The sequence below is a fragment of the Phocoena sinus genome, chromosome 4 (genome assembly GCF_008692025.1).
Source record: "Phocoena sinus isolate mPhoSin1 chromosome 4, mPhoSin1.pri, whole genome shotgun sequence".
In the NCBI taxonomy this organism is placed as follows: Eukaryota; Metazoa; Chordata; class Mammalia; order Artiodactyla; family Phocoenidae; genus Phocoena; species Phocoena sinus.
The window spans coordinates 79,244,687-79,529,345 of record NC_045766.1 but is presented as its reverse complement, the minus strand read 5'-3'; the positions used below and the strand labels follow the sequence as shown (position 1 = coordinate 79,529,345).

Genomic DNA, 284,659 nt, shown 5'->3' with positions numbered 1-284,659 from the left:
CGGCCATGGCTCACGGGCCCAGCCGCTCCACAGCATGTGAGATCTTCCCGGACCGGGGCACGAACCCGCATCCCCTGCATCGGCAGGCGGACTCTCAACCACTGTGCCACCAGGGAAACCCTGAAATTACTTTTTAAATAAACTAACTCTACATAAGCCTTTGACTTGACACAAGTTTTCAGGGGAACCCAGGTTAAGAGACCTACTCTTAAGTAAATTTTATGTATCTGTTATACAGTTCTTACTAAGATTCTACTATAGTTTCTTTTTAATAGCCAGATCTCTTCATATTGCACATTAGATTTCTGGGAATAGTACATTTCTTCTTGTCCTATAGGTCTTGGCAGGTTTCTATCATGTGTCTTTCTTGATATCTAGAATCAGATAAGGCAAACACAAAATATAGCTTTTGCATTTGAAGTTCTAAATGATGAAAGGTTTGCTCAGTTTCAACTCTGCTTTATTTTTTAATAACCTTTGGAAAGTCACTTAACCCTCTATGCCTCAACTATCTCCTTTATAAAAATTATTTTATTTCCTACTTCATGGTTGTTACAAGGATTCAATGAGGTAATATATGTGAAAATGCCTGTTACAGGTCCTGGCAGATAATCAGCCTGGAAAGTAATGTTAGCTGTCTTTATTATTATCATTAGTGTAGATTATTGACTGTATTTGGAACTCTGCCATCATGGGGATAAAATATCCATTTTGTGGATTTGGTATTTTCACCAAAAACCTTTTATTAATTGTATTTTGCAGCCATAAGCAAATATTTGAATTCATTTAGTGTTTGGAATCAAGATATATCCATAGAATAAACTGAGCAAACCTGTGTCTGGATCTTTGAAACGAGAGACTTCAAGGCATTATTGCTTTAACAAATACCTTTGTCTCACAACCAATCCTACCCTGTCCTTCCCCCATTACTGAAAGTTCACAGCTTCCATGCAGTCCCTCATCAATTTAACAGGTATAGAAAAACCCAGCTATGATTGTTGAGTGGAAAATAAACAGTTAGATCATGTAAAATGCACAGCCACAGTATTGTGAGGTTAAAAAAATAACTGGGTTAATAAATTGGTTAGCTGTCCAGGAATTCCAGAGGTCCTGTTGCTGGATCCCTGTCTATTCCTGTCCTAGCTGTGGTTTAGCGCCACCTGGTGGCACCTCAAACTAAAGCTCAGCTATTGGGAATGTTTCTGGGTCCTGTATTGATTGGTACTTCCCACGGCAGCCTTGGTGATTCCAGGAACAGTGAGTTAGCACTTGTTTCATCAGTTTGATGCAAGAATGCTGGGCCATAAAATATGGGGACACACCCTCTGCTTCCTAAGACGGAAGTACTTGCCATTTAACCTTCTAAACTCACTCACCCCACCAAATCCTCGCTTAGAAAGTAAACACTTTAGCCTCCACTCCCTTCATCCCCCCCCATGTGAAAAAAGGGCTGAACACAGAACAGGAATTGTAAATTGCATTATATACTAATTCTCATTATTGATGGGGCATATTATAATAGGGTTGGTTCTACAGTATTTGTTAAGAGTATACCGTCTCCCAGGCTCCGTCTCCATTTTAAGTGGAAAGGGCAGAAATTCATCACATAATCCTACAAATAAATGTGACAGTGATATGAAGGAGAGAAATTGGATGTTAAGTGGGATTGAAACAGAATTTAATGTAATTAAAGAGATCTGGGAAATTTCCCTAAAAATATGATTCCTTTACAAAGATTGAAAGGTTGACCAGGCAAAGGGGAAATTGGTAATTTGTGGCACAGGCAATAGAATGTGTAATGGGGTATTTTGAAACAATTAGAACTATGCATTTTAATTCCCCTTTGTAAATCACATTTTCCTGCAATCCCCCCTCTCCCAGGTCAAGCCATAAGTTTTGTTGTGCACAGAGAAGGACATAAAAGGCCCCTAGGGACAGAAAATGTCATTCTTCTGCTTTGAGAATGACAGTTACTTCTTTGAGTTTATGGCAGAGCTACTTTCTTGTAGCCAAGCTTCAAGAGAGGGGAAATTTCTACCTACTTTTATTGTTGTTCTTGTCATTATTGTTTGTAGTTTTGTTTGTTTTTAATTCTAATAGCTCCTTTTTTAAGTATCAAGAGATAAGTCAGATGGATTCAAACAAACGATTTCACTGTTAAGTCACCCTTAAGACAGGTCAGAGGATATTATATAAGTGAGGTTCCAACCCTAGGAAAAAGGTAAGGGAAACTTTTCAAAGATGAACCAAGGGAGGGAGAGAGAGAGAAGGCCAGGAAGCCAAGTTGGAGTGTCCTCACTTTCCCTGTAGTGTTTAGCAGTTCAGGGAGGTACTACTGCAGCTAGGTAAGTGGATGGTGGAAGAACAATGGCTGTGGCAAAGTCTTGACACTTAGGCCAGAAGATGACCTCACAGAGCTTCACGCACTCCATTATGGTGGCGCCTAAGGACAGGTTAGGGTTCTCATGCTCTTGGTTCAGGGAAGGGAAGGGAGGGCACTCTGAGATGCCAAGAAAACTGGTGTGCCAGAGGGCCCTGCAGTTGGAATGAAATGACCACAGATGAAAGACTACACCAATGTCAGAAAGATGTTCTCCTACATTTTCTTCTAAAAGATTCATTGTTTTACCTTTCACATTTATATCTGCAATCCATATGGGTTTGATATTTGTGTATGGTGTGAAGTAGGGATAGCCAGTTAATCCAGTACCATTTACTCAAAGTAAGAAAAATCCTTTCCTTACTGAACTACAGTGTAGCCCACATAAATGAGATAATTGAGTATGTGTGGGGTTTCTGCCTCTATTCTGTTCTTGTTGATCAATTTCTCTATCCTAGCTAAAATAATACACTGTCTTAATTACTATAGGTATATAACAGTCTTGATATCTGATATCAGCTTTGTTCTCTTTCTTAAGAGCACCTTGGCTACTCTTGGTGCTTTACATTTCCCTGTGAATTTTCGAATCACACCTCAATTTCCACAGTGAAGTCTCCTGGAATTTTGATTGGGATTGTGTTGAAACTATAAATTAATTTAGGAAAAATTATATCTTTACTATTTTAGGTTTCCCAATCCAAGAACAGGTCACACAATCAATGTATTTATGGTTCTTTCATTTCTCACAATAATATTTAGTAGCTTCTCGTCCATTTTTAGTTAAGTTTATTCCTAGGTATGTGATATTCTTTGATGCTGTTATAAATGGTTTCATTTTTCAAATTTCATTTTTTATTTGGTTATCGCTAGTGTATAGAAAAAATTAACTCTTGTACATCTAACTTGTTTCTCACAATCTCATTAAATTCATTTACTGACTCCAATAGTTTATCTATAGATTCTTTTGAATTGTCTACATACACAATCATATCATCTGAAGATAATAAGTTTATTTCTTCCTTTTCAATTCTTATTTACTTATTTTTCTTACCTATTATACTTACTAAGACCTCCAAAATATGATGAATGGAAGTGCTGGTAGCAGGCCTCCTTGTCTAGTCAATAGCAGAGGAAAAAAATTTCAATATTTCATTGTTTATTGTGATGTCTCCTATAGATTTTTATCTACTGTTTTATCAAATTAAGAAAAATCCATTTTATTCCAAGCTTACCAAGATTTTTAAAAATCATTAATGTGTCTTAAATTTTCTCAAATGCTTTCTTTTTGTTTGTTGCAATGATCATGGATTTTCTCTTTTTTTTTCTTGGCCATGTGTAAATTACCTTAATTGATTTTTGAATACTTAACTACCATTTTGTCTGTGAAATAAATCCCAATAGTCATGATGTATTATCCTTTTTACATATAAATGGATTTTTTATGCTTTATTAAGAATATTTGAATCTACTTTCATGAGAGAAATTGATCTGTAATTTTATTTTCTTACAATTTCCTTGCCACGTTTTAAAGTCAAGGTTATGCTGATCTCATAAAAAGTAAGGAAGTATTCCTTTTTTTCTATTTTACAAAAGAATTTGTGAAAGATTTGTTTTATCTCACCTTAAATGTTTGTAAGAATTCACTTTCTTTTTTTTTTTTTTTGCAGTACGCGGGCCTCTCACTGTTGTGGCCTCTCCCATTGCAGAGCACAGGCTTCGGATGTGCAGGCTCAGTGGCCATGGCTCACGGGCCCAGCCGCTCCGCGGCATGTGGGATCTTCCCGGACCGGGGCATGAACCCGTGTCCCCTGCATTGGCAGGTGGACTCTCAACCACTGCGCCACCAGGGAAGCCCAGAATTCACTTATGTATCCATCAAACCTGGGATTTTCATTATGGAAAATTATTTTTAATAGACAACCTTTTAAATAAATATAACACTATTCAGGTTTTCTATTTCTTCTTCTGTCAGCTTTGGTTACTTGTAGTTTTCAAAAATTTATCCATTTCATCCAAATTTACTGGTATAAAATTGTTCATAATAGTCTCTTTGTGTATTTTTGATGTTTGTAAAATCCATGGTAATGTCACCTTTTTTATAACTTATGTAGGTAATTTGTATTTTTTTTTACAATGGTGGGACAGGAATAGGATAACAGAGTCCACCTGAATTAATCATCATTTCAAAATCCTAATTTAATTACATCTGCAAAGACCTTTTTTCCAAACAAAGTAACATTCACAGGTTCCATGGATTAGGGCGTGGACATATCTTTTGGGGCATTACCATCCAGCCCATTACACTTGGTTTGCAACAGTCTTACAAGGATGTGCCCAGATGTAGTATTCTTTGTATTTATGATGCTTACAGTTGGCTGAGTTCTTTAATCTATGGCTTGATTTACTTTAAAAGTTTTGGAATATTCTCAGTTATACCCTTTTCAAATGTTGCTTCTGCCCCATTCTCATCTCTCTCTTTCTCGGGTCTCTAACTAACATAATTAAGACCGTCTACATATGATTCCTATGAAGGGTGTGCTGGAGTCAGCTTGTACCAGTTGCCAGAGTGAATTGTTAAATATTCAGGAATTTTGTGAGATATCTGTTAAATCATCAGTAGCTTGAAATCGCTATGGTAATAGTGTTTACACAATGGCAATCAGTTGTATCACTAAAAATCAAGACTTTCTTTTTCAGAGAACTAGATTTAGCTGGAAACTGTTACAAGATTGAGGTCTGGGTTGAGGCACCTGTGATTCTTACGGTTTTCCCTCATCTCTACAAGATAAATCACCCCTAACCATTATGTCTTTCATGTTTCATGGAGGAAAAAGAAACAAGTCCATACAACAGAAAAGGCATACCAGCCATGGATCACTCACTTTTAAGTAGTCCCAGAAGTTCTAACTTAACCTTCCATTTGTACATCATTGACCCAAACTGTATCACTTGTCCACAAGGGATGTAATATTTGTTAACCTGAATACAATGTTGCCTCTAAGAAAACTGGACTTCCCTTAGTAAGGAGAAAGGAAAGAATGGATGTTGGGTGGGCACCTAGCAATCTCTGCTACAGTTCCATTCTTAGCCCTTCTTTTATCTTCTTTCTTATCTAACTAATAAACTCTATAATTGGACAAGAGAAAACTTTTCTGTTCCAAAAACCTTATCAAAAGCCCAAAGAGAGTCCTATAATTTCATCTTTGCATGGAAGAAGCATGACTTCCCTATCTGTAGTGATCTTTTACCAATGAGAAGGAAATAATTTTACTGGCAACATGTTTCTACCTCACTCAGTTCTTCCCTCAAATAAGAAATTTTCAGTAAATGACTTCTTTACTGATCTCTGAAGCCTGACCTCGGTCACAGATTTCTGTCAAACTGCTTTCAAGGAATCAGGCTTTCAGAGCAACTTTTTAAAAATATGTTTTAAGTGGAATATATTATTTTAAACTAGCTTTGTACTATGTAATGTAATAAAAGGACAACAGTTTATCTTAAAGAAGAGATTGTAATTGCAGTATTTCTTAATAACGCATATAAAGATATGTTAGTGACGATGATCTATATCTACATCATTGGTAAGAGAGAGAAGAGGCTTAAGTTTTAGTAGGTTGGGTTCCTAATTAAGACTATAAAAGCTATGAGGGAGTGAAATATATTACCATGGAAATTAACTGGGTCAACTTTAGGTACGACAAATCAAAAAGGAGAGAAATTCCTCTTGGAAATGATCCTGTAGAGGGTGAAAGAAAGACTAGACGACCACTGTAACTTTTTGAGATTACAGAGTATAATTTAAATACATCTGAAAAATGCAGATATTGATTTTGAAAAGGTCTAATTTCAGATAATAATAAAACCCCAGGTACCTTCCATGATATTCTGCAGGCAGCAGTTAGGAGGTAGGTGGTATAAATGTATTAGATGTCGTTGTTAACATTTACCTAGTAATCAGAAAATCCATCTCCAACCTCTCCTTTTGGTCCTTTCAGAGTAAACAAATAGGATTAGGGACACTAGTTAAATAAAGCAGAGGGAAAAGGGAAAGAAATCACATACTTGCCACCAATTAAAAAGGTGCTATACTTTGTTAACAGTTCCTCACTGCTTTGAGAGGAAATTTTTCACTTCTCTGATTCTGTTGTCATGGCAATGGAAATGGAGACCTCTATATTTCCAGCTCTGAAATTCCATTTAGCAATGATTCACTAAAGTATGAGACAACTCTGGAAGAAAAGGCATTGGGTAGGAGGAGTAATGATTGTTGAGCCCCTGCTAGGTGCAGGGCACTTTGCATTATCTCATTTAACCATGACAGCAATACTGGGAAGTATCTTCAATTTACAAAGGAGGAAACTGAGGTCCATTAAAGCTCCTTAACCAAGAATACATACATAAGCAGTGAAGTTGGAATTCAGATGTTCTGACTTTAGAGCACATGCTATATCCCCTATATCACAGTTCTTCCAGACCAAAGAAGAAAATAGTATAGCTTTTCACCCCAGGTCCTCAGCAAGAGGATGTGCAGGATGGTTCTACACAATTTACTCCTCACCCCAACTTAGGAAGAAGAATTATGTTCATTGTGCAAAGGTGAAGTAACATATACAAGGAAGGCAATTCCTACTTGTAGAAATAATGGGGAATTGATACAAGCTTATCTGACTATAAATTCAGTCCTCTTTCCACTCTCCCATTCTACCTATTATAACATGAAGTGGTTACAACATGTAGTCTGAAAGCAGCCTATTAAAAATAAACCATGCATACAACAGATGCAGAAGTACTGGCAGTACTGCCCTATATTTATCTACTGCATAAGTGTTTAGTATCATCCGGAACCTGGCTCTCAGAGCTGCTAAGCAATTTTGTATATTCTGAGAGATTATGTGGGCTACAGAGATACTTCTGGCCCTGTCAAAGCAACTGGTGCCAATGCATTCTGTTCTCTGTCACCAATAGAGCCAAGCAAAAGTACATAACTATAATAAGATCTGATCTACTTTAATCTAGTTAACATGGTCCAGGGATATAAGGAAACTGATATCAAAATAAATGTCCAGGGCTTCCCTGGTGGCGCAGTGATTGAGAGTCCGCCTGCCGATGCAGGGGACATGGGTTCGTGCCCCAGTCCAGGAAGATCCCACGTGCCGCGGAGCGGCTAGGCCCGTGAGCCATGGCCGTTGAGCCTGTGCGTCCGGAGCCTGTGCTCCGCAACGGGAGAGGCCACAACAGTGAGAGGTCCGCATACTGCAAAAATAAAAAATAAAAAATAAAATGTCCATACTTCTGAGAAAGACTTAGTTTACATAATCAGAAGTCCCTGAGGTGACCACGCAGGAGCTGCTACCTGCTCAGGGCTACTCTCTCGAAGGAAACACACAAGAAAACATGACTGATGTTCATGACCAGAACAATGCCCTAGTCAGACGAGAGATCTGGTGAAGACTTGAGACCACAGACCAACGCTTATCTGAAAAATCACACTCATGCAGTAGAAGTTTTATTAGAAATGAGTATCAAATTTAACTACGTAAACTCAATCGTTCACCCCCTATCAAAAGTTCAAAACTAAAAATACAGAATTTGTAAACCACTTGCCATAGGCTAACTTGCCATAGATTTGGCTTGTCTGACCTTACTGGGCAACCATGCCACAAAGTATTATATCTAATAATGGTGGTTTCAATCTGTCAAGAAGTGAAAGCTAGATTTAGGCACTTTTCTTGGTGCTTCTCATGTCTCATTGAATCCTCCCAATTTTGAGGTATATAGAATATTTTTGTATTGGCAAATAACCATCAGTTGCTCTCACATTCCATTTTTGAGAAGCTATGACCCAGTTTGGGAGACTTAGGTATTACATTAAATCCCTCCCTCATGTCCCCCAGTAAGCAAGCTAGAGTCACTACAAGTCAGAAGATATGAATTTTTTTTAAAAAAACAGCTTTATTGAGACATAATCCACCTATCACATAATTCACCCATTTAAAGTACACAACTCAATGGTATTTAGTATAGTCACAGAGTTGTACAACCATTGCCACAATAAATTTTCATCACCCCAAAAGAAAATCCATACTCATTAGCAGTCACTCCCCATTTCCCATCCCCCAACGCCTTCCCATCCCTAGGCAACCACTTATCTACTTTCTGTCTCTATCTATTTTCCTACTCTGGACATTTCATATATATGGAATCATACAATCTGTGGTTTTCTGTGACAGTTTTCTTCCACTTAATATAGTTTTTTTCAAGGTTCATCCATATTGTAATATGTGTCAGAACTTCATTCCTTTTATGAACTCATCGTATGGATATACCATATTTTGTTTATCCATTCCTCAATTGATGGGTATGTAAACTATTTCCTCTTCTGGCTATTGCTAATAATGCTAGTATGGTCATTCATGTACAAGTCTTTGTGTGAACATATATTGTCATTTCTTTTTGGTATATACCAAAGTACAGTTTGGTAGTAGAATTGCCAGGTCATATAGCAACTCTATGTTTAACTTTCTGAGGAACTGCCAGACTGTTTCTAAAGTGGCTATACCATTTTACATTCCCCCAACAGTGTCTCAAGGTTCCAATTTCTCTACATCTTAACCAACATTTATGGTTTTCTCTTTTGAAGTGGTATTTCGTTGTGGTTTTGACATGCGTTTTCCTAATTCCTGATGATGCTGAGCATCTTTTCATGTGCTTATTTGTATATCTTCTTTGGAGAAATGTTTATTCAAGTCCTTTGCCTACTTTTAAATTGTGCTGTTTGTCTTTTTGAGACTTTTTCTCTTGCTGAGTTGCTGGGGTCCTTTGTATATTCCGGATATTAGACCCTTATCAGATAAATTATTTGCAAATATATTCTCCCATTCTGTGGATTGTGTTTTCACTCTTTTGATAGTATCCTTCGATGTACAAATATTTTTTGTTTTGATGTAGTCCAGTTTATCTGCTTTTTCTTTTGTTGCCTGTGCTTTTGGAGTCATACTTAAGAAACCATTCCCTAATCCAAGTTTATGAAGATATAGACCTATTTTTCTTTCTGAGAGTTTTATAGTTTTAGCTTTAGGTCTTTGATCCATTTTGAGTTAATTTTTGTAAGGGTTGTAAGGTAAGGGTCCAACTTCATTCTTTGGCACATGAATATCCAGTTGCTCCAGTGTCCCTTATTGAGAAGACTATTCTTTTACCATTGAATGTTCTGGCATCCTTGTCAAAAATAAACTGACCTTATATGTATGGATTTATTTCTGAACTCTCAGTTATATTGCACTTAATATATAGGTCTATTTTCACACCAGAACCACACTGTCTTGATTCCTGTAGCTTTGTATTAAGTTTTGAAATCAGGAAGTTTAAGTCTTCCAACTTTATTTTCAAAATCATTCAAGCTATCCTGGGTCTCTGGGATTTCTATGTGAATTTTAGAATCAGCTTGACAATTTATGCAAGAAAAGAAAAGAGCTGGAATTTTGATAGGAATTGTGTGAATCTCTAGATCAATTTAAGGAGTTCTCCTATGAGTCCTTGGATTTAACAATTTGCCAATGTACCTTTAAGAGTTAGGCCAAGGGCTTCCCTGGTGGCGCAGTGGTTGAGAGTCTGCCTGCCAATGCAGGCGATGCGGGTTCGTGCCCTGGTCTGGGAGTATCCCCCATGCCGCAGAGCGGCTGGGCCCGTGAGCCATGGCCGCTGAGCCTGTGTGTCCGGAGCCTGTGCTCCGCAACGGGAGAGGCCACAACAGTGAGAGGCCCACGTACCACAAAAAATAAATAAATAGGCCAAATTGTAGACCTGCTAAGTAACTTGTCAAATTGTACATCTGCCTTCTTGAGTAATTTTTCTTAAGTGGCATTTCTAATTTTACATTTGGCTGTTTAACTATACTTATTCTTGTCCTTAGCTGTAACCCCTAGAAGTTTCCCTTTTTATGATTTTTCTATATGCTTAGTGGTCGAAGCTTTGATTCTTCACACTCTGAGGATTATAGGAGAAATTGGTGCTTTATTCTTAAATACTATGCTTCTATTAATATATACCAACATCATGTTGGCTTTTAATAATAACATGATTCTATGGTACCTCTTATCTTGCTCCAAAAAAATTATGGACATTTGCAAACCACAGCTTTATACCAATCAGTATGACAGTGTGGAAAAAAGTAAACACTATCCACACAATTTCAGCAGACAGATTTTCTTCTCTTCTTTCTTAATAACAGCGGGAAGTCTTCTCCAGTAACAACACTGAAGAAACAAAGCCCAGAGAGGAGGGGCAGAAGCTGGAGATGGTGTGTTTTTAGTCATTTTGATTCAATTATGGAGATGTGAAGTTGATAATTTATTGAAGGGGAACAGGCAAGTCTATAATGTTTGCAGATGAATAATTAATGTGAATTTCCACATCACTAGGCCTTTAATTAAAGCCACAGTAAGATAAAGCAAGGACCAAAGAGCAGATAATTGTAACTTTCCTATCCTAAGTAACATTTGAGAGTCCATGCTTAATCTGCATCTTTAAAGGAAGATAGACCCTACCTAGGGTGATAGTTGGTTTTAATAGCCCAGTGTAACTACTTCCCTGCAGAGTAAAAATCTATTAATATATTAATGAATTTCCTCCTTCTAAAATTTTACCCAGAAAGTTTTGGGTTTTATTTGTCGGTTTTGCTTTTTTAAATGTTGAATTGGTTTTCATTTTTGGGCAATATATTGGTGCCTCTCAACAACTTAGAAAGTCAAATGAATACCCAGTTTCTTTTCATATTAAGCATTTAATGTGCTGTTCCATCTGCTATTTACAACATCTGGTTGAACATCTGACTGCCCATGCGGGGCATTCCTCATCTCATTTATGTCTTATTCTTTACTATGTATTTCTTACTCACTTTTCATTCTCATAGTCCCAGTTTTTGGTCTATTTTCATTTTGCTCATTTTTATTCTCCTTTTTCTGTCTCTTTCACTTCTATTTTTGTCTCTGTCTTTCCCACCTGCCTCTGCTTCTCCTCATAGTCTTTTTCTTTACTCCTTTTCCCTCTGCTGTTTATTGCTACTTGTTCTCACGTATTCTTTTTCCCAGTCTCTTTCATGCTCTACTGGATCTCTATTCTCATTTTCATGACCGTAATACCTAGACGAATACTGAATCCACAAGTGCTGGGTGGTTCCCCTCCAGGTTCAAAGGTGACGCTTCTTCAGTAGAGTATTTTTGTATGCTAAGTATATATTAACTATATATAAAGCACTATACCATGCCATATGGTTCTTTAAAAAATCTATTTTCTGACACATACACTGGGTTTTGAGTTAGGAATTCCAGTCCTGGTTTTTAACATTTATAAACTGTATGCCCTTGGGCAAGTCGCTTTACATCAGGGAGCCTCAATTTCCTCATTTATAAAAGAAGAGTTGGGACTTCCCTGATGGCTCAGTGGTTACGAATCGGCCTGCCAATGCAGGGGACACGGGTTTGAACTGTGGTCCGGGAAGATCCCATATACCACAGAGCAACTAAGCCCATGGGCCACAACTACTGAGCCTGCGCTCTAAAGCCCTCGAGCCACAACTACGGAGCCTGCATGCCACAACTACTGAAGCCCGCATGCCTAGAGCCCATGCTCCACAACAAGAGAAGACACCACAATGAGAAGCCCGTGCACCGCAACGAAGAGTAGCCCCCACCCGCCACAACTAGAGAAGGCCCGCACACAGCAACAAAGACCCAACTCAGCCAAATATTAATTAATTAGTTAGTTAATTTCAAAAAGAAGAGTTGTTTGGGCTCCCTAAAATTCCTTTCACTTTCATAACGCTGTTACTTACCCACACCTATTTGTGGAAGGAAGTAGGAAGATCCAATTCCTAGTCCTTCCATAAGCATTTGCTGTTGTCCAAATAAATCTATGTCCGGTGGAATTTTAGGCAACAAGGAAGATATTTGGGGGCAAGAAATCTCCCCTTATAATACACTTCTTGTATCTATACTGCTAAGGCAAGCACTGAACACGGAGACGAGGGGGAAGAAAAGGAGAGAGTTTGAAGTCACAGTTCTTAGAACACCCGAGATGTGGGACGCTCCAACGAGAGAAATTGTTAAACCTGATTTCCTGTTTCCTCCTACATTATGCGTCCTGAGTTCGTCATATAGAACTCAGAGCAACTTCCGGCTTCATCCAGTTTGCCCATGTTCAGTACCAACCCAGCACAATTGAGTTTGACTATGTAAATACCTATCACCTGTAATTACTTATATGAGCTGCTCACTTTGTTTATTCAAACCTCTTAATTAAAATTTAGAGGCTTATCCAAAAATTAAAACAATGTAATAGGGACTTCCCTGGTGGCACAGTGGTTAAGAATCCGCCTGCCGATGCAGGGGACATGGGTTCGATCCCTGGTCCAGGAAGATCCCACATGCTGCAGAGCAACTAAGCCTGTGCACCACAGCTACTGAAACCCGTGTACCTAGAGCCCGTGCTCCACAAGAGAAGCCACCGCTATGAGAAGCCTGCACACTTCAGTGAGGACTAGCCCCCTCTCACCACAACTAAAGAAAGCCCACACAGCAACAAAGATCCAACGCAGCCAAATAAATAAAACAATATAATATGTTGTCACAAAAATTAATAGGTAAGAAATAATGGCAGGGGGAGATCAGCTCGGTGCTTTGTGACCGCCTGGAGGGGTGGGATAGGGAGGGTGGGAGGGAAGGAGACGCAAGAGGGAAGAGATATGCGAACATATGTATATGTATAACTGATTCACTTTGTTATAAAGCAGAAACTAACACACCATTGTAAAGCAATTATACTCTAATAAAGACGTAAAAAAAAAAAAAAAAGAAAGAATGGCAGGGTGAAAATAAGATTAAGTGTGAGGTTAGGACAGATAATGTATGCCGTAATAGCCCCCAAACTTACTACGGGTCAGCCATAAATTTGACTCTGAGCTTCCTGGCAGGCAGTGCAAAGAGGAACACGATCAGTTATAAGGTACAGTGTCCTTAAAAGGTAAACAAAACAGTAGTTTAGGAGCAGCATAACTATTCCAGGTACCAAGAACAGAGAGAAATTTCTTCCAGGAGTACTAATACAGAAAACAGTGTATAATGTATTAAATCATAACCTCAACATCATCCTGACAGTTAAGGCAATAATGTTTTATGGATTATGTCTGTACTGTCCTTAAACAGATAAATACTTTAATGCCAAATTTCAGTGCTTACCACGTGTCCTTAAATTTCATGAAGCACAGTCGTAATCATGCTAATCATTAAATATTTCAGATTAATTGATGTCACTTTAAGTTTCATTGATTACAACATAAAATTCTGTTCATCTATGTTTAGTCTTCAGAGTTTGTATGTTCAAATATGTATAATGATAAAAAACTAATTTTACTGAAATCTTAAGAGAAGGATCTGGAAGACATGATAAACTTTCTCTGAAGATGTCAACTTAGCATGCTTCTGTGACCAAAACTACAAAGAAAAGAGGGTTCTCAAAGACAAACAACCAAAACTATCCTTTCTCAAGGGGGTATAAAAAAAATAGTACCGGGTAAGATAATACAGCTTCAACATCAATTGTTAGGATTATGTTTTAAGATAAAACTATAGTTAAGAAGCCTAGAGACTTCCCTGGTGGCGCAGTGGTTAAGAATCCGCCTGCCAGTGCAGGGGACATGGGTTCAAGCCCTGGTCCGGGAAGATCCCACACGCCGTGGAGCAACTAAGCCCGTGCTCCACAACTACTGAAGCCCGCGTGCCTAGAGCTGTGTTCCGCAGCAAGAAAAGCCACCGCGATGAGAAGCCCATGCACTGCAGTGAAGAGTAGCCCCTGCTCACTGCAACTAGAGAAAGCCCAAGCAAAGCAACGAAGACACAATGCAGCCAAAAATTAACTAATTAATTAATTTTTAAAAAACTATTTTTTAAAAAAAGAAGCCTAAATTGACAATTGAAATATAAATGTAGCATTATAAATTGTGGATTCTTTTACCAGTTGCCCCCAGTTAGCTTCATGGACTATTTCTCTATCATATATTCCCAGTTCCTCTCCTAGCCTTCCTGGGAATAAGTGATCTAACTGATCTATAGGGCAAGCACTCTTACCACAAAGATTTTATATATATAGTCTTAGTCTGTTTGGGAGGCTGGGTGGCTTATACAAACACCATAGGCTGCGTGGCTTATACACAACAGAAATTTATTTCTCCCAGGTCTGGAGGCTGGGAAGTCTGAGATCAAAGTGTCAGCAGATTCAGTGTCTGGTGAGAGCTCCCTTCCTCACAGACTGCCATCTCCTCACTGTGTGGCCTCACATGGTGGATGAGGCAAGGGGTCTTTTCCAGTGTCTCTCTTATAAGGGCACTAATCCCATTCATGAGGGCTTCACCTTCATTACTTTACTATCTCCCAAAGGTCACACCTCCTAATACCATCACCTTGGGGGTTAGGGTTTTAACATATGAATTTTGGAGGGACAAAAATATTTAATCCATTATATATATATATATATATATATAATATCACAAAGATATAATGAGGGGTGAAAATGCTGGATCATACAATCCACACACTAATTGTCTTAATGTTATGTAGGAAACTGAAGATTGCTAAGCTACCTCTGCCTGCAAAGCTCATCTGTTTCACCTTCAGTCATTAGTACTGCACTTTTTGGAATGCTTCCCAGGGATTCCACGGCATCAGCTCCATGTCAATGGAGTGAGCTCAGACAGACGCAAACACTGTACTGTACTGTGGATCGCTCCCTGCAGAAACTATTGGCCATTCATATATCTAGGCTTCTGCAGCCTTTTCCCACCAGACTGTTAAAAATTACTCTGGTTAACCCTACCTCTTAGGAAAGCTTGGGTCATTAAATGACATTATTCAACTAACAAACACCAGGAATTTTTAATATCAATACTCAGAGTCTTGTCCTCCACATCAATCTGAGGTTCAGTAACAGTTTGTTTCCTTCTACCTCCCAGAAATTTTACTAGTTATTTTTATAAGGCTTTAATAGTCAGAGTGTCCAAATTCCTTCTCCATATCAGAGGTTGTTCTTAGGGGTCTGACATCATCTGAGGTAAGGACAGATCCCTAATGCAAACAAATGTACCTGTGAGCTCCTTCAGTGTAGGGTCTATGGTTTATTCAACTCTGTGTCTCTGGTGCCTAGCTCATAGTGCCTGGTACAAACAATGGGACCAAAATAAGGGTTAACCTGAATTGAATATGTAAATAATTTATCATGATAATAGAACAACCAAAGGTATTTATTCATCTCAGCTAAGCAACAATATTGCTTCCAAGGGAGAAATGAAATTAAGGTCAGAAAATAGACTAGATACAATACGGAAAATGATTCTAAGACACTTTAAAGGGTACCTTCATAAAGCTGAAGTACCCTCGTAAAATGCCTCAGGTATATGCGTCAGGGTCAGCATTTGGCAGGATTATAGTGGCTCAGCTAATACTATCAATAGTTATACTTGGTAATAATGTTAATATGGATCCCAGGAAGAGGGGGCAGTGGCAGCATAATTTTTTCATTTTTTCAAATCCTCACATAAAAACAGGGAGGGCAACTAGATAGCAAAGTCAAAAACCCATGAACAACATTTATTTAAAAGTTGAATGACAAGATATGCTTACAAACCATGAAACACAAATGGGTGTGCAGGGAAACCATTAATAGCCACAAAACTTGTATGGTATTGGTGTCTGTTTTGTAGGGAAAACAAAGCAGAAATTAGGCATCTTCTGATGGATTTGACAACAGAACCCCTTTATCAGTTCAGGTCCTTCAGGAAAGAGATGCTGATATAGAGTCAGGGGTGCTAGGAAAGGGCAGAACAATGAGGAGAAACAGATGTGAGTGTAGTCAAAATTGAGCAGAATAGGGGAAAAGGAATAAGAATATCTGGATCAAAATAGTATCGGTGAACAAAGCCAGAAAGCCACCATATTTTTAACACCACACAAAAGACAAAGCTCTGTGAAATTAAACAAACGAACAAACAAACAAAAACCTTTCCTGAAACCCACTTCATTCTAAAGGTTCAGGAAATTTTCACATTAAAATAAGCTAAGGAGGGCTTCCCTGGTGGCGCAGTGGTTGAGAGTCCGCCTGCCGATGCAGGGGACACGGGTTCGTGCCCCGCTCCGGGAAGATCCCACATGCCGCGGAGCGGCTGGGCCCGTGAGCCATGGCCGCCGGGCCTGCGCGTCCGGAGCCTGTGCTCCGCAGCGGGAGAGGCCACAGCAGTGAGAGGCCTGCGTACCGCAAAAAAAAAAAAAAAAAAAATAAGCTAAGGAAAAATATCAAAGTCAAAACCCAAACAAAATTATTATTTAAAAACAACAGTAGGAACTGAATCAATCCCTCTCTCTCTCTCTCTCTCTCTCTCTATCTATCTATCTATCTCTATCTCTATCACACACACAGACACACACACTCACACTCACACACTTCAGATTATGGTTCAAGTCTAGGTTGGAGAATGTGTAATCTTTCTTTTTGTTGAAAGAACAAAGAACCATGAACTATTAAAGATCTATTGCAAAGAGAATATGCACATAATGTTTCCAAAAATAAAACCAATGAACCAAGTAGATCTATGTAGGTCAGAATTAATAAGAGAGCTAAAGCCTTCAGAGGGCAGCTTTGCCTGACTCAGTGTTATCTGACCTTCTTGTCAGCCTAGAAAATCCATATTCCTTCTTCAAGTCTCAGGTTACTTACCCAAGGCAGAGTAGTCAGAAATTGTGAAGGACCTACTTATAAGCTAACAAGCTAGCTTATTACTGTTTCATGGTGCTGGCAGAAGACATGAGATTCCTAGATCAGAGACAAAGGACTTCATTATGACAAAAGTAGTAGCCAAAGCTTCATGCGTGTGCCAGTTCCTTGGGTCCTCCCAGTCTCACAGGGATGACACAGGTGGGTCTAGATAGTTGTCTACATGTGCAGTGGGTTGCATCACAGGAGAGAAACACCACACTTGGAGATTCACCACTTTTACAGCGAGTAATACGCAATTCTTTGTCCCGGGGAGACATCACCTTACCCTCAAGATTCCTTGCTGCAGCCCAGCTCTGAGGAGTGGTCCAGGTAAAGGGAGCTCAGGCCTGGCATTCTTGTAATTTCCAGCACACACAGGGGTGCTCAGGGCCCATGGAAGATTGCCTCATAAACATCTTCATTCTTTACTCATATTGTGTTCTAACTACTCATTTACATGTCTTTTTTTCCAAGTATACTTTGAGCTCCTTAAGGACAGGGACTCTCTGTTTATATTTTTTATCTCTAGCAACTACCTAGTGCAATGTTTAGCACTTTATAGGGGTCACCAAATAAGTAAGGGATGTATTGAATAAAATCTACCATGGTTATAGTGACATCTCCTAAGCACTCTTCTTGGTGGGAAAGCACCTCTTGGTGGGCATGCTTGTCCCCAACACTTTCTTAACTGGCCTACTCCTCACAGCCTAGACTCTTGGGCATACACGTGGAAGTAGGACAAATGGACATAGAGATGGCTTTCACTTCCTAAAGGGAAATGCAATCTTTATTGATTATAATAAAGTCCAGACACTCCAAGGACTCTTCAAATGGCGAAAGCAACTAGATTACAGTTCCTGACCCTGTATGAAATTCTTCCTTCCCCTTGTCTCCTTGCAGATGACTAATGCCATAATCATATTTGCCTCTAGGCTGGAAAGTTGCACTACTTTGCATTTAACCGTCTACCCCAAGCTGTGCAAATGTGTCTTTTCTTTATGTCAAGCAGCATAGATGGGAAAGACTAGACATTCGTGCCTTTATTAAATACTAAGGCATATCATAAGGGAAACAGAGAGAGTAACATCGACCTTGATTGGCTATAACTTTGTGTCATACAGGCCCCATTTCATCTCCTGGGGCCTTAGGTAGGCAGGCAGCCGTGGAGTTCCTGCTTTTAAATTCACTGAGCTTTACTCCTTCTGATCTATACTATACCCTCTTCGGGACCAGAAGTCCAACATTTATCAAATACTATTTTGTCACAAGGTCTGTTTTCTCACAATTTCGGGGCCTAGTCTTTATCACATTGCCATCTGTGTGACTCTTCCACCTTTAAGGGTGATTGTACCCACCTTGTCTTAGTCAGCTTGGGTTGCTATAACAAAATACCACAGGGAATTCCCTGGCGGTCCAGTGGTTAGTACTCTGCACTTCTACTTCAGGGAGCATGAACACACAGTTCAATCCCTGGTTGGGAAACTAAGATCCTGCAAGCTGCGCAGCGTGGCCTGTGTGTGTGTGTGTGTGTGTGTGTGTGTATCCCCCACAGACTGTGTGACTCAAACAAAAGAAATTTATTTGCTCACAGTTCTGGAGGCTGGAAGCCTAAAATCAGGTCCCTCGGGTGAGCTCCTGTAAGACTCTCTTCCTGGCTTACAGATGGCTGCCTTCGTTACGTTTTATGCTCACAGGGCCTTTCTTCCATGGGTGCTCAAAGAGAGAGAGAGAGATTCCTCTTCTTCTAAGGGCATTAATCCCATCACGAGAACCTCACTTTCATGGCCTAATTCAAAACCAATTACCTCCTAAAGGCCCCACTTCCAAATACCATCATGTTAGTGGTTAAAGCTTCAACATAGGAATTGTGGAGGAACATATTTAGTCTATTCCACACCTGGTTAATCCAGGATAATCTCTCATAGCAAACTTAATTCCATCTGCATCTTTATTCCCCTTTGACATGTAATCTAACATTCACAGGTTCGGGGATTGGGATGTAGACATGTTTGGGGGACCATTATTCTGTCTACCCCAACGGCTTTCTCAAAAATAGTAACTAGGGGGCTTCTCTGGTGGCGCAGTGGTTGGGAGTCTGTCTGCCGATGCAGGGGGCATGGGTTTGTGCCCCGGTCTGGGAGGATTCCGCATCCCGCATGCCGCGGGGCAGCTGGGCCCGTGGGCCATGGCCGCTGGGCCTGCGCGTCCGGAGCCTGTGCTCTGCGGCGGGAGAGGCCACAGCAGTGAGAGGCCCGCATACCGCGAAAAACAAAACAAAACAAAACAAAACAAATAGTAACTAGGAAGTAGCTGACAAGAGCTAGACAATGATAGGGAGGTATGCATCACCACTACTTCTGGTATTTACTTCCCAGAGAAACTCACTCACTGTAATTACTGGCTTCTCTCTGCTCCAAAAAGATGGAGAGATTTATCTGATAGGTAATTTGGGGAGAATAAATTAGGCATGCTTGGCTCAGAGCCTGCCTTCTTTTGGGGGGTATGAGGTATTTATAGGGAGCACTCATTTCACTGCTCATCCAGGGACTCTGCCCCTGCTGGGAGTAAAAGGCTTACCGGAGCCTGGCTTCCCTTCGTGAAGGGTGAAGGAGAAACCTGCTAATTCTGCAGCTCAGTATCAGCAAGCAAATTTGCATAATAGATCTAAAGCCAAATCCTCCAGTTTGGCTTTTATCTGTAATAAAGGTGATATTTTGGCCCCATCTCCCAACTCTTTTTCTTATTCCTTAAACTGTCCAGAATCCAGGTGAGAAAGAGGAGTACATTTACTGACAGTCTATCATAGACCTCAAGAGGAAGCACTTAATTCATATGATGCTATTTATTTCCCCAAGATGTCTCATTTCCGCAAAGTGGTTGTTTTCTGAGAACAGAGCTTATTGCGGGAAACACGATAGTAGCACAATGATAAAGAGTCCAGGTGTCCTATTAATACTGCCTAAGTTCAAATGCTGTCTCCACCATTTAAATATTCTGTGATACTTACCAAGGTGCTTAACCTCTTTGTGCCTCCATTTACACCTGTACAACAGGAATACTAATGCCTAATACTTCTTAGAGTTGTGAGCAGTGACATAATAGAAGTAAAGCACAGAGAACAGTGCCTCGCCCACTGTAAACATTCAATGCACTCTCTGTATTATTATGTCGTACACATATTTGTATCCCCTATTGTATTTAGTATAGGACTACTAAAACAATTTTTAATAAAACAAGCTTCTCTGAAGCTAGGATATGTCTTATGCAACTTTATATTCCCAGGAAAAGCACAGTGCCTGCCACAGAACAGAGCTTAATACATGAATATGTGAAATGAAATTGAAAACTAAGGTGAGAAAATTGGTTTAACACAAAACGCAATTTGTCTACTAAACTTAACAGCTAATACTAGGGCTTAATTTCCACCTAGACAGAAAGTCAATCATGTTTTTTAAATTAATAGCAAATGCATTTTGTCCAGTTTTGCATTGGAAACTATAATCCAAGGATAATCCCAAAGCATTTTACTATTGCCTGGTGCAATCATGAGTCACTGCTACCCTCTAGTGGAAGACACAGTGTAGTGCACATAAAGGTCATCCTTATCAGCTAAGCAACTCATCTTCTGAAGAGATAAAACAATTTTTCTACTCAAATATTTTTCCAAATACTCATATACATTTTTGAATGTTTCAAATTTTGTATTAGTATCTCCAGTAACAAATTTATTTGTATTCATAATTTATTCCCTTTGGGAAGTCAGTCATATTAAGTGCAATGTTTCACTTTTTAAAAATTTGCACCAATTGTAATAAATTGCAAAATAAATAGACATGCGAAAATTGCAACAAAAAAGTCACAAGTGAAGGATGCCATTTAGAAATATAACAAGTCACTCAAGAGTACTTCTATTCTGTTATTACTTAAATATTCATAACTGATCCCTCCATTTTCTAACCTCAGTTTTCAAACCAGGTCCAGATCACTGAAGTTCTGCAGAGGAGACACAAAGAGCCCTCAATTCAATCCCAACCTTTTTTTTCTGAGCATCTAGAATGTGCAAAATTTGGAAAAGAGAAAAAGTTGATGGAGTATACCGAAATGAAAAAGATACAGTCTCTGCATGAAAAGAGAAAAGTACATGGACACATATACCACTAAAATGGAAAGTAAACTGTCAGAATACTATTCTATTGGTGGTACAAAGCCAAAGACATGCAAGTAAGGTAAATGTTTGCCCTAGGAAATCTTCCTAAAGTAGGTAGTAAATTAACAGGCTCTTGAAGGATGGATAAATCTTCAACAAAAATAAACAAGGGAAAAGTTACCTCAGATGAAAGAAAAAAGTGAACTAATAATGTTAGTGGAAAGATACAGACTGAATTTTGGAAAAGATGACTAGTCAAGTATCGCTGCAATGGCAGGTATATTCAGAAATGAAATCAGAAATAAGAGTTAGCTACAAATCATGAAAGCCGTGAATGCCCTGCAAGAAATTTGTACTTTATTTATCTGCCAAGAACAGTTAGTGAAAAGAGGTCACAATAAGACCCACATTTTTAGAAAGAAACATTTTACAGTAATTCAGAAGATAAATTTAAAAAGAGAAAGCCTAACACTAAGGAGATCAGTTTAAAAGCCACTGCTATAGTCCAGGCAAAAGAATCTGAACTCCAGCTGGAATAATGGCAATAGAGACACTGACATAAGATGCTTCAGGAAAGAAGAGATCAAGATGGCAAGTACAAGGACATGGAGCTCACCTCCCCCAATGAACACATCAAAAATACATCTACATGTGGAACAATTCTCACTACAAACTAACTGGAAACTGTCAGAAGAACTCCTATACAACCAAGGCTGTAAGAAAGATACACATGTAATTGGGTCGGACAGGAATTAAAGCGATTGGGTCAGGACCTGTGCCCCTAGGAGGGGTCTCAGAGGAAAAGGGAGCTTGGATGGGCAGACACTCACCCCGGGGAGTGAGTGGGTCAAGCCACAGATTGGGCATCCCAAGCCAAGGAGACAAGCCCCCTTGGCTGGCCAGAGAACCACTGGGACAGAGAGAAAGGCTGGAGGAGCCTAGACTCTATTTATGAGTGTGCACAGGCTGGCTTGGTGAGAAAGGTCTAGCATTTGATGGGTCTCCCACCTCCGTCTCAAGCCCCAGCCTGAGCCGAATGAACATTCCTGCCCTGCTCACTTCTCGTCACAGTGCAGCACTGGATCTGAGGCAACAAGGGCCAGGGAGAAAACTCAACCTTGCAACTCAGAGGCAACTCAGTTCTGGGGCGGACCCTGGGTGGGGCAGCAGTGGCCCCTGTTGGCACTTACTCAAGCAGTGCCCCAGAAGCAGCCCAGACTTCTGACAGCAGCTGCTCTGTCACAGCTTACCCCCAATACATGCAAAGAAACCACACAGACCCCGCCTGCCCTGTAGAGCAGTTCCATGACAGGTCAGGAATGGCAGAGGCTGGGAACAATGATCAGCTGTGAGACACAAAGTGTTCTTGCCCCCCAGGCAGGGCAGAGAGAGACCTGCCCTGTGGCAGCTGAATTTCCTGCCCCAGCCCAAGCCCAGTGAACATTCCAGTCCTACGGCACTGGATCTGGAGCAGCCAGGACTAGGAAAGAGACTCCAAATAAGCTGTGTCTAAGTGGAACCCCAGGCAGTGCCATGGACCCCTGTATGCCCACCAGCCCCATTTGCTTTAGCACTCCCCTGCCTTCTCTGGGGCAAAGGCCCCAGTGCAGGGAGAAGGAAAAATACACACTTAAAGGGAATAGAGCTAGCTCAAGCCTGACCCTCAGGGCTTCTGCTCCAGCAAATTGAGATCAGACCCTGTCCGTGACAGGGTGGTGACAGCCACTGTGAAGAGAGGAAGTCCCGCCTCACATCCAGTGCCAGTTCTAGCCTCTCCATCTCCAACCCCACTTCCTACCAAGGTGATAGCTGCCAGCACACACTGAGGAAAGACACGACTGATGTCCACATCAAATCCAGCCCTCCCACTGAAGACATTGGGCACACAGTCTGTATAGCGCCACTCCCATATAAGAACACCTCTTTAAGACCACAATAGCTAACAGTTTCACCTAAATTCATAGAAGCAGAGAAAGTTAAGTAAAATGAAAAGGCAGAGAAACTACTCTCAATTGAAAGAGCAAAATAAAATCCCTGAAAAGACAGATAATGAAACAGAAATAAACAATTTGCCAGATAAAGAATTCAAAACATTGGTAATAAAAATGTTAACTGATATAGGGAAAAGAATTGATCTGATCACTTGAACAAGGATCTAGAAAATATAAAAATGACCCAATCAAAAATAAATGATTCAACATCAGAAATTTAAAAAAACACACTAGTAAGAATGAATAGCAGACTAAATAATACAGAAGAATGCATAAGTGATCTGGAAGACAGAATAATGGAAATCACCCAAACAGAAGAGCAAAAAAGAAAAACTAATTAAGAAAAATGAGAGCAATTTAAAAGATCTCTAGGATAACATCAAGTGTTCCAATATTCACTTTACAGGGGTTCCAGAAAGAGAAAACAGAGAAAAGGGAATTGAAAATTTGAAGAAATTATGGCCAAAAGCATCCCAAACCTGAAGAAAGAAACAGATATCCAGATACAGGAAGCACAGAGGATCCCAAGAAAGATGAACCCAAATAGACCCACATCAAGACATATAATTAAAATGGCAAAGTTAAAGAGAGAATTCTAAAGGCAGCAAGAGAAAAACAAAAGTCATGTACAAGGGAACCCCCATAAGGCTATCAGCTCATTTCTCTGCAGAAAATCTGCAGGCCAGAAGGGAGTAGCGTGATATATTCAAAGAGCTAAAAGGGAAAACTCTGCAACCTAGGATATTCTATCCAGCAAGATTATCATTTAGAATTGAAGGAGAGAGAAAGAACTTCTCAGGCAAGCAAAAACTAAAAGAGTTCATCAATATCAAACTGACTCTGAAAACTATAAGACATTGATGAAATAACCTGAAGACAACAGAAATGAATGGAAAGATATACAATGCTCATGGATTGGAAAAATTAATATTGCTAAAATGTCCATACTACCTAAAATAATCTACAGATTAAGTGCAAACGCTATCAAAAACCAATGGCATTTTTCCACATAACTGGAAAAAATAATTCTAAAATTTGTATGGAAACACAAAGACCCCAAATTGCCAAAGCAATCTTAAGAAAGAAGAAAGTTGAAGGTATCATGCTTCCTGATTTCAAACTATACTACAAAGCTATAGGAGTCAAAATTGTACAGTACTGGCACAAAAACAGACACATAGATCAATGGAACAAAAAGAGAGTCAAGAAGTAAACCCACACTTATATGGGAAATTAGTTTACAACAAAGGAGCCAAAAATAAACAGTGAGGAAAAGATAGTCTCTTTAATAAATTGGGTTGGGAAAACTACATCCAAAAGAATGAAACTGGGACACTTTCTTACACTATATACAAAAATAGACTCAAAATGGATTAAAGACTTAAATGTAAGACCTGAAACCATAAAACTCCTAGAAGAAAACACGCAGTATGCTCTTTAACATCAGTCTTAGCAATATTTTTTTTGGATCTGTCTCTTCAGGCAAGGGAAACAAAGCAAAAATAAGCAAACTGGACTATATCAAACTAAAAAGCTTTTGCACAGCAAAGAAAACCATTAACAATTAACATATACACGCTATTATATATAAAATAGATAACCAACAAGGATCTACTGTATAGCACAGGGAACTATACCCTGTATTTTGTGATAAGCTATAAGGGAAAAGAATCTGAAAAAGAATATATATATTTAAAATATATATATTATATATATATTATATATATATATATATGAACCACTGAATCACTGAATTACTGCACTATACATCTGAAACTAACACAACATTGTAAGTCAACTATACTTCAATTAAATAAATAAATATATATATATGGTGTGTGGGCCACAAAAAAAAAAAAAAGAAAACCATCAACAGTACAAAAAACAAATTAATAAGAGAAGATATTTTCAAATGATATATCCAATATGGAGTTAATAGCCAAAATATAAAAAGAACTCACACAACTCAACATCAAAAAACCAAACAGTCCAATTAAAAATTGGGCAGAGGACCTGAACAGGCATTTTTCCAGAGAAGACATACATATAGCTAGCAGACACATGAAAAGATACTCAGCATCACTAATTATCAGGGAAATGCAAATCAAAACCACACTGAGGGGCTTCCCTGGTAGCGCAGTGGTTGAGAGTCCGCCTGCTGATGCAGGGGACACGGGTTCGTGCCCTGGTCCGGGAAGATCCCACATGCCGCGGAGCGGCTGGGCCCGTGAGCCATGGCCGCTGAGCCTGCGCAGTCCGGGGCCTGTGCTCCGCAACGGGAGAGGCCACAGCAGTGAGAGGCCCGCATACCGCAGGAAAAAAAAAACACACACACACTGAGGTATCGCCTCACACTTGTCAGAATGACTATTATCAAGAAGACAACAAAAAACAAGTGTTGGTTAGGATGTGAAGAAAAGGGAAACCTTGTACACTGTTAGTGGGAATGTAAATTGGTGTAGCCACTATGGAAAGCAGTATGGAGGTTCCTCAAAAAACTAAAAACTAGAACTACCATACAATCCAGCAATTCTACTTCTGGGTATTTATACAAAGAAAATGAAAATGCTAATTGGAAAAGACACATACACCCCAATGTTCATAGCAGTATTATTTACAATGGCCAAGATATGGAAGCAACCTAAATGTTCATTAATATATGAATGGATAAAGAAGATGTGGTACATACACAATGGAATATAACCATTAAAAAAAGGATGAAATCTTGCCATTTGTGACATGGATGGACATAGAAGGTATTACTCTAAGAAAAATATGTTTAAGGAAGACAAATACTGTATGATTTCACTTATATATGGGATCTAAAAAACAAAACAAAACAAACAGATCCATAGAGAACAAACTTGTGGTTGCCAAAGGGGAAGGGGGTGAGGGGTTCGGCAAAATAGGTGATAGAGATTAAGAGGTAAAAACTTGCAATTATAAAATAAGTAAGTCACAGGGATATAATGTACAGCATAGGGAATACAGTCAATAATATTGCAATATATTTGTATGGTGACAGGTAGTTATAGACTTATGGTGATCAATTTGTAATGTATAAAAATGTTGAATCACTTTGTTGTACACCTGCACTAATATAATATTGTACGTCAACTGTACTACAGTAAAATAAAAAAAGAAAGATACAGGAAGAGAAGAGAGATCAAAAATATGTAAATTCATGCTCCAACTTATATAGATTTTTAACAAAAATCTAAGTCACATATTGCCTCTGTGCCTTAGGGTTTTCATTAGTAAAATAAAATGATGAGACCATGATAAATTTCAAAGGTCCATTTTAGATATAAATTTTACGATTCTTTAGTACAAAAATCAGTTAAGGGTATATGTTTAAATTAACGTCTAGTTGGCGCCTGATGATACAGGTAATGTAGAGTTTGTAAAAGATATAAAAAAATTTTCACACAGAGGTGAAAACTGAAGTGGTGGAAAGGTAGAAAGGTGTGAAATAACAGAATTCTACAGATAAAGGATGAAGCCTGTGCACAGATCTTTAGGGAATCTGAGTATCTCATCTTGTGGAATGATACACCTATCCAGTTACCCAAGCTAGTAGAAACCTAGGTGCTATCTTTGACCCCTTCTTCCTCCCTACCCATCATTCTAACTGATAATACCTCCAATCCATCTACCTCTCTCCAACCTCACTGCCATTTCGCTACCATCCTCTCTTACATACGTGACTTAAATACCCTCTTTTTAAGAAAAATAAGTTATTTTTTAAAGTAATGTTACAAAATTCAAAAATTTCCAAAAGGTATACAATAAACATTTCCCTCCCACCCCAGGCCCCCAGGGACACAATTCCCTTAATAAGAGGAAACCAAGCTAACCAAAGTTTTGTGTTCCTTTCAGAGATATTTGATACATATACAAGCATGTATGTATATATGTTGGTTTTCTTTCCTGATTCTGTTCACTCTGTTCTGTATCTTGTCTTCCCCCTTAATAATACATCTTGGAGATCATTGCATGTAAGTATACATAGAGCTCATTCTTTACAATAGCTGTACTCTACAGATATACATTACATTTATACTATTCCCAATCGTTTGCTTTTTACAAATGATGTTGCAATGAATATCTCTTCATAAACTGTATTTTTCACATTCACAAGTATATCTGTGGGATAACAATAAACTTATATTAATCATCTATTGTATTGGACAGTATCTATTACTCCATAATAAGAGCAACATTAAAATTATACATTTCTATTTCCTTTTCACTTTGCTCTTCACTCCAATAATGGCACATTCCCATTATCCCAAATAAGGAAATGTAGGGGGGTTTTCCCCTTAGGGTATAGTGTCTTTTCTGGAAGACTTTTCTCTGCCAATTTTGCCTGAAATATGTAGATGCAACATCTTTCTGTATCTATTCATATTCTTATTTAACCACAGCTGCTATCAGTAGCTTTTCCTCATATATTATGGTTCAGGGTTATAGATTTCATCTAATTTTTTTTCAAAGATTGCATTTGCATTTCTGTCTTTTGTTCTTCTTACCTTGCATTGATTTCTGAGAGAAGAGTTTAGTGCCATCTTTACATGGCCATTTAAAAAACAGAAGCCTCTGTAACAGAATTTTATTAGTCTCCCTACCTCCAATCTTATCCTTCAATCCATTTTTTTCAGTTACAAAAAGAATGACCTAAAATGCAAATCTGATCGTGTCAGTACCCTGCAAGTAACCCTTTCATGACTCTGTACGCTCTTGAGATAAAGTCCAATCATCTCTGTCATCTGGCCCCTGCCCACCTCTCCTGCCTCATCTATTTTTCTGCAACCCCCTCATACACAGTACTGGAGCCTAATGAATTTCTTTATTCAAACTCTCCGTGATCCATTCTTCTTCCAGGCATGCAATGTGCTCTTCTCTGTGCCTGCAATATTCTTCTCCTGACACCAACCACTCAGTTACTTCTTAATTCCTGATAACCCTTCAGCTCTCAGAATAATAATGAGTTACCATTTTTTTATTGTTTACTGAAGTACTGTTCTAATCAATTTATATGTATTGACTCATTTATTTTCATAGAAAACCAATGAGCTGACTACTATTATTATCCCCATTTCAAGTATGAAGAAACTGGAGGGGGTAAAGATTAAGAAATGTGTCCAAGATGACAAGCTAGTAGATGTTGGAGCTGCAGCTAGACTGCAGCTCTGCAAAGGTCCTACAACAACCAACTGGCTAGACATTATGCCACTCTTAGGTCACTGTTCCTCGCCCCTCAGCTTTGGCTTAATTGCCTCATCTCGATGCACCAACAGCTGCTTGTACTTCTCCCTTCATAGCTCTTAGCACAGTATTACAATTTGTTGTTTTCTTACCAGAGATGCCTTCTAGAATATGAGATTCTTGAGGTTAAAAACTGTATCTGCCTTGTTTCCTATTGTATCCACCTTCCCTGACACACAGCAAGTGCTCAATACATTTTTTTTGAAATGAAAATTTTTCCCAGGATTGAAAAATGGAAGACTCTTTTTTAATATGTAGGAGAATGTGACAAGAGGTCAGAATCATAAAAAGCCCTTCCCTCAGCTAGGTCATCAGAGATAATAACTGCTAAGACTATTAAAACCTTATCAATGCCAAGTCACTCACCAGTACTAGAAAAGTAGTCCCACCAGAGCAAAAGTCCCACCAGGGACATGTCCTCTTCTTACCTGAGAGAGGTGAGGAAAAGGAGAAAGGAAGATTAGAGTAAATAAATCTCATATCTTAAAATTTAAAAAGTAGTTACTTTTAGAGAGTCCTCTTTGGATACATGATTCCAGTACAAATGTTAGGATGGGACCCATTCTATTAGACCACACAAACCTTTAAAAAAGAATGGATTACTTAAAGCTAACTCAATGTAGATTTGTATGGGATCATCTGTAGTTGTCCCAACATAAATCAGGGTAGTAGGATGGATGCTACTTCTTTGTCAAAGCTGCCACCATCCAGGAGCTCTGACCTTCCTCTGTCCTGTATCACTCCTTGTAGTAAGTCATCTACATGAATTTCAACAAGCTATCATCAGAACAGTAATACACTCATCCAATCTTCCTTAGTAAATTCTGGCTCCTCTGCATAATCAGAAAAGAGTTAAAGGTTACAAGTACTTTACAAGCAGATTAGGCAATCACAGGTATATTTAGTCTCTTCACTTGGAAGACAGCATTTACTGCTTTTCTTCAACAGGTCTAAATCTTTGTGATCTCAGATTAGATAGTGGTTTCTTAAATGTGACACCAAAAGCACAGGCTGCAAAAGAAAAAATACACTGGACTTCATTAAAATTTTAAACTTTTGTATTTCTTTTTTTTTTTTTTTTTCCAGGCTGCATTGCTGCGCACGGGCTTTCTCTGGTTGCAGCGAGCAGGGGCTACTCTTCATTGCGGTGCGTGGGCTTCTCATTGCGGTGGCTTCTCTTGTTGTGGAGCACAGGCTCTAGGCACGTGGGCTTCAGGAGTTGTGGCACGTGGGCTCAGTAGTCGTGGCTCGTGGGCTCTAGAGCGCAGGCTCAGTAGTTGTGGCACACAGGCTTAGTTGCTCCATGGCATGTGAGATCTTCCCAGACCAGGGCTCAAACCTGTGTCCCCTGCATTGGCAGGCAGATTCTTAACCACTGCACCACCAGGGAAGTCCAAAACATTTGTATTTCAAAGGATACCATCAAGAAAGTGAAAAGGCAACACACAGCATGGGAGAAAATATTTGCAAATCACATATTTTATAAGGGATTTATATCTAGAATATATAAAGAATTCTCACAACTCAATAGTAAATGCAAGTAATTTTTAATTCTTTATTAAATTAAAAATGGGCAAAGTCTCTGAATAGACATTTCTCCAAAGAAGATATACAAATGGCCAATAAGTGCATAAAAAGATGCTCAACATCATCAGCCATCAGGGAAATGCAAATCAAAACCACAAAGATATACCACTTCACAGCTATTAATATGGCTAAAATAATAAAGACATAATAACAAGAGCTGACAAGGATGTGGATCAATTGGAACCCACATACACTACTAGTAGGAATGTGCAGCCATTTTGGAAAACAGTCTGGTGGTTCCTCAAAATATTACAGAGAGGGCTTCCCTGGTGGCGCAGTGGTTGGGGGTCCACCTGCCGATGCAGGGGACACGGGTTTCTGCTCCGGTCCGGGAGGATCCCACATGCCGCGGAGTGGCTGGGCCTGTGGGCCTGCGCATCCGGAGCCTGTGCTCCGCAGCAGGAGAGGCCGCAGCAGTGAGAGGCCTGCGTACCACAAAAAAAAAAAAAAAAATTACAGAGAGAGTTATCATATGATCCAGCAATTCCACTCCTAGGTATATACCAAAGAGAAATTAAAATATATATCCACACAAAAACTTATACACAGATGTTCATAATAGCATTATTCATAACAACCAAAAAGTAGAAATAACTTAAATTCTATCAACTGACAAATGGATTAACAAAATGTGTTATATCCAAATAATGGAAATTATTTGGCACTAAAAAGAAAATGATGTATTGATATAGGCTACATTGTTGCTAAACCTTGAAAACATTATGCTAAGTGAAAGAATCCAGATATAGATCATATGATTCCACTCCTGTGAAATGTCCAGAATAGGCAAATCCATAGACCCAGAAAATAGATTAGTGGTTGCCTGGGGTTGGGATGAAGTGAGGGAGGAGCAGGGTAAGGAACGGGGAATGACTACTAATGTGTATGGAATTTCTTTTTAGAGTGTTAAAGATATTCTAAAATTAGATTGTGGTGACAGTTGCAAAACTCTGTGAATATATAAAAAGCATTGAATTCCACACATTAAATGAGTGAATTTTATGGTATGTGAAATATATATTAATAAAACTATTTTTAGAAATACATAATTATGTTAAAAACTCAGCCTCATGCTTAAAGAACAATAAATTCCCAGACACCAACCAAAAAGAACAAAACAAGCAAAACCAAGAGAAAACTGTCTTCCCTAGTTCAAACCACAGATTCTTAACTGGTTTTAGGGATAGGCAAGAATGACAGCTTGAACTAGGTTTAGAGTTGCTTTCACTTTCGTTTTCTCACAAAGTAAAACATAAATAGGGTAAAGAATATAAATGAGAAAGGATGCAAGAGGGTCAACTTGGCTCCCTACTGACCCCTTTGTATGTCATGGAGGCACACCCAAAATTTAGTGGTCTTGGCAGTCCACACAGAGTTAGATATTACAAGTCAGAGGAGCACAAAACTGTACACTGTTTATTTTATTACAGCCTTAACACCCCGAAACAACTCACAATAGAATAAACAAAAGAGGTGTTTCTCTTAAAAGGCTTTTTAAAGAAATATTGAAAAAAAATATTAGTGTATAACTGAGTAACCAAGAAAGAAAGAGGACTCAGTATTAGAAATTAAAAAGGAAATATAAGTGTATATAGAGAAGATTGAAATAATATTGTAAGAAAATACTTTATGCTCAATAAATCTTAAATTTGAGAGGAAATGAAATATTTTTCTAGTAAAGTCAAATTATCAAAATTTTTTCAAGTAGAGGGAGAAAATCTAAGTAGACCAATAACCATAGAAAAAATTGGAAACTCTATAAAAGATGTCTACACACCACAACCATAACCCCTGCACCCTACAAGGACCAGACCATGAGATTTTATAGGTGAGTTTTAACAAAGCTTAAAGAACAGATAGTTCATATAAAAACGATTACAATGTACAGAAAAAGACAGTAAGCTTCTTAAATTATTTTATAAAGCTAGCCTAATCCTGACACCAAAACTTAACAAATATAAAACAAGAAAAGGTAACAATAGACCAATCTTACTGATTAATAAAGTACAAACACCTTAAATAAAACATTAGCAACTTACTCCAGAAGTGCATTTTAAAGGAAAATATAGGATGACCAAGTAAGGTTTATTCCAGGAATGGATAACCGATTTAACATTTAAAAATCTCTTGATATAAACACATGAATAAATTAATGGAGAAAATCATATGATTATTTCAACAGATGCTACAAATTATTTGATAAACTTCAAAAGCCAATTAAAATCTCTTGTAAAACAGAAATAGAAAGAAACATATATATATATATATTCTTATAAATATCAGAAACCAAAATTAAGCTTTGCATTTCATGGGACATTCTCATTATATTCAGGAATAAAATGAAGACATCTATAATCTTCATAATTATTAAACATTGTTTGACAGCCTTATTCAATATTAGAAAAGAAACAAATGAGGTAAAAATATTATAAAGGAAGAGGAAAAGTTATCATTACCACTGTCTATTATGAAAAATCAAACTAATCTGAAAATCTGTTCAATCTAATAAGAAAATAAAAAAGATAGCAGTGTAAAAGAAACAGAAACTACCTTTCCTCCATATTAGCCATTTGGAAAATATATTAGAAAAAAATCCAATTCACAGCAATAATAAAACTCATAAACTACATAAGAATAACTTTTTAAACAAATACAGTCAACATATAAGAAAAATAAAGTCCAAACATTACCAAAGAACATAAAAGATGGCCTTAAGAAATTTACATTAAAACACATAAACACTATTATTTATTTGCTGAATGTTAGGCACTGGCCTAAATTCTTTATCAATATTATGTCATTTACTCATCTCAACAATCCCATTGAGTAGTTGTGTTTATTTTCATTTTACAAGTGAAGATGCTACAGATCACAGAAGGCACACCACTTACCTAAGGACACACAATATTTAAATGGTGAAGACAACATTCAAATCCAGTTTTGTCTGGCTCAAGGCCTGAGCTCTTAGTCACTATGTAATACTAAAGAGATTGAAAATTAAAATGGATGGAGGAACAAATCAGGTAACTTAAATGATTAAGGGGCAGAACGGAAAGTGTGGGACAACTGAAGAATGTATGTCCTCCCTGAACTGGTAAACTACTACTCACTAGGCAATTGTTGATATGTGGAACTGCGAGCCCAGTATTGGCAGATTTTCCCATTCTTAAAAAGAAACTGGAAATCTGATGTGAATATACAATGTTCCATTTTCAAACCTTTAAGGGGGGAGGGGTGGGGAGTGATGAAAATGGCAGAGTAGGTAGCTCTGGGGGCCTGTCCTTCCACTGAAACAATGAAAAAATAAGCAAAAACTGTCAGTCAACTTTGTCAGGACCCTAGAAAGGTTTTCAGCAACCTAATGAATGCTGAGTCAAGAAAGAGTCACTTAACAAACAGTAGGAAAGTACTGCAGCATTTCTACTTGTCCTTGCTCCCAGCTTCTCAACTCAGCAACAGTTTTGAAGATAGCAGCCCATGTTCACAGTGTGGGACCATAGCCGCTGGTTCCAGAGCGAGCAGAACACACCTTGCTCTCAAAGAATTATGTTTGTCTTTTTTTTTACTTGTCTGAGGGCTTTTACCTGAAGGACTGACACAAGATGCCTAATAGATAGAATATCAAGACAAAAGATCAGTATGAAAATACAGGACTTGAACAACACTATAAACCAACTAGACCTAACAGAGATATAAAGAACATTCCACCCAAAAGAGCAGATACACATTCTTCTCATGGAACATTCTCCAAGATAGACCCTATGTTAGGCCACAGGTCTTAATAAATTTAAAAGATTGAAATCCCAAAAAGTATTTTCTTTGATACACCCCATGGAATGAAGCTAGATATCAGAAGGAAGACTGGAAAATTCACAAATATTTGGAAATTAAACCACAGTTTTAAATAACCAATGGATGAAAAAAAGTATTACAAGGGAAATGTATGCCTTGAGATTGATGAAAATACCTTGAAATGGATGGAAATAAAAGCACAACATACCAAAACTTATGGGATACAGGGAACGCAAAGCTCCAGAGGACATTTATAGCTGTAAATGCTTACCTTAAAAAAGGGGCTTCCTGGGACTTCCCTGGTGGCGCAGTGGTTGAGAGTCTGCCTGCCGATGCAGGGAACGCGGGTTCGCGCCCCGGTTCTGGGAGGATCCCGAATGCCGTGGAGCGGCTGGGCCCGTGGGCCATGGCCGCTGGACCTGTGCGTCCGGAGCCTGTGCTCCGCGACGGGAGAGGCCGCAGCGGTGAGAGGCCCGTGTACCGCAAAAAAAAAAAAAAAAAAAAAAAAAGGGGGCTTCCCTGGTGGTGCAGTGGTTGAGAGTCCACCTGCTGATGCAGGGGTCACGGGTTTGTGCCCCGGTCTGGGAGGATCCCACATGCCACAGAGCAGCTGGGCCCATGAGCCATGGCCACTGAGCCTGCATGTCTGGAGCCTGTGCTCCGCAACAGGAGAGGCCACAACAGTGAGAGGCCCGCAAACCGCAAAAAAAAAAGATCTCAACTGATAACCTAACGTTATACTGTAAAGAACTATAAGGAGAAGAGAAAACTAAACCCAAGCTAGAAGATGAAAAGAAATTCTATTCTAAAGAATTGATCAGAGATAAATGAAATAGAGTATAGAAAAACAGAATCAACAAAACAAAAAGTTGGTTTGTTGGTTAGTTCCTTGAAAAGATCAACAAAATTGACAAACCTTCAGCTAGACTTACAAAAAATAGAGAACTAGTAAATAACTTAAGTCATAAATGAAAGTGGGGACATTTCTACCAACTTTATGGAAGTAAAAAGGATTGTAAGAGAATACTATGAACAACTGTGTAGCAAAAAAATTAGATAGCCCAGATGAAATGGACAAATTCCTAGAAACACACATACTACCAAAACTGACTCAAAAAAAAAAAACATAGAAAAATCTCTATTTTTTTATGTGACTTATAACACATAAAGAGACTGAATCGACAAAAGTAAAACCAACAACTGAACAAACCCAGAAATAGATTACTTCACTGATGAATTCTACCAATCATTTACAGAAAAATTAACACCAATCCTTCTCACACTCTTCCAAAGAATGAGAGAAGAGAACACTTTCTAACTCAGTCTATACACCAGCATTACCCTGATACCAAAGCCAAAGACAACACAAGAAAAAAAAAAAAAAACTACAGACTAATATCTCTTATGAATATAGATGCAAAAATCCTCAAGAAAATATTAATAACTAAATCCAGAAGCATATTAAAAGCATCACACTATACACCCTACTATATACAAAATGGATAAACAGCAATGAACTATAACACATGGAACTATATTCAATATCTTGTAATAACCTATAATGGAAAAGAATCTGAAAAAGAATAGATAGATATATGTATACCTGAAACATTGTAAATCAGCTATACTTCAATTAAAAAATAAAAATAAAAGAAGCATCACAGTCCATGACCAAGTAGGATTTATCCCAGGATTGTTAGGGTGGTTCACCATATAAAACTTAATCAATGCTATGCACTACATTAATAGAATAAGAGAAAAAAACACATAATCATCTCAATTGCTGCATAAAAGGCAATTTTAAAAATCCAACATGCTTTCTTGATAAAAACAAGGATAATCTGATAAAGGTCTTTGATGAAAACCTCATATCATACTCAGTAATGAAAGCCTTCCCCTTATGATCAGGAATATGACAAGGATGTTCATTTTCACCACTTCTACTCACCATTGTCCTGGAAATTCTAGTAAGAGTATTAGGCAAGAAAAATAAAATGCATTCAAATTGGAAAAAAAGAATAAAACCATCCCTATTCACAGATGACATGATCTTATACATAGAAAATCCTTTAAAACTCACAAAATCTATTAGAAATAATAAGCAAATTCAGCAAAGTTGCAAGATACAAGATCAACCCACAAAAATCAGCTGTATTTCTATACACTACCAATGAACAACCCCAAAAATGAAATTAAGTAAAAAATTTCATTTACGGGGCTTCCCTGGTGGCGCAGTGGGTTGAGAGTCCGCCTGCCGATGCAGGGGACACGGGTTCGTGCCCCGGTCCAGGAAGATCCCACATGCCGCGGAGCGGCTGGGCCCGTGAGCCATGGCCGCTGAGCCTGCATGTCCGGAGCCTGTGCTCCGCAACGGAAGAGGCCACAACAGTGAGAGGCCCGCGTACCGCAAAAAAAAAAAAAAAAAAAAAAAAAAAAATTTCATTTACAATATCATATATATATAAAAAAATAAAATAGCTAGGAATAAATTAAACCAAGCAGAGGGTGAAAGACTTGTACACTGAAAACTACAAAAGATTGCTAAAAGAAATTAAAGAAGACATAAATAAATGGACAAACATCTCATGTTGATGTATTAGAAGACTTCGTATTCTTAAAACAGCAATACTAACCCAATGCAATCTACAAATTCAATGCATTCTCTATCAAAATTCCAATAAGCTCTTTGTAGAAAAGGAAAAGCCAATCTAAAAATTAATATACAACTTCAAGGGGCCCTAGCAATTCAAAACAATATTGAAAAAGAACAAAGTTGGATAACTCATACTTCCTGATTTCAGAATTTACTATAAAACAATAGGAATCAAAACAGTGTGTGACTGGCATAAGGACAGATAGATAGACTAATGGAATAGAATTGAGAATCTAGAAATGAGCCCTCACATCTATGACTGTAATGGACTAAATAATTATGTCCTCCTCAAATTCACATGTCAAGGCTCTAACAAATACACCCGAAGCCAACAGTAAGAGGCAAGATGTGGTGCAACTTGAATTCTTTTATATATAGCTGGTGAGAGTGCAAATTGGTACTACCATTTTGGAAATCTGTCTGGCAGTATTTACTAAAGCCAAACATGAGCCTATCCTATGATCCAGGAATCCCACACTGGTCTATCCCAAGAGAAATGAGCACTTAGGTCCACCAAAAGACATGTACAAGAAAGTTCTAAATAGTTCCAAGCTACAAACAGTCCAGTGTCAATCAACATCAGAGGTGATAGTTTGTGGTATAATCATACAATGGAATATACCAGAGCAATGAAAAATAACCTACATACTGCTATGTGTAAGAATATGGTTTAATCTCAGACATAATGTAGACTAAAAGAGGCCAGAATAAGAATCATATTGTGTGATGTTCCAAAACCAGAAAAACTACGCTATGGAAACAGAGATCAGGACAGCAGTACTTAACTTTGGGAGGGGTAGTCACTAGGGAGGGACATGAGGGAGCCTGCTGGAATGTTGGAAATATTCTATATTTTGATCTGGGCAATGTGTACATAGATGTATATGTGTGTAAAGATTCATCAAGCTGCACACTTAACTTTGTGCACTTAACTCTATGTAAGAAAAAGAGAAATACACACATACTGAAAAGTACTGAAAGAAAATATAAGTGGGGAATATTTGTATAATCTTAAGTGATAACAAAGGTCTTCTTAAACATGACCCCAAAGAAAAAACTAGAAAGGGGAAAATAAACTTAACTTCATAAGCCAAAAAATATAAAACTACATGGCAAACAAGCCAGAAAACTTTATTTACAAAGTTTTATATAGTCTTTATATAGCAAAGAATTATGTATTTTAATATGTAAGAAGCCCTTACAAATCAATAAGGAAAAGACAAAGGCAAGACTAGGAAATTTACAAAAAAGAAATCCAAAGTTATTAAACATATTTTAAAAAATACAAATTAAAACAAAATACTACTTTTCACTTATCAGATAGGCAAAAATGAAAAATATATACAGAATTGGACTTGGTATAGGGAAATAGCATTCTCATATATTACTGGTGGAGCTAGAGATTGGCCCAACTTTTCTGGAGGGCATTTTTAAATATAGTACTTTCACAACACCAAAATGAGCACACTTCCTTAACCAAGCAATTCCACAACAGAAAATTTATCTTAAGGAAAAAATATGACAAACTTATAAAATGTTTGTACAATGATGGTCAATGCAGCACTGTTAAAAGCAACAAAATAAATTCATATAATAAATTATATATATTTTTAAAATAGCTACTCTTTATGAAGCACATATGAGCTAATTATATTTGTTATCTCATTTAGTTTTCACAAGAATTCTGAGAACTATTATATTATTCCCATTTTCATCTGCAGATGAGAAAATTGAAGCTCAGAAAAATAATGAGATATGCTCAAACTCAACAATCTAATAAGTGGCAGATACAGAATTACAACAAATTGGTCTAACTCCAAAAGTCAATGCTCTTTAATTTAGATTACATTTCTTGACATGGAAGAACATTTAAACCATAGCACTAAATGAAAATGTAGTTTATAGAACAGTTACATGGTTTGATTCCATTTTGTAAAATATACACATACCTATAGATATTAGATGTATAGATTTGCATGGGAAAAATTTTAGAAGGGTATACATGAAAATGTTAATAAAGGTTATCCCTGGGGTGTTTGGGGGAATTTTTTCAAATTTATGCTTGTTTTTCTTACTTTTCTACAATAATTACATTTAATTTATAAATGGAAAAACAAATCTACACAACCAATGCCCCTTTGAAGTTGCAAACCATAGACCATCACCTATTTTACTTCAAACGTAGCATCCATTTGCTTCACACATTTTTAGATAAATAAATAAGGCAAATCTTTAATATATTTATATCCGACAAACTCATCTTGAGCACCAAATATGTTCTAGGTACTGTTAGGTAAATGATTTTATTTCAGTGCATCTGAAGTCTCCTTCTGCTCCTAAGTATGGCACCAAAGGTACGCACTCTCCCTCTCACTCCTTAATTACTACTATTTGCATTTGGATTTTAAGTCTTATCTCTAATTATTGAATGCAATTAAGCCCATATTAAAAGAATATCTGGCATCACACTACCAATCCCTGGCCTGCCTCACCACCTCTGTACTACCCTGCTCCTGAGAGTAGAGGGCGTGCTGGCCTGAAGTGGATTCTTAAGGTGTATTTCAAAAAGGGAGGGGCAAATCTCAAAACATGTACCCCACTGGCCACCACCATCAAGTGCAAATTCCCCACCTGTTAAGTATTCCTTCTCCCATCTCTCCCCCACCTTCCTTACTCCTTTTCTTTCTGGAACTCTGGCTCCTAACCCTAACCCTCCCTTCTGCTATAAGACCATTGGATGGGGTGATTTTAGAACCCATTCTCACTGGATCTCCTCTCCTCTCTCCAGCCCTCCAACCATATATGACTAATTCAGCAAGAAAACACGTGGAACTTGAGTTTCCACAGTCAGGACAGCTCTTCCCAGAGAAGATGGAAAACAGCTCCTCAACTGTCCCGTGAGACAGAGAAGAGGATGCTGCTGCAGCAATGAACTGCCAAGGGGTGTGTCGGGATGAGAGTCAGAAGGAAAGCAAAAGCCTCCTCTCTACACTCTTACTGTGAAGAAAGAAAGATACGTTTGACTTCGGTAATGTGAGTGTTAGAAGGACTAAAGCCTTCCTGGTACCACTGAAAACAGTACGGGCACTCTTTGGAAAGGCTGGCTTTTAAAAGTTTTTGTTTTGTTTTGTTAATTAAAAGAAAAACCACAGAATTTGGCCACATCACCCCAATACCGATAAGAGTCTAAAGAAAAATAACATTTAGCAGGACCATTTACTAGCACGTGCCCAGCAGTAATATCATGCTCTGCGATACAACTGTGGTTATACAAAAGTCAGTAGCCGATGAAACGTGGAATTTGGTTGATGGCAACAGTAACCTCTGTTCAGGTCTGCCGCCCTCATGTGGCTGGACGCGTGTTCATCGCTAACATTTTGTTGGTTCGACTGATAACCTGCTGGATCCTATTTCACACACACAGCTGCGGACCTCCGTAAGAAAACGGGGAGGGGACCGCTCTAAGGCACCGATTCACAGAGCCCTGAGGCCCGGTCACTGGGCGGTGGCGACGCCAGGCTGTGGGCATCACCACTTCTTGGGACAGGGTGTCCGCCCCTGCACTCGCATCCACGCTGGGCGCCCGGAGGCATCCCTCCCCAGGCAGCGGCGGGGCTCCCCCGCTCACCTCCCGGCATCTACCGGCATCCTCCCGCGCGCCCGGAAGAGCTGGAGCTCGGAGGTCCAAACAAAGCCCGCGGGTATTGTTGTCTAGTGCGCTCCGAAGGTCGCCTAGACTACCCGGCCCGGCCCCACCCACAGCGTCTGGCAATCTAGACCAGTCTGGTACCAGGCAGAAAATGGAAAAACCTCCAGAAGAGGCTCCGGCGGAATCATCGGAAAACCAAAGTACAGCCAAGTCCCCAAATGACAGCCACACAGACAGCCAGGAAGACAACAGACAGAACCAGGATGAAGTGGAAGCAGATGACCAGACTGATCACGGAGCAGCTGACCAGGCTGCCCAGATAGTGTCTGCCCTGGCTGAACCCAACGTAGTTAATCAAGCTGACCACAAAGCATATGAATCCATGGGAGAAAGAACATCTGATCAGGCTGACCTCAGGGCATCCAACCATGCTAATGTTGCCGATCGTAGAACATCTGATCAGGTTAACCGAAGCATATCAGAACAGATGGACAACAAGGCATCTAGCCAAGCTGGCGGTGTGGAGTCTGAACAGACTGACAGCCAGATGTCTGCTCTGCCTGAACAAGGTACTTCTGAACAGACTGAACAAAGGGCTTCTGAGCAGATTGATCACAGAATGTCCAGCCTAGCTGAGAGAAGAGCTTCTGAAGAGATTGACCATAAACCATCTGTCCCATCTTTACAAAGAGCCTCTGAGCAGAGTGATCACAGAATGTCCCGCCCGGCTGACCAAAGAGCTTCTCAACAGATTGAAAGTAGATTGACTGGCCTGGTTGAGCGAAAAACTTCTGAACAGATTGATCATAGATTGTCTGACCAAGTTGACCACAGAACATCTGTAAAGACGCACCGCAAAGTGTATGACCAAGCTACTAAACCATCTGAACACCAGGCTGCTGACCCTGACAAGGCTGGCAGTGAATCTGACCAGGCTGACGATTTAGTGGAAGAAGAGGATAATTACACAGAAGACAACCTGTTTGACTATGGAGAACATAGCCCGTCTGATGATAGATTATTCCACCAGCTTGGCTGCAGCAAGGAAGACAAAGAAGCTGACTTCAGAGTACAACCCTGCAAATTTGAGCCTGGCCAGACAGATGGCAGCATATCCAAGGCTTCCCTTGAAACTGAAACAGCAAGTGTAGCTGATCCGCAAGCATTCATCCCATTTGATCACAGATTGACCAGTACTTTCCAAACAAAAGACCGAGCCTACTCCCAAAGATTTCCCTCCATCTCATCCAAATTGGACTACATCGTCAGTCAAGAAAAAATTCAACCCGTGGAAACCAAGCCTGTAGGTTAAAGGGGCATTTGATACCCACCTGGGAGGTTGGAGGTTAAGCCAGGGGTCTGGCAGAATGTAGGAAGAGGCACATGTTGTGGTATGTGTGACCCATAGGATTCAGGAAGGGCAGGAGAAGGGTGGGAAATAAAAAGATGGATTGCCTTCTCTGCTACACTAAGTAAGCCCATTCAGGAAGGATCAACGTACCAGGATTCAGGAGACCTGGGTTTCAAGTCCTGGTTCTGCTGCTAACGCTGGGACACTAAGTCATTCCCCCTCTGGGCTTCTACCAAAGGAAAGGAATTTGGAGTCAGTTGGAAATCTCTGTGAAGGGAAAAGTATTTGAAGTAGATTGGAGATGTCTAAGGTACCTCCCAGGACTTAAGGTGCATTACATTGCCTGGAGAATCATCCAGGGCTCTCATAATAATGTCTTTGCTCTTAATTCCTGGCGTTCAGATCCCATCAATACCAGATTCCACTGATAGCAGCAATAGCAACAAAACTTCCTGGGGATTTTCAATTCATTAAAGACTCTCTTGGGGGATATTTCCATTTTAGGTTGATATTTCAGAATACCAGGAAAGGAGTTTTCAGGCATACAATCAACCTTATAAGAAGCAGTTCCCTCCTATAGTATATGAAGATCCTTATCAAGTTTCACTGCGATACATGGAGAAACACCACATTCTGCAAATATTCCAGGTAAACCGCTCAACCTCTTTTTTAATTGTGAGTTTTAAAGTAATTATAATGTAAACGACAAACTTTGACCTGGCTTATAAGAGGTACAAGAAAGGACGTTTGCTATAAAAGGGATATAACCTTAATGAGAAGTCAGTAAGTGCATTAAGACATATTAACCAAAAGTAGTAAATGATAAACACCAAATGAATGATTCTTATCATGATGTGAAGCCCTTCAGAGGAATTAGAGATCTGATAGGTTGGTTGCTAGGGAAAAAATCTGGCCCAGGGTTAAAGTTTGAGCCAGACTAGGAAGGAATGACAAAATAATGGCAATTGAAAAGGAGAGAAAAAGACTTTCCAGGCAGGAATATAATACTTTCAAAAGATGACCAGGGCTTCCCTGGTGGCGCAGTGGTTGAGAGTCCGCCTGCCGATGCAGGGGACACGGGTTCGTGCCCTGGTCCGGGAGGATCCCACGTGCCGCGGAGCGGCTGGGCCCGTGAGCCATGGCCGCTGAGCCTGCGCGTCCGGAGCCTGTGCTCCGCAGCGGGAGAGGCCACAGCAGTGAGATGCCCACATACCGCAAAAAAAAAAAAAAAAAAAAAAAAAAAGATGACCAACCTGTGACCATCTAAGAACCCACAGTCTTTAGGAGAAAAATGACATAGTTAAAAGTTGCTTCTAATTCTTGAAACTACAAATTTTATAGACCTCAGGATATGGGGCTGGAACCTTCTTTAAAGTATGACGTTCCTTGGCCAATACAGAATTATAGAATGTTATCACATTTATAAAGTTTTTGCTGTTTTGTGGGTTGTTTTTGTTTCTGTTCTCCTGACATATGTATTTTTATGTTAATATTATTATGCAGCAAGGTGTATATACATATATAATGACATATATACATGAAGTAATTTTGTGGTTAGAAAGTTGTAAGTAAGAGTGGCCCACCCCAAACGAAAGCATTTAAACTGGAAGAATTTAAGTTTAAAGAAGTAGGAAATAGAGGAAAGGGCACAAATTTTAAAATCTGTTAGCCCAGGGCTCCAAGCTAACTTTGTCCCTTCTCATCTTTGTGATTTGGAGGAAATTACCTAACTTCTGTGAATCTCAGTTTCCTCATATAAAATAGAGATAAGTGATATTTGCTTTATTAACACTGCTGTATGCCTTTTCTTTCTCTGAAATGTCATTTTGTGGGAGAATGCTAATGGCTGGATTTTCCGGCTTTAACCAAAGAAATACTAATTATTAAACTCAAGGATGAAAGCTGTAGAAAGTAGAATTCTAATCGTTCTGTAAGTAATTTTCTTTATCTGTCAAGAAAAAACAATGCTTATGCATTGAACATTGTTATCAGAAAAATTAGTTATAAATATGTGTTCAGTAGACACATATATGAAATAATTAATTAGCGTGGATGCATTAAACAGACCAGAATATTTTATACCAGAAATTTGCCCTTTTGTTATTCCCTGTAAGTGAGAATTTTGCTTGCTTTATTATAATTTTTTGAGTTATTCAACAACAGTAAAACATATGGAAGGGGGTCTCTGAAGTTTTTTATGTTCTTCCTCATTTATTATTACAAACGCTGAACATCATTTTCACCTTTTAGAATCAAATGCCTTAGGAGGAAGTTTCTATGTAAAAATCATACAGTGTTTTAAAATTTTTATTCCAAACTTTTTCTTTGACTATTCTTCAAAGCAAATAATTTATTGATTTCTCAGTCTAGCAAAATCACAATTCTCAAAATCTTTCTCCAAAACACTTTGATCTTAGAAACTAGAAAAATATACATTATTATTTATTCCTAAATTTTTAATCCCTCCACATTTTACCTTAATTTGCCCAAGTTTATCATCAGTAAGAAAGTAATTTGTCACTATGTAGAGATATACGAATTTCTTTAAAATGCTATGGTACATGTTAGGTTAATGTAAAAGATTGCTTCAGGTATAACCTGACCATATAGCTTTAGCTCAGAACCATAATGTGATGCTTTTCTCTCTCTCTCCCTCAGCAGATCACTGAACACCTAGTCTATGAAAAGCCAGAAGACCCCCTGAGTTTTATGCTGTGCCAGGTATGGAATAGGAAAAAAAGAACAAGCTTGTTATTCTGTTCATTATAAAATATAGCACCCATACAAGTGTACAAAACATATACAACTCAGTGAATTATCATGAAGTGAGCACACCTGTAACTACCATTCAAGTTCAAAAAAAATTAAAACATTACCAGCATCCGAGAAGCCCCCTTTTGTTTTCTTCATGGTTATCACTTCCCACAAAGGGACTATTATTCTGAATTTTACAATAATGACATTCTCACTTTTCTTTATAATTCTACCATGAAACATGAATCATGAAACACTTTGGTTTAGACTTATCAGCCTTTTTTTTAATTTATTTTTAAATTTCATTTTTTTTTTTTTTTTGGTGGTTAAGAACACGACTTCTAGAGCCAAAAGCTTTACCTTTGAGACTTTTAAAATGTTGTTTTAATTTTTCATGCAATTTTAAAAGGCTACTTTCCAACTACACTTATTACAAAATATTGGCTCTGCTCCCCATGTTGTATAATACATCCCTGAGCCTATCTTACACCCAGTAGTTTGCTCCCCACCACTGGTAACCACTAGCTTGTTCTCTATATCTGTGTAGGCTTGTAAACCTTTTAAACTTTATATAAAGGGAACCATGTAGTAGGGACTCATTGGTTCATTCTTCTTCTCAAAATATGTCTGTGAGATTAATCTGTGCTGTTGTGTGTGGCTGTAGTTCATTCGTTTTCATTGCTGTATGGTACTCATTGTATGAAATGCCACAATTTATCCTTTCTGTGATAGATGTGGACCTTCAGGTTATTTCCAGCTTGGAGCTATTACAAAAAATTTTCCTAGGAACTTTCATGTGCGTGTCTCTTGGTGCACATATACACACATTTCTCTTGGGTGTATACCCACAAGAGAGAATGCTGGATTGTCAGGTATGTGTTCGATCAGCTCTAGTAGAGTATTTCAAACAATTTTCCAAAGCAATTGTACCAATTTACACTCCCAATAGCAGTGTATTTTAGAGTTCCAGTTGTCTTACTTCCTTATCACTTATACCCAACACTTAGTATTATCAGTATTTTCAGCATTAGCACTTTTTTTTTTTTTTTGCGGTATGCGGGCCTCTCACTGTTGTGGCCCCTCCCGTTGCGGAGCACAGCCTCCATGGACGTGCAGGCTCAGCGGCCATGGCTCACGGGCCTAGCCGCTCCGCGGCATGTGGGATCTTCCCGGACCGGGGCACGAACCCGTGTCCCCTGCATCGGCAGGCGGACTCAACCACTGTGCCACCAGGGAAGCCCCAAATAATTTTTTTTAAATAAAAAATAAGAGGCTTCCAAATCAGAAAGGAAGAAGTTAAAGTTATCTTTTCCATTTAAAATGTGTAGCATTCTCTTGGTTTTCTATAAGTAGGATAATTTCAATTGTATCCTTAACATTGTGAATATTATGCTGTGTAGACTTGAGTTCTGTCATACTCCTGTGACAAGTGATGGTGTTGTTTTTGTTTTAGCTGGCAGTTAACATGGTTAGATTTGAATTGTAAGCTCTCTCTCTTGCCTTCTGTGGTCATAGCTCAGGTCAGTTCCTTAAGCCTACTACTACTTTGAATCTGTCCTATGAACGCATGATTCAGAAGTCAACCTGAGGCTTGTGCAGAGTTCATGCACAGAATTAAGGAATCTCCTCCCCTCTTCTAGGATTTCCCCTCACTCTTCAGCATCTAGCCATATTTGACCAGTCTACTTCCTGTAATTCTTCCATCCAGAAAGACAGGGGGCTTTCTGTCACAGTTTGAGGCATTCTTGTGCAGCCATAGCTATGTCTGTGAGTCACGACTGTCATTGGGTCAAAATTACAAAAAATAAGAAATTCGCTCCGTTTGGTCACTTGCTCTAAGTTTAGACTCCTCTCCAAAATCTGCCTGTCTTTGCTCAGTCACCAGAACCTTCAGGTAGCTGTGAGGTTTTTTGTTTTGTTTTGGTTTGTGGGTTTTTTCTTTTGTGGGGAGGGTTGTATTTTATCCATGAATACATAGCTGTTATTTGCAGAATTCATTTTTTTTTATTGCTTACTCTTGCATATAGGAAGCAGATCTTCCTTTTTAATATATAATATATACATATGGGTTTTATCACATAAATTTAAGTGTGTGGTGTTTTTAGTTTATTTAGTTCAAAATAGTCTCTAATTTTCATTATGATTTCTTCTTCAACTTATGGATTTTTTGACATTAGATTATTTATATAAATTATCAAATATTAGCTATCTAGTTGCCCTTTGGTTTATGATTTCTAAGTCAATTGCATTTTACTCGGAGGTCAAGATTTCAAATCTTTGAAATGTGTTGACTTGCTTTATGATGCAGCATATGGCTAATTGCCATGAATGAATTAATTGGGGTTGAAAAAATATTTATTCTGCAATTATTGGGAAGTGTCTAATATATCCACTAGATCAGGTTTGCTAAACATGTTGTTCAAGTCGTCCAATATTATTGTGAATTTGCCTATCTCCTATAGTTCTGTCAATTTACGCTGTGTATATGTAATTGAGGCTATGTTATTAGGTGCATATGAATTTAGAGTTCTTATATTTTTCTGGTAAATTGAATTTTTATCATTAAGAGGTATAACATGAACTCTACTCCTTTCAATATTGTTATAGCTATACCAGATTTATTTTAGTCAATATTTAAATGGTATATATTTATTATTTTTAACTTTACTCTGTCCTTGTCTTTTAGATATCTTTCTTATATATAGCATGTATTATAATTTTTATAATTATTCAAATCTGATAAGCTTTTAATTGGAGCATTTAGTCCCTTTATATTTGATGTTATTAAAGATATATTTGGGTTTAAATCTATTGTCCTACCATATGCTATTTGTCCTGCCTGTTTTGTTTCTTTTCCTCTACTTTTTATTTTCTTTTATTGTTCCATTTTTCTCTCTATTTAGAAGTTATACTCTCTTAATCTTTTTTTTTTTTTTGGTTTCACATTGGGGTGATTTTTAAAAATTAATATACTTTATTTTTTAGAATGGTTTTAGGCTTACAGAAAATTTGAGCAGAAAGTACAGTGAGTTCCCATTTACTCCCTCTCCTTCCCCCATTTCCCCTATTATTAACATCTTGCATTAGTGTGGTAGATTTGTTGCAGTTGATCAGCTGGTTTGATATGTTATTGTTAACTAAAGTCCATGGTTTACATAAAGTCTCTTTGTGTTTTACATTCTATAGGTTTTGACAAATGTATATGATATGTATCTATAATTACAGTATCATACAGAATAAGATCACTGCCCTAATAACCTTCTTAATATTTTAAATGGTGTCCCTAGATATTACAACACGTATTCGTGACTTATCAAAGTCTAAATTATTTGTATCAAGTCAGTACAAGGACTTCTGTATTTTATTTTATTTTATTTTTATTTATTTTTTATATGACAATCTGTTGAGCATCTTTAACAGTCAGGAAACGTGCAAATTAAATTTACAGTAAGATAATATGTAAAACCACAAGATAGCAAAAATTTTAAAGGACTTCAGTATTTTAAATGTCTATATATTTTAACCCTACAAGATAAGGTAACTCAAAGTAGACCAAAACTGCAAGTGGAAAAAATTCTTTTTCATTCTCCTCAGGTACAGGAAATGATACAAAACAGAAAGAAAAGTGAAACCTACGAAGAATGAATCTCTCCTCAACATTGTTTACAACCATCAGTGTCAACACTATGTTCTGTTTCCCACTCTGAAAAATCATTTTTGAATGGTCATTTGTAGTGACTCTGCCTAAATGTGTTCTTATTTTTTAAGTAAAAATCTACTGGGTAGCTTCGTGAAATTCACATAACAGTTACAGATACCTCTGGCTCATCATACAAAAACATAGGCACATATACTTATCCATGCATTGATATTTCAGTACTCATTCCTCCAAAGCACTGAACAGAAACACTTTCACAAATCCCAGAGAGGATCAAGAAAAGAATATTAGCAATTTATACACAGTTCCCAAAAGCATACAAACCCATCATGTCTCGAAACTGTTTATAAAATTTTCAATCGGAAAATGTGCAGAAAATAATGTTCGTAACAGCACTTTTTTCTCTCTTAATGGAACGTAACTGTTTTAAGCTCTCTTTTATTGTTTCTTAATACCTCCAACAAATTTTTACTATTTTCCTCTTTGACCCTGCCTGTTACATTCTGACATTAATGGAAGTGATTTAATCTATTCCGAGGGATAGTCCTCTTCTGATTTTTAACCTAAAGCAAAACTCAGACATGTTATACTACTCTGTATACACCTGTGGGAGAGGCAGAATGTCACTTCCTTATTACCTTTAACTTCTGAAGAGTGTCTGCATCGTGTGGAATGTGTAGCCAGTTGAACTGGTATTTAAAAGCAAAAAGCCTCAACGTGATCTACCTGGTATGAGAGTATCTGCCCAGCAATCATAACTGAGATGATCATCTGATACTACTTTTGTGAGCTGAACCTTTCATTTAATTTCTGTTTGAACATTATAGCAGACTTGATTCTTCATATTGTTTCCCTGGCGATTTGGTATAATTATGTGGTGTATTGCAATGAATTAAGCCTCTGTTTGAACAATCATGCATAAATCCCCTTTTTTATACCTGAATTTCATGTCTAATAATTATAGTTTTAAAATCTCTACTTACAACTTCAAAGCTTCTTTAGCTTTTTCTTCAATTGTCCACAAAATGTGCCAGTGCCCAGACTCAATAAATGTTCTCCAGGCAGATAAGCAGCCTTTCTGTTGATTGCGGGCTGGCAAAACTAGGTAAAAGCTGATAAACTTACAGTGAACCTGTGAGAAAACTTTGAGTGACATGACTAAGGTTATAATTAATCAGTTGATAGAACAAAATAACCCAAATATTGAAGGGTCAACAATATCATTAGTGATCAAAAACTTGGATGTTATCAATAACATCTGAAATTAAATACTGAATTTAGTTCACTGGTTTTCAGCCCTAACACTTTACTATGTTTCCTAAAGCAGAACACCTCAAACTGGTCCACCTCAACCACTTCAGCCCTTCTCATTTGGTATTCTGTGATGCATTTCAGAGCTGTCATTTTGACCTTTCACAGTGAGGCAGTGGACCAGAGGGGATGGGCTCGGTATGGTCCAGTGATCCTGTCTGAACATGTTTGACTGAAAGGAGAAGGGAGAAAATGGAGATCAGGCCTCACTCTCAGTGACTCAGGCTCTCTACTAAAAGATCTGTATAGTGCACAAGATCAGTCAGCGAAAAGTATATTCAGTTCTTAGTCCCTAAGTGGTAGGAAGTGGTCCCAGACCAGGAGTAAAGGTGAGACTCTAGGTGGAGCTGGCTGTCAACTAGAAGAGGAAGAGGAGTCCCAACCTTTTCAGAGTAAAACTGACAGAGGACATGGAATGACACATGGAATATAAAGGTAATGGGAATAAAAGTTTCAATGTCAGAACAAGCAGAGATCAGAAGGTATGATCTCCCTTGAAGGAATCCCCCAAGGATGCTTCTTAAAAAAGGAGTTATTTCCATAGATATGAGGTGTGAGTGTCTCAAGTATTGATATTAGATTTTACCTGAGCAATCCTGGTGACGCTCCCTCACTGCGTTCCCCAGCCACCCCAATCTCCTCACAGTAATAGAGAATGAAGCTACTAGAACAGTTTTCCTGGGCATATCCCTTCCTCTCTTCCATTTAAAGAATAAACATGACATCATTTTTCACTAGGGAAATGTAAACCAAAACCACAATGAGATGCTACCTCACATCCACTAGGATGGCTCTAATCAAAAAGACAGACACTAACAAGTGTTGACAAGGCTGTGGAGAAATTAGAATACTTATACAGGTAGTGGAAATGTAAAATAGTGCAGCTGTTTTGGAAAACAGTTTGGCAATTCTTCAAAAAGTTAAACATTACCATATCACTCAACAATTCCACACCTAGGTATATACCTAAGACAACTGAAAATATATGGCCATATATAAACTTGTACAAGAGTGTTCATAGCGGTGTTCGTAATAACCCCAAAGTGGAAACAACACAAATGCCCATCAAGTGATGAATGGATTTTTTAAATGTGATGTTTGACAGATGAATGGATAAACAAAATGTGGTTTATATATACAATTGAATATTACTCAGCCTTAGAAAGGAATGAAATTCTGACACATGCTACACCATGGATGAACCTTGAGGACATTATGCTAAGTGAAATAAGCTAGTCCAAAAGGACAAATACTGTGTGATTCTACTTATATGAGGTGTCTAAAGTAGTCAAATTCAGGGACTTCCCTGGCAGTCCAGTGGTTAAGACTTTGCCTTCCAGTGCAGGGGGTGTAGGTTCGATCCCTTGTCAGGGAGCAAAGATCCCACATGCTTCGCGGCTAGAGTAGTCAAATGCATAGAGACAAAGTAGAATGGTGGTTATCGGACTGGGAGAAGGGGAAAATGGGGAGTTGTTTAATAGGTATAGAATTTTATCTCTGCAGAACGGAAAAGATCTGTTGCACAGCAATGCAAATATACTTTACTGAACCATACACTTATAAATGGTTAAGATGGTAAGTGGCATGTGTTTTCTACCACAATTTTAAAAAGTTAAAAATGAAAAAAGTTACATATCCATACAATGGAATATTGTTTGGTTATTAATAAAAAGGAATGAAGTACAGATATATGACTATGACTTGGGTGACCTTAAAAGCATTCTGTGAAGTGAAAGAAGCCAGTCACCAAAGGCCACATAATATATGATCCCATTTATGTGAAATATCCAGAAAAGGCAAACCCATAGAGACAGAGAGTAGATTAGTGGTTGCCAGGGGTAGGGGAGGGGGAGGACTGGGGAGTGAATGCTATGAGAATGAGGTTTCTTTCGTGGGTGATGAAAATGTTCTAGAATTAGTGGTAATGGTTGCACAACTCTGACTGTCCTAAAAGGCACTGAATTGTACATTTCAAAAGGGTGAAGTTTATGGTATATGAACTATATATCAATAAAGCTGTTTCTAAAAGATTAATGTGGAAATAAATATTTTAAGTCCACTTTATGACAGAGGAGAGTGAAGGAGAATAGCTATGAAACTCAGAAACAATAGAAACAGGAATACCCCAGCCTTCCAGAATTATCCCTCTACTTCCCCCATTCTTTACAAATCCCCTTGTTTTACTCTTCAGTCTCTTGCATACACTTTATTTTCTTTCAAATTGGCCTCCTGTTATTTCATGTTTGTGTGTATATGTATGTGAGTGTGTTTCCAGCTCACTGAGATATAATTGACATATAACATTGTGTGAGGTTAATGTGTACAATGTAATGATTTGATATATGTATATATTGGGAGATGCTTTCCATGATAAAGCGTCCTATTATTTCTTGACCTACTTATTCTCAGTTTTACTCACCCTCTCTCCTCCACTTACCTTCTTTTGCTCTTATGTCATCAGCCTTTATGTCAACACTATGCAAACCACCTATTCTTTTTTTCTTTTCTCTTTTTTTTTTTTTTTGGCTGGACCGTGTGGCATGCAGGATCTTAGTTCCCCAACCAGGGATCGAACCCATGCCCCCTGCATTGGGATCACAGAATCTTAACCACTGGACCACCAGGGAAGTCCCATGCAAACCACCTATTCTTGTGAATAAGAAGTTGTGAGTATATAATTATAATTATGTCTGCTGGTGTTTTTGTACTCACATTTGTCCAGATATGTTTTTGTATAAGAGGGGTGTGGACAGGTGTGGTTCCAGATGGCTGTGTACCTATGCTTGAATCTTTATGCCAATAATTTGATTGGAAACATTGTAAGGCTAAAACTCAGATAAAGAGAATTGTGTTGTTATGAGCGGCAAACAATATTAGTGTGCCAATGCCTTATTAGGCTTTCAAAAGGCTATTTTTTTACCTGCAGTGTTGGCAGAGTTTGCAACAAGTTGACACCAGATAAACAGTGGTAGTGTGGCTTATTCTCATGAACAGATAGGATTCCAATGGGTAGAGTTAAGTTGTCTGCCTAATTCTGTGTTTTAATTCTTTTAAGAAAGCCAAAGCAGTCCTCCTCAAACTCCATTAAAATTACAGTAAATATTTACAAAAAGAAGTAAATCCATTTTAATACTCAAAGCAAAAGGGAGAGAAGCCAGAGATTTTTATGATTTCTGTAAACGGAAAGCAGATCAGGCAACAATAATGGATAAATTAGGGCAGACAACCCACCTAAGAACCCACAGAAGCAGCTAAGTGCAGGATGTTTTCCAGGCAGACCTCAGATAGCTCCACAGTGAGCGTGGGCAGGTACAGGGGAGAGGAGTGAGCTGTGAGTAACAAAGGACTCCTCCTTTCTTACGACCTTTACACTCTATTTTAGTCACCCACCACTGGAGCCACACCTTGTCATCACCAAAACTGTCCCACAATGAAATTACACATATAGTCAAATTACACTTCCAGAAATGACACTGAACCTGGAGAATTTTATAGAGAAGATTTGTATCACATTTTTATAATGAGAGAAAAGTGGGGATAATTGTCCAACCTCAAAGTTGACCAACCACAGATTGATCAAATAAATTGTGGCATATCCATGCAATGAAATTCTATTCATCCAATTAACGTTGCTGTAATTATTGTTTAATTATTTGGATGAGTATAGTTGGATCTACCCCGTATCATATAACAACATACACAACAATATACATATTTACATATAAAGAGTTAAACAGAGAAAGAGACAGACAGACTGAAAGAAAAGAATAGGAAAATATGAAATCTTGAGTTGGAAAGCTCTTTTTAAACGTAACGCCAAAGGCAGAAATTATTAAGGACAATATTTATATAACTGACATGAAATATTTTTAAATGTATGAGAAAAAGTTAGCAAAAAGGCAAACGATTAATTGAGAGTAATTGATGCAATGAATATGTCAGGTCAATATCTTAAATATGTAACAAATTCCCAGAAATCAGTTTTTAAAACTGTAAATACCCCCAGTCAAAGAAGAGGGCCAAGAATATGAGTGGGAAACTTACTGAAGATAACATATAAATAGCCAAAGAAATATAAATTAAAACAAAAATTAGATAGCAATTAAATATTTTTTATAAACAAACAAAACTTTCATACATGATACCTAACCTGGCTTAAAGTGCAGAGAAATGGGCACTTTGTTATACTCCTGTGGGGAGTATATATTTTACAACCTCTCTGGAATGCAGTTTGATCCTATGAACCCAAAAACTTTAAAATGAATATACCCTTTAGCCAGTAATTCTAGGAATTTGTATGAAGAAAATAATGAAATGTGTTTAAAATTTTCCATAGCATTATTTATAATATTGAAAAATTGAAAATCTGAATTTTCAACCTGAGAGATTCAGTAAGTACATAATAGCATATTCATATGGTGAGATACAATACATCCACTAAATTATGTTGTAGAATAAACTCATAGGGAAATGTCTGCACTGCATTGTAAGTAAAAATAACTGGTTTAGAAGACTATAAATAGGTATGATCCCAATTATTTTGCGAGAAAATGTAAAGAAGAAAGGTTGAACGTGCCATGAAGGTGTCATGTTTTATTCCAGCTAGTACTGTACCTGACACGTAATAGTACCTCAAATAGTTCCTAAATGGATGATTCCACACCAAAATGTTCATTGTGTTTATCACTGAGTAAGGAAGTATAGTGATTTTTATTTTCTACAATGAACATTCATTCATTTTGTTATCAGAATAGAATAATGAATATTGTTTTTAAAGCAGAGAATAATTTAGGGCAATACTTAAAGAAATGCAGATACCAAAAAAAAAATGTAGATACCTCCATATAATTGGCATTTTGGTCCTGTGCTTGTGGCTCTACTCAAACACTATTTAATAAAATGATTTTTTTTTCCCCAGGACTGAGTAGACCTAACTCACCCTAAACCTCCCAGATCAGACATTCATTCATTCATTTGAAACTTACTCTAGTTTTGGTGAAGCAACAAGGGCAGAGGAAAAAAGACAACAAATAAATTAACAAGATAATAATCGACTGTGATTATTTTTTGAAGGAAATAAAACATGATTATATGAGAAAAAGGTCACTGGCATGGAGAATGCAGGGTACTTTAGGTAGGGAGATAAGGAAAGTCTTCTCAGAGGAAGTGAGAGCTGAGCTGCACTTAAAGGTTGATGGGAACCACTGGGAGAGATGGATTTCCGGTGATGGGGATAGCAAGTGCAAAAACCCTGTGGCTGGAACATACATAGGGTGAAAGTAGTACCTAATGAAGCTGGAGAAGAGTACATGGGCAACTTGTAAGCCATGGTAAGGTGTTTGGATCTTATGCTGAGCGCAGAGAGAACTACTGGACTTTTTAAACAAAGGAATGACAAAATCTGAGTTATTGTCTTAAAAGTTCTCAGAACAGTTCTGATTAAGAGGGTAGCTTTAAATTGCATTACAGAATCTTCTGCCCCCAAAATCTAATAAAATGAACAAAAACTTTAAAAAAATCAAAAGTATATATACTGGGCTTCCCTGGTGGCGCAGTGGTTGAGAGTCCACCTGCCGATGCAGGGGACACGGGTTCATGCCCCGGTCCGGGAAGATCCCACATGCCGCGGAGCGGCTGGGCCCGTGAGCCATGGCTACTGAGCCTGCGCGTCCGGAGCCTGTGCTCTGCAACGGGAGAGGCCACAACAGTGAGAGGCCCGCGTACCGCAAAAAAAAAAAAAAAAAAAAAAGTGGATTTTAAGTGAGGGGTCTATTTAAGGAGTGCAGTGTTTGTGAATAGAAACATTCCAGTGGTTCTTTGTTCCAAAGATGAGAGAGAAGCCCCATGAGGGTTGGAAAATTTGAGGGTGTGTATAGGACCAACATCTGGTAGTCCAGTTAGAAATCACATTAGTCACCAGACTTGTTAAATTGCCTTGGAACTACCACAGAGAAGGAATAGCAATGCAGGGTGATGGGGCAGTGGTATGGCCAGGCAGAGACTGGGCACATATACCTCCCTTTAATTCCGGGTTCCTGAGGTGCACTGAAGATGGATCCAGTTTGAGAACTGGGGTACTGGAGTGTGGGTGAGATTGGCAACTGGCTGCAAACCAGTGAAGGGGGCAGAGCATCCTCTGGTGCTTAGGGGAGCTGTTTAGGGTTGGGCGAGCATCGTAATCAGCTAGACCTGTACAGCTCCCCCTGTCTACACTGAGGCTGCTGGCAGTGAGCCAGATGGTGGATGGTGGTAAGGACCAAGAGGAAGGGACCGCAGCCTCTCCCAGTCCAGTCACTTAAGACAACATCACTTCACTCTCAGAAGAGTGTATATGGGGAATCTGAAGGGGGATTACCTGGGAGATACCCCCCCATCTCCTCCCCATATCCTCCCAAACCACTGGAGTCTCAAGTCTAAATTGTAGTGATAGGAAGAAAATATCTAAGTCTTTCTAACTGAACTGAGATTTTTAGTAATGAGAATTCACTGATGAGCTTTGGAATGGGGTTAAAAATAGTTAAGGGAGCCACTGAGCCAGAGGGAAGGAGAGATTAGCAGAACACAGTTAGAAAGCACTTACAGTATTGGAAAAATAAACCAGTCATACTTACACATTCAGGACCTGAAATGCCTCATCTAATCACTTACAGATATTGTCTGAAAATTAATCTTCCTTTTCCTAGCTAGTCTCTGGTTTCTTGTTATGGGTTTTGTGTTCACATTATCTATTTTGAAAAGATTCATGTTTATTTTCTCCCCACATAATCCTAGTAATAGAACATAAAATGCCTAAGGTATGAATGGAAACATACGTCCTTGTCTGCATCCTTGCTACTTTACCATAAAGATTTCCAAAAGGACACGTTTTTAATAATTTACCTATTTCTCTGTAACATAGATCGTTTGTAAACATATGAACTACAAAAAAGAGTCATCCACATTGCATCATCCAGATATAACCCTGTTGATATTTAATTTCTTCCTTTTTAATTCATATATACACTTAAAAAAAAAATAAAAGCGTGACAAATTGTACACACTATTTTGTAACCTGCTTTTTTCACTTGTAGCACTTAGAAGAGTGTCTGGCACATCAAAAGTTCTAGATAAATAGTTATATAAATAAATACTGAAGGAGGGAGGGAGATGCAAGAGGGAAGGGATATGGGAACATATGTATATGTATAACTGATTCACTTTGTTATAAAGCAGAAACTAACACACCATTGTAAAGCAATTATACCCCAATAAAGATGTTAAAAATAAATAAATAAATACTGAATATAATAACTGAACATATTTCCATGTCATGAAGTATTTTTCTTTTTTCTAAACATTTTTATTGGAGTATAATTGCTTTACAGTGTTCTGTTAGTTTCTGTTGTACAACAAAGTGAATCAGCTATACATATACATATATCCCCATATCCCCTCCCTCTTGCGTCTCCCTCCCACCCTCCCTATCCCACCCCTCTAGGTGGTCACAAAGCACCGAGCTGATCTCCCCAGGGGATGCAACTGCTCATGAAGTATTTTTCTGTGGCTTCATTTTTTTCATCACAATTGCATAGGATTCCACTGTGTGAATTTTGCTATCTCTAACCATGCCCTGCAGAGCTGAGGAGGAATAAGGCATGTGATGGACTCAGAGATGCCCCGTGCAGGCCCCTTCAAGGGGGAACATGCTGCCCAGCTGCTGGGAGTACTGGCATCTCCAGCCTCCACTACCAGCCCCCTTCAGGGATTGCTTTAGCTACAAGCACCTTCCCAGGGCAACCCACATCTAAGGACTGATTATAGAGGGGCCCAAGGCAGAGCGACTGTGATAGGGCATCCTCCTCTAGAGTTTCCTGGGGCTGTCCACCCTGCATGGCAGCTCAACTTCTCTCTCTGCCCCGTCCTATTTCTTCCCTCTTCCTTCCATGGGTGTTTACTCGTTAATAAATATACTGCACACTGTACTCTGTCTCAGAGTCGGTTCCTGAAAAATCTAACCTGACCCATGAGAACTCCCAAAGTCTATTGATTAAGGCACTCAGTAAATCCTGACATTACTGCCAGGACCCATGGCTCATGCCAGGCTAAGTAAACTGTGATGCACGTATCCGTGATGTGTTATGCAGCCATTGAAAGAAATGTTTGTTTTGTTTAGACGTTGTTAGTGCTGTTATGACACGTGGCGGCTCCAGAGGGAAGAAGGAAAGAAAAAGGAAGGGAAGAGAGAAATTAATTGAATAACATCAGATGAGTACTTGAGCCCTCTCTCTATCTTGTAATCTTTGTTTCCAGATCTCTTGCCCCTTATTAGGCTTTGGACCAACTCAGTGGGAGCATTTACTTGGGCAAGTACTCTCCCCGTAAATGTAGAGTCTGCAAGATATAGAAACTGAAATTAGACATGACCCTGGACACATAAATGTGTACCAGCCTGACTGTGAAGAATTGGGACAGTGGATAGGACTTTTAATGCATAAGAGCAGAATTAAGCATTAAATCACGCTAGTAGAAACAAATCAAATCAAAATCAAAACAAAAGCCCTGAGTGTGTGTTCGAGGAAGCCCAGACCTCCGAGGAATCCAGAAGGTGCTTGCATCTGTCAGGGTCACACATTCCAAAGTAGCAGAAATCTACTGGCTGAAAGTTTCCTGTTACTTCCGGCCTCAGAAAGGCAGGCTCAGGCAACATCGGGCTCAGCCCATGTGAGGTGCCTTCTCCCAATCACAGACCACCCTCCCCTGGTCCCAGAGGTTCAAAGGATTGGTACAGGGTAGAAAAGCACCTCAGGCCAGAGCAGTGTGCACAGTGGGCCGGCACAGTACCAGGAGGTGGAAGAGGGGGAGAGGACAGGTGAGTAGATCCATTCCACTGGGCAGGGAAGATAACTGCACTCTTAGTGGTTGGGGAAGAAGTTCATTTCCTGATGAACAGAGTCTATCATTTTTTGTAATTTAGGATATTGTGACTCTTCTGTTCTCTTTAAACTGTACAAACTGCTTTCTTAACCCCTTTGATATTGTCCAGTTCTCAGAACTGAGATAAAGTTCTTCCAGGGGGTGTTATTCACCCATCCTGATTTCCACCTCACATTTCCACCTCTTCACAGAAAGACCAAGAAAAATCCAAGAACCCTGGGAAAACCTCTATCTCCTGATTAAATCTCAGATAGACAGACACCTTTAAGGACCTCCAGTTTCCATGTAGAGTTAAAAAAGCAAAAGGAAAATTAGCCTAGCAGAGAGAAAGTTTCTTAATCTTCTTGTCAGAAATCATTTGGTCCTGTCTACTCGTAATGGGATTTGTGAGGCAATTTACTCATGCTTCTTCTTGGCAAACAGTTCTGCTTAATAAATGTTGAAATAGGTCAACAAATTAGCTTTTATCTACACAATGTTAGTTTTACATAGGTTATTTTTACTCTTCACCAGTTGGTGTTTCCACCAGGATTTGCAGGTTGTATTTTTTGTTCTAACAACATTTCTACACATAATACAGATTAAGTTTCAAATAATAACAGTATCATTTTATGTTTATGAGCTTAAAACCCCACTTATAACTAGCTTTAAAGATATTTATGACATTTTGAATTTTTATGAATTTTAATGTCTTTTTTTAAATTAAAGATAATGTTTATTGATCACTTTTGCCTGAATAGAATTGCCAAGCATAAGGAGAACTCACTTAAATTTTATATATATATTTTTTAAGTTATATAATATAACTTGGGTCGTATAGTTTTCAAACCTTATAAAAAATGTTTGGCTTTTTTTTATTAATCTTTCTCAATAAGGAGAAATTTTCCTTATTTTTCTTTCTACTACAACAGACTATTTTTGCTTTCTGCAACAATGGGCTTATAAATCAATCACCTATATTATTTTTTAACTATCTGGAAAGAATCATAGACTTGTAAGTACACAGGGGATCTTAGGCATCATCTAGTCAAGAAAAACAAATGAACACTCGGAATTTCTTTTGACCTCTCCTGCTTACATTCTTAGGAAGAGCAAACACTGATCAGCCCTAGAATATGCTTCCCCTTGATGCTGAAATCTGAGCCTCATGGCCATGAAGGCTACCCACACCCCTGGTGCGTCACTGTTACCTAACCGGGGCAGAGATCAAATTCATGAGGAGGTGTCTTAATTTCACCTGCCCCAAGGAATCTCCATGGTACTCCTGCCCTGGGGCTGGGCATCCCACTGGCATTGCCCACACCCGAGGTCCTCACTTGGCTGAGAAGGCCTGAGCCATTGCTTACATCTTACTCCATGACTTCAGGTGAGTGAGTGACAGCTCAGCACAGCAAGCATCAGGGATCTACAGCAGTGCTGTCTCATAGAACTCTGCAAAGACGGAAATGTTCTACATTTGCCTATTAAGCACTTGAAATGTGGCTAGTGCATTTGAATTTTTTATTTTATTTAATTGAATTAATTTGAATTTAAATAGCTACAAGCCTCTACTAGTCACCACACTGGTCAGAGCAGGTTTAGAGCTGTAAAGCAAGAAAAACGAATGGCTGCTGTGGGCCATGGGGGTCATGGCCATGGGAAAAGGCTCCTCCTTTCATCATTCCCACGACCTCGTCATCCCCTAAGTGTAAGCAGACCAGCAATTACCCTGATCTAATCTCCACAGCCATCTTTATCCCCATCTCTGAGTCATACAAGTGTCTAATCTTGTTCTGGGTTTCAGAATCTGGGCTAAGGCAATAGCCTCTTATCTGTTTCATCCTCTCCTATTTCTCCTTTTTTTTCTTTTGTCAATCCAAATTTCACTAATAGGAGCTAAAGTGTGAGGTGTGGTTTGTGTGTTCTCTGGTCCAACAAACTTGGGTGAGGAAAAGAGGTAATGAGCTTGAAAAAATGATCTCATGCTTGATGGGTGAGTCTCACTTCTTTTTCCTCCTGCTTTGAAAATTTGTTTGTTTAGTAAGCAGTGGTGTTTAGACCTATTCAATGTGTCTGGAAACATCAACACTGTAGGGATGAATAATTTTTAGAAGAAAACAAACTGAATGAAGACACAAGAAAAATACATAAAGAAAACTCCAGCCTTTCAAAACTCTGTACTCCTCAGAGCAAAGGAGTTCCCTGGAGGTTGTGCAATTTGAATAAATCATCATGGTGCCAGGCCACTGGGCAGCCTTCCATAGGGTGGGGCTCACAGGGGCTGTTCCTGTGTGTGGAAAACATTTTGAGGTGAACTGTGCACTTTCAGGCAGGGGCAATGTCGTCTCTGAAGGGGGACAGCTGCTATTCCATCCTCTGCCCGCTACCAATCCCATTTTTTAAAATTCACCCCATCCCATCCACTTCCTTACTAGCTCTCCCAAATAACAAAAAAAAAAAAAAAGAAAGAAAGAAAGAAAGAAAAAAAAATCAAATATATATGAAGGAAACACTGCTTTGGAATAACACAGGAAAGTTTCAGGAAACCCCATATTTGAAAAGCTCATCCATACTGGGAGCTAAAATGGAAGGGGGGAAGGGCAGATACACCATATTATCAGGAGTCAGTCTCTACTCACAGCCCGAAGCCCCCAAATCATAGGTTAGAAAGTTCATCTGTTCGTCTCTTCTCTCTCCTCAGGCCTCCTTCCCTGTCAGAGTGTCTTCCCTCTCCCTTTGGAAATACAAGAACGGTTTCTACTAAAACCATTCACAATGAGGCATTGACATCGATGGCTCATGAGGCTCACGGTGCCTCTTTTATATGTATTTGCATTTTAACCAGGAGCAAAGGAGTATTCTTGAGTTATGGGAATTTGGAAATTAGAGTGAAGAGTGAGGAACACTTTGAATGGAGGTTGAGGGTAGAAGGTTCTCACCTTGTCAACTTTGTTTATGTGACTCCCCTTCTGGCTAAACTTGTAAGGAAAAAGGGCAGGGGAGTATCTCTTAATTTTAAAGAAACATAAAGGGAGGTGGTATCTCCCTACGTTAAAAAGAAGAAAGATCAGCAACAAATTCAATACAAAGGCCTGGTTTAAGAGTCAGGAGATCAGGACTGAAATCTTGACCCTGAAAATGACATATCGATGATCTTGAACAAGTCACTTTCCCTCCCAGAGCTTTGGTTTCCTTGTCTGCGCCATGACGGAGCTGACTATGAAGCCTCTCGGTTTGCAGCCAGAGCTGATATTCAATCATGCTATGAAAGGGCACATGGTCAATAATGGCCCTGAGATAAATGACATCTTAATTTCTCCCTAATCACATACCTTCTCAGTAAGACAAAACTACTAGGAGTGTAGTCACTGACTTTTAAGTGTGTCACTCATCAAGTAATTTGAAGTGTATAATTTTTGTTTCTTTACTGCAATTATTTGTCAAATGAGTTTTTAAAATGTACAGCAATCTATTCCTTTGTGGGTTCAGAATTAACTTATTAACAAACTTGGGTAAAGAAAAGAAGTAACAAAAAAAGAAAGAAAAACGGTAATGAGGTGCCACGTTAGATTGCCGTAGCAGAGACCAGTAGGGAAGAAAAGCCACACACGCACACATACATACACACACACACACACACACACACACACACATCCACCAAACAGGACCCAGTGTGGGCTCGCTTGGAGAGCTGTTTGCTTGGGGCAAGAGAGGTAGGTAGAGAAGGAAGGATAATTCTGGGCAAAGGTAGTTGGGGAAAGAAAACGTTTTTTAGCTGAGCTTCAGAAGGTGGTAAAGAGTTCAAGAAGAAGAAATGAGAGACCACTCAGAGGAGCAGAGGAAGGTAAGTAGCTGGCCATTTGGAGCCTGGTTGGTACTGATTGAATATAAGCTGAGGAGTTTGTACTTTATCTCTTTGGTTGTCCAGCCTCCCCTCCATGGGCCAGAAAGAATAAAATGATTGGGTCTGGACAAATACTGTAGGTACAGGGAAAGGGAAGTCATTAGTCTGTCTCTAAGAGCTAAAAAGCCAAAAAGTTCTCAAATTTAAGTGCAACAGAGTAGGAGAGGAGAAATTTGGATTTGGAGAGATTGGTTAGCAGGAGAGAATGGGTGGACAAAGCCATCTGGCACCAGGAAGCAAAAAGGAGCCTATGGCTGAGCTTGTGGTGGAGCAGGGGCTCTGGAGGGCTCTCCTTTGAACTGAGGCTGTAGGGAGCACCTGGGTCTTCGTTGTGGTGCACGGGCTTCTCATTGCAGTGGCTTCTCTCGTTGCGGAGCACGGGCTCTAGGCATGGCTTCAGTAGTTGTGGCGCGTGGGCTCATTAGTTGTGGCTTGCGGGCTCTACAGCGCAGGCTCCATAGTTGTGGCACACGGGCTTACTTGCTCCGCGGCATGTGGGATCTTCCTGAACCAGGGCTCAAACCCGTGTCCCCTGCATTGGCAGCGGATTCTTAACCACTGCACCACCAGGGAAGTCCCATCATACAGTATTTGTTTCTCTGTCTGACTTATTTCACTTAGCATAATACCCTCCAAGTCCATCCATGTCATTGCAAATGGCAAAATTCTATCCTTTTTTTATGGCTGAGTAGTATTCTATTGTATATATATACCACGTCTTTATCCATTCGTCTGTTGATGGACACTTAGGTTGCTTCCATATCTTGGCGATTGTAAATAATGCTGCTGTGAACATTGAGGTGCATTTACCTTTTTGAATTAGGGGGGCTTTTTTTCAGATATATACCCAGGAGTGAAATTGCTGTGTCATATGGTAGTTCTATTTTCAGTTTTTTGAGAAACCTTTCCACAGTGGCTGTACCAATTTACATTCCCTATGTGGCTCTGTTTTAAAACAAAATTAAATCACTAGTTTTAGATGCCTTCATCATTCACTGTTTGTTCTGGTCCGTCTGCTTCAAGAAACTGAGGCAAAGGTAAAGAAATGAATATTGGTTGGGTAACTAATATTGTGTTAGAACTTCACACATATTCTCATGTAATTTTCATAGTACCCCTTTTAGTTAAGTATTGCAATACCCAGTTAGAGATAAAGCTCTACAAGATTAAGTAATTACCAAAGGCCACAAAACTTCTAAGTGGTGGAGCTAAGATTCAAAGCTAGATTTGTGCAAAGCCCCTGCTCTTTCTACTTCACCGTACTCTAACCTGCTCTGCAATAAATGTCTAGGCAAGTAACTCACTCATATATTCTTCTCACTCAAATATACATTTTTAAAATTTATGTCATCTGCCTTTTTACTGAGTAAAATAATTTATTGAGTGCCTACCACATGTAAAGCGCTGTGCCACTTTGGACTGAAAAAGACAAATAAAACAGGGTCCCAGGGCCGCCTTCTGCTTTGGAGACTCTTGCAGTAAAGTGCAGGAAGCCCTTCATAGGTTGATACCAGGAGGAAATAACGCACAAGGGGAGCAGAACAGAGTCCTCCCTGAGTAATTTCTGTGTCAGGGGGGAAGCAGCCCCAGTACAGAGGAGGAACCTCAAGGGTCATCTCTGCATCACCTCATAATCTGGACCAGAGGCTCCAGAGCTGGCCAAAGCCTAGGGATGAGGCCCAATGGTGGTGTTAACTGTTCAGGAATGCTGGTGCAATGTGCAGAGGGCCCCTGCCATAGGGACGTGCTGTTTGGTACCTGACTCTGGCCATACCCCAAGCACAACTGGGAAGCTTTTTTCCCTCTCCCAAAGAGCTTCCCCCCTCTCCCCCAGCCAATGAATCCTTCCATGGAAAATAAAAAGGGGCACAGATGGGAGATGGGTAAGGCTTTTAGCACTCTCCAACAGAGCAGCCCTTGAGTAGGGAACAGGAGGAAGGTGTGAAAGAGGCTGCTTCACCTCAACCTAGACGCCTTTGGCTGTGGTATCAGTAACCATTAAAACCTCCCTCCTAGGCCCCAGGGGTCACTGGTACATAAAGCAAAGCCACAGCCCAATAGCCTCCCCTTCCTAAATATTCCTCTAGTTATTATTCATGCTTGTAAATGATCTTGATGTTTACCAATCACTTCGACATCTTTTATCTCAGTGATCACAACAATCCCATCAACAAGTTGTGTTTTACCCATTTTATAAGTGAGGAAATAGACACTGAGTGGCATTGCCCAAGGTTACACCATAAGGACTGGGCAAGACTGCGTTTGAACCTTGGCTGTCTAACACCAAGTGCGGTGTGCTCACTGTTAGACCACAGCCAGTAGACCACCCTGCGAGCTGCCAGAAGCCTACACTTGGCTGTCTAACTGCCACCCCTCTTGACATTTGTGGCTGTTTGGGGGATGCAATAAATATTTTACGTCTTCTAGACAACAACCTAGTCAACTACAAGTGGCCGAGGAGAGGCTATGAAATGCTGGCTCTCACACTGACCTGCACATTTGTATCTCTTCTAAGAATTTTGTTCCCAAGGGGTGTGTGAGAAAGGTGCAGGTCTGGAATACATCTAGACAGATTTTCTGGAACAACGTGTGGGTGCAGCTCTGGGTTTGGGGCAAATGTGCAAATATGAGTGCAGTGTTGAGGGGCTAAGGAGGCAAGAACTTAGAGAAGTGAGCGAAGAGAGGCCCAGTGATTCTGACCTTTGCAAAGGCAGGATCACCTGAGCAGGGAAAAGTGGTACCTACTCTCTCTGCTCCAGATTTGGTGAGGAAACAAGCCAGGTGTTTCTTCTTCTACTGAAAGTATTAGCCATATGGCAGGTCTTTACAAACTGCAGTGTTAACTTAAATGATCTGGGTTTGAGTCTCCGCTTTTGCATTTTCTAGCCACGTGCCTTGGGCAAAGCAATTAATCCCTTTAAGCCTCATTTTCTGCATCTGCAAAATGGCAAGAAAACAGATTCTCCCCTAGATCCTCCAGTAGGAGGACAGCTCTGCTGACACCTGGATTTTAGCCCCATGGGACTCATTTCATGCTTCTGACCACCAGAACCATAAGATAATTCCCTGTGTGTTGTTTGAAGTCACTAAGTTTGTGGTAATCTGTTAAAACAGCAATAAGAAACCAGGACAGATTTTGGTAAAAATACCCATTTCTCAGGTCTGTTGAGAGGATGAACACAGAGTGCCAGCATGTGCTGAGGACATTAAATGACAGCTTTCACCATCACTTTATTATGTGCCATTATCTAAGTTATTATGCACCGCTGAAGGAGGAGAAGGAACGCGTAGCGGAAAAGGAGAAACATCTAGTGAGCAGCCACTTCAGCATTCTGTGCCCATCCACACAGTCCTGCCTTCCTAAATCAGATGCCCCTCCCTGGCATCTCCTACCTCATGCTTGTCTAGATTTCTTCACTTTACTCTCCTTTTTCCTCACACCAAGTTCCCACCTGTCTCCTTCCTTCTTTTTTCCCACTCTGGTCTGCGTTTCCCCACCCTAATTCTGACTTGCAATTCTTCCACGGAGTATTCATATGTCTCTTCCCCTTTTTAAAAACTCTGTGTGGCAGAGTCATCTTTGGGAAAGTATGCATCGTTACAGGATATATTTGGGTCACTGGGGCCAGCTCTCTTGTTCAGGAGCTCCTCCTGGACCAATAAAGCCCTCTTTCTTTGGTGACCTACCTGTCTTCTTCCTTTTTCTCCATACCCCTACTTTCCTCCTTTATTCTACAGTGTACAGTCATTTTTGCTGTACAGCCATGTTGCTACAATCACACTTTAATTCCTTGAAAGAACAAATTGTCTTCTTTCTGTTCTTTAAGCCCAGCTAATGACCATAAACAGGCTGCTATCTGCAAATGGGTCCTAACTGGTACTGGGTGATAATGGGGCTGCTTTGGGCCTCTTTTGCCCTTTACTCTCTATGTACTTGTGTTGTCTGAACTTCTACCTTTCATGGTCTGTTTATCTGTGTCTCTAGTTTAGACAGTAACCCAACTGGTCAGGAGCAATATCTGTGCATTCCAGTGAGGAACTTTATAATGTGGCTGATCCAGCTACGTGAGTAAGGCTCCCCGTTGGGGGAGGTTGTGCATTAACTCCTTCGCGGCGCTCAGGCTCCACTCCGTCTAGTGTGCAACAATCTCGGGAAAGAATGAATGACATTTCTAAGCCTGAAATGACATTTCCAAGTGGAAAGAAATGAATGGCATTTCTAAGCAGAAGCTACGCAGAGGATCTTGTAACTATGGCCCCATTTCTTCTATTCACTTGGCAAACACTGATGGAGTACACCATGTGCCCAGTTCCGGGCCAGAAAACTCTCATAAATTTCAACTCCAGTTCCCACCACTGCCCAGGTGAACAGGTAAGGGAAAATATTTAGAGATGTTTAAGATTACTTGGAAGGTTGTGAATACTTACTTTAGAGTGTAACAATGAAGTTACAATTTAGCAAGTTCTGAGTCGAATAGAAGGCTTCCCTCCCACGCACGCCAGAAATTCAGCCAAACTGGCTAGTGTGTTATCTCCTGGGCTCCTTACTCTTCTAAGCCTCTACTCCCTGACCTTTCCTTTCCTTCTACCTGGAATGTCACCCCCATCTTCCTCCCACTCCCACCCACCTCTTCTTGACCCATCAAAACCATATATACTCTGCACGGCTTACCTCTTCCCTCCTCAGAACTCCCACGATACTTAGGGTCTTATTAGACAAATTATAATGATTTGGGAACACAGCTTCCCTACTAAAGCCTGAAATTCTAGAACACAACAATCTCTCTTACATATCTTTGTGTCCCTCAAAATGCAAGTTGTGTCATATAACCCATTTTGATTTAGAGCCTGAGTGGATGAAGTGGATAGTTAATTTAATTAACAAACCACTGAAAGATGTGGATGGCTTATCTCAAGGTAATTCAAGTGCAAAGGCCAAAATAATTCACCCAAACACTTACCCTGTATTCCTTCCAGAGGATCCTCAGGGAGGGAGAGACCCGCTTTTTAAAGTGCCAGACACAGCGCTAAGCCTTGGAAATAATTTCTGGGAGCCAGCATGGGCTGGGGAGAAGCACTTGGGCTCTGGAGCCATGCAGACCAAGGCCTCCAGCCCAGCTCTTCCACTTACTGGTTGTATGACCCCGGGGAACTTAATTTACCAATTTAAGCTTTAGTTGCCTCATCTGCAAACTGGAGCCTCCCCACCTTTTTTCTTCTTCTACCTAATTAGGTTATGAGAATGACATGTGTGTATGTAAATTACCTAGTAGAGTGGCATAGAGAAGGAACTAATGTTAACCCCTCTTTCTCTCCTCGCCCCCCGCTTATGTGACGGGGTATTTTTAATTTGCCAACTATATTTGAAGATAACAATACATTCTGAAAATGATGGGTTTTAACCGCTGCCCGGAGTCCGTATGGGAACCAGTTGCCCACTCTGCCCATAGGTTTATCCTTTGGGCTTCCGTTTGCCGTGACCAAGGGCAGGAAGAGCCATACCAGGGACCTTCAGTGTGCTTCATCACCACCTCCGGTCTGCCCTCGGTGACTATGGGGCCTCAGTTCATCACTCAGAAGGATGCAGTCTGTATGTTCCATACCCTAAAGAACTGCTGGAAGTTGGTGATTAGACTCAGGCTGGCTTTACTTTTTTTTTTCTCCTTTGTAAAATTACTGTGATCACTGAACTGAATAACCAAACTTCTTCCATGGCTAAATGATCACATGACTTGGTTTGGGTGCTCTGGAACACGAGAAGGCGGTGCACGGTGGTGTGACTTAGTTCTGCTGTGGAACTTGCAGCAGCAGTCTTCATCCCCTGCTCCTAACGAGTTGTGATGTTCTCGGCTGTGTCCTCAGCTTGTGGGAAACCGTGAAGATGGCCAAAGATGACTCCACTGTTCGTTGCTTCCAGGGCCTGCTGATTTTTGAAAATGTGATTATTGGTGTAAGTAATGAGTATTTTCCAGGAAATTCTGCTCTTCCTGTAATTATGATTTTAGATCAATCGAAAGTGAGAGTTTAAAGGGAAATAATGATATAATGACTGGTTCCCTACATCTTTTCTTCCTTTTAAGAAGTGTGTTAGTAAAACATGCTAACTAGAAGTTAACTATTTAAATAATCCTATATAACTATGTAATATATCAAAAGACCATGTGGAAAAAAAAAGAGAGATTTCCCTCCCAACTTTAAAACGCAAGAATCTAAAAGCAACCACGCTAACCACAGTCCGTGTCCAAGCACTCTCAACACACATGCTTTGGTGTGTCTTTCCTATCCCTCCTTGGTTTGATTTCCACAGCCTCCACTGTTAAGGTTGTTGGGGACAGATGTTTGCATCTTCCTGTGCTGGTCACACGGGGGCGGGGGGGTCAGTACTGGGATGTAAGAGTAACTCAGAGGCCAGGCTGCGTGGGCACAGTGTGGTGAGAGCACTTAGGAATCAGGATCACTGGCTCTGGGCCCAGCCCTGACTATGACTCTGCGTGACTCCGGACAGGTCATTGCCTTTCAGGGCCAAGATCCTTCATCTATGAAATCCAGGGGGCAGGAAAGATAACCACCAAGGTTCCTCCCAGCTCTAATGTTCCATGGCTCTCTGGCACAGAGAACATGACCAGGACCAGTTTAAATATTACAATCCAGGAATATGGACAGTGGGCAGTGGGAATGGGAGTGAGAGATTATCTTCGTACAAGAAGTCATTGTTTGAGCGGTTCATGCCCCAGGGGTTTTATAGATGGTCTGAAATTGTCTGGGTCTCCTGCCAAAGAGCGAGAAGATAGAGCGAAATGTGGAAGGAGGCATGAAACCAATACGTAGGATGGAAGGAGATGTTTGACTTCCTGGCAATGAGGAGTTTAAGTCAGTTGCTCAAAGCCTATGCAGGGGACAGAGTTAGTCTCTCTTACCACCATGCCCCTACTCCTCTACCCCTTTCCCAGTGCCGCTCTCATGGCCGCCAGCCTGACAGAACCCCCTCTGCCCCCAGATGTGCGGCATCGCCCTGACTGCAGAGTGCATCTTCTTTGTATCCAACCAACACAGCCTCTACCCGCTGCTTGAAGCCACCGACAATGATGACATCTATGGGGCAGCCTGGATTGGCATGTTTGTCGGCATCTGCTTCTTCTGCTTGTCTGTCCTGGGCATTGCAGGCATCATGAAATCCAACAGGAAACTTCTTCTGGTGGTAAGACCTTAAAACTCTCTACATTTCTCTCCTGGACCAATTTAGATGGATTGTTTCTTCTTCCCTGAGCACAGTGCTTCGGTTTTCAGTGGGATAGGCGGGAGCACAGAGTGCCAGGTGAGGAGGGAGTAGAGGGGAAGACCCTCCCTGCAGTGAAGATTATCCAAGTGGGGTCAAAGATGCTCTCCTCTATGGGAAGTCCAGAAGAGTCCAGAACAAGAGAAGCTGAAGGGGAGACACCTGGAGGTCACCTGTTGAGTATTTTCCAGATCTTCGCTTCTCTGACTGGTGTCTGCATGGACCCAACAGATACAGCCAGGAGCTACACAGGCCAAAGGAGAGACAGTGAGAACTTGATAATTAGACTTTTTCTCTTGAGAGTAAGTAGTTTAAAATATTGTTTTAATAGTGATCAAGTGTTGATATATTAGGATATAAATCACAAAATATGCACGAATTTTTAAGAGAAAGCATGAGCTTTTGTAGACATTTTTGAGCTCAAGGCTGATGATGTTGTGGGATGGCCTACACTTCCCATTTCACGCATTCACTCTGCTTTTCAGGGACCCTAGAAACCCATGCTGGGCAACATGTAGAGAACAGCTGCAGCTCCCACCTGCCTGTGGAGGCTCTAACTCTGTGGACCCATAGGGAGGCTTCTGCCCCAAACCTCAGACAGTAGGTTGTGCCCTGCCTTTGCAGATGGGAGCAAATTTGCAGCCAGCCGGGCTAAGAACCCTCGGTGTTGGGTCTAAACTTCTACTCCCTTCCCCCGTGCTCAGAACAGCAGTTTCTCGCCCTGTGATGGGGCCCCATCCCCACTCCCTACCTGAAATAACTCTCCTAGCCAAAGGCTGCAGGACCTGAGTTCCACCTTCATGGAACGAGTCCAGCAAGCTAAGGTGCTTGTTGGTTGGCTTTTCCTGTGAACTAACATCATCCTGGTACCTAGGGAATGTAGAATGTTTACATTCTCTGGGTCTTTAGTGTGAGTTAGTTCCAGGGCAAAAGAACCCACTTTTTCAGGGTGGGGTTAAGGAATGCAGGGAAAGGTAAAGAAGGGGCAGGTGTCCTTAGAGAAGAGCTTCAGCTGCATCCCAGCCTCACTCTGGGCCGGTCATGTGTGTCTCGCACAGCCGGGAACATCCTCCACCATGCCTGGCAAAGAGATGGAGCAGCGTGCCCTCCACGCGGCTGGAGGAGAGAACACCTGCACCCTGTGCCTCCTTTCTGGAGCGTCTCTAAGGGGCTTCTGAGCCTCTTTAAAGGGAGCCAGCAAAGCTCTCGACAAAGAGCAATGCAGCCGCTAATACAGAGGGAGGCAATGCTATGAGGCCTCTGAAGGGGCTCCTGCTATTAACTGGTGTTAACAGTAGCCAAAGCCTTTTTCTGGGCGGAATGGTTAGGGCAGCAGAGGGCGCCGCTCTGAGAACCGCCCCTGCCCAGGGAGGGAGAACCGTTTGCCCTGCGCTCCTCCGCTAACACCGCCGCAGCGCCCCTTCCGCAGAAGAACCCAAGCACCATAAACGTATGTGGAAGGCTGAGGACAGCAAAGATAGGACTTGTGCAAAGAGTCCCCGTCCCAGCTTCGGAGAACATTTGTCCTTCAGATATTTGCCAGCCATAAACAGGGGCAGTGTGTTGTGGAGCCATCACGTGTGCATGCGTACTCTACCACACACACATACGCGCACACACACAGCAACAAAACACACAATGCGCTGTTTCACTCAACTGACCTGATGCAGCTGGAGTGGGAGTGAGTGAGACAAGATGCTGGTGAAGAGCTGTGTACCCGGAGGCTGCCTGCTTCTCTCTAATAAGACTGGACGTTGCCAAGTGGGAAGACGGTTATTAAACGCAGCCCTATTCATCTTTGACCTCGGTAATCCTCAATTCTCAGTAAACCATAAAGAAAATGTCTCCCAATGAGAGGGGAGTTGTGAGGCTCTACATAGTGTGTGCTACACTGATTCTCTTGCCAGCCATTGGACGAACACACACACACATACACACGCACACCAGTTCATTCTCTTGTATGTTTTTCCCAGTTAAAATGGAAATGCAGGGTACTGAAATGAGAAAGCTTTGTATTCAATAGTCGTTTGTTCTCTGGGGAAAGGAGAAGAGTTGATCTGATTAGCACCTAGCACCAAGTCTGGCTCTAAGCAGCTGATCAACGAGGGTTTGTTGAATAATTATGTAAATGATCAGGAAATTATATTTAGGTGAATGTGCTGCAGAAAACATAACAGTTATTTGTAAAAACAAAAAACTCTCTTCGGAGGTAGATGTAATTCTTGTATTCCATTTGTTTCCCTTCCAGTATTTCCTTCTGATGTTTATTGTATACGGCTTTGAAGTGGCATCTTGTATCACAGCAGCAACACAACGAGACTTTGTGAGTACAACCTCAAAAGACAGAGCAGAAATGACCATATGAATCGTCATTACCATCATAACACTATCATAACTGACACATATTAAGCCCTCACCCTATACCAGGCATTGTAATATGCATATTAATAATAAATATATAATTTTTCCCCTCACAGTAACCCTATGAAACAGGTATTCATTTTATAAATAAAAATAAAATGAGACTTAAAAAATAAAGTAACTTGTCCAAGGTTACGCAGCTGGTAAGCGAAAGTGGGATCCTGAATCCGGGCCATGTGATTCCCAGGGCCCAAGCTTGCACCGCCGTGCTCTTCACTGCTCTGCCACAGCCACTGGCCTTCCACTGGGATGAGCAGGAATCCACCACATCTGAGACACTCTCCCATCCAGCACCCTGCTTTCTCTCCTTTTTTCCATTCCCTGGCCTAGGCCACCCCACAATGCCTGTCTACCCTTAACTCACTGGAATTTCTTTGGAGATGGGGGTCTTCTCCCTACAAGGGGGACTTCCGCCACCCAGAGCAGCCTTACTCCCACCCCTAGCCCTACTCAGTGACTCTGAGCTCAGTTTTGCTCCAGGAGACAATGTTCAGGGACCCCAGCAACATGCCAAGCAAATCACTTGGCCTCCTTGAGGATTACTGTGCTAACTCTTCCTCTTGTGTTGCCTCCTCCCATAATAGTTCACACCCAACCTCTTCCTGAAGCAGATGTTGGAGAGGTACCAAAACAACACTCCTCCGAACAATGATGACCAGTGGAAAAACAATGGAGTCACCAAGACCTGGGACAGGCTCATGCTCCAGGTAAAGCCTGCAGTCCTGGGGAGATGCCATTTGGTACCTAAACCAGTATCCAAGGGCATATGGATGGTTAGGAATGAAGTTAAAGTGTGGGGACCACTGCCTCCAAGGGGGCTTCCTTCACAAAGAGACTTGACATAGGCAAGTTCCTCTATTCCTCTCATTTACTGGCAGGGACTAGGGGGTGTACACATGACTCAATGGGACCCCTAGATCTATATTTTATTTTAAGCCAAGATGTTGATTAGCTTCCATTTATAGGAGTAATGACATTGGTAAGAAATTTAGATTAATCACACACTCTGCCTCTTAGAACTCAAGCATCACTTACATTAAAAAAAATGTTGCCTCTGGGCTTCCCTGCTGGCGCAGTGGTTGAGAGTCCGCCTGCCGATGCAGGGTACGCAGGTTCGTGCCCCGGTCTGGGAAGATCCCACATGCCGCGGAGCAGCTGGGCCCGTGAGCCATGGCCGCTGAGCCTGCGCGTCCGGAGCCTGTGCTCCGCAACGGAAGAGGCCACAGCAGTGAGAGGCCCGCGTACACCCCAAAAAATGCTTTTAAGATAGTCACTTTATCACCAAGTTTGCTGAATATATTTATCTTAAAAGTTGAGAGATGCAGTAGTATTTATTTCTTCCCTTGAAACATTTTAGCAGAATTTATAAAATGGAAGGAAAGTGATGTGAATTGTGTTTTATCCCCTATCCTCAATTCTATCTAGAGTAATATGAGCTACGTGTTAAGTGATCTTCCTTTCCTATGTAGAGGCAGAACCATGTGCCACTAGGTTTTGGTTATTTTTTCCAGTTTATTTTCCCCCATTATAAAAATAATACATAATTGCTCCAGAAAATGTTAAAAATACAGTAAAACAAGAAGAATTACTCACGATTTCTTCACCACAAAAATTTTAATTTTCTGATTCTCAATTTGCTCGTATGTAACATGAGAATAATTATAACTCTTTCACATTATTGTAGCAAGATATTCATACTAATAATGATTAACATTTTTTAAGGGTTTACTATGGGCCAGGCATTGTGCTAAACGTGTTAAATGCATTGACTAATTTATTCCTCACACAGCTCTGTAAGGTAGGTACTATATTTGTCCCAATTCAGTTAAGGAAAATGAGGCTTAGAAAGTTTAACTCGTCAAAGGCTACAGAGCTCATTAATGGCTAGTAAGGTAATAAATGTAAAAGTATTTTGCAAACTCTACAGTGTAATACCTTAAAAACACCTTCAGCTCTCATTAGGGGATTTTTAGTAAACGTAAGATACAGTATAATTTCCATATCTTCTTTCTCCGTAAAGTCTCAGTTGCCACCTTGGTGGCTCTAGCAAGGATTATGGAAGAGAATTTTGTTTCTCTCATGTGCTGACAGGACAATTGTTGTGGTGTAAATGGACCATCAGACTGGCAGAAATACACCTCTGCCTTCCGGACTGAGAATAACGATGCCGACTACCCCTGGCCTCGTCAGTGCTGTGTTATGAACAATCTTAAAGAACCTCTCAACCTGGAGGCCTGCAAACTAGGGGTACCTGGATACTATCACAATCAGGTGAGTCCTTGCTTCTCCCAAGACCTGCCAGGAGGTTTTTCTGCTGTTTATGAAGAAAATACTGGTTAACTGTAGGTAATAGTCTCTCACTAAGGAATTCTGCATCCTTTTCCCTAAACCTCATGTTAGCTATTTCCTTCTCTGTTAGTAAAATGTAAGTGCTAATCTAGGGCTGATCTGGGAAAATTTACATTTTAATAAATGAACAGAACGCGAGAATTGCAATAGCAGAATCCAATTTTGTTTAAATGAACACTATTTGTATAATGTATAGAATTAGTATTTTGAAAAATATTTATATCAAAGATTTACTCTATTTTTGCAAAACGTAAATTGAAAGGGATGATATACAAAAGGAATGTTTTGCCAGTTCCAAAACAAAGGCAATTGCTGAGGGTAGATGCAGTAATGGTACACCCACCCGCCTCATTCAGTGGTAATGTAGGACAGTCTTAATAAAATATTAGATTGGTGATTTGGGTAGAAGCTAATTCACATACAAGTGGTTTTTGAAAAAGTGTTTCCAGCCTGATGAGAGTGCAATACAGATATTAATTCATTTAAGGCTCCGTGGGTAGTGCCACTTTGATCCTTATTTTACAGAAGAGGAACTGAGATACAGAGATGCTAATAATTGCCTTGCCCAAGGTCATGCAGCTGGTAAGTGGAAGAGTCAGGATTCAAATGCTAGCAGCCCGGCTCCAGAGCCCAGACTCTAAGCCAAGAAAGAACTTGGTAATAATCCCAAAAAGCCCTGAAGAGAATCCTCATACACTTGAAGTCAGCCTCTGAGAGGCTTACACTGCTGTGCCTTACCACTTGGAGGAAAGCGAGTTGTGTGCCAGTACATTAAATAATTGAGAAATGCCGGACTCTTTGGTCTTGCAGGAAATAATACAAAACGCATTTTCAGAATGAACGACACGGCACTGCTGGTCATCATGCCGCCCCTGGAAGGGTGCCTGGACTAGGATTGGTTGCATTAATCCGGAGAATGACGTGGGAGTGATATAGATTATTTTACAGAGTTGTTCAGAGCAACCCTCATTTAGCCTTTTAGAAACATTGTTTTGGTATCATTTTAATTAGTTATATTCAGACTGCTAAAAAAATTAAATTTACTGCCTATAATCACAATATGCAATGTAACGATCACTCTGAGAAATAATAAACTGCTTGTAACATTCCAGCCTTGGAACTAGTCCATGCAGATGTATCTTGATTGGATTGTAATTCCATACAAACTGTATCATATCTTTGAAAGAGACCAAAAAGGACGTTTGCCATCAGATGATTGGTTTATTTCACAGCCACACTATTTTCCCTCACACATAGAACATTCTAGTAATAAGGGACACTTTTGTCACACCCTCCCTAACAGTCCTTGGACTCACCACGTCCTCTACTCACTAGCTATACCACAACTACAAAGTCATGTCACTGAGCAGTACTCCCACACCAAACTCCTGCATCTTGAAATTCCTCTCTGTCCCTGACTCCCTGTGCTCCTACTTTCTCAATCTCACTCATTCTTCACCCCTGACATAATCTCTTATCTACTCATCCTTCCTGCTTCTCCCTACCCTGGTCTCCCAGATTCCCACATGCCACCATTCTCTCCGAGTTACAGGTCCTGCTAATTCTCCAATAACAATCCTTTTCCACAAAGCAAAGTACGCCACCTCAGTACCTCATATACTTTACTTCTATTATTGCAGTTGATACCTTGAAATATAATTATTTGTTTGCAAGCCTATTTTTTCTATGAGTCTCCTTGAGGACCATGCATCCTTCAATTCTGTATCTTCAGTACTTAGCATAATGCCTGGTACAGAGAAGGCATCAATAAATGTTTGGTGGGTGGGCAAATGAAGAGGTGAATGACCCTTTTTCACATCCAAACTGTAGCTTTGTGAGATCTGCAACGCACAAAGAAAGGCTAACGAAACTAGGGAAGTTGTCACAAGTGTAGAAATAATAGAAACCCACCAAATGTCACACAGCATGTCAGACGCAAATATATATGTTCTTACATCATGGCTCATCTGCCCCCAAAATGCTGTATGCAAATTCTAATCATACACCTCAAGAGCATTATGATGGAACTAAGGGAGATCAAGGTAAGCGCCACTACAATGAGAAAAAAGCATCATGAAAGGCACTAAATGAGAAGAGGTGAAAAACTGGGGTTTTTGTCTGTGAGCTTCATGAGGGCAACACCCATTTCTGCCTTGTCACAGCTGAATGCCCAGCCCAGTCCCTGGCACCTGGCATAAGTGGGTTTTTATACATATTATTGGACAAATGACCACTTCCCAGGATTGTCAGGGGGATCAAATGAGTGATGGATATAGGAGTGTTTGTGAACCATCAAGTGTGTCACAAATAATATCCTTGTAATTATTACTTCTTATCACATTCCATTCATCCTAATCAGGTGCCTGCTTTGTGCCAGACACTTGTTCTAAGTTCTAGAGATTCAACAATGGACAAGATAAAACCCCTGCCCTCGTAGAGCTTGCACTGTAGTATGGGAGACAGACCACAAACAAGTTACCAAACCAATACACAATAAATTCCAGGTAGTGATAAGTGCCATGAGCAGAAATAAAGCAGGATATAGAAAATGATGGGGGGAAAGGTATTTTTCTCTGTGGTTGTCAGGAAAGGCTTTATTAAGATGATATTTGCACAGAGTTCTGAATTAAGTGAGGAAAGGAGACCCTCACTTAAAAAAGATTGAAGAAGAGAGTTCTGTAAAAAGGAAGCAGCAAGTGCAAAGGCCCTGAGGTGGAGGCCCTTAGCTTTTTGGAGGAACATCCGTATGGCAAGGCTGGAACAAGTGAAGGAAGAGTAGGAGGCAAGCATGAATCTAGATTTTGTAGGGCCTGAAGCTTATCAGCTTTGTGGGGAGGGGTTCTCCTCAGGAAAAACAGTTTAAACTACACATGCAAAACTAGGTACAGGACTTTGAAATGGTCTTGCAAGGAAGCAGCCCTGAGCCCAAGCTCATTAGCTTTGCAGTGAAACAACCTCCTCTGGTGGCGGCTGGGGTCACAGGGCCATATCATACAGCACCTCATAACCATTGTGAAGACTTAGAATTTCATATTAAGAGTGGTAGGAAACTTTCAGGGGGTCTTGAGAAGGAAGGTGAAGTGATCTGACATGTTTTACAAGGATCCCTCTGGCACTGTACAAAGACTAGTAGGGCACCGTGGGTGGACTCGGGCCTCAGGGAAACCAGCCAGGAGGCGATTGTAGGAATCTTGAAGTGAGGCCGTGGTGGACCAAGGTGGTAGCAGGAAGTAATAAGTGTTTGGATTTGAGATATATTTTAAACCCAAAAGTGTTTGCTTAAGAGAAAAACAGTTAAGGATAATTCCAAGATTTTTCATTTGAGCATCTAGGTGAGTGGGGGAGTCAGGTAGATGGAGAGGTGTAAATGGGGGAGAAATCAAGGCGTATATAGAAAAGGCAGGACATGCAAGTGGATGAACCAGGGACTGGGGCAGGGTTAGAAAGGATAGAACTTCAAGTGGCTACCTGGAGACCCTGGGCGGGGCCTAAACTTCAAGGTCAGCCTTTCTAAGACATTTCTCTCTGGATCTCAGTGTTCATAAAACCAGCCTGGTCATGGCATCTCCTAGGCATTCCTGTGATTCCAAGGGCTTTAGTGGAGGTCGCTCAGATGGCAGGTCTAGCCCCGTACGTGTGTATCACTCCAGTACTTTGCATAGAGACTAGAACAGAATGTGCTACATATAAAACTTACCAGATTATGGCATGCATGAATGAATGACGCGATGAATAAAGAATGATTCACTCTCTCGCACGCACCCCGTGGCTCTTCTACAATACTATAAAGATATGTTGAAATATGATGTCAAATGAGAGTTTACAAAGCATGGTATAGGAGTTCTTTTAATGACTAAAAAATAAAGCCTCTAATTTTCACTAACTGGAAGAACTTTTACTGAAAAACAAATCAAAAAGTGACCCTGCCCTCAAACAAATCAGCAATAAAATCTTTGGGGAGAGGAAAAAAACTCAAATTTTATTAAGAATACTTTACATTGCCACATATTCAATATGAGAAAAATGTTATGCTAAAACAGCAGCACCTCGGTTAGATTGAATGAAAAAACAAATAAATAGGATATAGAATAGTTCTTCATAAGGATTATTCCTATAGATTATTCCTATTTCTTCAGTACAGCACCACAACCTACTTGTCCACAGGAATGTAGAAATAGCCTGGTTATGTTAAACTGGATTTTGGGGTGACATTGATTCAAATCAGCTTCCCACCCATCTCTTACATCTCTTTTCTGGTCCCTTTCATGTGGATATGGAATCGCCCACTCCTCCAGGGCTGCTACGAACTGATCTCTGGACCAATGAACCGACACGCCTGGGGGGTTGCGTGGTTTGGATTTGCCATTCTCTGTTGGACTGTGAGTATTTCCCATCACATGTTTCATTTCTGGGAGGATAGTGATAAGGAGAGACCTTGAGATGGCCCCTGGTTAACCCAAGCACGCTAGACTGACTAGAAAAAAAGCTTAGACCTGAAGGCTAGTCAAGAAGCTGCTGGCACCAGGGCAAGGACAGTGGATTCCCTCGGGAGGTAGGGCGTGAACTTCCCCTACAAACCAGATCCTTCTCTGGCTGACTGGGATGCACTTGTGTGCTCCTCCATCTCTCCAGATCTCATAAATTCATTTCAAGTAGATATCAAAGACAGTCATCTCTCTAGATGCCTCCTCTAACCTGCCTCCCTCCTACCAAAGAGCTGCCTTCACCAGTCTCACCTTGTTCTTCTGACCACTCTTATGTGAGGCACATGCAGCAAGAGGGTAGAATGGTAGGTCTCAGCCCTGAATGCACATTTAAACCTCATGGGGGAGCTTGGGGGACAAAAGCATACCTGAACCCCAACCTCTGAGATTCAGATTTCAGTTGATCTAGGTGCAGGACCCAGGTCTCTTTTTTTTTTTTTTTTTTAATTTTCCAAATGATTCTAACTTGTCGTCAGGATTAAGAGCCATTGCATTCAGGAAGCAGTCCCAAACTTTTGGTCTCAGAACTCTTTTACATTCTCTCAAATATTACTGAGGACTCCCAAAAGCTTTTGTCTATGGAGGGCTGTATCTATTGATATTTACCCTGTTGGAAATTAACACAGAATTTTTAAAAACACGTGTTAATTCATATAAAATAACAAACGAATTACGTTACTATTAACAATATATTTCTGTGGGAAAAAAGTGACTATTTTCCCAAACAAAAAGATATGAGAAAAGTGGCAGTATTTTTTTTTTTTTTACATTTTTGAAAATCTCTTCAATGTCTGGCTTTAATAGAAGACAGCTGGCTTCTCATAGTTCATCTTCATATAATCTGTTATAATATGTTGCTTAGGTTGAAGGATTTGAAAGAAATCCATCCTACACACTGGTATGTAGTTGAAAACACAGAAGTGTTTTGGTAGCCTTATCTAAAAATAATTGTGAATATTCTCCTTTGGTACTACACAAAACTTGCTAAGTAGTAGTTTCTTAAAGGTTAGTTGCAATATGAAATCTGAAACTTCATCAAAGAACTTTTAGGACTCTGTTACATTAAAATACATTACATTGGTTTGTCTTGCGGTTTGCATAAATTTTTTACCCATTCGTGATTCTAGAACATCATGAGTTGGTCATTTGGGGAAATATTGGTTCACTGTGTGACAGGATTGACTCAGAGTCACCTCTGCCCCTGTGATGATGCTTAAGGCAAGATCATTCTTAAAAATCCAGTGTCACCTGAGCCTGAACGAACCTCATATCATTTTTCTGCAAGTACCAGATGTTTCTAAAACAATTCCTTATTTATTTTTCTTTTCCTTTGTATTCCAGTTTTGGGTTCTCCTGGGTACCATGTTCTACTGGAGCAGAATTGAATATTAAGAATAAGTGTAACCACCATACCACTCCCCACAGTGACTCTGGATTTGGTGCTGGAACTCCTAATATTCCACCTCTGTGCTCCCCGGGAAATTATGCATTCTTCCTCAAATTGCCAAGTCAGTTGGTGTGGAGTTTCTTTAGGTTCTTTAGGCTCTCAGACTCCTGAAATTCTTACCACTAATGATTTCACCCTGATCTAGGATTCTGCAACATTGTTATAGACCGTAGGAAAGGGAGAGTTTAGGATAGTAGATAATAACTATTGCCATCTCTGTTTATTTTTAATTTGGGGGCACAAAGACATTCAGAGAAGCCTGTCTTATCACAGCAAGCCAAGTCTCTATTTGGACAGCAAATCTGCCTGTATTTCTCTCTGCTTTCTAAAAGAAACCTTCAAAGGCTTTCATTCATCTCAGTATTGTCCGCGTGAGAGAACTAAGGAAAAGACTGCTGAAATATATGTTTTGCCTTTGTTCTATGGTGGCTCCCATCTACAGAGACTCAAGTGATTCTCTTAATGCCACCTTGGGATCCTTTTATTCTCCAGGACAATGCCCGATCTTGAGCGAACAATGGTTGAAGTTTCCTCTCAGACATTGCAGAGTGATAGGTGTTAGTAACCTCAATTCTCCCACTAATTAAAAGTATGTGGCCTCCGGGGGACAAAGGAGGGACCTGTTATATATTTACCAATCTCATCCCATCCGAAAGCCCCTTTCAAATAAGGGAGAAGCAAGCCCACTGTTAGATAGGTGATTTATGGTGATTTTTTTTACTGTCAAAATATTTCTCTTCTGATCTATGTTTCCTTTTGCAATCCTGAAGGAAGTTCTTATAACAACATTTGTCTACTCTTATAAATAAAGAAGGCTTTTAAATATGTTCACTTTCTTTTCTTTTTACCAGTGTCATTATTGGTCATATATGAGGCTAGCAAAATGGGTCTTCCAACAGAAGAGCTTAGTAGGCTCACGGGAATTAAAATTTAGGAGATGGAAAATGCAGTCAGGTGTGGCTTCCCTCTGGATACCGGGTAACCCTGCTGTACAGTTGAACGATTGGAACTTCCACGTTTACTTTTTGCTCCTGCTGCCCTTTGCCCAGAAGTGGGGATGCAGTTGCTGCTCCTCAGATCCTTTCCCCCTGCATCTCTGACTCCAACTGCTCAACTGTGTCCCCTAGGAAGGAAATGTACCTGTCACTTCAGGGTCCCACTCGCAGCTGACTCAGTCACATGGAGTAGCCCACTCCCAGGCCTCGACCCAGGTTCCTGTGCCTCAGTCTGAGCCCCGGGGCAGGGAGGGACAAGGAGGGGGCGGCGCTATAGCCTGCACCTGGGCGGTAAAGCTGGGGGCAGCAGCCGGATCGCTCCTGCTCTGACACACGACCAGCTTGCCCCTCCCCTGCCTCACTTGCCTCTCCAGGACAGGGCTTGGGGTGTCAAGATAAATGACACCTGCACTTGACTGAGAAGGTTCTCTCTGTGGTCTTTTTGAAGAGAGGAGGAGAAGGAAATTCGAGCTTACTCTGGGCAAAGCTTTGAAGCACCTCTCTCCCTTCTCTCTGTCCATCCTCTCTCATGTGTTCTGGTGCCTTCTTCTTCTGCTGCTAACTGGATTTTCCAGTGCCCTCATGCATGAGCAAATCCTGTCCCAGACCCACTCCTGCCTTCCCCCTCCAAGGCTTCGGAGCTCCAAAATTCTCTCCCTACTAGATTCCATTCTCCTTGTGACTTGATCTCAGCTAGGTTAAGGGAAAGCCTTTTCGCAAGCTAATTCATACTAAAGGGTGAGTGACAGCTAGTCCCCACTCTCTTAATCTTCTCTGCAGATTTTTCCTTAACAACTGAAATTGATCTCAGTTGGCAGAATCCAGTGCAACAGTGAGAGCAGGAAAGAGCTATTGTGGCGGAAGATGGCCCACCTGCTGCTCGTTAAATCTTACCACCTGCCTTCTCTACCACGGAGTAACTAGAAAGACAAGGGGTCTTCAGTTGGTCATTACCGTCCGCCCCCTCTCCAGCTAGCTGCCTACAAAATAAGACCCTGAACCCAGGTACTTACTATGTCCAGCCCCCAGCAGTTGGGGAGGATACACCTTTCAGCTGAGACAGACCCGGACCTGAGGACTTCCCTATGGAGAGTCCAGCCGTTCAGGACTCCTGCACTTCCTGCTACGGGGGTCTTCAGTTTAATCTCAGGGCAGCTCGTGCTCTGCCCAGTTTCTGCTTCCATCCCCTCCACCTTCCCTAGAAGCCCAGCCTTGTCCCTCTTCCATCTGGCTTCTGGGACAGAAGTGGGGCTCACAGCGAGACCCACGCCACACTGTTCAGGGTGAGGCCCTCACCAGCCCCACCAGCCCGGAGGGCGGGGGGAGAAGAGCAGTAGGGCCTGGCTCTGGGTTGCTGGCAGGTTGCCGGGCTTGAGACACACCCAGAAAAAACCATCTCGAGAAACCTTCCAATCCTGCAACAGGCCTGCTTATCAGGTGGGCAAAGAACAGTTACCAACCTAACACTGAAAAATGGGTCAGGCTGACTCTGGGGTAGGTTTTACCTGATTGCAATACCAGACAGGTCATCACGCTCCTCGGTTGGCTTTTTCCTCCCCAGATTGTTACTCAGGTTCCTGGCAGGCTGTTCACCCTGAACGTTAGGAAGCCCTCTGCTCATTTTTTTGGGCCCAATAACTTTTTTCCCACATCAGCTGTAATAAGCGGGGACTGCTCCCATTCTAAGCAGCAGACCAGGTAGTGTCTGACTACCCATGAGGGAAAGAAGGAATAGTGAGTCATGCGAGTTTGAAAATCGCATCTCCTCTAAAACCCCACCCGCATCCACATGACTGACAAGCCGGGCTGTGGTTGAGGAACTGGAAACTAAGCTGCTTTCTCATTTCTTGTTGTTGCTGTTGTTTTTTATATAAATTTATTTTTGGCTATGTTGGGTCTCTGTTGCTGTGTGCAGGCTTTCTCTGGTTGCGGCGAGCGGGGGCTACTCTTCATTGCAGTGCGCGGGCTTCTCATTGCGGTGGCTTCTCATTGAGGAGCACGGGCTCTAGGCACCTGGGCTTCAGTAGCTGTGGTTTGCCGGCTCAGTAGTTGTGGCTTGCGGGCTCAGTAGTTGTGGCTTGCGGGCTCTAGAGCACAGGCTCAGTAGTTGTGGCACACGGACTCAGTTGCTCCGTGGCATGTGGGATCTTCCCGGACCAGGGCCCGAACACACGTCTCCTGCACCGGCAGGCGGATTCTTAACCACTGCACCACCAGGGAAGTCCCTGCTTTCTCATTTTTATAGAATGAACAACCTCCTTTATCCTGTGTCATTTCCCTTTCCTGTTTCACCTCACGCAGATCCTTATCATCTCCTATATGTGAGACTGAATCAAAGAAGAAACCCAGAGGAGACTAGTTGTAAGCTACTGAGTTTGCTTTCACATGTGACGTTTTTATCACAAGGCTTGAATGGCCACATCCAACGAGGAGATCCAAAAACATCTTGGGAAAAGGCACATTGCTGAGAAATGTATAGTTCCCAGGCCCTTCTCTAACCCACCCTCCCCCTCACTCCCAATCAACTCCCAAAGCGCACACACACACACACACACACACACACACCTCCTTTGAAAAAGACAGATAGCCAAATCCTGGAGTTAAATGGTGCCATCATGCCCTACTTTCTAGTGGCCTCCACCCTGAGTTCCTCTTGAAAAAAGAGCAGCCCCTGACATCCAGAAGCTAGCCTGGCACTCACAACTAAGCCATGCTATTCTCCTGCTAGACGTAAACAATTCACAGAATACCAGCCTCAGATAAGGTCACGTAAAATGAGGCAAAGTGAGGCCACTTCATAATTCTGTCCAAGCACAAAAACAAGGTCACCATGCCACCCTCAGAATACCAAACACACCCTTTTTTTTTTTGCTAAAATAAGTGACTGCTACGTGCTCACAATTACAGCTCTATTCTTCCTCTAGTCCTCCCCGTGGGTAAATCAGAATTGTCTTGGCTTTCTGACAACGTCCAATACAGAACACATCCTGCTGGCTTAGAACCTCCCCAAATGACCCACCCCAAACCCAAATGCTCTCAGACTTTGCCTGACTTCTTTTCCTGAGACACCTCGAGCTTCCCCATGGTGTGTTCTCAAGAGCTTTTCTTTTTTTTACATAAGAAGTGGGTTTATTTAGAGAGAAACACACTCCACAGACAGCGTGGGCCGCTTTATTCAATACCATGAAGTTAAGAACATGAGCTTTGGAGTCAAAAACCTGGCTCCAAGTCCCAGCTCTGCATGACTTTGGCAAGTCAGCCTCTGGAACCTGCTTCAGGAAGACAGATCTCACTGGGAGGATTCCGTAAGATATGTAGAGAGTGCGTTAGAACAGCTAACAGCCTGTAAGAAATACCAACAGGAAGTTATACCATAAATCTGGTCTGAAGATCTCTGCTTGGCCCGTATTCCCCGGGAACATGCCAACTCATATCATGTTACTTCAATTTACTGCAACAAGCTTAATGACCAAATATATTCATCCAAATTCACTGACCCTCAAACAGTAGTTAAGTAATAGCAAAACTCCTATTCAATAGTGGAATAATGTACTAGGGTATGAAGATATAATGGATATATCTCAAGTTCTGTACATTATTTCCAGAATCCTAGCTACAAATGAGATCTCTGCCCTTACTGCCTTCACAAAGAAATCTCATAATCTCCTGACAATGTGATATTCTGAGGGGAAAAAACAAGACACTAGAGTCAAGAGACTTGGGTTCAAATCTTATCTCTTCCTCTTACCAACTTTGCGAAGTTACTGAACTTGAATCTGTTTTTTCTTTGCAGTACTACATACACACTTACAGGAATATTGGAAAGTTAAAATTTAAAAAGCAAGGAAAATTCAAATACAGAGCAAGCATTCAATTAGTGTGCCTCACCCTTCACCAACTTCTCCACCAAGGCCCCAGATCGCTCTCTCTCTCACACACACACACACACATACACATCACACACTCTCCTCTGTGAATATCTTTGAGAGACTGGTCTGGCCCTCTCAGCAGGTATAAGATGGTCTTCAGTGGACTTAAAACTAATGAAGGTGGCAATAGCTTAAACATTTAAAGTACTAAGGAATAGACTTAAAAAATTTTTTTGGAAAGTGATGGGCAAAAAAGAACCTATGAAATGTTCCTGAATATGCTCCATTTTGTGGGACATACTAATGGCTTTTGAGAGACTATATAAGACTTGGGGAAAGTGGAGGTTTTTAGTCCAGCAGAAAATGTCTTTCCTCTCTCCCAAGAGTCCATTCACAGAGCAGTTGGGGCCCCAGGAGACCCCCAGGGGCTTGAGTGGGAGTGAGGGGGCAAAGGGCAGAAAAACCAGGGAGGGAGTCTGGAAAAAAGTTTAGAGACTAGATGAGAATGGAATGCACCTTTTTTTTTTTTAAATTATTTTTGGCTGCGTTGGGTTGCTGTGTGCGGGCTTTCTCTAGTTGCAGTGAGCAGGGGCTACTCCTCGTTGTGGTGCACAGGCTTCTCACTGCGGTGGCTTCTCTTGTTGCTGAGCACGGGCTCTAGGCGCGCGGGCTTCAGCAGTTGTGGCTCGCAGGCTCTAGAGCGCAGGCTCAGTAGTTGTGGTACACAGGTTTAGTTGCTCCACGGCATGTGGGATCTTCCCGGACCAGGGATCAAACCCGTGTCCCCTACATTGGCAGGCGGATTCTTAACCACTGCACCACCAGGGAAGTCCCTAGAATGAGATGCACTTTCAAGTCCAGAAGATACCAAACTTCTCTAGGAGCTAGGACAGGGATGTAGAGTCAGGAAACCTTCCTTAAAGAAAGTGAGAAGCCCAGGGAATTCCCTGGTGGTCCAGTGGTTAGGACTCGGCGCTTCCACTGCTGTAGCCAGGGTTCAATCCCTGGCTGGGGAACTCAGATCCCACAAGCCGCATATTAGGCCAAAAAAAAAGTGAGAGAAGCCCAGATGGAGGCAATATGGTGTAACGGAACCTCCACTTCCTCTTCTACCCTACTTAACTCTAATCAATAAAGTGTGTATAAAATTGTCATAAACCATAAAGCACTATAAAAAGGAGTGGTACTATAAGTGATAAAAAGCCATAAAAACTTTTAAAGTAGGACACTCCTCATGTTAAGTATTTGTGGTGTTCAAACAGATCTCAGCAAGTATAGTAGGCTTATCTACAAAACTCGAAAGCTTGGCCTCTTTGTGGCAAATGACAGCAAAAGACACACAGTGCGGGAAATTGGGAAAGCTCGGTTCCTCTGAGGCCAAACTGCCCAGCAGAGCAAGCAGGCAGCCATATGCCTCCTGCCAGTCAGGGGCTTCGAATGCCGTTGCAGGTACAGTGGCAGAGAAGGAAAATAAAGGTCTTAAAAAACTATTTTCCAGGGTTCCCTGGTGGCGCAGTGGTTGACAGTCCGCCTGCCGATGCAGGGGACGCGGGTTCGTGCCCCGGTCCGGGAAGATCCCGCATGCCGCGGAACGGCTGGGCACGTGAGCCATGGCCACTGAGCCTGCGCGTCCGGAGCCTGTGCTCCGCAACGCGAGAGGCCACAACAGTGAGAGGCCCGCGTACCGCAAAAAAAAAAAACAATCTTCCACCTCCAGAAGTTTCATAGTGAGTCATTTAAATGACATGTACTTTATCTTGGTTGAAAGAATTACCTGAAGAATATCAATAGGCAAAGGACAGTGGTTTTGAACATTAAAAAAAATGCAGATGCCTTGTTAATAGCTGAAAATACATAGGGAGTTCCCACATGGTACTAATTGTATTTTGTTTCCATTGAATGAGAAATTGTTCTCAGTATGGATCCTCAAATTCCTTGCACACACTATTCTCTTCCTTTACCCTCCCCAGCCATGACCAGGGACCCACAGCCTCCAAATTGGAGGCCCCTGGCACAGGCTGTTGGCAATTACAATAGTTCAGTCTGCATTAGATTATAATGAAGAAAATTGGGATCGTTAACAGATACAAACTACTATACATAAAATAGATAAACAAAGATTTACGGTATAACATAGGGAATTATACCCAATGTCTTGTAATAACCTATAATGAACATAAATCTGCAAAAAAACCCTGACTCACTATGCTGTACACCTGAAATTAACACAATATTGTAAATCCACCATACCTCAATTTAAAAATTGGGATGGAAAGCTAGAGGAAGATTCTGCAGAGGAGACAAGAGGGTGGGGGAAAAGTAAGAAAACCATTATTACTTCTTTTCTAAATAAAGAAAAAGCACAGCATTTACTTGTCCCTACTGGGTTAAAGGTAAACCAGGCCAGCCCTAGGTAAACCTGTCACGTCCACAAAATGCACTTTTCTTTCTTCTCCTTCCCCACGTGGGTGGTGACTGCTGTCTTTTTGGAAGCCCCAAATCCTCCTATTCCCTCCCTCTCCCTGTTTGGGAAGGATATTATTTACACTAACTGGCTGGCACGCACTCATGCTGAATTTTAAAAATTAAGTGTCATGTAATAATGATGGATTGAGAAACCCTGGGGCACAGTTGCATAATACACGCTCAAGAACATCCACATCTACATTATTTGTTTCCATTCCCCTAGGCGAACAAAATATTCTTATTTCTGCTCTGAGCCAGTATCCATCCCCGATTACCTTCCTTAGATTATCCTCCCACATTTCCCACCCCTCTCCCAGGAAGCTCAGCAGTACCAAATCAGTGCCACGGCCCCGCCTTCCTTCCAAATCAAAGGCCTCAGGAGCCCTGGCTCCACCCCTTCCTATCCTCTCACCAACTAGGTGTGCCCCTGAGGCAGCCCTGCTGCGCCCATTACTGATCACAATCAAGCACAGGAGGATGAAGAGAACAAAAACACAACGCGGCCCAGGAGCCGAGACTCAGAGGCACCTGCCACAGGCCTGGAGCTGTCTCACAAGGAGGCTGCGCACAGAAGAACAGGATGGAACAACAGAAGGATGAACACGGGAGAGCGGGGGAAGGCTTAGTCTCATCTGTTTTGTTTTTAAGCAGTAGGATTACTGACATGAATACATCTGGAAGCTAGAACCGAGCAGGACCCTACGGGGCCTTCCTGGAAAAGACCCACCCCCATGTCCTCCCCCCTGTCTTGTTTGTAGAGAAACTTTAGCCTCCTAGGCCTTCCCTGAGTTCCAAAGAGTAAATTTAATCAGAGAAGTGAGAAAATGCAGAAAGAAAGGAAAACAGTCAAACAAGACAAAATAATAATAGTTTAGCCATTAGACAAAGTCAAGGACCTTTAGTTCCTTCTCAAGGGCTACGGATAATATTCTGAGCCATATCCTTTGAGCTTTTTGGCAGACACTGAAACCCCCATCAGGTGGAAGCAGTTAACTGTGTGCTGCCCACAATCAAGTAGACCCCAGACCAGTTGGAACCAGAAGGTTGATGATGTTGACTCCTGGTTACATCACCACCAGCCAATCAGAAGACTGTCCATGAGCTGATCACACATCCCACAACCCCTCTTTCACCCTGTCTTTTAAAACCTTTCCCTGAAAGCCTTCAGGGAGTTTGGGCTTTTAAGCACTAGCTGCCTGGACTCCTTGCTTGGCACCTGCAGTAAACGCTGCGCTTTCCTTCACCACAACCCAGTGTCTGTAGATTGGCTTCACTGCATGTGGGCAAGCGGACCCAAGTTTGGTTTGGTAACAAAACAATAGTAAAAAACCAAGATTGACCACCCAAAGCTTTTTCATATTTTACTACAGAGGTACTTCTGATGTATTATTAGTTAATATGTAATTTGTAAACTGCTACTTCATATCCTACACGTACAAAATCATTTTACAAAAATGTTCTAAAAACTAGTAGATAAAATGTTACTGGAAGGCGTATCTGGGCAGGTGACACCTGCCGCAGGGCAGCAGCCATAGCAACAGTACAACCACCGCAGCTGCTCTCCGCCTGATGCGGTCCTTCTGCCACCTCTTAGGTCCCAAGTTCGCGGCATCTTCATTCTTCACCTTTCTCCCCTCTTCTTCGGCCTTCATCTCACCCGGGACCCGCCTCTTCCCAGATGACCATGCAAGATAAATGAGTAACAGAAATATATCTTCAACCCTTTCCTGGTTCTCTGGGACATTCAGCAATCTTATCTCCTGTGGCATTTTTTATCCCAGAAAATATGTGTCACTTCAAACTTAAATAAATCTCCTTCAATCAGAGTTCTCAAATAGCCTTCATGGCATCTGCTGAGTGGTCCTTTTATACTTAGTCCTTCAAGTATCTACATTACAATATTTAACCCTCATGATCAAAACAACTGTTTTACATTCCATATCACCAGGAGTTCTGCTAAGGAAATATGAAAGAGGGAGAATCAGCTCAATAATTGGCTGCAACAAGTTCTTAATGTGTGCTACTAGGGGAAGTCTCTAGGCCAAAATTATTGCAATCAAATACTCAGTTCCTCCAAATGTCAGCAGAAGAGCCAGGGTCATGGGCCAGACCAGAAATCCACTGTGATGTTGACGTATAAAGGATTGTAATCCACAGAGAGTAATTTATAGTCACAACTGCTCAACCCATCGGTTCTCCAGACACGTGACACCTGATGTAAGAGCTTCATCCTAAAGATAAAGAACAAATGTGAAAGGTAAGAATTTAACATCTATTTCCACTGCTTTTTGCCTTGTCACAAAGTTTGGCAAACGCATCTTTGTAAATTATTGCACTTGTTGGGTTTCCTACTGCAAAAGTTTATTTTCTCCATCTAAGGTAACAGATACTAACGATAGCCATGTGTTCACATGGCAAACCCCATGGAAGACCCTGAGGACCAATGATCAGAAGAGTCCTTCATGCAGTGAGCCCCCAGTCTACAGGACAGAAGGATGTACAGTGATACATCTCATCCACTGCTGACAGGTCCTTGGATAAGCTTCAGGGGATCTATGAATGCTCCAATGTTGCTGGGAGAACTTTGTGTCTGCAGGCAGGGCGGGGACTCCTAGGAACCTCAAACAAAGTAAAACTGTATGCAGAGGAGGCTGAACGAAGTGGCACCTAACTTCATGAGGGTCACAGAGAAGGTAAATTTGACCAAGGTTTGAAAAAGAAGAAATTCACAGCAGAGAAGATGAGGGAAAGGACACCCAGGAAAAGAGACCACCCTGTGCAAGACACAGAGACATGTCAAAGAGCAGGATGTGTTTGAAGAAGAGGAAGTAATTGTGTGGCCAGAGCTTGAGAATGCAGGGAGAGGGGTGGTGTTGAACTGAATTGGTCTAGGAGCTGAGCACTGAAAAGCATGCATTTCGGTTACAGTAACAATGTGGATGGAGACTAGAAGCATAAAGTTGAGCTAAATAAAGTCAGAGGAAAATAATACAGCATGACTTCATTTATATAAAATTGAAAAGCATGCAAACCTAAACAATCTTTTGTATATGAATACAAACACATGGGAAAATAAGAAAACCAAGACACAGCAAAAATAACTTTAATTATCATCAAAATTCAGGAAAGTATTTCCTCTTGGGGTAGGGGGAAGATGTGGGATAAGGAAGGGCCACACAGGGAAAGGGCGTAAACTGGCTAGAGGACACGACCAGTGGTCATGGTATCAAGAATCTTCAGATTCTTCATACAGTTGATAAGTATTCTTTTGTATCTATTCATTAATTATTATTATTTTAATTTAGAGAGAAAAATGCACCCCTATGAGCAAAGGCTCAAAAGACACATGGAAGATAGAAATAGCTGTTTTGTTAAAGTGGTAAGTTCTAACAAAAGGGCTAAAAGTCTTTTCATATTGTTTTAAAATGTAGACTCTAGCAAAAAGGCTAAAGGCCCTTTAATACAGTTTCAAACATTAGGAAAAAAAAAGAACCACCAGAACAAAGAAATGTAGATTTTTCAGACATAGCCCCCAAAAGAATTGGTTTATCTGCCAGGATTCCTTGGTGAAAGGGTTAATTCCTGGGGCAGGAGCACAAGATGAGCCTAGAACAGCTAACACACCAGAGCAAAGGGAAAAAAGCTCGCAAAACGACTGCAGTTATGTCAAAGGATTCGGGAGCCCACTGGAAAAAGATAACATTTGCCAAAGACAATCTGGGCATCGAAAAGAATATTAACTACATCCAGAAGGCTGTAGGAAGCATCAACTCATCATTTTGAAATAGAAAATCAATGCTGATTCTTTCCCTTTATCCTGCCTTTTCTATAAGAACGGTACCCCAGGGTACTCAGACAGCTGAAGAAGGCACATCATTCTCTGTAGAAAAATCTATCTAATAAATGCAGAAGGACTGACGGAGTATCACAATTCTGCAATCCCTAATTGAATAATGAATTTAGGCAATGATCACCAATGGCTCCTAAAATAATTAGGTGAAGACTAATGGGGACCCTCACAATGACTGCATGAGGCCGACAACACGTGAACCCACAGAACAATCCTGACATCACCAAAACATGACCAGACATCGTGTCCCCTTGCTGGGATACAAAAGGAGATACATGGCACTATAGAGGAAGCGTTCTTGCCCCCAAATAGTACCAGAATCTGTTTAAGCCTCCAGATCGAAGACCTAGCTTATAAGGAAATGCAGAGGCACAAATTAAGTTATAGCACAGGGATGTGACTGGCAAAACCCACAATGTAGGAAATTCCATCAGACAAATGACCTGGTTTGTTCAACAAATAAATTACAAGGGAAAAAAAAAGGAGGGAAGGGGGAACCTACAGATTAAAAGGGATTTCAGAGAAATCATTCAAATGCAATGTGTGGACCTTGTCTACAATCTGAATCTGAATAAACCAACTGTTTAAAAAAATTTATTAAAGCATTTATGAGATAATTGGGGAAATCTGAACACTGACTGGACCTTTGATGACAATAAGCAAGTATTGATAATTTTATATTAGGTATGATAACAGTATTGCAGTATTTTTTTTCTTAAATTAGGAAGTTGAATATTTTATTAGTAAACCGTTTCTTATTTTCCTGCAAGGCTGTTGCTTTACTGTATAAAAATAGCACCAGCAAACACAGTATATTTTGCAAAATTAAGAGAGGAACGTTCTTCACTGGACACCGTACAACTGACAAACTTTTCTCCACTGCCATTTATTTCCAGTGGCAAGTTCATTGAGTATTTTGACCCAAATCCAGGGATGGCTGTAGGCAAGTTACAATATGATATACGGTTAAGATAATAACGTTATCCTTGAATTACATAATTTTCGTAACTAGTTTTACCACAGATAATTTCAGGAATTCTGAATATTATAACTGGAGACTAGCCCAAAAATCATAGGTGTTGTGAAAAAGTTGCATAGCGTTTATCTGAAGTCATTAGGAAGTTCAGGGGTACTTTCTTCAGGTAGCATCGTTGCAAGTAGTTTCTTTTGCTAAAAGTTGCTTTTTAAAAATCTATCCACCACTAATTTAAGACAACTATGCTAGATTCAGTTGTTTCAAACTAGTTTATTTAGGGGTTCCATTTTCACTCCTCAACAGATTTTATGTATTTCTCATATGCTTCTTCACTCATTAGTTCATCTAGTTCTGAAGGGTTACTGAGTGTCATCTTGATCAGCCAACCATCTTCATAACAAGGTCTGTTGACAAATCCTGGATTTTCTGCTAGAGCTTCATTAATTTCAGTTACTTCTCCTGATAGAGGAGAAGAGAGTTCACTAGCAGCTTTCCCACTTTCCAAAGCAACAAATTCCTCGTTTGTTCAATTTTGTCCCAACTTCAGGCAGACTACAGTAAACAACATCTCCCAAAGCTTCCTGTGCAAAATTGCTGATTCCCACTGTTCCAACACCGTTTTCTGTTGTTACCCATTCACGTTTGTCTGTGAATTTACGACCTGACAGCAGAGCGGGTCTGGTGTGCAGCGCCCGGACGGCGCCTGCCTGCAGTCCCCAGGACAGCGGTGGGCAGGGTGCGCTGGGCGCAGAGATGGCCCGCACGCTCCGCGCCGCTCGCAGCGTCGTGTTCGCAAGGGTGCAGCGGGTCTCCGCGCAGCACCTCTGCAGTTCTTTTTTTAAGACTTCTTTTAAGGATACTATTGAAATATTTACACAGGAAATGCTGTGATATCTCATTTGCTTCTAAAGAATCCAGCGGGGGAGGAGAAGAAAGTGGGAGAAAGAAGAGAAGCCATGAGTTGTTAACTGTTGAAACTGGGAATGTGGTACATGTACATGTGAATTCAACAGATGTTCCCTCTGCTTTTGGGTCTGTCCGAAAATTACCTCAATAAAAAGCTTTGAACAAAATAAACTGGTTTATCTGATCAAATCTGGCATAGGACTAGTGACAGAAGAGACTACGCAGGTAGCCTGCCAGGCGCGTGGATCCAGGACTTACCGTTCTATATTCACCTCATTGCCTTGGTCTCTCTTGTGGAAGATCATAGTATATTTACCCACTTCAGGCAGTGGCCGGGTTATTTTCATTCTATGAAGCTCAACCCTGGAAAAATAACAGAGGTGTTAAAAAAAAAATTCTATCCCAATTATCTACCACTAGGCACTTAAAAAAGAATCATTTGCAAAAATTTACATATATGTGCACATACACATATCTTGATTATTTAGGTATTAAAAGAAAAAGAATTTTCTTATGTTGGGCCTCAGGCAATAAGTCCATAGAAGAATCACCCTTAACATTTACTACTGAGGTACAAAGAAGATGTGTCAATTTACACTTTGTCATTTTCCAGAAACAACTGAGAAAATACACCTTTAAAAAATCAAGTCTCTTAGGATCCCTAATTTACTTAGTGTTTCCTTCTTTTAACAGGGAAAATAATGACTGTTAAATGTCACAAACCTAGGTTCAAATCTAGACTTTGTTATTTACAACCTTGGTAAGTCAATTCATTATTCCAGGCTTGGGTTTCCCGAACCGTAAAATGGCAATGGTGTTACAGAGCTGATCTGACAGCCTCAAATGAGACCGTCCACATGGAACATTCTTTGCAAACTGTAATGTACTATATAAGCTGAAAGAGGGTGGTGCCTGTTGCACAGGTGAGTAAATAAGTATTTAATAAAGAAATTTCAGCAAATGTTTATGCTCAAATCAGTTGGTTTATCCATAGCGTTAGTCAAGAACCACTCTGGAGGCCATGATGTTCTTATCAAATGAAAGCAAAACTTGGGGCTCCCCTTTACCTTGAAACCGAGGAGCAACAGGAAAAAAGAGAGTGAAGATACATCAGTGTAAAATTCTACTAACCGTCCCATCTGGGCAGTGAAATAGATTTGGGGAACATGATGGATACGGTTGACTCCGAGCCCTTGCTATTCCTGCCCTGAAATCTAGCAGGTACCCTCTGTCCACTTCATAAGCCACGGCCACACAGGCTGCTGATGGGCTGAGCTGCCCATCACTACAGCCATTTCTATGCAGCCTTTGGTCAGGGAGATCCGTTCCCTCCTGCCAGAAACATTCCAGAGACTCTCAGCCTAGACCTGGAAATGAGACCAGCATGGAGCCCGGCTTCTTCATGCTGAAGCAATGGAAAAGCAATGGAAAACATCTGGCAGCCACACGTATATTAATTCAGAACGCCAGCTGAGAAATTTTCTTTCTAAGAGGCAACAACAGGAGGAAAGGGGGGTCTCCTAATAGAAAGACCTTGTTACAAGTCTGAAGATACTGGCCCCAGGCTCTTGAATAATTACTTATTTCTGGGAGTTAGGGATACCCATAACTATCTGGCCATGAAACCCAAGTTCAGGGAAGGGGGCTGAGAGGGGAGACCAGGCATATCCCCTTTGAACCCCCCAGAGCAGAAAAGAATCCAAGAGAATCTGAGGGTCATGCCAGAAGCCCCGAGTCAGGCCAGGGAGTCAGGCCAGCAGCTGCTCCCACGGAGTGCGGGGCTGGCTCGTGTATAAGGAGAGGACATGTTGGCCTGCTTCGGGGTGTGCAACTCCTCACAGGCTGCTGACACTCCCTGCTCTGCACGCTGGGAACCACCAGGGTTGCCTGGGGTCTGAGAGAAAGCAGAGGCTTAGAACAGGCCTCTGGCTACTTTCCTCAGGTGGCATTTTGCAAACGCACTGGTCTGGGACTTGCCATTCATGGGTGAGACTCTATCTCAGTAGGTAATACCTGCTGACAAGTCCACAGAGACCTCCACCAACACTCCCGGACCCCGGACACCCATTAGCCAGGACTATACCACCCTCCATCATTTCTGAACTGCCAGTGGCAAAGAGCGATTTGGGCCGCCTTGCTCACCCCCCACCCCCTGCCACCCTTCAAGCCCAAGTCGGAGCCTCATGACCTGCTGGCCTGGCCTCCACAGGAACCACACACAACCACTGCTAGCAGAGCCCCGTGAAGGGGACCTGTCTCTGTTGTTCACCTGAGTCTGAGGTCATCGTCTTCGCCTCCCCATCCCCAGTAGTTGTTAGAGAATCCATTCACCTTGAAAAACTGCTCTCGGCTTAGGGCGGTAACACCCCCAAAATACCCACTGTAACGTAACCTGGAGCGAAAGAGAGGAGAGAAATGGTTAGAATGTTAGTGCAAAGTCCTTTTGTTCTCCACAGATGCTTCAGAAGTCTCTGACTGCAGGGCGGGCATTCTAGGAACACTTTGAAGACCATGCACTTCCACCCACCCACTCCTGCTTGACATCCACCTCCCCACGTTCTTGGCCTTCCTTGTCTGGCCTTCTGTCCTCTGTCTGGACAAGCTCTCACATCTGCTCACTAAGCAAGGTGCCGCCCACCTTTTATTGTCAGTGTTTGTGTGCAGAGGTACCTGTCAATGTGCGCTATAGCATCAGATCTGGATGAGAGATCTCACCTCGTGTGCCAATCCAATGAACGGTTGTGGCTGCCAAGGGCTCTGGGTTAAGAGCATTCTGAGGCTGCACCCAGGTTCGGCCTGTGAACGAGTGGCTTTTTTTACTTTTACTTTCTTTTAGGCAGTGGGGGTGGAGACCAGGAGAGAGCTCCTATACACACATTTTATGCAGACCTCCACTTATATGCATACAAATCTCCGTCTCAGAGTCTGTTTCCTGGAGAACCTAACATACCTTAATAACCCTGAGGTTTCCAGCTTGGGCAACTAGGTAGATGACGGTGCCTCTCACAAAAACATACTCATGGGGGAGTTGTGACAATGAAGAGTGTGCTGATTTTGGCTCTGTGGCACAGGGACACACAGTTACCAGCAGAGGGCAGACACTTAGCCACCTGCAACTGCACCTGCCAGCAACTAGAGGGGCTTTGCCCAAAGGAGGAAAGGCAATAACTAAGGAGGAGGAAGACAACTCCTACCTTACCTATGCAAACCTCCCCCAGACCACAGAAAATGAGGCAGTTTACATGATACATACAATAAAGTAGAAAAACATAAATGACAAACCAGGACGAGAGGAAAACTTCAATCAGATAGAAGATTAGAATAGGAAATATATTAGAACTCTGATCTGCAAATAAGATTCTTTTCAGCTTCTAAAAGAAGGTCATGGATTTGACTCTGAGCTTCTTGCATCCAGATCAAAAGAGGAGAGAGACACATTCAATCACCTGGTTTACATTAGGAAAACTGTCAGTTACTCAAGGAAGACAAAGGCTTCCTGATTTCTAGTTATAAAAGAAATGTCTGGCCAATTACAATAGCAAGTTAAAACAGCAACATTCGTACAGAGGCTGTTTTTAGAGTGAGTGGCATCTGATAAAACCCACGATCATCACACCAAAGTTTTACTCAAGATCAGTTCCCAGCAGGAATGCCCAAGAACTCATTTTCTTATGGTCCAGCTTAATGCAAAGATAAAATCTAGAATCCCAACAAAAGGCCTGTCCTTGATACAATCCTGTGTATCCATACTCCAAAAACAAACAAATGAGAAAACAATCCTGTGTGATTGTAATTTCTCACCACAGATGTCTAGAAAGACTGGGCAATGGGAAGTTATCACCCATGTCAAGGGTCTGAAGTACAGGTATTCTGTGTCGTAGAGAGTGACATCTTAATACCAATGAGTGGGCAGATGGCTAACACGCTTCTGAAAATACCAAGGTACCTGGCCATGGTATGCTGCTTTCTTCAGTGCAGAGGTGGCTCACAGACCAGAAAGCAAAATCTCCAGATAATGATCAAGTTCCCCAAAAGAAAAAGTCCTGGGATTCTCTTCCAGACCCTTCTCCTGCCCTCTGGTCCCACTGCCCCTGGAGCATGGAGGCAGGAGTGGGCATCTGCCCCTCATCTTCTCCCCTCCTGCCTTGCTCCATCCCAGCTGAACTGACCTTTCTCCTGTCATTCCTGGCTGTAACCATGTGTCAGCAGCACTCTAATTCCTTCCACAGGCACTCCAAACTCCTTACCAGACTGAACAACACCTGCCTAACCTGGCCCCTGCCTACCCTCATCTCTAGCGTCTCCTCCCTCCACCATCCCAGACATTCATTCTCCAGCACTAATGAACTACCCGCCTTTCCTCAAAACCTGTGCCATGTTCTCTCTTGCTTCCACATCTTGGAACTCTGCTGGGAAGCTCCCACTGATTCCACAAGATGAAGATGCCACATTTCCTGGACAACACCTTTAAACCCTTCCCTAGGTGTTTCTTAAAGAGAGTGTGCTCTCACCCATTGTGGCTTATTCTAGGTATTTGTTTATATCCCACACTTTACACAGGGACTAGGTTTAAAGTCTGTACATGAGGCAAAGATCGCCTGCAGTCAGCGTTACTCTTGGAAATCTCTTGAACAGGCCGAAGTGAGAAACCTACACAATAAGAGCAACATGGAAACCAAGAGCAAGGGAGGCATCAAGAGATTCACGGTTTGCAAAAACTTCTTTAGCACTATTCTGTACCCAGTTCTGTACAGATCACTGGGATCTCTGCTTAAGACAGCACTAACCAACAAAACCTTGCTGTCATCTTCAACTTCTCCCTCTCTCCCAGCTCTCACTTCCTCCCAGCAACCAAAGCCTGCTGAGCCAACCTCCCAAAAGACTCCTAACTGATGTTACAGCTCTCCCCTCCATCCTCACCCTCACTCTCCAATCCAGGCTCTCTTCCATGGATGGATCCGACCTGGGATCTTTGAAAGCCTTGGTAGTCGAGGTGTGATTCACAGATCAAACCCTGCTGCTGAAATATCACCTGGGAGCTGGTGAGATACACAGACTCTCACAACGGAATCTGCATTTCAACAGAACCCCCAGATGATTCATATGCACCTTTGAATTCCAGGCTCACTGGCTGAAAATGCAAATCTGATCCTGTCATCCCAGTTGACACGCTATTATAGCGACCAACAGATTACAGCCCGCAGGCCTCATCCGGCTGACCACCTGTTTTTGTATGGTTTGTGAAGTAAAGATGGTTTTTACTTTTCTAAATGACTGAGAAAAAATAAAAAGAAGAATATTTCACACACACACAAAGAGATTCATGGTTGGCATCTCATGCTCACTTCCCAGAGTAGACACTGGTGGAACCTCCCATTTTATTTTATAGCGTTATAGCTCTCTCTCCCTTGGCCTCACCCCCACCCCAAACTCTCCCCCTCATTAGCACGTGCTCCTAGTTGAATTTGCAGAAGTGAAGTGCAAAGCTGACACAGCTCCACTGCAGCTGCCGGTCTCCCCACAGCAGTACACACCAGGGAGTGCTGTGGGGATGGGCACTCGGCCTCATTCAGATTGGTCTCAGGGTCCCTAGTGCAGTAGCACCCCACATGTGAGCACACACGAAGGGCAGGGCTTGGTGGAGGCTGACAGGTAAGTGTGCACATATATAAGTGAACATATAGTTTCCCTTGTGGAGAACTTTCTTGGTCGCTATTTCCCCTCAGTTGTTCTCAAATAGGAACTGGTACAAAATAAGGTTGAAAAGCAGCTATGCCTCTCCGTGTGTGTGTGGTGGAGGGTGGGATGGGGTGGGGCGGGGGGGCATGAAAGCAGAAATGATGGTGCCTGGGCTCTTCCCACAGTGACTTTGAGAGAAGGGAACTTGTCCTGGGTGTCCTGGCTCCTGAGCAGACCACTTGATGGACATGCCCCTTCCCAGTCTCCCTCCGGACTCGGTCTGGAAACAAACATCACAGTCTCACAAAAGAGGCCTAAAAGCTGACCTGGAGGCACACTCTTGTTGTCTCTTAGAGGCAGAAGGCAGGGAGAGATAGCTAAGTTACTTGAGTTCTACTCAGCGTGGGAGCCCTTGCAAAAGTTCCACCAGGCGGGCCCTACAGGCGAGGCTGGCCGCCATTTGCAAAGCTTGGACTATTTTCCCTCCCATCTTCTCTCCCTTTTTATCTTTGTGATCCTCTGCCAAGGCTGCTGGCGGATTTTTTCCTAATAAGAAAAAAAATCGAATTTCTCTAATTCCTGTTTTGAACTTTAAGTGATATATCATGGACCATCTTTCCTATTTCTCATTTTCTGCAGACACGCTGGACACAGTGTCTGCACAGCCTTGATGATAACAGGCCAGGCTTCTGACCTAAGGCAGCTGTGAGCAGAGCCGCCTTACCTGTACCCAGTGCTGTTCCTGCCAACCACCAGATGCCTGGGCTGATCCTCACACTTGTAAAGGTTCAAATCGTTCTCGGGCACCAGGTCCACATCATGGAATATGAAGCAGTCCCAAATTTCATCCTTGAGAGCTTCTAGATAGCCCACATTCAGGAGTTTGGCGCGATTAAACTTTTTACTTCCAGCCTATAGATATGGAAATTAAAACTTGAAAAGCTCCTGAGACAAGATTTCACACTGTTCCCCTGTTCAGTTCACATGCAGGAGCTGGTATTATTCTTGCTAATGCACAAGAGTATACATATGACATGAAAATCTGACACAGTAGATGCAATAACAATAACAGGCCTTTTGTGTTTTTCTTTACGCTTCATACATACTTGTATTCCATAACTAAAAACACCTTGAAATGAGGAGCTGTTGTTTAATAGGTTTGGAGTTTCAGTTTTGCAAGATGGAAGATTAGTTGAGATTATTTACACAATAATGTGAACAAACTTAACCCTACTGAACTCTACAATAAAAATGGTTAAGATAGTAAATTTTATGTTATGTGTATTTTACAACAATTTTTTTAATAACCATAGTTTTAAAATACTAATAAAGATAACTCTAAAAAAATTTTAAACATACCTTTATTTATTCCATGTAAAACCACAAAACCTTTCTTACATACCAGTCATGCCAAGTAGAATCACTGCTTCGCTGTTCAGCTCTTAGCTAATCCCAATCTTACCCCATGTAACAAACTTACACTAAGCTCCCCCAAAAATATAGCTTGCCAGAAAGGATCAAGAAATCCTGACCTATAAACAGAGAAGGTTACTGCTCATATACCTAAGCTACTTAAAAGTCTCGTGGAATCACTGTAAGAGAACCCGGATTTAACACTTCATGGCAGACACTAATCCTCATAGTGGCCTTACAGAGGACATTCGTTACTGGGTAAGGAAAGAACACAGTAAACCAGTAATATAATCAAAGCTATAGTATGAAACATTTTTTTACAGTAGTAATTTTTTTCATGGCTATTTGGATCCAATTCCTTAAGAATAAATTCCAGTTCAATAAACAGTTTATCATAACAGAAGTACAGGCAGTTCTCAAAACTCACCACAGTACTTTCCGTGAAAGAATAACCACAAAGCAGACATATTTTCTATTCATAAAATTATATACTGGGGGGGTTGCTGTCCTGAGTAAGAACTCTGAATGACTAACAATGTTAAAAACAAAAATAATGATAAACCAATGTAACAGTTAAATTTTGTTTCAAATCCTCACAAAATGGGGATAGATGTAATATATACATGCACATTTATTTTTAAGACCCCCAGTTTATTATAAAGTATACACTGCAGAACAGCATCCTCTGATCTGTCAAAAGTTTTCCTAAAACAAATATTACCAGTTATAACCAATATTAGGCATATAGTTAATGATATTACTTGCATTCGGAGCATTTGTAAGGATTTGAGGGGGAATTATTTGGATGGCCCAGGACAATTCTGAAAAGATAGCCCTGTATAGTTGTTGATGTCTTATTTTTCTTTCAATAAATGTTAACAACAGATAGAGGCACCTTAAATCACCCACTCCACTTAGAGCTAAACTCTTCAAAGCAGGCTACACTAATACTTACCGTGCTCCTACTAAATCATGCTTTTGGAAGCCAAAAAAGTGAATCATAAAAGTGAAAACTAGTGGCGTCCCTGGTGGCACAGTGGTTAAGAATCCGCCTGCCAATGCAGGGGATGTGGGTTTGATCCCTGGTCCAGGAAGATCCCACATGCCGCGGAGCAACTAAGCCCATGCGCCACAACTCCTGAGCCTGTGCTCTAGAGCCCGTGAGCCACAACTACTGAGCCCGCGTGCTGCAACTACTGAAGCCCTCACGCCTAGAGCCCGTGCTCCGCAATGAGAAGCCACCGCAACAAGAAGCCCGCGCACCGCAACGAAAGAGTAGCCCCCACTCGCTGCAACTAGAGAAAGCCTGCGCACAGCATACGAAGAACCCAACCACAGCCAAAAATAAATTAATTTATTTTAAAAAAAAAAGTGAAAACGAAACATAATGTTCTACATAATAGATAGTGGCAAAGTTAAAGGCAGAAAGGTGGAGACAGTCATAGAATTCCATGGTGGTTAACACACAGTAGTCAACTCCTGTCTAGATCCCCATTGAATAGCCAGGCTCAATAATAAAGCACAGTTCCAACATCTCATTGTGTAGTGTATAGCAAATGCAGAAGGCAATGTAAGGTCAGTTCCAGGGGAAATATCTTTGGGCTTCACTGTCCGCAATGGAAGGGCTCACGAAAGAAAACAGGCTTCCTCCAGAGGATCACTTAAGAGCCAGTAAAATTTCCCAGCACTTATCCCATTATTCCACACTCTGGACAAGAAGTGCCTTTACTACTTTCAAGGATAAATGAGGTAAGAGACCTCACCTTTGATGATAGTTTGATGCCCTTTTACCCAAGACAGACGAAGCGCCTCACAGAGAGGAGGGTGTGGCAGGCAAAGGCCTGGTCTGCCCACACACTCACCTGGTGGATGACATAGATGCCATACTCCCAGCTGCTGCCTCTGCAAGAAGGGGTGAAGGTGTTCTAACAGGTACAGGCAGGTGCTTCTCTCTGTGCCGGTGAGGGATGAGGATGGCGACCCGCCTGCAAAGCCCTGCATTCCCTCAGGGTGATACGGCCTCTGTGCACCTTGGGGTTTTCCTGCCTGTACTTCTTCCAGAGTGAGATCTGGTTTGAAAACGAGCTTGTTTCTGGCCTTCTACAATAAAAACAGGACACAGGGACTAATACGAACAAAGCTCGTCAAAGGCTGACAGGCTTACAGGAGCTAGTACATGTCACACACTTTGTGCTAGCTGTCTGGCACACAAGGAGAACTACTGTAAAGCCTCCATTTGGTCACAAACTATAACCACAGAATCTATGAACTCAGGTTATTGGCTGCAAAACAAGCAAATGACATATAAGACCATTTCTCTTGTGCTGGGTAACCAGTCTGGCTCTATGATTCATCCGTAAGTAGAATACACTCTGTTCTGATGGACCCTGGTGAAGTAACAGAGGTCAGGGGTCGACTGAGCAACTTCAAATTTGCTCTAACCTCTTTTCCTTCTCAAACTTCCAAAGGGGGGAAAAATAAAAGGAAGCCTCACCCATGGAATGAATGAATCCAATCAAATCCAACTTTTTTGTTGTCATAAAAAAAAAAAAATTCCAAAGGAGGGTGAAGTTCTTAAAGATCAAGAGCATTCCATGGAATCAAGCTCACGGACAAGGCCCCTTTTCCCAAGGTCACTTCCCTAAGCTCTTGAGAGCTAGTCTAACTGCCTGAAACTAAAGCAGCGAAAGGAAATAGAAAACTAGCCTCCCTCCCTAACTCAGCAGTAAACAGGTATGGGCAACACCGCAGAATCCTCCCTTTGTTCCACCGTGCGAAATCCCCAATGGGGCATTGCTCAGTGAGTCTGGACACAGCCTGACTGGATGAAACGCAAGACCATCCATGGTAACCAATCTCGTGCAAGGCTTTAAAGATAAGGCTGAAGCCACTGACCCTCGCCTCAGACCCGAAAGAACAGGGAATACTGACTGGTAGGAGAGGAGGCAGAGCTCTGGTTAGGGAACACACTTTTTACAGCTCGGGACCTCCCTGGCGTCCAGTAGGTTAGGACTCTGCGCTTCCATTGCAGCAGGCACGGGTTCCATCCCTGGTCGGGGAACGAAGACCCCACATGCCACGCAGCATGGCCGAAAAAAAACAAGAAAAACTCCACATATACTGTTCAAGGTACTTGCAAACTGAGCTGTCTTCTTCTGGAGCAAAGCAGTCACCCACCTTTCCAATGTATGTCACTGTGCCTTGCTTCATGTGACCATCTCCTACCCTGGCCATGGCTGCTTAGACCAGGCTCTACTGTCCACAGCATGGCTGACAGACTCTGCCCAACAGCACCAAGAGCAAATAACTGACCTACAAGAGCCTTTCCACAAGGGTCTACACACAAGACATAGAGTCGGCAGGCAGTAATCCCTACAAACAAACAGTAAGGAAAGGAGTTACAAGGAAAGGCAAGCTACCAGAGCTGCTGGGAGACGATGGGATGGCTGTAGAGATGTCTTCCTGTGTAGCCTGTCCATAAACCCCATCATCTGAATTAACCTGACCATGTCTCTGCTCTCGGCCCCGGAAAGAGCCCCATGCAACAGGTCTGATGTAAATCAGTCCCCTCGCTCACTCCCTCACTGTAGTAACTTAACATGTGCCCAATCTTCGGGTGCCTGCTTCCACTCACTCTAGCAGTCTCCCTTACCGCCCCCGTCATATTTTCTCAAGTTTTATTCCTCCTTGGGTCACTAATGGCCCATCTTAATTTGTCGCTACTTATGTCGCCCTCTGGATCCATACTCAGTACCGTGTCACTGCCCATCTGTTTTCATGAATGCATCTGTTGCTTAAGTATGTTGAGAGAATTCTGAACAAGGGGGATGATACCAGTCAGATCTGCATTTCAGTAACTCATTTTGCTATCTCAACTTGTGTAATCTGTGAGCAGAACAATTTCCCTTGAACAATCCGGAATAATGTTTTGGCTTTTCCGTGACTGAGTACAGAGAAGCAGCATGCCAGTATGATCACACTACAAGTCTGTGATGCAATCAGGAAAAAGGATCTGCAGGTCTTGTGCCGCTAAAAGCAAGAAGCCTCTGAAGAGCCCTAGACTGCCCACCCAGAGAGCTAATTAAGTGTACGCAGAGAGCCACCTCTGTAGGACCAGGGAGGAGCTCTGGACTTCATAGAGCTGGAAAGGATCACCGTGCCCTCATCCCACCTGCATACTGTCTCCAGGGGAAGAAGGGCAAATGTGTAAACAATACACTGACCAGCACAACAAAATGTGTAAACAATACACTGACCAACACAACAACAAAATGTGTAAACAATACACTGACCAGCACAACAACAGAAACAAAGGTGGAGGAGCACCCAGGGAGCCTAAGATTAACTCTGGGGCAGTCCCAGAAACCTTTCTGGGAGAGAAGTGATCTAAACTAGATTTCTGATGACTAGACAGGAATCCGCCAGACACACATGGGCTGAGGAAAGGCATTCTGGAAAGACACTCCAAGGATTATCTGGAGAACTCTAAGCGCTTCGATGTTCTGGAGAATCAGAGGTCTGACAGAACCTTTGTGGGTTACATAGAATATCGCTGTGGAGTTTTTCCTAATTAACGTGCTCCCAAAGACCAATTTCTTATTCATTTAAATTGAAAGGCAAGATGTCAAAGGAGAATCAAAACATACAACATATTTAAGAAATAAACACAGAAATAAACTAAGACAACACTGAAAACATACTATCCTGTCCCTCGACTCCATACGGTGGGCCAGGGGGATGTTAATAGATATGCCATGAGTGGAAGCTTGGACGTGCTGTCATTTCCCTGCAGATGCCAGGAAAACATGCCCAGGTTAGCCCGCTGGTCCCAGGAGGATGAGAAACACTGGGAGCAGAGCCACCGGCCTGGGTCAATCGACCCCCAGCGCATCACACACGCCTATTGACATGCCTGCTGAGACTTCTGCAGCTGGAGGATCAAATTGGGCATGTTCACGTAATACTATCTGTCAGCAATACAAATACAGCTCACAAACATAATGTTGAGCAACAGAAGCCAGACACAATAGAGTACATAGTGTATGTTTCCAATTACGTACAGTTCAAAAAAATCTAATGGATGGAATATAAGCTTAGAGTACGGGTCGTGACTCAAAGAAGCATCTCTGGGGCTCTGGGAAGATTCCATTTCTTAATTTACATACTGGTTCCACTGGTATGTTCATTTTGTGAAACTTAAGTGAGCTGCACACTTCTGATTTTTGTACTTTTCTGTACATTTGTTATATTCAAATAAAAAGTGTATGTACTACTTGTTAAAAAGAAAAAATAAATACTTACTGAGGTGTGGAGACACAGAAGAGCAGTTGTTAAGGTCTGCTTTTTTCACAGAGGCTTCCTCTGTCACAGTTCCTTTCTTCCCCAAAACTATACCCTTGTTCAAACTAGCCATGAGATCCTTTGCTTTAGAAATCTCTTGAATAGCACCCACAAAGTAGTTACTGGTGGCCCACCCAACCACCATCAGGCATAAAGTAAAGAGCAACAGTAATCGGAATTTATAGGAAAGGTGGAGAGTCACGTTGAAGCTCATGTCTTTTATTATGCGAGCAGTCCGTATCTCTCGGCCTCACTGCAGGCAGGAAGCTTCAAGTTCAGCTTTTCCAATCTGATTGCAAACCTGATGACAACTGACAGTGCAATGCCTGCTTCTGCTTGGTAGTTCCGCTCCAGCAATCCCTAAAATGCAATCACAAAGACATGCTGTTTCAGATGGAAATCCTATCCTGAAATTATTCACATCAGCACAAACTGAAAACCTATCCCCAACTGATTAACAGTAGTGGGAGTTCTCCAACGAGAGTTTAGAGATCAGAAAACCAGAGATTTTGGATGTAGAAGGATCCAACCATCTATATACCACAGGAGTTCTCTCTGGGTTCTCACCCCAGCTGTCATTCACCCCAGAAGAAAAGCCATTTCCAGATGCCGCACCGGTGGAGAAAACAAAGAAGAGACGGTCAATGCCTCCTCAGTTCTGAGCTGGCACAGCCCAAAATACAGTCCTAATGGTTCCCTTTCTTAGTTGCCCCTTCCTGGCACAGCTTTAAGCGAAGGTGAACTCTTGTTCTAGGGCATATTTTGATCCAAAGAGAAAATAAGGGAAAAAACAAAAGTTCTTCTCCCTCTGTAAGAGCTGGAAAAACATGTTCCTTGAAACAGAGGATGAAAAATCAAGGATTTTTCAGTTATCAATGTTATCGTCACAATGAGACATTGGCACAGGGCACATCCCAGGAGGTTGGGGAGACGGCAAGGAACACAAAAGGTTGCCAACACAGGAGGCCAAATATCTGTAAGAATAACAGAACTACAGCACAGTGTTTAAGATCTGGGTTTGGGTTTAGACAGAAACTATGAACCTCGAGCCCATCACTTCACTGAGCCTTGGTCTCCTTACCTGTAAAATGGGGATAAAAATTGTACCTTCCTAGAGAAGTTACTGAGGGACTGGATGACCTAATATATTAATACGTAAAGTGTTAGCCCACCTCCTGATGCACAATAAGCACCCACTAAGTGGGGACCATCACTGTTGTGATCGCTATATTATTTTACTTTACATTAAATGACTCTAGACTAGGGATGACCTACAGGCAGACACACTGGTGGCTGCCGGAATCACCACTCTACTGTACTGTATTTCTGTCAGGTGATGGGTTGTTATTTTGATTTCATACTTCAATTGCACGTAGTGGGATAGTATGAATTCATCTGTGAGAGGTGGCTATGCTCTTAGTTCCTGAAAAATCCAGTTTCTGAGGCCACATAGCTGAGGGCCCTCCCTGGACCATGGTAAATGCACTAAGATGATGAAGTCTACTTCGCAAGGCCCCACATCCTCTCTGCATTACCAAAACCACGTCTCTCCTCAAATTCTAAACGTGTTATCAGAAGAGTGCAGAAAATGCTAAAGCCAGGACACAGAATCTCCACAGCAAACATATCCTCAATTAAATGGACAGAATGGGGACCAAAATATATTCTGTGCCAAAATAACACAAAAACACGTATGATTAAATCTTAAGTAACAAAAACAGAAAATAAACTCTTGCATATGATTACCACTAAAATTATAGAGTTAAGAAAACTCTAGAAAGAAATATTACCAAAAGCTAGCAATAATTCTGTTAGGAGTATGGGATTAGCCAGGGGTGCTTTTTACCCTTTTCTTTCATTTTTGTAAAAGTATGACACACTTTTGTCCTTTTGTAATGAAAACAAAGTTGATTTTTTACATGAGATGGGAGGGACTTCCCTGGTGGTCCAGTGGATAAGCCTCCGTGCTCCCAATGCAGGGGGCCCGGGTTCCATCCCTGGTCAGGGAACTAGATCCTGTATGCTGCAACTAAGGATGCCACAGGCCACAACGAAGATCCCCATGCGCCTCAACAAAGAGCCCGCACTGCATGCAGCAACTAAGACCTGGCACAGCCAAATAAATATTAAATAAATAAATAAATAAATAAATGAGACGTGGGGATGTGGTAATTTACTGTGAAAAAGAAAAACAAAACACTCGCACGTCCCTGGTGGCGCAGTGGTTAAGAATCTGCCTGCCAATACAGGGGACACAGGTTCGAGCCCTGGTCCGGGAAGATCCCACATGCCGTGGAGCAACTAAGCCCGTGCGCCACAACTACGGAGCCTGTGTGCCAAGAGCCTGTGAGCCACAACTACTGACCCCAGATGCCTAGAGCCCGTGCTCCACATCAAGAGAAGCCACCGTAATGAGAAGCCCACCACCACAACAATGAGTAGCCCCCCCTTGCTGCAACTAAAGAAAGCCCGCTGCAGTGAAGACCCAACACAACCAAAAATTAATCAATTAATTAATTAACTTTTCAAAAACACCCTTAGCAACTCTCAAGATAGCCTCTTACTTACTTAAGGGTAGTATTCCAAAATTTTAGCTCTACATGAGTTTGAGGGAAACCTAGAACGCATTTCTCTCTAGACACCATGTTATAAACGTAGGTTAGGTTCCTGGATCAAACCACAAGAGAGATGATTTGGCCCAGGAAGCAATTAAACAGTATGGCCTGTGTTTAGGGTCTTGTTTAGGGTCTTTAGGCCTTGCTTAGGGGCTTGCTGAGGCAGTAATAACTAATTAGAAGATTAATCGCTATATAAGAAGAGTGATCTATTTGTGCATTTACTCTGTGCCATGCACTGGGGCTAAACCACTTGTATTAACTTACTTAATTCTCATCTCAACTTTGTGAGGTAAGAATTATTAGTCTCCTCATTTTATAGAGGAGAAAATGAAGGTTGAGAGATTACGGAACTTGCCTGAGCTCACACAACTACTAAGTGGTAGAGCTGGGGTCTGAGCCCACGTGCTCAGCTCCAAAGCCTGGGCTTCTGCCACATCCTTCACATGGACGTTTCAGTCTCTTTCCTCCCCTTGGTACCTGGGTGTGCCCAGCACAAACCCTTTAAACATGCAGCCTTCTACCTGTCTCTTCCTGTCCCTTTCCTTGAGACTGTCTCTGAAATAGTTTCCTGGAGGTCTGTTTTCTTCCCTCCAGGTAAGAGTAAGTCTGCAGTTTTCTGGAGCCAGACTACCTCTTGCAGACTTAATTGCAGGAGGCTTAAATGCTAGGATTGGCAACAGTTTTTGATAAAATCTCAGTCTTGGAAAAGTTAGACAGGGAACATTGTTTTCCTAAGAGCTGCTTATAGAGGGATAATGTTTCAAGAGAGCTCTGCCCGGCCTGCTTATCAGATTGAAGGCAAACACTCTCCCCATGTTTCCATTTCCCCAGCTATAAAATGATTTTTAAAAATTAGCTTAATTGGGCTTCCCTGGTGGCGCAGTGGTTGGGAGTCTGCCTGCCGATGCAGGGGACACGGGTTCGTGCCCCGGTCCGGGAAGATCCCACATGCCCCAGAGCGGCTGGGCCCGTGAGCCATGGCCGCTGAGCCTGCGCGTCCGGAGCCTGTGCTCCGCAACAGGAGAGGCCACAACAGTGAGAGGCCTGCATATCGCCACAAAAAAAAAAAAAAAAAAAAAAATTAGCTTAATTTACAACATGGCTGTAAGAATTTAATGAGATGACACAGCAAACACACCTAGTACATTCCCAAGGATATAAATATCTGTTGATTCTGATTACCAATATGATTCATGCTCAAATTTTATCAGCATGCTAACCAAGATGTTATCTCTGGAATTACATATTGAAATACATATTGAATAATTTTATTTTCTATTTCTCTGTAATTTCCTGTTTTTCTTTCAATGAGTATATACCACTCTTATCATTAAAAAATAATAATAATGATTTTTTAAAGAGAGCTCTTTTTAGGGCAGGTCGCTCCTGGTTGGTGTTTGGGAAAACATCATCAGATTGGACTTCTTTGTAAAAACATTTAAATAAATGAGAGACCCTGAACTCTTCCTAAAAAGAATTTACTCTTTCAGTCAAGGCTGTCTTAAGATGACAGGGGAATCATGGTTATAGAGAACAAATTCAGGTAACATGAAAGAAGTTATTTTAGGGCAAGACTCACCACCCTTTTCCTTTCTAGGTCTGCCCTAGGGTTAGTTCAAAATGATGATGTTCTCATAATTTTGTTTTTCCTCCTCTCAATTCAACCAGTCTTTTCTGAGCACCTGCTATTTTCAGGCATAGTGCTAGGCACCAAGGGAATTAAGGTATAGTCCTTGCACTCAGAGTTTATTTCAGTCCTTCCTTAGATTGTAATGTCTGCAATTTGTTTTCAAATACGCCAGCTCCAACCCTGAAAATGGGGGAAATAGTTGAAATAAAATTGGCAAAATATTGAAAAGTACTGAGCAAGGTGATAGGTATCTGAGAGTTCATTTTCTTTTTCACTCTACTTTTTTGTATGCTTGAAATTTTCCATAAACAAAAATCTAGCATGGAAGACAAGTTATAACAAAGGGTATATCAGCATGAATGCCAAGTATCATTCTCATTCTCAGAGAATCTCTATATGCACACATTTTTACACCACCGTGGGAGGTCAGGGGAGGACACAAGGTGTCACTCCATAAATATTCACTAAGCACCTAGTACCAAGGAGGAAGAACGTGGTCTTCATTCGGCAGCCAAGAGCACTAAAATCAGCATTTCAATGTCTCTAAATCCATCTGGTAATCCTGCAGACACTGGATGTCTCATAGTGCGCAAGATGTGGCCCCAGGCACAGGGTCCTATTCCCTTGGGCCTCTCTGGGGTAGCACCAATAAAAAGGCTGATATTTTGCTACTCCTTTTACTCCTGCAGAGCTCCTGAGAGCTGACTATTTGCAATCACATTGTCCTACCTTCCGTGGACCTCTGGTATTCATTCTCCCAATTATAGTTCCTTTACCTGGCTTCTGAGTGATCACTGCCCAGACCCTAAAGAAGCAATGGTTCTGTGAAAATTAATAAAGGGAAACCTCACTGAAGTGGAACTGGGAGGCCAGAAGGGGAGATACAGATCACATCAATACAGATCCCAATAGGAAGAGACCCACCTTGCATCTTTGGCAGGAAGTGACCCCACTTTACTACCACCAGCAGGAGGAAGAAGCTCTTCTCTTTGCCCGGTAACACCTCAGCAAATGACAGACTGTCACAACTCAGTCAATGAAAAGCCACTATATTTCGATCTCCTAGTTTCCTCCAATGGACTTTTTTGTTTATGACAGAGCCTCCAATTTCCCCTTCTCCTCTATAAAAAAGTTTCTTTTCCTTTGCTTTACTGGACTTGCATGTGGTTTGCCATAGTTGCATGCCCCAAATTGCAATTCTTTGCTGCTCCAGAATAAACCCATTTTGCTTGTAAAATAACTGGCTGTTTTATTGTTTTAGGTTAACAGTTCCCTGGGCAGGGGGCAAGGGTGGGATAGAAATGATGACAGCCATTTACGTGTACAGGTCATTTAAACTCAGACTGAGTTCCTAATGACCAAAACTGGAAGCATTTGAGCAAGAAAATAATGATGGCATTGTATTTTAACCCACAGAATAAAATGAATAGCCATGAGTCCATACTGATATAAATGATCAAATAAATAAATGGGAAAGGGCAGCTCTTTCTTACACTAAACTTCCAACCAATAAGGAAGCAGGAAATGGGGGGTAAAATCACCACTAGGCAAACACCACTGTAAATAATTGTTGCAGACGAGATCCACCAATGGGTGCTAAAATTAGTAGGTAAAAATATGAGTTTAAACAGCTTGCATAGTCTCAAAGTATCTCCCCTCAAATAATTATTAGCTACAAAGGGAAAGTCAGTAACTTTATAGTGAAGAAACCTAGCAGATATCACCTTAACCAAGTGATGAAGGTTAATATCACCAGTGATGAGACCTATCAACCTCATGAATCAGTGATGTATTGCTCTCTACAAAATAACTAATCAGTACTTTTCTACAGAATAACTTCATTCTACAAAATAACTGGGACTCTTCAAAAGGGTCAAAATAATGAAAAACAAGGCAAAACTGAGGAACTATCTCAGACTGGAGGAGACTACGGAGAAATAACTAAATGCAAGGTAAGATCCTTGACAGCCAGTGGAAACAGAAAAAAAAATTCATTAGCAGGAAAGCTGATGAAATTCAAATAAAGTCTATAGTTTAGTTAATAGTATTGATAACTGAACAATGGTTATGTAAGGGGCTAATATTAGGGGAAGTTGAGTGAATTCTCTGTACAATATTTGCAACTTTTCCCTAAGTCTAAAATTAAAAGTTAAAAGAAAAAGTCGAAGACTGTGTATAATCCAAGTCAACATACAGCAGTAAAATTAACTTACTTCTCAAGAGAATCAGTTTTTTGTATTCCTAGTGCCTCAAACTGACCTGACACATAGTAGGTGCTAAATGTGGTAAATAATGAATGACTTTCTAAGATATTACTAGTTTAAACACACAGAGGACACACAATAATCCCAGGTTACTACTAAAATAAATGTGACATGGTATAAAAGGATAAAAAATAAAGACTAATAAAGAAGGGGAAAAATTAACTGGTATAAAATTCCATTTGGGGAAGATTTTTAAAATTGAAAAAGGCTCATATACACTACCAAATGTAAAATCGATAGCTAGTGGGAAGCAGCCGCATAGCACAGGGAGATCAGCTGGTGCTTTGTGACCACCCAGAGGGGTGTGATAGGGAGGGTGGGAGGGAGACGCAAGAGGGAGGAGATATGGGGATATATGTGTATGTATAGCTGATTCACTTTGTTATACAGCAGAAACTAACACACCATTGTAAAGCAATTATACTCCAATAAAGATGTTTAAAAAGAAAAAGCCTCACCCCCATGCTAGCTCCCTTCGGTCTACTAATACCAATGCTCTCCTAAGGACAGAGGGCCCCATCTCTAATGAATGGCCCTTTCCCTTAGTCCTGCCCACCACCTTTTGCTTCTCTGTCATTGAGTTTCCAAAAGCAGTACTCCTCTCTTCTGACTCTGGGAGGAGTTGCTGTCTAGTCTGCCACTTCCTCCCTGAACCCACAGAGCACACCAGAGCAGTGTCCCTGCCTCTGGGCAAGAGTTGCCTGCAGGTCCTACATCAACTGTTTTACAACAAGGGCTGGCATGAAACAGTCAGGAAACATGAAATCAATTTAACAAGCAAGGGACTGAAATTGTTTTATTTAGTCTTTGTTATGCAGCATGAAAGAATTCCTAAGAATTTCCAATGGGGGATTTTAATGGAGGCTCGTTGTGCACTTATGTGCCATTCTCAGCTATCCCAGAGAATCCTGTAGTGGGGTCACTTGCAGTTCCCTTTCTGCAGTTATTAGAGGCACATCAATGAGAAGGCTTGAGAAGGTCTGAAGGTCTGAGGTAATGGAGAAAACAAGGGCTTTGAAGTCACAAAGAGCTGAGTACAAATCTGGTTACCAGACGCATGAATGGCTTTGGGGAAGTGACCTAAATTTGATTCCGTTTTGCCATTTATTTTAAAAACATTTTTCAAAGTGTGGTTCCAAGAATGCCTATATCAAAGACAGAGGGAAATTTGTTAAAATTGTAGATTCCTGGGCCCTACTCCAGAGCTAATGGGTCAGAACAATTGGGCCTGGGACTCAGGAAAATGAATTTTTAACAAGCTCCCCAGCTGAGTCTTATACGCATTAAAGTTTGAGAACCACTGAAATAAGAGATCGGACCTGTAATGCAACAGATCCCTCAGAAACGTTCATTTTCCTTTGGGTGAGGAAAAGCAGTAAGAAGATATGTGAAAAGGAGATTTTAAAAATGCATTTGAATAGCTTTCAACTCCATCATTTAGAAACTTATTCTAAGAAATAATCAGAGAGGTAGACGACGATATTCAAACATTACTAAAATAACCAAAAATTCAAAAGATTCAAAATGTTAACAACAGGGAACTGATTTAATTAATTACAATACCTACATATAATGGAGCACATGCTTTCCTTAAAAATGGTGCTTAAAAACTACATGGGGGGGGGGCTTCCCTGGTGGCACAGTGGTTGAGAGTCCGCCTGCCAATGCAGGGGACACGGGTTTGTGCCCCGGTCGGGGAAGATCCCACAGGCCGCAGATCGCCTGGGCCCGTGAGCCATGGCCGCTGAGCCTGCGCTTCCGGAGCCTGTGCTCCACAACGGGAGAGGCCACAACAGTGAGAGGCCCGCGTACCGCAAAAAAAAAAAAAACTACATGGGAGAGTGCTCATTGATAGCTAAGTGAAAAAAAAAAAAAACAGAATATAAAAATGTGCATAGAATACAATACAATACAATACTCCCTTTCGTCACCAAACGGCTGGAGAGGTCTCCCTGTGCTCCGGCCGCCTCCACACCCTCATCCCTCACCCACTCTTGAACACTCTGCAACCCCGGCACACGCCCACCCTGTTGATAACTGCTCTCCTGAGCCTACCAACCCAAAGGCCTTTTCTCAGTCCCAATACTAATGGCCTTTTCTGTTTTCTTCAAACCTAGACTTAGCCCTTATCTAATGGAAGACCGAACACCAACAGATACGGATTGACAGGCAACGGATGGACGCAGAGCCAGACTAAGGGCAGGTATCTCAGGTACTTTAAAATCCTGTCGACCCTCACCACTCGTCGGCCCCTGAAGGTCCCAGGCGGAGATCAGCAATGGGTTTCCCAGTAGAAACGCTGGGGAAAGAGGGCTCCAAGGAGGAAGGGGCTTCTTCACGCTGATCCTCCCGGCAGGGAGAGAGGTACTGGTGGCGACTCCAGAAACGCGACGCGGGGCCTCGGAGGCCGACCCCTGAATTCCCACCTGGCAGCATTTCGCCTGGGAGCGCCGCGGTGCCGCCCGCACCTGAGCTGGTGCCTCCCGCCGAGCTCGGCCTCCGCAGGCCCCCAGCCCGGCCCCGCCGCCTGGACGGAGGCAGAACGGCCCTCCGAGGCCCGGCCCGCGCCCGGCTTCGGCGCGGGGAACTGACCCGGCCCGCCGCCCGGGGATGCCCACACGGCGCCCGCCACGCTCCGCGCGGAATTGCGCTTCCCGGGCGCCGGCGGAGGGGAGGCCCCGCTGACTCACCCCTCACGCGGCCTCGACGAGCACCTCCCGGAGAAAGGGAAGGCGGTGAGAAGCGGCCGCAGGGACCGCCCCCGACGCCCGGGAGGAGGTTTCGGCGCGCCGGCTCCGCCCCCCGCCCGCCCCGGGAGTCGCTTCGGCCGGGCCCGGGGGCGAGTTTGCGCGTCCTCCACTAGACCCGCCCGACGGATTCCCCGCTCCACGCTCCGCCACCGCCCCAGCGCCCGGCCACCCTCCCCGGGCGATGGAAGGAGCACCTGGAGGGAGAAGGACAGCTTGTCCTTTGGGTCATCTTAATAAATCCTTGTGCCAATACTGCGCTAGGGTCTGGGCGCTTCCCAAATTCCATCCTCATAAATACAAAGCTTTGGGAAGGAGATAGGCACTTTTCCCATTTTACGGAGTAGGAAACGGAGGCTTTAGAAGTTAAAAAATTTACCTTACATTACCCTGACAGCTTTCAACTTGTCAGCTGCACAATGTACTGAATTAACTGACTCCCATTTCACAGGACTACTGAGAATATTAACTGAGCCAGTTGTGAGATGAGACATCCAAATTTCTTCAAAGATATTATTACAGAAAGCCAAGCAGAATCATATTTATACTAAAGATTAGAGTGAAAAATCAGAGTGGGTTCTGCTTAGGCAGGCAGGATAGAAGACGAGATTCTCCAAGACATCCTTCCACTCAATGGGGAAGTAAGAGAGTCTCCAAGAACCATCCCTACCCCAAAAGGAACAAACCATGGGAAGAACCAGTGCTGGGATGCTTAGACTCTAAGCAGGAGACCTGGGCTGAGGGCATACGGAAAGTCTCCGCAGACGCTGATTTGGGACCGACGTGAGAAGAGCCAAGGCTGCGGAAGAGCACTAAGGAGTTCCCAAGCCTCTTGTGCTCTGAGCAATGGAAACACACTTTAGAGGATGTATCCTCAATACATACTCCATAGGACTCAAACAAATTCAATTTTAAAAAACAATTTAAACAATTTTTTAAAAAAATCACCAAGCACTGGAGGCCCACACGTAAGGACAGCCGGCAGAACTAACACCCAAGAGATTTAGACTCCCAAGGACATCAGATACTGGAATTGTCTGACACAGGATACAGGAAAGCTCTTTTTGAAATTTTTAAAGAAAAAACAATATCCTAGAGGTTACTTACCAGTTACAAAGAGAATATACTACGCATTGGAGAAATCTGGCAGATAACACCTTAACCAAGTACTCAAAGTTAATTTCACCAATAGTTCAAACTGACATCACACATGAGGTGATGCTCTGAGGACATAACATCACCATTCTTGTATTCCTGCCAAAAATACATGACTAGAATTTAATCATGAGTAAACAGTCAGACAAGCCCAAATTAAAGGATATTCTACAAAACAATTGACCTGTACACTTCAAAAATGTCAATGTCATGAAAGACAAGGAAAGATGAGGAATGTTTCAGATTAAATGAGACTGAGGAGATTTGACATCAAAACTCCTGGACTGGGACTTCCCTGGTGGTCCAGTGGTAAAGAACCTGCCTTCCAATTTGGGGGGATGCCGGTTCGATCCCTGGTCAGGGGACTAAGATCCCATGTGCTGTGGGGCAACTAAGCCTGCGTGCCACAACTACTGAGCTTGTGTGCCTCAACTAGAGAGAAGCCCGCGAGCCACAAACTACAAAGCCCACACGCCCTGGAGCCCGCGCCACAGCTAGAGAAGAGAAAACCTGCATGCCACAACTAGAAACAAGCCCACGCACCACAACAAAGAGCCCGCACCGCAACTAAGACCCGATGCAGCCAAAAATAAATAACATAAATAAATAAACAATAAATAAATCTTTAAAAAAACAAACTCTTGGGGGCTTCCCTGGTGGCGCAGTGGTTGAGAGTCCGCCTGCCGATGCAGGGGACACGGGTTCGTGCCCCGGTCCGGAAAGATCCCACATGCCGCGGAGCGTCTGGGCCCATGAGCCATGGCCGCTGAAAAACTCCTGGGTTGGAAAAAATTTTGTTACAAGATATATTATTGAGACAATTGGAAATGAGTATGTACAACATGGTAGATTTAAAAAAGGAGTGTGGAAGTGAAGCTATGCCAGTTCTGAGCCCAGCCTTTTTTTTTTTTTTGCGGTACGCAGGCCTCTCACCGGCGTGGCGTCTCCCGTCGCGGAGCACAGGCTCCGGACGCGCAGGCCCAGCGGCCATGGCTCACGGGCCCAGCTGCTCCGCGGCATGTGGGATCCTCCCAGACCAGGGCACGAACCCGCCTCTCCTGCGTCGTTAGGCGGACTCTCAACCACTGCGCCACCAGGGAAGCCCGAGTCCAGCCTTTTAAAGGCAGTTTCTGCTTCCACTTTCACTCTCTCCCATGTGACAAAGCAGTCACAGACCAGCCCAGATTTAAAGGGAGGGGCAATATAGTCCCATTTCTCAGTGAGAGGACTGTCAAAGAATTTGAGGCTATTTTTAATCTACCATGCTGTACATACTCATTTCCAATTGTCTCGATAATATACCTCAAAACAACTTTTTTCCAATCTAAGACCACATATAAAGAAATCTCCTTAGTCTCTGTTATGGGCTGAATTGAATCTCCTTCAAATTCAGATGTTGAAGCCCTAACTCTCAGTACCTCAGAACTGACTATATTTGGAAATTTGGCCTTCAGAGAGGTCATTAAGTTAAAATAGGGTTTTTATGGTAGGCCATAATCCAACATGACCAGTGTCTTTATAAAGAAGAGGAGATTAGGACAGAGACAGCATAGACTGGGGATGACCATGGGAGAACACAGGAAGAAGGTGGCAACCCGCAAGCCAAAGAGAGAATCTTCAGAAGACACCAACCTGTCAACACCTTCATCTTAGACTTCCAGCCTCCAGAATTGTGAGAAAATACATTTCGGTTGTTTAATCCACCCAGTCTGTGGTATTTGTTATGGCAGCTCAAGCTAACTAAAACGGTCTCCATTAATCTGAAATAGTTTCTCATCTGTCCTTTTCTTTCATGACATTGACATTTTTGAAGTTTACAGACCAGTTGTTTTGTAGAATATTCCTTAATTTGGGCTTACCTGTTTCCTCATGATTGGATTCAAATTGTGCATTTTGGGCAGAAATATGATAAAGATGATATTATATCCGCAAACATCGCCTTATGTGTGATACCTATTTTTATTATTGGTGATCTCTAGAATCACTTTTTATTGGAACCCTGAGCCACCAAGTAAGTAGCCCAGCTACCCTGATGCTACCATGCTATGAGGCAGCCCACACTGGCCATGTGAAGAAGCCAACAACCACTCAGATCCACCTCCAGCTGAGGCTTAGACATCATAAAGCAGAGATGAGCCCTCCCCACTGTGCCATATCTGAATTCCTGACCCACAGACTCATGAGATATAATAGTACTACACTGTTGTTTTCAACCTCTAAATTTTGGGGTCATTTGTTACATAGCAATAGATAATCAAAGCTGACCATATATTATACGATAATATTCTATCAATGTTAAATTCCTTGCATGTGATCCTTGTATTGTGGTTATATAGGAGAGTGACTTTATTCTTTTTTAAATTTATTTTATTGAAGTATAGTTGATTTACAATGTGTTAATTTCTGCTGTACAGCAAAGTGATTGTTATACATATATACATTCTTTCTCATATTCGTTCCATTATGGTTTATCACAGGATATTGAATATAGTTCCCTGTGCTACACAGTAGGACCTGTTGTTTATCAATTCTATATATAATAGCTTGCATCTGCTAATCCTGAACTCCCAATCCATCACTCCGCTACCCCCCTCCCCCTTGGTAACCACAAATCTGTTCTCTATGTCTGTGAGTCTGTTTCTGTTTCATAGGTAAGTTCATTTGTGTCATGTTTTTGATTCCACATATAAGTGATATCATATGGTATTTGTCCTTCTTTGAGATAAACAAAATGGATTAAGCTCTAGCTGGACTAGTCAGGAAAAAGAAAAAAGACTCAAATTCTCAATATCAGGAATTAGGGAGGTGACATCACCATGTATATTATAGGTATTAAAAGGATAAAAATAGATTTTTATGAATAACTTTATGCCAATAAATTTCACAACTTAGATAAAATGGACAAATTCCTTGAAAGACATAAATTACCACAACTCCCACAGGAAGAAATAGATGAACTAAACACTTCTTTATCTGTTAAAGAAATTGAAACTGTACTTAAAAGCCTTCCCACATAGACATCTCAAGGCCCAGATAGCTAGTAAATTATAGAGTTATAGAATTCACTAGCTAGAAGAAATAATATTAATTTTACACAAGATTAGAAATAATACACAATTTAGTATTTGTACTAATACCAATTTTACACAAAGAAGAAATAATACTAATTCTACACAAGATTGTCCAAAAATTTGAAGAGCAGGGAATACTTCTTAACTCATTTCATGAGACCAACATTACCCTCATATCAAACCCAGACAAAAATATTACAACAAATGAAACAGATGAATATCTCAAATATACATAGAAGCAAATATTCTAAACAAAATTTTAGCATATTGAATCCAACAGTATGAAAAGGATAATGCAACATGACCAAGAGGTGTGAGTTTATCCCAAGAATGCAGGATTGCTTTATGTTAAAAAATCAAACAGTAATTCACCATATTAGCAAACCAAAGGAGAAAAACCACATAATCACCTCAATAGATGCAAAATCTGCACTTGACAAAATCCCATAGCCATTACTGACAAAACATTCTTAGCAAACTAGGAATATGAAGGAACAACCTCAACCTGATAAAAGACATTTACAAAAATCTATAGCTAGCAACATGTTCAATGCTGAAAGACAATGCTTTCTCACTAAAATCAGGAACAAGACAGGGATGTCTTCTGTCACTACTCACATTCAACATTGTATGTAGATACAAAAACCCTAAACATAATTTTAACAAATTCAACAACATATAGAAAGAATACTACATCATAACCGAATGGGGTTCACGAATCAATCAACGTAATTCACTCAATCAATGTAATTCAAAAATCACTGTAATTCATCATATGAGCAAACTAAAAAGAAAAATCAGATGAAATAATATTTCTTAAAAAGTAATCAAATGAATCCAGATTGGAAAGAAGAAAAGAACTGTCTTTTTCGTAGATGACATGATTGTTTCTATAAAAATTCCAATGGAACATATAAAAATGCTACAAAAACTAATGAGTTTAGTGAGTTTGCAAGAAAAAGATGAATATTCAAAAATGAATTTCTGTATATTAGCAATGAACAATTGGAACTTGAAACATTAAAATACCACTTATAATAGCATAAAAAATATGAAAAACTTAGAGGCTAAATGTGACAAAAGATGTAAAAGGTCTTATACTGAAAATAACAAAGCATTGTAGAGAGAAATTCAAGAGACCTAAATGAATAGATATATACTATGCTTATGGGTCAGAAGACTCAATATTGTCAAGATGTCATTTCTCCCCAAATTGATCTGTACAGTCAATGCCTTTCCAATCAAAATTGCAGCAGATTGTTTTCCTTCAGAAGTTGAAAAGCTAATTCTAGAAATCATATGAAAATGCAAAGGACCTAGGACTCTGAAAAACAATTTTGAAAAGGAACAATTACAAACTCTAAGTAAAACCAAAAAAACAAAGTTTTTAAAAAGGGAGCATGGGGGACTTCCCTCATGGTCCAGTGGTTAAGATTCCGCCTTCTAGTGCAGGGGACGCGGGTTTGATCCCTGGTGGGGGAACTAAGATCCCACATGTCTTGGGGCAACTAAGCCCGCACGCTCTAGAGCCCGCCCACCACAACTAGAGAAAAGCCTGGTGCACCGCAATGAGGAGCCCACGCACTGCAACAAAGGATCCCTCAAGCCGCAACGAAGATCCCGCGGTGGGCCGCTACTAAGAGCCGATGCAGCCAAGTAAATGAACAAATAAATGAATATTTTTTAAAAATAAAATTAAAAAATGGAGCAAGAAATATGATATGAATTGAGCAAGTTATGTAGTATAAGAAAGAAGAATCTACTTGGCCTTGATGCTTGTTTCATTCTCCTTTGAATTGCTCAGATTTGGAGATACTGAATGTTAATCTTCTGAGCCAACCACTCAAAATTCTATAGTAAATTATATTTGCATAAGCACAAACTATGCTACAGAGTAACTTATTGATTTCAATTTTTAAACTCAATCAATAGATAAAATACAGAAAAATTAATAATACTTATAGAACAAAACGCAAATGCTATAAACCCTAACATTGTAAATGTAAGGGTAGAGAAGACAGAAATTGAGAGGTACAGAGATCGGGTGGAAGTGAGGGGAAGGGGAGAGGTGAAGAGTAATGTGAGGGGGCTATTTCTCTCTTGTTACCTAGTAGGGAATCAAGAGTCACTACCTATTCTTGATGGAGCAAGAATTCAAAGGTTAAGCATGGTATTTAAATTTATAATGATAACCAAAAGATACATGGGAAATAATATCATTAACAGAGCGCATGAAGGGGAAAAGAAATGGAGAGATAGTTTCAATGAACTAGATTTATTATCATTCATAGCTTGGGGGTTAACAGACCTTGGATAAAGTATATAAATTAAGAAATAGTGATATAAGCATAGAGTTTATAATTATAGTGCTAACCATCAAAAGAATTAAAAACAAATTCTTAAAGGTGGTTACCTTTGGGTGGTGAGACATGGGGGTGGGGGAGAGGTTTAAGGAATGAAGCAAGAAGCGTTTTTCTTTTTCCATTGAATACCATTCCATACCTTTTGAATTTTTTAACCAAGTGCATATATTACTTTTATCATAGACAGTTCTTATACAATTTTATCATTTTAGTTTTGTTTAATTTTAGGTTTAAGGCACATGAGGAAATTATAATGTACCCATTCTTAAAGCTTTATGGTCTGAACACTTATGTTTTCCAGATAAACCTAAGACACTTCACAGCCTGTCTCCTCATGGTCTGATTTTAAAAAAACAAAACAAAACAGAAAAACGCTAACCCAATCCAAAAATAACAGAAAGACAAGTTAAATCTTTACTACAGTGTCATGAAAACATCAAAGGGGGACTCCACTCACAATACAGTATAAAACCTTTTCACATCTTCTTTCCCTGCCCCTCTCTCAATGTCTCACATCATATGGTAACTGCTCCCAAATCTCTCTCCCTCTTCAAACTTCAACAAAACACCTCCCACGCTGACTCTAGTCTCCTTTACTCCCCTTTCTTTCTGGGCCTATTCTAAGTCTCTACTCGTTCAAATAGAAATCAACGTTCCCCTGATGTTCATTTCATCTTTTACCGCAAGGGTCCTTCTTCTTAGTCAGGAGAAACTGGCATTATTATGATGTTATTTCTAAAAGAAAACCAAATTCTAATTTCCCCAAAATCTACCCCAAACAAATATTTGAGACATATCCTGCTGGAATTTAGTTACAAGCTAGAAGTTTCTCTACTGTAAGCATCTTAAAGATAGAAGTGGAGTTTTATTCATCTTTGTATTTGAGGAGACAACAACATGCTTCACACAGAGTAATGCTTTACACCAAATGCACATTTTACTGTTGAATTATACTTTGGAATAGCTTTTATGGAAAGTATAGGGAAAAGAAGAGGAAGAGAGCTAATGTTTACTGAGTATCTACTATGAGGCAGGCACACTATACCTTTATGGTGGTGATATATATTTCTACTTTGTCTTCTGGATCAGTAATTCTCAAATGGAAGCAAGAAAAGCAGATGTGGAGGAGTGCATGTGGGCTCTTGCTTTTTTTTTTTGGAAGGTTTTTTTGTTTTGTTTTGTTTTGTTTTTAATTGAAGCATACTTGGTTTACAATATTGTGTTAGTTTCAGGTATACAGCAAAGTGATTTGGTTATACATGTGTATATATGTATATACCTATATAAGTACATGTAATTTGAAATGAACCTCCATGTGAGACTATTATTCCCCACTGTGTGTGCAAGCACACACGTAATAAAACATTCTCGTAACCCTGATTCATATAAATGAAGACACTTTTACAAATACTGATGTGTCCGAAATACCATTTGACCTTTAAGTGTCGAGGGTAGGGGAGGAAGATTATGAACCATTGATGGAAACTCTGTGTGTGTGTATGTGTGCTGTATGTGTATCTACAATGCATACACACTCACAAATGCCCACTAGAGGGCAAACGCACATCTCAGACATTAACGATTACTGGGATGCCCCTTGTGGGCATTTTAATAATTCAAGCCAAATTCCTCTAAGGCCAAGGTATGATATACAGTTTAAGGTGTGTGCAAATTAACTTTGTGATGATGTTCTTACAAATAATTCCCAGGGAGAGAAGCTAAACTTACAGCTCCACGTTTCTAGAATCTATTGTGACTTATTTTTCGTGCAAAATGTAGTATTAATACAGATAAATTCCCTTAATAGACCATCTGATTTCATATTTAGGCTTCAGAATGAACTAGTTGCGGGACTAAAGCAAGTGACAAGGCCGGGATTTGACCCCAAATAGTTCAACTTCAGAAACTAGGCATCAACCAGGATGCATCTCCACCTCTCAGTAAGGTGAGAGAGTAGGCAAGGAGGGATGCTGCTGCCCTTCCCCCTGGTTTGCCGCCTCCCTCTGTCCCTGTCCTGACCCCCACATCTCTGCCAGGCTTGGCCGACACTGCCTTGCTCCAAGTTCTTTAATGAATTCCCACTGCAGGATCAACTCTGGACTGGCACAAGCCAGCCATGCCACCAATCTCTCCCACACCCAACCACGCTGACGCTTTCCACTCCCTGCACAAGTCCTGGTCTCACACACGTCTGTGTCCCTAGAAATGCTGTCCTTGTTTTTCTGAAAATCCTCTCCCCTATTATCTGCAGGAGAAATCGTCACGCTTCAAGCCTCCACCAGAGTCACCTCCTCTAGGATATCCCCTCGACTCAGCCAGGCAATCAGTCACTCCGACTCCAGGGCTCCCATCTGTCTCCTGATATTGCAGTTGCCAGTGTGCTTGGCTCTCTTGCCACTAGGGTGAGGGCTCCCGAGGGCATGGATGGAGTCTTTTCTGCTTTGTGTCCTCAGCACCAAACCCGGTATCTGGCGTGTAGAGAATGCTCAGGAAATTTGACTGGCTGAATAAATGAGTAAATACTGAGTGTAAACAGACTTTGCAGACTCTTGAAAATTCCAGTCTTCAGGAAGGTAATTCCTTCCTGGATCCCTTGCAGAGGTGTGAGAAGGGACGGAAGAGCAAGGGGCCGGAGCCAGAGTGGCCCATGCAAGAGGCCACAGCGTCATCACACAGGCCCCGCAGAGCTTCCTTTCTCTGGTACCCCAAACATGCTTCAAAACATTAAGGTATGTGGGAAGGAGCCTGCCCCCCACCTCCGCCAATCTCCCATATCCCACCCATCCTGTACAATCAGGTGAAACCCTGTATACTTCTGTAACTCTTCTCCTTGACCTCCATTGGAGCTCCTTGCTGAAGTGAACATTCTCTGTATAAAAGTGCTTAACCGTTAGCGCCAGCTAAAGATACAGATATTTCCACCAAGAGACTTCTGAGTTTACTTAGACTCTTACCAATCTGATCATTAGAGTAACAGTTTCCAACGCAGGACTGGGGGCTAGCTCTGCTTCTTTACTATGCTGGCTACATTAGTTTCCTAGAGCTGCTGTAACAAAGTACCACAAATTGGGTGGCTTCTACAACAGAAATTTACTATCTCACAGTCCTGGAGGCTAGAAGTCAAGGTCAAGGTGGTGGCAGGGTTGGTTTCTTCTAAGGACTGTGAAGAAGAACCTGTTCCATGCCTCTCCCCTAGCTTCTGGTGGTTTCCTGCTAATACTTGGCATTCCTTGGCATGTAGAAGCATCACTCCAATCTCTGCCTTTATCTTGACATTCGTCCTGTGTGCATGAATGTGTTCACATTTCCCCCTTTTCTAAGAACACCTTTTGTATTGGGTGAGGAACCCATTCTACTCCAGTTTGATCGCATCTTAATTCATTACATCACAACCACCCTCTTTCCAAAGGAAGTTCACATTCTGAGGTACTGGAGTTAAAACTTCAACATGTGGGGCTTCCCTGGTGGCGCAGTGGTTGAGAGTTCACCTGCCGATGCAGGGGACACGGGTTCGTGCCCCGGTCTGGGAGGATTCCATGTGCCGCGGAGCGGCTGGGCCCGTGAGCCATGGCCGCTGAGCCTGCGCGTCTGGAGCCTGTGCTCCGCAATGGGAGAGGCCACGACAGTTAGAGGCCCGCATACCGCAAAAAAAAAAACTTCAACATGTGAATTTGGTGGGGGACACAATTCATCTTATAACATTGGCCGTATTTTCTAAAGCAAAAATCAGTACACATCCTTTGGCATGTGGTTTGACAATGGGGCAGAATATTTGAAATCAGGACTGTCTGGGAAATATAGGGGTTTAGGGAGGATATTTTAGGAGTAAATCCAAGCATGTGCATGTTAATCTGAAAGGTTTTAACACACCACAAGGTAGATATCCAACTGAAGAAGTTCTTCTAAATAGAATAATTAGAAGGGAAACCTGCAGCTGCTTTAAATATTCAGTTCCCACGAAATCTGTGAGGACTTCCCATGAAATTAAATTAATGTGTGATAAGCTGGTGTTAGATAGATATACACACACAATCTTACTTTGAAAAAGTGCACCAGTAAATGATATTTGTGTACATCTGACTAGGTTCTTTTAGGATCCATATGGAGAATTAAATACTTGTGTACTGAGGATTGAAAAGAGCAGAATGTTCCCTGAAATAGATGTAAGATTTTTCAAGTATAATCCTTTTTACAAACTGGTACCATTTTCCCACCACTGCCAACCCCCATGACCTTGAAACATATCCAAAAGGTATAATGAAAAACAATAGGAATATATTGTCCAACTTCCAAATGTTTACAATTTGGGGGATATAATTATATATTGAGGTAACTTATATCTGTAACCTCTGATAATTCCTGTCCTCAAACTAATTTCTGCATATTGTGCTTTCAAGATAGGAGTAAAAACAGGTCTGGGGACACCAGAGGTGTAAGAAAAGTGTGAGCCACAATCAGAACTGCTTCCCAAATTGCCCACAAAAGGCAACATATCTTCAGTGTTAGAAAACTGTTTAACAAGAGGCAATCTTACCTGTTCTGAAAATGTTTCCTGGTTCTAAACAATTAAATGTAAAGTAAATCATCTCAAGCCATGTTGGAACTGGGTAAGATATAAATAAATAAATGAAAATAAAATAAAGTCTTATAAATGTGTTTTATATGGGAAATGGGACCAGGCTGGGGAAATGGGAAAAATAATCCCAAGAAACTGGATCATGATGGAGGAAACAGAAATATTGCTCAGTGAGAAGATAATAAAAATCACTCTACAATGGAATATTATTCAGCCATAAAAAAGAATGAAATAATGCCATCTGTAGCAACATAGATGGACCTAGAGATTACCATACTAAGTGAAGTAAGCCAGACAGAGAAAGACAAATATCATATGATATCACTTATATGTGGAATCTAAAAAAAAAAAAAAAAAAGGTACAAATGAACTTATTTACAAAACAGAAAGGAGATTCACAGGCGTAAAAAACAAACTTGTGGTTAACAAAGAGGCAAGCAGGGGAGGGATAAATTAGGACGTTGGGATTAACCTACACAGACTACTATATATAAAATAGATAACCAACAAGGAACTACTATATAACACAGGGAGCCATACTCGTTATTTTGTAATAACCTATATGGGAAGAGTATCTGAATCACTTTGCTGTACACCTGAAACTAACACAACATTGTAAATCAACTATATTTCAATTTAAAAGAAAATCACTCTCCTTTGTGTACTGAACACTGGCCTAAAGACAGGCCAAGTGCTAGGCTATTTCCTTATCTTATTTCATCCTCACAACAACTCTGCAAGGTAGTTATTATAACCTTGATTTGTCAGGTGAAGGAACTAAGGCTCAAAGACGTTAAGAACCTTGTTCAACCCAGGTCAGCCCCAGACCACAGCCCATGCACCCAGAGCTGGTGAGGGGGCCTATGGCGGATCTGAAGCTTCTATCCTGTGCCTCTAGAACATCTTCATCCAGAGAGGACTGAGTGAGAACACCAGGCATGTTGAGGAAGGTTGGAATGTATGAGGAGGAGGGTGCAGAGGTAGATCACGGGGGGCATGGAGGCCTAAAAACAACTGTGTACTGGGAAAACAATTTTGTTCAAGAAGGCTATTTATAGGGATGTTTTTCCTCAGTACTCCCTTCCCCCATCTCCTCCCTTTTGTGTTAAAAGGCTCCTGGCAGATTGGTAAAGGGTTACAGGCAATGCACAGGAAACTCTGGAACACAATGAGCGGGGTGGAGACAGATCCCCACCCACCTAAGAAAATCACTTGTTTCAGTATTCGGAGACCCTGGGGGAGACAGATGGAGCTGGAACCACATCTCTGCTCCTTTTATTGGCTTTCTCCGAGCCAGAAAGGAGGCAACATTCCCAAAGGGGTGCAGAACAGAGTAAAACGGGAAGCAGAGGCAAAATAAGAGGCAACAAAACAAAACAAACAAGACACTAAGATAAATGAAATCAGCCAGATAGCTAAGTTATCCCCTCTCCCAGGGACTCCTGAATTCTATGAGGAATCTAGTTTTTTCTTCCCAGAGTCTCTGTTCAGATTAGGAACTCCCAAGTTACAGAGCAGGGAGTGAGAGAAGTGATCCCAAGCCCAGCTGCTGAGAGGGACCCCAGAACCTATTGCTAGGTCCTCAAGACAGACCCAGCCAGGCCTCGGGGGGCTGCCAGTTCCAGCAACGCCCCACACCCCCCAACCCAGACATCTTTCCCTCTGGGCCACCGAACAGACACCTCCACCCAAAGGGATACAAATTCAGACTTAGAAACTAAGGCCACTACTATATATAAAATAGATAATCAACAAGGACCTACTGTGTAGCACAGGGAACTCTACTCAATACTCTGTAGTAACCTAAATGGGACAAGAAGTTGAAAAAGAATACAAATATGTATAAATGAATCATTTTGCTATACACCTGAAACTAACACAACATTGCAAATCAACTCTCTATTCTCCAATATAAAATAAAATTTTAAAAAGAACTAAAAAAATAAAAAGACCCTGCACAGATTCCCATGTCGGTATAATAGTGATTCTACCCAGGGCACTTGGCTCTCCCCCTGGCCTTGTGAAGTCTCGTCTCTGCATGTGACTCTAGGAAGGAAGTTTCCCACTGCTGTTTGGCTGAGTCCAGCGCCCACGTGGAGTGGGACAAGAGGGTCTTGTGCTGCCTGGTTTGTTCATCGTTTCTGAAATACTGAAGGTTCATTTAGTGCTACACTGTGCATTATGGGTCAAATGTGGCTACGGTTTTTAAAACACTCTGCAGGACACAAAAGATCTCTAAACCTCTTGCTTTTGAACAACATTCAATGCAAAGAAATTAGAATGTAACTAAAATATTGGAGGGGGAAAACTTATTTCTCAAATAATTTCAAATACTGTGTGCAGGTGTCTCGTCTAATCTCTAGTCCTAACCTGTCAATTTCTACCCAGTCCTGCATTTTACACTATCAAAGGACTGTTCCTCCTGACAGCTCTGACATGGCCCTTGACAGGTATGTTTTATCTTTCTCCAAAAAATAGTATTTATCCTTACCAGCCCCCAATCCGATAAACTTGGGGTCATCTTGAGCTCTACCCCCTCCTACATCTCGTCTTTTAAATAAAAGTCTGAGTTTCTGAATTAGCGGGTAGGGGCATTGATCGATGCAATTTTATTATAAAAAGTTAGTAAGACTTTCTTTTTTGAAACCAAGTCTTTTTCTTTCTCATTATTCCCTCACCTTCTGCCCTTTCTACTCCAAAATGCCTAGTTGATGGGGAAGCAACTGCATCACATTCTCAGCTAGGGAACCGAGGCTGTAAAGCTGTGTTTCCCAATGTGTTTTCATTTATTTATTTATTTTTTGCCCTGAGCAATACAGTTTTGCAACTCTAGGGACTGAAAAGGAACTTCAATACAGAATGCTTCAGAAACAAAGAGAGAGAGAGAATATCATTTATTATAATAATGTCTGTCTTTCACCTTTTAAGCTGGGAGTGGGACCATTTAAAGCCTTCCTCCTTCTTCGTTATCACCACAACTGCTTGCTCTTAGAATCACATTTAGAAGCAAAACTGGCTTTCATGGTTGCAGAGTTGGTGGAGCAATGGGAGGTTAGCTGCCATGTTTCAGGATGTAACGCCTGCAGGCTAAAGGTTATTCCTGCTTCTAGGATGGGGAGACTGATTCTGGTTCTCGTTCCTTCTCTCCCGTCGAGTTGACCTCTCCTCCACTCGGTTCTGTTTGATTAGAGATTGGTAATGTGGACCTCCCTCAACCCCACTGAGGATGCTTATCCAATCTCAGTTGGACATTTAGAAGCAACAGTTTGCATTATAACCTACACTGGGAACCCATAGCACAGGGTAATGCAATAATGAGTTTGGCATACATAACTTTCTAGAAGCCCTTTTGCTCTGGCCATCCTCATCTTCTACTGGCTTCAGACCCTCAGAGTAGTGGTGGCTGGGCTCAGAAGGGGCACAAGACCTCTCTCATGGAAGAACCTTACCCAAGATATCAGTCTGCTAGGGCTGCCATAACAAAATAGCATACAGAAGGTGGCTTAAATAACAGAAATTTATTTTCTCACAGCTCTGGAGGCTGGAAGTCCAAGATCAAGGTGTCGGCAGGTTTGATTTCTCCTGAGGCCTCTCTCCTTGCCTTGCAGATGGCCACCTTCTCACCACCTTCTCATAAGGCCATGTCCTCACATGGTTTTTTCTCTGTGGTACACATCCCTGATGTCTCTCTGTGTCCTAATCTCTTCTTGCAAGGACACCAGTCAGATTGAATTATGGCCAAATCTAATAGCCTCATTTTAACTTAATCACGTCTTTAAAGGCCCTATCTCCAAATACAGTCAGATTCTGAGGGATTGGGGATTGGAGCTTCAACATATGAACATGGAGGGGGGCACAATTCAGCCCATCACACCCAACAATCAGTGACAACACTAGCATCTTTATTTTTTTTTTAAACAGAGAACTATTGTTTTGTTTGTTTATTTTTAATTTTGGCGGCATTGGGTCTTTGTTGCTGCATGCAGGCTTTCTCTAGTTGTGGCGAGTGGGGGCTACTCTTCATTGTGGTGCGCAAGTTTCTCATTGTGGTGACTTCTCTTGTTGTGGAGCATGGGCTCTAGCTGCGTGGGCTTCAGTAGTTGTGGCACGTAGGTTCAGTAGTCGTGGCACACGGGCTTAGTTGCTCTGCGGCATGAGGGATCTTCCCGGATCAGGGCTCGAACCCGTGTCCCCTTCATTGGCAAGCAGATTCTTAACCACTGCGCCACCAGGGAAGTCCCAACACCAGCATCTTTAAACTGGAAAGGGGGAGAAGAAAGGGGGAGAGAAAATGTACGTAGCAGAAGGGTGTACCCCAGAACAAAGAATTCAGAGCATATTAACCACAGTCCATGAACAAGGAGTTATATGAATACTTAATTGGCTGGGCATGAGGAGAGGAGGGAGAACTCTAAAACTGCTGATTTCTACTCTAGCTTTATGGGCCCATTGGGTAAAAGAAAAGGCTAAATCACAGGTGACATTAAAATCTCCCAATACTGAGTGGGGGGTGAAGGAGGGATGGATTGGGAGTTGGAGTTAGCAGATGCAAACCATTACATAAAGCATGGATAAATAACAAGGTCCTGTATAACAACTGTATAGCACAGGGAACTATATTCAATATCCTATGAGAAGGATATTTTTATCCATAATAGATAAGAATATAAAAAAGAATGTATATATATTTTATATATATATATATATATATATACACACAAACTGAATCACTTTGCTGTACAGCAGAAATTAACACAACATCGTAAATCAACTATGCTTCAATTAAAAAAAAAAATCTCCCAATATTCACTCTTGGTCTTCTGCATCTGTTTATTTACAGCAGAGAAGATTGCTACCAACGTTGGTGAGTGAAAGAAGCAGATGGCACATTTTGATAAGCACCAGTCTTAACCAATTGCAGATAAGATAAATCATAGGCAAGGACAGAACTCTTCTGTGGGAGTTCCATGTGAGCTAAGTGCTTTTCGCACCATGATAATCTGCTACAGGCATAATTTATATTATCACCAAATAGCTTAATTAGTCCTCCTGTTAACATTCCTACACTATTTCCATTTAACCTGCTTCCTGGGAAATCCTCAGCCCTGCGAAAAAACCCATCGGAACCCAAATCTGACTTCCTTCCACAGACCCGGAGAAAGGTACACATCTTAGAGTAAGCAAAGAGAAAAAGAAAAATGGGAAGAGAAAGAAAAATAGAAGGAGAGTGTCCAGAACAAGGGCTAGATTTAAATTCGGCAATTATCACAGGGCTTACTCAGTAATGAGAGGGGGCAGGGAGCAAACCAGGAGAGGGCAACCTTCCAGCTCCCTGAGTCAGGCTGTCACCATGTAGCTTCATTATCCAGCCTGATAAATTGTGAGTTCTTCCCACCATAAGGTGTAGATAGTTGAGAGCTATCAGATAGAGACAAAGAACCACCATGTACACATTTCAAATAAAGTTTGTTCAGTCGGTCCAGACGTAATGGACACCTTGTCCATTGTTCAGTATTACCTCAACCCTGAACCCTAAACAACCGGAAACCAGCTTATAACGAAGCAGGGGCTGAAAGGTCTCAGGCTGTTCCAGAATGAACATTCTGTGATTGTGGGGTCCCTTTGGGGAATCCTCAGTAAAGCATAGAAGAATCTTTGGGTTGAGTCAGTCATTAGCTTTATGGTTCATCTAGGCAGCCCTGTTTTGTGACAACCTACACCTGCTGGGTTTGATGGTGCTTAAGGGGATCTCCTACATAGCTAACGTTATAAAGTGAAGTGTTTTGAGAATTACTTGTAAATTACTGTTTATTTAACTGGTGAACTTTATTGTCAGAAAGACCATATTTAATAAAAATTTTATATAATTAAAATTAATTAATACTTGAATAAGGTCTGCTGATTAGTTAATATTATTGTATCAATATAAATTTCCTAACTTTGATAATTGTACTCTGGTTATATAAGACATTAATATTTGGGAAAGCTTGATGAAGGGTATATGGGAATTCTTTGACTATTGTAAAAATTTTTATAAGCTGAAATTACTTCAACATAAAAAGTTAAAAGCATGTTTTTAAAGCTTTAGAAAGGTAATTCACAGGGCTTGACAACTTATCCATAATTTGTGCTTAGGGGCCTGGACCCAGGAAAAGAGCAACCCTTTAGCCTCTCTCCTTTGCTACCAAAATGATGAAATGTACTGTAGGTCAAATACGAAAGTCTTTGGTACAGTAAATTCCTAAATAAATAGTAATAGTAATAATTATAGTCTCATGTGGAGATGCTTCTCTATAAATAAAGGAACAAGTCATTATACTAAATACCCTACCAAATATTCTCCAAGTAGCTGACAAGATGCTTAGAAATTGCTGTCGTGGGAGTAGGAAACAGGGAGTCATTGACAGGTTCTGAGCAAAGCAGGCAAACAACAACAGCAATACTTCAGGAAGACTCAACAGGCCCTTAGTGCACAGGATGAAATGGGAAGAGACCGGACTCAGCAAACCCCACTAGGAGTTATTCTAATAATTTAGGAGTGAATGGTCCTCACTGAACGGGACTGCACGGAAGAAGCACAGAGGAGAGGCATTTTGAAGGACTCATCTCTCTGGGCGGGACTAGACTGGAGGCGGCGGCGGAGAGAAATGAGTCAGTGGTTATTTGAAGATGTCTTGCCAAGATGACTGGGGCAATGCTGTTGTCACCGAGAGACTGATGGAAAATAGAAGGAAGGAGAGACCATACACAGAGCTTGGGCCGCAAACTCCAGTGGGGAAGACGGGCACTGGGGGTTTCGAAACTGGAGGGCTCACTCTCTGAAGAAGGTGGTGCCGCCATGCGGGCTGCTACAGCTTGGCATCGGCGGTCCTTGCCATAAGGAAATGCCCTTTCGGTGTGACCAGATCTTCCATTTTTGCAAGAGAAGCCAGAAATCCCGATCTCTTATGTGAAAAATGTTAACTCTTTAATGTTGGCAATTAATAAAAAAAAATTTTAAAGCATGGCATGTACTAAACCAAACACATCTGTGAGCCAGATTTGGCAGGCAGGCTATCACTTGTAAGCTCTGACAAAGAGAGAAGGTCAAGGGTCAAAGTTCATAAACTGTCTTGGTGATACATAGGGAGATGAGAGACTGTAAAGGGATTCAGTGACTAAAATACTATACCTAAAGCTTTTTCCAGCCTTCTGAGCTGTATGAATGTCCTTACCCTTCAAGCCTATACATGGATTTGAATTTACCCAGGAAGTTTAATCTAATCCTAAAATGGTTAAATAACAAGAATTTGAGTGCTTATTGTGTGCTGAGTCCACAGAAGTCAAATTAACTGGAGAAGAAAAAACATGCCCTCCTGAACACTTGAGACAAATTATGAAATAACCTGGGAGACTGCTTTCTCCTCATTAGGTCAGAATATCAGAGTCACCTTAAATCTGAGACTTCCCCCCCAGATCACTTCCACTTAGCAAACTTTGCAATAACGTCTGTGTGTGCGTTTGTGTGTGTGTGTGTGTGTGTGTGTGTGTGTGTGCGCGCGCGCGCGCGCGCGCGTGCTTGAATCTCTAACCAGAAATCTAATTTCCTGAGCAGTGGTTACAAAGCGGCAGCCTCCATCCCTCCCTCAGCTTGGGAGGGGACCTGGCTGGGTTTGGGGTACCTGGGCGCCGGAAAGGAGGGTGGAAGTTTGGGAGTGGCCGGCTGAAAAACCGGTCCCCGTCAGGTTTCTCCGCTGGAATCCCTGTTTTTGTTTCCGTCATTACTCTTTAAGTGTCTGTGTAGGAGCGGACAGGCACCGAAATAGAAAGTGTCAAAGAGATGATGACAATGACGATAAAAACAAGGCAGGCCACTTTTTTTCAGTCCCACCTAGCCCCCTCCATCCAGTAAGCCAGCGCGCCTCCTCCTGCTGTCTTCAAAGAGCCGTCGGTGGGGCAGGAAGCGGGCGGCTCGGGCTGCGGGTGCTCCTAGGAGAGCGGCGATTTCCTCCCGAGCTGCCCAGTTATCTCCAGAGTCGCAGAACAGCTCTCCAAAGAGCGCGTTCTCTCCCCCACCCCGTCCTCCTCAACCCACCCACCTACTTCCTCCGGCTCCATACACACACCAGCACGGAGCTGCCAAAAATTTCCACCCTCCACCCCCCTCCCTAGCTAACTTCCTTCCAGCATTTCCTGAGCTGGATGATCCTAGGATTTGTAAGACAGGAAAAAAAGGAAGGCGTGAGGGCGGGCGAGAGAGACAGGATGCTTGTTTTTCGTTCTACCAAAGCCGTCTGAAGGCAGGACAGCGCGCGCCGGACAGAGGACCTACGGCAGCCCCCGGGCTGTCTCCGCGCCCCTGGCCGCCGCCGGCTTCCCCACGCTCTCGGCCACTCCCGGTCTTCTAGAAGACGGACCGGAGAGCTCGCCCTCCCTCCGAAGAGGAGGAGAACACCCGAAGACACCGCGGGAGCCCGTGAAAGTCCCTGGGACTCCAAGTGAGGAAGTGACACTCCCAGCGCGCCGGCCCGCCGCTGCCAGCTCCACACGGCCTGCGGTACCGCGGCCCTGGAGGAGAGCGCCGTGGATTTCAGGCTCCGCGCCCGCGCCGGGCTCCGCGCCCCGCGGGCTCCATGCGCGCTGCCCCGGGCCCAGGCTCTTCCCCACGCCCATGCGGCCCCCCAGCGCCGCGCCGCAACCACTGATCTAACCTCCCCCGGAGACCATCGCAGGCGCGGTGCCAAGCAGCGGGGAGGGGAAGACGGAGGGGCAACCTCTTTGGGACTAACTCATGAAGAACAAGGGTGCCAAGCAGAAGCTGAAACGAAAGGGAGCCGCCAGCGCCTTTGGCTGTGACCTGACGGAGTATCTGGAAAGCTCAGGACAGGATGGTAAAGTGCCTTCGCCTCCCTCCCCCCCCTCCACGCCCCACCCCGCTTCTTTTTGTTTGAGAGAGAGAGAGAGAGAGGGACTCTCGTAGGGCGTGTTGCCTTCAATTCCCAAGTTAACGTATTCCAGGCCTGAGCGCTCACTGTGCTTTTTTTTTTTTTTTAAACATACATGATTCTTAAGGTGCGTAACGCTGCCACCCCGACGTGCAGAGGTTGTGTCAGCCCTTCCGTTTGTGTCACCCAAGCCATTAATGGGCGGTGCGCCGGTGCTGCTACACGTTTAACCGGCCACCTCTGGGGCTTGGGGGTGGGGGGCTTGAGAGGTCCTGTTCCCAAACTTTGGATGTCGGAGGGGAGGGAGGAGGCCTCGATCTGTGGTGTGGTGTTCAGTGGGATTCTCTGGGTACGTAATTATGACCGCCTTAGGTGTCCCTCCTGGGCTCTCCGATTTCATCCGCTCACATCTTTTTTTATTAATGTGCTGGAAGGCGGGGGGGGGGGGGGGGGGGGGGGGTGCGGTGGATCCTGGCCGGGGGAGTGGTTGCACAAACATTTTCTGAATTTCTGAACTGATGCCAAATATATAGTAGCTCCCTCCCTCCCCTTCCCAACCCCTCAGACCCTCTACCTCCTCTTGGTTTTCAGATTAGCGTTTGGTGTGTCTGACAAGAAGAATGTTGTAAAAAGGTCAGAGGGCCTTGATTTTAAAATAGTTTAGGGTCTGTACATGAAAAGGAGAGCCTCTATGTTTTCAAGGTCGGATTGGGAAAAAAAAAAGGGAATCCTCCAGGGTAGAGACAACTTATTAAACGTTTGTTGCGGGGAGGGGGGGGGAGGGCGAAAGAAAACAATCTATAGTACAGTACCAGCATTTGAAGTGAGAAGTTTTTAATCAAAGGAAAGTTGAGGAAATTGAGCATTAAATGACTGCTTTTGTTAAGGTTGACTGGCCCTGCACTTACCCGTGACAAAAAGGCCTTGTCTTCAGAAATTTCAGTGAGGGAGAAAAAAGTCCACTATATGGGCCTTGTGTTTATACATAGATAGATACAACAAAGGGGGGAAACTGAAGGGCTAACTGCAGAATAACTCTGCCTCCAGGAAAATAATCTCAAAAACTATTTGATTAGCTCATATCAAATGTGCATCTCAAAAACAGAGCAGTGCTTTTGTTTCTATTTCATTTTTTTAAGGACTTAGCACCACCTAGTAATTTGCAGTGGTGTGATATTCCTGTGGTGTCCTTGAGTTCAGGGGCTGCCATGTCATTAGGACAGATGGCTTAGTATTTTACAGCTTAGGGGACCACAGGTTTCAAAACTGCCTCTTTTGAAACTGGGACACAACTGAGTCAATTCATGTAATCCTCTCCAACAATCTGGAGAGGTAGATTTGAAATAACATCCTTAGGTTGAGTTTTTCTGAGTGTGAGAGAACTCCAACTATGCATCTTAATCACTACCCTCAGAAGATCAGAATGAAATGGTTCTCCTCCACCTGTTTTTGCAGGGGGCCTTCAGGTTCATGTCCATGTTCACTTATGAATGCTGGTGGGTACCACCTTTCACCAAGTGGGTGCTCTTCTGGGCCCTCACTCCAAAGCTGAGAGTTGCATGGAGGTGCTTATCAGTCCTGACTCATTCTTACAATGTCACAGATCCTAGGATGAGCAAGGAATCCTAGGGTTCTGTGAAGACTCCTCAAAGGCAGCTTTAAACGGTTCCTCTTTCACCTGATGTATATTTTGGGTTTTTATATATGTTTCGTTCAGGAAAAAAAAGAAAAGGGGCTACTCTTAAAAAAAAATTGAAACCAGTACCCCATGCTCTTCCTGCCCTGGGGAGAAGGGAGGGAAGCCGGGAGAGGTAAAGTGACCGGCCTAAGGTCATACAGTCAATCATGAGGGACGCAGAGGGCTCTGGCCCACTAGCCTTCTCACCCCTCCCTGGCATCCTTATCTAGGCCAACATTCTTCTCTAATGATTTTTTTTCCCGTTAATTGAAAGCAGACAGCCCTGCCCCAGAATCAGCAAACTTTCAAGACTGACATACCTGAATAAAGTTCCTTTGAAACAGAAGGAAATTGACCCACTTAATGATCCATACACCATTATTGTGCCACGTAGGAATTAGGCAGGCATAATAAGCAGCTTATATAAATGAGAATAATTAGGATTTCTTTTTTTCCCACATCTAAAACTAGTTAAGCAGTTGTCTCTTATTTTTCTTTTAGTGTAGCATCAATAAATAGAGTCAGTGCTAATGTTTTCTCTAAAACAATGTGTCCTCCTCTTGGACTTTCTGAAACATGTATTAGTTAATAGACAAGGCCTGGACTCTGCCCCCAGGGAGGAAAAACTGACCTGGGTAGTGCCCCTTTGCTCACCACCTTGGAAGTTCAGCCCAGAATCCTGAGGGTGACAAGTCAGCATGGTAACTAGGATCTAGAAGGCTGGGGAGGGCCTCACAAGACTGACATCCCGGTTACTCAGCTTTGGAGGTCAAGGATAAAATGAGGCAGAAAAGTGGATTCAGGTCTGGGAACACAAGGGCAGAAGGAAAGAACAGAGATGTGGGGAATCCAAGAGAGCCCGTGTGTTTGGGGAGGGAGGGAAATCTCTGAGCTGGGGTACAAGGCAAAGCTGGTGACAATTAGCTGTGCTCAGACCACCTGAACATGAGGAATTTATACCCCCGGACTGAGCACAGAGGAAAAATGTCATCCACTTCTGCCAATTGCTGTAACCCAGTCCTGCTACCTTCAACTGGACAAATCTAATGAGGCAGGGTGACAAATAGGTGTTTAACTTAGCGCAGACATTGCTCGGGGCCAGTGTTGTCCTTAATCTTTAGGAAGCTGATGAAAAGCAGAAACCTTTCCTTAGAAACACACACACACACACACACACACACACACACACACAAATCGTGTATACAGTTTCTTCAGGCAGCCACACAGATGCCATGTTCAGGCTCTGCTGTTGGTCGTCCCAAGCTGCACATAGGGTTGATACGAATGGCCAATTTCCCCCTTTGGCTTCTTTGGCCACTTTTCTGCAGGCTGGTGAGATCACCCAAGAATGGCATGAAGTTGCTCCTGGCCAAGTTAGCCAGTGTTTCTTTCCCTTCCCCTCCAGCATGGTGGCTGCTGCCCCAACCCCTAGCTCTCCCCTGGGAACCAGAGAACTTTCTCTTCCTGTCTGGAATAGAGGGAGAAGATCATCACTTCCTCACGGCTGATGCTGAAAATAGTACAGCTTTCTTTTTCTTCTTTTTGACCACTGAATACGAAGACCCTTGCTTGCAGCTGTGTGATGAAAACCACATCATTGTGTCACCTGCAGTTGGGAGGCTGTGGATGAAGCCCCGTGAGGCCAGAGTGCATCCAAGAGCATTTCCTACCTCTCCCCTCTGAATCAAGTGCTCTGGGTCTTCCCACAGTGCTTGAAAATGCTGGGGCCAGGAGTCAAGGGACCAGTAAGAGAGCATTACAGGAAAGCTATCTTCTGCCTCCGTGCTGCTCCCACTCTAAGGGCTGAGGACTTCCTCACCCTTCCCAACAGTCTCTGCCATTTGACTCACTCCCTGGTAAAAAGGGATAATTGTCCATGCAGTGGTTTGCCATGATGGTAGCACAATAGAATCACTTGGGGAGCATGAAAAGAAAGTTCATGTCCAGGCCCCCTCTCAGAACAATTAAATCAGAATCTCTTTGTGCCCAGGCATGGGTATGTTTTAAAAGCTTCCTAGAGGGCTTCCCTGGTGGCGCAGTGGTTGAGAGTCTGCCTGCCGATGCAGGGGACACAGGTTCGTGCCCCGGTCTGGGAAGATCCCACATGCCGCGGAGCAGCTGGGCCCGTGAGCCATGGCCACTGAGCCTGCGTGTCCGGAGCCTGTGCTCCGCAACAGGAGAGGCCACAACAGTGAGAGGCCCACATACCGCAAAAAAAAAAAAAAAAAAAAAGCTTCCTAGATGATTCTGGAATGCAGGAAGAGTTGAGAACCACTGCTTATCGTGCAGGGGTTTACAGATCATTTTCTCCCTGAATAAGCAGCCTTGACTATTCAGAATGTACCCTCTGAATATTTGATAAGAACCTTATTCCTGAAGGTTTTTTTCTAGTTCTTATCAGGTTGAAAAGAAAAAATATATATGTATTTGAATCGAGGGATTACAAAAGGTTCATAACGAATAAACACCCATTACAAAATATAATTTTAAGCTTGATGAGAGTAAGATGGCCCCAGCATTTCAAAGAACAAGGATAAGGCAATGGGAACTTTGAGGTGTAGCTATTCTACATTTCTGAAGCTAAGTCATTCTCTCACTTTGTTTATTCGCTTATTTAAGAAACCAGTATAAGGCGCTGTGGAGGTACCGTGGGAGAGAAAGAAACAGGCACTCCAGACTCAAGAAATTTACAGTCTAAGGGATGTGAACAAACTTTCAGAAACCAATGGCTCAATTAAGCTTTGAAGTTAGCTGTCATGACTGAAGGAGAAAATGCAAAAGCTTTTATCTTCAATTAAATAGACAAAAAATCCAAACATAAACAGGAGCAAAGTGTTAGCGAGGAAGGTGAATATTTTTCTGTTCACGAGAAGATTTAACATTGAATGGCAGGGGCATCCTCTTTGGGTTAGTGGTCTCCTTCCCAGCGTTTTCACACCTTTCCTAGCTAATTCTTCGTCCTTTGGGTCTCAGCTGCTTCTGGAAACCTTCCCTGATCCTCCCAAGTCAGGTGCCCCCTGCTGGGGGCTCCCATTAAGAGTTCTGGAAGCCTACAGCCTGGGGTAGAATCCTAACTTTGCCTGTTCCAGCTGAGTGACCCTGGAGCAAGTTACTTACCCCCTCTGGGTCTCACTTTCCTCATTTGTGAATTGAGGATAAGAGGACTGGTGTGAAGAGAAATGAGTTACTATGGGCAAAGCACTTAGCAGAGGGTATGCATCAGGTAAGCTCTAAATGTAGCTGTTGTTATCATAACACCCTGGACTTGCCCTAGCATAACCACATACTATCCATGACTGAATGCATGAGGGCTCCGATGAAGCGAGTAAATGATATGGTCAGATGGGTTAATTAAGCACCAAGAGGGACAGGAAGCAGATTAGTTGTCCCGCTGAATGGAGAGTTCACGGAGGGATTTCCCAGAGCCTCTGGGGAGTGGACCATCAGTATACAGTGGTGGGAGAGCAAAATGTCAACCTGAAACTAAAGGGCCCTCAGAAAGATCTGAGAAAGGTACCCAGCCACTCCCGGACCTTCAGGGAACTGAAAGAGAAGTCAGGTCCTGGAGGTGGAGTTTGTGCAGACAGAACAGCCACCTCATGGGCTTGAGTTCAGAGGGGCATCCCCAGATCTGGGCTCCCACAGTGAAACAGGAAGAACTAAAAGAGGAGAATTAAGGCTTTTAAACCTGGAGCAAGCTGACTGATTGCATGAAGCCAAACTGTAACTGACTCTGCACGGTCTGGATATGATAAACAACCCACCCAGAGGATGGAAATAGCCATTCCGCCTGCCCACATCCCTCCCTCCTGCCAGTCTCCAGACCTCTGCCAGGAGCCCCTTGAGGACAGGCATAGCCTCGCCCTTCTTCCACCCCTACCACCCCCACTGGTAGCTGCCCAGATACCTTCCAGCCGCTGGAGGCCCAGGCCTTGGGACTGCTAAGGTAGCCCCAGACCTGCCCTAGAGCCCAGTGGACCATCTGCTGGGGCAGAGGGAAACAAGTTGGAACTGGGAACACATTTTCCCATAGATGATGCTGTAAGTGGTGGATAAGCTCCCCAATGCCATTAGAGCTGTAGTTTTTGATACATTCTTTTTATTTCCCCCCTTAATCCATTAGGCATCCGTGGGCTAGCCTGGAAACCTTTTCCTGTGGGAGTGGGGATGAGGGGAGAACACATTCTAAATTCCGGAAGCTGACTGACCAAGGCAGTTCTGAAGCACTTGCTAGGGACCGATTGTTCCTGGGGGTCACCTCTCTGCAGAAAGTTTCCTGGGATTCCGTGGCAGAGGGTGGGAGAGGAGAACAGGGCTGAGAGGTCCAGGACTCAGTCTGGGGATAAGAAGTGCCCCCCAACTCCTCTTCCATTAGATTTTGGAACAAAGTAGTGATAGACCCTCTGGTTGGGACTACCCAGTGCTTATTTCCTCCAGAACAGGCTAGTCAGTGTGAGCTGCCGGACACCTCCCCCCCTCGCCCCCCCCCAACCCGTACCTTCTGGGTCTCAGGTCTCCACTTTCCTTGGTCTGGTTCCTTCACCCCAATCTTGAGACCCAGGAACATGGCGTTACTAGCTCTTTCGATTTTCTATTTTGTTTTCTTTTTCACTCATTGCTTGCCCTGTATTGAAGCCAAAGTGGCATTTACCCACTTGTCACACTTCAGATTTAATTTTCTTTTTGCTTACAGGTGCATTCCCACCTGATTTTCTGTTTCTCTCTATGCCCCAACACAAATGTCACCCTTCAGTTTACTAGGTTTTGGTGTTCCTCCCTCAAAGGACTGTCCTTGAGTCCTGATTGAGGTGGAGTCACAGCCTGATGGAACTTTAGGTGTCTAGATAGCAGCCCCCCACCGTCCGGCTAATCTTCCCCCCAGTATGCAATTTTAGGTAAGCCTTAAAATAAGGGACCCCTGAGAAAGCATGATGACTTCAAATCAGAAGAGACACATACTGGTGCTAGATTTTTTAAGAGCAGCTTTTGATAGAGAAAGCTGAGAACATTAGGCTGCTAAAGGAAGGGGGAGGAAGGGGGGGCGTGTACTGGAAGGAGAGAAGGGACCCAGAAATGAAAGCTGAGCCCCAAACCACACCTGCTTGTTATTTTTAATTGTAGAGTTACAGTCTGCATTCATTGCTTACTATGTGCCAGTCACTTTATACGTACAAAGTAATATTTTTGAAATCTGTAAGAATTGGGCATTTTTACCCTTTTTACAGAGGAGAAAACTGAGATCCAAGAGGTTAAATCACTTGCCAAGATTGTAGAGATAAGAGAGGCAAGATTTAAATCCAGATCTAGTGTGACTCCCAAAGCCAAGCCTGTCTTAGGCACAAACACAATCTCCCAAAATAGCATATTTCATAATTTGACATTTATGTTACAGTTTTGTCAAAAGAAAAAAAGAACTAACCTGCAAAATGTAGCCTTTTCTCCCTTGCCTTGTTCTTCCCCCAGCCTAGATGGAGAATAGTAATAATAACAGCTAACGTTTGCATAGCACTTCACCCTCTGTCAGGAGCTTTTCACACACACGTACTCTAACCCCACCTACTAACTTTCAAGTCCCCTACCTTTTCCTCCCAGGCCCCTCCCTGCCTCCTGCAGCCACAATCCTCCTTCCCTCCTGGAACAGCACTTGCCTTAGAGTCAGAGGCACCCGGTTTGATCCTCATTCTACCTGATATTCTGTTTTCTCACTGGCTTTGTGTTTGCAAGTGGACGCTGAGCTCGGCTAAAGGCGGGTGGCCTTGGGCAGCTCATGCAGATTGGGTAGCTCGCTGGCCTCCCTGAGGCTAACACACAGCAGATGATTGATGGACCCTGTTTCCTCCTCAGGAAGCCAGAGTTAGAGCCCTTCTAGGAAGCTCAGGACCTGGGACATTGCTGATATGCTGGAACAGCAGGAATCCAAGATTGTTCAAGGTTCCCCACAAGGGCGCATAGCTACTCCCAGTTAGAAATGGACCCAGGCTTTGCACAGGGTGCCCCAGAAACACTGACTATCCCTAGTGCCTCACCAGTCACTCCTTGGTATGAATCACATTCTTGGCGGGGCCCCAGAACCAACTGAGTTTCTGGGATCGAGTCTCAGGCACTCCTTGTTCTAGTTCAAGCCTGGTTCATGCATACCATGCCCTGGTGCCATGCCCATGGCCTGATGCTGACCCAGTATGCCTCTGGGGGGCCCCTCGCCGCCATCCCCCAGAGGGAGAGGGGTGAATGTCACCCTCCCCAAAAGCACCTTATACCAGCTCTTGCTGTTACAGACAGCAGAAAACAGTCTGACATAAAAAGTAGGAGGCTGGCAAACTAAATAAATCGATAGCCTTCGTGAATTGAGCTAATTTGTGTAATTATGCATATTTCTTTCCCTGGCTCTTTTCATGGTTTTATTCAGAAACCGTCTTGTATGGGGCTTTCAATTCAATGCAACAAATATTTAATGGGACTCCAATATGCTGGACACTCTGGGGTTTACAAAGATGCTCTCAAGTTGCTCTCAGCCTAGTGGGTTGCGTAAGACAGGAAAATAACCAAAAGAGTACCAAGAATGAAATGAGGGTCCTACAGAAGGTGCAAGCGGGAGATGCTAACATTCAAGGCAACCGAGTGAAAGAGAACTATGAGTGGATTGTTTGTAAGGGGGGAATAAATCAATAAAACAATAAACATCATCTGACCCATGAGGAATGACGGAGATAACGGGGAGATAGAGTGGTTGGTTTCTTCAGACAGGAAACCACATGGTTTTGCCTGATGCTTGTAATTGGTCACACCCTCCTGAGCCCTGGGGGAGAAGATGCTTAAACTGTGGGAAAGGTAGTTGACAGTGACTTGTAATGGCCAGGCTTGGAGTGGGGGGACCTCCAAGCCTGCAACCCTTTTGGCTGCACCCTTGGCCGGGGTGACAGAAGCTGTCTTCAGCGGCAAGAGAGTGATCCTACTGTCGGGAGAAGGCACTGTAGCTGATCACAAGTGTGGCAGTTGGTCTGGCTGTGTCTGCGCCTGGCCCAAGAGCAGGGGAACGGGAGATTCTGTTAAAACATAAAACTTTTAAAATGATGTCAACTGACCACCCTAAGTATGTTTCTTGATTAAATCTACATGTGCAGCCTCAATCTCTCCCCACTGCATGTGGAAAGTTCTCTTTTGCCCCCCCCCATTTTATTTTATTGTTATTTTTAATTTTATTTACTTTTGGCTGTACCACACAGCTTGCGGGATCTCAATTCCCCAACCAGGGATTGAACCTGGGCCATGGCAGTGAAAGCTCGGAATCCGAACCACTAGGCCACCAGGGATCTTCCCCCTCCCCCATTTTATATATGAAAACCAACTCAGAAAGATTAAGCAACTTGCCTAACATCACCCAGCTAGGAACTGGGAGAACCAGAAGTCAAACCATGTCTGTCCGACATTAAATTCCGCTTTCCTAGCTTTGTCTCCTCTGGACCCAAACAGCTGCAGTCATGCCGGCAGTAAATCAGGGTCTGATATGCCGAGCTGCATTTACCCATGCATTGCCAAGGTGATAAGTTCAGCAGGATTTAGTTCAACTTTAATAAAACTGCCGGCAACGGAGTTCCCATCCCCAGTTTTTCAAAGTCAAACGTTGAGGTTCCAAATGGCAGGATTCTAAACAGAGAGCATGCCCTGTTACCATAAGTAGCCCCTTCCACCACTGCTTTCCCATCTGTTTCCTGCATGTTGAGTATTATTGGGAAACAATGATGTCAACTCTTCCATATAAATCTACACCTCCCTATTGCGCCTCCCCTACAATGCATATTTGTGTTCTTCTTTCTGGCTTTTGTCTTGCTGTTCTGTTCTTTAAGGACTCACGCTTTTTGGCGTCAGTTGTTGGCTTTCTTTTTAATATGTTTTAGCTATTTAAGCTTCATTGTGGCCTTCAAAGTGCACATGCTTCTCAGGTCCATATTTGGAAAATCCTTTGTTTGGCTAATAGCTAGAGTATGGGCCTGGTGTTAGTGGAGAGAAGCCATTTTGCTTTCTGGAAAAGCAAAGCTGGATGCAGGGCTCTGAATCCAGCTCAGAGCTGAGGGCACAAACCCCACTCGAGGGCTCTCAGGGGCTGCATTATAGCTGTTGGACCCTGGACACAGAGCCTGCAGCTGAAGGTCAGGAAAATATATCCATCCAGTAACCTGTTTTCCCTTACCCAAGCCTGACTCTCCAATGAGACTTGGTTTCCTCAGTTCCCCTTTTTTTACTGCTCCTAAAGTCAACTTGGTTTCAGAAAGGAAAGGGGGGAGGCTGTTCTGGGGGCAGGTGGGAGGGGAGTGTATGAGTTCTGAATTATGGGTCCAAGAGTTCTGGGCCTCTCTTTTTAAGGCTCTGGCAATGATACTCAAACTTTACTGGGCATCAGGATGACTAAAAATGGAGTGTTTACTTTTAAAATTTCATTTCATTTAAAATTTAATTTCAGAATTTGAGAAATATTGGTTAAATTTTAGTACACTTTAAGGAGTATTAGAAATACTCCTTAAGTTCCCATTTGGACTCCTTGAAACAAAATGGACATCTAATAAAAGTTTCAAATGGGCATTTGCATAGGTCCAGTAGTATCTGGGTCTGTGGAGAACACACGATCCCACAGAATGATTTCTACAGTTTTTAGGGCTGCAAGCTGTAAAGTGCCATTGCAGGTCAGTATTTGAGGTCAGTCCCTCAGAGATTCTGCTCTTGGAGGTCTGAGATGGGGCCTAGGGATCTACATTTTGAAGATGAGCTCTGGGCGCTTGTGATATCTTTGGCCTACTGATCTCACTTTGACTAGCTTGTAAAAAGAAGCAGCTAAGTGAAACCACATGATTTTTTTTTCGTTATAGTTTTTATATTGCCCCAAATTTCAACAGTGAACATGTATTTTTACTACTTAAATTGAGGGGAAAAAATCTTTCAAAATTATTATGGGAATGTGGTATCTTGATTCATTGAATTTTTCATAAAGCCCTTTTGTTCCCCTCCTTATTTAAAAACATAATCTTCATAAAGCCTGTTAGTTTGGTATCCTGCCTTAATAGATGCAGTTTAGTGAAATCAATTAACCTCTCTGAGAAGCAGTGCCTGTGGCAAAGTGGCTAATATGTGGCTTTTATGCTGATAGTCTGCCTTGGTTCAAATCTCAGCTCTACCCCATGCTAGCTGTGTGACCATGGACAAGCTACCAAACCTCTCTGTGCCTCAGTTTCCTCATCTATAAAGTGAGGATTGTGAGAATAATAGTGCCTATCACACGGGGTCATTATGAGGATTAAATAAACTAGCGCACTGCCTGGAATTTAGTTAACCTTCCATAAGTGTTAACTGTGGTTCTTATTTCCTTGGTGATTAGAAATCTTATCCTGTTTCAGCCTCATTACTCAGAATGTGGTTCCTGAGTAATGCTACAGACAAGGAAGTTGAGAAGGAGATGAGAACAAATATTCCAAGTCTCCCATATATCCCTAGGGGTTTCCTTCTTTCTGTTTTTTTCTTTAATTCTCTTATATACACATAATTATTTATTTTCTTTGGTTGAATGCATAAAAATGCTGGTTTTAAGATTCATATCTGTTGATACAGATTTCTGGGGTGGGAATGTGGTAAACTTTCTAAATTGTACATTTCTGTAGTAATCAGAAAAAGAAAACAATTTAAAAGCAAAACTGGAAAGAAATAAAATGAGGGTTATGGGTTCTGGCGAAAGGCTATAATCATAGTGACCACCATCCAACCTTCTACTTTCCATCTGTATTTCAGGAGAGTTATAAATCTGGAAAATGAGTCTGTTTCTGTCATTGATGGAACAGTGGAAAGCCAGGGTTTAGGCTGGCCTGTATGGCATTTCACATGTGCCTGTTTCTTTGCTCCACAATTGCATTTTGACAGTTGACTGAATGAGGTGTATCTGGCTCAATTTTAGGCCGTATGAACAGCATCTTAGGCTGTAGAGGGTGTGGATCAAGGGATCCACCCTGCGCTCTTCACAGGTTGAATCAGATAGGGAGTCTGTGTTCATTTCTCAGTGCTCCATTTGAAGCTGGAAGCTTATACACAGGAGTATATTGAGAAGGTGATCAGGATGGTGAAGTTTAGACCTTTATTACGTCTCATCTCCAACGACTGTCATGGTTTCCTAAATTGTCTCCTTCCTTGAGTAGAAAGAAAATGAGCTCCTTGAAGACTGACCTTTCTCTGTTCACCTGTGTGTTAGGTGTCTACGGGGCTGGTTCCCTTCTGGAGGTTCTCAGGAAGAATCTTTGCTCCCTCTGGCCCGTCCTCATATGGCCTTCTGTCTGATCTCCTGCCTCTCTCTTATAAAGACCTTGTGACTACATGAGATAATTCAAAATAATCTCCTCATCTCAAGATCCTTAGTTTGATCACATCTGCAAAATCCCCTTTAGCTATATGAGGCAACATTTACAGATGCCAGGAATAAGGACCTGGACATTTTTGAGGCACCATTACTCAACCTACCACTGTCTTGTTTCCCCCACAGCATATGGTTGGCTCCATAGATATTAATAATGTGAATGAAGGGAATAGGGTGGTGATTGTGAGAGTGGAGGAATAGATGGACATCAGCATTTACTAAGCAGTTTCCATGCACCAGGCACGGGGTCAGCTGGGACACAGGGACGAGCAGGCATTATCTGTCCCTGTAGGGGCTCACAATCCCATGCAGGGGATGGACACATCCTCTGCTGAGCCTCACACAAACCACAGGAGGAAGTGGATATCATCAGTTCTGACTCAGAGGAGCTAGATCTTCTACAATGAGTGGAATCTAAGTAGTCTCTGCCTGAAGGGGCGATATTGCAGACAGAGGGAACAATATAAGCAGAGGTGTCGAGGTGTAAAACAGTATGGCAGGATCAACATTCTGGAGAGAAGAACAAAGGGAACAAGGTTGAAGCCTGAGCCACCTACCTTCCTGGATGAGGTTTATAGTAAGTTCCAGACTGGGAAAGGAAGAAGAATCTCGAGCCACATTCAAAGCGTGTGTCCTTTTTGCTGTTTCTATTGTTGCTGTTGAGAAAAAATTGGACCCTAGTCTAGGAATAAACTTCCTTCAGGGGGAGGAAAAGTGAGGTGCCCCAAGCAGCTGTAACTCAGGCTTTCAGAGTTCATTTCATCTATTTATTTTCCATCATAGGAAATTTCATTTCTCTCTGTCTTATGGATAATAACCAGAGTGATGTTTAACATTTCAAATCCACGTTTTATTTGAGGTGAAAATTTTTGTAACATTCGTTCCCACCTGCCTCCCGCTCACATTTCTACTCCATCCCATCTCTTTTTCCCTCCAGCTTCCTCTTCATCCTGTCATCCCCCAATTTAAGAAACCACAGAGCAGATATCAGACCTATTGTTCTTGCCAGTTCTACTCCCAGGTGCCCTTTTGAGCTTGGCCCCGTGTGCTCCCATTCCACTCTGCGCTGACTGTCCCCACCTCAGAGCGGTCTTCCCTCCCCACCGGCCTAGGTCCCATCTCGGAGGAGACCTCAGGGTCCCTTGGAGGTGGGACTCCCTGTCTTGTGCCCGCCTTGCCCTTGCCAAATTCCAGAACTCCAAGAACTAAAAATACTTCAGTTTTTGCTTCTCCTGCTGGCAGGCACTCAAACTGATGGTGTCCCTCGTGACTGAATAGCAGAGGCCCAGAAGGGAGTGAGGCTGGCAGCATGGTCAGCCGCTGCCTGAGGGGGCAACAGGGGCTTGTGTTCACTGCGGACAACGGGCATCTCTCTTCCCCCTTCACTGGGGTAACTCCTCTAGCGGTGCTCTGCCATCCCTTGGCTCCTGAGTAGGAATGGCAGGGGTCATAAAAAAATGCAGGATGCGATTTTAATGAGCAATAAATACCTGCTACAGGTGTGAGCCATCCTCTACTCTTGTAAAATTATAAAAGTAATTGTTAAAAAGAAATCCGAACGATACAGAGATTTATAAAGTACAAAGTCCCTTCTCATATCCTTGCAGTCCCATTTGCCGGTTCACAGTCTGGGCTGGATTCATTGAGACCAGTTCTGTCACGAGAACTTTCCCACTGAGGGAAATATGCTCTATCTACACTATCCAGTATGGCAGCCACTGCCGCATCTGGCTGTTAGCACTTGAATGTGGCTAGTGCTACCGAGGAACTGAACTATAACTTTTAATTTAAATTTATGTAGCAACATGTGGCTCACGACTACTGCATCAGACAACACAGAGACCTTTCTCTGTGTATGTAGCAAAAAATACACATATTGAATGATTGTCTGTTTTTTTCCCCCACAAAGTTAAAGTTACCACATACGTATGTTCTGAAATATGCTGTTTTAAATAACAATAGATCTTGGAGAAGGATCCATTTTTGTAAGTATAGTTCGATCTCACTCTTTAATTACTGCCTGAGATTCTGCTGAATGGATGGTTTTTTAAGTTAATTTTTAAAAAAAAAATCAGGTATTGCATTCCTGTGGTTCAAATTGTAAAAGAATTTAAAAGGTCTAGCAAAAAATCTCTCTCCTATTCCTGTCCTCTTCCTACCTGTTCCTCACCTGGGAAGGAACTAGTGTTAATTTTGTTGGAAATCTTTCATAGATATTCTGTGCATGTACAAGCAAATACATATATACTTTTAATAAAATACCATAATTTATTTTTTTATTTTTTTATTGTAGTTGATTTACATTATTGTGTTGATTACTGCTGTACAGCAAAGTGATTCAGTTATACATATATATATATACAGTCATTTTTTATGTGTGTGTGTATATATATTCTTTTTTTAAATAAATTTATTTATTTTTGGCTGCATTGGGTCTTCGTTGCTGCATGCAGGCTTTCTCTAGTTGTAGCAAGCGAGGGCTACTCCTCGTTATGGTGCGCAGGCTTCTCATTGCAGCGGCTTCTCTTGTTGCAGAGCATGGGCTTTAGGCGTGCAGGCTCAGTAGTTGTGGCGCACAGGCTTTGTTGCTCCACGGCATGTGGGATCTTCCCGGACCAGGGCTTGAACCCGGTGCAGGCGGATTCTTAACTACTGCACCACCAGGGAGGTCCCTATACATTCTTTTTTTAATATTCTTTTCCATTATGGTTTATCATAGGATATTGAATATAGTTCCCTGTGCTATACAAGAGGACCTTGTTGCTTATCCATTCTATATATAAAAGGTTACATCTGCTCACCCCAACCTCCCACTCCATCCCTCCCTCAATCCCCTCCCCCTTGGCAACCACCAGTCTGTTCTCTGCATCTGTCTGTTTCTGTTTCATAGACAGGTTCATTTGTGTCATATTTGGGATTCCACATATATGTGATATCATTAAAATACCATAGTTTCTTTAACCATTTCTTTATATAGAAATCTTCCTCTTTTTTACAAGTTCATATAAAGCTTCTCTTATTGTCTAAATACTGTTCAATTGATTTAGCATTAATTGAGTGTGTTGTATGGGCCATGCATCATTTTCGTTGACAACTTCTATTATCTGTTACTTATTGAATAGTAATACTGCTTCCCTTTGCTTATGATGAGGGTAGAATTTCCTAGCTCACTTACTTCTTATTATACCTTAAACTTATTTTCCAGTCTTCCTGAGGGATGTTGGTTAGTCAGCCCATATGCTGTCTGCGTGGAGTCCAGGCCCCGGGTTAAGGCTGAGGCTGGGAGCAGGGACCAGTAAGAAGCTATTTGCTGGCATATCCATGGCATCTTGATCACAGTGCTCTGGTCATCTGAGCCAACCTGGCCCAGACCATAGAGACCCAGGAAGAGCAGCAAAAGCAGGTGAAATGGAGGTGGCAGCCTAAACAGGAAAAGTATCCTAAAGTTGATCATACATATATTTTGCAGAAACTAAAGCCAGAGTGTATCTTAAAGTAGGATTGAAATTAGTTACGATCGTAGATTCTTACAGTGGCCAAAAGGAGAATGTCTTGATGAGAGCTTGTCACCAACATCACTCACTAAACCCTTCAATGGCTTCCCAATGCCCTCGAGACAAACATCAACTCCATAAATACCAACAAGGTTTACCAGCCCATCACACTCAGACACCTGCATCCTCTGTGGCCTCAATGGACACCACCTCCCCACCTGAGCAGGTCCCCTGGCCACGTTGTACTTCTCGTGGTTCCTCGAAAGTGCCGTGCTCCCCTCGCCTCCCCGTGTTTGTACATGCTCCACCCTCCGTGTAGAACACTCTCCCTGTCTCTCTTCTTAGCTCCACCACCTCAGTCTTGCCAACTCCAACCCATCTTCTGGGTCTCTGCTTGGATGTCTCATCCTCCAGGATGCCTTCCCTGATCCCTCTGAGGAGGGGTTAGGGGCCCTTTCTGTGTGCTCCCATTGTACCCTGTATTGAATGTACCACTCTCACCCCCACCCTGTTCTTGCCTCATTCTAGACTCTAGCTGACCCTGGACCAACTCTGTGAGATCAGGAACCATGTCCCCTGGTTTATCAGTTTACCACTGGTGCCTAGCATAACGCTCACAGATATGTGTTGAATGAGTGGATGGACCCAGGGAAGGGCAATGCTGTCTTGGGTGTGTGTGGTGGTGGGGTGGGGACGGAGGGTGTGTTCTGCATGAGTATTTTGCACATGTGTGTGCATCTGTCATGTGTCTGTGTTTCAACGGGGAGACTGTGGAGGTGGAGGAGAAGCTGGGTGAGCTCTGGTGAAGCACTGGTGGAGCTTAGGGAGTCTTCATTTGGCAAATGCTCATCACCTGGTTTTGGGCAAGTCATGCCACTCTCTGAATCTCAGTTTCTTCACCTAAAAGACAGGAATGAGAATTTGATGAGATAATGTATGGAAGAGGGCTTTTAAAATGGAAAATAAATACTGTACTGATGCTACACTTTAGACACTAGTGCTCAGAAAGGGCTGAATGGCCCCAAAGGCTGTACTTACTGATACGCTGTGAATCTGATGCCTCCTTGTAGATATCACTCACTGCCATACTGGAAGGAAATCAGGAGAGCTGTTTCCCTTATGTGACCCTCCCACACAGCCTTGTGCCTCCCCCAGCCCTTCCAGCTTCAACCATCTGCTCCCAGCAGAGGATCTTCAGGGTCTTGAAATAGGTCATGCAGGTGCACAGCTGGGGCTCCAGTGGCACCCCGTTCACTCAGTACCAGGATCCTCCTGTACCGAGGCAAACACAGAGATAAGTGAACCGGAAGCTAAATCATCATGTTCGAGCTGAAAGAATCTTAGGAAGTCTATCTATCCAAACCGCTCATTTAATACATGGAGAACCTGGGGCCCTGGAGAGTACAGTTGCTTGCCCGAAAAGATGCAGCTGGTCCAGTGAGGTTTTCTGGCTGCTCATTGGTGTTGGCCAGAAGTCATGGGTCAGCGTGTTTCTCAGAACCAACCAGCATCAGGGATCCCTGAGACAGGAGAAGAGGCTCAGATGATGACGCCTTTAGGAGAGAAAGAGGATTCATAAGACTACCTCACAGCTTGAGGAAAATATCCTTTATTATATAGCTGATTAAAAGGATGACATATATTTACTGGCACAGAAAAATTTCCAACGATATTTAAGTAAACGAGTTTACAAAACAACACCTAAAGTATACGTAATTCCATTTTGGTAACAATACATGTAAGAAAAATTCTGGAGGGATATGCTCAAAACGTTAACAATGGCTTTCTTTGGATGGATCCTTTTCTCTTTCTTCTGTATACTTTGCTGTGTTGCTACAGTCTAAATTTTTTTTTAAATGATGAACATGTATGTTTATACTTTGAAAAAACAATAAGGTATTTTCATTTTTGTAAAAGCATACATATTCTCTAAATTTCAACTTTCTTTACTCTGATTTTGTGTTCATCAGACACCTTTTGTCATCTGTAGCTTGCTCTCCTATGCAAGAGGCTCCATCTATATACAGCCTAGACCCAATTGTGAATTCCTATAAAACATGATGACATTGCCATTTGACTTTACAAAGTCATCCCCTCAGAACTTGGTTGCAGAGGACAGATCACTCTCAGATGAACCTGCCAAATTCAGGCTCTGATTCTGCCAAGAAGACAAAGACCTTCCTACCTGTGATGACTCCATGGAGGCCCATGCACATACCTCTCGAGTCCCTCCCTAAACATCAGCTGGACCTACAGTCCTCATGGCCACTGTTTGGGGTTCAGGGTAAAGCAGTCTTGGAAACCTTTGGCATCGCATCCCTGAAGCCCCAACGTAGGGAGAGAGCTTTGGTTTGAGGTTGTGCAAAAGCATGGCTGGCTGGCTGGCTCCTCTGGCCACTAGCTGACACTCATAAGAGACTTGCATGATACCAACAGAGTGTGAGATACATTTTTGGGGGGTTTGTAAAAGTGAGGTCCAAGCTACTAGAAGGACAGAGAACCTGCCAAGACTGCAGGGGACTGAGGGTTGGGGAGTAACAAACCCTTAGATGGCACCTTACAGAGTGCTTGCACCAAATCATCTCTTTGCGCTTCACAGTCCTGTGAGTTAGATGAAGCAGGTCATCATTACACCTGCTGCATAACGAGGACACTGCTGTTCCCAAAAGACACAAAACTAATCATGCCAAATCTGTGGCCTTTACTTACTGCTCACTAGGTTACAAGATTTATGTACATCGTGTTCATGTTTAAAGCTCTGGATTGGGAATCAGAAGACCTAGGTATTTGCCATGTGACCTTGTGGGATTCCCTTCATCTTTCTGAACCTTAGCTTCCTCATCTGTAAAATGGGGTTAATAATACCTGTCTAGCTTGCCTCATGGGGTGGGGATCTGACAAGACAATGGACATGAAAATAGTGTGCTTTGAAAATAGTGAATTGCTAAAGGATTATAAAGTATGACTAATTTCCCAGTGTGGTACTGAGGGATATGTGTTTGAGTAACTTTTGCTAAAGAGAACTGTTATTTTAGGACTGGATAAACTTAATACAGTCCACAACAATCCAATAACCCCCAGCCAGCTCCCTAGGAACCCAAACCTTCTATTTTCACACCCCCTGTCCCGCTTCGGGTAGATTCTCTGCTTTGAAGATAAGTAATCAGGTTTCCAGGAAAAGAGAGGCATCCCTGACCAGCTGCTTCTTCTCTCCAAATCCCCTGGGTTGGAGTGGGCTTGAGTTAGGGGCTCTTCCTGAAATAGTTGCTTGGGGGACCATACTTTAATCCTAAGAGACTGAGCTTGCCTGCTTATTTTGAGGGCTATTTAAGTACAAATAACTTTAAATCTGTGCTATGGAATTGGGAGATTAGAATTCACATATATACACTATTGATACCATGTATAAAATAGATAACTAATGAGAACCTACCGTATAGCACAGGGAACTCTACTCAGTGCTCTGTGGTGACCTAAATGGGAAGTAAATCCAAAAAAGAGAGGATATATGTATATGTATAGCTGATTCACCTTGCTGTACTGTAGAAACTAACACAACATTGTAAGCGACTATACTCCAGTAAAAATTAATTATTTTTTTAAAAATCTGTGCTATGCTTTATAGCAGGGGCCACTAGAGAGGCCTGAAGGGAGGGCTCTGGGGTCCCCCCACCTTGCTTAAGCCAGAACACTCTGCTTTCTTCAGCGCTCTTTGTTTTATGCTTCAGGGTGAAATTTATCTGAACAAAGCACTTCATGCTTAGAAGAAAAGTCTGAAAACCACTACTACTTAAATCTGCAAATCAGCAAAACTTTTTTGTCTCATGGTCACCCACCCAGCCAACTGTTTATCTCCCATGGCCCCTCCTGACCTCACTAATACCTCCTCTCTGAGATCTGCTGCCCTTAGGTTTGCCCTGGAACCTTTCCTCTGGGCAGTCCAGGTGTTGTGCTGTGTCTTGTTTTGTTTGGAGATAAGACATTTCACAGAGCCTGCAGAATAGACATGCAAAGTCAGTTCTGGGGGTGAGGGAGGGGGGAGACTGCCCTGATATGTAACACGCTGTTTTGTGTTTTACATGATGTGAGAAGGTTCCATTTTCAATGGAGACAGTAAAGAAATGAAGCAGAGCTGAAGGGCTGGCCTTAATGCCACTTCTCTAAATTTCTATGAATAGTTCCTGGCCTTTTCGCCATTGTGGATGTAAATGTGTCTATGTGAACACTGGCAACAAAGAATAATTTCTGGCACTGCAGATGCATCCCAATGAATGTTTAATGAAAGAGAAGAAAAGAGAGGAAAAAAGAAAGGAAGGGGGATAGGAAGGAAGAATGGAATTGGAAGTTGGTACAGAAAAGGAACTTTAGAATTTTTGAAGCAGCCAACCTAGGTTGAAGTCCTGCCTTTGCTAATGATGTTTTGTGTGACGTGGGGTTAAGTACTCCATGTGACATTCATGGAGTAACATATATATGCTTTATGAGGATAAAAATATTTGTTTTATAGACCTCACAGGGATGTTGTGAGGATCGGCTGAAACTGTGAATAGGAAGGGGACTTTCAGATTTCAGTTAAGAGGCCATTGTTGTTCCCCAGCTGAAGACCGTCATCATTTTTTTTTTTTTTCACTGTTCTTTGAACAGATGGTTTCAAGGATTAGGGTCTTTCCCTCTTTCATTTTAATTTTGGAGCTTTGAAACTAAACCCAGCTGTGTCTACAGTTTTTCAAATGCTAGGTCTCAACGGTTTTTCACCAGGTAGAATTTAAAACTGATATAAACGACCTCCATTGGAACTCTTGAATAATAACTATTGTGATAAGAATAATTTACAGATAACACTATTGACAGAGGGGTTATACTCTAATCTTTTTAAAAAAATCATCTAATAATTTGAATTTTGCTTTGAATGTAACTTTTCCACTCTGCAAATGCAAGTATGCTTGGTTTTTCATGAACTTCACTCACATTATTTAGAAAAATGAGGTATTTTTCTTATTGATCAACTAATTTAATTTAGTTTCACAGAGCCTAAAGAAATGACACTGTCCTTGTTTCTTGCTTAACGTAGCAAATTTCCAAATGATATAGATTATTTACATATTTTATTTAGACTTCCTAAGACAGCTAGGACTTTTTTACACTTGTGTACTCTTAATTGAATGCTGTGGAATCAGTCTCTCATTTATGATTTATTTTGAGTTAAACATTCAAATCTCTGTCTAAAAATTTAAAAACTAAGCTCAGCTAGTTTTGTGGAATGTAGTAATAATTCAATGAGCAAATATTTCTGGGAAAAAAAAATTGAGAAGTAATGAAAACAAGCTAAACTACATTCCAGTATTGGATGGACATCCATCTCTTGGTCCAACAACATGCCCATTTTTGTTTTGTTTTGTTTTTTTTACGTACAGGTCACATTGCTCCCAAAAAAATGCCTTTCAAAATAAGCGATGCTGCTGATCTAGTCTATCTTGGGATTCACTGTTAAAAAATTCTTCACTTCTGCTGCCTTCTTTTGGGCAATACCAAACAAACATTAACAACTGTGGAGCAGATGTTCTAACTGAAGAAGATTCCAAAGCTGGGCTCAGACATATCCCCAACCAGAACAAGACACCAACCACAGAGATTAATCTTCTGGTATGGGTGTTATGAGATAAAAGCACCTTCTGGATTTCATCACATATTTTTATAAAACAGTCTAGAGGGTTTTTGTTTGTTTGTGTGTTTTAGGACAAGGTAAAAAAGTTCTTCCATTTTGTGAGCCCAAGTGTCATATAAATGCTTATGTTTGGTGTTTGGATTTTAGGCAAAGTAAACAGAAGTGCTTTCTGTTCCGCTGTTATAATTTTTAAATAAGATGATTTCTCTACTGCTTTTTTCTTTTTTGATGGAAGATATTAAGAAATCACTGTACCTTGTAGCATAAGACTTTTTAATATGCTAAATTTCACTGCATTCCATGAGTTGCAGGATATCAAACAAGACAGTTCCCACTTTCCATCTAGGTACCCATACAAAGTCATATGCAACCCAAACATCGTGCTCCCTATTTCTTCATTTAACCAATGAGTGTTTGTAGAAATCCTACCATTGTCCTAGTGCTGAAACATCCTATCTCCTGGCTCTAGTTAGCCTTTAACTGTGAAAGTTTGAAAAGAACCATAATTGGTTCTTCCTGCCCACTCTAAGCTATTCCAGTGAATGGAAATAGAGTGATAAAGTTGGGGAGGCTGGAGGGTGATGATGTAGGGGAGATTAGAGTGTTGTTAGGGGAAGACAGTGAATCCACGAAGGTCCAGATTCTAGCCCTCAACTGAGTGGGTCCTCCCACCTCATTAGGTGGGGGCGGGGGGAGTGAGAAATAATCCACACATGTTGAGAACAGCAAGAGAGGTGAGATCCGCAAGGGATCTCCCCTGGTAGGGGAAGAATCAAGGGAGGGGAATTGGAATCACCCAAGACATCATTAAGCCCAAACAGAGAGCTTTCTGTGTATGGTTTGGTAAATTCCGTGTTCACCACCCAGGGAATCCTAGATTTCAATCCCAGAACAAGAGCTTTGCCTTCTACCTAACATAGTTTCAACATAATTTCAGCTCCATCAGTTGTTTTCATACAGTATCTAGTGTTAGATTATTTGCAGGATACTTCAGTTTTCTTCATTCTACCAGATCCTCACACAAAACCAAAGGAAACCTGCTTTTATTAATTAGTGTATATTTTCACTGCTGCATAAGGATCTCAGGAACACACAGCATGTAGATATGAGGCTTTCTTGGTTTTCTCCCATTCCCCTCCCTGTGTAAAAGGAATGGGCTCCAAATAAGGGAGCCCATTTTGTTAAACCTTTGTTTAAGCATTTCTCAATCCGTAATCATCTGCTTGAGCTGAGATACAAAATACTGCTATCAACAGTCTTGGACTAAACAGGAACGTGTCGAGTTCATTTTGCACATCTAATCTCCATGATTAGAAAATATTCTCCTGATACATACATTTATTATAAAAGAACTTTTCGTGGTGCCGTTTTCAAGGTGCCAAACGTTACCGTTTACTCCCTTATCTCCTTTCCTAAGTAATTATGTTTATGAATGTATTCTTTCCTTTGCCATTAAGAGTTGTATTCCGATCTTGTTCCCTTCCACCCATGAATAAGCATGTCCTTGCCAATCAGGAATCAGCTGCGATCGCATCATTTCCTTTTTGTGTATTCTTATACTCAGATATTTGCCCCTCCTCTGGCCCATCGCAGGCATGTCCTTCCCTTTCATTAATGTATTGGATGCATAAAAATTGCCCATCCCCAAACCCTACCACACTGTTGGTGGGAATGTAAGTTGATGCAGCCACTATGGAAAACAATGTGGAGTTCCTCAGAAAACTAAAAATAAGAGTTACCATATGATTCAGCAACCCCACTCCTGGGCATATACCTGGACAAAACCATAATTCAAAAAGATACATGCACCCCTATGCTCACAGCAGCACTATTCACAATAGGCAAAACATGGAAACAACCGAAATGACCATTAACAGATGAATGGATAAATGAGATATGGTATACATAGACAGTGGAATACTCAGCCATAAAAAGAACGAAATAATGCAATTTGCAGCAACATGGATGCAACTAGAGATCATCATCCAGAAAGAGAAAGACAAATACCATATGATATCATTTATATGTGGAATCTAAAATATGGCACAAATGAATCTATCTATTGGTTTGGCCAAAAAGTTCATTCGGGTTTTTCTGTAAGATGTCATGGAAAAACCCGAACTTTTTGGCCAACCCAGTACAAAACAGAAACAGACTCACAGACATAGAGAACAGACTTGTGGTTGCCAAGGGGGAGGGGATGGGGACGGGAAGGACTGGGAGTTTGGGATTAGCAGATGTAAACTATTCTATATAGGATGGATAAACAACAAGGTCTAGCACAGGGAACTATATTCAATATCCTGTGATAAACCACAATGGAAAAGAATATGAAAAAAGGAACGTCAATATGTGTCACTCTGCTGCACAGCAGAGATTGGCTGAGCATTGTAAATCAACTACGTTTCAATAAAAAAAATTTTTTTAAATTACGCATCCCCTTTAACTCCCACATACCCTTTAAATTGTGGAAAATCTTTCAGTTAATGGGAAAATTGCTCAAGTACCTCTTTTCTTCTTTCACCCAGGACTGCTGACTTCCTTTATATATATATATTTATATACACACACACACACACACACATATGAATGAAATTGCTACTGAATATATATTTATATCTTTAAGAATATATATATCCATAAAACATACATTATATATGTAAAGTTTTTGAAATAAATAGCTCAATATTTTAATTAATGATACATGCTTATCCCCATTGTACAGAAATTAGAAAATACGTGTTTTAGAAAGAAAAAAGTACTTGGGTTAATCCTACCACAGAAAGATATAATTTATTTCCAGGATTTTTTTTTCTATGTATATTTTCCGCATAATTGTGATTACATCGCATATATCTAATGTTTGGTCTTACTTTTCTCCCTTAGCATTACAACCTAAGTCTTTATTCTAGTCATCAAACTGTACTTTTAACATTATTTTAAGGCTCTGTAATATTTTATCATGTAAATGTACCAGTTTATTTACTCCTCCCCATGATTGGACATTTAGATTATATATTTTTTAATATTATAAAGAAGGCGACAGTGACTATTTCGAGGCATATGGCTCTTTGTTTATGTTATAATATTTCTTTGGAAGAGATTCCTAGAAGTATAATTACTGGATTAAAAGGTGTATAATTAGGACTTTTTTGGTTGGGAGCGAAGGAACTCAAACTACTAAGAAAAAAAAGGGTCTGGTGGTTATTGATTCATATATGTAAACCTGAGCAAAAGCAAGGGTAGGGGCTGGGGGGCTGGCTTCAGGAAGCTGGAGGCTGAGGCTGGAATTGTAGCTTTCTGATTTTTTCTTTGCCTCTGGAATGGCATAATAGCATTTAGCTTACAGAGATAAGTGAAAACAGATATAATGCAATTCAAGTTCCTAACCCACAGTGACAACCCTGCATCATCTTACATCTTTTTTTTAGAGCCAAGATTTTATCAACTTGCCTTGCGTGGTGGTTTAGCTTTCACCCATCACTCCTCCTGGCACCTTTTCTCCGTTTGGCCGGCTGTGTTCCTTGGACGTCTCCCGCGTGCCAGCCAGCTCTTGCACCTCACACCCCCATCTCTGTTTCCACTCGGACTGCCCTGCCCAACCATCTCCCACCCCAGCCTCCCACCCCAGGGCTGGGAGGCCAACGTGGAAAACAAAGCAATCTCTGATGGAGAACCGGCTGGTTTGGGAAGGAGAGGCCAAGCAGAGGAGGTGCGCGGGGCGCTCTTTTTCGGCAGAGCCCCTCACTTCACTCCACTTCCCTCTTTGCCTGCTCCTCTGTCGTTCGCTTGCTGACCTGGGTTTAGGTCAGACCCGCGCCGGGCTCCGTGTCAGGGATGGGACAGGGGACAGGGGCACCGGCCCAGCCCGGCGCAGGCTGCGGGGTCCTGCGACACCCCCTCCCCTTCCTCTTGCCACTCCCTTCCCCTCCTCCAATCCGCATCCCCAGCTCTGCCCCCCACCCCCGCCAGCTGGGGAGACGGAAACTCCTCCCAAGGCCCTTGGGACCCGGGGGCGCACAGCCGCGCTCTGTCCCTTCAGGCGGCCTCTTCAGCTTTCCTAACGTCAAGGCCAGGTTCCCTCGGATCCCTCTCAAAAGAAACAATGACGCCGGCTTCTGCTCCCTGCGCCTCGGCTTCCTCTCCCGCCACTCCGCCCACGGGTTTCTGATCCTCTTTAGGCGCCCGGAGCCCGACCCCCTGCGGCTTCGGGGAAAGCCCTGCGCCCCCGCGCGCCTCCCGCCGCTTCCCGAAACCCCTCGGACCACACTGAGTCACTCGGCGCCCGGCGGACTCCTGGGCGCAGCCCGGCCACTAGCTCCCGCCGCCTTCCCGGGAGCCGGGGTCCCCGGCCACCGGAGGCCCCGGCTCCGACCTGGCAACTCGCGTCGGTGCGGCCCCGGCAAAGGGTGGGGTCCTCACCCAGGGTCAGGGTGCAGACCCGCACCCAGAGCAAGAACAGAGGGAGGAGGGCTGCCCTGAACATCAAACATGGGTTTTGTTTGTTTGTTTTCTTAACCACATCCAGGAAGAAGGGAAACCTGTCAGATAACAGGAAAGGAAGAAAGAGAGAGGATACATCAGAACTTTAGGAAATTGTTTTAATTGCCTCATGTGACATACTATCAGTTGAGAGAGGGAAACCTGTGGAAACACCGGTGGGGGGCTGGCTCAAGGCCTGGTTAGGCCATCTGGGGCAGGGCGGGGTCCGGGGCTGGATCTCACCAACTGGAGGGTGCCGGGCAGGTCCTCTGAGCTTCAGGGTCTCGGGCGAAACGGAGCGAATCTTTTATCACAAAATGTTTATATCACCTTTGCGGCTCATATCCTTTCAAAGGGAGGCATTAACTTCATTGTGAAAATCTTCAGCTATAGTGAGAGATTTCCTTTTGCTCTCCCCGCCTTGCAGATTAGTTACATTCTAATGTAGGTTTGGACTATTGATGCTGTTTCCATGTTTCCTCTCCTTCATCCTTGCCCTTCTGTCCAGGTGGGTCCCCCAAGGAGACAGAGAAGGTACACTCATGAGTGAAAAAGAAAAGTTGGCACCAGGGACCTTCTGCCACTGTGAGCATTCTTTCTTCAAGTATAATATGTGAGGTTCCTGCCATCCTTGCTTTTTAACCAAGGGATGAAGTTCCCTGCAGGAACAACGTGATAGGGATCTGTTATCTGTATCTGCAAGTAATCCGAGGCAAAATGATTGCTGTAGAGCTTTCCTCTCTTCTTTCTTTCCACTTTTTAGAATACGCCACCTTCTTTAGCCGCCCATCCACCTTCAGGACGCTAAATATTTTGAATTCACTTCAAATCCTCCTAGCACAAATGCAGAGCCATAGGAAAAGTAGGGACCGTGTAATGTGTTTATCTGTGGTATCATTGCAGTTGTAAGACTTCAACTGTCCTCTCTTGTAAAGGACAGTCCTTTATTCTGAAATTCTGTTCTTTATAACTTTATTTATTTTGAACTGTCCATTCTACTATGAAATAATAATGGTTCTTATTGGTTTTAGTTGATGTCCTCTCTCAGAAAAATTAAAAAATCAGTAAACCTATGTGAGTCCCCCGAAATCTTTTTAAATTGATTCATGAAAGCCAGAAAGCCTGGGCACCATTGTTCTGTTCAACATCTGGTTCACACGGAGATGCTAGGGGCTTCTTGTTGCCCCTCCCGAGGGCATTTGTATCTATTCAAAGAAACTGCCAGAATGAGAACCTCAAAGAATTTCTAAGGAGAGATGTGAGGAAAATATATGGTAAAGAGGCCTTTCTAGACTCTCTCAACAGCCAGTGCTTGGTCTAGTTAAAGGCAGTACAGTTGTATCTGTTCTTAACTGCTGGCATTTAGCAATTAGTGTGACTTTCGGTGGACCATTCCTTTTAGTAAAACAGAGAACCTGTTTTGAATGTGCTAAGGTCTCTTGGTCTTTCAGTTTGCACATCAGCAAAAAGGCTAATGAAGATGCTAGGCTTTTCCTTAAAAGGTGAAAACTTGGTCATGTGGATAAGTGATAAGTAAGTACTCTTCACTTCAACAGTGGCGTACTGTGGTCTTAACATCGTACCATCTTAAGTTAGGCCTCACTGGTTAATATTTATTGAACGCTCACAGGGTGTTTGGTGCTAATCAAAATATCCTCAAGCCACAGAATCACTGCCTTCTGATAAGTGATGGTGCAGCGAGGTCTGACTGTTAAATGGCACTTACCCACGTAAGTACAGACACTGTACAGTCATAGCCATTCCTTTGGGATGTTAAAGATCAAATTTTGCTTAAAATTGTTTGCTTAGATTTGAGAAGTAGGGGAAAGGCAGATTTTTAAGTTTGAAATGAACATCCTAGGACTTCTGGCCAGGAAGCCGTGCCAGCTATAAGGCACTTCAGTACTATTTTGCAAACGCTTTCACACACGACCTCTGTTGATCTTCCCCAAGACTGCATGAGGCAGACTGGAGAGTACTGTTGTTCCCTCTTCACAGAGAAGGACTTTAAGCGGCTTGCCCAAGGCCACACTGCGGGCTGGGGAGTCTGCTCAGAGTTTGCTTCTCCCACTGCCCTCCTCTCCTTCAACTGTCATCTTCACTGCGTGCAGACCTCCGGGAGGGGGAGGGAGGGGACAAAGCGTAGAGGGGACGCCGCTTCCGGTGCCAATGCCTAAGAATCCACCTAATGAAAAAAATAGCCATGCCGGAGGGCAGGGTGTTTGACAGCCAGGGAAAGACAGTGGGGAGAGGACTTTGAGGGAAATGAGAGCTACCAGTAATTCTCAAACTTTGCTGCATATTAGAATCACCTGGGAATTTCAAAAAACTCTCAGCACCCAGCTCTCACTGCGTGAGATCAGCATCTCTGAAGGTGGAAGTAGGCCTTGGTATTTTTAAAAGCTCCCCAGGGTTTTATAGTGTGCAGCCACATTTGAAGATGAGTGACTTAGACTCCTGAGACTTCAGTGTGCGCAGGAATCACCCGCGGGTCTTGTGAAGATGGGGGTTCTTATTCAGTAGGTGGAGGGTGGGGCCTACTATCATTTAGCCATACAATCCAATGGCCCGGAAGAGCTCCATGGAGGAGGACAAGTTTGGGCTGGGCTTGGAAGGTTGTGTAAGATCTAGAGCAGAAGCATACCGGCCTGTGTGGTGGACAGTCAGAAGCATGCAAGGGGTGCTTTGGGGGACGATGGCTGGTCCACTGTGACTAAAGAGAAGAAGCTTTTCAGTGAACTGATCTACACTATTTAGCCCTTGGCAGTTGACTGCCTATTGTCTCAGATGCACGTGTGCTTTCCTCTTCAAGATCCTTGTGCAGAGACCTATATTTTACTTCTTTTTGTCACATGTGATGCTAAGCCCACAGCAGGCGTCCAGAACCTGACTGAGGTTTGCATCTCCACTTGCTATTCCCTCTGCCTGGAATGTTCTTCTGATAGATACCCTGCTCACTCACTCACCTCCTTTGAGACTTTAAACTCAACTGTCACATTACAGAGTGGGGCTCCCACTATTTAAACAATATGTAAGTAGGGACTTGGCCACCCTATTTAAATGGAAACATCCTTTCTTTTGCCCACCCCTCCCATACACTTCTTCCTGCTTTATTCTTCTCTTTAGTACATCTAAAGAGAACCATCTAATGTATATTTTATTTATCTTGTATATATTTACTTTTAAAAAAATCTTGCTTACTGTCTGTCTCATTCCGTTAAAAGGCAGCTCCACAGGAGCAGAGAATTTGTCTGTGTTATTCACTGCCTCTTCCCAGTGCCTAGGACAATATTAGACACTCCACAAATATTGACTGACTGAATGAAGGAAGGAATGAACCGAATTGAATGCATATACAATGCTGTTGCCAACACAAATAACTTCAACATTCGAGGCAGAAGAAACCAGAAGAATTGATCTTGCTACTGTTCCATTTTAGAAGGGGAAATGATGACAGTATTTGGTCACTAGGTAGGAAAATTTGGAATAATGTGTCCATAAAGATAAGTTGTCCTCCCCGATGGACAAGAGATCTGCTTTACATGTCCTGTATTATAAATCTAGGATTAAATGTTTGGCTGATCAAAAAGGTCAAGTATCTGAAAAAAAATTTTTTTTCAAGGATACCTCATAAAACCATCAGTTATTAATTCATATTGAAGTATTTAAAGAATAGAATTAATTCAAGTGACGGGAAAAAGTAAAGTCCACCAAGTATAACAGATTAAATGCAAATGAGCTGTTAGGAGGAAGAAATATAGGACCTGAGGGGATGTTTACGACGGTAAATGTACTGGTGAATTGTGGGATTTAGGGGTTGGAAGTGACTTTAAAGGTCATGGGTGATTGTTTTCTGCAGTGATGGTAAGCTCACTGCCCCACAAAGCAGACACTTCTGTCAGTGAACAGCTCCACGTATTGGAAACCCTTCCTTCTGTTGAGCCGTTGGCAACGTTCTTACACTATGCAAGTATAAAGGACTAACTGCTCATTACCATTACCCTGGAGAATTCTTCTTCTGGACAGCATTTCAAAGTTTGAAGATATCTACTGTATCCCTTCTCCTCCCCACCACCCCACTTCCTACATGTTGCCAGAAACTCCAACTCTGTTCCGAGCCAAATAACCTCAGTTCCTCCATTTTTCTGCATAGGATATTGTTAGGGTCCACTTGAACTTCAAGGTCAGACTCTTTTGAACCTGGCCCAGTTTTCCTGTGCCCCTCTTATACTGTGTTCCCCTAAAAGAGACCTGATGTGCTGGGTGTCAACTGAGGAGCCCAGAGTGGTGTTCTCCCTCTTTCTAGACACTGTGCTTTCTGCTAATGCAGCCTGAGAGATTTCATTGTCCTTGTCAGCCACATCTCACTTTGGAAGTCATGCGCTCTCCGACTGGTAGAAGCAGCAGGGCAGTGAGTTGTGCCCTCGGGGATGAAAAAGTGACACTCAAAAGTGAATACACATTATATGGCAGTAAAAGAAGTTATAAAAAGTTTTAAAATTGAATGTGGCATTTCCCTGCTACTTTCTCGTCTATATTTATTATTATAAAGATACAAGCTTTGTACAACATTGTAAAGGGACTATACTCCAATAAAAAAAAAAAAAAAAAGATACAAGCTTTGGGGTCAGACAGAAAAGCTGCCTCTGCCCTTTCCTCGTCATGCAGGCTTAACCTCTGAACCTCTGTGTTCTCACTTACTAAAGGGGATTATAATACCCACTTTTCAGGATTGTTGGGGAGAGGAAATGAAATCATGTATGTAGATGTCTGGCATATAATAGCTGCTTGAAATGATAGCTCCTGGAAAAATAATAATTATTATAATTCCAAGAAATATCTATTGGACAATTAAATCACCCATGATGAGACTTCATGACAATGATCACATACCTTGGAAGGCACCTAAAAAGCCTACGGCAAAGAAGTCTGTCTGAGAATATGAGCTCAGGGTGCAGAGTCCCCAAAGGACACCCTGAGTTAGGAACTTTGGGGGTCCCTGCCACTTTTACTTTTGCCTTTTACGTCGTGGTGGCAGATGGTCACCGAGCTCTTCTTTCTCTGCTGCTTACTCTCTGGAGCCACAGGTCAGCACAGCCTGCGTCGAGTCCCGTAAGGTTGCCTGACAGTGCCACTGCAGGACCAGAACCATGTGCCGTGCAAACCCCACACGCTCCCTCCTACATAAAATCCTCGCAGCCTGTGTGAGCGGGAGCAGCTAAGAGGAAACAAGAGGGGGTGAAGGGGAGCTAGAGACCCGGAGAGCTTAATATGGTGGGTCTGTCCTGGCCGGGATCCTTTCTTCGTCGGCCTGCAGCAGTCCGTTCCCTCTTTCCCGTTCACTTCCCTCCTTCTTTGCCAGGCCCAGAACCCAGCTATCCACACCCTCCTTCTAAAGAGCCTCCAGTGACAAACAAAGACCCCTCACAGGGCCTTGCCACCCCCATCCAGCCGTATCCAAGGTTACGGTAGGGAACTTGGAAACCGGACTTGGCCGGGAGACAGAAGATGCCCTGCGTGCCTGCTAGCAGAGCCGCGCTCATTCCACAGCAGCCATGAAAGGACAGACTGTTCTGGGGCCGCGCCGCATCTGCAGTGTCCCCACCGCAGTGTCCCCAAGCCTTATTGTGTGGGTCCTCCCTGGGGCCGAGAAACTGGTAAACGAAGACCTCAGATGGGTAAACAAACAGAGACACTGAGGGAGTCACCGTGGGGAGGAACATGAGGCTGTGTCTAAGGCGAGCGGCTTTTCCACTCTCATCAGCGACTCCCCCAGCTGCTTCATAAACCCAACTGGTGTGGTAGACATTTCCATTCAGTTGACAGATGTCTGAACTGATCTAATCTCTCTGGTTAGTGCTGTAGTCTGAGCCTTCAGGAAAGGCGCAAACCAGACTGAAAGGCAAGAGCGAAATGTAGGAGAAACTTCGCGTTGGCGAAATGTAGGAGATGGGGTTTGTGTCTTTTCCCACTTGCCTCTTCAAATCCTTAGTGGATTGAAACAGCAATCACAGAGAACCCAGGGCTGCACCAGGGGTGGAGCGTGGCCTGGCTAGTTCTGCCCTTTGCAGGCAGGGTGATGCCAGCAGCTCAGCCTGCTAGCTTCGTAGGAAGGACCCCACCGTCTTGCATTGCACGTCAGTGGCATGACTGTTCTGTGACCCAGGGTGAGCACCCTGTGGTCTGTATTGCAGTGGCCAAAAAATGGGGCAGGGTGTGCCTTCCTTTGCTGGGATGAAAACCAAGGCTCCAGGCCCCCAGTGGCTTTGCCCGTTTTTAGCATTGCTTTGTGGTTTACAGTGTGGATGTTTTCTTTCCACCATCACGTAGTAAACTCTAGGTTTAGAATCAAGAAACCTGGGCCTAGGCTTAACTTTCTGACAACCCTATCACCTCCCCTCTTGGAATCCCCGTTCCCTCATCTGTTAAACGAGGAAGATGGAGATGGCGTGGAAGTAGCTGGCAGATAGGGCATTCTGTAGTACTTTGGGGAGAGACCTGGCCTTCTTTATCTCTTCGTCTTTCACCCCACAGCACTTAGGAGAAGACGTTACTAAATGAGCTTTGAAATGCTTTTAAATAGACAGTCACGTATATATGCCGTGCATAGAAACAGACCCGTGCCGTATATGTGCAAAACATTTATAAAGCGTGCGCCTTTGAAAGCATCAGAAATAATCTCTGCTGTCAAACTCTCCCCTCACCAGGGCACTTTAAAGCTGCTCTGCTTATCAATGGCTCCTTCAGATCCACCACGCTGCACATTCCTCAGGAGGTGGCAGGGCTGGTGGTGGGAGTGGGGTTGTTTATAATTTTTCAGATTAAAATGTCATTGGGTGCTCCTCTGAAACTGCTGACATATTTCAAACGTTCACTTCTGATGGTCTGCCCTTGCTCTGATGAGTTCAAGGGGTGCTTGGCTAGGACCTTAGGGTTCCCAGATCTCCTTTAGCCTCAGGGTCCCACGCTGAATAATTGAACATTGTGTGAGCAGTGAATCGTACTTCTGTAGCACTTCATGCTTGAGACGAGATAAAAAATGTCATTTAGGGGCTTCCCTGGTGGCGCAGTGGTTGGGAGTCCGCCTGCCGATGCAGGGGATACGGGTTCGTGCCCCGGTCTGGGAGGATCCCACGTGCCGCGGAGCGGCTGGGCCCGTGAGCCGTGGCCGCTGAGCCTGCGCGTCCGGAGCCTGTCCTCCGCAACGGGAGAGGCCACAGCGGTGAGAGGCCCGCGTAACGCATAAAAAAAAAAAAAAAAAAAAAAAAAAAAAAAATGTCATTTACACAGTTGTATTTGGGGGAGAAAGAGGATCAAAACTGGCTCTTTGGGCTTCCCTGGTGGCGCAGTGGTTGAGAGTCCGCCTGCCGATGCAGGGGACACGGGTTCGTGCCCCGGTCCGGGAGGATCCCACATGCCGTGGAGCGGCTGGGCCCGTGAGCCATGGCCGCTGAGCCTGCGCGTCCGGAGACTGTGCTCCGCAACGGGAGAGGCCACAACAGTGAGAGGCCCGCACACCGCAAAAAAGAAAAAAAAAAAAAAAACTGGCCCTTTAATCAGTTTCCTTCTACGTGTGTGTATAGTATTTCTGCACAAATATGTTCTGAACTTTAGAACGATTTGAGAGAAAAGAATAAAAATGGAAGGGCTTAAGGAAAGTGATATAAACTATTTTTAGATTTTAAATTTGAAAATAATTTAACTTTTGGGTAAAGCAGTAATAAATAGGACTCTGACTCCAAGAGGGATTTTGAGTGGGAAGGAGGAGTCAGGGAAGTTATGTATATGAAGCTCCTGGCACTTTAGGAAGTATTCTGTAATTCCAGACTGGAACGGAAATCGTCCAAAGTGTTCTGAATCTAATAACCAAAGGCAAACAACTGTAACATATTCACTGTCTCCTCTGGCTTTTAACATGTCTCAGTCATAATCACCTCGATCAACCATTTTTAAAAATTGGAGATTTATAAAATATTATTTAATACGGACCAAAAAATTATAACAGGATTGTAAGATCCAGGGCTCTGCTGAGGGCCTGTTGACTCAGAAGGGGCCTCACAGGGCAGCTAATCTCCGCCTAGCCCAGTGCGGGTATCCTGGACCCCAGGAGCTGCGGGAAGTGACGTTCCCCTAGGTGAAGAGCTCCCCGTGATCCAGAGCCCCTCCTGCGTTTGAGCCACACAGCGCATCTGTCATTTCTACCTCTGGGTCGTGATTTGCTTTCCAGGGTCACGGAGTATATGTCTTCACCTACTCCTGCATGAAACCCTTCACTTATTTGGAAACAGTTCTCACTTTGTCCTAAGACTTCTCTTTTCTGGGTTCAGCACCGCCCCCACCAGCTCTTTCAACCACTCTTCAAATGAGGTGGTGTTCAGGTCCTCTGGACTCCTCTTCACCTTCCTCTGGATGCCCTGTATTTTAAGATGGGCCTCTGCAAGCTGCAGCCAGAGCTCCAGATGTGGGATGTGTTCTAGCTGGAGCAGACTACACACACACACACACACACACACACACACACACACACACACACACACACACACACAAGTTCGAGACCCTATGTTTCCATTCGCAAGGCCTGGGGTGGGTTAGCGTTTTTGGCAGCCTTGTCTCACCGCTCACCCACGTTGACTAGAGGCAGGCAACTGCCATGGTCTTCGTCCCGGGCTTCCTGGCAGCGCAAGGCAGAGGTCAAGGTGCTCTCATAGGGACAGTGAGTCCCCTCCTCTGTGCCGGGTGCTATACCTGAAATGTGGTAGATGTTATTTAGTTCAGTCCTCATAGCAACTCGATTAATTGCTTCCATTTTCCAGATGAGAGCACCGAGGCTCAGTGAGGCTGAATGAATTGCCTGAAGTCACAGAGAAGCAGTCAGGGCCGGCTTGGTAAGGAGCCGAGGCTCGTCAGATTCCAGGCCCACACGTTTTCTGTAACACTATGCTCCCTTGATCAAAGGTGCTGTTGGTTCCATCTGCTGAAATATTGGACCAGAACCGATCAACTCAGCATTCCGGTTTGAACCAGGAGTGTTTGTTGGAAAGAAAAGGTTGTTCTTCCTTCTTCAAAAGAGGACTCTGAATTTCCATTAGTATGAATATTCTAGTATGGGCCTATCATCCCTGTATCTATCCCAACTTTGGGGGAAGATATTTATGTTTTCTAACTGTTGTATGTTTCTAGAGGGAGGTGAGATTAGCAACTCCCACTAACATATTCAAGGAGCATGTAAAGGAGTATTTCTTTAGTATTTGAAGTTGTCCTGATTCTAGTATACTAGAATCTGTTCATTACATCTACCCCAGGTGTATTCTTTTTTTTTTTTTTTTTTTGGCGGTACGCGGGCCTCTCACTGTTGTGGCCTCTCCCGTTGCGGAGCACAGGCTCCGGATGTGCAGGCTCAGCGGCCATGGCTCACGGGCCCAGCCGCTCCGCAGCATGTGGGATCCTCCCGGACCGGGGCACGAACCTGTGTCCCCTGCATCGGCAGGCAGACTCTCAACCACTGCGCCACCAGGGAAGCCCAGGTGTATTCTTTTTTAAACATAATGTTATTTTTCTGAGCTTCTTAATACAGATGATAAATGTCTGTTTTAGAAGAGATTGCTACATTATTATTATATTGGAGCTATGTCTAGCTTGTATTTGTATAGCACTCCACAATCTTTGTAATGCTTGTGTACCCATACTCTCTGTTTACCTTCACAACAATTATTTCCTCATTGACAGCTGGGGAAAATGAGCCGAGGGAGGTGCAATGACTCATCTCAAGAATCAGATCACAAAGAAGCAGAACCAGGATAGAAGTTCTGACTCCCACCCCATTATTCCTTTCTTTCTAATCAAGCTTGCCTCTTAATTAGTAGGTCTTTTGATCATTACACCTCATTTATGAGACAGCTACTTCGTGAGAAGTCAGGACTTTGTGAGAAGTCAGTACTCAGGTAAAACTGAAATAAGCTGCCAATTCTATTTATCGAACATGGCAAATTGACACGAGCAGATGGAGGAAACGTTGCCTTGGGAGGTTTAAATGGCACTGCCTCCATTATGTTTGGTCCTTGTTATCACTGGCAGTCTCAGAGTCACTGATCAACCCTGGCATATGTGCAATGTCATGGAGGGTACAACCTGGATGTGCCCTAGGCAGTGCCTCAACCCCTTTAAAGATGAGGAAGGATGGAGCCAGATACCACAGGGGCCTGATGCCCAGGCACCCGCTCCATGCACAGTGAGACCCGTCGCCCTTCCAGCACCTTGCTGACCTCCCTCACTGGTGTCCCTGACACTTTGTGTCCTGGCTCACCCTCACCTCCTGTTTGGCTTGCCGTCTTGGCCCCCTCTCCAACTCCCACCCTGCCCTTGTGTCCTGGCTCCTTGGCCAGACACCAGACACTTGCGTGACTGTTGGTTCCTTTGGCTGAGCTCCCTAATCCCTGCAAGCTCTCTTCCTGGCTTCAGACCCTCAACTCTGCTTCTGGAAACATCCCAACAGTAGCTTTCAGCTCCCTGGTGAGATGCTCTTGACAAAGGCCAGATTTTCCTGTAATTAGGGAGCTCCGGCCTTGGGGCCATGTGATTCCCCTGAAGTCACCATTCCTGGGCCCTGCCGGCCAGCCATCTGCAGGTAAGGTAACCATGTAATTTATCATTTAAGAATGGAAGGGGGCACTATTACTAATTTCACCTGCACAACTGGATAAACAGGGGCCCTTCCTGGCCAGTGGGGGTATATTCCGGGTCGTAGTCACTCTGTAAAGCAACATTACACATTTACTGCAGATGGACTCAGTGCCAAGCACCACAATGGGCACTTTACACACCCGCCTATTCAGGTAATATACATATGATAATCCTATATGTATAATGTTACCCCCATCTTACAGAGGAGGAAATTGAAGCTCAAAAAGGTTAAATAATTTGCTTGAGGTGACATCTAATAAGTGGCGGGCCCAAGCCTGACTCCAGAATCTTTGTTTTGAATCTTCCCTTTGGGTCCTGACCAGTGTAATAATGGAATCAATAAAAATGAAACTTTGGTGGAGAGATGATAGAGTCAGCCCCTAAATTAAAAATGAGTTATGCTGCAGGGGAACACTTGTACATTGAATGCTTAGAATTTGAAATGTGTTTTCCCATGGAAAAAAAAAGGTCTAAAATGGTGGTTAGGCTCCAAGGCCAATCAACAGAAGTCTATGCAGACTATAATTTCATTGTGGTTTACTCCTCTGTAATGCCGAACTGGAATAGGAAGCAGAAGCCATAGGTTTCTATCATAGTTCTTTACTTACTGGCTGTGTGATTTGGGGCAAGTTACTTAACCTCTCTGAGCCTCAGTTTTATCATCAAAATTGCAAAAATGTCTAGAAAATGTTCTAGAAGCTAGAAATAAAGTCTAGCTTCTAAAAAGTGCAAGAATCACAGGAGACAATGTACATGAATGTCTTTTAAAAATAGCACTTGTAGTACTATAAGAACTGACAACAACTTATGACATTGCCAGGAGGCAAGTGAGGTTTCCAAGAACCCTAACTCTGACCCTCAAAGTGGAAGCAAAATCTCTTGTGGGCTGGGAGGGGTAGTGGGCAGGTCTGGGAGCCTCTGGGGAAATGTGTCCTCCCGAGGTGGAGCTGGTGGCATTGTGAGTGGGGGGGAAGAGGGATACAGGAGGAGAAGGGTGTGGAGGAGGAGAACACATAGGCTCCCACAGGGTTTAGAGGCTCAGTCAGGAGAAGGGCCATATGTGGTAGCCATGCTGCCGTGGGGATCTGGACTGAGAGGAGCAGCGGCATTGGGCCATGGCTGGGAGCTGGGATAACCACGGGGCTAGTGTCTCCAAAGCCATGGGAACAGGGGCTCTTACTGCTTTTGGGTTTGGAAAGAGCAGCAGACATATCTATGGATTGTTCACAGTTCATCAGTATAGGGTGCTCTGTGTTGATCAACTGTACAGGGAATCTAGATCCTGGGGTTGAGTTTAAAAACAGTGATTTCTGAACAAAAAGTCTATAGAAGACTCACTTAACTATATAAAATTTTATTTCATTTTTAACAGACTCTTTTCAAGGCCCACCCATGTATCCTGTATTAGTACTTCATTCCTTTTTATTGTCGATTAGCATTCCTTTGTGTGGACATGCCACCAGTTATTTATCTATCCATTAGTTAATGGACATTTGGGTTGTTTCCACTTTTTTGGCTTTCATGAATAATGCTGTGAACATTCATGTATGAGGTTTTGAGCAGGTGTATGTTGTATTTCTCTTGGGTAGATATACCTCGGAGTGGAACTGCTGGATCATGTGGTAAACCTATGTTTAATATTTTGAGGGACTGTGCGTTTTAGTAATATATGTGCAAACATATCTGGTATGTTGGTACATTTTTAATACTTGTCCTTTAATAAACATTGTATTCTCCAAGGACGTTAGTCTGGAGACCTCCAACTTGTACAGCCATCCCCTAACGCATGTGGATTCGACTACAGGTGTTCATTTTAACAATCGGTTCATATTGGTTTGAATAGTTTGAGCTTGTTTCAGATGCAGCTTGTGTCTCCAACCCCGTGGTTCTACACATTCCTGCATTTAAACAGTAGGTGTCAAGTAAACAACAGTAACAGAGTGATTACAAATAGGGGGAAACAAAACTTAAGTCATTATATGAGAACTTGAGGTTTTTATTTACAGCCAAAATTTAAGATAGTGAAATAGAGTGTAAACTACAAGGTATAATATATTTGTTTCATAAGTGCAAATTTTAGTTCATACATGAAACACTTTACTGCATATGAATATCTTTAAAATAGAATTCTATTTTTCCTTTTCAAGTAAATTGATTTAAAACAAAAGAACAAAATGAGGGCTTCCCTGGTGGCGCAGTGGTTGAGAGTCCGCCTGCCGATGCAGGGGACACGGGTTCGTGCCCCAGTCCGGGAAGATCCCACATGCCGCGGAGCAGCTGGGCCCGTGAGCCATGGCCGCTGAGCCTGTGAGTCCGGAGCCTGTGCTCCGCAACGGGAGAGGCCACAACAGTGAGAGGCCCGCGTAACACACACACACACACACACACACACACACACAAAGAACAAAAGAAGAAGATAACAATGAATAATTATTACTGTATTACTATTATATGCTTATTGCTGAAAAGAATTCCTTTATATAAAGGAAGATGGCATTAAAAAGGACCTGCTCTGGATGTTGGATATGCTGGGCGTGCTGCTGTGTATGAGCACGTACAAGATGACCGAGTTATTTAGGGAATATTTCTTGCATGGAGTAAGCTTGAATTGGTAGAAGAAAATGGAAACAGATTAGCTTCGCAGTGTAGAAGGACTAGGGAAAGGTCCAGAGCCATGAATTACCGGGTATCTCAAGAATGAATGAGAAGTGAGAAGTTTGGGGCGTTTGTAGAGAGGGTAAACCTGAGCCTGGGTCTGGAGTAGAAAGCCATTTGAGACTCCCAGACAAGAACTTTGTGGAGGAGGGCTTGAGGTCCATTATTTTGGCAGCAATATACAAGATGAATGGGGACAACAGGAGAACACAATCCAAAGGTGAGTTGTAAGTTAGTCAGGTGTAATTCAGACATGAACTAATGACACTCTCCTTTGGGTGGGAGTTACAGGAGTGGAGAAGGAACAAATCAAAAGGTTCTTACAAACTCAGTATAGGAAAGATGTCAGTTTCTCCTTAAATGACCTATAGGCTTGATGCAATTCCTATCAAAATCCCAGCAAGTTTTTTTGTAGACAAAGACAAGCTTATTCTCAAATTAATATGGAAAAACAAAGGCTCTAAAATAATAGAGCAATCTTGAAAAAGAAGAAGAAAATGGGAAGAATCACTCTACCCAATATTAAGGCCTAGTACATAGCCACAGTATAAAGGTGGTGTGGCAAAGGGATAGACACATAGACCAATGGAGCAGACTAGGGGACCCAGTAACAGCCCCACATGAGTACACCCAACGGATTTGACAAAGGTGCAAAGGCAATGCAATGGAGGAGGGATAGCCTTTACACCAGAACTGGTGCTGGAGCAATTGGATATCCACAGGCTGAAAAATGAACCTCCACCTAAACCTTACACAAAACTTAACTCAAAATGGATCATGGACTTACATATAAAATGCAAAACTATAAAACTTTTAGAAAAAAAATAAAATCCTTGGGGTCTGGGACTAGGCAAAGAGTTCTTGGACTTCACACCAAAAGCATGATCCATAAAAGAAAAAACTGATAAATTGGAGCTCATCAAAATTAAAAACTTTTGCTCTGCAAAAGATCCTGGTTAAGAGGTAAAAGACAAGCTACAGAGTGGGAGAAAATATTGGCAAACCACATATCTGACAAAGGACTAGTATATAGAATATATAAAGAATTTTCAAACCTTGGTAATAAAAAAAAAAACCCTGAACAATCCAATTAGAAAATAGACCAAAGATATGAGCAGACATTTCATTGAAGAGGATGTACAGATGGATAAGCACATGAAAAGATGTTTACCATCATTAGCCACTATGGAAATGCAGATTAAAACCACAATGAGATACTTGTCACGTAGTCATTTTTAATTTTGCTGAGCCACACATTTATGGCAGACATTGAGGGTCTGGTGTATAGAAATTAATAATTTAGCCAGCGAAAGAGCTTAGCTCACCCCTGTGGCCATCTCTTAAGGTGACTTGTTGTCTTTTCATTTTATCATTTAAATTCAGTGCTCTAGTGGTATCTCCAAATTTGGAGCTCCACAGAAGTCTCCAGAGGTATCTCTTCCAAATGCGGTATATAATTCCAGTACCATTTAGTGACTAATTAGATATAGGAGTAGCTCTAGTGTCTATGAAAATTGGCGCCATTTGACCCCATCAGCCATCGAATAGCAATAGTTACATGGGGTGGACAGAGCCTGGGCCACTTACCAGTTGTGTGATGTGACAAGGGATGCTGTGACAAGGGACCTCTTTCTTTGAGACTCAGTTTCCTCCTCTGGAAATGAGAATGATGATTCTTACCTTGCAGGGTGTTGTGAGGATCGGATCAAAACCCACAGATACGAGGTATCCAGCCTAGTTCTCAGTGTGAGTGTGGGTATTGTTTTCACACACAAGCTAAGGCTGCAGTCTCCAGGAGGAAGTTAAGTGATGCTCTTTCTGGAACAGTTTAATTCTGTTGACTATATGGCCAAGAATATGAGACAATCCCATATTTATTATTCTGCCTTGCTCTTCTCTGAAGTATGCTAATGCATGTCCAAGCACATATCTCGATTGAAAAGCCCATCGCTGATGTTATGTAAGAACCAGAAATCTGTGCAGAAGACATTCCTGCTACCTCTCAGGGGTCTCCCAGGTGTCCTCTCACTTTCTAACGCAAGACTTAGAAGCTCTGGGCATTCCTGGAATGATGATCTAAACCATACCAGACTGCATAGCACAGCTTGTACCCAACCTGGTCCCCATCACTTTTTTCTTAAGATGATGATTGTTTTACTTCTTTATATTCATTGTCACATTCCTCAAAGTAAAGTCCCTCTGTGTTTCACAGCCTGATGTCCTCTGACTCAGTGTGTGTGTATCTGTATGTAACAGAATGTGTGCTATGACTGTATGTGCTTTGAAAAAGCAGTTCTGTCCTAGGCCAGCAGCTTCAAGGACTTTCTTCTGTTTAATAAGCCCTGCATCGTCATCCAGCTGTAGCAATGCTCTGCTAAAAACAAACTGAGGTCATTCATGTGTAAATGGAAACACACCAGGAAAAAAATTAATACCAAATGTACATCAAGATCAAAAGAAAAAATAAATTTCTCAATAGAATACTCAGAGCTATGCAGAGACTGTTGGTTACTGCTGGTTCACATAAAATTGAAGGTCAGAGCATGTGTCAGTAAAATTCTTAAAAAGGCTGTGACCAGCCAGAGACTATGATTTGAGAATCCCACAAGGATGATTCCTCAAAAATCCAGCTGACTCCTGAATTACTCAGGGCATATGTTTCCCCAAAACACTGTAATAAATGCAGACTATAACTAGGAGCATCAAGGTCTGTGGAACTCAGGACCCACAACCAAAACATTTCCGTTTAAAAACAAATACACCCAATATTGTAATGAAATTAGTAGCCATGAAATATTTGATCACAAATTACACTTTGATGAATTTTCAAAATCAAAAATATGTAGACACATCATGATAAATCATTCTTTTGGTGATCGTTGTCTGGTGAGTCTACAGAGGTTGAGTGTGGCTCCTTGAGTCTAGATACATTCATTCATACATTCAATCAAGCATCCGTTCAAGAAATAGTGATTGAGCACCTAGTAGTTGCCAGGGTGTATTCTGAAAAAGGAGCAATAATAGGAAGCTAATTAAGAGAGGGGCTCAGAGTCAGAGAAACTCAGCTTAAATACTGGCTCCACCATTTGCAAACCAAATGATGATCAGCAAGGCAGTAAACCTCTCTCAGCCCCTGATTTCTCACCTGTAAAATGAGGATAGTTATACTTGCCTTGCAGGGTTGTATGGATTGGATGATGTAATACATATGAGATACTTAACCCAGTGCCCGGCACACAATAAATGTTCTAAGGAAAAAGGAGGTGGTACTCCAAAAATTTATATTCCCTCAAGTCATAGATACCCTGGTATCTTGCTCCCACCTTTTCTAAAAGAATGCTGCAAAAATATGCTCACCCATCCACCCACTCATACAGTCAAAAATATACTTTGTAGGCAAGGAGAAGGGCCACCAGGAGGTGGGGACATGCGGAGGCAGGCTTAGAAGACAAAGAAACCTATGAGAAGAGAAACCTGATCTGGTTGTCGAGACTGGCTTCATCCTTGTTCTCTCTCCCTTTTCTCCGAGAGACCAGGTGGGGAAATAGCCTCCCCTTATCTCTACTGGGAGGGGAGCCCACCGACACTTCTGGACATCCTGATGCCTCTGACCCAGTGAGGATTCTGGCTCCCTGACACAACCACACCTGGGGCTGCCCCACCCCTTTCTCAGTTCGTCATCTTGTTGCAGGGAGCTAAATCATGAGAGGTATCCCATGGATAGGCCTAAGGTGTGTCCATAGGGTAAATAGGAGTCTGGGAAGATTTATGGATGTGGCTTTGTGAGTGTGAGGCTTAAAGGGAACACTGCTTTGGGGAAGGGACAGCAAACAGTAGGAGATGGACTCAGAAATAAGGTTACCATATTTAGCAAATAAAAATACAAGACAGTCAACTAAATTTGAGTTTCAGGTGAATTACAAATCATGTTTTAATATATATCCTATGCAATACTGGGAAAATACACTAAAAATTATTCATTGTGTATCTGAAATTCAGATTTAACTGGTGCTCTGTATTTTCTCTGGCAACCCTACTCAGAAAGGGAATTAGGAGAACATCCTCCATTCTCCTATGATTTTGTCTGATACCAGATAGGAAGCAGCATTTCTGGACAGGCCACCAATCAGCTATTCCGCAAGTGTACCCTTGTGTGGTTAAAGCCTGTGACACAATTCCTTTGGGAAGCCATGGAGTCAGAATCGCCATTGTGCAGGGCATGGTGCTGGGCGCTAGGGATCCAGAGAGGAGTAAAACAGTCCTGGATATAAGGATCCACTCACTCCAGACGACCAAGTCCAGTGGGATGATAGCCACTATACAAGCAGCAATGGCAATTTTCAATATGTATTGGAAGTCTATTGAGATATTGTTCCAAGCACTTTTCAGATTTTTATTTAAATCTCATCCTATGAGGTAGACTTTATTATTAACTCCAGTTTACAAATAAGGAAACTGAACCTTATAAGCATATGATTCTTTACCCAAATTGGGAAACATTGTAAAGTGAAAGGCGTTACTGTCTGTAATTACACAGAACGACAGGCAGGACCTGGCACCTAGCCGGCACACTAGCATTATGGCATCGACCTCTAGGAGATGTGCCCACATCTCACTGGCAGAAAGTGGCAGTGGGAGGATTTGAATCCAGGCATAATGGCTCCAGCCCTCGTCCCCTTAACCAGGAACAGTAGAGGCGATTCATTTAGATGAATTCCCTCTTATAGACTCTAAGTTCCCTGAAGATGGGGCCTCTTGTCTTGCTTTCCGTGGCATCTTTGACGACTAGCATGCAGCACCCAGAACACAGAGTGGCTGCCAAAGCATACCTGATGGACAGATGAGTCTGGGAGGCCTTCATGGTGGAGGTGGGACATGAGCACAGCTTGAACAATGTAGAAGACTAGGGCAGTGACCTTTTTCTCTTCCCTGATCTGTCCCTCTTCCCAGATGCTTGAGAGAAGGTAAGTGAGAGAGGACTACTAAGTGAGCTAAGCGAGTGACGCCAAACCAAGATGTCGGGACATACACCGTGAAGTCTGCTCTCGAGACTGAGTCATGAAGGGCTCTGTCAGCCCTTGCCCACCTCTTTTATGTGGACACCCAGGCACCCACTGCCTGTCCTCTCCAATCCCTCTCAGCTCCCCTGGATTGAGAATCCGTCACCTGGCCTGGATCCTGAGCAGTCGACTGCCCTCCACTGGGTCCCCCACAGGATAGCAGAGCTGCTCTATCCTCCATATAGAGCTGATCCTCCTTGTAGGTTCCCCAGTCTCTTTGCTCTGTGTCCCCAGGCCACACCTGCCACACTGCCGGGAGAGCGCCCTGAAAGACTGCTATTCCGTCTCTTTCTCTTCAGGGAATTTAAGCCACTGCAAGGCCACACCCTCTTTAAACGGGAATCATGGGGTCTTCAAGACAATAAACAAGTGCCTCCTCCTTGCTCAGGGTCAGCTACTCGCTTTTTAAAAAGAGAAAGCACATTTTCAGAAGGGGTGAGACAAGCCTCTGACAGCTGCCTCCTTTTCCTCTCTGTCCAGAAAGATATCATTAAACCCAGCTGACTCCTGCCTGACAGATGTAGAATGAACAGAAAGAACCCTTCTTGACGTTTTTGTTCTACCCACAGTTTAACTGCATGTAATTGAACTCACTAGACTATAAGCTGAGGTCACGGGCAGCGTCTTATAAGATACTTCTTTGAATCCCCAAAATCTGGCACGGTGTTTTACACGTGAAGATCCAACAAACATACTTAATTTGGTTTGACTGCTAAGGGTGCACCTCAGCTTAAATACCCTAAATTAGGTCTGACACCAAAGTGTTAGTCTGGACCAGAGAGAGGCCTTCCAGGCACTTAAACCCTAATCCTCAAAACTGGAAAGAAAGGAAATCCTAATGACTTTTCAACACTCCTGTACCCTTTTCTCAGTCTCCCTCTAACGCTAGGGCTTTACCACTGTCCAGCTGAGTGACCTTGGATAAGTCCCCAAACTTCCTGGAGCCTCAGTTTCCTGACACTGAATCAAGCAGGTTCAACCAGGTGATTCTAAGGTCCCTTCCAACTGCGGCAGTCCAAAATTCCAGGATTCTGGTTGACCAACCCGTGGAAAGCGGGAATGGAGTATGGAGCAGATGCTTGCAGGTGGGGATGGGATGGCTGAGAGGGAGAAAATAAATACGGAGCTGGGAAGGAAAAAAAGCCCTGGAAACAAATGTGTACTTTGCATCTAATCTGGTCCTTGCTAGGACAATGTCATCTCGCCACGTCCTACGCAAGGTCCAGCTGATGCTCACGCGCCTGGCCCCGCCTTTCTTTTCATCATCCATCCGTGTGTGCACTTTGTCTCGTTCTGTGTGCTGCTTGAGCACTAGACTATAAGCTTAGATCATGGGCGGTGGCTTATAAATTGAATAAGATAGACATAGCTCCTCATGGAGTTTACTGAAAAAAATGCAGGTGTTTAAAAACACAGAAACAAAACCTACTCAGTCAAGTATCAATTTGTACAGGTTGCCCTAAGACTATATAACAAGTACTCAGTCCTTTTGGGGATCAGGGATGGCTTCCCCGAAGAGGTGACCTGGTGGTGAGTCACCCTGTGCCTAGATTCTCTCCCAGAAGGCTTCTCTGCTTCTAGGTTCCCCTCACTGTAATTGACACTGACAGATCTTTTAAGACACCAATTTCTTGCCATTGTTTTCTTCCTGGAAGCCTTACAGTGGCCTCCTTGTGTGCAAGCTTGGGTAGAGACTCAGTCCCCATTTGGAGCCTCTTTAGGCTATTACTCCCAGCACAGGCTGCTGCCCTCTGGTGCCAGAGAACCCGGGGTGGAATCCCTGACCCCTTCCCTGACCCCTTCTGGGTACCCAAGAAAAGGGATCAGAACCTTAGCCTTACCATTTAAAAACTGCCCATTCTTGGGCTACCGTAGGATCAGATCTGACCACTGACATTTTCTATAGCAGAAAACAAGCAGCAGGGCTTCCCTGGTGGCGCAGTGGTTGAGAGTCCGCCTGCCGATGCAGGGGACACGGGTTCGTGCCCCGGTCTGGGAAGATCCCACGTGCCGCGGAGCCACTGGGCCCGTGAGCCATGGCCGCTGAGCCTGCACGTCCAGAGCCTGTGCTCTGCAATGGGAGAGGTCACAACAGTGAGAGGCCCGCATACCGCAAAAAAAAAAAACAAAAACAAAAAAAACAAGCAGCAGAAAATTCCAGTTTTGAAGCTGTTAAGGAAAAGGTGAGGAGAACAAACATTAGGAAAAAAAAAATTTTTTTTTTGGCCACATTGCGTGGCTTATGGGATCCTAGTTCCACCAGGGATCTAACCCAGGCCCACGGCAGTGAAAGTGCCGAGTCTTAACCACTGGCCTGCCAGGGAATTCCCCAAAAGTTAGGAATTAAAAGCATAGAAAGCTGTTTGATACCTAGCTTCTCTAACTCTAGAAGTTAAAGTGTCTTCACGGTAAACTAGCATTTTCTTTATTAATTGTCTGTTTTTTAGGTATTATTTATGACTGCTCCTCTTCTGAGAAAGTGCCCAGAACTTTGACAGTAATCTTTCATGCCATCTTTATCATTTAGCCTTAGTCCTAAACAGATCTGGTGAGGATCTTGTCTAAAGACAGAGCTGAAAGGAGGGGTCTCAGAGTGGTAAGGGGAGGAGTGATCAGGCTCAGGGAATTATAGTATCTGGCTTCTGAATGAAGCTAGCTCTGCATAGGAAACGTTCAGAGAATACTAAGTAATTCATGAGTTGCAAAACCTCAGGATAAAAGCTTGAATATCATCATCCCTCGCTGTTTTAACAAACCGCAGATCGCCATTAATTTTGCCTGATTTTACATAAAGAATAACGCACTCCCTGCAAAGGAAAAGGTGCAGTCTCTCGAGGAGCCTATCTTTTTGTTGTGATGTTTCAGCGATTCAGAGAGACAGGTGGGGAAGGGAGGAGTGTTAGTCTCCAAAATACTCTACATCATATCCCTCAACTATGTTCCCAGAGGCCAAAAAACAGAAACTCAGAGAAATTAGACTATCTTGATTTGCATCATAAACTAGTGTCCAGAATTCTAGACTATACAGCAGAGCTTTGTGTCCAGTGTTTTGGCGATTTACTCTATTTGAGTTTACAGGAAAGGCTCTAGAGTAGTGTTCTGAAGGACCATGGAGCATCTGCGTGGGGGGTACATCTCAGTCAGAAGAAGGAGAACGCAAGGGCATGAAGCATGGGCTTCAGGGACCCATGGGGGGTTTGCTGTGACTAGAGAGCGTAGTGTGGGCGAAGGGATCACAAAGAACCAAGCGTGCCCCAATGTGGCTCTTGGTCTTCGCTAGGGACAAACGCAATCAGATCTGTGGGGTTTTTTAATTAATTTATTTATTTATTTTTGGCTGCATTGGGTCTTCGTTGCTGTGCACAGGCTTTCTCTAGTTGCGGCGAGCGGGGGCTGCTCTTTGTTGTGGTGCGCGGGCTTCTCATTGCGGAGCATGGGCTCGAGGTACGGGGGCTTCAGTTGTTGTGGCTCGCGGGCTCTAGAGTGCAGGCTTAGTAGTTGTGGCGCACGGGCTTAGTTGCTCCACGGCATGTGGGATCTTCCCAGACCAGGGCTCGAACCCGTGTCCCCTGCACTGGCAGGCGGATTCTTAACCACTGTGCCACCAGGGAAGCCCTTAACAAACTTTTTAAGAGGATCTCTTTCAGAGTCTCTCCAAGAGTAGTCCTGAGAATTTGCAGGGGCATCTCTCTGGGAAGCTGCACTTTTCTTAAGCTGCTGAGAGCCTCTTTTGTACACCAATGTATGAGAACCTCCAGGAGGCTGGTTTCTAGGCAGGATTCCCTGCCTCCGTTTCAACCATTGGGAATGGTTGGCCCTGGGTCCAGTGTAAATTCTGTGTATGTTGATGAATAGTCATAAACCATGAACACTAAAGAGGTTTCAAGTTCTAATAGAAGAGGGTGAAATTTGGTGATTTTTTTTTTTCTTTTGCTCATCTGTATTTACATTTTTTTCTACTTGCAGTACTTGTATACTAAGAAAAAAGAAAACGCTAAATAAGATAAATTTAATGAGCATCCAGTATTTGCAAGCACGGAACAAGCTCATGGAAGAAATGAGTTGCCCCAAAAGGGTTACATAGGCAGGGAAGTGCCGTTGTTTTCAGCAGGAAAGCTGGGCCTTGTAACAACAGGAAGCTCTGGGAGGCCGCAGTACCCAGGCTTTCAAGCAGAGCGATTCTCGAAACAATGGCTGCCTGTGGCTCGGGAATATTGGGCAGGAAATGAAAGGATGCTGGGAGGGGGTGTGCCAGAGGAGCTGATAAGCGCTACCTGGCTGTTCTTCACTTAGGCCCAGCAGGCCAATGATGAAGTTGTTTTTCTAAACGCTCCCCATCTTTCATTAGCAAAGATGATTTTAGGAAAACACAGAAATGAAAAGAACCCATGGTGCCACAGGTCTGGAAACCATTAGGAAGCTAAGCCTCCCAGGAAACCAGAAGGTACAATAAGCAAGGGAAGGTATTTCTTGCTCTCAGGACACGGTCCCTTCAGTTGGGGGGGACCTTCAGATGAATCAGCACCATTTAAAGCCAAGTCCCTGGAGGACTCCAGCCTCCATAATAATCGAAATAGCACTGGGGGGCTTCCCTGGTGGCGCAGTGGTTGAGAGTCCACCTGCCGATGCAGGGGACACAGGTTCGTGCCCCGATCCGGGAAGATCCCACATGCTGCCTGCGCGTCCAGAGCCTGTGCTCCACAACGGGAGAGGCCACAACAGTGAGAGGCCCGCGTACCGCAAAAAAAAAAAAAAAAAAAAAGCACTGGGGTTAATAGGAGTCCAGCCATACCAAAGGAGACACGTGTAAACCTCCTGAGATTGAAGTTTATATTTATTTAACACAAATTTCTGTTCTCATGGGTGGGACAAGTTGGGGAGTCAATTAACAATACAAAAACAAAACTAACAGAATGCTAGTGTTTTGCCCTAGAAGACCGAGATAAAAACCAGAACCAGTAGGAGTGAGGACCTGAACATTGCAGGTAGAAGTCAGATCTGCCTTCTTAATTTCTAGCCCAGCTTCTCCCCAGCTTCATCCAGGAGGTTCAGAGGTCATGGGATGTTAGACCTGGAAGAAACATTAGCAATCGTCTAGATCCAGAACTTGAACCTAGTGCAGATGAAAATCTGAGGCTGGGAGTAGGTATTTTTTTGGTCAAGGATATACAGCTGGTTCATGTTGCTCTAACTGATAGGTACCCAGCACTGAGTACCTGTGAGTCACCTGGGGGCAACTCAAAGAGGAGCACAGTTACTCTCCTCAAAGGTCTGAAATCTAGTACCTGGAGGTCAGGACTGGAACCCAGGTTTCTTAACTCCTTGTTGTTAAGTCCTTCTCTGTCATCAAGTTGCTCTTAGAAATGAAATCAGCTCAGCTTTCTGTGGCTTTCTGGTCTTCCCCATGCCTGGTCTGTGCCTGGGTTTTCCTGGTGTGGAGGTTAGGTTTATACAATGTACTGGAAAGTGCATGAACTTGGAATTCAGACAGACTCATAATTGTACCCCAGCTTTGCCACTAGCTGTTTGACCTTGGGCGAGCCATCCGACCACACCAAACCTTAGTTTTCCATCTATAAAATAGGAATAGTAATGTGTACACCTCAGAGTTGTGAGAATTAAACGAAATAATTATCGTTAAGCATGGGACCCCACCCACATAGCATTTGGTAAGTGCATCCCATGACCACCTACTAAGGCATGCAAAAAAAGAAAAAAAAATGGCCTGGACACACTCAGACGAGAGAAAAACTTACGCCGTCCTCATTCTTCAGATGACTGGTGTCAGTGACCATACAGTTCAAGAAGCTGGTTTGTTTTCCCTGTTTTGTCTCATTAGCCTGCTCAGCTCCATCCCTTCTCCGTCTGGGACTCTCTCTGGAGGCAGACGTGGCCATCCTCTTTATCCATCCCTGCGGAAGAGCCTCCATCCGTGGCGTCTCAAGGAGTAGGTGGCAAGAAAGAGAGGGTCTGTTAGTCCAGGAAATAAAACCTTGATTGGGTGATCCAAGCTGACTGTGGTCTTGACGCAGTTCGACTGAGGAGTTAAACGACTCGTTGGCAATGATAAGGGAATTGATGCTCACAGCTGGGCCTGCAAGTGTGCTGGGGCATGCCTGAAAGAGCTTTCTGGCATCCGCAAGCAGCCTTACGGAGTGAGTGATGTCTGCCCGACAACTCCCCTGAGAGCCAAGTCAGACAGTAGGAAGCACAAGCCAAAAGAATTTTCATAAATTATCCGAAGCCTCGCAGCCTCCATGTTCAGCAGGGGACAAAAGGGACGTTCTCAGCAGAGGGCCATTTTCTGCACCATTCCTGTGTACCCGGTGAACAGGGCCAGCTCTAAGCCCAAGGCCGTGTGAGGGTTTCTCCAGGTTTGTTCCCTGTGTAGCCTCATCACACCCCACCCGGTTTCCCTAGTCAGCTTTGCCCTCCCTCATGGTCACAACCCTCCCCTCCCCCAAACCCAAAAACACCCCGGAGGCCCCTTTCACAGTCCCTCCTAGGCTGTTTCCACTTGCTCATTAACTGATGATGTGTGGTCCCAGATATTTCACTGCCCTCAACCAGCCTTTTATCTTTGAGTCACAAAGGCACTTACCTTTCTTTTTATTTATTTATTTTATTTTTATTTATTTATTTATTTTTTGCGGTACGCGGGCCCCTCACTGTTGTGGCCTCCCGTTGCGGAGCACAGGCTCCGGACGCGCAGGCTCAGCGGCCATGGCTCACGGGCCCAGCCGCCCCGCGGCATGTGGGATCTTCCCGGACCGGGTCACAAACCCGTGTCCCCTGCATCGGCAGGCGGACCCTCAACCACTGCGCCACCAGGGAAGCCCAGGCACGTACCTTTCTTAAAGAAATTTTCGGAAGCAACTAGAAAAGAGTGAGGCTTCTCACCTCCCCTTTCATCCTCGGCAAAGCGTACGAGGTCCTCTGCACTGACCCTAAAGGGACGCCTTATTTTCCTTTGTTGGATCGATATGTTTGTGGCAAGTCTTTTCCTTCATATTATCCCCTCCTCCACCCACCTTTCTCAAAAGCCTGTTCCCTTGAAGGGAAGAATTCCAGGGTTACCCCTACTGAGGCAGCTGCATGGATTGGACATTATTCTAAGGGCAATGGGAAGCCAGTGAATGTTTTGGAATAGGGGAGCTTTTCCATAGTGTTTTAGAAAGATTTGTTTGGCAGTGGAGCTCAAGATAGAATGCAGTCTTCCTAGCCTGTCAAAACTCCTCCAATTTACCTGAATTTACCTTCTCTTCCACCAGACTGGTCTAGTCAGCATTCCTGGAATTCACCACATTATTTCTTGTTTTCCCATCTTGTTTATACCATTCCCTGCTCTAGCTGCATCAGAAAGTGGGTGATGTTTACAAAGTGCCTATTATATGCCGGAGGCTTATTTAAGCTTTCTGCATGTATCACAGTATATAATTGCATCACATTGTATCTTATCACATCACAGCATCTCAAATCACCCCCTAGGAACCAGTGTCTGAGTCCTTATTGCATAGCCTTGTACGTCCTCCTTTATCCACTGATCAATCTCACGGCATCGTGCGGCCCCGGGGTGAGGGTCTTGCCTCAGCCCTCTCTAACAAGGTCCCTCTCATACTGTCAGCTGTCTGTAATGTACACAATTTCCTGTTCTTGTTCAACACCTAAAAGCCCTGCCTGACTTCCCCCACCATTGTGTAATCTTTTAGAAGAACTTCTGTCACGTTTTTGTGCCTCTCAAGGGCCCTTAACATATTTTGCTTGATCGTTTCATACCGGCCATGTTACCTAATAATCTGTGAGCTTCAATTTCCTCATTTACAAAGCAAAGATACATACCTTCCTCAGAAAGTGGTTGTGAGGACTGCACTGGGTACAAATAATGCATGAAAGTGTAGTGCTCAGGGGTCAGCACCTAGTAGGTACACGGTATTTGTCCGTTCCCTCTTGGCTTCTTGAGGGCAAAGATCTTATTCACCTTTTTGTCCCTTGGGCCGGATAGCCCTGCAGTACATCTGCTTTGGTAGAAGGAGAATCGTCATTGGGAGGAGTGGGTGTACGGATGACAGAGACCTGAGAGCTCAGCTGGGATGAGTCAGGGTGTGGAGCAGAGGGGGGACCTGGACACTTCTGTGGGAAAGAGCTGACTTGATTTGGCATCTGAAACCCTGGAAGTGAGGAGGGGAGGGGACTCCAGGATATAGTCTTCCATCAGGAGCCTCACCCAGCGGTGGAGCAGAGCTGGTTAGGCAAATACTTCTATTTAACAAGGAGTAATTACCTCACAGGGTCATTGGAAAGGACTTCAACAAACATGGAAATTGCCTCACTAACTTTAGAAAGCCCTTGGGCTTCTTTAACGAAACTTGTTTTTTTGTTGTTGTTTTTGCGGTGCGTGGGCCTCTCACTGTCGTGGCCTCTCCCGTTGCGGAGCACAGGCTCCGGACGCGCGGGCTCAGCGGCCATGGCTCACGGGCCCAGCCGCTCCGCAGCATGTGTGATCCTCCCGCACCGGGGCACGAACCCCTGTCCCCTGCATCGGCAGGTGGACTCTCAACCACTACACCACCAGGGAAGCCCGAAACTTGTTTTCTTAAAAACCAATTTTTTTCTTTAAAAAAATTATTTGTACCTCACCCTCATTATAGAAAATTCAGAAAAGCAAAATGAAGAATATAGAAAAGCAAAAACATACTATTAGCCTTTCAGTGTGTGTGTGTTTTATCATTTGAGAGATTGTGAAGGGTTGTGTAAACGGGACAGTCGCTCTTTGCTCTTTAAATTTGTGTATCTTTTTCATTTTTATTCTTCTCTTCCCCAGTGTTATTGCAATATAATTGATATACCCCAGTGTATAAGTTTAAGGTGTACAGCATAATGGTTTGACTTACATAAATATATTGTGAAATGATTACCGCAGTAAGTTTAGCTAGCACCCATCATCTCATATACATACAATAAAAAGAGAAAGAAAAGAAAGAAAAAAATGTTTCCTTGTGATGAGAGCACTTAGGATTTACTCTCTTAACAATTTTCGTATATAATGTACGGCAATGCTAACTATAATCATCACGCTGTACACTGCAGCTCTAGTAATCATTTATCTTGTAACTGGAAGTTGGTACCTTTTGACAACCTTCATCCAATTCCTGCTCCCCGCTTCCCCCACCCCCTCCTCTGGTAACCACAAATCTGATCTCTTTTTCTATGAGCTTCATGGTTTTTTTAGATTCCAGATATAAGTGAGATCATACAGTATTTGTCTTTCTCCAACTTATTTCACTTAGCATAATACCCTTAAGGTCCATCCGTGTTGTCACAAATGGCAGGATTTCCTTATTTTTATGCTGAATATTATTCTGTTGTATATATATGCCACAAATTCTTTCTTTTTTAAGATTTATTTGGCTGCACTGGGTCTTTGTTGCTGTGTGCGGGCTTTCTCTAGCTGTGGTGAGCAGGGGCTACTCTTCACTGCGGTGCACGGGCTTCTCACTGCGGTGGCTTCTCTTGTTGCAGAGCACGGGCTCCAGGCACACAGGCTCAGTAGTTGTGGCTCGCGGGCTCTAGAGCGCAGGCTCAGCAGTTGTGGTGCACGGGCTTATAGTCCCTCCAAGGCATGTGGGATCTTCCCAGAGCAGGGATCGAGCCCGTGTCCCCTGCATTGGCAGGCGGACTCCCAACCACTGCGCCACCAGTAAAGTCCCTGCCACAGCTTCTTTATCCACTCATCTTTTGATGGACACGTTTCCATGTCTTGACTATTGTAAATAATTCTGCTATGAACTGCGATGTGCAGATATCTTTTCAAGTTAGTGGTTTTGTTTCCTTTGGATATGTTCCCAGAAGTGTGGTTGCTGGATCATATAGCAGTTTTACTTTTTAATTTTTTTGAGGATCCATACTGTTTTCCATAGTGGCTGTACCAGGTTATAATCTCACTAACGGTGAACAAGGGTTCCCTTTTCTCCATATCCTTGCCAGCATTTCTCTCGTCTTTTTTTAAATAAATTTATTTATTTATTTATTTTTGGCTGTGTTGGGTCTTCGTTTCTGTGCGAGGGCTTTCTCTAGTTGCGGCAAGCGGGGGCCACTCTTCATTACAGTGTGTGCGGCCTCTTCACTATCGCGGCCTCTCTTGTTGCGGAGCACAGACTGCAGACGTGCAGGCTCAGTAGTTGTGGCTCACGGGCCCAGTTTCTCCGCAGCATGTGGGATCTTCCCACGCCAGGGCTCGAACCCATGTCCCCTGCATTGGCAGGCAGATTCTCAACCACTGCGCCACCAGGGAAGCCCTCTCTCTTGTCTTTTTGACGATGGTCATTCTAACTTGAGATGATATCTCATTGTGAGTTTGATTTGCATTTTCCTAATGACTAGTGATGTTGAGCATCTTTTCATGTATCTGTTGGCCTTTTGTATATCTTCTTTGGAGAAGTGTCTATCTTTTGCCCATTTTTAATTTGGATTATTTGGTTTTTTGCTATCAAGTTGTTTGACTTCTTTATATCTTTTGTATATTAACCCCTTATCAGATACATGATTTACAAATATTTTTCCTATTCCATAGGTTGTCTTTTCATGTTGCTGATTGTTTCTTTGGCTGTGCAGAAGCTTTTTAGTTTGATGTAGTCCTGCCTGTTTATTTTTGATTTTGTTGCTTGTGCTTTATGTGTTATAGCCAAAAAAATCATTGCCAAGACCCATGTCAAGGAGCTTTTTTCCTATGTCTTCTTCTAGGAATTCCGTGGTTTCGTGTCTTACATATAAGTCTTTAATCCATTTCAAGTTAATGTTTGTGAGTGGTATAAGATACAGGTCTAGTTTCATTCTTTTACATGTGAATATCCAGTTTTCCCAGCACAAATTTTCCCAGACTGTCTTTTCTCCATTGAGTATTCTTGGCTTCCTTGTGAAATACAATTGACCATATATTCTTGGGTTTATATCTGGGATCTTGGTTTTTTCCCACTGATCTTCTTTTCTGTTTTTATGCTAGTACCATAACGTTTTGTTTACTATAGCTTTATAGTATGGCTTGAAGTCAGGAAGTGTTTTTCATTTTTTTTATCAGTATATATTGCTTCTGTAACTTTTTCAAAAGGAACTTAAAAATAGATGTTAACCACTAGGTGTTGAACCCCTAAAAGCCATCACCACAGTAAGGTAGGGTCTGCAGTGGTAGAGTTTCAGGCATATGGATAGTCAAGGGCAAGGAACCAAACAGCTCTCCTTAAATGGTGCTTCCATACCTGGCCACTAACTCATGGGATCTGCTCTCTTGATGGGGAGGGTTTGAGTCAAGTGGGTGTAGCTTGGGGCTTTTTCTAAACTTCCTCCTCAGTGCGGTACCATGAAAAAAGCATGAGCTTTGGAGTCAGACAAACCTAGGTTTGGATCCCAACTCTGACACTTAGGAATTGTGATGTTGGGCAACTTGCCTAACCTCTCTGAGAATCAGCTTTCACATTTTCAAAATGGAGAATTTTATGTCTTTTGTGGATTGGCTATGATTATAGAATGGAGAATGCTGTTAAAAGAGAGAGAGAGAAAAAAAAGCACCTCATGTAGTGCCTGGCACATTAAAATGTGTTTTCCTCTTTGAAGGACCCAGATATCAATGGAGGACTGAAAACCCATCTGGAGAGTAATGACCAATCCCTTGTTTAGCAAAACATTTCAAGTGCTCGTGTTTTCAAGGCTATTCTAGATGAATGAGACAGAACTATCCTCATTGTCCCTAAAGAGCTCACAACTTAGTGATGGAGATGACATAGGTTCAGGCAACACCTAGCACTTAGTGCTGGATGAGAGCAGGTTTGCAATAAGTATTTGCTGAATTGGATTTTTTAATGAAAAGTTTTGGGGAAAGGTAATATATTCTTATAGTTCAAAACTCAAAAGTATAAAAGAGTATACAATGAGGAGTCTCCCTCTTACTCATAGCCCTGGCCTCAGCTTCCCAGTTTTTTTTCCCATAGGCAACTGAAGTTATCACTTTATTATGCATCCTTCCATAGATATTTAATGCATATACAAAGGAATTGTATAGCTGTTCTGTTATTCTCTCTTTTAAAAAAAACAAATGCTTGTATACCATTACACTGGTCTGTGCCTCATTCTTTCTGCTTAACAATATATCTTATATATCAATATATCAGGAGACTGCTGTATATCAGTACATGAAAGTTTCCTCATTCTTTTTGATGACTATATAGTATTCCATTATATGGATATTCTATTATTTATATAAATAGCTTCCTATTGATGAACAATCTCATGCTATTACAAAAATTGCTGCAATGAATTACCTTGTAGATACAGAAATGTTCTAGAATTGGAATAATGAAAAGGTACTGAAATGTGATTGTTGCTTAGCTGTCAATATAGTGTAAACCACTTAATTATGTGCTTTAAAAGGGTGAATTTTATGACATTTGATTTATATCTCAATTTTTTTTTAAGTTTAGAGGAACAGAAAAAGAAACTTTACTCCAAGGAGGACGGGCTAAATCCTGACATATTAAAAAAACAATTTTCCTTGGAAAATTGGAAAGCAGTTAATTTGCTTTTTGTAAAGAACAGAGAACATTATACTTTAAAAAATAAATACCACGAATTTTCAGACTTTTCTATAATCCTACATTAGGTCAGGAGGAAGAGAGAAGAAGTTAAAACAGGGAAGAGAAAGAAGAATCAAAGAGGGAGAGTTGCAGGAGGACAGCGACCCCTCAGGCAAGCCAAGGCCCACAGAGGCTGGGAGGAGCATGCCACAGGAGACATGGAGGCTCAGGAGAGATGGGGGCGCAGGAGACATGGAGGTGCAGGAGATATGGAGGCTCAGGAGAGATGGAGGCGCAGGATCGAGGAAGGAGGGGACAGAAATACAGAGCAGGAGCTGGCAGAGGGAGAAGGTACAGGAGCCGCTGTGACGACTCTTAGATTCCTGCGGAATGGAAAGCTGGGAAGCTCTCTGCTGACAACCAGAAATAATAGAAAAGTGATTGAAATCTTTACTTCATCTCTTTAAAAATGCCGTAGTAGAGCAGGCTTATTCACAGCACAGCAGAGCTGCCTGAAGCCCTCACTCTCTCCCCCGTGCACAGCAGGAGATTCTCAAAGATTTCTTCCCTGTTCAGCGGCTTGTCTCTCTCTGACTCTCCCCCTGCAAGTATCAATTCTTCATCCACCAGTGATCCTTGGTCCTTTCTATCACCTCAGTCAAGGTGATGAATATATCCATCATGCCCAAAAGTTTCTTCGGCCCCTCTGCAGCTCCTGCCTCCTGCCTCTTCCCTGCTTTCTCCCACTATAAATTAGTTTGTATTTTCTTGAGTTCTATGTGGATGGAATCATATGGCATGTACTCTTCTATAGAATGGCTTCTATCACCCATATGCTATATCATCCCTTGTTATTGCTGAGTAGTAATCCATTGTATATATGTACCACTAGACTTTACTCTGATGGTTAGGGATGCAGGACCCAGAGAGGGGATGAAATATGACCAGTACAGGACCTTAACAAAAATCCAGAATGGGGCGGGAGGAGAGCCATATTTCCCTAAAACACAAATGCAGTTTGCACTGTGAAAGAATGAAGCTGCCATGATCACATAACTGATCAAATAAAACTGTGTTTGTTCCAATCTCCATCTCCAGATCTGATCAGATTCCAGCCATACAGGGAAGTGGGGCAGCTTAGCAGGCATTACCTCTGGGGGGATTCAGAGAAATGATTTGATTGTTGGCCTTTTCTGCCCTAAACCCTTGAAGAAGTTTGGAATTGAGGAAAGAAGTACCCCCACGTTATTTATGAGTATAAAATGACTTTTAGTTGTAGCAAGTTGGACCAAATGAAACAAAGGACTTTAAAACATTTTGTAAATTGTAAAGCACAAATCAACGGCAAAGCCTTCTTTTCCGTCAGAAACCACCTCAGGATTTATTTTGTGCTCCGATTAAAATTTAACGTTAAAGATCGCTGCTCCAGGAAAAACGAAACCAAACCAAACAAAAAAGGGTCTTAGAGAACCATCAGTGCGATAATTCAAAGAAGTCATAATGTTATATCATAATCCGCAACTGTGTGTACCTCTGTAGGAGGAGACTTAACGTTCTTTGGGTCCATGATAAATCCCACAGAACTAGTGCTGTGGCTCCAACCTTCTATAGCAACCTAAACAGACAATGGAGGCTTTCTTTCCATCTATACCTACTCAGCCATTTTGTATCAAGCTTCTATCCTGTCCAGAATCCTAGGGTGTTCCCAGTTTGGTTGGGCCCCAGGAACAACAGCCTAAAGAATCCTGAGACTTTGAGACGATACTCTTGGCAGCCCCTGCAGCACCACCGACCAGTATTACCTTTAGAGCCTTGCTCCCCGAAGTATGGGCTGCAGACTGGCTGTATCTGAATCACCTGGTAATTTGCTAGAAATGCAAATTCTTGACTCCCTCCCTCCACCCTCCCATTGGAATCTGCATGTTAACAAGATCCCGGGGGTTTGTATCCACATTAAGATATGAGAAGCTCTGGTCTAGACAGTCGTTCTTCACCTTCAGCATGCATCAGAATCACCTGGGAAGCAACGCTGCTGCTGGACTTATCTAGGGACCACAGTCTGAGAACCACTGCTCTGGCTCTAGAGCTGGATGATTACAGAGATCAAGTGGATCCTTTCTCATTTACTGAGTATGATGGAGAATTCCTACGTCTTCCAACTCGGCCCAAGATGAGAATCCAAGAAAGCTAACACGCCTCAGGGACCAGGACCATGGCCTTTTCCCTTGGGTTGTTTTAATATTGCCTCCTGTTTAAACAGAGCTGTGGACGAGAGGTTCTGGGGCCTCTGTACCAAATTTATGGCAGAGGCTCCATCCGGGAATGTGTTTTCCTCGCCTTTAAAACAAACGGAGCCTGAGGTTATACAACTGAGAGCCATGCTACTGGGAGGTGAGTCTTTGAGAATGGGATAGGACGGATTGGTGACCCTGCACTGCCCGTCTGTGGAGTGTTCCTTATAGAAGCCCTTTGAGGCTGAGGCTTTTGTCTTTGAGTCCTGCTTGGGAATGCTCCGAGCTCTCAATCCACCGGTGCTGTGCAGCAGCTGTATACCTTGGTACAGACTCACATTGTGAAACACATCGAGGTCAAGCACAGTTCCAGGACTGCTGCCTTTGTATTATGAAGATACACCTCAATGCATAGAAAAGTGACCTCAACCAGAGAGGGACACAAAAGCCATTCTGAATAGGGAGGTGAGTGTTGACTTGGAAGAGGTTGGTCAGCTCTACCCCAACTGCCCATCAGATGGGAGGCAGCAAACTGTTTTCACCAAGACTGAATCTCACAAATGATAAATTTACATCCTATAGAAGCTTCAAATAGGAATAACTGTCATTGTAGAATGCTGCTTATATGCCAGGGTCTGTGCTAAGTATTTACAAGTATTACTTCAATCCTAGCTATGAGGTTAATATCACTGTTATCCTCATTTTACAGGTGTGGAAACTAAGAAATGGAATTATTGCATATTTTGCCCAAGGTTACAAAGGCAGTTTGGCATTCAAACCTGTGCTCTTGACCATGACCTTGCGTGGCAGGTTACAGAACAACATCTTGTTGTGGGTGGGAAAGAGTCGACCTACTGTGCACAATAGGGATTTTTCTTTTAAAACAATACAGCTTTTTTAAGCATGAGAACTCTGTTTGCTTATTTATTTATTTATAAAATTTATTTAGAGGCATGAGGCGTAAATAGGGTTCTCACCAAGAACCCTATTTCATAAAATAGATCAAAGTATAGCTTTTCTAACTGAAGCCAGGCAGGGGCTCTGGACCCCTGCCCACACTCACAGCCCCTTCTCCACCACACCCACCCCTACCCTGTATTCACTCACAGGGAATAGTTCCACCTCTGTGGTCTCTGACCTCAATATTTCCAATCCCAAGTTCACTTCCTGCCCTCTTTCCACCTTGGGTAACTAAGAAGCTTCTCACCAGTTGGTCATGAATGAAAGGGGCAAAACATGGATGTGTCCTGGAGAAGAAAGGCTCTGGGGATGCACAGCCTTTGAGAGGTGGGTGGAATACTTTAAGTATGATGAATTTTACTCAGCACCTAAAATGATAGTTAGTGGTTGAAGGAAATGATGGGGGAGTTGTTTAGAAAGTATTGTAATAGAGAATCCAGCAAGAATGTTGAGCCTGAACACCTAGTATCTACCCATGTAAAAGGTCCAGTCCAGCTTAGTATTGTGTGTGGGTATGATCATGTGCATTAAGCATTAATGGATTGGCTTTAGTCTAATCCAAGGCATTAATGGACTGAGTATGTTTTGGGGGAGTGAGCACAGTGCTAACCCAAGCCCTGGTTCATGGAGTTCCCATACCACCTCTGTACCTGAGGACTTCAGCACCCAAGGCTTCGGTAGTTCCAGACCATCTACAACAGTCTCACAGAGGGACCTCCGGTGGATCTGCCCAAGGACCAAAGTGGCAAGTGACTTGCCACTCTCTCCATGCCATCCAGAAGGTCTGTGGCTGCCATTCTGGGTCACTGAGCTGGCTGGGCTGATCAGGTGCAGCCCTGAGGAGAGAACAGCATAGCCAGACCCTTCTACCCAGGCACTGGACTTCTAGAGTGGCAGGACTTTGAGAGGCCGTGTTGGTCCCTTATATGAGGTCCATTCTATCAATGACTGGTTTGACCCATTTGGTGGTGGTGCCAGCGGGGGCGGTGGGGAGGAGGAGGTTCTCACCTTTAAAAAAAAACACTTAACACCTTTAAATCACCTTTAACATTTTGGCAGATATTCTTCCAGTCTTTTTTCCCTTTGCAGTTTTTTAAACATAGCTGAATTCACAGGGTATATTTGATTTTGTGCCTTGTTCTTGTTTTACCTACCTACATCATAAGCATTTTTCCATGTGTTAAATCACTTTTCATAAGCAACAAGTACTCTTGAGCGAGGTAAATAAATTTACCTGCCCCTTGGTTTCTTCATGTGTAGACTAGGCAAGAGTCCTCTAATTTTATCACACAACAGTCACCTAGAAGGCTTTTTAAAACACAGGTTGCTGGGCGCCACCTCCAGAATTTCTGATTCAGTGGGTGTGAGTGGGGCCTGGGAATTTGCATTCCCAACAGGTTCCCAGGAGATGCTGGTGCTACTGGTCAGGGGACCACACTGGGAGAACCAGTGACATAAGGAGTGTTGTGGGATTTCCAAGGTCACTGCTGGTTTCAAAAATTTAAGTGTTAGCATATTTTACAAATTCCTAAAAAAAAAAGACCTAACTTTTAAAACACATGGGTTTCCTAAACTTTAACAAAACCCTATTTTTTTTTAAAAATCAAAGAACATCATCTACCATTTACAAGTAATTGTTTCCACTTGTAGCTCATATGCATTCCATACTTACTTCTCTTTGAAGTACCTCGATTTTTAAAAGACTATCTTTAAAAGACAGTCAGACTTATACCTAATACTTTATTTTTTCTTTTCCTTTGCATAGTTCCATATGTATTGAAGAGCTGTGCAGAATTTATAGAGACTCACGGCATTGTGGATGGAATTTATCGGCTTTCAGGAGTCACCTCAAACATACAACGGCTAAGGTAAGCCAAAGAATAGCCCCCCAAAGGATTCTCCCATGATCCTTCCTCTGTCCATACCTCTATCTGCAGGTGTTGGGGGTATTAAAAACTGAAGGGATTGAGGGAAGGATGGCAGGGCAGAAGATCAAGTGCTGATGTTTTCAGATGCCTAACTCTTCTTAATCTAATCAGGAAGCTCACCAATCTGATGTAATTCTTTCCAACAAAAACTCCTGAGGGCTTTTCATCTGTTCCTATGTCTTGCACCAGATTTATCCCTCTTAGGTAGATTCAATTGAACTCAAATGATTTAAATTGCAAGTTGGGAAAAAGTGATTTACTATTACTCACTTGCCTACCCACAGCTCAGATCCCCATTACATGGTATTCAGAACTTGCAGGTCATCCTGAGTTTTGCTGTTGGCACACACTCAACATTTGATATTTCATCTGGTCGAGAAATCAGAAGTCTGCATGATTGTGCATTTCTCTAATTGATGCCTGTATTTTTAAAATTATTGATAGAGGAACTATTTCCAATTCTATGGATTTATCCTAAACAATTCTAAAATGCATCCTAGAATTTTTTGGAAGAAATTTCTATCACAATGAATTAAGAGGACAGTAGTCTTCTTTATATGTATTATATCTGTAAAATAAAGGGAGTGTATATAGTGTATATATAGAATATATACATTATATATAATATATGTACTGTTCCATGACTAAAAGAATAGGTTTATGTATGTTGAATATTGTTCTTAAATACAAAAAGAACACATTTTAATGTATTTATTATGTATTCTTTAGTTACAAATGTAGACTTTTCAAATAAAACATTCTTGTTACAAGATTAATACGTAAAATTTACATGTGCAGGTAATTCATTTTTTTATCTTCTTCCTCCTATTTAGTTTTCTGCCCCTCGTCCTCAAATCTCAATTGTCATGAAACTATACCAAAGGAATAAAACATTCTTTTTACTCCCAGAGAAGTGATAGCTGTTAAAAAAATAACTGGTTTATTGCAGCCAAAGGTTTTTAACAGATCTATGTGCTTACATCAATTTCACTAATTTATTCATGTGACATTTTTCAGAGTTTCAACAGCAAGTATTTTTAACAGTTTACTCTTAGCTCTGAAACACACTTACACAGTAGCTGGTATCGTGGAAGGACATTTGGACAATGGCCAATTCTTTTTCACTTAAGGACTGACCTTAGCCTTGACAAGGGAAATTTCTGGCTAACTAAATAAGCTCTAGATTGTTTGTGTTCTGCCCTCGTAAGAAAAACACATGCCTATGAATTTGAGGCCATTGCATGGTTTGCTTTTCAAGGCCTCACTCAGTTCCTGTCAGGTTCTGACAGCATCAGGGATTTCCCTTCCCTTTATTAAAGGGGCAGAACCCGACTACAGGAGAATGGGCAGCAAGCTGTTTCAGGATGCTGGTTCTGAGAGTCTGGTTGACTTTGTCACTACATGTTTGACCAAATGAATACTCTCAAGAAAGCTAACTTCTCTTCTGCATTAAAGCTCAGATTTATAATCTTTTAAATATATATAATTTTAATAAATTTATTTATTTATTTATTATTTATCTTTGGCTGCATTGGGGTCTTCGTTGCTGCACGAGGCTTTCTCTAGCTGCGGCGAGCGGGGGCCACTCCCCGTTGCGGTGCCCGGGCTTCTCTTGCTGCGAAGCTCAGGCTCTAGGCGCACGGGCCCCAGTGGGTGTGGCTCGTGGGCTCCAGAGCGCAGGCTCATCAGCTGTGGCGCATGGACCTAGTTGCTCCGCGGCACGTGGGATCTTCGCGGACCAGGGCTCAAACCCGCGTACCCTGCATTGGCAGGCGGACTCCCAACCACTGAGCCACCAGGGAAGCCCTAAATAGATTTTTAACTTGTAAGTATATATTATTTGAGGTAGTATATTCATGTAACCTTGTTAGTAAATGTTTTTTTTAATTAGAAATGAGGCCTGGAATCTGACGATGCTCCCACGCACCCCACTATAGGTTGTTTAAGAAGATATTTGTAAGCTCATTTGTCCTGTGGGAGTCACTATCAAGTGGCCTAGAAGTTTCCATTCAGCATCAAAGGGAGAGTTGATTGAAGTTCTGAAACCTTGAGTTTGAGTCTCCAGATAAAATAAGTTTGCTGACATGAATACGTGGACGTGAATGATAACAATCTGACTCACCCTGGTTTTGGTCTCTCCTCCAAGAAAGAGAAGTTCATTTAAAACAATATTTTGGAAAAACTGAACTCTCAACAGGGTTTTTGGAAAATTGTTTTCATATTTCCCCACTGTTCATAATTGAGACTACAGACATAATGCCATGAGAAATCCATTTGTAAATGGGATTATGTCTTTCTAATTACAGCAGCTTCTGCAGGGAAGATCCAGACCCGAAGTGGAAATCTTTCCTGTAGCTTCCTTGTGCCTGAAATAGAAGGTCTTTTTGAGTCAAGGTCAAAAATATGGTCAAATCAGCAGTTTAGGGTCTTTTTACCCCCTACGCAGCCAAGTAGCTGCTGACATAGAACACATGTTCCTGGGATTGTTATGTCTCTGTCTGTGTTGTTTCAGGCAAGAGTTTGGCTCAGATCAATGTCCAGATCTGACAAGGGAAGTGTACCTCCAGGACATCCACTGTGTGGGCTCCCTCTGCAAGCTCTACTTTAGGGAGCTGCCCAACCCCCTCCTGACTTATGAGCTCTATGAGAAATTCACGGTGAGTGTTTGGATTTCCGTTATGGTTACTGGGTGGGATGCATGGATGGGCCAAGGAAAGTTTCAGCACTAAAATTACAATAATAATACTCACCAGATGGTTGCCATTATCTTGGTGACGGAAGCAGGATGGTACAGTGAGGAAAGTAAGGTAGTGGGACTGTTTGCTAAATTTTTCCTTTCTTCAATTTTCAGAATCATGTTTGTTTGTGTGTAAGAACTGGGTTAAATCATCTCCACATTTATGTAACCAAATGCGTGTCATTATATAGGGAGGAAACTAAGAACCAGAGAATGAAGTGACTGGCCCAAGGTCACTCTGCCCCCTAGCAGGACAGGAACCTGAGGCTCCAGATGCTACCCCCCGTGGCTAATTCATTTCGGGCTATTCCTTCTATGTTTCTTTTGGGGGTTGCACAAAGAGGTAGGTGGGTAGAGAAGGGAGAGAGAACAAACAGAAGTCAACAGAGAGGTCAGAAAGCTGGGAAGAGAAAAGATTCTGGGAAAAGCAGCCGAGAGGGAGTGCAGGTTAGGCCAGTGAGTTGGATTGGTGGAGGATGGATGGGCAAGAGCAGAACACCTATATAGCAGCTGTATGGTCACCAAATAGGGTCCCCAAAGGAAAATGAGAAAGGAGAATAAATGCTTAGAGCATGTCTTTTTAAAACAAAAAAAAATCTTTATTGGAGTGTAATTGCTTTACAATGATGTGTTAGTTTCTGCTTTATAACAAAATGAATCAGTTATACACATACATATGTCCCCATATCTCTTCCCTCTTGCGTCTCCCTCCCTCCCACCCTTAGAGCATGTCTTTAAAGACAGCATTAAAAATAGGGCTTGGCTGGTGGCGCAGTGGTTGCGAGTCCGCCTGCCGATGCAGGGGACGCGGGTTCGTGCCCCGGTCGGGGAGGATCCCACATGCCGCGGAGCGGCTGGGCCCGTGAGCCATGGCCGCTGAGCCTGCGCGTCCGGAGCCTGTGCTCCGCAACGGGAGAGGCCGCAACAGTGAGAGGCCCGCGTACAGCATTAAAAAAAAAAAAAAAAAAAAATAGGGCTTGGACATTTGGCTGCAGGCGGGGAGGTGCAGAGTAGGTGAAGAGTTGGGTTTAACCAAGGTTGAGGCTCAGCTAGAAAAAGGGGAGGAGGGATATGAGAGTGTGTGCAAGGGAGTGATTGAAATAACTGACCATAGAAATTTGTCTGGATAAGAAGGGAAATGAGGGCCTAAGGCAGGTAACAATGAAAAATTAGATCAATAGGTCATTCATCCCAGTAAGGTCAGCAGACTGTTGGAGTAGGGTGGTCAGAGGGGATGTTTGAAATTAAGGTTATGAAGGAGTTGCAATTATTGGTAAGGACCAGATCTAGGCTCTAACCCTGGGAAGGAATCTTTCTTATGGCTCTTGTAATGAACTTATTATGAGCATATAAATGTTCTTCAGTTTGAAATTATATAGGGATAAATGAATGCTTTTTAAAAATTGGGCGTGGACCATTAAAATAGATTTAGGGGTTTTCAGTGATACAGGGAAACACTCACTATGATAACTGGAAAAAGCAGGTACACAGTTGTATATTAAGACATGATTAAAAAGAAAGATGTTCACAAGATTAATAGCTATTTATTTCAATGATGGGATTATAGATAGTTTTCCCTGCTTCTTTATACTTTAACTTTCAAAATCTTATCCACTAAAAATACATTAATGTTTAAAAAATAAATATATTTATTTATTTTTTGCTGCATTGGGTCTTTGTTGCTGCGTGCGGGCTTTCCTTAGTTGTGGTGAGCAGGGGCTACTCTTCGTTGCGGTGCGTGGGCTTATTGCGGTGGCTTCTCTTGTTGCAGAGCACGGGCTCTAGAGCACAGGCTTAGTAGTTGAGGTGCACGGGCTTAGTTGCTCCGCAGCGTGTGGGATCTTACCGGACCAGGGCTTGAACCCATGTCCCCTGCATTGGCAGACAGATTCTTAACCACTGTGCCACCAGGGAAGCCCCCCATTAATTTTTTAATTAAAAAAATATTAGGTCAAAACATACAAACAAACAAAAGTGGGCATAAATGTTGACCACTTGAAAAGCCAGCATAAACCAGCCGAGGGGACTCTTAAAGATCTAAGAGGACCTTGAGATCTAAGGCAGAAGGCAAATGAGCCTCCACTCTGCATGGCTAAGTCATTAATAACGACAGCCTTTGACCCTCCAACTACAGAGGAGTCTTTCCTGGGAACCAGGAGGAAAGGTTGTGGGTCTTGTGTGTCTGTCAGATTATCATCATCGTCATGATATATAATACTCAATAAAAAGAATCATCCTCAATAAAAGACAATTTGGAAAATGGGGGAAAGTAGAAAGGAAACCTTGGTCTCTCTTCTTAAAGACCAGAGACAACTACGATTAACACAGGGTTATTTCCTTCATTCTTTTACTCTTTGCATAGTGTTTTTGTTGTGTTCTGTTTTTCTAAACCAAACTAAATTTTTATTGTAAACATTAAAGCAATCCAGGAGAATATAAAGGAGAAAGTATAAATCACCTGAAATCTCACGTCCTAGGCATATTTTCTATTAACATTTCAGGAGACATCCTTACAGATCTCTCTGTCTTTCTCTCTCTCTCTGTCTCTCTCGTTCTCTCTCCCAACTTTTGTTCCTCAATACTACATATTGCTGTTTTGGAATGGTGCTAATTCAACAATGTGACCATCTTTCCATGGTAACAAATACAGAGAGGCACTCTTTTTACAGCGTATTCTCTCATGCACCCGATGATTTCTTAAACCAGTTTCCTAATGATGGACATTTAGACTTTTTGTTTCTTTCTTTCTTCTTCTTTTTATTTTTTTTATTTTTTTTTTCTTTTGGGCCACACCATGCAGCATGTGAGATTTTAGTTCCCCAACCAGGGATCAAACCCATGCCCCCTGCAGTGGAAGTCTTAACCGCTGGACTGCCAGGGAAGTCCCAGGACTTTTTGTTTCTGAACATTTTGCTTTTTATAAACAACATTATAGTGAACATTTTTGTACATATATCTTTATACTTTTGTCTGTTTATATCCTTATGAAAAATATCACAGAAAAAGATTTACTGAGTAAAAAGTGCTTATTTAAAATTTTGTCACACGTTGCCAAATGGTTCTGTAGAGAGACAAGAATGTTCTTTTTCCTGCAGCCTTGCCAACACTGAGTATTTTCAATTTGTTAAACTGTTTGACAATCTCAGTCAACCAAAAATATATCTTACTGTTCTTTTAATTTGTGCGTAAGACTTTCTTGTTTGTTTTCTGCATAGTTTTAGTCTTCTTATCACTATACAGTTTCATCCTTGAATAAGAAAACAATATCATCACGTTAACTAACTGAATGAGTCTAATTTAACTAAATTTCATTCTACGATAGATGGGGGTAGATAGGAATTCTTGTCTAGAGACTTGAGAAATACAAGTTTCTTCTTAGATCTTGTTTAGGGGCTCAGAAGAAAACCCATGCTGATCTCTCCCTACTTGTGTTCCCTGACATTGCTAATCATTCTATCTCCCACAGCGACAAAAAATACCAAAGCAATGTTATTGTCCACTGGTCGTCAAATCTCAAGAAAACTTAACATTGTATTTAAACATAGTTTAGTGACACTAAGAAATAAAATAAAAATGTTTTGTTGTGACAACTGAGTTCTACATACGTAGGACCTAGTGATGTTAACTATGTAGAAAAATTTATCATTGAGTAGATTGCTTTGATCACGGTGACGAATTATGAAAATATAAGCAAACCTTCTACAGGGACATGGGAACAGCTCTATCACATTGTCACACATTCTTACAATGATTTATTTAAACTCACTTGCACAGCTGAAGTAGAATAACATTTCAATGGAATATAACAGAATTAGAAAAATATTAATAGAAGAATAATAATTATATCTGCCACTTATTGAGTGCTTACAATATGATAAGCTTATTACAAATATTATTTCATTCAATCCTCAAATAACTCTGTGAAGTAGGTTTTATTGCCTCTTTTACAGATGAGTAACTTGAGGCTCCGAGTGACTTTTGCCTGGGTTTGTACAGCTAGTAAATGGAAGTAAAGATTTAACATTCTGTCTCAGAACTACCGCACTATTTTCAAAATAGATTTAACAGCTCTTAAATAGGCTTAGGTATTAAATAATTTAATATGAAATAAGGAAAACATCCCAAACTGGTGAAGGAACAATTCAATAAACAATGTTAGGAAAATTGGCTAAGTGTTGGGAAAGGGGAGAAGTCAAGTTACATTCTTAGCATTTAGCGAATTTCAGGGTGGAGAAGGGCTTTCTAAGAATAAAAGCAAAGGAAAAAAAAAATCACCAGAGACAAATTTAACAAACTAAACTACATATAGATTATTGTTTTCTCTATTTAAAAATACATTAATAGGGCTTCCCTGGTGGTGCAGTGGTTAAGAATCCTCCTGCCAATGCAGGGGACACGGGTTCGAGTTCTGGTCCAGGAAGATCCCACATGTCGCCCACGTGCAGCAACCAAGACCCAACACAGCCAAAAATAATAAAATAAATAAATTTAAAAATACCTTAACAAAATTAAAAGGCAAATGACTATGGAAAACATTTACAATAAAGATGGCAGGAGATTAATATTTTTAATTATATAAAACTCCTACCTATCAATAAAAAATAAACAGATAACACCCTGAAAAACAAATGAGCAAAGAACCTCAACAGACAATTCATAGAAGAAACATAATTATTTAAAAAGTATAAATGGGGAATTCCCTGGCAGTCCAAGGGTTAGGACTCTGCTCTCTCAGTGCCGAGGCCCCAGATTCAATCCCTGGTCGGGGAACTAAGATTCCACAAGCCTCGCAGCCAGTAAATTAATTAATTAATTAATTAAAAAAAAAAAACAACAACTTAAAAAATATAAATGTATTAGAAAAATATATTTGCATATTAAAGAAACATTTTTTAAATGTTAGTATTTCATGCTGCCTAGCCTGTGGTGACACTGGCTCTTTCATAGTTTTCTATTGCAAGTGTAAATTTGCTGGACATTGCAGAAAGTCATTTGAAATTACTATCAAGAGTCCTAAAATGCTCATATTTTTTAATACAGTAACTCTGTTCTAGGACTCCATTCTAAGATAATAATCAGATGCGCACACAAATAATTGATTTACAAATATTTCACTGCCATATTACAATAACAAAACTGGGGAGTATCTACACGTCTGACACCAAGGGATGGGTTAAATAAATGATAATAACTCTATTGTTTTCAATCCTGTGTAGCTGTGAAAAGTCATATTTCTGAAGACTATTTGCTGTCCATAATATAAAGTTAAATGGAAAAAAGCAGTATAGGCAACTAAATAGGAAATGATGCCAGTGTTCATATTTGGTGCTGGGGGGCCCAGACACATTGCTTCCTTTAATGCTTCACATGTGAGTAGGTTAATAGTAGTTATGTCTGGGTGGTGGGTTAGCAGGTGCTTTTTATTTCCTTCCAGTACATGTATTAGTTTCATGAGGCTGCTGTAACAAATTACCACAGGCTTGGTGGCTTAAACAACAGAAAGTTATTCTCTCACAGTTCCAGAGTGCAGAAGTCTGAAATCAGTTTCACTGGGCTGAAGTCAAGGTGTCAGCAGGGCCATGGTCCTTACAGAGACTCGAGGGGGAAACCTGTTCCTTGCCTCCTCCAGCTTCTGGTGGCTGCTGGCATGCCTGGGCTTGTGGCTGCATCACTCCCATCTTTGCCTCCGTGGTCACACTGCCTTCTCCTGTCTGTGTCAAATCTCCTTCTGCTTCCCTCTCTTAAGGATACCTGTGACTGGATTTAGGGCCCACCTGGATAATCCACGAGAATCTCCTGATCTCAAAAGCCTTAACTTAATCACACCTGCAAAGACTCTTTTTCCAAATAAGGTAACATTTACAGGTTCTAGAGATTAGGATCTGATATCTTTGGAAGCAACTCTTCAACCTACTACACTGCATTTTATTTTTATCAGAAGAAAAGTTTATTTTAGGAAAAACTCAATTTGGGTCAGATTGATTTAGCTAAAATTGTTACGCCCAAGATAGAGAAAAGTTGCTGCTTCAGGATTTTTAGAGAAGGCAGTTTAGAGAGGTATTAAATTTTATATTGAAATTACGTCTTTGTGTATCAGTCTCCTTCATTGAACTGTAAGCTTCCTGAGGACAGAAACTGTACTTATTTTATTCATTATTATGCTTCCTTTCCCTGCTCTCCAGCTACTGGAGAATGTTGTGACTGTTACCTAGTAAACATTTGCTGGCAGGTTGCTTGACCCACACATGTCATCTGAAGTGTCACTGGGGGTGGACCACCGGTGTGTGGCATCAGGCAGAGGCTGACTGGCTGTGAGCTCAAGATAGCTGCCAATGGGGTAGCAGCCAACTGTCCTGGGTTGCCAGGGACTCCCCTACTTTTAACTCTGAAAAGTCCTGTGTCCCAGGAAACTCCTCAATCTCAGGCAAACTCTGCAGATTGGTCACCCTGCCAGGAGCCAAAAGTTGAGGGGAATTGTCTCAGCAAACCTGGTGCTCCTCACTCAGAAGGTTTGGTTCTCGATGGTACTGTCCTGGAAGTGTGGCCAAAATGAGACTTTCTGGCGTTTTCAAATGCAAAGCAAAATACGGACTCATTCACTTACTCATTTCATATAACAAATGTCTGTTGAACACCTGCTATGTATATACCAGGCAGGCACAGTTCCAGGTGCTGGGGGTTTAATGGTAAGCAAGACAGATAAAATCCTTCCTCTCGTGAAACTTACATTTTAATGAAGGAGGTAGATGATAAATGAATTTAAAGCATAGCTCTATAATCTGAACTGTTGATAAGCAATACGAAGCCAGTTAATGCAGAGTACAGGGCAGAGAATGATGGGGACTGCTATTTTTGGTAGGATAATCAAAGGTCTGTCTATGAGGTGATATTTAAACAGAGACAAGGATGAAGTGAGGGAACAATTTGTGCAAATATCTGGTGGAAGAGGGTGCTGAGAAGAAACAGCAGGTGCAAAGGCCCTAGTCGAGGACATGCCGAGCTTGCTTGAGGGAATATATGGAGGCCAGCATGGCCCATAGGGAGCAGGCAAGGAGGAAATGATGGGAGACTGGGAATTTGCAGATGGGCCAGGTCACGTAGTTGTGCTTGCTGCCATGGGTGTGACAAAGACAGGTAGTATAATGACCGTCTGGAAGAGAACAGTGGTTGTCTCTGGAGACTGAGGGTCTGCAGTTGGAAGTCAGACTAACTTTCTTCTGTGTATTTCTTTGAATGCTTTGCTTTTTTTTTTTTTTTTTTTGTGGTACACGGGCCTCTCCCGCTGCGGAGCACAGACTCCAGACACGCAGGCTCAGCGGCCATGGCTCACAGGCCCAGCCACTCCGCAGTATGTGGGATCTTTCCGGACCAGGGCACGAACCCATGTCCCCTGCATCGGCAGGCGGACTCTCAACCACTGCGCCACCAGGGAAACCCGCTTTGCATTTTTAAAATCATGTGCATGAATTACTTTTTAACCTAACGGCTTAAAATAATTAAAAATAATAAAGGTGGCTTTATAATAATTTTAAAATAATTAATACAAAATAAAGGGTAAAAACTGAGTTGCGGCTGGGCGCAGTTGGAAGGGACAGTCACGGGTTGTTTGTCCCCCCTGGTGATGGGCCTTCCCCGGGCGGCAGGGGTAGAGGTGGTATTCAGGTAAGCAGAAGAAAGTAGAGCCTGGGCCCCTCCAGAGGGGACTGGAGTCCAGCCTTCGCTAGAGTCCTCCAAGGACAGGAAGCTGGTCTTAGGGATACTGATTGGAAGAGAACAAATAGTCACAGAGTCAGCCTAGATCTTTTAAGGTTTAGCTGTTAGCAAGATTGGCTTGGCTAATGTTGAGTGAAATTCTCTTTCAGGCAAAAAATTGGGGTGGGCAAAATTTCAACTCCTTTCCCTCAATTCCCCACTGATGGATTCTGCTCTTCTAATGGGTGAAGACAAAGAGATCGAAAAATAGCTTTGCAGTGAGCAGACCCTCTGGGAGAAAAACAAAGATCTAGAGAGATTCCAAATAGGATTGGGGTGTGATAGGGAGAGGCTATAAATAGTGAAATGAACACCAGTCCCAAATGGGACCTGCAGGCATCAGGGGTGAGCCCGCCCAGCCTCTCAGAACAAAGGTGACTAACATCTTCCTAAAATATTAAAGGAACTTTCCATGAGGGCTGTTGAATTGACCTACACCTTTTTTTCCCCAGACACATTTTTAGAAAGTGGGGGGAAGTGGGGGAGGCTTGGGAAGGGTGTGTGTGCAAAGCTTTGCAAAGCTCGTCCCAGCTTTGCGGAGAGGAAGAGAGGCCTACCTCTCCTCCCCATTTGCAGGATAGAATGTGGGAGGATCCACACCCGCATTCCTCTGCCCCTCCTTCCCCTGAGCTCTCTCCCTTCACTTGCTTTATGAGGTTCTCCCTGTCTTGGGAATCAGGGTTTCTCCACAAATCTGTTTTCTAAATGACAGCTCCCAGGAAGAGGGCAGAGGCGTCAGGTGTTTACTCCGGGCCCCATGCTTGTCCTCACCCTCTACATCCTGCACGTCTCAAAAAGCAAGGGTTGCCACAGAGATCATGCTTATGCCGGCTCCGTTCTCAGGCTTGCAAACCCACCAGAAGATTGAGACACCTGTGATTGTGACCCTCCCAGCCCCGAATTTCTCCCCATTTCTGATTAGGAAATGAAATCTGGTTTTCCCACATAGAAATTTTTGATTGCCTTTGAAAATTGTTAGCTTCTGTGAATGCTTTACTTCAATTAAGTAAAAAAGTCAAACAAAAACAACTTGGTGGTCAAAGCTCTGGCATGATGTCCCACTTAGGGAAATAGAGCACGGGTAGTCCAACAGATCGACAGGGAGCACCTACTATGTGGCAGGCACGTTCTAGGCACTGGGACTCATCACATCCCTGCACTTACGGACCTTGCATCTAGCAAGGGAGACAGACAACAAGCAATAAGCCTAACAAATAAGTATATTATATGTATGAATAATGATGGCAAGTGCTGTGGGAAGAAATGGAGACAAGTGAGGGGGGTTGGAAGGTCTGGGTTGGGGGAGCGTGTTGGAGTTCTCCTCCAAGTGAGACCAGAACAGACACAGCAAGTGTGGCCTAGGATAGGGTCCAGCAAACAGAAGGTGCCCCATAAAGTTCATTTCCTTCCACTTTTCTGTGCCCCCAAATTCTCATTACTGAGGGTTTGAACTTCAGCCTTTACATTCAAGCAAGAAATGACAGTGAATGACCGAACAGCATAAGAAAACCACACCACAGTTAGGATCTTCAAATTAGAGAATATATTTTCTGATTATACTTTTCATTATATATAAATGCAAAGCAAGTTTCCAGCACTGTGAGGAAATACAGAACTGTGTAAGTCACATATGCCTGTGAATTCAGGATCACAAGGATTGAAGTGAGCTTAGGAGCCCCTTTTCAAGTATCTCTTGACGTGAGTGGGATTACATAGTTATTATGCATATGCAAGGACTCAGGGAGCTGTAGCAGAAGATTTGTACATTTTTAATATATGTAAACTATACCTCGGTAAAAAAAAAAAAAAGATGTAATTACCATTGACCTTGAACTTAGGTATGGCTCGCATGCTGTCAGTCTTGAGCACTCAGCCACTGCACTGGGAGGGGCCCTTGAGCCTGAGCACAGGCAGGACAGTCTCAGGACGGGACACAGGGGACTCTGCCCAGGGACACCTGTGTTGTGCAGGAGCCCCGGGCAGGACTGTGACCACACTGCCTTTACTGAAGCCCCAGCCTCTCCTTGAGGGCCTGGGCTGAGGGGGGGACCAAATACCCACACCGGAAACAACCAGAGAGCAAGTCCGGACAAGGCCACCAGGTCTCAGGGGCAAAGCTCTTATCCTGCTGAGAAGGCACGGCTTCACGTCGTTCCTGCTTCCTGGCATCAATGACAGGCAGCCGGGTCAAGGGATAGTCTCAGGCTAGGTGGGGAGTGGCTGTTTGCACCCAAAAAGATAGCTGGCTAAGTAAACAGGGAGCCAACCTCTCATCTCCATCTCACTCTGTCTCCCTGTCTCTGTTTCTCTCTCCCAGTGTGAGTCTCTGTGACTCTCTCTGCCACACGGGACACACCCAAGATTCTACACCTTTTTTACCAGATACCTACCAAACATCTGAGGATGCACAGAGACCCTGTGTGCCCACATTGTTAGACACCTCCCATCATGAACCCTCAGAGATTTTAGGTGGTTTGTTTTTTCTAGAAAAGCGTGCCCCCTGGAAGGACAATCTCTAGGCATGGCTGGGAGGCTGGAGTACCAGAAACCTAAATAAAACCCGCAGACACAGGTGGGTGTCCCCCTTCTCGAGCACTCACTGGACTGCTTCATTTCCTCTCTGCAGGAGGCGGTGTCCCATTGCCCGGAAGAAGGCCAACTGGCCCGAATCCAGAATGTTATCCAGGAGCTCCCCCCATCCCATTACAGGTAAGAATCCTTGGTAAAAGCAATTCACAGCCTCTCAATGTGATGTAATACCATAGATGCAGGCTAGCATCATAAAAGGGGACAAATTCAGTGGACAGTGGCTTTCCCAGGGCAGGTTGAGGGGAGAGAACAGGTCACTTTTATCAGAGTGAGTTGGTGCCTGACCAGAGACACTGGTGGGGAGGGACAGCCCATGTCTAAGTTACTTTCAGAGCACCCCTCAGAGTCCCACAAGAATCATTATGATCACAGAAGCCAGCCTCACAGAGATAGTCTAGGTTCTTACCGAGGTTCATAGCACAACCAAATCTATGGAAACCAAGATGGTTCTTTATCTTTCACGGTACGCGGGCCTCTCACTGTGTGGCCTCTCCCGTTGCGGAGCACAGGCTCCGGACGCGCAGGCTCAGCGGCCATGGCTCACGGGCCTAGTCGCTCCGCGGCTTGTGGGATCTTCCCGGACCGGGGCACGAACCCGTGTCCCCTGCATTGGCAGGCGGACTCTCAACCGCTGCGCCACCAGGGAGGCCCCACCAAGATGGTTCTTAAACAGGGTTTGACTGTTGCTCTTGAGCGTTTGGCTGACTGTTCTGTCTGTATGCTCATCAGTACCATCCCTTCCATCATTTCATCCTTTCATTTCATTCTCACAATTTAGCCCCTAATCCTACCACCTTTCCCATTGTTCCCTAAGCCTGCCCAGCTTTTACCAGGGGGGCAGGTTTTGATGTGGTATAAGGGCTTCCCAGCAATAACAGATGTTATTCATCCATCAAATGAGCTCTCTAACAAGTGCCAGGTACCTGTAGTTGCGAGAATTACAATAAAAGCTGAGATGGGGCCCAGTTTCAAGACAGTATGAGGCAGTGCTGCCCTGGGTGAAAGGTGGCACAGGCTCCAAGTGATGTGAGTCCCCTATTCTGCCTCTGGCTGGTGCTCCAAGGGCCTCAGCTGACTTCTATCAAACCCACCTCTTCCCCACCCACAGCCAGTATTCCTGAGGCTAAGAAAATTGCTTCCATCTATCTTGATATCTTCCTGATAGTCCTCCAAAATTCATGAGATAGAAATATTTTAGAGTCTCTTAAACTCAAACTTTAGAAATTATCTCCAGATTCAGGCTTCACACAGGCTCCAAATTTTCTTACTTTGCTTTTTAAAAAATGAACCGTTACAGGACCTTGGAATACCTGATTCGACACCTGGCCCACATCGCCTCCTTCAGCAGCAAGACAAACATGCATGCCAGGAACCTGGCCCTGGTGTGGGCTCCAAACCTCCTCAGGTAACCACCACCCCTCACCTCACTACCCCAGTGAGCTCAAAGCAGCCCCCAATTCAAACAAAGACTGGACTCTTCAAAACCGAAGCCCCTTGTAGACAAACTTTTGGCTAAGTGGTTGTCACACGTGGGAATTAAAGGTGATTTTGTAATTTTTAAAAAAATAAATTTATTTTATTTTTGGTCGCACTGGGTCTTCGTTGCTGCACGGGCTTTCTCTAGTCGCAGCGAGCAGGGGCTACTCTTCGTTGCGGAGCACGGGCTTCTCACTGCGGTGTTTTCTCTTGTTGCAGAGCACGGGCTCTAGCTGCACGGATTTCAGTAGCTGTGGCACGCGGGCTCAGTAGTTGTGGCTCGCGGACTCCAGAGCGCAGGCTCAGTAGTTGTGGTGCACGGGCTTAGTTGCTCTGCGGCATGTGGGATCTTCCTGGACCAGGGCTCGAACCCATGTCCCCTGCGTTGGCAGGCGGATTCTTAACCACTGTGCCACCAGGGAAGCCCAAATGTGATTTAATTTTATTTATTTTATTTTTTTATTTTTTGCTGTACGCGGGCCTCTCACTGTTGTGGCCTCTCCTGTTGTGGAGCACAGGCTCCGGACGCACAAGCTCAGCGGCCATGGCTCACGGGCCCAGCCGCTCCACGGCATGTGGGATCTTCCCAGACCGGGGCACGAACCCGCGTCCCCTGCATCGGCAGGCGGACTCTCAACCACTGCGCCACCAGGGAAGCCCCCAAATGTGATTTTTAATAGCCCTTTCCTGCTAACCATGGAAACTCTGGAACCCAGAGGTATCTTCTAGCTTATTACCAGGATGTGGCCAATGTTATGGGTCTGTATGTTATAATTTCCTGAAAAGGCCTTTTCTGGGTCTTTGGGGCTTCCTTTGCTTTTGTTGGTTTTGGTGGGGTCCTAGCTGTCTATACCCTGAATCAACTGCTTCATATGACTTCATAAATGATGACCTGCCCTTAGAACAATTGTGTGGAGGTGGAAGAAGATCCTATAAAGAAAAAAATTAATTCCTATATATTCACTAATATAGTGTTTACAGTTTTGCAAGGTATAATACCTGGTAACTGTTTCGAATTTGTTCAGTTTGTTTGGAGAGTCCCTTTAATTGATCTTAAATAGTTAAGTAATACAAATTAACAAACTATACATTTAGGAACTGATGGCTTGTACAAAAGGCCCACTGGCTCCCCCTTATGCTTCATGGGGTAGGGCAGACTCATTCACTGAATGTTTCTTCCACGGTTCAGGTCCAAAGAAATTGAAGCCACTGGTTGCAATGGAGATGCAGCCTTCCTTGCAGTTCGGGTCCAGCAGGTGGTGATTGAATTCATACTGAATCATGTGGATCAAATCTTTAACAACGGTGCACCCGGGTCTCTGGAGAACGATGGTAATGGCTCCTTCTGGCATACACCCTACTAATCACCGTTCTTTGCCTTAGGCATGGGGCCCAAGAATAAGTTAGAGTGGGCTGAGATCTAGCTCTCAGCGTCAACTGTGTGTGTGTGCTGACTACACTGCGTGTGTTTGGGGATCGTGCATACATACATGTGTGCCTGTGCAACAAAAGTGTGGTATGTGTGCGTGTGGCTCTAGCATGTTTCTGATCAGTTGCATACATGGCCTATCCCATGAATGTGGTGTGGTGAACTGGAATACCTTCTGTTGCTTTTAGTGAGTTCTTAAACTCTTCCCGTGATTAGCTAGAGACACTGGCAATATTCTGCCGACTATTAGATTTCATCTTTACTTTCAGTATGATATTTCAGAAGTCCTAAGTCAATGAATTAAGAGGCATCCTATTCATACTCACATATATATTCAGAATGCCTTCTCTTTGCAAGCATTTTTTTTAAATAATTGAACTATAATTGATTTACAATATTGTGTTAGTTTCAGGTGTACAGCGAAGTGTGTATGTTATGTGTGTGTGTGTGTGTATATATATATATATAAACCATTATAGTTTATTACAAGATATTGAATATAGTTCCCTGTGCCATACAGTAAGTCCTTGTTGTTCATTTTACATATGGTAGTGTGTATCTGTTAATCCCATACTCCCAATTTATCCCTCCTCTCCTTCCCCTTTGGTAACCATGTTTGTTTTCTATGTCTGTGAGTCTGTTTCTGTTTTGTAAATAAGTTCATTTGTACTATTTTTTAGATTCCACATATAAGTGGTATCGTATAATATCTGTCTTTTTCTCAAGCATTTCTTGAGTGCTTACTTTGTTCTGCCCTGCATAGGGCACTAGGCATACAGCAATGAGTGTGTGGGCGCATGTATGCAGAGACTAGCTAGCATTGAAACCCACTATATACAAGAAAAATATAGCTATTTCACGCTGGATGTGATGAGATGCAAGATATGATGTTTCAGTCCTGTAGTCTCATAATAACATAATTAACCCTAGGAATGCACTGGTATTGGTTCATGCTGATTGAACTCATATGAGCCTAATTTGTAAAAATCAAAAATCAATAAGCCTGTTAACTGCCATTTGTGTGAGGGTGATTTTCCAACATTAGCATACGTCACATAACTGGGAGGGCTTATTGAAACACAGATTACTGGATCTCATCCCCAGAATTTCTGATTCAGCAGGTCTGGAGTGCTGCCGAAAATCTGTGTTTCTAACAAGTTTCCAGGTGATGGAGCTGCTGCTGGTGGTCAGGGCCCACACTTGGAGAACCAGTGGTGTATGAGAGCTGTATCTGCAAAATATTTGTATTAGCTGATCAAAGCATTCTTTTCTACTTTGGCTAATATACTTGGGAAACTCAAGTATAACCATCAAAGTAATCAATTGCAATTAATATCAAATTTTGATTTCTGGTGTAATTGTTCCCACCCCCATCCTGTCCTCCATGTGGTTTATGATCTTTCTTTTAAAATTCACATACCATAAAATTCACCACTTTAAACATTTTAAAGTGTACAATTCAGTGGTTTTTAGTGTATTCACAGAATTGTGCGACCATCACCAGTATCTAATTCCAGAACATTTTCATCACTCCAAAAAGAAACCCCACACCCATTAAGTAGTCACTCCACATTTTGTCTTCCCACCAGACTCTGGCAACCATTAATCTACTTTCTGTTTCTGTGGATTTTGCCTCTTCTGCATATTTCATATAAGTGGAATCACACAATATGTGGTCTTTTGTGACTGATTTCTTTCACTTAGCATATGTTCTCATGTATTGGTATTTCTGTTTTTTATAGCCGAATGATATTCTGTTGTATGGCTATACCACGACTTATTTATACATTCATCAGCTGATGGACATATGGGTTGTTTCTACTTTTCGGTTATTATGATGCTGCTGTGAGGTCATGTACAAGTTTTTCGTGTGAACATCTGTTTTCAATTCTCTTGGCTATATACTTAGGAATGGCTGACGTTTCTTTTATCTTTATTTTAACTCGCACATTATGGATGTATTTTTTATTGTAAGCTATATAAATCCTTTTTGAAAGTAAAGGAGAAATAATACGCTTTCATTCATCCTTTTGAGTCAACCAATTATTTATTGAGGACTTATTCTGTGCCGGGAACCATGGCAGGCGCTCCACATGTATCATCTCATGGTCTTATCACAACAACCATCATAAAGTTATCAACCCTCTTTTATACATGAAGAACCAGAGAACCAGAAAAGCTTAGTATCTGGTAGGACTGAACACTGAACCTAAGTCTTCCAGCCTGTGCTCTTTCCTTACCTTGTGCTGACTCTGAGAGGAAAAAATAGTTAAACAGATAAATAAACCATTGCGGAGAATTAATGACTCTTGGGAGATGTTCTTCTTGACAGCAGATTCCATTCATGACTGTTAGTGTTAAGGATGTTCCTAATTCCAACCTGGAAATGCCTGTTCTTTTTATGACCATTGCCTTAATCAGCTTTTGTCCTGCATATTGAAATCCAGTTTCCTCTTGAGGCTTTAATTCTTGATTGCCTCCAATAATTATTATTCAGTGCATTTCATTTAAATGTTCTCGTTATGAATTCTTATTGACTTCGGTACCATACTTAATATTTACACAAAATGGAATAAGTCATACGCTCTGGAATTTGAGATTTAGAAATAGGGTTCTACTTCAAATTGGAAAGATTTTAAAAGTCATAGAATCCAACACCTTTAATTGATAGATGAGAGCAGTGAGGCCAGAGAGATTGTGATATACCAAGGTTTATTAAAACATAAATATGTAGCATTGGGCACCTCCAATGTGCCAGACACTGTTCCAGACACTGGGGACAGTATCCAAAACGGCCTAGCCGCTGCCCTGCATAGAGCTATAGTCTGGCTGCAAAGACAAACAATAAATAAGTTTACAGATAAATACATTATCACTTCAAAGACGATAAATGCCAGGAAGAAAGTACAGCAGGATAATGCGATGGTCAATGACTTGGGGGTATAATTTTGGTACAGAGTGGACATGGCCTCTGAGGAAGTGATCTTTGAACTGAGACTTGAATGACAAGAGAAACCAGTCATGTGAGGATCTGGGGGATGAACGTTCCAAACACAGAGAACAGGGAGTGTAAAAGCTCTGAGGTGGAAAGGAGCTCATTGCGTGGCAGAAAGTCAGCCAGTGTAGCTACAGAAATGCAGTCTCCAAAGTGGGGTGCCCCACCCAGGGGACGCCAAAGACCAAAGTATGGGTATTGGAAGAAACTATTAGAATTCTTTTCCATTGGTTTTATTGTATACTTTGTAATTTCTATGATGTTGTATGTTTTCTATTACACATAAAACAAATACAGTGGTATATATGTATAACTTACAGCTATATATGTGTGTATACAGTGGGAGTATACATTGAAAAAATTTTACTGTATATTTTTATAGACCACTGTGTCAGTGGGCAAAGAGGAGAGAGGGAAAGCAGATGGAGGGTCCTGGTCGGTCATGCTAAGAGTTTGGTTTGTCCCCTGTGCTGGGGAAAGCACTGGAGGTGTTTGAACAGGGCGTGCGGGATCTGAGCATCTGGGTCGCTATGTGGAGCAGAGACTGAAAGGCTAGAAGCAGGGAGACCAGTTAAGGAGCTATGGCAGAAGTCAGGAGGGAAATCATGGTGGACTGGACTACATCTTCCTCAACCTACGTCCCAATAAACGTATCTTCAATAAGTTGAAGATATCGTTAAGTCGAAAATGCATTGAATACACCTACCCTACTGAACATCATAGCTTGGCCTAGCCTACCTTAAATATGCTCAGAACACTTGCGCCTGCCTACAGTTGGCCAAATCATCTAACACAAAGCCTATTTTATAATAAAGTGTTGACGAGCTCATGTCATTTATTGAATACTGTACTGAAAGTGAAAAACAGAATGGTTATAAGTTTACTGCTTGTTTACCCTTGTGATTGCGTGATTGACTGGGAGCTGAGGCTCCCTGCCGCTGCCCAGCATCACAAGAGAGTATTGTACAGAATCAGTAGCCTGATAAAAGATCAAAACTCAAAGTACGGTTTGTACTGAATGCATATTGCTTTCACACCATCCTAAAGCCGAAAAATTGTAAGTTGAACCACTGTTGAAGTTGGGGACTGTCTGTGCATGTTAGCAGTGGAAAGGAGGAAAGTGGCTGGATTCAGGATATATTTTGGAGGTGGAGTTTCAGGACTTGCTTATAGGCTGGATGTCGGGGAGAAGGGGTACATCAAAGACAGGAATCAATGAAAAATACCTACTCCAGGTTTGGCTTACACAACTGGGTGATCCATGGTGCTATTTACCGATTTGGAGAGGATGGGAGGAGGTACCAGTTTCGAGATAAGGAGCAAAAAATCACAAGCTCTGTTATGAGATGTAAAGCTGGAGATGCCTATCGAACATCTAAGCAGAAATGATGAGTAGGCCTTAGTATACTGGAGCCTGGAACCATGGCAAGAGGTGGGTGCTATGTTTCCTGATCCTGCACTTTATGTTTTTCTTGTTGTTCCAGTTGCTCCCAGAATGATTTAATGTTTTAAGTAAATAAATAATTAAGTTTAAAAAAGTCATAAATAATCTAGGATCTATGAACAAGTATTGAGTCAATTAAATTTAAATATTTTTAATCTCCTTTGGATTCAGTGGGAAAACTGGGTTAAAGTTGGAAACTTCACTGAAAAATCTTTAGGATCACAGATTTATCTAATTGTAGTCCTGCTGAATGACGGCCACTATCTCCTCCTTGGAAACGCCCCAGAGTCACATGCAGTCACATTGTCTGCAAGGCCTTTTGTCAGTGGTTTTATTTCACTCAGAGAGGGTCATGCTCTGCAAAGAGATATAGTGCTATCGAGGTGCTTTCTGAAAATTAGCTGAGTCCTATACCAAAAGTGATTTCTTAGTGTCAATTGGTCCAAATTACCCTTGAGTCTCTTTACCCCTTCCAAAGTTACAGAAAACTGGCAAGGTTGCCAAAATACTAAGTAGAGGCAAACTTAGACCTCTTCGTTTTTACTTGGATCAGAGTTTCTCAGCCTTGGCCCTGTTGACATTTAGCGCTGGATAATTCTTGTCGAGGGGCTGTCCTGTGTATTGTAGGATGTTTAGCAGCATCCCTAGGGTCTACCTGTTAGGCGCCAGTAGCATTCCCCCACACACCTGTGACAACTAAAAATGTCTCCAGACGTTGCCAAATGTCCCTGGCTGGAGCCAGGGGGTACAAGATTGCCCCAGTTTGAAAAAAAAAAAAATTGACTTGGAGAAAAGAGATAATCGTGGACACCATTGATCTGTCATCATCACTTCCATTCTTTAAAACAACGTACAAGAATTGGCTTGCATACACTTGAAGATGATTAGGTAGTGAATAAAAAGCCACTTATCTCTTAGGGAATAGCATAGCCATAAAATGTCTTTCTACTGCAGAGATACAAGGCTAGGTAATTTCAGGAAAGTCGAGGCTCCAACCTTCAACTCCCCTGGAGCCTATGTTCTCCAGCTGCGGAGAGGAGGGGTAGTATCCTGCCCTACCCTAGATGAGTGAGGCTGCGTCTGTGGCTGAACACACATTCCCACCTGACCAAAGCATTAGGCAGTTCCCAGGGGCAAATACCCACTACTGTCACTCTGGCCCACAGTAAGTGCTCAGTATATTTGTCGTGTGCATGGATGAATGAAGAGTCTGAAAAGTACAGGAATGCAGGCTGCCTTCTGAAGCCCCTGTGTGCCCCCTGGTTGGTCCGGCCAGGGGGGCTGTCAGATCCCCACGTGTAGTCTCTGCCCTATAGACCCCACCACTCCCAGGAGAAGCCCCTGTCAGGAGGTCAGGAGGGGCTGTGGATGGGGGCTCTGGCTGGAGCCAGTGCCCAGGCCTCCTCCCAGGAGGTCTGTGAGCTCTTCTCTCCTCTTTACAGAAAACCGGCCGATCATGAAGAGCCTGACGTTGCCAGCCCTCTCCCTGCCCATGAAGTTGGTGAGTCTGGAGGAAGCTCAGGCCCGGAGCTTAGCTACTAATCACCCTGCCCGGAAGGAAAGGAGAGAGAATAGCCTGCCTGAGATTGTCCCTCCCATGGGCACCCTCTTCCACACCGTCCTTGAGTTACCAGACAACAAGTAAGTGTCCTTCTTCCAAGTTCTGGGAGATGTTTAGGTGGAGGGGGACGGAGGAGGAAGCCATAGAGTCTCAGGGCTGTGATGGCAGCATGGGCTGGGGGTGTGGTCTGGATTGGGGGGTAAGGAAGCATTCCAGAAGAGAAGGGAGCTGCCTCCACGACATTCACCAGCGGCTGATGCCTTCACTCACTGCCCCAAAGTCATCAAGAACTTGAGCTCCCACCGGAGATCCCTAGTACCGTGGTGTAGGTGGGGCTCATAGGTGTCAAGAATCAGAACTAAAACCCTTTACTCCTTAGCTGAGACAAAATAAGCTTGACATTTTCAAAAGGAAGGTTGCAAAACACAAAAACTTGACCCCCTCCTCCCACCCTGCACCTCCCACGGGACCTATGGAAGGCGTAGGGATGAGTGGAGGGCAAGCTGACGGAGAGCACCGCTCTGGACTGAGACCTCTGGGAACATGGCACCTGGGGACGTGCATCCTGGCTTCTGTTCCTCCTCTCTTACCTGTTAGAGCCCTCCCTCCCCTCCAAAAACAAACACCATTCTCATTCATATCTTCCCTCCCTTCTCCTTCTCACTTATTCTGTGGTAACCCTGGTCTCCACACATCCCTCTCCCAGCCCCATGTCCCACTGTAAAAAGGAGGCAGTGACTGAAGCAGGGGTCCGAAATCCTAGGCAGACAGTAGGTAGAGGAGCCGAAAGGCAATCTTTTCACTGGAGAGTGTCCGCCTTGCTGTTTGGTCAGTGAAAGGAGGTATGAAAACAGACCTCTCAGACCTCTTATCAGCGTCCTCCTTACGATGGCGAGGCTGTTTCCCCCTGGGGAGGGAGAAAGAGTGCTGCCACGTTGCACAGGGGTAGGGGGCGCCTGTCACACTGTGTGCTCTGAGAAGGGTATCTGGAACTCACCTGGCGAGAAACCCCTCTACTTCCTGAAGTGCATGGATGGTTCTCTCTCTCTCTCTCTCTCTCTCTCTGTTTCGAAAGACTGATCCCCACTGCCCCTCCCCCCTAAATCCCTGAGAATAAGACTTCCACTCAGGGGTCAGGAAGACTTCCTCTGAAGGACAATCAAGTTCACTTTCTCTGTGCCTTCATACCGTACCTCAAGGTATGCGATTACGTAAAATCCACCCCAAGGCCTAGTGCTTGAAAACATCAGGCCAGATCCAATAGAAGCCACTAAGCACTGCAGATCTGTCTCTGAGGGACGGTAAAATCATGCTGTGCTTGAGACCTGGATGTTCTCTGAGAACCCTGCAGAGAAAAGGTCCTCTGTGGGGCCCACAGGTTGCAGGGTTTCATCCTGGAACTTTATGAAGTCTGATAGCAAGGCTGGCTAGAGCCAGGCAGGGCCTCTGTGATGAACCCTGGTGGCACCAGGCCCTCTGGCCCAGTCTGGCACTCAACTTTCCCTGCTTCATCAGAGAAATGAGAGACAAAGCCAGAAACACAGTGACTGCCCTCTGCCTTTCTCTGCAGTGACCGCTGACCACACCCAGCAGCCTGCAACTCTCCCAGGCCAGGCTCTCTTCTAAGTTGCTTTCTCATCCACCCCCTTTCCAGTCCACTAAAGTCTACCCCAGCCCCCTCCTCGCCTGTGGGTGTCCAAGCAGTGTGGCTGCAGTGCAAGGAGCATAACAGGACTGAGGTCTCTGGCCTTTAGTGTTTACTCCTGTAAAAAAATAAGTATCTTTGATAACCCAGGACTGAACTGCTTACCAGAATTCCCAGAACTGTGGTTGCTTGTGACCTCTGAGTCTGCCACCGACCCCTGTCTCTGTTTGCCCCCTCCCCTGCCTGTAATAGCACATCTTTGTCCCTTCCTCTGGGGAATGTGGTCCTTCACTCTGACTCATGAAAACCTAGCTTGGTCATCATGGGCATCCCCAGACAGGGGAGAGTCAGGCTCAACTTGGATTTTAGAGAGAAATTTCCTGATATGTCAGAGCTGTTCATAACTAAGAACATGTTTGGGGTATTCCTTCTTAGTTTAAAAGTCCCACTGAAATAGCTAGTTAGCAAACTAACCCCCTGTGGCTTGGCTCCTTTAGAAGAAAGCTCTCCAGTAAATCAAAGAAGTGGAAGTCAATATTTAACCTGGGACGTTCTGGATCAGACTCTAAATCAAAGCTGAGTAGAAATGGGAGTGTATTTGTGAGAGGACAGAGGCTCTCAGGTAAGAATCAATAGCAGTTATGTTTATAAGATATATATATATATATTTCAGTTCTGTTTCTTAAGTCTTTGCTTTGATTATGTCAAATTCACTAACCCTGAAAGAGAAACTTATAAATTAACTGAAGAGTCTTTTTGGTTTTTTAAAATAATTTTAGATTTACAAGAAATTTGCAAAAATAGTACACAGAGAACCTGTAGACCCTTCACACAGCTCCCCCAAATGTTAACATGTTAGATAACTGTAATACAATGATCAAAACCAAAAAATTAATATCAATATAATACTATTAAATAATTTGCAGACATTATTCATATTTGGCCAGTTGTCCCTCTGATGTCCTTTTTCTGGTCCAGGATCCAGTCCAGGAACCCACACTGCATTTAGATGTCATGCCTCTTTAATCCTCCAACCTAGGACAGTCCCTCAGTCTTTCTGACCTTGACACTCTGGAAGAGTTTTGGCCATTTATTTTGTAGAATATACCTCAGATTGGGATTGTCTGATGTTTTCTCATGGTTAGATTGAGGTTATGTCTCAATGTGTCATATCAGGGGGCACATGAGGTCAATATTTTATTGTTGGTGATGTCAGTTTTGAGCACTTGGTTAAAGTGCTATCTACAAGGTTTATCCCTGTAAAGTTACTATTTTTTTCCTTTGCAATTAATAAGTATCTTGTGGGAGATATTTTCAGACTATGCAAATATCCTTTTTTCATCATACTTTCATCCATGCATTTTAACATCCATCAGTGGTCCTTGCCTGCAACAGTTATTACTGTGGTGTTTACCAAATGGTCATTCTCCATTTCCATCATTCCTTCTACATTTATTAATTGAACTCTACTGTAAGGAAGATCTGTCCCTTTTCCCCCAGGGTGAGGGTCATGATTTTTTTTTTTTTAATTATTTAATTTATTTTTGGCTGCATTGGGTCTTTGTTGCTTGCGCGGGCTTTCTCTAGTGGTGTTGAGCGGGGGCTACTCTTCGTTGCGGTGTGCAGGCTTCTCATTGAGGTGGCTTCTCTTGTTGCAGAGCACTGGCTGTAGGTGCGTGGGCTTCAGTAGTTGTGGTGCATGGGCTCAGTAGTTGTGGCTCACGGGCTCTAGAGTGCAGGCTCAGTAGCTGTGGCACAAGGGCTCAGTAGTTGTGGCTCACAGGCTCTAGAGCGCAGGCTCAGTAGTTGTGGCACACTACTGAGGGTCATGATTTTTAAATAGGAATGCTGCCCTGTGGGAATTATATGTGAGTAGTGGTTAGGACCTATGATGCAGGAGGGAACTGAGGGAACCACTATATAATGGGGAATATAACCAGTCTGGCTGAATATTGTGTCAGAAAGCGGAGGCCATAGAAATTTGCCACAAAGACATTTAGTGTTATAAATTGAAAGCATAATTGCTTAAAAATGAGGGCAATTGTTATGAAAGCAAGTAGTAAAAGGTAAATGTACAAATGTAATGAGCAAACTTGATTGAATACTAGTTTGAAAAAAAAAGGACTACAAAAGATAATTTGGGGGACAAATAGATTGGATTTTAGATGATATTGAAGAACGGTACATTCTCATAGTGTGCTGATGGTTCTTAGGAGACATATGCTGAAGCTGAAGTATTTAAGGATGAAGTGTCAAAATACTGAAACTCACTTTCAAATGATTCAGCAAAACATATCTATGTAGGTAGATAGATAGATAAAAAGAGATAGATACAGCAGACATGTGGCAAAATGTCAACCTAGGTTTAGAGGTCTTCAACTTTTCTGAATGTATGAAATTCTTTTTTTTTTTTTTGCGGTACGCGGGCCTCTCACTGCCGTGGCCTCTCCCGTTGCGGTGCACAGGCTCCAGACGTGCAGGCTCAGCGGCCATGGCTCACGGGCCCAGCCGCTCCGCGGCATGTGGGATCTTCCCAGACCGGGGCACGAACCTGTGTCCCCTGCATTGGCAAGTGGACTCTCAACCACTGCGCCACCAGGGAAGCCCCTGAAATTCTTAATAATAAAGATTTGGGAGGAAAAACTAATGCCAATAGGAAAAAATGAGGTAATATTTTTAAGGACCTTCCTCAAGCCCAGTGATAATTGTACTCCAAGGATCATAAAGCACAGATGTTAGAAATTGTCACATTGACCTATTGGAATAATGAGGGATGTCACAGGGTATAGCAAGTACAGTGGTTTAGGCTGTAATTAATGACAAATCCAACTCAATTGCCTTCTGCAAGGAGGGAGTTTATTGGGACATCCAGATGTAGGGAAGGCTTCAGGGGTGGTTTAGTACAGTGGCTCTGTCTCCATTTCTCTGCGTTTTCCTCAGCTATGCCCTCCCCTGTCGGTCAGCTTTATCCCCAGACTGGCTTCCTTTGCCTCCACAAAGTGCCTACAATAGTTCTAGGCTTTACCTTTGACTCTCACTATATCCAGAAGGAGAAAGAAGATCATTTCTGGTAGCTTGCTCCTAAGGAAAGGGACCCTTCTTTCCTGGAAACCCCAGTTAAGAGTCTGTCTGCCCCCCTCCCTCCGCCCCACAATAGTAGCCTTCACTGAGTCACACGGGTCAATCCCTATGGCTACGGGAGTGCCCTGTGCTGATTGGCTTAGGCCTAGGTTCCTGAACCAATCACTGGCATGAAGAATGGCATTACACCCCTGTGTGAGGAATGAGATGCACCCAAGATGTACAGAGCTCTGTGAGAAGGGGAAAGGGAAATGGATTCTGGGTAGGCATCTACAATATTCATTATATAGGGAAAAACGTCTTTCACAAAATGGCAAGATGGCCAGGTGAAGAGGGCAGGTTGCTATAGGTATGGTCGAGCAGATACAAATCAAAAATTAGGATTCTCAAAGAAGAATTTAAGGGGGAGTACCTGGCAGGAAACCCCTGCTCTAATAACAGATTTGCTGAAGCACATCAGAGAGCCCTTCAGTTACAGAATCAGTGACACAATGAAAAAGGTTCCCCAAGTAACAAAAAGTTTAAAAAAATAGAACAAAACAATCGAGTAAAATTAGATTAAATGATTTTCTTTGATCTTGACTTATGAAGATTTCCACCCCCTTGTGGTTTTCAAAAGGAAGAAGCCCCAGGTGCTGGATCAAACAACGGTAAACTCACAGAATGCACAGGACGTCCCTGGCCAGCTTCTCAGCTCGGCCGCACCTCAGAATCACCCATAGAGTATGGTCCACACCCACAGCAGCTCTGCCTCAGGAGTTCTGTGGTGAACTCAGAGTACTGGTAATTTCTAAAAAGCTCCCCAGGTGATTCCGATATGCAGCCGGTGTTGAAAACCACTGCTATCTCATGAATAAGCTAATCAGAGATAGTTCATCAAACTGGCTGAATTTTGATGAAATCAGGGGTGAAATTTTGATGAATTTCAGGGGTGAAATTAAAGAACCATCAGCGTCAATATAAGTGGCTCTCTGTGACCTTGACTACTGCCCGAGTGGCTGCTTTTCACCAGAAGAGTGTTGCTGGATCCCTAGAAGCTAAAGATTGGGGGGTAGGGAGTGGGGAGCCTTCTGGTCATAACCCACCAGCATGGTCACCGTAAAATGGCACGTGGGCTTGCTATTCACTGAAATATGTGTGTGAAAAAAGGAAATCAGTGGATTAACATATTTATTGATAAATAATTTTAAAAATCTTTTTTTAAAACTCCATATTTAAGAGCATTTTAAAAATTGATTCACCATGTATATAGTATTGGGGGTGTTTTTTGGTATGGGGGCAGGTGAAGGTATGTTTAACCATGTTTAGAAAATGGAACAGAAATAGGAAATACTAAAGGATAAGAAAAACTTGGGTATTGACTGAATGGAGATGCATAAACTTTGGAGTCTCCCAGACACTGGTGTACTGGAATTTGTATATTATCAAACAGGAAGATTCCAGGGAACCCTCCAGAGTGAACTCCTTTGAGTAGGGAAATAAAGCCATAGAGATAAACCAAGAGAGGGGAACCCAAGGACCCAAAGAAAACTGGTGGATGCATTTCCATGAGGCCAAGGTGCCAGACAGAAAAATATAATCTAAATACAGTTAGCCCTCCATATCCACAAATGCAGGACCTATGGATAGGGAAGGCCGACTGCAGTACACCATTTACATAAGGATCTTGAGCACAGATGGATTTTGGTATCCATGGTGGTCCTGGAACCAGTCCCCTCAAAATACCAAGGACGATTGTGTAGTCATAGGCCAAGGATGTCTGAGTGCTGCTTAGTTTCTATCCAGACAAGGAGCCAGGGAATTCTTGACTGTTGCCAAAAGCAGCTACTGTGGCCACCAGGACCAGAAGGAGCTGTGTTGTCAGAAAGAGGGTCCAGCAGGAAAGGTGAACACTGATGGCCCTGCAACCAGATCGCTTACCCATCCTCCGTGACACTCAGTGTCACCTGGTCACTACCCCTGAAGGGTGATACATGAAACCCATGAGGAAGGCCAAGAAATGCAGCTCTTGGAAAACAAAGGCAAAATCTTGTCTCAGAATACACGAACGGGGAGTTCCCTGGTGGCCTAGTGGTTAGGATTCGGCACTTTCACTGCCATGGCCTGGGTTCAGTCCCTGGTCAGGGAACTGAGATCCCACAAGCCGCATGGTGCGGCCAAAAAAAAAGAATACACGAATGAAGGGAGGCTGGCCAGGCAGTTTTAGAAGTCGTTTTGTAATAGATAGCTAGTGGGAAGCAGCCGCATAGCACAGGGAGATCAGCTGGGTGCTTTGTGACCACCTAGAGGAGTGGGATAGGGAGGGAGACGCAAGAGGGAAGAGATATGGGGACATATGTATATGTATAACTGATTCACTTTGTTATAAAGCAGAAACTAACACACCATTGTAAAGCAATTATACTCCAATAAAGATGTTAAAAAAAAAAAAGTCATTTTGTAAACTTGTGGGAATAGTCAGTCTTCCAAGAATGAGAATTCTGGCTTACCTCTGGAAGTAAGGAGGTGGAAGGCCATCTTGGTGTCACCAAGGCTTTGGGTGAATGTTGCTGTGTCCTTCCAGAGCCCAGTGGGACCCAGGCAGAGATAAGCCCAGAGCCTGGGAGGCCAAGGGGCTAATTCAGAGCCTCTCAGAAGGAGCAGGGTTTGGAGCAAGAAGGAAAAAAGGATCTTTAAAAGAGGGACAAAGCAAGTGTGAGTCAGGGCACGATTTGGGTTAGGGCCAACACTGAGTGCTTCTTTTAGAACCGTCTCCTGAGTTTACCCTTGTTGCTGAGCCCTAGTTTATCTTGAATAATATCAACAACAACAATAAACAATAGTTACTTCTTCTTGAGCATTTACTCTATTCTAGGTTAATGCAACCTATTTTATATGCACTACTCATTTCATCCTCACAACAGCTCTACTGTTCCTCCTTTTCATGCCAAAAAACTGAAGTTTCAAAAAGGTAAGTTGCTTCTCTGAGGTCACACAGCCCAAAAGTGGGAGAATTGGGATTCAAAGCCAGATCTGCCTGGATCCAGAGTTACCTTAAAGCCACAAGTCCTGGGGCTCCCGGTCAGCTTCTAAATTGCCCTCTCTCCCCTCCTAGCAAGTTTGCCCTGGAAGCCTTCCTGAAAAGACATGATGATGTTTGTGAAAGTGCCTAAGCCTATGCCTGAAATAATAAGTTTTTATTTATTTAAACCATAATCTTCTGAAAACCTACTTGGGTGGCTTAACGAAGATGCATAGCATCCACCAGGCACACAGCAGGTGCTCAAAAAAGGTTCGTTTGGTTGGGATCTGCTCCAGGGTGAGGCTGGTGGGTGAGAGCATTGGGGAGCAACCAGGCTGCAGACATCAAGGAGCAGAGCTGCACGTAGAGAAAGGTGACACATGGGAGAAAGGGAGAAAAGTACCCCTGGGCTCCCTCTCACCTGTTGTACCAAATTCCTGGGTGTTGAGCGATGTGGCTGCAGCCAAGAATTCTGCTCTCTGGCCTAGTCAAATAGGAGGGGTTGCCTAGAGCCCCATGGATTCTACTCCATGGATGAATCTTTGAGTCTTTTCTGTACAATAAAATCGGGTTCAGGACTCCTCATTTGCTAATAGCTACGTGACAAAATTGTAACTTACCCTTATCTGTAAAATGTTAATAAACCTTTGATCTACAAATGCCCTATTTTTATAAGGTCACTCCCACCAAGAAAGTAGGAACATCTAAGGTGGAGTGGGGAATGTTTTCCAAAGGGGAAAATTATAAATACTTGAAAAACTTCCCTAAAGAAATTTCTTTTTTGTACTTACAGCCTGACCTATTGTTCTAAACACTTTCTCTGAACAAGCATTCATCAGGGATATTTCTTCTTTTGTCCTTAGTGGAAAAGGCTACTATCCGACCAGCTAAAAGCATGGACTCGCTGTGCTCAGTGCCCGTGGAAGGTGAGATTTTTCAGTTGGATCTGGAACTGGCGATTACAACTGGGAGATTGGCGCTCCCACACCAGACTTGCCTTCCTAAACCGCAGACCCTGCTCAGCTCCAGTCATGGCCACACACAATCCCCCAGGCCCAGATCCCTCCCTGACTTTCCGGAACTCAAGGGGCGCACACAGCCCTTGCAGTAACCTCCCCTACTCCACGAGGCCTCTTTCTCCAGCCTGTCTCCCCACAGCTGGAGACAGCAGCCTCCTTGCATTCAATCCTGAGCCAGGTAAAGGGTCAACACCTGAAAACTAAGGCAGACGAGGCTCCCCCTGGGGCATAAAGAAGAGTTTTGAATTTAGGTGTTTCCGTAGGCATTAGCTTCATTGTGTTTGTCAAGTCATGATTTTGAGTTGGTAGAGTCATTCATTCCTTCATTCATCAATAAACACTGACAGGCACCAGCCTGGCACGTAGCTGGACACTGCTGGTTGGAGCAGATGTACATACAGTTGCATGCCAGGTTACACCCATCACCAAAGCGGCACCTCACCGTGTTAGTTCTTACAGCTCCAGCCTTAAGGGCTGACTTGCCTGTAGCCCTTGCTTCTGTTTTTGTTAAGCAGCCAACAAGCACCGCTACAATTGGCAATACACAGGGCTTCCCTAGCAGCAGACTGTTTAAACTCCCCCATGATTGTACCATGACTTTCGAATCCCTTTAATACAAGGTATGTTGCTCTTTGATAAATGAGGCAGCCTGAAACAAAACAGAAAATCTTTAGAACAACTTTCAAAAAATAATACTAAACTTGTAAAATATTCAATGAGATCTTTTTAAGCTGGCTCAATCCTTTTAGCATTTTCTCACCTTTATATTCATCAATTTGCTTGGTTTTGAAACCTCTTGGAGGCAGTTCTTGCCCAGTTTGGCAGGGTTTAATATTTCAAAAGCTAAAAAACAAAACAAAAAAGACACTAAAAACTAGGTCACCACTTCCGTGGGCATTGGACAGGTTATCTAACCTCTCAAGTCTCGGTTTCCTCATGTGTTAAGGGAGATAATTACACTTCTCCTACAGAGTGGTTCCTAAGAATTTTAAACTTAATGTTACCTAAGATGTAGCACTTAGTGCCTAGTTGGGAATTATTTTCCAGATCCCTGGCAATTCAGTTGTTGTCTCCCAGCTTATTTATTTCACACAGATTTTTTTCTCTTCTTTGCCTTCACTTCTAAGTCAGTCAGGAACTCACTCCTCACAACTGTGCTTTCTAACATTTAGTTAATTTACATTTCTAGTTTCTCATCCTCTGAATCAGCAGGAGGAAGCCTGGGAAAAGGCAAAAAGGTCTAGCTGAGAACAGCATTTGTTTCCTTGCTGGGAAATCAAACCCCTGTTTGGGTCCATCTGCCAGAGAAGACTTAAAACAATAAGTTTTAAAGTTTTAAAATGAAACAAGATTCTGTTATTTTGGCCTTTTTATATTCACTCTGAGCAAACATCATTCTGTCATCTCCCACCTTCTTTTTATTTTTTCATGATCTACATTTAATGCTTGGTGGATGACTGGTCTGTTTAGCAATTTCAGCAGTGTCTGTCTTTTGGAAACTGCTCTACCTGCAAAGTTTAAAACAGATACATATGATACAACAAAGTGGTTCTATCAGGGCATTATGACAAGATTCTGTGCACATAGGGAGATGTTTCCTCTTGTCAACCAAATGTTATGTACCTGTCTTTATTAGGATAGCTATGCCCTTATTATCGTGCTATGCCTTTCCAATATTCAAGTGTTGTGTGCCTGCCCTTACTGGAAGGCTGCTCAGTGATGTGTGTGCTCGGGCTGCTGACCACGTTTGTTTGCTTTTTCACTAGGGAAAGAAACCAAAGGAAATTTCAATCGAACAGTCACCACTGGTGGATTTTTCATTCCAGCAGCGAAAATGCACTCGACTAGCACTGGCAGCTCATGTGACCTCAGCAAGCAAGAGGGCGAATGGGGCCAGGAGGGGATGCCGGCGGGGGCCGAGGGGGGCTTTGACGTGAGCAGTGACCGAAGCCAGCTGCAGGGCGCTCAGGCCCGGGCCCCGCCTGAGCAGCTGAAGGTGTTCCGACCCATCGAGGATCCTGAGAGCGAGCAAACAGCCCCGAAGATGCTGGGTATGTTCTACACCTCAAACGACAGCCCCAGCAAATCTGTCTTTACCAGCAGCCTCTTCCAGATGGAGCCCTCTCCCCGTCACCAGCGCAAGGCCCTGAACATCTCCAAGCCCTTTGCTGTGTCCGTGCCACTCCGCGTGTCAGCCGTCATCAGCACCAACAGCACCCCATGCAGAACCCCCCCAAAGGAGCTACAGTCTCTTTCCAGCCTGGAAGAGTTTTCTTTCCAGGGCTCAGAGAGTGGAGATTGGCCTGAAGAGAAGCCACTGGGAGTTGAGACTTCTACAGGTAAAGTAAAGGAGAGGGTCTCTTTCCATTGCAAGAGAGGAAAGACCAGACTTAAACAGAGTTTGCAAGGCAATGTAGTGAAGCGGTTAAGACTGCGGGCTCTGGAGCCAGACTGCCTGGTACAAGTATAGGCTCAGCCATTTTGCTGTACCATCTCCAGCAAGTTAACATAACCACTCCATGCTTCAGCTTCTTGATCTGTACAATAGGGATAATGTTAGTATTAAGTTGTGAATATTAAATTAGTTAATAGATGTAAAGCTATCAGAACAGGGTCTAATACACAGGAAGTACTCAGTAAATGTAAGGCAGGAGGGAAAGCTCATGGAATGGAATGCAGAGCTGGAACTGGGGATTCAACTCTTCCAGACACAATCCACCCATCCCACATTTCTACCTCACATCTGCAGAGAACGTGGCTATAGCGACCCTAGCGGTGAGGAAGAGCATCCTCCTCCCAATTTCCTTTAAAAAAAACACACACAGGGAGGACTCTGTGTTTGGGCCTGCTTGGGTCACATGCCCAGCCTGGGACCAGTCACTGTTGGCAGACTAATAGGATTCTAAGATTGGCCAAGCGAGAGTCCCTGGGCCGTCTCTGGAGTGAGAACCAACAACCAACTGTGAGCCACACAAAAGGGAAGTAATGAGAACCTCAGAGGAGAGGATGGCTGACAGACAAACCAATAAATGCTCATTGTGGTTTAAGAATATTTCTATTTCAATTAATATTAGCTAAACCCACACACCTATAGTCACCTAATCTATGACAAAGGAGGCAAGAATATACAATGGAGAAAGACAGTCTCTTCAATAAGTGGTGCTGGGAAAACTAGACAGCTACATGTAAAAAAGAATGAAATTAGAACACACCCCAACACCATACACAAAAATAAAAATTAATATAAGCTAGCTTTTTCTGATCACCTATCATGGTGTCAGGCAGTGTCCTAAGTGTTCTACATGTATTATCGCATTTCTTCTCACCACAACTCCATGAGGTACAGGTAGTTACTATTATCCCCATTTGCTTAGAGAGGAATCTGTTAACTTGCCCGAGGACTCATAGCAAGGAAGTGTAAAAGCCAGGATTTTAATCCAGATTTTTAAAAATCCATGCTTTTAAGCATTCTGCCATGATCCCTCACGTGTTTGCTATGGGCTGTAGAGTTAAAACGATTGTTAAGATGCAGTCCCTTCCCCCAGCAAGCTCCAAACTAGGAAGGGAAACTGAAACTCTGCACCCACCTGCAGCACAGGGTCAGCTTGTGGAAGTAGCCTAACACGCCCCTTGGGCTTTTTTTTTTTTTTAAGTATAGTTCATTTACAATGTTGTGTTAATTTCTGCTGTACAGCAAAGTGATTCAGTTATACACATATATATACACACACACATTCTTTTTTTATATTCTTTTCCATTTGGTTTATCATAGGAAATTGAATATAGTTCTCTGTGCTATACAGTAGGCCCTTGTTGTTATCCATCCTATATATCATAGCTTACATCTACTAAACCTAAGCTCCCGCTCCATCCCTCCCCCAACCCCTCCCCCTTGGCCACCCCAAGTCTGTTCTCTGTGTCTGTGAGTCTGTTTCTGTTTTGTAGATAAGTTCATTTGTGTCATATTTTAGATTCCACATATAAGTGATATCATATGGTATTTGTCTTTCTCTTTCTGACTTCCTTCACTTAGTATGACAATCTCTAGTTGCATCCACGTTGCTGCAAATGGCATTATTTTGTGTTTTTTTATGGCCGAGTAGTATTCCATTGTATATATGTACCACATCTTCTTTATCCATTCATCTGTCGATGGACTTTTAGGTTGTTTCCATGTCTTGGCTATTGTAAATAGTGCTGCTGTGAACGTAGGGGTGCGTGTATCTTTTTGAATTAGAGTTTTGTCTGGATATGTGCTCCTTTGGGCTTTTTGAATGAGGGAGAGTGTAAGTACCCAAAGTATCATGAAAGGGGTGTTCAGAAGGGACTTCAGTGGCATCTAAAAGAAGCAGCCCTCTCAGGAGGATTCCAGGAACACTTCTCAGAAGTGGTGACATTTGGGCCTTCATAAATGGGTAGGACTTCTGAATGCAGAAAAGACGGAAAAGGGCATTATGGGCTGAGAGGTGCTGACTGTTGTGTATAGATTTTGGACCCCAGCTGGGCAGATTCAGATCCGAGCTTCACCATTTTGGGGCAGTGTGACAGCTGGTTGATATCTCCGAGCCTGTTTCTCTTCTGCAAAGCAGGGATGGCTCCTATCTCAAGGGCTGGGATGAGGTCCGCATGGGAAAATATTCATGAAATGCCTGCTCAGGGTGTGGTCCTCAGAAGATGCTCAGTGAACATCAGTCCCTTTCCCCTCCTCCTTCCCTTCAGGATGGGGCACAAGAGGACCAAAAACGTAGGGGAATTAAGTGATGCCCTGTCTGGAGAATGCTCCATGGGCTGCTGTGGGTGGAACAGAGTGAGGGTTAGAAGAGGAAGCGCAGCCTTTGAGGAAAAAAGTGTTTCCAAAGGCTTTTATGTGATTGGCTGTCCTTTCCAAAAGAGAGGGTCCCCAGGCCCCAAGGGGTCTTTGGCAGACAGTCTGTTACTTTTTTTCCCTCTCTCCTTCCTTCTCTCGGTAATTCAGAATACCCAGTCTGTATCAAATTGGTCTTGGAAAGACACTGATGGAGACTCCAGTCTGCTTCCCTGACTGTGATTAGTAGCAGCCAGGGCAGAACAAGGGACCCTGTAGGAGGCAGCCACGTGGATCTAGGACCAATGGCCAGAGGGAGATGCCAAAAGTTTCAGCGACAGCGAAGGGCCCCTCACCTTTCTCTCTGATGGAATTAGGTTCACGTAGGTTACTTATCTTCTTCCATAATTATTCCAAATGAAGAACTTCACCTTCCTTAATAAATTATTTTTTCTTTCTTTTGTACGGTAGCAATAGATAAAAGAAACAGAATTAAAGACAATTTTCCAGGTTACCTGATTTAAATTTTTAGTCACTCTGCTCAAACCCATTCTTCTCCTTTTGGCTAAACTAGGCAAAATTCCAGTACAACCCAAAAAGTAAGAGATACCGAGTAAGTATTGCATTATAACTAAAGTGTTGAAAGTTAGATCATTGATCGCTTTGAATGAAAAAAAAAAAGGATTATTCAATTAGTCATAATAATTAATTGTCTGACTTCTGTCTGATTCAAGGCTACGTCTTGGTAACCTCCATTCTTGGGTTGGGGGGCGGGGGTGGGGAAAGGACCACTAACTGGATCCTTCTGAAAGGGCTGACTTACAAGCTACAACTAACACTCTCTGGGTCCCCTTCTAGAAATGCTTATTAGAGGGAGGTCAGAGTAACCATAGAAATTTAACTTTAATTTAAACTTAACTCCAGAATTACCCTAAGAGATATTAGGAGTTGCCTCATTCTTCTTCTGAAGAATGTACAAAAGAATTCTTTTAAATAGTTATATTTTAGTGCATCTGAAACAGGAGTCTACCTAGAAAAATATGTTTTGCCTATCTCATAAACCCATGGTTCTGTTAGTTAAGGTACAGGCCAAGCTGCTGTCACATAGAGAACAAAACACAGTGGCTCAAACAAGATGGGAGTTGATTTCTATCTTGCATACCAGAGGTAGGTGGATGCGCTCGGGGAGATGCTCTGGGGTCCCAGGTTCCTTCAGCCGTCCCCAGGGGTGTTGTTCCTGCCTGTGTGGTCAAAGTGAGCGCAACAACCCCCCACCACCACATTCCTGCCTGTGGGAAGGGGGTCAGGGGAGGCGCCCAAGCAGCTTCCACTTAAGGGTGGACCCAGAGGTTGCACCCATCACTTCCACCTCCATCCCATCTGCCATAACTCACATGGCCATGCTGACCTTCAAGGGAGGCTGAGAAGCATCGCTGGCTGGATGGCCAGGTACCTAGCGAAACCTGAGCGGCAGGGAAGGTTCTATTTCAAAATGAGGAAGAGAATGGATACTAGGGGACGTTAGGAGTCTCTGTCTCCATGGTCACCCACTTCATGCATAAAGCATCCCATGCTGGGAACCTGACAATGCCCTTCCGTTCTGAGCTACAGAGACTCTTTTATAGCTTACAAGTATCCAGCAACCATATATATTGGACTCCTAGGCCCTTAGAAGATAGTTTCTAGACATAGATGCTGCCTTTGTCCTGAGGAACTTAACCCGGGGATGGGCACCACATACAAGTGAAAAGAAAATGGTAACCTGATGGCTTGGCACCGCACGGGTTATTACAGTGAGTGCTGCAGGAAGCGGAGGGAAGGAGAGCGTGGTCTGGGGAGGCTCCAAAAGAGGTGTTATTAGGTTAGCGTCTTGAAGACTGGGTTAGAGTCGAGTCTCAGGGAGGACCAGAGCAGGGGAGTATAAGGCCTGTCAGGGGTAGCAGGTCTGCTCAGTGTCACGCAGGGGAGTGGAGAAGAGGGGATGTGTGGCTGAGCCAGAGTGAGGAGGGCTTTGAGCAGGACAGTGAGTGATCTGAACAAGCTCACATGTCATGCAGACCCTTCCTCCAGTCCTCACTTTAAGAGTCCACAGTCAATGAATGGAAGACCCTGAGCTTTACAAAAAGAGACACTGGCAAACATCCAACTAAGAGTTCTTAGTAAAATGGGAAAAAAATATTTTTAAAAAAATCACTGATGCATTACCCTTTTACCCAGAAGTTTCACTTCCAAGAATTTATTCTAAATAAATAGCTGCACAAGTACAAAATGTGTATGCACATCACGGCATTACTTGTAATAGCAAAAAACAGGAAACAATCCAGACGTCCACCGTTAGGAGATGGATTGAATAACTAAGGTGCATCACTCACAGTTGAGTCCCATGGAGTCCATAGTTTTGTGGGCCCGGCACCATTTCCCCAAACTCTTGTTCATCTGCGGGGGACAGTTTGCACACGGAAGGCATTGTATCTGAAGTGTCGGCCTTGTGTTTCTGGTTTTCTGCCTCGGGGCTTTCTCTGAAGGGAGGAACTCACCCTGCCCTTGCTCAGGAAAGCCCAGAAGTATATGGAGAGTTAACTGAGGCAGCTCTCAACCAGTAGGAGATGGGAGTCAGGGGATTAATGCCCTAGCCATACACCCTTTGGTGGAATAACTAGGGGGCACATTCCTCGTGGTTCTTCAGAGGGTCACCAGGGACTGAGTTCTGGTTGCTCACTGTGGTAACCACTTATTGATTTTTCCTCCATCACTGTCTCACCTCCTCACTCCTGCTTCCTGGGACCACCTTTCGAATAAGCGACCTGCTGCCAGGACCTTGGCTCAGGCTCTACTTTGAGGGGAACTCAAACTAGCCCACATCCTAAAGAACAGTTAACCCACTTATATTACTAATATGGCATAGATTTCAAGATATGTTCTTAAGTGAAAAAAAATGCAAAACATGGAATAGTATAAATCACAGGCTATAATCTGTGTAATAAAGGTGGGGACTAAAAAATATATGGTACAAGTATCTGCTTATGTATGCAAAAATGAACTATGGCAGAATAGACCAGAAACTAGTAAAAATGGTTGTCCATAGGAGACAGTGGGGGTGTGGAACAGAATGGAAGCAACAGCGATGAAAGCAAAACTTTTCTGAGACCACTTTTTTATGTAATTTTAACTTTTCAACTCTGTAGTTGTTTTACATATTCAAAAATTAAGTTAAATTTCAAAAAACAAGGCTGCTAAGTGATGGGCAGAGGAAAATAACACTTTGTCAGTTCTGAAGCATTATTAGTTCTGACATCAGGACGCTACTCCTGGGTCTGATTTTAAAGCCAGCACTGTGGTCAGAGGCCTTAAGTCACCAGCATAACTAGAGGCAATGAGAAGAGTTCATTCTAAATCAGTAAACTTTTCTGAGCTTCTGCTGTATGTCTGACACTGTACTAAGTGCTCTGCCTCTCTAATCTACTTTATCCTCACAACAGCCCTGTAATATATTATTATATATTATTATGCCATTGTATCAAGGTTACAAGATTCACTGAAAAACTAGCATTTGAACTCAGGTTTCGTTAATTCCAATGCAAACAATAATAATATCACTGAGGATCTGCTATGTAACAAGCACTGTGCTAAGTACTGAGTCTACATTGTGGAAACAGCCTTATACAGTGAAATAGGACCTTCTTCAGGCAAGGCAGTAGGGGCCAAACATGAAGTCTGCCTCCCTCTCTAGTGTCTTGGTAGATGTTTAAGATCAGCGCTTAATCACTTTAGATATAAAGATATATCCAAACTGATGTGCAGATCACCCCTGGGAAGAGTCACATGGGAAGCTGCAATCATAATACATCTTTGTAGCTTGGTGTAAATCACAGGTTTCTGTGACCTTAGGCAAGAGGCAAAAGATTGGATTAGCGCCAGCTTTCTCAACCTCAATACTATTGACATTTTGGACTGGGTAATCCTTGTGGGGGGCGGTCTTATGCTTTGTAGCATATTTAGAAGCATCCCTGGCTTCTACCTGCTAGATGCTTGTAGCCACTCCCCCCCACCCGGTTGTGAGAGCCAAAAGTGTCTCCAGACATTGCCAAATGTCCCCTGGAGAGGGGAGGGGCAAACGGTTGCCAATCGAAAACCACTGGACTAGATGATCTTCAAGGTCCCTCCCATCTCCAACAGTCTGAGACTCTGGGATCAGAGGACAGATCATTGGTAGGAGGAAAGGGTAAAGAATGTGAGGGAGCAGTGAGCTGGGAGAATTCCCTCCATCCATTGACACAGAACTAGTCTGGGACAAAGACTGTGCGGGGAACGGCCTCTCTTGAATGGAGTCTCCTTCCACTGATAACTCTCATCCTCATTGCAGCATCTTTACCTAAGAAGGCAGCTCTTGAGAATATTAAGCCAGGACCAGATGCAGTGAGAGCGCTGGAATGCAGCAAAGGCCTTCCCCAGGAGCCAGGCGGCCAACCGGAGAAGAAAACCTCAGAACACTCCCTAGGCTCTCGACATTCAAGTGAATTAGAGAAGAAGTTGGATGCAGAGAAGGCGGTGGAGGAGGGTGGAGAGACTGGCCAGGTGGAATCCAGCGCTCTGCAGGAGAGCCCTGGGGCCAGAGGTGAAGCAGTGTTTCTCCATGAGATGGTAAGGTGGACTCACTGCCTGGTCCAGCTAAAGTTTTTTGTTGCTGTTGTTTGTGTGAAGAACCAGTTTCTGCCAAGGGGACTTTACGGCACAGCCTTCTAATCAGGTCTGGGATTTTTTTGCAGTGAACTTGTCAGGGATCCTATGGTGATACGAAGTAACCATCCAGCTCAGATTCCCTAGGACCGAATCAACTCTATAAATATTTCTGACCTGAAGTCACCATAAACCAGTAACATGTCCTGGGAATGTAATGACATTCAATCCCGGAAGCAGTGCAAAACCTGCTTCTCGTGTCCTGGTCCCAAACGTGATGACCATTCATGGGGGCCAGCTCTCTTCTTCCAGACATCCTGGATGGACAGTTGTCTATGTTTATTTGTAAAAATCTTCTGTAAGATTTTCAGGATCTACTCCTTCCTCCTATGGCTCTGGAGAACTTAAAACATGATGCCAGAGCGTACTAAACCTTTTCCACTTTTTAGAGGTGGGATTCTCCAAGGTCTTTTGCGGGGGGGATATCCTTGCTCAAGATGAAGTCGTGAGGAGGTTTTCCAGGGACATCCAGGGAGGAGTCTTACATTTGAGAAATAGCTCTGTGACCTGGAGGAGTGTGCCAAAGGGGAAAAGAAAACTTTGCCTTTTAACTTGCTTCCAGGAACTTGGTTTCTGGGACACGCACAAAAGGCTTGTGGACTGGGAGTTAGGGCAGTGCAGGCACACCACAGTGGCCTCCGGAGGGCTGAATAAGGGTTCCTGTAAGGTGTGTTTGTATTTATAGAAGGAGAAGGTTGCAAAGAGTATTATGGGGATTGAATCTGGGGAGGGATCAAGTATGAATGACATTGCTTTGAGAAGCAGATGAAGTTAATGCTAGAAGGAGAACCAGGCTGGATTCATGGAAACAAGTAAAAGCGGCAATTCATTCATTTATTTAAAAACGTGTTAAACGCCTATTTTGTGTCAGACACTCTGATGAGCACTGGGATCACTGCAGTGTACAAGACGGTCACCATCACTGTCTTCTTGGAGCTGACAGCTTAGTAGGTGAAAGGTCATTAACCAAGTCTTTTCTAGGGTGATACGGAAGTATGAGTTCTGTGGGAGCATATAACAGGGGGATGCAACCTAGTCAGAGGGAGGGGGGGTCACAAGGGTCAGGGAAGGCTTCTCTGAAGAATAGATATTTAGATTGAGAACTTAGCTAGGAGAAAGCGGTAGGGAGCAGAGTAGGAAGGGAGAGACTCTCAGGCAGAAAGCGTAAGATGTGCCATGAATTTGAAATGGGAAAGAGCACGAAACATTCAAGGAATAAGAACAAGGCTGGAGAACGGGAATGTGGACTAGAGAAAGTGAGGCTCAGAGCAAAGCAGGAGCCACGTCAGGCAGGGTTGCTTGGAAGGGATTTGGAGCTTAACCTAAGGGCAAAGGAAACTCTTCTCATTTGCTCCGAATTTTATCTTTTAAAGGCCACTCTATTCTGTGAGGAGAATGGCTTGGAGAACGGCAAGACAGGAGGCAGGGATGGCAATTAGAAGGCTAGTCTGTGGCAGATCAGGGGAGAAAAGATGGTGGCTTAGACTAGAGTGGGGGAACCGCGGATAGAAATGGAAGGCTTTCAGAGCTATTTGGAAGGTCAAGTGAATAGGACTTGGTGAAGGATTGGATAAGGACTGAGGGAGAAAGAAGAATCAAGGACAACCCATGAGTTTCTGATCTGAGCGAAACATGCACTATGGTCCACTTAACTGAAGTGGCAGACTGGGGGTGGAGGGGAGTTTAGATGTTCATTTATTCATTTAAATGTATTGTTTCTTAGTAAGAGATCAATAATGTAGGAGCTGCAGAGAGTAAAGAGATGCCACTGACCTGAAGGAGGGCACAGTCTAGTGGGCAAAATAGAAATGTACACAGATAAATGCAGTATAGTAGAATTAGATCTCAAAAATACCCCTGCCTTCTGACCAAGTAATCCTACTCCCGGACAGTTATCAGAAGAAAATAAAAGAAAACAATGAACCCACTCAAATTCACAGACCCCTTATTGAGCAGTTACTCACAGTATACCAGGCATCATTTGGCCTTGAGGAATCAAAGATGGATGAACACAGTTCCTGATGGAGGAACTCACAGTCCATTGGGAAAGATAAGACAAGCGTCCAATTAACTGTAATGTGAAATGACATGTGATCGGAGCCAGGGGAGAAGTGATGTCAGGTGGGTAGCATGTCAGACTTCCCAGAAGGGCCGTCCGCCCCTCAGGATAGAAATGCCTCCCCAAACTGCTTCTCCTCGGGACAGAATTAGGCCTTGAGATAAGAAGCAAAAGGAACTGAAATTTGCTTCCCTGGCCCTGACCAGGCCTCCCTTCATCCCTTTCCTTTCTGCAGCTGTGGGCTTTGTGTAGGGAAAGGGAGGAGCCGAGGAGGACAGAGAGAAGCTGGACTTGAGGGGAGACGAGGACAACAAATAAGATGGCGCAGGAAGCACCCATCTCAGTTAACAGTGGTTATCTGTGGGGAATTAGGGGTATATCATTTTGCTATTTTTCATCCTTCTTTCTTTTCATATGTATCAAATCTTTTTTTCCATGTGGAGTATGTATTTCTTTGGTAATAAGAGGGGAAAGCTATTTTTATTTATTTGGAAAGCAGGTGTCAGGACAAGAGTTACCATTTCATTCCACTGGGAGACTCTCATTCTTGTGAGCCATCGGGTCAACCTGAGGTTATATGAGATCAGGGGTTGGTTTGTTTTATTAGGGCAACAGTGCACAGGGATTAAGTGCTTATGTTCTGGGGCAGACTGAGCTGGAATTCAGTCTTGGTCTGCTGCTGTGTGGCTTTGGTAAAATGTTTAATCTATTTGAACACAGTTCTCCTCATCTCTAAAATGGGAGTAATTACAGTAGTAGTTCTCTTTTACGGTTCTTGGGGAAATTAAGAAAATACAGTTAATGATGTCATGGCACACGGTAAGCATGAATAAACAGACACAGTTATTACTAACGCTGTATCCTTTGTGTGCTGAGGTTAGCGCCGCCAGGCACTGCTCCAGTCCCTAGACTCTCCCTGGGAAACAGTGCGGATGTCCGCGCCGAGAGAGTCTTTGGTTCTAAGTAATCAGTTTCTTGATGTTTTTCAGGATGAAGATGATCTGGCCAACGCCCTGATCTGGCCTGAGATTCAACAAGAGCTGAAAATTATTGAATCTGAGGAGGAACTCTCCTCCTTGCCACCACCTGCTCTAAAGACCGGCGCGACTCAGCCTATTCTTGAGTCTAGTCCAGGGCCTTTTGCTTCCCCGGAGCCTCCTGGGAGCCTGCCTTGTGGCTCCACCCCAGCTCCAGTTTCCGCCCCTCTGGAGGAGTGGACTAAGGATCCAACCAATCAGAGCACACAGGGCACTTCCGCAGCAGCCAATAGAGGGAAGTCGGAGACAACCAGCATCCTCCATAGATCCGAGCCTGAAAAGGGCCAGCGCCCAGACCCTGCCAGCCTGACTCCTCTGGAAATGGTTCCATTTGAGAAGTCTCCTCCACAAGCAGCAGCGGAGGTGGGGGGCCCAGGGAATCTGTCTCCTCTGCTCCTGCCTGTTTCTCCTCCTCCTCCAACTCCTTTGGAGGAGGCGCCTCCAGTCCAGCTATTGAACGGTGGCCCTGAGAGAGAAGACTCATCTGGGAATTTGAGAACAAACCCGTATATAGATCAGCTGAAGTCCAAAGGCAGCCCTGGGATTCCCAGTCTTTGTCAGGGAGAGGAGGCCTCTTCAGAACAAAGTGAAAAGCAAAATTCAAAGAATGCTGCTTCTGAGGGCAAAGGCTCTAGCTTTCCAAGCCCAACCAGGGAGGTTGAGATTTCTCCACAAGGAGAGGAGGATGTAGCCCACTTAGTACAGGAGCCTTCAGACTGTGATGAAGATGACACTGTGACAGACATTGCCCAGCATGGTCTGGAGATGGTGGAGCCCTGGGAGGAGCCCCAGTGGGTGACAAGTCCCCTGCACTCACCCACCCTTAAAGATGTACAAGAGGCCCAGATGCAGGGCCCCCAGGGCCACCGATTGGAGAAGCGGCTTTCCCACAGGCCCAGCCTTCGCCAGAGCCATTCTCTAGATGGCAAAACCACGGTTAAGAGCCAGTGGACTCTTGAGGGTTCCTCCTCCAGCAGCTGTGCTAATCTTGAAGCAGAGAGGAATTCCAACCCTCTGCAGCCCTTGGCACCCAGGAGCGAGATTACTGGATGGGATGAGAAAGCCATGAGGTCCTTTCACGAGTTCTCTGGCCTGAAAAGGACAGAGGTTCCTCACAACCAGAAGGGACCAGGTGGTTTGCAGCCCAAATCAGCAGAATCCAGCCCTGTCAGTCTAGCAGAGGGAAAGGAACTGGGGACACACCTGGGGCCACACAACCCTCAAATTGAGCAAGGCAGTGATCCTGGGCCAGAAAACAGCAAGGAGAATTCACCGGGTGTGCAAGACAGCACCTCACCTGGAGAGCATCCCCCAAAGTTACAGCTGAAGAGCACTGAATGTGGGCCCCTAAAGGGGAAAAATAGGCCTTCTTCTCTCAACTTGGACTCTGCCATTCCCATCACTGACCTCTTCCGGTTTGAGAATATGGCCTCATTTGGTTCACCTGGAATGCAGCTCTCTGAGCCAGGAGACCCAAAGATCACATGGATGACCTCATCTCACTGTAAAGTAGACCCCTGGAGGGTTTACTCCCAGGACTCTCAGGACCTGGACATTGTTGCTCATGCCCTGACGGGCCGCCGTAACTCAGCTCCTGTGAGTGTGTCAGCTGTGAGAACCTCCTTCATGGTCAAAATGTGCCAGGCCAGGGCAGTCCCAGTCATTCCACCCAAGATTCAGTACACCCAGATCCCACAGCCCCTGCCCTCTCAGAGCTCAGAGGAGAGTGGGGCTCAGCCCCTGGAGAGGAACCAAGAGGAACCCGGCTCAACTGGTGGAACCTCTCAGAAACTTGCCCAAGATGCTTCTCTCTCCTCCTTGGAAAGCCCAAAGGAAGAGAAACCAAAGCAAGATACAGGAGCCATTGAGTCCTTGCCAGTGGATGCCACTGCATCTTGCATGTGCGAAGGATCCACCCTTTCTCCAGAACCAGGGTTAGTTAACCTGCTCTCCACTCAGGATGCAGTAGTGCAATGTAGAAAGCGCACATCAGAGACAGAACCATCTGGGGACAACCTTCTTTCTTCAAAAATAGAGCGACCATCAGGGGGTTCTAAGCCTTTCCACAGGTCAAGACCAGGAAGACCTCAGAGCCTAATCTTATTCAGTCCTCCTTTCCCCATCATGGACCACCCGCCCCCCTCATCTACAGTGACAGATTCCAAGGTCCTGCTGTCCCCTATCAGAAGTCCCACCCAGACAATTTCCCCTGGCCTTCTTTGTGGGGAGTTGGCAGAAAACACATGGGTCACACCAGAAGGGGTTACACTTAGGAATAAAATGACCATCCCTAAGAATGGCCAGAGACTGGAGACCTCAACAAGCTGTTTTTACCAGCCCCAGCGGAGATCAGTGATTCTGGATGGCAGAAGTGGGAGGCAAATAGAATGACATCAGTTCACCTGCTGGTGTCTGAGAAAATGTCATGATTCATCTGGAAGTTATTACAGAGGCAACTTGCCTTTATTCCAGGCAGAGGTTATCCAAATTCGGGCTTATTTTGGCCTCTTCTCTTTCTTCAGCCTTTTGACCATTTATTAATTAGGCCATTTGCCAGGAGAGAGGTCAAGGGAAGGACCAAGAGATGACATTTAAATAAGCCTATTTGAGCAGGCAGGGAAAAGTCAGGTTAGGGAAAAGGATGAAATGCTGGCCTCCAGTGATATTTGGGGCTTATAAGTTGCATCACTCCCCCATTGCCATTATCTAGTACTGTTGAGAGCTGGATGTGATGTCTTTTGAAAGAAAATCCTTTGCCTGTGTTGGAAAATGTTGCTATTGAGGTTTGAAGGCCTCCTATTTACTTCATGCTTTTTAATGCTCTTTAAAGCATGTGTTCTTTTAGACCAGTTTTCTGATAAGCTTTGTAAAAGTGTACTATCCAGAGTAGAAGCAGGTTTGGAAATGCAAACTAACGTACACTTAGACATCCAAGTGGGTGAATATAGCTGTGCTTTCCCTGGAATCCCTGCAGATCTATCCCAGATGGCTCCATATACCAGCATAGAAAATCAGAATCTATACTCAAGAGCAAACTCTGAGACTGGCACAATCCAAGAAGACTTTCCGGCTCTGGCTTTTATTAATTTGGGACTCCAGCTGCCATGATCCTGCCCTGTGATTTATAAATCCAGTAGTTGGGCAGGGTGGGGGGCTGAGCTGAGGGTTACCTCAATGAAATGTGCTAAATCTTCATTTAGTATGAGATAGTGATCTGCTCTCCTTCCAATACCAGAGTTCACGAACAGATTGTCATCAAAGAGGAAAGCCTCACACATAAGCAGAATTACCCTCCAAACATTAAGTGTTTAATAAATTGGTGGGACTTTCACAGAAAACACCTCTAGCTCAGTTTCACTCTCCTTCCACACTAGGCTGGGACCAGAGTACCAGAGAGGATAAGCGGGGAGCCCTAGGAGGAGCGGGAAGAACCCTTGCAGGGTGGCCATCACTCCCGCTTGGTGAGAGCTGCCCTTCTTGAAAATGTATTTCATTTTAGCCAGTGGGCACCTTCCTTCCTCCCTCCCCCTCCATTGGTCAAGAGCAGATTTGAGACACCCCTCCCCCTTCCATAATTCCCTTCATCCAGCACCCACCCCAGGCACTCAAATTTGCTCTTCTTCTGTCTATATGCAAGCAGAAGCAATAAACCAATCTGATTTTATTTCAGTTATTTGGAACTTCAAATGGTTCTTTCCTTTTCAGCTGGAGAGAGGAAGGAGAATTAACATAACCTGCTGGCAGATTTTTGGTGCTCTTCCAAAAAGGGCTTCACAGGAACCCTTCTCAATGCAAAACCCATCATGGTATCAACACTTTCAAACCTTCTAAGACAACTATCTTGTTTGAGAAACAAAGAAAGATAGTACCTATTTTTAGCTCTATGTACCTCTTCTCAGGTTCAAGGCTGGCTGAACTCTGTCCAGAAGCTCAATCGCTGCAGACATTTCTCTAAGAGCTAGCAGTACCTCTGGGCAGACCTCACAACCAAGGCTGGCAATGGGCTGGGTAGGGGCTGAACTGAAGTTACCTCCTCCAGTGAGAAACTGGAAGCTGATGTCCTGCAACAGATACATATTCCTCTCTCCCTTCTTCCCTGAGAAGCCTTACAGAGAGTTTTGAAATCTTGTCCTATACCTTTTAAGCCAGTGTCTGTGACAGAGATAAACGGCAAGCCAGCAGAACTCTGAGAGTTCTGCTCTCAGAGGGCACTGAGTGAGCAAGGGGAGCAGTTAATAGGCCTTTGGTCAGTGGTTTTTGCATTGGGTGAGCAGACATTGGACCAACAGCCAAGGAGATGTAAACCCGTAAGAAAAGTCCTAAGGTATAGCATTTTTCCCCTAGGCAAGAAAGGTGAAGGAATATAGTGGTGCCAGATGAGGAAAGCCGTGTTTAGGAGATTTGAAAAGTACATTTCTGCCTTATCAGAAAATGTGGCAGACAGGCTTTATGTCAATATCAGTACACTGTGGTGTCTACATTTTGATAAAGACCATGTTCCAGTTAGGATGTGAGAGAGGGAGGGAACTGCACTTTGCTTCACCATCAGAACTCTGAGCCAAGTAATGAAATATTTAAACTATTTTATGATTATTTAAAGTTTTTGTAACACTTAGAGGATATATTTTTATTTGAGGATAGACTGAGAAGCCACCATTTACATAACAAGTGAGTTCAACTTGAGGCACCTATGTAGATTAAATGACTGCCATGTTCCTTAGACTCTGACATCTTTCATTTGTAGCATCATCTTCAGAAGTGTGAGTGTGTGGATATCATCCACATGTCATCACACACACACAGTGTGTGTGACAACTGTCTGGAGATATTCCCTACTCTGAGCTTTCCCAGCCAATCAATCCAGAAGGCCTTGGAAGCTGACTCACCTTCTTGGTCAGTGTCCTGCTGCTAAAGTATGGACCTCTCCATAATCATAAACTTCCTGTGAGCTGGGGCTAGCCTGGCACTGACGAAATTCCATTCCATGACAAGGAAAACTCATTACATTTTCCCCTTGAAATTGTTCCCCCCAAATCTCCTGAGATTACCTATTTGGTCATCCACTTGGGACTGAAAAATGAACCCCCTGAGAATGGCTGGATGAAAATCAGACTGCCTGCTTCCATCTAGGGGAAGGAGAGAAGAGGTGCTGCTATTTATAGGAGGATCTACATGGTGCCCTAGAAAGGGCTACAGAAACAAATTCTCAAAAGGCACCTTCAAATAAACTATGAGTCATCAAAATGGGGGTGGCTGATTTTAAATCCTGAATTTAAAGTGAAATGCATGCATATTCTAATGTTTCCTTCAGTGTTAATGGTTGCCTAATAAGATAATAACCTATATTTATTGGCAAAATGGCCCTCCCAGGCCAACCTTTTTTTTTTTTTTTTTGCCAAAATGTAGCAGGTAGAGGGAATTTAGTTTTTATTCTCTACTTCAAATGGAATATGAAGGTTCCTGATCAAAAACCCCATTAAGACACTGTTAGCCTAATCTAAGCCCTAAAATTCAAAATATTGGCCAAGGCAAAATTCTGAATTCTGGGGAGATTAAAAATGTAAACATCATCATCCTCAACAGACAATATTTATCAAGAGCTTAGTAATATTGCACTGGGTACCTCAGAACTCTGAAATTCTTGAAGAGTCTAATGAAAAAGGGGAGAGGGATGGCAGCAAATGAAACAGCCTATAAGCAACCAGGAGCAAGATCTAGAACCATTAAGTTACCAAATGAAAGCAGCAGGGGAAAACAGGTAGCAACTTAGCATCTTTTAATATGATTGCTAATAGTGTTCAAGTTACCTACTGACTTTAATCAAATTAAACACAATTACAAATCCAGTAGAAGGTACCAGGAAGACATTCAGGTGTTGAGAATTTTGCTTTGATCACTTAAAAACTTAGCGAGTGGTAACTAAGAATAAATAGTTCTGAGGTTTTGCATGGTCTTAATTAGCTTGGCTGTGAAGTCTTGTTGGATCTCGGCAAATGAGCCAGGTAACATCAGGGTTCCATACTCCCTGAGAGGGGGTTTTAGACACTTCCACCATCACAAAATGGGTTAACTCCTGTTGATGATGAAGTCATAGGTCCAAGATAAACTGTTACTTTCGTGTCTAATGTTTAGCGCATGATAATCACATTTGCCTAAAGTTGGGTGCGTCAGTCGATTGTCTACACAGGTCTTGTGTTCTGCCTGAAGAGCTACTGGGAAACCTAAGATTCATTTGTCTGGTATTGGAATGGGAGAGGTTCAGGGTAGGTCCAATTCCCACCAGGATTGATTAGGACTACATTCTACCATGGCCTGTCCTATCTGATGACAACATGAATCTTGGGGTTAAATGTTGCCAGGAGTATGATTTCAGGCATTTCCAGCAGGAAGGTCAGTTCAAAATGTGGAATGACAAAGCATGTGTCCTCCTTTGTCAACACCTTTCCTAGCAAAGTTAGACCAGAAGAGGGAGCAAGCACCTTTCCAAGCATGGAGAGGAATGGGAGATGGTAGAAGGGTGATTGCTTAAGATCAGGGTAAGTCCATATAGGATAAAATTGGGGCCACCACTGATCAACTGGCACACATTCAGCAGCGTTGAAGTTCATGAGCAATGCAGGGATCACTTCTATGAGGATGAAGGAGGATGTAGTTACATATAAGAAACCTATGAAATTCAGAGCCATGTGTTTTACTGGATGAATCACAATGCTTTGCATTAACTTAATGCCACAGTACTTCCTGGCTTATAATTCTGTAAGGTAAAGCACTTTCTCAAAGGAGTCTATTAGAAAGCCACATGATTTCAGCTGTTTGTTGAGCTTGACAAATATGTTTCCAAAGATATAATCAAAATGTTTTTCTATTGATTAAAAAAGCATAAATATTAAACCTATCCTTAGAGACATTTAAGTGTAATTAAAAGATTGTTATCCTTTAAAAATGTACTCTAATAAATGATATAAAACATAATGCTCATGACGGCACTATGAACTAGAGGACATGGGATCAGCAAAATCAATAATAGGAAAAGTGGACTTTATGCATTCAGGCTCATTGTTCTACTTTGTTCTGTTTGATGTCATTTTTTATTACTCCAAGGTTTGGTCTCCTCACAGCACAAGTCCTGATCGTTTGCTTCAGTAAAATTTTCTTGCTTTGTTATTTTGCATCTTAATAATTGTCAAATATTTGCAACTTCACTCTCTTACTGTTGCAATCATACATGTCACCCAATATACCCAGTATAAATCAATGGATGTTGTCATGAAAAATGAGAAGGAAAAAAAGCTATTACTTCTCAAAACTCCACAGCTTAAGGAGTTATGTGGGTCTGCCTGCAAAGATGTGAACTCAATTTTTCTATTTCTTGAATTAGTCAGGGAGGACTATTTTTTCAGTGATTTTTGTTAATGGTGCTCTGAGGGAAAAAAAGCAAAAGTTTGCTATCGTGGCATATATTATCACAGAAGGGGGTTGGGGGAGGGGAGAGAGGCACTCAATGAGCTGAAATGACAGGCCCTTAAAAAAACAATCATACAGCCTAGGCTCACAACTTGGTGATATTTGCAGTGAAAAATATTGTTGCCAAGGGTATTAAAATTCTAGCATTTCGGCAATATTCTATTTAGAACTTTACACCACTCAGGCCTGCTCTTGTTCCTTCATTGCGGCCATAAATGCCTTTTATCCTATATACTCCCAGATCCCCACACTTCTCTGTTTCTCTGAGTAAGCCTACCACTCTTCTCCCCTGCCAAACTGGCAACACACAATTCCCCTCACTCCTAATCTTTCCTCCAGTTCCTCTAGAGTGCTTCTCTCCTTGAATCTCTTCACTGAACGTTGCCTCCACTTCTTAGAGTTCAGTAAAAGTTGACACTCACCTGAGGACGCTTCTTTCCCTGCCCATTTCTCCCACATTACACAGACTACAAAAAGCCCAGAAATTTTATCCAGTTTCCCACTCCTGCTTCTGCACCGTTTCTTCCCATCTCATGCAAAAATCTCATTACTGAAATTTATGGCATCCAGCGATTTTACCTTTTCTGTTCTTTGTGGCCGTGATATAGTCCATGTGCCAGATTTCCCAGTTTTCGGCACCAGACTCTCTACCTCCTGCCCCATCGTCATCCTGGATGACTTCAACGTTCCTGAGGAAAACTCATCCTACACCCTTGCCACAACTGCTTACGGCTTTTGCCTCTACTGAATTTTGACCATCTGCTTCCAGGGGTACACATCAGGCTGTTTCATAACCCAGAACTCTATGATCCTGAACTCCCATATTCTTCTCAGAACTCCTATCTTTGCTCCTTTATTCCTTCTACTTGCTCAAGATCACTAATGCCCGACCCAGCCCTGCTCTTTCTGATGGCCAGTACTCCCACCAGACTTCATTCTTCTTCCCCAGCCTTTCTAGACCCCAAGGTGCATCATCTCAGCTATTCTCATAACTCCCTTGGCTACTAGTCCTTCAGCTATACCTGCTTGGCAAACCTCCAAACCAGGACCAGGACTCTTACCACCCATCTTACTCCCCTTTTACTGTGTCTATTGAGTTAGACTACAGAAAATCGTAAAACCATGAAGAAAGCCTTTGTAAATTTATGGTTTACCACCTCAGCAGTGGCCTCATTCCCAAAACTCATAAAGGCTATTCCCCCTCCCAGATGGACCACTCCTTCGAAAACATAATTACTTCTTACTTAACAAGTTTATGCTATCAGATACCTTGCCACTTCCCTTATTCATACGTGTGTCCCTAAACTCCTTTCTAACTCAGAAGCGCTATTCCTCTTCCAAACGGCTCCTTCTTCCCAATTCACTACTCTGAACCAACTGCCACCCGAGCTCCACTCTCACTGCTTCATTAAACTTCTCTTACTAAAGTTACCAGTGGTCTCACAATCAAATCCAACAGCCAATTCTTAAGTCTCCTGACTTACCTTTTATATTTGATACTGTAATCATTCCTTTCTTGAAACGCTAATTCACCTCATCTCTTGGACTTCCATTTCCTTAGTGTTGCTCATTTGAAAGCTTCCTCTTCCTCTGCCCTTAAATGTTGTTATTCATCAGAATTCTGTCCTTCCTTTTTCACTGTACATACTTTCCCTACATTATCTTATTCATGTCCATGGCTTTTTCTATCACACAGTGCTGACACCCCACCCCCACTTTTCCCATTTTCTCTTATATGGACTTTTTAAATAGTTGGCTAATTGGTCTCCCTGCTTTAAGTCTCACATCCTCCCATTCTCCAAACCTATCCTACATATTGCTGCCAAAGTTATCTAATACAGGATAGTGGTTCTCATCAAAATCCCCTGGAGTGTGTGTTCAAACAGACCTAGGTATTCATCCAGAGTTTCTGACTGTTAGGTTTGGGTTAGGGCTTGAAAATTCCCATTTCTAACAAGTTCCCAGTTAGGTGATGCCAATGCTGCTGGTCCAAAAATTACACTTCCAGAACCCTTGACCTGAGAACTCTTTGGGTCATCGTTAAGTCCTCGGCTTAAAATCTCTCATTAGATAGCTTCTGTCTACAAAAGTCCCCAGCCTTCTGTCCACTTAAGAATTACCTGAAGTACTTGTGGAAAATATGTATTACTGGGCTTCACCCTCAAGATTCTGACTTAGTAGATCTGATGCAGTGCCCAAGGATCACTCCTTTGACAATCTGTGACCTACAAGGTAATAAAAATCCAAACCACTTAATGTGGAACTCGAGTCCCTCTGTAATCTATTCCTTGCCTAGCTCTTTAGCATTATTGAACTATTAGTTAAAAACTTAGTGCAAGTCTATGCGAGTTTTTGCCTCTTCTGTTCCCACTGCATGAGCCCTCCCTCCCTCTCTCATCTCTGTGGTAAACTAGTGCTGCTTCAAAATGCATCATGTGTGTTACTGATGCAGTGAGGCATTCCCTGACACTGCAGCTTCCCAGCAAAGTTGATCATTTTCCTGCATTAATTCTGTCTCTTGCATATACTTCCTTGACTGAGCACATTTGTGTTACAATTATTTACTTTTTTGCCTTCTAGTAAATGCACTCTGAACATGAGTATCTCTGGCACTCAGCAGCATCTAGCACATAGTAATTGCTCAGTAAATAGAAATGAGAGGGGTGGTGTGGAGGTAATTGATAGGGAGGGGAGGGAAAGCAGCTTAGGGAATAAAACATGGAATCAGAGTAAACAGGATATTGAGGAACGTTTCCATCATGCTAATAATGCCTGTGAACTACCCTCCTCTACTCTTGACACATTTACTCACCTTAAGCCACCCAGACAACTGGTCAAGCAACTTCTTTCCTTTTCCAGTATCCCAAGTTCACCTAACTGATCTTTTGCTATACCATTTTTTCCACATACCATTTCCCAATATTTAACAATTACAAAAAAAAGGCCATTCTTTAACGGGCATGCATCTCCCCCTATCACTAAACAAAGATGGTGTCCTTTATATCACATGATTCCTAAGTAATAGGATACACAGGTAACTAGTAATTCTTCTCTCCCCCATCTGAATGTGGCACCTACAAATGTCAGCTAAAATGAGTAGAAGCATGATGAACCAAAGGGTTTTATCTCCCTGATGCTGTCATATCTGGAAGGAGAAGGGGGGGCATTTTGCAATTCCTTTAGTCAAAATTAATTTTTATTTATTATATTCACTCATTTGTTTGGCCAGGTTGGCATCTGGTCCTCCTGTGCTACTACTTTAGAATATGGCCAAGACAGGTCAAACCAGAAGGGGGAATCATATCAGCTTTCAAGACTAGTCTATTGGGCTTCCCTGGTGGCGCAGTGGTTGAGAGTCCGCCTGCTGATGCAGGGGACACAGGTTTGTGCCCCGGTCCGGGAAGATCCCACATGCCGCGGAGCGGCTGGGCCTGTGAGCCATGGCCGCTGAGCCTGCGTGTAAAGACTAGTCTATTATCTCTAATAATAATAGACTAGTCTATTATTAGCCCAGTTATCTGGGCTACTTTTCAATGACAGAACCAATCTGGGGCCATCGTGATGAGACATCTTTATGCCCAGGCCACCCATTTTGCTCTTAGCTGTCAAGTAATCTCACCAAAATATTAGTCAAAAGAAGCATATCTTCAAGACCCTCAGGAAAGAATATTGAGATGGCAGCTTTCCCACCTTTCCCCACTCAAGAACCACCATATTTAGGCTGAACCACTTTACAAAAACAACCAGCACACTGGTTATCTTGTTATTTTTCCAATGTACCAAAATTATTCCCACCTGAGGGCACTCACTTTGCTGTTACTGTAACATGGACTTCTCCTCAGTCTTGCTTCATCTGATCTTTGCTCAGAAATCATCTCCTCGAAGATGCCTTCTAGGGACTTCCCTGGTGGCACAGTGGTTAAGAATCTGCCTGCCAATGCAGGGGATACGGGCTCGAGCCCTGGTCCAGGAAGATCCCACATGCCGCGGAGCAATTAAGCCCATGCGCCACACTGCTGAGCCTGCGCTCTAGAGCCCGTGAGCCACAACTACTGAAGCCCGCATGCCTAGAGCCCGTGCTCCGCAACAAGAGAAGCCACTGCAATGAGAAGCCCACGCACCGCAGCGAAGAGTAGCCCCCACTTGCCGCAACTAGAGAAAACCCAGGCGCAGCAACGAAGACCCAGCACAGCCAAAAATAAATAAATAAATAAATTTATTAAAAAAAAAAAAAAAAGATGCCTTCTAGCAATGCCATTCCTAGCACTTTCTATTTCCTTGATCTGTTTTTAGTTTTCGCTTTACCACACCTATTGCTACTACCAGGAGACATTAAATTATATGTTTGTTTACAGCATATTTTGCACCCCCCGCCCCCCACATGGTAAGCTCTTGAGGTAGGGCCTTTGCTTTTCTCACTCACTGCTATATCCCCAGTGCATAAAATAGTGCCTGGTGGCCAACACGTATTTGTTGAATGACTGAATACACTCATATTGACTGCCAAATTACGTAACTTTAAAAAAAAAAAGTGTATCCATCAAAATATTTAAGGAAACAATAGTTACACATAGTAGTCACCTTGGGTAGCTGTACACACACCTACTCCTCACAATGATGCCTTTGCTGAAAACCTGTTGGGAACTCTTCTGCAAGAACTGTTTTCAGAGCCAGTTTATGAATTACCTGATTTTTTTTTTTTTTTTTACTTCATAAGTCATATTGTGTTTCAGTGTAAAAAAGCCAAAGTGAGCATAGAAAACACATGAGAATATATTTCAGGCTCTCAAGACAAGGCCTCAGAAATTCAGATGACTAGTGACATCAACTGACTAAGTATATCACCTCTCAAGAAAATGGACTGAAAGGGGTTAATGCTCACAGACATGAAGGCTCTGGAGTATGAAATTCAAAACACACACAGATCAAACTACCTGAGGACAAAAAAGTAAATTCTCATATTTCACTTCTGCTGGTAACTCTAAACATGCCTCTGTAGCAGAGTTGCTGCTAGACTGCATCCATTCCTCCAGTAACTTGGTGTCTTCAACCTGCCCAGATCCCAGCCCAGGGGATATGTGCTCATCTTCTCCCACTGATCTAGTCACACACCAGCTCCTTCATAAGTTTGGGCACTCTATTCTGTCCTAAAAAGTATTCTTTCAAAACAGCTAACAATAAAAGGAAAATCTTTACAAGCAAAAGAAGTGAAAGAACAGGGAAAATGAGAACAATACCCTGTTTCAGGGTAAGAGCTCACACAAAAGTGTATTTAAATGTCATACGGCAGACAGAACGCTGAGTTCCTACCTTAGAAATGCTTCCTCCCAGTAGGCAGCAAAGAGAACCCCACCAGGACGAAAACCCACTTTTGCCCCATGCATTCCAATACTATCTGCCAATCAGAAAAAAAAAGACAATGAGTGCTGTCAAGCAACTCCACTGATCTCTTTCTGTAGCAATAAGGCCAGCTAAGGACTAAAGATAATGAGAAAGACTAGAAGGAAAGTAGACACACAAAAGGTACTGTGTCAAGTGATATATGAGATGTGTTCATAAGTGAATAAGTTATTCCAGAGCCATACAAACAAATCAATCTCTTTACTGGAGAGGCACACCTCTCCTCTGTATATTATTCAGATATACTAACACAGGAAAGATCACATCATCTTGTTTATGGATACATTTAATGTCCCTTGCCCTCCCCACCTTTCAAAACATAATAGTATACAAAATATAAAATATCTTAAATATTTATAAAAATCGCAAGAAAAAAATAGAACGTATGAAAATATTTTTATCTGAGTTCTCCCTCACTGTTGAGAGGCAGCTTAGTTTGCCTTGAGTTCATAATTATTGAGTGGATAGGAGTATGCCCTGCCTAATACTATTCTGTCCCGGAGGAGCTTAAATAAAACATAGTAGTTGCAGAAGAGGATGAGAGCCATGGAAAGTGTATGGTTCCACTTCTCCGACCGCAGCAAGGAATAGAGCTGGTAGAAGACAACACTGCCCTCAATAAGGATAAGCAGATTTAACAGCCTTAATGGACGATGAAACAGGAACTGTAAGGAAGTTAAAAAGCAAAATGTTATTTCATAGAAAAGACTGCAGTTATTCTCACATTTTTCTTCTAAAATCATTTCATATTTACAGGCTCCTATGTGCACTAACAAGCAGATCTGCTTATTGAGTATCAATCAGGCTATTTCTTGCTATAGAGACCCAAACCCTTTCTTTTTTGCTCAAGTAATAATGAAATACATTTTATTTCAACACCCTGAGACATGAAAAGGGATTATATCCAAAAGAACTCTGCCTCAAAAATTTTTCCTAGATTTTATCTTAGGTATATATTTTATTTGAGATAACCAAAAGTATATTTATTTATCTAAGACAGGGGCTGGATAAAGGACCAAGTGGGAAATATTTTAGACTCTCAAGTCAAGAGACAAAAACCGAGGATATTATATGTAGGTAACTCATAACCACTTAAAATGTAACCGCTTAAAAATACAAAAATCATTGTTAGTTTGTGGGCTGGTCTAAGACATAAACACCTACACTAGACAAGTCTGCAGGGAGCAGTGGTAATATAAGTTGAAATATCAATACAGTAATTTCTTAATTTTTTTCTTAAACTGTTACCCACCATGCTGTCTGTTTTATTTTGTTCAGTTTTTCTGGGTATTGATGAGTAGGGTGAACAAAGACAGAACAATGAGGAAGGAGGGAAAAATTAGTCAGAATTAGAGTTTGGCTAAAAACAGACCTGTTTTCATTCCCACCAAATTCTTCAGTCTAAGAGGCTAAATCCCGGTTGACTAATAAAAATGTATTATGAATAGGAAGATAGAGGTCAAAGAATGCAAGCTGTGATAATGGTAGTATATCAGATCTAAAAGAATAATTTAGACCTCAGGACTCGAATCTGAGAATAAACCAAATCATCATGACAGCTCTGAAAGGTAACTGGGTTCTCAGGATCCTTCTGCGGGAGGAAGAACATGTTTACCTGGGTTTTATTACATGATATCCAGTAATATCATGTATAAAATTGGCTCAGAATTAACATTCTAAAAAAAAAATTAGGCAATTTCAGATTCTGTGGCAATTATAACAATTATAATTAAATGTGCAAGTAAGCTATAAACTGAAAGAGTAAAAATGTGAGGACAGCCAGAGCTACAGGTAATAGGCACATTTTAAGTGAGTGTTCTTGAACAGTGTGCCTAAGAATCATTTCCAAATATGCAAATGCTGCAAATTCCTAGGATCCTTCAGAGATTCTGACTCTAAGTGACCCAACGACCACTTTGAGAAGCACTGATTTACTTAGGTCACGCAAAATCAGTAACAAGTTAATTTCCTTAATCTTTCTTCTATGGATTCCACCTGATTCTTCAGCTGTCCAACACTAGCAAGGAAAATACTTATATTTCAAGCAGAAAATTTTAATAAACTATCTGGTTACTGTAGGTTTCCAGGGGACTGCAAGAGCCAACAGATGTCCTTAATGGCCTGTGGAACTCAGCTGGCTGAATTAAATATTCTGTGTAGAAACCAAATGCTTATGTAGTTGTAACCTAAGTCCACTCCTCCATCTTAAGGCAATCCCACAGGAGTCTAGGAGATTACGGTATTTCCCTCATTCAAAGGCCTTTCACCTTGCCCCACCCTCCCCTACCATATTATTTATAAGCATCCCACCCTGATGCAAGTTTCCAGTATTTAATTAAAAGGCCCTTAGTAGCAAACGCCCGCAGAACCAGGAAATCCAAGTACCCTCATAAGGAACTGGGAGTGATGGGAGGGAGAAAGGGATTCAAGCATCTAAAAAATAAATAAAATCTCCAATTCTTTTTCAGAATATGCTCTCCATTCAAAGGCAATGCACTGCACTATGTACATTTTTACTAAAAACAGTTCCCTGCATGTACCTTCTTTTCCCCTCTCCCATCAATCAGCTGGCCTTTCTCTTATAAGTAAATACTTTTGCCTCCTAGAGCCAGAATTTCTGGAAAAGTGAAAGATCAAATAGAATATAACCCAAGGTGTAAATTCAAATGGAACAGAAGCTGGATTTAGTGGGTGTCTACTGCTTTTTCCTTTTAAACTTTTAAGCCTTTTTTCCTTTTAATCCAAGAGAAGGTAAAAGGCCACAGATCATGGCATTTGCCTGAGTTTCAAAGGGGAAGTCAAAGTATTTTAAGGAGATGATACATATGACAAATACCAAAAAATAAAACCATCACATTATTACTATATTAAATATTGCTTAAGGATACACAGATATATTATAATAAGGACACCACTAAACCAAACTACTGCAAATAAAAGTTGTAAGATTAAAAATGGAAGTCTTAAATAACTGTGTACTTGTTTCAAGTAATACTAGACTCAACAAATTCCAATGTAACTAGAGAAATCAGTCAAGCTATTAAAATTGAGAAATAGGTATTTTCACCTTCAATCTGCCTTTCAGAAGATATTTCCAAAGGACAGAGGCCATTATAGTAGTAAAATAATTACCCTGTCTTAATTTCCTAGTATGTGCTACACACTGTGCTAGATGCTTACACACAGAGTAACCTCCTAACACTTACTCCTAAGCTTATGTTTGAAAAGAAATAAGCTGTACTTGCATAAAAGCGGGCATGGGATACGTCTGAAGGCACTGCCACGTTGTAAGGCCCCATGGCTCTATATAAGCACCTGCTGTGTCGCACCAGCACCCCTTGAGGCCATATTGTATTTTCTGACCAACTAAGGGAGAAAGAAATGCAATGTTAGCCTATTGGCAATTACAGATAAGACAGTGTCTGGCAAGGCCAGCTATACTTCTATGGAAAGGATTAAGTATTCAAGGCTTCATCTGCCTGAATTCTGAAAATACAGTAATTCCATGGTCAAACTGGAAGCAGTCAAAAAGGATTTATTATAACTTCATTGCTATATAGTAGAGAGAAACTGCAAAGTTAACTCAGTGTCAAAGGACTTAAGAGGCTTAGGAGAACAAGCAGAAGTAAACGTGTAAGGAAGGCATCTATGAGCCAGAAAATCCAGTGTAAGCAGGTGGACTGTCACCTCAATCCCAAGTGAGTAGAGTCTATTGGTGGAAATGCTAGAGGGAACAAACAAGGAGAGAGAGTGGATGGTAGTAAGAGTAGTGGAGAAATTCACACATTATCAAACTAGCATGACATTTACTGCAGAATTACATCCCAAAAAGCTACAGAAAATCTATTCATTTATCACACACTTCAAATGCTTCATATATGTGAGAAGCTATACAGAAGAACACAGAGACACACAAGGTACCGACACACAGACTTTTCTTTTTACCACTTTCTTGGTTTTTTTTTATAGAGGTTTCTCTAGGAAAAAGAAGTTATGGAAGAAGCTTCATTCTTTCCAGCACCAACGTAATGGAGTTGGGGTGGGGATGGGGATCTTCAGGTTAAGCTTTTTAAAAAATCTAAGTTAATTCATCTCTTCCTGATTTTGGAAAGGTTAGTTTCCTAGGGTAAGAACTGGGACAGCATTTTAAATATGTTAAAGAAAAAAAAAATTCTAGCACCCTGAAGCTTTCCCAGTTCAGAAAATGTTCCGTCGGCCTTGCTCACACTTACCAGCATTAAAATGATGATACACCTCATGGCCATGTGCCATCAGGAGCCTGAAGATGTACAGTACTAGTACTGTGGATTGTATTTTCAATTTTTATTGAAATTTGTCCTTTGCCCACAGTCGGGTTTCTTTTCAGCCTGGCCCAATCTCTTTCAGTTCCTGGGCTTGAAGGCCTGTGCTAATCTGTATCAGACATCAAGGCAAATAATTGAAGGGAGCACTCTGAGGGGGAGGGGGAAGGGAATGTCACCTCAATCTGTCCCCCTTAATTAGGAAAGAATTTCTAGGTGATGAAATTTGTGAAATGTTCAAATTATAAAAGGAAGATGAAGATGGTCCAGGTCTGAGAGGCATGATGAAAGGCTCAGAAGCAAGTGAATAAAAGGGTTCTAAAGTCAGTTATTCTGGACCACAGGGATCATGCAGAGAAATGACTAATAGGGGGACACAATGAGAGGAATACTCAGAAAGAACTCACTTAGGACAATTAAAGATGCAGGCTAAAACAACAACAACAAAACAAAAAACCCAAAAAGCAAAAATAAATAAACAAATAAAATGCGGGCTAGGAAAATCACTAGTACAAATTTACATTTATTAGAAAGAAAAGATGAGAGAAGCAAATTCCAGCTGCCTAAGTATAAGACAATTATCTAGCAGCTATTCAGCTGTGGCAATGAAGATGAGAAGATGAATCTCACAGTCTTCTAAAGAAAATTAAAAATATGTCATGACTCTTTGAATTTGGGCAAAGGGTTAGGACTGAAAAGAAAACTCCAAGATTATAGCTTGGGAAATAAATTACACATTCTAGAGTGACTGGGTAGTTGAAAGGTAGGAGGCATTTAAGGAGGGACTGGGGATGGTGGTGGAAATGAGTTAATATCCCCTGCGTTCAGTTTAGAGGGATGATAAGCACCCACGTAGACAAAAACTAAAACTTAAGTGTTCAAAGCCAAGAACAAGAGTGACATACAAAGCAAATAAACATGATCAGCAGCATGTAAAAAGGTGTTAAATGGTTTTATCCTCTAACCTACTTACATGTGCTGTGGAGCATTGCTGTAGGACCCATGTTCAAGCTTCTGCCACTTGCCCAGGTGAGCAGCTGATTTATGTAGCAAATCACAGTATTTGGATGGCAGCAGTTGTGTGGTGAGCATGACAAAAGCATTGATCCACACCATAATGAGGTGCTCACATGACCAGCGCATGTCATAGTACTGGGTACTCTGGAAGAGATCAGAAGAGAGAGAAATGATCCATGTACTGGTGAGCAAGAAGGCAGGGATGGTGCGTGTACATACACCCTGCAGACAAATGCCACTCTGAGTCACCCATGCATTTGTTGTCCTCCTGTCTGTGCAGAAAGTTCAAGAGCAGAGTCCTCCAAAATCCTTCAACCTGACTTTCTGGCTGTATGAGTTAGGGTTGGGAGGGAGAGGCGATTATACTTTAAGTGCTTCCTTTCTAGAAGTGAATGCTCTCTGCGAATGACCACTCCAGCTGCAGATATGCTTCTCAATGGGTGAAGGAAGGGCACTGAAATGACCCAAAAGATTTTGGGCCCAAGTGACATCCAGACCATTTTTCTTTTCTACTAAAGTAAAGTTTAAAGGTTAGATTAAATTCAAGGAAACTCGTGATAACCATGATAAGATCAACCATGGTAGGCTGAATTTTACTGAAACCTCAGTCCTCTTAAGCTACCACATATGGATTCTAAGTACAAGTTTATCCTCCCCAGAAACTGGGTGGAAAAAAAAATCTTAAAAAAAAAGAAGAAAGAAAAGAAAAAAAGAGGGGACCACCACGGGTGCATCACAGATATGGAAATATCTATCCACCAACCAGGTATTAGTGCACTCCAGATGCAGCCGAACTCCACCATCCAGGCTGCCAAAGGGGAGACAGAGAAAAGGGGGATTAAATAAGAAATACCCAGTTTATGTCATTCACACACAAATCCAGGAAGCACATAAAAGCAAGTAACCACTTACCTTCACAAAACACAGGGGGAGAAATGCAACATAGTAGGCACTGAAGAGAGAGTTGAAGAGAACTTCCTTGATTCTGTGGTTGAAATCTGCTTTCAGACATTCTACTTCATTGCGAATGAGGTCTGGAGACAGGGGGCAGCTGTGGCTGGGGATGGGTGTGGCATTATTAAACTGTTCTTTTAGAGACTCCAGCAATAAGGAGAGGAAGTCTTTGGACTTGGCCAAGCCACCCACAGTCGAGGCACTCTCCTCTACCGCCTGGTGCTGAACCATGTAGTTATAGTCTGCAAGAAGAAGATGAGCTCTACTATCTTGGTGGAAACAGCAGAGAGGAACATAAACACCAAACCTGTAGAAAAAAGGGAGTATGAAAATGAGACCACAGAAGCCACCTAAGATCAGATCATATAACTGTGTTAGTAAAATAGTCATGATTCATCAGAGTGAATGTAATATAATAGGGACTTTGCTGACAGTAAATTCATTATCTGGGAAGCTCTTTAATTTCTTCCCACAAAGGCAATATATATTCACTGTAGAATAGGAAACTACCAAAAATCACAACAATAGAAACTACCCGGAAATAATCATTTTTATAATTTTTACAGTTGGGTGCACAGACTTTATACTTTTTCTTTTATATGTTTAGCCTCATACAGTATAAACTGTTTTGTATACTGCTGTTTTAACTTTGGGTGTGTGGTTATGTAGCATGTATATATTGAGCTTTTTCTTATGGCATTAAATATTTTTCAGCAACAATTCTAAAAGGTACTATAGTATTCTCATGTAGCTATACCATAACTTACCTATTTCTCTCTTGTTAGGACTCAGGCTGTTTCTTACTTTCCACTACTATAAATACCATTGGGATAAGTAACTTCCCACACAGATTTTTGTGTACACCTGGTATTTTTTGAATGGCTTGCCCTTCAAGTTTCCTCTTCTTAGTGAGGGGGCTCCCCTGCGTACACCCCCACCACATCACCCACCATACTTCTACAGGCACTCCGAGTTCCTCTTGCCTGGTTATTTTTCTCCATTGATCTTACCACTCCATATATTTTACATGTTTTTTATTTTGGGTTTTTTCCCTTTGGTCTATCCTCCCCTCACTACAATGTAAGCTCCAAGAACCAGAGATTTTAGTCTGCTTATTAGTTCACTGCTATATCCTTGACGCTTAGAATAGTGGCTGAAACATACTAGGCACTAAATAAACACTTGACGGATTAATGAAAACAATTCTAAAAGTACGATAAATAAATTTTTACAAGTAAAATTACTTGGCTAAAGGACTGCAAATTTGTAAGACTTTTCATAACTTCTTATAGTTGCTCCAACTTTGGTTCCTTAAAAAAAGTTTAAACACTTTCCCAAGTCCTCATTAAGTAACTTCCACATTGTAACGTAGGTATGTATAGGTATGTATTATATTGGGTTGGCCAGAAAGTTCGTTCGCATTTTTCCGTGCCATCTTGCGAAAAACCAGAATGAACTTTTTGGCCAACCCAATAAATAAAATGATCATTTCACGGACATAAATTTAGATATTAAAAATAGCAAATAAAAAGACATTTAGTTATAAATTTTATTTAAAAAAAATTAACAAACGTCACTTGTTCATAGTTCTCTAGAGGGAGAAAGGATGAGCTTCTTGTAAGTTAAGAAGATGGTTAGCAGCAGCTCTGGGATCCACTGTGAATGTGCCCTGGAGTAGTAGGATGGGAGGGGGTAAATGCAAAAGTATCATGCTAGGATCATAAGCTTGAAATGAGCTTGCCACTCTGTCAATTTCATGTGACCATGTCCAGGCTAGCCTGCCAGAGCATGAGAGACTCATGGAGCAGAGCTTAGCTGTCCTAGTTGCCTAAACTGACAGCTGGTCAATCCCACATATGTGACTGAACCCAGCTAAGATCAGGAGAGTCTCCTGACTTCCAGCTGATCCCAACACATACACACATACACAGTAAATACATAGTGTGGTATGCTACCATGGCTCTGTGGATGTTCGTTACAGCATCATATGTCAATAGATAACTGATACAGGGTAACATCAAAGGCTTAGAGCATGGAGAGCTTTGTAAGGTAAAGAAAATGATTCATGAATTTTAAAAAGGGTTAGTAAATATTTAGACATAAAACTTGTTTAAATTACATGATTATTTCATTGTTTTATAGGGATGTGGAGAGCCTCCAAGAATAAAGCTTATTTACATATCTAAAAAAATGAAAATGTTTGCTGGCCATTTGATGATGGTAATCCTCTTCAGTCTGGCCAAAATATTCCTCGATATATCCATAATAAGCCTTTCAAGTTAGACAGGGTTAACCTTCTAAATGATTCAACCAGCTATTGTTGATAAATAGAATAACTAAATCATGTTTCCAACTCAAAGAGCTGAAATATTAATCTAGAAATACAGAAACAATTGATGTAAAATATACACCTTATAAGAAATCTGAATCATGAAAAATAATGTTTATAACAAAGAAAATTCACTCTGTATGAACTGAGTTGATGAGTGCCTTAAGTAATCGTTTAAGGAATTTAATTAGAATCTAACAGAGTACAACCAATAGAAAGACTCTTCCTGCCATCTTGGCCACACAATCTCTGGGTATGCCTTTATTTTATACTGTCACTACCCATATAAATTCATGCTTACACTGCAGCACCATAAACAGTATAGAGCAATGATTCTCAAACTTGAGCTAGCATCAGAATCATCTAGCAGGCTTGTTAAAAGACAAATCCTGTGCCATACTTTCTAGAGTTTCTGCTTCAGTTTGGGGTAGATTCTGAGAATTTCTATTTCTAACAAATTTCCAGGTGATGCTGATGCTGCTGTTCTGGGAACCACATTTTGAGAACTACTGAATTTAGAGTAATGGTTAAGACAAGGGCTCTGAATCAAAAAGACCTGAGTCTTTATCATTAATTGTCTAACCACGGGAAAAATTTTTAACCACTTAATCTGTCTTTACCTATGGCAAAGATTGCTAATTGTCTGCCAATAGCTACTGTTCTCCTGTTTCTTCCATAGCAACAGAATTTTTGTGTGTGTGAATAGCAGAAACATTTATTCTACCCAGCAAAGTCAAGAAAAGTGAAGTTCCAACACTATTCTTTTGTCTTCTCAGTTATAAATAAAAGAACAGGCATTTTATCAAAGACATACACCTGGCAAATGAACACAAAAATGTTCAACATTATGAATCATTAGGGAAATGCAATCAGACTATAGTGAGATACCTCTACACACTTTAAAACAGCCAATATTTTAACTACTGACCATACCAATCAAATACTGGTGAGGACTACAGGGGAACTGGAATGCTTCCATATTGTTGACAGGAATGCATATGGGTACAGTTATTCATTTTAGAATATGAAACCATATATTCATATGAAGACTTTTATGCACATGTTCATAGTTAGTTCATCTGTGGTGGCCAAACTGGAAACAAACCACAAAACCCCTTCTGTTATTTTTCAGGAAGAAAATGAACTACTCATACGTGCAACTTAGATGATTCTCAAAATAATTATGCATCATGAAAGAAAAAGACAAATACAAAAGTAAACATTAAGATGCCAATGATATTAACAGTCTAGAAAACACTAATTGAGTGGGAAAAGAAGTAAATCAACTGTAGTTGCCTGGGAGTCCTGGGAGACATGTCAGAAGGTAGATATTGGTGTTGTATGTTTGTTATTATGATGATGGATCTGTGGCTTTACAAGTATTAAAACCTACCAAGCTGTACATTTTAGGTATGTTCATTTCAATGCATACCAACTATACAGCTCAATTAAGTTTTAATAGAAATTGGCTTCACATAAAAATCTGAATCTCCTTTTCAGTAGAACTCTGCCAACCACAGGTTAACTCCATCACCTCTCCTTGTACATGGGAGGGATTCTGTTGCAGTAGCAATGAAGACTGGTGAGCAATGAAAGGTGTTTCCACTTGAGTTATCCAGGAACCCAGCCTGGGTCCTAAAAATCACATGCCTGGACTACACGACTTCCACTCTCATGCAGCTCCAAAATCACTGGTGGTTCTCACAACTGTCCTCATCTCAGGGTGACCTCTGAACCCATCAAAAATTCTGACATCCAGGACTCAACATTAGTCCCACAGAGCCCTGCAGTCTACCCTGGGAGGCCTTGGACAACAATGCCAATTAGACCACAACTGGAGTGAACACTATTCTCTGCCATGATACTATCCCCACTGAGGTATACAAAGTTTGCAACACTCACAAAACCTGTTCCTCTTCATCTGGACAGTTCAACATGGCTTTCAGCATCAGTCCAACAGTGAACAAAAACCAAGATGAAAGCGGGCTTAAATAATAGTCTTTATTATGGCATAGAGCAGAGCAAACTGAGGCAGATAGTTTCCAAAAAGGTGACCTGGAGATAGAAAAATCCATCCCGAGCATGACATGAGACAATGCCACCAAAGAAGGTGCAAACCTCTGTGAGCCACCAGCAGAACCCAGCCTGGATCTCCATGGTCAAAGGTGGTTAGGTCCTGTCTTAGCCAGTTGATGGAAGAGAAGGACAACACCTAAGTGCTCAGCCTATTAATGCTTCACTCCAGGGGACAGGAGAGCACAAAGGTCTACCTACCCTGACCACAGTGAGGTCACTAATGCCCAGTATGGGGATCATAGCAACAGAATTTTTAGTTGAGATACAGCTGCCCTGCTAAAGACTTAATTTTCCAGCCTCCCTTACAATCTATCCTGCTAGGCAGGGTGGAGCAAAAAGATAGCAGAAGCTTGAGTTCTGACACCATGGAGCTATCACAACTATCCAAGATAACTTAAATACACACTATACAGGAGAGAGGAATGAGCTTCTAACTTTTTAAAGCCACAAGCATTTTGGATCTGTTATAGCAGACTAAATATACTACCTCCTGGGTCACTGTGATGATTTCATGAGGTGATGTTTATAAGCACCACCTAGCCCAACACTTAACACTTAATAAGAGCTTAATAAATGATAGCTATCTGTTAACATCTAACAAAGGTTTTAGCCAAATGTAAACAAGTTAAAACTATGCAAAATAGTTTAATAAGCTAATATGTACAATAATATACCACTACACAACCATCAGAACGGCTAAAATTTTTAAAATGGAAAACATCAAATGCTGGCAAAAATGTGTAGCAACCAGACTCTTATAGAATTGCTGAAAGAATAAAATGGTATCACTTCTTTGGGAAAAAGTCTGGTAGATTCTTATAAGACTAAACATACTCCTACCTTGTGGCCTAGCAGTGCCACTCCTACGTATTTCTCCCAAGAGAATGAAAAGGTATCTTTGCAAAAAAAGACTTGTATTAATAATGTACATAACAGTTTCTTTTTAATAGTAGTCAAAAACTGGAAACAAGCCAGGTGTCCAACAATAGGAGAATAAACAAACTGTGGTATATTCATACAATGAAATATTACTGATACATGCAATCACACAGACAAATCTCAAAAACAACATGCTGAGTCAAAGACAGCTTGAAAGTGTACATACTGTACAATTCCATTTATATGAAATTCTAGTATTGGCAAACTAATCTATGGTGGAAAAAAAAATCAAAACACTGTTGCGGGCTTCCCTGGTGGCGCAGTGGTTGAGAGTCCGCCTGCCGATGCAGGGGATGCGGGTCCGTGCCCCGGTCCGGGAGGATCCCGCGTGCTGTGAAGCGGCTGGGCCCGTGAGCCATGGCCGCCGGGCCTGCGCGTCCGGAGCCTGTGCTCCGCAATGGGAGAGGCCACAGTGGTGAGAGGCCCGCGTACCGCAAAAAAAACCCCAAAATAAAACAAAAAAAACACTGTTGCCTCTGGGAGACAGGGGGATTGGGTTTGACTGGAAAGGGACATGAAAGAACTTCTGGAGTAATGGTGATGTTCCATACTGGGATATGGTTTTGAGTTACACAGATATATGCATTTATCAAAACTCAGCATATGTACATAAGATTTGTGAATTTTATTGTATATGAATTTTATTTGGTGGACAGAGCTAATGAAAATATTCTTCATTGGTAGGAGAGCCACACCTCTTGGGGATAATCTTAGTTTATGTCTATTGTCTCAGCTGTATCCCAGTTTAGAAAATAAGTTATATGGTCACTCTAACCACTGATCTTTCCAATTTTCTGGACTCCTGCTTTATATTGAAGAATTTCATTTCCCTCCCTTTTATACTATCATTTGCATGACCCAAATAATTTCTTAAGACTTACTAATAAAATAGTAAAACTGGAGTACTCACGGGTAGCCAAGGAAAAGGAGATTGAGGACTGAATGGCTTCGGAAGAGATTGACCAAGGTCCAACAAAGTACCCATCCACACAAAGTAAGTAGCACCAAGCGAGCTGATATGAGAACCATGTAGTGAATCATTGATGCTGCACCCGCCTTAGTGGCCTGTAAGTTTGGAAGCACCAAAAAGAAAAGCTTGTAAGTGACTTTATTCAAAAGCAATGTGACTCAAGTAAGGACTTAGTAGATTTAGTGGAAGGTAAACTGTGGGGAAAAAAAAAAGAAAAAAAAGGAAGGAACGAAGAAGAAGAACTGTCCATCCGACCTTATCTTCCTCATTCTTGAAGATTCGATCTCCCCAGGGACAGTTAGCTGTTTCCTCCTTGAATTTGCATAGTACAAAGACCTCCTTTAAGTTCTTATGATATTGTCTAATTTATTTACACTGGGGCTTCTCAAAGTATGTTCCATGACCCACACTCATCAGAATTACTGGGGCTGCTTACTGAACATGCAAATTCCTACTGACTTTCACCACCAGATATAGGGAACAAAAATCACAAGTCAAGGAACCTGTATTTTAACAAACCAACGAGTGATTTTCATATACATAAAGATAGTGAGCCACTAACTTATCTGACTCCGGACTAGACTGCCATGGCCTAAACAGCAGCAACAGTGTTTCTATTTTTCCTTGAATCCTCCCCCCAATCTGTTTGCTGAATTAATGTTTAATAAATTACTGAAACTTCAAAAAATAATCAGATCTTCTTTGACAAATCCCTATATAAATGTTTCTTTTTTGATTTTTGCAAATATGAAAATAATGCATGATCATTACTTCTAGTTCTTTACATCACAGTTGTTCAAATATTCTTCTTTAATCCCAGATCTTTAAAACTGATTAAATATAGTAAGAAAACATACTTGTCTAAACATGAAGCTCTGCAATGTCATTTTCTTTCAAACTGAACTAGGAAGGAATGAGTGAAATGGAGGGGAAAATGACAGATTCTTATAACCTCTAAAATAGCATTGTCAGAACTCAGAAAAACAATTTTCTGGAGTCAACAGCACATGGGAAAGGAGAAGGAGTTTTTCAGGTCCCTCCTGTATATCCATTTCTTAGTTCACCCAACATACTACATAGCATATATAATATATACACAATATATACTATTTGTGTAGTTACTTATAAATGCAAAGAAGCAGTTGAATTAATACTACAGCCTGGGCCTTAAACTGTAGAGTAGGCTCAAGCTGTTCTCAGCCCAGCAGGACAAAGAGTTGCATATCACTCCCCTGATACATACCTCATGCCAATGTACCTCATGTGCCAAAGTCAAGGGAAGGCATCTAAGCCACTGGAATTACTCCACTGCCTCCATTCTCAAATGTTTAGGATTAGTAATAAATTTAAGTTTAATATTTGTCTTTCTTGGTTGGGCAGCCTCATAAAGACATCATAAGGACCTCAAAAAGAGGTCTTATTTGTCTTGGTTGCCACTGTATCCCCAGGACCTTGTGTAGTATCTGTCACATATAGGTAGCTCAAGAGCTTGGGGTTTGGAATAAGGCAAAAATGACAAATACATTCAAGCTCTGCTGCCCTGGTGACACTGGGATGAATGTGACGAGGCAAAGAGTATGTTGCTATTGGAGAGTAAATAACAGGAGATACTAACCTAGGGAGGGTCAAGATTAGTCCTATGCAAGTGTGGATGCTGTCATTTTAAAATTCTAAGTTTTAGTAAACTCAAACAAATGTCTCTTGCTAGCAACTCCACAAATGGTATATAAATAATTTCAAGTGAATGTTACTTGAAACAATGTTTTAGATGCAACTCTTTATTTACATACATACAACTCTTCTTAACAACAGTTACCTAAAATCTATCCTATTTTTACTGCAACTATCAAAATTAGAAAGATTGTACTGGAGAACTCAGAAGACAGAACTAAGCTCCTATTGGACAAATGAGATTTCTAACAGTTGAATTAGTATATCACACTTGAATTTTAAATATACTGTAAGAAAACCTTTTAAAAAAAACTAGCACAATTCATGTAAGAGTAAAGAAATTAATTTATAATTGCATTCAAATTATACTTGGACATTTCACATTTTCAACCTCTAACTAGCTCTAGCTACAAGTGATAGAATATAGTGAATGAGCTGTTACCTCTGAGATGAGGGCCCATACAAGCCTCCTCGCAAGCATCACTGTGATGAATGCTGCCAGGTGGTAATCAATGAGATGAAAATTCTATAAGAGAAACAAATAACTGTATCAGAAATATGTGTATCCAGTTGGAACTACTACATGAAGCGGTTTGCCCCCTCAAAAGACTGTCCTATATCATCTTACACTTAAAGACCACAGGAATTTGAGGGACCTTGAAGAGACTACCTACCTTCTACTTCTTTCATGACAAACTGCTTTAACTTTTCAAGCACTATTTTAAACTATCTGGAATGTAACCTTCTCCTTTTTTGCAAGTTTACTGTATTAGAAGGAAAAGATTACAGTTTTGGGTTAACAAGTGATAACCTGCAGAATTATGGCAAGAATAATTATCTAAAATGCCATATTTATAATGAGTGTCAAAGTTAAATTCCCAGGCTTCAAGAGTTACTGTTGGGGCTTCCCTGGTGGCACAGGGGTTGAGAGTCTGCCTGCCGATGCAGGGGACACGGGTTCGTGCCCCAGTCTGGGAAGATCCCACGTGCCGCGGAGCGGCTGGGCCCGTGAGCCATGGCTGCTGAGCCTGTGCTCCGCGACGGGAGAGGCCACAACAGTGAGAGGCCCATGTAACGCAAAAAAAAAAAAAAAAAAGAGTTACTGTTGTTGGTCTCTCTTTATGAAAGCTTATATTAATCCAATTGGGCATCTACTAATCTAAACTCCCTACTCACTGATACATCAATACATTCAGTCTTTTCCCCTTAGCTTGATTTAAAAACATGTCTTATATTTGATCTCTTCTTCCTATAAAATGATAGCATTACCTAGATGCTATGTATGGTTCCTTCTAGTTCGAAGTCTGTATATATAACTGTGATAATAAACAAAATGAAAAATCAATAGCAAAAAGAAAGTTGCGATGTATTTTCATTTTGATGGTCAGAAGGTCTGTAAGTTTCCACAGTCCTCCTTCAAGAATTTCTCAACTTATTCAATAAATATGAACTAGACACCCACAGCGTGCCATGTAGTCTTCTAGATACTGAGGATACAATGCTGAAGAATGATAGACAAGATTCCTGCTCTCCTGGATCTTACTTTTTACTGCAGTGTGAGAGAGAAAGGGGATGGCAGAGATTACTAGTTGTTTCTTCTGCTATCACAAAATTTAACTGGACACTGACTCCTAGCTGACTAAAGGTTCATTTCTCAGCCTCCCTTGCAATAACTACTTGCGGCTAAGGGACACGAGGGAAAGTCATGTGTGTGACTTCCAAGCCATGCCCTTAAAGGAAAGAGCTGTCTCTTTCTGCTTTCCTCCTTCCTGTCAGCTGCATGTGATGACAGGAGTTGGAGCCTTTGTACCATGGTGTCTGAAAGCAGCACACTGGGTGGCAGAGCAACAGATACGAAGAGTTGCCACACTGGCCTTTTATCACCTACCTACTTTTTATACAATAGGGAAATAAACATCTGTTCTGTTTCAGACACCCTGTTACAGCAGTTAAACCCACATCTTTAATAATAAGTTGCTTAAGGGGGGAGGGCAATGACAATAAACAAACTAACAAGCAAAAGCATTTCAAATAGTTATGCTGCTGGTAAGAAATAAAACAATAATGACTGGGAAGGGAAGTGCAGAACCAATTTAGATTGGTGCTTAGGGAGGATATCTCTGAGAAAGTGGCACTTGGGCTGACAGCTGAATGACAAAAAAGCACAAGCCATGACAAGATCTGGGGGCAGAGAGCTCCAGGCAGAGGAAAAAGTAATCACACAGCCTCTAAGGCAGGGAAATATACGCCTGCTATGTCTGAAAATCAGCAAGAAGGCTGGAATGAGGTAATGAGCAATAAAAGATTGAGTTTATATATTTTTTCCTATGGGGAAGTCATAAGAGTGTTTTAGGCAAAGGGTGCCATGATTCTATTTGTATTTTAAAATTATCACGCTGATTGCTGAGTGGAAAATACTGTATTGGGGAAAGATCAGTTAAGAAGCTATTGCTTTCAATTCAGATGAGAAAACATGATTGACTGAACAGGGTCAGTAGCGATGGAGTGGCCAGATTTGGGATACATTTTAAAGGTAAAGCAGTCAGATTATCAAAAGAGTGGCTTACCATTCCTCAGACCATTTCCTTTTCCCTGTCTCTCTTTAAGTGTTTGGATTCTAACAATTATTTATCCCCTCTTAGTTTTGAGACTCCTCCCTGCTCATCCTACTCCTTCAAAATAATGGAAGCAAATACACTACAGGCCCTGGCTAATGTCTGGGGGTCTTATGTATCACCAATCCATCTAAGACATTTTTTATATCGAAAAATGTAAGTGCCTAACGTACCTCATTGTTAAGCAAATTCTGTTATATTCTAAATCATTGAAAACTAGTAATCTACTTATGATTAACTCTTTATAAACCAGAATATTTGATTAATCAAAGTGCTCCACTCCTGAATATTCTGAATAACTTACTACACCACTTTTAGCTTTTATGTTTCTTAGGGTTAAGACTCACTCAGCTAATTATCTGATAGCTAGAATGAAACTTTACATATTCAGGTGCCCACATTTTCTTTTTGATAATTATTAAGATCTTGAAAATGAAAACAAAAAACCATATATATAAATCTGACAAATTTCTGAGTCAGGCATGCCTAACAGAAGAAAACTTAAAAGAGACAAACCAATAGTTAAGACATAAGTCCCTTGGTGACCATCCCAGTCAAGCTGCCACCTGCCATGCTTGAATACCTTCAGTGGTGGGAAGCAATTAGGTCTGTAGCAGTCCATTCATCTTTAACAGCTCACTGATGCAGGCCCTCAGATTCATAGGCTAAAATCTTATTTGCTATTCCACATATGTTACTCTTAGCTCCACAATTAAATTTTAAGCTTTGTGTGATCAAGGATTATGTGTGGCAGATAAGTTAGCCAGTCCACATGGTAACCTCCTTTAAGTGTGCCTTCTTCTACTGTAGAGACTGGAAAGCTAAAAACTACATTTCCAAACTCTCCTGTAACTAAAGTTACTAGATTTGATTTAATGTCTGCCAATCACATAAACTGAGTAAAGTGGGGAGAGGGGCAGGGTAAAAGGCATCCATTTTTGGTGGTATGAGTCAGGCAAAGGAAGCATAATTCTGGAGTCAGCAGCCATAGCAGCACTGGCTCCCTCCATTTCAAGGCAACATTTATAAGGGACTTTCACAAGAACTCCTGTCAGAAATGGTTGACTGGGAAAAGAGCTCTTTGATTACCTTAAAATTCAGTAAGTGAGAAGTTTCCATGGGATGTCAAAGTGAAAAGAGTATAACAGAACTAACCAATGGTACTCATGGAGTAAACACAGAATAAATACAGGAAGCATAGCAGATAGGTCTGAATTTGAGTGTTCACTTTGTCACATGTGATTTTAAGCCAGTTTCATAACTTCTAGGTCTTATATTTCTCACTTATAAAATGGGAGTCTTAGAGTAGTACCTACCTGTTTTTAGAAAGAATAAATGAGATAATGCTTGCAAATAACATAGTAAATATTTTAGCAAGTATTTGCCAATGTCATTGTTAAGATACTGAGGTATTTACTTATAAAACTATACAGCTGATGGCCATCATCAAAAAATCTAGAAACAATAAATGCTGGAGAGGGTGTGGAGAAAAGGGAACACTCTTGCACTGCTGGTGGGAATGTGAAATGGTACAGCCACTATGGAGAACAGTATGGAGGTTCCTCAACAAACTACAAATAGAACTACCATATGACCCAGCAATCCCACTACTGGGCATATACCCTGAGAAAACCATAATTCAAAGAGTCATGTACCAAAATGTTCATTGCAGCTCTATTTACAAAAGCCAGGAGATGGAAACAACCTAAATGTCCATCATCGGATGAATGGATAAAGAAGATGTGGCACATATATACAATGGAATATTACTCAGTGATAAAAAGAAACGAAATTGAGTTATTTGTAGTGAGGTGGATGGACCCAGAGTCTGTCATACAGAGTGAAGTAGAGGTGGATGGACCCAGAGTCTGTCATACAGAGTGAAGTAAGTCAGGAAGAGAAGGACAAATACAGTATGCTAACACATATATATGGAATCAAAGGAAAAAAAAAATGTCATGAAGAACCTAGGGGTAAGATAGGAATAAAGACACAGACCTACTAGAGAATGGACTTGAGGATATGGGGAGGGGGAAGGGTAAGCTGGGACAAAGTGAGAGAGTGGCATGGACATATATACACTACCAAGTGTAAAATAGATAGCTAGTGGGAAGCAGCGCATAGCACAGGGAGATCAGCTCGGTGCTTTGTGACCACCCAGAGGGGTGGGATAGGGAGGGTGGGAGGGAGGGAGACGCAAGAGGGAAGAGATATGGGAACATATGTATATGTATAACTGATTCACTTTGTTATAAAGCAGCAACTAACACACCACTGTAAAGCAATCATACTCCAACAAAGATGTAAAAAAAAAAAAAAAAACTATACAGCTGGAAGAAGCCTTAAAGATCATCTAATCCAACCTCATTTTACAATACCATGGCCAAAGAAGGATTTAAAATAAAAATGTTTATTCCCTTCTCATACTATCTTGAATATCTTGGTCCACATTTCCTTTCTATGTTCACCAGGCCAGGGAGGTTTTCTAATCATTTATAAGTGTCAGACACATACAATCTACCCAGGACAATAATCTTCTTTCTCCTGGAGCATATCTCCACTATCCATCCAAATCTGCCATTGCTGACCACTTACCTACTAGGTCACCTGACTATCCTGAACTGTTGTTTTATATACCTGTCCGTGGAGAACCCTCTGTGCATCAAGATTACCACAGCACACTAAATAACTGGAAGAGTTATAACTGCTGATGCACTTCAGCAGAGATGGCTAGTTCTTATCTCATTTTATTTTGGTAACAGAACCCAATTTTACTCAGGGTAACAATGAACCCAGCTAAGGTACTATACTGTCCAACCTCCCTTACAGTTAGGAGTGGGTACTTGTGAAAATGATGTGAGCCTGGCCTATAAGAAATTCTCCTTTATGCTTCCCTACATTCTTTCCCCTTTCTGGAGAACAGGGACAGACCACAGCCACCTTGGAGGCCACATGCTAGAAGATGGCAGAGTCTCCATCGGCCTGGGTGCCCTGCCAATGGAAGTGTGCTACTCTTGCCAACCAGGTCAACTGCCTCAGACTGTTACATGTTTGAGGCATTATACAATTTGCGGTTTATTTGTTACAGAAGCTATCACTATCCTCATATAGCCATCAAAAGGATAAAGTTCCTGGAATATAATCATACTTGCACCTTAAACTTTCAACAAATTTAACATGGTGTACAGAAAGCTAAATATTAAAACCCTTCTGTGATATGTTTATAATAAATTACTTAAATGTTTTCTGCATTTTCATTTATATTTTTACTACTTCTGGTTATGGACCAAAGCCAGATATTTAACTATCTTATGACATTATATTCTGAAGGTAATCTGTGCTTTAATATAAAAACATTTTATTCCAAGAAAAATTAAGAAAAATAATTTCTACACATAAGTTTTCCTACTCGTTTCCTGGCTAAGTAACATGAAGAACTTAAAGGCCTGTTAAGACTTACCAATGAAGTACAAGAGGCAGGATGATTATAAGGATACCACCACACTGTTTTATATATGTTGATGTACTGAATGAACAGAGCAACCAGCAAGTAGATGAAAAAGAGAAATTCAAAGAGCAGGCTCCCATCCACAGGCAAATCAGGAATTTGGCAATGACGAACAGGACCTGGGGTGATTAAGGCTGTGATAGGTGGGACCGGAAGGCCAATAGCACTACCATTCCTAAAAAGAGAAAATTATGGTTAATTCAAATGGTGACATCTTTCAGTGTCAAAGAGCACAAAGGGGTTCTGCTTCCTTCTTCACCTACACTTTAACTGTTGGCCTTCCTCAAGACTCTATTCTGGGACCTTTTGCTCGTCTCTTTCCCCTCTGTACACTCTCTCTCCGTAATGTAATACATGGTCATGGCTTCCATTATCTCCTACATGCTGAAAACTAAAATTTCTCTCCAAAAAGCTCACCGCTGCATTTTAGATCCATGATATCAAGTTGTCTACTGGACATCTCTGTGGTTCTCCTCCTACAATCCTGACCCTAGTCCATGGCCCACCCAGTTAGCTGCCCAAATCAGAAACCTGGGAGTCATATTAGGAATTTTCTTCTCTAAATCATATATACTCCACTTTATAAATCTTTTTCCAAACTGCACTCTCCTCTCTAAACCCACTGCCTAAGTTCAAGGAGTTACCATTTTTCACTTGAACTACTGAGGTAATCCCTCTAAATTCAACTCTACTTTGACCAAATCCTCCAACCTGCCTTCAAAGATCTTTCTAAAGTGAAACTGATAGTGGACTCTCTTACCTAAAACTCTTTAGTGGCTCTCCACTAATAGCATAATATCCAAAAATGTTTAGTCTGTCCTATGAGGCCCTCTGCTTAACAGACTACTCTCATCTCTTATCACTCCTCCACATGCACCCTATATACTACCCATGCTATTTGCTATCTGTTAATATACATGCTATTCCTTTGTATACACCATTCTTTTTACCAGCAATGCCCTCCACAATCACTTTTCTTAAAGTTTCACATACACATTTACAGACAAAATCCTTCAAGACTTTTAAAATGATCAAACATATCCTCTAAAAGCTTACTCTGACTCACTCAATCAAAACTGATTCATCTCTCCTCTGTGCCACCATTATACCTAAACTCTGCCTTTATTGCACTTTTCATAGTTATACAGTTTTTTTCATTATACTGTTATATAATTTTTTTGCATACATCTTTTTGTCTATCAGATCATAATCTTAAGGACAGAGACAGTACTTTTCCTAGTTCACTGCAAATACATACCTTTAGGCTGAGGAGACAGCAGACCAATACAGTCATTAAAAAGAGGGAGATCTCTTAAAACACAAATTAAAATGTAGAGATTTTAATCCCTATCTTCTTCTTGTTCTTTCTTCTAAGTGTTTTTGTAAGTCACAAATAGCTGGGCTATCTAAAACGATAAGATGAGGGATTTCCCTGGTGGTCCAGTGATAAAAGACTCCACACTCCCAATGCAGGGGGCCCGGGTTCAACACCGTCAGGGAACTAGAACCCGCATGATGCACCTAAAAGATCCTGCATGCTGCAACTAAAGATCCCACACGCAGTAACGAAGATACTGTGTGCCACAACTAAGAGCTGGAGCAGCCAAATAAATAAATAAAATGATAAGATGAGGGTAAGGAATAAAATTTCCCATTGTTTATATGCCTGTGAATAGAGATCTAAGGGTCTACTATTGCTAATAGTAGGAAAAGAGGCTTGGTTTGGTTATTTCCAAAGAAGATTCTAGAGAAGGAACAATATTACTGTTACCATTCTACTCTAAAATTTTCAAATATAGAATTCTACCATTAGTGTGTGACATTTACAGTACTTTAAGTGACTCATGGGAATATGAACTCTGCTCATTCTGAACAGTTAAGAATACCATGGCAGAGCGCTTCCCTGGTGGCGCAGTGGTTGAGTCTGCCTGCTGATGCAGGGGACACGGGTTCGTGCCCCGGTCTGGGAAGATCCCACATGCCGCGGAGCGGCTGGGCCCGTGAGCCATGGCCGCTGAGCCTGTGCTCCGCAACAGGAGAGGCCACAACAGTGGGAGGCCCGCGTACCGAAAAAAAAAAAAAAAAAAAAAATACCATGGCAGAAACTCAGAAGAACTAGAAGGGAAGAACAGGGATGGGGGGAGAGTCAGAAAAAATTATAAAAATTTCTTCCCCTCATTCTCAGGAGTACACTCCAATAGAACAAGCTTACCAAGGAGTAGGTTGTGATCTACCAGTAGGTCTCAAAACCTTACTTGCTCAGTCATAAACCAATCATTAATACACCACTATCCTCTGACCTGTTCTGGGAGATGGGCCGCAGCACTGCACAACTCCAGGAGGTATTTTTCACACAGAATACAACATGAAAGGTGCCCTCTGGAGTTGTTCAAGTTGGTGAACTTGGAGAGAATTAATGCCAGCAGCCATTCTATTCCCTCATTCCATTTAATCATAAAATATGGAAACAAAAAATTCTGATGAGGAGCCTCTACTCTAGGATAAACTAAACATTCTCTAGAGCAAATAAAATTTCTTATTCCTCTTCAGTCAGAAGTACATGCTAAAATATCTGTTATGATTTAAAGGTTTTTATAGAATTTTCCTAAGTAAAGCAGATTAATTCTGCTGTTAACAAAGTTAATAACACTCTGGGCTTCAAGAAAAATATTAAAAACAAAATACAAAAGATCTATATTTGTGGAACTACCATATGATCCAGCAATCCCACTCCTGGGCATATATCCAGAGAAAACCATAATCCAAAAGGATACCTGCATCCCAATGTTCACTGCAGCACTGTTTACAATAGCCAAGACATGGAAGCAAACTAAACGTCCATTGACAGATGAATGGATAGAAAAGATGTGGTACATATATACAATGAATATTACTCAGCCATAAAAAAGAATGAAATAATGCCATTTGCAGCAGCGTGGACGGACCTAGAGATTGTCATACTAAGTGAAGTAAGTCAGACTCAGAAAGACAAATATCATATGATATTGCTTATATGTGGAATCTAAAAAAAGGTACAAATGAACTTATTTACAAAACAGAAATAGAGTCACAAATGTAGAAAACAAACTTATGGTTACCAGGGGAAAGGAGGTGGAGGGATAAATTGGGATTGGGATTGATATATACACACCACTATATATAAAACAGATAATAAGGACCTACTGTACAACACAGGGAACTCTACTCAGTACCCTATAATGACCTATATGGGAAAAGAGTGGATATATGTGTATGTATAACTGACTCACTTTGCTGTGCAGCAGAAACTAACACAACATTGTAAATCAACTGTCCTCCGATAAAAATTTAAAAAAAAAAAAAAGGATGCCCTCAATCCTCCTCCCCCATACTTGGAAAAGCGCTGCTCTTCTGTACACCCATTAAATTCTGTCCCTAGTTCCCTTATCACACTTATCATTCATACAGTATTGAAATATTCTCTCCCCTGGTAGACAGTAAACCACGTGTAATCAGAAATCAAGATGTTAGGGAACTACTGACCAAAACAACTCACCTTGGCCAGACACAATAATAACTGCTTGCATGAGTTATCTCGTAACAGGAGATCCCAATAAGGAACATGGTGCTGCTGCTGAAAACTAACTGGGAGAATTTGGGAGGGGCCAAAAAGAGGGAGGAGATGCCAGCCCATAATATGTCCTGCCAACCTCCCAGAAACCCTCATGCTAGAATCCATCTTGGCTGAGAGATAAGTGCGTCACCAGGAAGTACCGAGTCAGACCAAATATGGCACAAGCAAGATGACTGGCCAGAGACAACCCAGAAAGCTAACCCCATTACCATAAAACCTGAGACTGCGAGCCAAGTAGCAGAGCAGTTTTCCTGGGTTCCCTTACCCTGCTGCTCTCTGTCCAGGTGCCCCTTCCAAATAAAGTCTTTTGCTTTGTCAGTTAAAAAAAAAAAAAATCTGTTATTTGTGATAACCTATACAGCCTTGGCTATTATACTTCAAGACAAAAGACAGAGACAAACATCAAATATAGTGATCCAGAGAATCAGTTGGAAAGAGGAAAGTAATTCTATATGTTAAAAGTTTGAGAGGAAATATGATCAAAGATCTTATAACCAAAAAAAAAAAAAAAAAGAGCTAAAATAAATAGACTTGGTCAATACATCTCAGAAAATTAATTACGGAGGTATCATTTAAGAAAAATTAAAAGTATTGTTCCTAGGGCTTCCCTGGTGGCGCAGTGGTTAAGAATCCGCTTGCCAATGCAGGAGACATGGGTTCGATCCCTGGGCCAGGAAGATCCCACATGCCGTGGAGCAACTAAGCCCGTGTGCCACAACTACTGAGTCTGCGCTCTAGAGCCTGCAAGCCACAACTACTGAGCCTACGTGCCACAACTACTGAAGCCCATGCACCTAGAGCCCATGCTCCACAACAAGAGAAGCCACTGCGATGAGAAGCCTGTGCACCGCAACGAAGAGTAGTCCCTATTCGCCGCAACTAGAGAAAGCCCGCATGCAGCAACAAAGACCCAACACAAACAAAAATAAAATAAATTTTTAAAAAAAGTATTGTTCCTCTGAAAGAATATAAAACAGATTCAAGAAGAGCAAAGTGACACAAATGTTTGAGATACAATGTGGGAGAGTTCCAGTCCCAGATATCCCACTAACCAGTTGTGGTTTTTGAGAAAGTAACTTTATATCCCTGAGCCTCAGTTTCTTCATCTATAATACAAGGGTTGGAAAAGATTCTCTTCAAAGAACTCTTCTCAATGCTATCACTGAATATTCTCTTTCAAACTGTGTTGCAGGTCCCCAAGACCATGCCTAAGCCTGATGATTCACTAGCAGGACTCACAGGACTGCACATATAGTCATGTTCATGGCTTCGATGTATAACAGCAAAAGAATACAAATCAAAACTAGCAGATAGGGGCTTCCCTGGTGGCGCAGTGGTTGAGAGTCCGCCTGCCGATTTAGGGGACACGGGTTCGTGCCCCGGTCCGGGAAGATCCCACATGCCGCGGAGTGGCTAGGCCCGTGAGCCATGGCCGCTGAGCCTGCGCTTCCGGAGCCTGTGCTCTGCAACGGGAGAGGCCACAACAGTGAGAGGCCCGCGTTACCACAAAAAAAAAAAAAAAAAAAAAAAAAAACTAGCAGATGGAAAAGGTACCAGGCAAAGTCCGGAGGAAACCAGGTGCAGACTTCCAAGAGTCCCTTCTCAGTGGAGTCATATAGGATGCACTTAACTCCTTCAGCAACTAGTTATGACAACATGTGTGAAGTGCTGTCTACCAGGGAGCTTCATTAGAGACTGAGCAGGCAAGGTTTTTTACTGGAGACTAGCCACGTAAATACTCTTTACCTAGCACTACCAAAATTCCAGACTCCCAAAAGGAAAGCAGATGATCAGCCTAACAATCCTTAGAAAGGACTGCATAGGAGGCTGGCATCTGGGAACCTGACTGGTAAACAGTCCCCTCCACTGATACAAAAGCTTCCCTAAATAATAAGAGTGCCTAAACTATTTGTGCAAACAATATGAATTATGGTGAACCCTGCTTTGTCCTTGTATGCAGGAAAGAGTTAACATAGCAGACCTAAAACTGGCTTTTACGGAGCTAGCAAGCAGCACATTTTCGGTAAGCAAACGGATAAAGCAAGAAAAATTTAAAGGAATAAAAAAGAACTAAAAGGGATAGAGAAAGCAGTGATCATTTGAACATGCTCAGGTGATATTATTAACTAAGCATACAAGAACAAAACAAAGAAAAAAATCACTCTTAGTCCTTCTCAAATAAGATTCTCCCTCAACTAAAAGCTCTCTAAAAACTCAGCAGTTCACAGTATATCCTCCTTCTTTAGATGGCAATCATCTAAGCACATAGTCCCAAGAACAAATCCCTGCTCCCCACAGGTAGAAAGCAGGACAGGATGGATTTCAATTCTGATTGTGTCACCAAACTACCTCTTTGACATTTCAAGTTTAACTTCAAACAGGTCACAAACACCTAACAAACAGGGGTAAATGCTCTCTTCTTCTGCTGATTTCTGTCTTGCAGAATCAAGTATAATATCCAAAATTACATCACACTTAAGCAATTGTCTATTTATCTCTTCAATACTCTACAGACACTCCAGAAATGAGTTCTCTGCATCTGGACATTGTCTTTCTTTATACACATCCTTCCTAAAATCATATTCTAGGCTATCTAACACTGGTTTTATCCACACTTTTTATACCCTTTCCCCAGGTCTTGTAAAACAACCTGTTCTAGGCTGCTTCTTTCCCATCAAGAAACAAATATAGGACTGTCTGTCTTCTTCCAAAATAACCCCTATAGGTAAAAATGTCACAAAATAATCCCTCATAATAGCTTTAGTGACTTTTCAAAACATGAGCAACTATTATTTTTCACTTTATTCTAATCTGTTGAAAAATAAGTCCTTCTCTCCACCAACACCATTAATTGCTAAAGAAATATATGTTAAGGGAGGAAAGTTGATGGAGAATGGTAGATCAAGGCAACCATAACTAGAACCTGGAAAGCCAGGATAGAAGAGCTACAAGGAAGACAGATCACATGCTCAGAGCTAAACTCATTTAAGAGCAGAGGTATTTTCTAAATGTTCTTAGTTCTTCCCAGTATTCTATCTGCAGACGTAAGTACATGCAGAACCATCTGAGAATGTGGTTTTCAGCTCTTTTTAAATAGCAGAACAGTTCATATTCCCTCCCCCAAAAGATATTTTACATGGTATCCTAATATTTAAAATACACAGGAGAAAAAGTTAGTCTCATTAAGAGAGAACTGGGAAACCTAAAGCCTAGACTACTAGGCCTGAATGACTTTTTCTCCCTTCTTTGTGCTCCTACAGCAGCCCAAAACACTGAGGAGGGTTTCCATGGGACGGTATGAGAATCTAATCTAATCTAAGAATCTAGGGAAATCCTCAAAGTCAAAGTAAATGAACAAAGAACTACTGGAGGGCTTCCCTGGTGGCGCAGTGGTTGAGAGTCCGCCTGCCGATGCAGGGGACATGGGTTCGTGCCCCAGTCCGGGAGGATCCCACATGCCGCGGGGCGGCTGGGCCCATGAGCCATGGCCGCTGGGCCTGCGCTTCTGGAGCCTGTGCTCCGCAACGGGAGAGGCCACAGCAGTGAGAGGCCCGCGTACCGCCAAAAAAAAAAAAAAAAAAAAGAACTACTGGAGTTAATACAGAGGCAGAGTTAGAATACTGTAGATAGCTAGAATCTTAGCTAGGGACAGCTATGATTTTCTATTGCAATTTGAAAGTACTGAATCACTAAACTGATGGTCAGTATATATTAGTAAAATTAAAGCATGAACTTCAAATAGGAAACATCCTTCATCTCAGTATCTATGTTGGATAGTACCTTTCCTCAAGAGCTTTTTCACATAGTCTCATTTTTTCATTTTTCTTTATTAAAAAAAATAAAACAACACATGTTATTTGTAGAAATTTTGGAAAATTCAGAGTAAAGTTTTTAAAAGTTACTGCAATTTACTACTTCATTTATTTCCAAGCAGAAAGTACTTATTTATGAAGCAGAAAGTATTACCATTTTTAAAATGAGGAAATCCAAAGAACAGGAGAGTAAAAATATTACTCTAGGATAAATTATAAGTACTCTGTATGCATATGTAAATATAAAATTTGGATTGAAAATTAGTATAATGAGAATCAGCCTGGAAAGTCCCTTCAAACTGGAATTTCAGGGAGAGCCCCACTGAAATGACAAGATCAGAAATGATTCTGAAGACAGAGTAGAGCTTGGGGTGGAAGGTGAGAAAGAAAGAAGGGCAGGCCAGAAAGAGAAAGTGCACAAATAACATCAGGAGGGCCTGAAAAGACAAGAGTAGTACTGACTGCTAGCTGTGAAAAATAGAATCCAGGCCAGAGAAAACTCTATTCAGGGAGGAAGCAGAAAAAAAAAATTATCTTGACCAAACAATCCAGTAAAAGCCATCTCTTTCTACTGCTACATGATTGAACCTCCTGATGAAAAATGAGTTATCCTGGATAATTTTAGAAATAATTCATTCTAACTTTTGAAAATTAGGAATAGAGATAAATTTCCATTGAGAAAATCAAATTCTTTATTCTCGTACAACATGACACAAATCTTAAGATGTTTAGGCTACAGCTGATAGTTTATTCATTTCATTTTGAACAAAATAATTTTTAAGACCCTGGACAGAATATGACAATTTTAGAATCACATGTTAACTGTCTATTTTAATTTGCCCTCCCCAAAAAAGAATGCTAGTAAGTAGTTAAACCATCATATTCATCTTGAACTGTAATTTATTTCTCTCTTCTTTTAATAGCTGAAAAAAAAGGTGATGACTAGAATTTGGATTATCAGCCATAAGTATGAATCAGCCTGTTTTCACTTTGTGGGCATCACAACTTTCTATCTCCAAAGTATTCTGAAATACTTCGTTTTCAATCTTTAGGGTCAGGATTTCTACTTCAGTGTCAGAAAACAATCTTGATAAGCAAATATCTGAATAGTCTGTATTAGTCTTCTGTATTAGCCTTACTGATCATAGGATATTACAAATTACGCAAAGTCTTATTTCTTCTTTACCTGTTTCTCAGGCCTGTTCCATTGCCACAGCCCCCACCAACCAAAGTCTGCAAAGAAGGTAAAGCTGAACGGCTTAGCTGCTGCCGACTAGGGCCCCTCCTTCCACCGGGCATGTCCAGGAACCAGTCTGCTTCCAGTGCCACCTGTAGCTGCAACCCAGGTTAACGGTTGTCAGCCTGTTTCAACACTGAACAAAAAGAGACATTTAAATATCAGTTTACTATTTTTAAAGTAGGCAGTGTAACAAAACAACCAGAAAAGCTGAGTGAGCAGACCTTGTAAAACCAGATTGTCAAACAAATGCTCCCAATGTCTATTACCTAGTTTATTCTAATGAAAGGACTACTCAGCCTCCAATGGGTCAGAAGCCTAAGTTCTAATCTAAGCTCTGTTTGAAAGATATTACAATCAGGTAGAAATTTACAAGAAACATTGAATATATACATTTCCAGTTCAAAAGTAGTATTTCACAGGGACTTCCCTGGTGGTGCAGTGGTTGAGAGTCTGCCTGCCGATGCAAGGGACACGGGTTCGTGCCCCGGTCCGGGAAGATCCCACATGCCGCGGAGCGGCTGGGCCCGTGAGCCATGGCCGCTGAGCCTGCGCGTCCGGAGCCTGTGCTCCGCAACGGGAGAGGCCACAGCAGTGAGAGGCCCGCGTACCGCTAAAGAAAAAGTAGTATTTCACAATAAGCCACTTGAAATGCAGAAGAATCAGCACTGTCCAAAATGTTAGGTTTCGTTATCAAGGGAATCTAGATTCTGAGATCAATTCTTATTATGACTTCCTAATATCTGACTTCTTATTATCTGACGTGGAAGCATTTAACCTCTGAGTTTGTTTCCTCATCAGAAATAAAAGCGTTCCTTGTCCTACAGAGGTGGTTGTCAGGACTGACAAAGATGCCTGAAAGTACATCAGAAGGTCTTTTAACGCTTTAAAAGTAAAACTGTTCAAGTGGTATTCCACATGTTAGAGTGAAAATACTGGAAAGAGCTCAAGTGGATGACTACTCCAGAAAAACTGATGTAAAATCATTTAGAAATTACTGAAACTGCAGGATTAAAAGACAAGTAATACATAAAGACCATCACTGAAAAGAAACTGTTTTTTTCAATCTGTGGCAAAATCACGGCTCCGCCAATATGGATACCAAAAATCTGTTTCCTAAACAATACAACTTAAAAACTGAAGAAAGACACCGTGGAAAAACCCTGGTTTTCAAAACGTTACAGCAGATATCCTCTGTTCCCTATTCCTAACAGCTTTCGGCTGCAGATTAACAAACGCCAGGTGAGGCAAAGCATTCAAACCGTTGAATGTAGAGGCAGCTGGTCCTTGCTCAATTAACCAGCAAAGGGTAAGAAAAGTGTGGAGCAAAAAAATTGGGACGGAAGAGGACGAGAGGATGGGGTGGGGAAAGGTGGGCGGCGAGAGGACCACAAACTTCAATAGACTGGCCCCTAAGAGGGGATGACAAAGCGGCCCCCGCCGCGCAACCTGGAGGGCCGAAGCAGGCCAGGGACAATCGGACAGCGCGGCAGCTCGGTAATACTCACGCATGGAGGAGGCCAGGCCAGTGGGGAAGGATCCCTGGGAGGAGGCGGCTTTACAGGCTGGACCCCAGGCAAGAGAACTCCCTGCCCAGGTTGAGGCGCTACAAACCAGTTGCTTGCCCGCGGGTCGTCCCCTCCCGGAGAGTCGAGAAAAAGTGTCCTGGCTTCGCGCTGCCAGACCCAGACACCGAGTCAGTGCCAGAGTCAGAGCCAGAGCTAAAGGTAGAGGCAGAGACCGGCCCCGTCAGCACTCACCCTCAGCCTCCATTACCACGGAGCTGAGCAGACGTGGCAGCGCACAGTGGTGACGTCAGCTCCGCGACGGCCCACCGCCCCAGCCGCGAACAGGCCCCGGAACTACACGAGAGCCAGGGAGGGAGCACCGCACCACGTCTTGCGTGCACCTGCGCAGTGGAACTCGCCTTCTCCGCTGGTGTCGCGGTCCCGCCTTCCCCGCTAGTACTAACCAACGTATTTCCTCCCAAGCTCCAACGACGTGCGGACAACCATGTTAGGGCTTATTCCTATTATCTCATGGACTCCAAGGAACAACCGTGTTCAAGTTATCAACCCCCTTTTTACAGATGGGGGAGGTTGGGAGACATCACCTGAGCTCAAGTCACTGCTAGGTAAAGGAGATGGAGCCGCGAAGTCGTGCTTCAGCAACAAATCTTGCGCTTATTTTATGTTAAGAAAAGGACTAGGTAGATGGTGGAGTTACAAAAGTGAATATCCCAAAGAGCTCACAGTCTAGTAGAAGAAACAATACACCAGGAAAACACAGTAATTACAATTTATTACAATAAATATAACATTAAAAGTATGCCCAAGGGGACTTCCCTGGTGGCACAGTGGTTAAGAATCCACCTGCCAATGCACGAGACAAGGGTTCGATCCCTGGTCCGGGAAGATCCCACATGCCTTGGAGCAACTAAGCCTGTGTGCCACAACTACTGAGCCCGTGTGCCACAACTAATGAAGTCTGTGCACCTAGAGCCCATGCTCCGCAACAAGAGAAGCCACCCCAATGAGAAGCCTGCACACCCCAAGAAGAGTAGCCCCAGCTCGTGGCAACTAGAGGAAGTCCGCGTGCAGCAACGAAGACGCAACACAGCCAAAAATAAATAAATAAATTTATTTA

The 284,659-nt window shown here is 42.4% G+C and overlaps 6 protein-coding genes across 13 annotated transcripts; 3 read left to right on the top strand and 3 right to left on the bottom strand.

Annotated features, from left to right (window-relative positions):
- The first annotated feature begins 40,417 nt into the window (after positions 1-40,417).
- On the top strand, positions 40,418-45,857 carry TEX55 (testis expressed 55). Its single transcript, XM_032629413.1, has 4 exons — positions 40,418-41,569; positions 42,122-42,265; positions 44,276-44,338; positions 45,825-45,857. Exons 1-4 carry the CDS (start codon positions 40,418-40,420, stop codon positions 45,855-45,857), a joined length of 1,392 nt encoding a protein of 463 aa, XP_032485304.1.
- Positions 45,858-58,116: 12,259 nt separating this feature from the next.
- On the top strand, positions 58,117-80,949 carry UPK1B (uroplakin 1B). 3 transcript variants are annotated; one of them, XM_032630524.1, is made up of 9 exons: positions 58,117-58,188; positions 67,999-68,086; positions 69,134-69,334; positions 69,604-69,714; positions 71,661-71,735; positions 72,418-72,540; positions 73,925-74,104; positions 78,478-78,561; positions 80,008-80,949. In XM_032630524.1, exons 2-9 carry the CDS (start codon positions 68,018-68,020, stop codon positions 80,056-80,058), a joined length of 894 nt encoding a protein of 297 aa, XP_032486415.1. In that variant the 5' UTR covers positions 58,117-58,188; positions 67,999-68,017; the 3' UTR covers positions 80,059-80,949. The 3 variants fall into 3 exon arrangements, with proteins under 3 accessions (XP_032486415.1, XP_032486417.1, XP_032486416.1); XM_032630525.1 differs by having other exon boundaries at positions 58,169-58,188; positions 67,942-68,086; XM_032630526.1 differs by lacking the exon at positions 69,604-69,714.
- A 7,829-nt stretch (positions 80,950-88,778) lies between these two features.
- Positions 88,779-114,789, bottom strand: B4GALT4 (beta-1,4-galactosyltransferase 4). Its single transcript, XM_032631126.1, is given in 12 exon segments — positions 88,779-89,674; positions 93,434-93,538; positions 95,445-95,567; positions 99,579-99,766; positions 102,130-102,156; positions 102,158-102,205; positions 102,207-102,251; positions 102,253-102,309; positions 102,311-102,359; positions 104,030-104,036; positions 105,569-105,967; positions 114,359-114,789. Coding segments are annotated over 11 exon segments (1,035 nt in total). The 5' UTR covers positions 105,822-105,967; positions 114,359-114,789; the 3' UTR covers positions 88,779-89,541.
- On the bottom strand, positions 90,959-93,415 carry LOC116753397 (glycine cleavage system H protein, mitochondrial-like). The gene is given in 2 exon segments (XM_032631125.1): positions 90,959-92,790; positions 92,792-93,415. Coding segments are annotated over 2 exon segments (609 nt in total). The 5' UTR covers positions 93,169-93,415; the 3' UTR covers positions 90,959-92,558.
- A 19,426-nt stretch (positions 114,790-134,215) lies between the features above and the next one.
- On the top strand, positions 134,216-247,149 carry ARHGAP31 (Rho GTPase activating protein 31). Its single transcript, XM_032630321.1, has 12 exons — positions 134,216-134,901; positions 196,579-196,681; positions 199,254-199,398; positions 209,857-209,939; positions 211,117-211,224; positions 212,485-212,627; positions 218,606-218,804; positions 220,867-220,991; positions 227,315-227,377; positions 229,237-229,809; positions 236,638-236,915; positions 240,060-247,149. Exons 1-12 carry the CDS (start codon positions 134,802-134,804, stop codon positions 242,496-242,498), a joined length of 4,359 nt encoding a protein of 1,452 aa, XP_032486212.1. The 5' UTR covers positions 134,216-134,801; the 3' UTR covers positions 242,499-247,149.
- Positions 247,150-253,153: 6,004 nt separating this feature from the next.
- TMEM39A (transmembrane protein 39A) lies at positions 253,154-283,812 on the bottom strand. 6 transcript variants are annotated; one of them, XR_004349743.1, is made up of 10 exons: positions 283,522-283,812; positions 281,963-282,149; positions 273,304-273,526; positions 267,671-267,754; positions 265,498-265,652; positions 259,202-259,550; positions 258,246-258,433; positions 257,204-257,384; positions 256,217-256,337; positions 253,154-253,636 (listed from the first exon to the last, which is right to left on the bottom strand). XR_004349743.1 is itself a non-coding variant. In XM_032631063.1 (9 exons), exons 2-9 carry the CDS (start codon positions 282,073-282,075, stop codon positions 253,403-253,405), a joined length of 1,467 nt encoding a protein of 488 aa, XP_032486954.1. In that variant the 5' UTR covers positions 282,076-282,149; positions 283,522-283,812; the 3' UTR covers positions 253,154-253,402. The 6 variants fall into 6 exon arrangements, 4 of the variants coding, with proteins under 4 accessions (XP_032486954.1, XP_032486955.1, XP_032486956.1 ...); XR_004349742.1 differs by having other exon boundaries at positions 253,154-256,337; XM_032631063.1 differs by lacking the exon at positions 257,204-257,384.
- Positions 283,813-284,659: the final 847 nt, after the last annotated feature.

Excerpts from the sequence above, each read along its gene's own strand:
- TEX55 (XM_032629413.1), top strand. The coding sequence starts at position 40,418 with ATGGAAAAACCTCCAGAAGAGGCTCCGGCGGAATCATCGGAAAACCAA. Across the intron at positions 41,570-42,121 it reads AACCCGTGGAAACCAAGCCT|GTTGATATTTCAGAATACCA; the intron begins GTAGGTTAAAGG and ends TTTCCATTTTAG. Across the intron at positions 44,339-45,824 it reads TGAGTTTTATGCTGTGCCAG|CTGGCAGTTAACATGGTTAG; the intron begins GTATGGAATAGG and ends TTTTTGTTTTAG.
- UPK1B (XM_032630524.1), top strand. The coding sequence starts at position 68,018 with ATGGCCAAAGATGACTCCACTGTTCGTTGCTTCCAGGGCCTGCTGATT. Across the intron at positions 74,105-78,477 it reads CTGGATACTATCACAATCAG|GGCTGCTACGAACTGATCTC; the intron begins GTGAGTCCTTGC and ends CCACTCCTCCAG. Across the intron at positions 78,562-80,007 it reads TTGCCATTCTCTGTTGGACT|TTTTGGGTTCTCCTGGGTAC; the intron begins GTGAGTATTTCC and ends TTTGTATTCCAG.
- ARHGAP31 (XM_032630321.1), top strand. The coding sequence starts at position 134,802 with ATGAAGAACAAGGGTGCCAAGCAGAAGCTGAAACGAAAGGGAGCCGCC. Across the intron at positions 199,399-209,856 it reads AGCTCTATGAGAAATTCACG|GAGGCGGTGTCCCATTGCCC; the intron begins GTGAGTGTTTGG and ends TCCTCTCTGCAG. Across the intron at positions 218,805-220,866 it reads CTTGAGTTACCAGACAACAA|AAGAAAGCTCTCCAGTAAAT; the intron begins GTAAGTGTCCTT and ends TGGCTCCTTTAG.
- TMEM39A (XM_032631063.1), bottom strand. The coding sequence starts at position 282,075 with ATGCCCGGTGGAAGGAGGGGCCCTAGTCGGCAGCAGCTAAGCCGTTCA. Across the intron at positions 267,755-273,303 it reads CTGCCTCTTGTACTTCATTG|AATTTTCATCTCATTGATTA; the intron begins GTAAGTCTTAAC and ends TTTCTCTTATAG. Across the intron at positions 253,637-256,216 it reads TATCCCATGCCCGCTTTTAT|TTCCTGTTTCATCGTCCATT; the intron begins GCAAGTACAGCT and ends ACTTCCTTACAG.